General features: G+C 37.5%; 1 protein-coding gene and 1 long non-coding RNA gene across 3 annotated transcripts; both read left to right on the forward strand.

Moving 5' to 3' along the window:
• Nucleotides 1–38,896: 38,896 nt before the first annotated feature.
• Oseg5 (intraflagellar transport protein Oseg5) lies at nt 38,897–157,180 on the forward strand. Its single transcript, XM_090376143.1, has 19 exons — nt 38,897–39,018; nt 42,650–42,877; nt 48,743–48,853; nt 51,987–52,055; nt 68,139–68,248; nt 79,075–79,164; nt 81,481–81,618; nt 85,761–85,885; nt 88,151–88,324; nt 97,250–97,324; nt 104,295–104,458; nt 107,637–107,701; nt 113,600–113,738; nt 120,207–120,354; nt 137,397–137,568; nt 145,341–145,430; nt 145,553–145,725; nt 148,650–148,773; nt 157,085–157,180. Exons 1-19 carry the CDS (start codon nt 38,982–38,984, stop codon nt 157,178–157,180), a joined length of 2,328 nt encoding a protein of 775 aa, XP_090232269.1. The 5' UTR covers nt 38,897–38,981.
• A 59,537-nt stretch (nt 157,181–216,717) lies between these two features.
• On the forward strand, nt 216,718–262,831 carry LOC150084173 (uncharacterized). Of its 2 annotated transcripts, none has more exons than XR_016547051.1 (4): nt 216,718–216,776; nt 216,996–217,067; nt 221,074–221,142; nt 262,791–262,831. It is a non-coding gene; the product is annotated as an uncharacterized LOC150084173 (long non-coding RNA). The 2 variants fall into 2 exon arrangements; XR_016547050.1 differs by lacking the exon at nt 262,791–262,831 and adding an exon at nt 224,939–225,024.
• Nucleotides 262,832–288,358: the final 25,527 nt, after the last annotated feature.

Consider the following 288,358-nt stretch of genomic DNA (forward strand, 5'->3'; position numbering starts at 1 on the left):
TATTATTATAAATTAAATGAAAAAATTTATTGTCTGTTTTCTTTTACATATTTCATCCAGTTTAATTTTTAAACTTCAGCTCAAACTTAATTTCTGACTATAGCATTTGTGTCCAATATTGAGCCGCATCGGTAACCTTGTCTGATGTACACTGAAAGGACAAAATTCATGGGATACCTGGTTCCTGGGCAACCAGACGCTGTCATCCCTCTCGCTAGTGGACGAACCCACCGCTTGGCAGGTATATAGGTACAGTATGGTATGTCAGTCAGTAATTCAATGTCAGTATGGATAATCGTCGTGAGTTAACCGACTTTGAGGGATGATAGTGGGTGCCCGACGTATGGGTCACTCGATCGCGGAGGTAGTACAGAAATCGTGGTACTATCCCTGTTTGACAGTATCAAGAGTGTATCGGGATACGCCTATCCGGAATAACATCTCATCGTGGACAGCGCTGTGGGCGGAGAAAGGTGGTGGATGAACCTGGCCGTCGACGTCTGTCTCGCATTGTTTCAGCCAACCGGAGACTGACAGTGGTACAAATCACCGTCAGCTTTAATGAGAGAGGTTCCAGAAACGTCACCACCCAGACCATCAGGCGATCATTAGCCGCAATAGGTTATGGGAACCGCCGACCCGACAAAGTCCCATTGCTAACACCACGACACAGGAATCTGCCCCTCAACTGGGCGAGAGAACATCGGAACTGGACCTTGGATAATTGGAGGCGTGTCTCCGGTCCGATGAGCCCCGTTTCCAGTTATTTCGAGAGGGTGCATATCTGGCGGAAACCGCACGAAGCTATGCATCCATCATAGAATTTTTTTTCAGCCTGTTCTGTACTTGTTAACAGGAGAGACTGCTTCTACAGGGATGGGATACACTTAAATAGAAAGGGTGCAAGAATATTTGCTGATGCTATCGAGGCAGTGTTAGGTGGGTCGGAAAACTGCTAGCTTGGGGGGGGGGGATACAAGGAATAATAGATTAACAGTAGCTACTGGCAGAGTTTAAGGTGATTCTTGCACTGCTTCTATTGGAATGAGCAGCAGCCTGGAAAACAAGATGCAGGATATTTCAGAGACTGCTGTGAGTCATTGCGGTACAAGTAAACACATAGGTTGTGTTAGGGTAGCTAAGAATAGGAACAGGTGCATGTATACTTGCGTGTACACCAATGCTAGGAGTTTGGTAAATAAATTTGATGAATTTGAGGTATTGCTCAAAACATCAAAGGCGGATATTGTTGGGATATCAGAGACGTGGTGTCACACAGATATAAGGAATGCAGAACTGGAATTTGGGGAGTACAATGTGTACAAAAAGGATAGACAGGATAGGAAGGGAAGAGGGTTATGTTATTAGTTAAGAAATACATAAAATCCAAGGAAGTGAAACCAGTCGACATCGCTGGACAGTGCAGTGCCGAGTCAGTTTGGTGTGACATAAGCATTGGGAGATCATAATTGAGAGTTGGAGTGTGTTATAGGCCTAATGACTCTGATGAGTATAATAAGAAACTGTACAGGGAAATAGAGTGGGCCAGTAAATCAGCGAGTCTTATAATGGGGGATTTTGATTTCCCTGATATTGTCTGGAATTTGTGGGTTGGTCACTCACACACTAGCAAGGGTTTTGTGGATTTATTGGATGATTGTTTTCTACATCAGCATGTTCGGGAGGCAACTAGAGAGAGTAATACTCTTGATTTGATTATCAGCAGTGATTCTTCATGCATTAAGAATCTGCAGATAAATGAACCACTATGTGGCAGTGATCACAGTGTGCTGAAGTGGGATTTACTCAAAAAGGTAACTACCATCAGAGGTAAAGGGAAGGGTTTTTGCTTTCGTAAAGGTGACTACGGTGGTCTGAGACAGTATTTAAATTCTATACAGTGGGACCAACTGATGATGTTACCAACAGCAAATTCAAAATGGGAAGCATTCAAAGAACTTATCTTGGAAGCTTTACATACCAACTAAGAAATATTGTTCAAGCTTTAGGCCTAAATGGATGTTAGATGAACTAATGAGACATGTGGCAGAGAAGAAAAATGCATGGGACCCATATAAATTAATGGGTGACATGGAAACCTATGATAGATATAAGCTGGTCTGTAACCAAGTCACAAAGGAGATTAGGCAGGCAAAGGCAGATTATGAGAAATCCTTGGCAAAGGATCAAAGAAAAACAGCAAAGAGTTCTTTACCTATGTAAACTCTAGAAGAAAATGGATGAATCAGATTGGTCCACTGGATATTGATGGTTCAACTGTTGATGATCGTGCTCAGGTGGTTAACAAACTAAATGAGTATTTTGCATCTATATTCACCCATGAGGGTGAATACATTCACCCCAATTCACAAAGTTATTCAGGGAAGGGAATGCCAGAGGTGAGTTAAACTCTGGCAGTGAGCTCGATGATTTTGTAATAACTGAGAGGAAAGTGGAGGAGAAATTGTTGAAGATAAACATAAAAAAGGCACCCGGGGTGGACGGGATCTGTCCAATTATATTAAAGGAGGCAGCAAAGGAAAAAAGCAAACCCTTAGCCATAATTATGAGAGCTTCTTTGGGCTCAGGGGAGATACCCATGGACTGGATATGTGCAAATGTGACCCCAATTCATAAAGGAGGATCAAAGGGCAACACTAGTAATTATAGACCTGTTAGTTTAACTTCTGTTCCAGGAAAATTAATGGAGGCACTGGTAAAAGAAGCACTGCAGGATCATCTAGACGAGACATCAGTTATATCTCGGACACAGCATGATTTTATTAAGGGAAGGTCTTGCCTGACCAATTTGATTGGATACTATGATGTGGTCACAAAGGAACTGGATGCAGGGAATAACTTTGATATCATATATTTGTATATTAGAAAGACTTTTGATACTGTTGCACATGGAAGACTGCCGCAAAAATTGGAGCAGTGTGGCATTGGAGGCAAATTGCTGCTATGGATAAAGGGATGGTTGAGTGGGAGAAGACAGAGAGTGGTAATCAATGGACACTGCTCATCGTGTACTAATGTTATTAGTGGAGTCCATCAGGGTTCAGTATTGGGTCCATTGTTGTTTTCTGTATTTATAAATGATATTGATGATGGTATACCAAGCTTAATGTCCAAATTTGCAGACAATACGAAGGTTGGCAGGGTTGTTAAGGACACTAATGACATTACGCTGCTGCAACAGGATCTAGAAAAGTTGAGCAGATGGGCTGAGAGGTGGCAAATGAATTTTAACATTGACAAATGTAAAGTACTACATATGGGAAACAGCAACCCCAGAGCAACTTATCAACTCTGTGGTACCACACTGACAGTGGTAGAGAACGAAAAGAACCTGGGGGTAATTGTGCAGGCATATATGAAGTTTTCTGAGCAGTGCAGACGGTCTGCAAGAGTAGCTCATAGTGTCTTGTCAATAATATACAGGAATTTTTCTAGCAGGGATAAGGAGGTGATTATCCCCTTATATAAGGCAATGGTCAAGCCACACCTTGAGTACTGTACACAGGTCTGGAGGCCTCATTTCAAGAAGGATGTAGAGCTGCTGGAACGAGTACAGAGAAGGCAACAAGATTAGTGAATGGAACAAAGGGTTGCTCTTACGAAGGAAGGCTTAAGTTTTGCAAATTACAGTGTCTGGAGACTAGGCACCTGCGAGGTGATCTGATTGAGGTGTATAAAGCCTTGAATGGTTTGAGCATGCTCAATGCTGATGGAATTCTTCCTCTTGCTCAGAATAATCATTTGAGAGGGCATAAATTCAAATTGAGAAAAGACAGATGTAGGATAGATGTGCGGAAGTTTGCCTTTAGCTAGCGGGTGGTTGGTTGGTGGAACAGACTTCCATCCTTTGTTGTGGAAGTTGATAGCCTAAATAAATTTAAAGCTGAACTGGACAGGTGCTTGGAACTAACGGAGGGGTGAAATGGAAGCGTGTTTTTTTTTTTTTTTTTGGCTGATGCTGCATATGATGCAAGAAAGCATATGATGCTTTCTTGCATCATATGCCTCTACTAATGCTAATGCTAATGTCAACAAGGAACTGTTCAGGCAGGTGGAGTGGACGGTCGGTAATGGTCTGGGTGGTGTCCAACTGGCACACGTTAGGACCTGGACCGTTCAGAGATTCGTCTAGACGTACCAGAGGTCTAGTGTCTATCCTTGCAGACCATCTGCATTCCTTCATGGTCATTGTGCACCTACAGGGCAATCGACTCTTCCAGCAGGACAGTGTGCCTCCCCACAGATCCGTGATGACTATAACATAGTTGGAAGAAAGAGCATTCTGCAGATTTTACCACCATAGAACGGCCTCCCTGTTCACCAGATATGAACCAGATAGAGCATCTTTGGGATGCTGTGGAAAGGTCCGTTCGAGCTGTGGATCCTCCACCCAGGAATGCGACGTAATTATGAACAGCGGTGAAGCAAGAATGGATGGAAATACCTGTGGAACGCTTTCGTGACATAGTGGACTCAATGCCTCGCAATGTGAATGCCCTTATCCGAGCGAAAGGTAGGATAAGGGCATTCACATGGGATACCTACCTGTTACTAGGTAGGTATCCCATGATTTTTGTCCACAGTGTAATTTTCACTACCCGCTATCTTCGTGGTAGCACAGTGCATAGACTCGCCATCCTCCTCACACCCGGCGGAAAAGACTAAGTTCGAGTCCCATAGATGACGTGAGGGATTTTTATGGGCCCTTTTCACAACGTGGCTGAGTTAGTCGGTCTTAGGCGAGGGTAGCATGGTTTTTTATCCCAGAAACTCGGATTTCGTCCAGTAAACAGAAAATCGACCACAGAATTCTAAACCAATGGCATAGGATATTTCTTTTAAAATTATCATTTTGATTAAAAAATATATTAAGTGATAACTGAACGATAACATATATTTTTTATATTAATTTTATATACTTCTGTAATATATTTTTATTTTGGATATGTTAAGAAAAAAATACTGCTAGGGATACATACTCAGCGATTTCAATAATGTTTTTTGGGATCAAAATAACATCGTTTCGTATAATATATATTTTTAAATTTAAATCAGTCTCAAGTAAACACTTCACCCAAAAGCGCCAGAAGAATAATATAATGTAAAATATCTTATTAACAGAGAAACTACATGTTCAGGAAACTTATAGTAAAATATAATATGAATCTACGGATGAGAATGAGGGGAAAAAAAGTTAACAGTTTGTCAACAACAGGATCATATCACATTTGGAATTGACATGTGGATTAGAGCAATGGAGGGATGTGTGCGAGCTAATGTGGGTAAGCTAGATCCTCTCTTGACCAAACTGTTCCTGATTGTCATATCTAGCAAGGTCACTTAGGAGCATCGATGGTGGAAAGCAGGGACAACTTGAAATGGGCTTGGCACAAAGGGACATATTTCTTGAATAGCTACGTTTCTCTAAGCGTTTCTTCAAACATTCTGGAAAGGCGAGTTTTTACTTCTCAGTCTTTCAATCACTGGGTGGGGGAAGAATCTCTGTTATGCGTGAGACTTCCATTCTATGTCAGAGTAGCCTAGCGAGACTGTCAATGTTTATCTGATCAGATGAAACTGCCAAGGTGTCCGTCCTAGGGAGATGAGGTAATTGCTCCTGCAGATGGTAAAAGCCTTTCTCAGAAAGCGATTAAACTACCTCAGAGTCCAATACGCAAAGCAAAGGATAGTTTTCTAAGCTGAAACTCTACAGACTCGAAGGACCGATCCGTACAACAATATATTCTGTTTATACTCCAGTACGACGGCATGAGGTCAGAGGAATGGACATAAAGAGAGAGAGAGAGAGAGAGAGAGAGAGAGAGCATAGAAGAACATTCTACCGTATATAGTAGTCACACAGCTTGAACCACGGTCACTCAAAGCGCGTGCACCTTTATACCCGGCGCTTGACCACTCGGTTACGGAAGCCCGAAGCCTTGGGGGCGGGGAGAGGGGGCAAGATACGTGTTCCCAGTGGCATAAAGAGCCACTGTAGATACACGCCTTGAGATGATTTAGGACACGCGCCATCCCAACTCATTCCAAGATCTTCAAAATGCTGTACTCTCTGACATTGATGTGACATTGATGTGAATAGTGACATTGATTTCTGTCTTTTTTTTTTTTTTTTTTTTTGTGAAGTTTATTTGCGAGGATTTGGACGGTTGAATTCCATGTTGATGGTGTTTGTACAGTTTTTTTTTTTTTGTTTGGTTGGTTTAACCCTGTTGTTAATTTTGGTTGGGTTCTAAAATTGAGTCAAATAAGCCTATTAACCCTTTTCTTTATAAAGTAAATTTTGGTGTCCAATTTCATATACAAGGGTAATTTAAAAGCATGTGCAAAGAATTCTGGAAAGTATTACAGAGTCCAAAATTTAAAGAAAAAAAAAAAAAGTCATACAAACGTGTCTGATTCTGAACGGTACTGAGCTTCTTGAATTTTAAAAATGGCTGTGGAGTTTTTAATCGCAAAAAATAAATAAGAATAAGCGAATGTTTATCTTGTATGAACACAATTTTTATTAGGTGCATGTGTGCTTATTCTTATTTACCGTATATTTCGGCGTATAAATCGCTTTTGTAGTACTAAAAATCATCTGAAATTTGAGGATCAACTCAAGTATAGCATCCTGGGCTCGAATTAAAGGCATGGTTAAGGTTAAAAAGACATGAATTATGTCAATATGTTTAGAATATGTTAAATTCAGATTTTTACACAAAAATACATTGTTGCTCATATTTCAAAACAAAATAATTTGTTTTGAAAAAAATAAAAAGAACTTTTTTTAACACCAGGGAGCGTTTACTTTCAGCGAATGTCGAAGGAAGCGCATCATCCTGACTATCTTGTGCCAATCAATAATGATTTGGGCAACAATATCTTGGTATTCTTTAGTCCTATCATCACCCTGAACAGGAAAATTACTGTCACTGACTACCTTATTATTCTGAGTGACCAGGTTCATCCCACGATGCAAACGTTGTTTCCCACAAATGTTGCCATGTTTCAAGATGATAATACTCCAAATACCAGATGTGTCCAGTCTTAGTTTGAGGAGCATGAAATCGAGAATAAGCATCCCCATGGCCCGCACAATCATAAGACTCACATTATAGAGCCATTACGGCACATTTGGAGAGAGAGAGAGAGAGAGAGAGAGAGAGTGATAAGCAGATTTCCTCCACCTTCGTCAATCAAGGAGCTTGAAACGTTCCCTCCATATACATACAACTTTTTTTAGAAATTAAACACTTATAATAAGAAAAAACCAAACTAACGTTCACATTTACGAATCCCATAAGTATTATGATGCCAAAAGATTGTCGAAAAATCAGGATAGGAAAAGTGAATACTCATACAATATAATTAAAGAATGTTTTTCTTATTTTATCAATAAAATAGTGCCTCAGATTCTAGAACGATCTTAACAGCTTTTTATGCAGTTCAGTGCTATGACATTTAAAGATAAATTTGGTATTCATAAAACGAACTCAAGGATTTTATTTCTTGTTCACTATTTGAATCGACGCCCTGAATTTATTTAATTTCCACTGCTTTTCTAGTCACAGTTAAAGGCATAAATTTTGATTAATTGGGATCATTACTTAAAACCATACTAATTAAAGTGTGAGGGGGATACTAGCATGATACGACGCTTAATTTATAAGTATTCATAGTACCACTGGAGAAACCATTATAATACCACCAGATCCAACACCACTGTTGGTTGTTCTTTGTTGTAGGGTTCTAGGCGCATCAGCAACTTATGCCACATTGCGCCATATATATTGTCTTTAAAAAATTGCGTGTGTTCTGTGTTCGATTTACTGTTTGCTGGACATAGTTTTTCTCCTGGAAACCCGAGTTTCCACGAGAAAAACCATGCTACCCTCTCCTGAGACCGACTAACTCTGCAACGTTGAGGAAAAAGATCATTAAAATTTCCTCGCGTTATCGACGGGACTCGAACTTAGGGCTTTTCCACCTGGTGTAGAGAGGACGATGATTATACTAGTTGTGTTATCCACGAAAGCTCCAACACCATGGGGGTAGAGAACAGCGTTTAATATAACATTAGCATTACCAGTGGAAAATGATGCAAGAAAGCAAGCTTATACAGCATCAACTAAAAAAAAAAAAAAAAAAAAGACGACACTTCCCATTTTACTTATTCATTCCCTTGAATTTTCAACTTCCGCAATAACAGATAAAAGTTTGTTAAAGAAATCAACCACGCATTGGCTAAAGACAAATTCACACGCATCTATTCTGCAACCATCCTTCCTCAATTTGAATTCGTGTCCCCCTCATGTGTGTGATAATGGTAATAGCAATAGTATTCGCCATATAGTGCAAGAAAGCCACAGACTTTTTCTGCATTGGCAAAAAAAAAAAAACAAACAAACAAAAACAACCAAGTAGATAAGAAGCAAGAGGTTTGAGAAAGAGGAAGAATCCCATCAGCATTAAGCTTGCCCAATCCATTCAAAGCCTTAAACACGTCAATCAGATCAACTCGCAGGTGCCTAGTCTCCAGACGCTGCATTTTGTAGAATTGAAGCCTTTCTTGATAAGGGAATCCCTTTTTTTCTCTCACCAATCTCGTTGCCCTTCTCTGTACTCGTTATAGCAGCTCCACATCCTTAACTAAAGCCTCCAAACCTGTATGTAGTACTCAAAATGTGGCCTGACCATTGTCTTATACAAAGTGATAATCGCCTCCTTATCCCTGCTAGCAAAATTCCTGTATAACATTGACAAAACCCCATGAGCTGTCCTGACAGCCAGTCTGCACTGCTCAGAGAATGTCATCATATCTGTCTGCACCATTACCCCTAGGTATTTTTCAATATCCACTTCCCTGAGAATAGTACCACATAGTTGATACGTTACGCTGGTGTTACTGCTACTCATATGCAGTACTTTGCATTTATCAATGTTAAACTTCAGTTGCCACTTCTCAGCCAATCTGCCTAACTTTTCTAGATCCTGTTGTAGTAGCACACTGCCATCACTGTCGCTAACCCTTCCAACCTTTTTATCATCTGCAAACTTCCACACTAAGCCTGATATACCTTTATCAATATCATTGATAAATATAGAAAACAACAATGGATCCAACTAAACACTAGGGGACACCACTAATAACATAAGTCCACGAAGAGCAATGTCCATTGATTACCACTCTGTTTCTTCTACTATTCAGCCATCCCTTTATCCATATCAGCAACTTTCCCTTATTACACACTGTTCCAATTTATACAGAAGTCTTCCATGTGCAACGGTATCAACAGCTTTCCTGAAATCCAAGTATATGATATCAAAATTATTTTTTGCATCCAGTTCCTTTGTGACCACATCGTAGTATCCAGTCAGATTTTTCAAACAATATTTCCCCTTAACAAACCCTTTCTGTGTCTGAAGTATAACTGAATTCTTCTCTAGATGATTCTGCATTACTTTTTTTATCGGTGACTCCATTATTTTTCCTGGAACAAAAGTTAAACTAACAGGTCTGTTGTTACTCGTGTCGCCCTTTGATCCCCTTTGTGAATTGGGAATACATTTGCACATCTCCAATCCATGGAGACAACCCCCTTAATCTAAGGATGCTCTCATAATTATGTGTACGAGCTTGCTTACCTCCTTCGCTGCCTCCCTTGATATAATCGGATGGATCCCATCTAACCCAGGTGTCTTTCTTATGTTTAATTTCAACAATTTCTCTTCCACTTTCCTCTCAGTTATTGTAAAATCATTTAGTTCTGTTAAATTTTTATAAAATACCTGCATCCCCTTCCCTAAAGAATTCCTCATGCAAAATACTCATTCATTTTGTCACCAACCTCAGCAGGACCATCAACAGTCAACCCAGCGATATCGAGTGGACCAATTTGATTAATTCCCTTTCTTGTAGAGTTTATATAAATAAAGAAGTCTTTGCTGTTTTTCTTTGCATCTTTCGCCAAAGATTTCTCTTAATCTGCCTTCGCTTGTCTGACCTCCTTTGTGACTTGATTACAAACTAGTTTATATCTACCAAAGGCTTCTGTGTCGCCATATATAATTTTTATACATCCCATGCAATTTTCTTCCCTGCCATGAGTTTCAATAATTAATCTGACATCCATTTAGGCCTGTTACTCTTGGTATAATAAGAGTAGTATATTCTATGATTAATTCCTTGAACGCTTCCCACTTAGAATTTGCTGTTGGTAACATCATCAGTTGATCCCACTATATAGAATTTAAAAACTATCTGCGATCACTCTAGTCACCTTTACGAAAGTAAAAACCTCTCCCTTTGCCTTTGATAGTAGTTATATCTTTAAGTAAATCCCAAATCAATGCACTGTGATCACTGCCACTTAGTAATTCTTTTATCTGTAGATTTTTAATGCATGAATAATCACTGGCGATAAGCAGATCATGTGTATTACTCCCTCTTGTTGCCTCTCTAACATGCTGCTGTAGAAAACAGTCCTCCAAGAAATCTACAAAAGTCTTGCTAGTGTGCGAGTGACCAATTCATACGTTCCAGTCAATATCTGAAAATTTATAATTCCACATTACAAGACGTACTGATTTACTGTGTCACACCAAACTGACTGAACATTGTCCTGGTTACTCATGTCAACTGAATGTACTTCCTTTGATTTTATGTGCTTCGTAACTAAGAGCGTAGCCCCTCCCTCTCCTTCCTGCCCTGTCTGTTCTTTCTGTATACATTGTACTTCCCATATTCAAATTCTGCACTCCTTATATCTGTGTGACACCACGTCTCTGATGTCCCAACAATGTATGTATTTGATGACTTAATCAGTACTTCAAATTCATCAAATTTCTTCACTATGCTCCTAGCATTGGCGTACATGTTCTTACTCTTAGTTACCCTAACACAGCCCACGTATTTACTTGTTTCATGGTACTCCCAGCAGTTTCTGAAATCTCTAGCAACTTGCTTTCCAGGCTGCTGCTCATTATATAGAAGCAGTGCAAGAATAACATTCACCTCTGCCTGCAGCTATTGTTAATCTGATAGTCTGGGTATTCCTCCCAAGCTAGCAGTTTTCCGACCCACCTAACACTGGAAAGTTACGTGAGGACCTTTCGGAAATCTCGCGGAGGAAATACAATTTATAATGTTGACTCAGTGCATTGTTTCCTATCATTCATGAAGCCCCAAATCAAGTACTGTTTTAGTTTAGGGATCTTCTGGAAAATTCCCAGACATTGTGAGCCCAGTATCTGACTCAAAGCGAAATCTGTAAGGTTGTTTTTTGATCTACCTTGAGCAAGCAGTAAGCAAAAGCATATTAGTGGTGCAGAAACTATCCTGATTCGATTCCAACCTGTTTTCTTTGATTTTCTGTTTAAGATGACTTCTTAAATACTTTTAAATATTTTTGCTTACAATTTTCCCAGAACTTTGGTTAAATCTTTGCTTTTTGGGGGCTGGCTACCTAAAGACTTGTTCTGGCGATAAAGAATCATTGTTAAAATGTATGAATTTTGGTGTCTGTTTTTCCTAAGCGAACATAATGGCAACTCTCTGATCGATATTAGAGTTCAGAAGCCCGGATACGAGAATTAATATTGGGCTACTCAATCCTTCTTGATGCTTTCGAGAGGGATCCTCCCCTTTGTTTCGATTTGGGGCCCTTTTCAATTGGAAGCCCAGATGAATTGCACCCGTGCTCTCTAACTTCATTACTTTCCCTGCAAATTATTTTTATTGTCTTTTAAGTTTTGGACTATTTTGCATGTACAGTAGAAAGAGAGCGGATCGACTCGGTAAAAAAACGCGCATTAATTTGTCCTTTGGTTGTCTCCATCATAGTATTTCTGTGTATAGTTCTTATGCTTAAATAGATAAACCGGAAAAGCATATTTCCTCTAATCTGATAATAGCTTTGTATTAAGTCTAGAATACCTTAATATTTATAGTCACAGGCCACAGTGAGATTTAAAAAGCTACTACTTTTCCTGGCAGACTTAAGTAGCAAATTGAATAGCTTAGTGTTTATCGATGTTTCCCCCAAGGTACCATTTTAAATGCAAGTTTAAATCAAAGGACTACGAAGCTAATTTAGATTAATGCACTTGGAACATTAACATAATGTAAACATTTTAGAAAATTTTTATCTCCTTTCGAAATGCTGTTAAACGTATCATTCTGTAGATTCAAAATCTTGGTCTTCTCTGTTCCCTCTTTTTTTTTTTTTTTTTTTTTACTGCTTATACCCTGGCTGTGAAGATTAACAGTTATTGTAGGGATATATAAGCGTATAGGTGTTGATTTAAGTCTCACGAAACTTCTTTCAATCTATCATCAACCTACAGAAGGCATAGAGATCTGGGCACTTCAGCAAACAGATTTCCTCAAAAGTATATTTGACATAGCTATAGAGAATGTTGTTAATTAGCTCAATGGATAGCTTATTGATACCAAATTTAAGAAACACACCAAGAGGGCAACCTAATCGTGAACTTGGCTTTATGCAAAGAGGAGAGGGAAAATCATTCTGGCGATAAAATCTTCACCTTTGTGCTGAAAACTGATCTCAAAGAACAATTAAAGTTCAGTAGCCGAAATATTGTTCCATCTCTCGCCAAGGCAACTAAGGCACCGAAGTATCAAAAAACAAACAAATAAAATAAGGCCTATATTTGTTATTTCTTCGCTGCTTCTAAAGCTGCTAATGTCCATTCCATATTTACTGCAACGTATAATTGTAAATATACGTTGGCTACCAACTTTTTTTGCTATTTTTTTTTCCTTCTGAGACACCTTTGAAATGTCACGAGCTCGAATTGTAAAAAAAAAAATCGCACTTCTCTCCAACTGCATTTTTCATGGCGCTTTTGGCGTGCTGCTTATTTACATTTTTCCATTACTCCAGTTGATATGAGTGCGTATTGACTTGTGTGTAATGCAATATTAGTTTATTTGTATGTAAGTTTGTTTGTGCAATGTTTGTTTGTATGTAAGTTTGTTTGTGCAATGTTTGTTTTTATGCAATATTTATATGTTTGTTTTTATGCAATATTTGTGTGTTGGTTTGTATATATCTAAAATTTGTTTGTGCAATGTTTATTTGTATGTAAATTTTTATGCAATGTTTGTAAGTTTTTTAGGCAATTGTTTGTTTGTAAGTTTTTGCGTACAATGTTTGTTTGTCTGTGAGTTTTTATGCAATGTTTTGTTTGTAAGTTTTTGTGCGCAATATTTATTTGTAAGTCTTTATATGCAATATTTGTTTGTAAGTTTTTTGTATGCAATGTTTGTTTTTATGCAGTATTGCATAAAATGTTTGTAATGTTTACAATCTGTATAAGTTTGTAATATTTATAATGTACGTAAGTTTGCATGCATGACACAACAGTAATTTTGTGTAGCTATGAAGAAAAATATGTAATTGCAGAGTGAGATAATATTCTTACACTTCTGGCCACCTTACATGATAAGGGCCAGCGAGAACCATATGCCCATATGAATGAATGCTGACAAACAGCAAATGAAATGTTTGACGACTCTTCATTTGTCTACCTTCGCGAAAACTCACCTGCCTGAAGTAATATGCTACGTATCAGTAATTTTCATTTCAGATTAGCCGCGGGGTACCCGGATAACTCTACTCCAGACTATCACTTAAAAAAAAAAAATCCTTGGTAAACCGCAACTTTTTATAATCGATATCATCCTGAAAAACATATGTCAATCCAACTCTTTGCTGAACGAGGTGCTTTTATGTGTTTATTATCCTATTATTTATTTATTTATTTATTTTTTGTAAGATTTTTCTGGGAAACCTGTATAGGGAATCGTAACTTGTATCTTCTCTGTTATTATAGAATGTTAGTATTATTATTTTTATAGAAAGTTATTATTTTTTATTGAAGTAATCTTTCATTTTTCAATTGAATTTCGTTTTTAAACTTTAAATGTGCTATTATAGCCAATCTTATCACATTAAATTAATTTCAATCTTAAACACTCCTGTTTATCTTCATTATATAGGTCGTCCATGCGAACCCCTGTCCTTGAGGCCGTAAAAGACAGGAGTGTTTAATATTAACAAGTATCAAGACAACATTGTTACTTCATGCATTGCATATATTGTAGGTACAGTAAAGATGACTCTCGCTCTGAAGTTCCTTGCATTCTCTCTGTCATGTCTATCAGTGGTGTCATCTACCGACAAGAATAAGAACTATTTTACTAGACTCGCATTGTTTATTTTTGTATCTTATTTTATAGCATCCTATATTAGCCGTTCCCAAACTTTTATGCATTGCCCCTCCCTTAACATATTTCATAAATTTCACGCCCCCTTCCATAATAAATACAAATAAACGTATTTAACATAAATTTAGATATATACTGTACTTCAATATATTTAATCTCGAAGAATGAAATGAAATACGCTTGGGATAGTTTGTTGTTCATATTTCGTTAAAAAGTGCTTAATAAAAACAACATGCGCCCCACACATCGGGAAACTCTGTCCTATACCAGATTTGAAGTTAAAATTATATAGACTATAGGACAATCAGTTTAATTTCCCACTCCTTAAAAATATTACTAAACATTCTTTCAGAACGAATTAAAGCAAAAGCAAAGGATTGTGAATTTATAGATGATCAGTTCAGGTTCAGAGAAGGATGTGAGACCAGAGAGGCAATAGGAATAATTAGAACATTAGCAGAAAGAAGCATGGAAATAAGAAAAGATCTGGCAATCTTTTTTTTTTATAAAAACCCCAAACACGAGAGGTATTAGAACCTATAGTACTTACTACCGTGCATGGGTTAAAATTCATGATGTATTCAGTAGTAAGAAAAAGTGGAGTGGACATGCTGTATGAAGTAATGAAATTTTTGGATATGGCATGCACATGATAAGAATATATCCAGATCCTTGCCATAACGAGGCCTTGACAATGCCCCCCGCATACACACTACTCGGACTCCCTCCAGTCACTATCTGGCACAATAGAGGTAGCAAGATTATACACTTGTGGGGGGGGGGTATTTATGAAATGTTATTTTATATATTTTTATTATTTATTATTTTATTCCCCTATTAACAACTCCCCTTTATAATAACTCCCCACTTGCGCAATCTGACAATTTCTTTACAGAAAATTCCAAGTTCTAGGGGAAAATCTCCTTGATGAGTTTAATTCCCTTTGGATAGGCTTTTTCTCAGAATAACAAAGAGACACACAAACGTTGTATAATAAAAATACAGTTTATTGGACACCTTTACATAGATACATCAAACAAAAGAAATTTATTAAACTCATGACCAAATAGATTTAATTTCATCTTCTTATAACAGAATGTAAATGAGCAAAGTAATTTGCCTATTGAGCAAACTCAAGGAGGGCTATTTCCTTTACATAAATCATAAACAACTATCTCCTCCTTTAAACTAACAAAATGTTTCTACTTCCTTACTCCTGAGTTCAATTGACTTTCAAAAGAATCTATTAACATTCTTCTTTCATTACAAAACAATTCCTACTCCAAATTGATAAAGCTCCGATACTCTTAATTTCAGTATAAATCATTACTCTGTTTTCTAACAGATTATAGCCTACAACCTTCTCTAATCTAGGTAATTATTATTACTATCAAATTTCTACAATTAACTACTTGCACATTCGGGGGTTACTGACATCCGTCTATCCCCTTCCAAAATTCATACTTAGTCATTCACTTATTTAACCAAATATTAACAAGTATCAATCACATCAAAAATTTTATATCTATTCCCTTCCAAAATTTATCTATATGTATATTGACTTGCCCTGGGTAATGTCCTTCAGCCCATAACATTCACTAACTTATTCATTACAATAAAGTACTACTTATACATATGTGTTCAATCAAAAGTTCTGATAAATTGGTTATCAAGTGTCTATAATCGATGTGATGGTGAGAGTACTTAAACAAACTAATCACTTACTGACATAACTTGGCAGACTTCACGGTACATCCTTCTCTAAGCGAGTAGGGGATTCTTTCTATCTGGGTCGCATCTCACAATCACTGGGGGAGTTCGATATAAGATACTGGATTCCTTCCTGGGTACCTTTTTATTTCTTTATGGACGCATTAATTTCATCTGATCAGAATGGCTGTACTCTTTTTGTCCGGCTTCGGATTTCATCAGCTCCAGCGTACTTGCTCTCAGAATATCAGGCAATATCGTTCCTTCATAATGGAGTTGACTCCTTCTCATCTACTTTAAGGATCTTGAAAAATTTTCCCTCTTTTCTATGGCTCGTGTTCATCTCTCACTTCGAAACTCAGTCTACTTTTGACTGACTGTCTGACCGACTTCTGCACCTCAACTTCATCTTTCCACTTACTCGACTGCTTCTCTCACTACTAATTAGATCACTGACTTAACTGTTCACCTAAAGCTTATCTACCCCTCATACTGACTACACATTAAACTTAGCCACTTTTCTCCACCGGCTACTCTATCTAAAGAAACTCATCCCTTTCTTTTCTTCTCCAACTCTCATCTTACTGCCCCACTCACTGACACTGACCCACTCTCATCTTACTGCCCAACTCACTGACACTGACCCACTCTCATCTTACTGCCCAACTCCCTGACACTGACCCACTCTCTTCTTACTGCCCAACTCACTGACACTCTCTCACTCTTTTTTTGTCCGTCTCCATCCACAATTTTTCCGAGTTTTTCACGCCTTCCTACAGTGGTTCTCCCAATCTCCTCCTTCCTATATTCATTTTTATCCTTTCATTTGTTGGCAGGTCAGCCAGCCCTGTGGCACGTGATTCACAATACCCCTCTCCTTTTTTATTTCCTACCTGTTAACATCCGTTGAGCTCTTTCATGTAGGCCGAATGTATCAAAACAACTCCTTCTGGGTCATCACAGCTTGTCTCAAAAGCACTACAGACAAACCACAAATGTGTCACTGGAGACCATCGCGTCTATTTTTAGAGGCTTGTGTGTGCGTTTAGCCATATGCGTTTCCGGTGCGTGACCCCTCATAAACTTGTTGCGCCGTACCACCTGCTGGGCTTGCTATAGTATTTTCCGTCAGTTTTCTGTTTTTGACGGATTTAAAGCTAATTTTTCTGTTTTTCGTTCTTCCTACCTTTTAAGTTTTACAATCCTTACTGGATAATTCTTGTTTATTGAACTGACGCTATTAACATTTCTCCCAACGGCAAGAATCCAAAAAGGAAAACTAACTTCAGAAGTCAAAAAAAATATTTTATTTTTGTAAGATTTTCAGATCTTACACACTAACTGATCCAAAAGCCTCCTAGAGAGTTACCAATAGGTCCGGTCCGGTCCGGTCCGGTGGACTGTCTAGCGGCTGGCCTGCGAACACCGTTTTAGAGCTGTACCCTCGAAATGTAAAGAAGATTGGATCTCGCCACGACGTTCATCATAACCTCAAAAGACATCAATCATGCTGCATGATGGAAGAGATGAAGAGGAGGATTTACCGGAGCTTTCCTCTGGAGACTAAACATGGGTTCCACCATTTCAAGTCTCCAATAAGCAGAGTAGTGGTATTGCACCGTTTTATGAGAGTCATCTACCACCGAGTAGTGCTTGGTAACACAGAGGGGCGGCATTACTCTGCGTGGTGTGGGCACCACACCTCGACCCTGCTTTCGTTGGTTCGCACCTGGGTGGTCTCCCACAGTGTGCTAGGTTTGTTTGTTTGGGGATTTATTAGGTTCATCGGCTTCTATGGCCATAGTGCGCCAGCAGTGTGCTAGCTGCCGTATTTCAGGACTTGCAAATGGGAGTTAAACCCAGGGTTAATAACAGTCCCACAATCGTGAAGGTGTAAGCAGAGGATTTGGCTGTCACACACCGACCGGACTTCGCCGAAATTAGGTTTACTTGACTTGAGTGTCACCCGAATGTCAGTTCCATCAGCGTTTTAGACTCCTAGGTAGCAAGTACAGCTTGGCATATCTGTGAGAATGTCTGAAACGGCCGTCAGGCTTTGACAAAGTGAAATGGGTTAAGCTGATGGAAGTCCTAGGAAAGATTGGCCTAGATAAAAGAGATTTAAAACTAATTTGGGAACTTTACGTGGGACAGACGGGTGTGGTTCGGATTGACGGAGAGGAGAAATAGACATTGGTAGGAGTGTAAGGCAAAGATGTTCCATGTCCCCTTTACTTTTTAATTTATATGCAGAAGAATTGATGAAAGAGTACAATGAAGAGCAGAAAGGAGGTGTAAAAGTAAGAATGGAGAAGATAAAGATAATAAGATTTTCAGACGACCAGGTATTGTTTGCTAATAATGAGGAAGAACTACAGAGCTCCTTGGATATTTTGAACAGCAAAGTAAAGGCGTACAATATGAAGATAAACAGCAAGAAAACCAAGATAATGTTAATTTCAAAGTGGTCGGGAAGAAGAATCAATGTAACAATTAGATGGAATTAGATGGAACAATATTGGAACAGGTGGACAGAAAGAGATATGTGGGAAGCATAATAACAGAAGATGGGAAAAGTCTGGAGGAAATAAAAACAAGAATTGCAATGGGCAAAGAGGCATTTAGTAATAGAAAAGAACTATTGAGAAGGAATTTCAAGAAGGAATTAAGAAAGCAAATGGTGAAAACATTAATATGGACTGTGGTACTAAACTGGTGTGCAAAAATTAAGGACCAACACTATTTCTAAAGGTCACAACCACAAAATCTTTACTCAAGGTACTCTTTACTGATGAGAATAGATTCAGTCTCAGCAGCTATTCTGGACGGCAGCTAATCTGACGAGAGATTGGCACACGGTATCACCCCGCAAACATCATTGAAAGCGACCGATATGCGGTCGAGGTGTTCTCGTCTGGGGAGGCGTTATCTTGGATGGACGTACACAACTCCAGATACTGGAAGGCGAAATTGTAACCGGTACACGCTAGTTTTATGAGGTAATTCTTCCCCATGTGCGTCTGTTCCGTGGTACCATTGGCTCCGAGTTCGTGTTTATGGATGATAACGCCACACCCCATCGCACTGCAGCTGTTGATATGCTTTTTGGAAAGTGAGAGCATTGTTCGTATGGATTGGCCTGCCCGTGTGGTCTATCTAAATCCCATCGAACACATATGGGACGCTCTGGGGAGACGCCTAGCGGCACGTCCACACCCACCAGAAAATGTTCACCAGCTGAAGATGGCGCTGACAGAGGAACGGACGATGTAACCGCAAGAACTTATCAACAACATTGTTCTAAGTATGGACAGGTGGTGCAAAGCCTTCATTGACATTAGGGGGTGACCATATCTCCTACTGAGGACCACCTCTTTCCTTTGTTCCATCTTTGGCAATGATGCATCTGTATCATGGCAGCCAGTGTTATGTTGCCATTTTTGAATAAAGTCCCTCTGTACCGTTTGTTTCCGTTGTTGTGTCGGTGTTGTTTCCTTTATCATTTCTGTACCTCACGAGGTTCCTTTGGTATACTTTTCCCATATCCAGGCCACTCCTCTGAGAAGCTACAGGTGAAAACCTGACTGGTCCTTAAATTTTGCACACCAATGTATATGGCTCGGAGACATGGACAGTGGGAAGAGAGATTAGACGGATAGAAGCTTTCGAGATGTGAGTGTGGTTTTTTTTTTTTTTTTTTTTTTGGTAGGTGTTGGCGCATCGGATTCTGTGGCCATAATGCACCTCCCAAGGTTTTTGCAGTACTTTGATCCAAGCCCGAGGCGGGATTCGAACCCGCGACCTTTGGGTTGCCAGGCAGGCACTTTACCCACCCGGCTAGCTCTGCCGGCTGTGAGTGTGGAGGAGAATGGAAAGATGAATGAGGAAGTTTTGAGGAAAGTAGGAGAAGAGAGAACATTAGTAAAAGAACTAATGAGAAGACAAAATAACTTTATAGGACATGTATTGGGTAGAGAAAGCATGTTGAGGAAAGTGATTGAGTGAAAGATGTGTGGGAAGAGAGCTGTTGGGAGAAGTAGAACTGGAACGATGGTTGGATGGGAAGAGGAAATTATGCAGGAATTAAAAGGAAAGCAGAATATAGAGGAGCAAGGTGTCAATGGAGCCCTGAACCTGCCTGAGGGCAGAGAACTTAAAGAAGAAGAAGAAGTTTGATGAAAGACATCCCAATTTTACTTTAATAATTTATATGGTTTGGATACTAGAATTCGACAAAAATTTCATATTCAGAACTAAAAATTCTCCTTCATTTACAAGTTTTCTGGATGATAATTTGTTTGATTTACTCTTTGTTTTGAAAGGGAATGGCGTTCAAGGCGGATGGAAGGCGAAATTTGGGCCTGAAATTGTTCCATTTGCTTCGTCATATCCGTAAGCAGAACAATTTTCCTATACTGTAACCTCTCTCTTCCGTCCCACAATTAGATCACCCTTATTTTCCTCCGCAGTTATCCCCCCCCCCCAAACATGAAGCTTATTTCGTTGGGGGAGGGTAATATACAGCATTTTAGAAGAGCAGATTCCAAATTACCGTCTCTGACAGGGAATCTCGGAATGGACATATGCACAAGTACCACCTTTGAGGCGAAAGGAATCATACAGCGAATAATTTGAGCAACTGAGATGAGCAGTAGTTGAATCAACCGATAACTGAAATTCTGTCAGAAAAAGTACATGGGGTTTGGCAAACTGTAAGTGAAAATGGACATCACTGAGATTGGAACTGAGACCACTTATATTTGTGAAATGAACTAAGAAGTGTTTAGGAGGTTTAGATCTTTTCGCAGATAAGCTTGCTCTATTAGTTTGACAATTCATGGTGTATTCAATAGTAAGAAAAAGTGGGGGGGGAGATATGCTGTATGAAGTAATGAAATTTTCGGATATGGCGTACACATGGTAAGAATATACCCAGTTCCTTGACATAACGTGGCGTCGGTAATGCCCCCCCCCCGCATACACACTACTCGGACTCCCTCCAGTCACTATCTGGCAGAGTAGAGGTAGCAAGATTATACACTAGCTGATCCGGAAGCCTCCTAGAGAGTTACCAATAGGTTCGGTCCGGTGTACTAACTAGCGGCCGGCCTGCGAATACCGTTTTAGAGCTGTACCCTCGAAATGTAAGGAACATTGGATATCGCCATGATGTTCATCATAACCTCAAAAGTCATCGGTCATACTGCATGTTGGAAGAGATGGGGAAGGGTTGACTAGAACTTATCTGTGGAGACTAAACATAGGTTCCACCACTTGAAGCCTCCAATAAGCAAAGTGGTGATATTGCAACGGTTGATGAGAGTCATCTACCACCTAGTACTGCCTGGTAACACAGAGGGGCGACATTCCTCCATGTGGTGTGAGCGGCACACCTCGACCCCTGCTTACGTTTGTTCACACCTGGGTGGTCACCCACAGTGTGCTTGTGCATGGAGGTTATACCCAGGATTACTAAAAGTCCCACCATCGTGAAGGTGCCTGCAGAGGATTTGGCTGTCACAGACCGTCCTGACTTCGCCGAAATTCAAGTCCACTTGACTTGAATGTCACCCGAATATCAGTTCTATCAGCATTTTAGACTCCCAGGTAGCAAGTACAGCTTGTCTGGAATATCTGAGAGAATGTCTGTGACAACCTGAAGGACCAAGGGCATGTGTTTATATAACCAAATTTCCGATAAAGGGTTCAATTTTTTAAATAAGTTTCTTATGTCGTGATTTTTATGCACCATAACAACAATATTTTATTATTATTATTGTAAATAATTTATATCAATCGTAATTATGATTTAAAATAATTAAAATTATCAATTATCTGATTACGCACCTTAATCTTACTTCCTTAAATATTTTTTATTGAATAGAAACTCTTGCAAAAACGGCAAAAACACTTTTTGAAAAATTCATTTGGAAAAAATCCTTTATGTGACACTTGAAAAACATAATTTGCGGATCTTGTTAAGACTTATTACATTTATTTTCTTGAAACCCGTTATTAGGGATCACCACACAGACGTCCAAAACTGCATTTTTCAACAGGATTCACACCTTGCCACACAGAAAAATTGCTAAGTTTCATGCTATTTAGATTTAATGATGAGTTTGTCTTCTTCTCACAAGACTTAAAACATACTTCCACCAATATTTCTCCTTGTTTTTCTCCCTTAAGGTGCAGCCATACCTCAGAAATGCTGGCATTACAGTGTTGGACTGGCCCAGCAACGATACAGATTTGAACCCTCTTGAAAATTGCTGGTACATAATGTCGTCTAAAATTGCTCAGAAGAAGACAACAAGTAAGATTCAGCTGCAGAAGAGCATTGTAAGGGTGTGGTAACACGAAATTGGGCAACCGTATATCCAGAAGTTGATTAACTCTATGCCAGATCGTTGCAAGGCTGTAATTACAGCTCGAGGAGGAACAACAAAATACTGAGGACTTCTTTTGCTGATTTACAATACATAATACTATTACGTTAACTTGTCATTATCAGTTTGTACACATAAATGCAATAAAATGTGTGTTGGTTATCATGATTGCCATTTGCATGATTTCTCATATTTCCATTAATTATGCATTTTTCCCTTTGGGAAGATATTTATGGCAATTAGGTATATCAAGTGGAGTCTTTTTATTGGATTTCATTCACAGAGGTACAGAGTCCAGTCACAATATTATAACCATTCCCCATTGCAAACATCGCACACGCCTAGCGAATCATACAGCGCGCGTGTCAAGTTCACACACGCAGCAAGCATATAAGGCTTGATGTTCGGCATCCGTGAACACAGTAACAGCCTCTGCCATGGGCAAAGCACGCGACCTATCAGACCTGGAAAATGGCAAGCTCATCGGCTATCGGGCCAGAGGTGCCAGCATTTCCGAAATAGCGGACTTTGTGAAATGCTCACATGCTGCAGTAGTGAAAGTGTGGGACAGTTTTAACGACCCGACATGCCAATTGTGGAGCCCCATGCGCCAGAGGAGAACGTCGGCTGAAATGGTTGGTCAGGACCGATCGGTGCGCTACTATTGCTCAACTGGCCATCCAAATGAACCGTAGGGCCACCAGAAAGGTCTCCAACACGACAGTGCAGCCAACCCTGTTGCACATTGGACTCCGGAGCAGACGCTTGGTGACAGCACTCATGCTGACGGCCGTTCATCGCAAACAATGTCATCAGTTTGCACAGCAATATCGACACTAGACCCCGGCCGAGTGGCAACGGGTGGCTTTCTCCACCCGTTGCCATGGTTTCTGCTCCACCGAGTGGATGGACCGTGGCGTATTAGGCGTGAAACCTCCGATAAAAGACAAAAAAAAAAAAAAAAGAAACTATTATATTTAGGCCATCCGAATAATTAAATTCATCTGCCGTGCTGCGTCTTATGTCTGTTAATTGCGTGTGTTCTACAGTCGATTTGTCTGGTTGCTGGACGAAAAACTCCAGTTTCTGGGGAAAAAACCGTGTTATCTACGCCTGAGACCGACTAACTCAGCCACGGAATGAAAAAAGTCCACTAAAGTTCCTCGCGTCATCGACGGGATTCGAACCCGGGCCTTTTCCACCCGGTGTCGGGAGGACGGTGATGATACCACTGTGCTACATGCGCAGACGCTACGAAAAGACACCCGAAAAACAATTGTTGGCAGAAGGTAGGCTGAATGGTATAGGTATGTTGAGGGTCAGACGGCTCCGGGGATTTTTCCCATCTCCGCGTATGTTCTATGTATCGAGTGACAGTACCCTGTCTATGCCAGAGGTTTGAAAGTAATGTATGGGTCATGTGGTATGTAGTTTGTTGTGCCCATTGTTCATCCGGCCTGTTGACCACCGGGCCCCTAGTGGGACCCGATGTTTCCATACCTATCGAGGGGACGTCGGCCGGGTGTACCAAGAGACTAATTATACTCCGGCAGGTCCTGCCACTTACTTTCCTGGGATTTCGGTGGCTAGGACCTAAAATAAAGGTTGGAACGATCGCGGTTGATTTCGGTAAAACTGCATTTAGAAAGCGCTGAGTGGGGTTTTACGCTGAAAGAACTATTTCTACAGAGCCTAAAAGATCGGGCAAAATTTGATGTGATTTAAATTTGGACATGTGGAGCAGTCGCTGTATAAGAGAAAGTGTTGGGAGGGGAGGATGAAGACTGGGGGGGTGAAATAGGAAGAAGAGGGGTCGGATAGGAAGGTAACCCGCCCCATTTTCAGTGGGGCATGCCTATGCTTCACCAGAGTGAAAATATGGGGAGCGAGGAGGGGAAAAGAGAGGGAAAAACGCTCTCCCCCAGGAAATAGGAAAAAAACAGATCCACACAGGGGAGTGCGGTTTTGGGTCGCCAATAGGCCATATCACCTAAGGGATGGGAAGAGACGGGAACCGTGCACTCCCCCCCTGCCAGAGGATGGGGATTTAAAGAAACCAGATTAGGGCACCCAGTTTAGATCGCTAAATGGCAGAAGGTCAGATTCGGGATGTGGTTCTTCCTAACACCCCGACTGGGGGACTAGAAGATCGTTCCATTAGTTGGTATTTGTTATACTTCAGTTGTATTTCCAGGTCTTCCATTTGCTAGTTTCGTTTTGGTAGGGAATCTTGTACTGCTACTTGGCGCATTATGGGTAGTCAATTCTGGTCCATCAGACATGAGGCTGATTTGGGACTTATGCATCATCAGTGTCGTGTCGCCATAGGCATCGTCCTCTTTGTTCATTGCCTTTTCTATTTAATAGCGTTAGATGTCATTTCTGGATGTTCAGTCAGTAAGGATTTGTTGATAGGGGCACCATTCCCTTACTTAGGTTCCCTGCTGCTCTTTTCTTGCTCATTTGGTGCTGGTCTATGGTCGAGACTTTGTTAATCTACTACGTTGTTGTGCAGCGCAATCAATGTCCTTCTCCTTGCGAACAGATCCTGCGCAAACTTACTGAACTCTTTGTATTCTTCTTCGGTGTCCAGTAAAAGGTGTTCCCGATTACGAGGAAGGTATGTAGTCTTGGTTATCAGGATGCTTCGGAGATCTTCATAATATTCACATTCATACATTATGTGTTGCCAAGTCTCTAACTCTCCGCATCCACAATTTGGGTCGTCTACAATTCTCATATTATTTAGCTTGGCATTTATGGCACCATGACCCGTCAATAGGTATGTAGTGTGTAATCCTGGGAAGAATCAATGTGATGTTCTGGGGTAGACTGCTGACTAGAGGTATGAATTTTCTTGTGATTTCTCTTTTACAGGAGTTTGATCATCTCTCTGTCTTGCAATGCCTGCCGCAGGTACAGCACCAGCCGCGTTTTTTCCTGTTTCCGATTATTCGCTGGATCTGTTGTGTACCTTCTGAAGGTCATTTGGATTCCTCTAGAGAGCTTGTACATTAGCCCACAACGCACCACCTCTAGATGATGGGGAAGCACGCCTCCCGGAGTCTTCCGAGGACGCTCGGCCATCAAAGGGAGTCGAACGCCCCGGCAAAGTCAATTAAAAGCACCAGGAAGTATTTCTTGGGACACTGTTTTGTTGCTTGGATAAGGTTTTGGAGTGCACTTACTGTTGACGAGCCTGGTTTGAAACCATATTGTCTGCTAGAAGCGAGGTTTTCTGAGTTCTAGTGGCTAGTAATTCTCATATGTCTTTGCTCACTGTGGAGAGCAGAGATATTGGCCTATACGCCATTATGGTATGAGGTATGAGGTATGAGGTATATTGAGGGTCTAGCGGCTCCTGGGATTTCTCCCATCTCCGCGAATGTTCTATGTATCGGTGACAGTACCCTGTCAAAGCCAGAGATTTAGAACTGTGTGGGTCATGAGTAGTGTTATATGTTGTGCCCATTGTTTATCCGGCTTATTGGCCGCCAGGCCCCTAATGGGACCCGACGTTGCCCATACCTCGCCACGTGGAGGCTAGCCGGGTGTTACCATTGAGTCAATTGTACTCTGGCAGGTCCTGCCACTTACTTTCCTGGGATTTTAGTGGCTAGGACCTAAAATAAAATTGGAACGACCGCGGTTGATTTTAGTTCACTTACATTAAAGCGCTAATATGGGGTTTGACGCTGAAGGCCTGTTTCTGAAGTGCCTAAAAGGTTGGGCGAAATTTTTTTGGTGTATTTTAAATTTGGACGTGTAGGGCTATACACTGTGCAAGAGAAAGTGCTGGGAGGGGAGAGTGAAGGCTGGGGGGTGAAATAGGAAGAAGAGGGTCGATAGAGTAGGTGACCCCCAATTATTCAGTGAGGCATGCCCATGCCCCACCAGAGGGAAGGAAGAAGAGAGGAGACAGCAAGCCGTCACCTCCCTCCCCTGCCGGGTGTGGGAGTAAAAGAATTGCACTGCACAAGACAGTGCAGAGCCTTGAGCCAATATGGCTCCGTTGAGGCAGCAACTTGGAGTTTCTCTATCTTCGTCGGTCTTCTCTGTCATTGGTAGCATTTGGTATCCAGATTTGTCCTCAGCTATGAACACTGGTCAGGTCCGTTGTTAGTCTGTTAGCAATGGCTGTGGTTCTCTTCATCATGGGAAGATCCGCATCTCCATGGGGTTATTCTTGCGATCGCTGGTTTTAGATGATTAGTAGTGAGCAGGTTCCCGAGGGAGGTTCTCCTTGAGTCCTCTCCACGCGTGTTCTGTGTCTCTTTTTATTTATTTATTTATTTTATTTTATTATTTTTTATTTTTATCTTCTTCTGTAGATGGCTATCAGTGTTTTACGCCTACCAAATAGTTTTTGGGCATATTCCTTTAGCTCCCTGTATTCCTCTAGTGAGTCCAATAGATGTGATTCCAAGTTCTTGGGGAGGTAATGTATTGCAGTGATCAGTCTGCACCTGAGGTCCTCATAATGGGTGCAATCATACATAATGTGCTCCCAGCACTCAAGCTCCCCAACAGCTCGGTTCCACCTCAATCCCCAGCGCTGCCAGCTTGGCTTTAAAGGCCCCGTGACCAGTCAATAAATAGGTGGGTGTATAAGCCAGGTTGAAACCAAGTTGGGGGACTGGGGTACATCCTGTCGATGTTCGGAATGAATTTCCTGGTGATATTTCCCTTATTTGAGTTGGCCCAGCGCTCCTGCCAAACTTGCATCAGGTGTTTTTGCAGTCTTGTCTTTTCATTTTTTTGTGGGGCATTAACGTCCACAGTATAGCCATGGTATGTACAAGGTATTCCTTTCTCTATGTGGTAGTTCATTTCCATGCGCGTGATCTCTAAGTCAAGGGGGAGAGCTGCGGCCAAGACCTGCAGTGCGTGGGTACTGGTTGTCCTACAAGCACATGTAACTGTCAGTAGGATGGTTCTTTGCGTTGCATCAAGGATGCGTCGGTTTACTACAGTTGCTGTTTTGGGAAACCATATTGCTGAGGCGTAAGTGATGATCGGTAGGAAGGTTGTTTTATAAAACAATGACAGGGTGCGTTGGTTTAACCCCCAGTCCCGCCTGGCGATCCTAGCCACCAATCCAGAGTATCTTTTAATTTTGGCTCTGATATAAGTTAGATGGTGTTTAAAGGTAAGATTACCATCCAGTATAACCCCTAAATATTTTAACTCGGTCACTAATTTTATTGTGGTAGGTCCCACCTTTATTTGTGGCGGTCTACGTATATCAAGCTTGCCTTTTAGCAGGATGGAGGACGTCTTTGTTGTTGATATCGTCAGGCAGTGGGTTCTGGTCCAGTTTTGTAATATCAGCATTGCCTGATTGGCCTTTTCCTCTAGCTGGGCCCTGCTATCTGCAGCAATGGTGAGGACCAAATCATCAGCAAAGGCCTGTGAGCGCACATCACCGAGGTGCAAAGCCAAGAACCCGTCCAGAACCATATTCCACAGGAGCGGCCCCAGAACAGAACCCTGGGGACAGCCCCTGCGGACATCACGATTCACTCTACCATAAGGTGCTTCCACGATGATGCGTCTCTCGGAGAGATATGACCTAATTATTGAGTATAAGTTGATCGGCACTTGTGCCTGCCTTAGTCTTGCCAGTACGCTCGGCCACCAAATGGTGTCGAACGCCCCAGCAAAGTCAACGGAGATGACTAGAAGATATTTATTATTGCAGTTTGCTGCTGATTCCGATAGGCTACGCAAGGCTTCCACAGTAGACGAACCCTGCTTGAATCCGTATTGCGATGTCTCTGTGAGTTTCGCTGCCTGGTAATGCTGATTTATCCTTGTGCAGAGTAGTCTTTCTAGCAGTTTGCTTGCAACCGGCAGTAGGGCTATTGGCCGATAGCAGTTTGGCAGGTGGGGTGGTTTGTTCGAATTTTTGGCGATTAATTTTACCTTTGCTGTCTTCCATTTTTTGGGGAAGATGCCCTTAGCCAAGCAGCTGTTATATAGGTGTAAGAGGAGGTCTGGAACGATCTCCACGGTCTTCTTAATAATTTCGGGTTCTAAGTAGCCCAGCCCTGGACATTTATTGTTTCTTATCTGGGTTGCCATTTGTTGTAGTTCATCCCGTGTGAAGGGTGGCTCCTGAGTGTCTGTTGAGTAAGCTTCATTATCTTGACAGATGATAAGTTGCTCTGGCAGTGTTGGCTCTATTGGTTCCGGGAAGATGGCATCCAATATATTGCTTATAGATTGTTGCCACGTGGTGGTATAATCACCTTGTGGTGTCTGGGTGGTTGAAATGACTTCCCCCCTGGGAAGTTTATTCGTCACTATCTTGTATACCACTCCCCAGGGTTCGGTGTTCCCTGTTGTGCTAACAAAAGTCTCCCAGGCCTTGCGTTTGCTCTTAACGATCGCATTTGTGTAGCTGTTTCTGGCTTCTCTATATCTTTCCCTTAAAGCTTCAACCTCATGGGCCGGCCATGTGCGCCTTGCCCGTTGGAATTGTTTTCTTCTTTTAATTGTTTCCCGTCTGAGCTGTTGAATTTCCAGGGTCCACCAGGGGACAGCCCCCCGGATCGGGCTTCTTCTTTTTATTGCTGCATTGCTGGCTTCTGTTATTATCTTGGTTACTTTAGTTTGGGTTTTATTGGGTTCCTCGAGCTGATTTATCTCAGTTAGATGTTGGGCCGTTGCTGGTATTAGGATTTCCTTAAAACGTTCCCAATTTGCTTTGCGAATGGCATAGCGGCTTTGTATTTGCTTGGATATTGGGGCTCTGTCAAGTGACCTTGCTATCTGATAGGTAATCACTCTGTGATCGGACGTTGTCCACGAATCCCGAACAAGCCAATCCTTTATATAGCCTGCGACGTTCCTAGTGGACAGCGTGACGTCGATTGTGGCCTCCCACAGTGTGTTACAGAACGTGGGCAGTTGGTGCGGCCTATTTAGTACCACGATCGGGGAGTTGGAAAGGTATTCGTCTAATATTTGCCCGTTCCGAGTTCCGCTTCTGTCCGGAGTCAGGCTGTGCCAGGTGGGGGATCGGCAATTGACATCTCCCCCTATGATTATTTTCTGGTCCGGGAGCATGTCTACTAAAGCTTGAAGGTATTGTGTAGTTGGGGTAATGTCCTCCCCCAGTCTACAGTACAGTGCTACTATGTAGAACTGGCCTAGCGGCGTCAATACGTGGGCACAAGCTGCAGTCTGGGTTGCGTACCACTACCGCCGCCCAAGGGGTATCTTCCTCTTCGTGTACTATCTTATATGTGATTGGGTATCCACACACCCGTTTAGAGTGGGTGTACGGCTCCTGGAGTATGAGAATGTCTGCATTGATTTCGTCAGCTTTTATCCTTAGCTGCTCTGCCACTGCTCTGGCTCTTTGCGCATTTTGTTGGATGATCTCTATTTTGGATGTATTATATTTCTTATTGTTTGTCTCCATAGTCGGTTCTCTTTTGGTATTGACCCTTTGCTTTGATATAGACCGGGCAGTTTGGATCTCTGATCGAATGTGTGTATTCCATTTTGGCTGCTTTACAATTGGCACAGGTTGGATCCTGTTCCCTGTTGGGGCAAGTTTTGTACTCATGGCCCTTGCCAGAGCAATGGCCGCAAGTAGGCGTCGTCTGAGTACAGGTGTGGGTTGTTTGTCCGAACTTGCAGCACCGAAAGCATTTTGGCACTGCTGCATGCTCCCGGAACCGGTGGGATCCCCATTCTATATATATTCTGTTGCAGTTTTTCAGCTGTTGCCATGCAAATGGGTCTAGTTCAACTACCCAGTTCCTATTGGTTCCCGATCTGGTACCGGTTGAATACCTTGGTGTTACCGTGCATTTTTTTGTGCTTTCTGGGCTAAATTCCTTAGATTTCTGGTGACAATTTCAGTTGCTAGTTGTTCAGGCGTTACATCTTTGTCTACATTAAATATTATAATTGAAGGCCCACGCTTTTTTGGCGACTCCGCTGTTAGCCCTAACTTGACAAGTTTTGGGTTTTCCATTATTGCCTGTATATCTTCCTTATTTTCTGTTTCTATTATTAGTCCTGTGCTTCTTGTTTTTCTTATTGTTTTAATTCTAGTAGTCCTCAAGTCATCTTTCATGACTTGAGGACTATGGTCTGGGGAATGTTTTCATGGCATGGCTTGGGTCTGCTGGTACCTCTGGAGGACACCCTGAACGCAAATGGTTACCTATCGATCGTCGCCGATCAGGTATACCCATACATGTTGACCTTGTTCCCTGGGTGCGATGGTATCTATCAGTAAGACAATGCACCATGCCAATGTCTCCAGAATTGTCCGTGAGTTGTGTGAGGAGCACGACAAAGACTTCAAGCTACTCCCTTTGCCACCGAATTCCCGGATCTTTACCCAATTGAAAATCTATGGGACCACCTCGATCGACACATCAGACGGATGAATCCTCCACCAAGGAACCTACAGGAGCTCCGGGGTGCACTGCAGTCTGCATGGTTACAGATAGCCTTAGCAACCTTTCGCGGACTTATTGAGTCCCTCCCACGGCAGCTGGCTGTAGTGCATGCTGCGAAAGGTGCATATTCTGGATACTAGTTAGGTGATCACAATAATATGACTGGACCCTGTATATATATCCCATCTAACATGCATTTAGAAAATTTCTGCAACCCACAATGCAGCGCAAAACACATTATTTGCATCACAAGTGATGCAGTTTTTTTGTCTGCCACTGTATATTTCTTAACAATTTGTTCAGATAGTACATGTATTTCTTAACACACACTCAGTCACTGAATTATGAGCACCCCATCCGTAATGGACTATTCCACATAACTCGCTATATAAAAAGCCGAACAACTTCATACGCTAGACTCTAGCGTATGAAGTTGTTCGGCTTTTTATATAGCGGCTAGAGTTAGGTATTTTGCTCTAGCGGCTAGAGCAATGGTACTTTGCATTTGGTCGTGCAATCAAAGTGATAAAAAGTTATTGGACGTACTAAAGCTATCATGGAGTTTTAAAAAGGCATGATTGTGGGAGCTGGTGCGTCGGGTGCTTCCATATCGGAAACGGCAAGTGTTGTCGGTTGCTCATGGCCCGCTGTGGTTAAGATGTACAAAGAATGGTATCGAACGGGTCAAACCACCTCCCACCGACAAAACTGTAAAAGGTTACGCAAGATGGATGTTCGAAGGGTGCAGCGCGTTGTACGGACTCAGGTCATTGTGTGGAAGTTGAAATCACAATACAATACGGGGAATGCAAGAAAACATCCAAATGACGATGCGCCGCACACTCGAACGTTTGTGATTCCACAGCAGACGACCAAGAGACACCCTCTCATCACCGTAGACAGCGAATGCTGTGGCGTCAACAACAAGAAGCTAGTTGTACACTGGGGGACTAGAAATGAGTGTGCTTGTCGGATGAGACCGTATACCTGGTGCAACACAGCAACAGACGACTTCGTGTGTGCGTAGGCAATAACACGAGTCCATGGACCCATCCTGCGTGATATCCATATTAGGGTCACCTGGAATTACTTTCAACTTCTCATGTGTATTGTATCTGTAAATTGCGTGTGTTCTCTGGTCGATTTGCCTGCTTTGCTGGACGAGAAAGCCCATTTTTTCCTGGGAAAAACCTTGCTATCTAAGCCTGAGACCAACTAATTCAGTCACTCCGTGAAAAGAAGACCATAAAAGTTCCTCGCGTCGTCGACGGGATTTGAACTCGGGCCTTTTCCACCCAGTGTGGGAGAACAGTGGCGATACCACCGTGCTACCAGTCTGCATTCACCAATTATGGAAAAACAAAATCTAATAGGACGAACTGTGACAGAAAATCAAAACTAACTCGAAACTGAAAATCGAAAATTCCTCGCTCTATTGATGGGATTCGAACTCAAGTCTGTGCGAAGAGGAGGATGATAATACCAACGGTGCTACTCACGAGGCTAGATTTAGTCCCAAAGCGTTACTATTTAGCGTCTCCAGTTTAGTCAATGCATATAATGTACTGTATTTATGCATTAATTTCGATTTTATTTTTTTTTCGAAAGATTTTTCGCATTTTCAATTAGTATATTCATCATTGAGCTACAGTGTGTAATCAATCTTAATAGAATTAATTATGAACACTAAAATTAACAAGGGGAAATTAAATTTTAAATCTTATTGAAAAAGAAGGTAGATGATGTTTAGATATAAAATGACATCCAATTTAAAATATGAAATATAATCTAATTACTAAGGACTTAAAGGTGATAATCGAACAAGTAAGTATTGCATTTCCCAGAATTTTAAATAAGTATTGGAAAAGATATAGTGTACACTGAATTTCATTAATGATATTATGACAAAAGCTGACTTTAAAATAAGAAAGAAAATCCTATATCTAAATGGAAAACTCTTATAAGGAAATATCTGACTTTGTGAATTGATTAATTATTATAATGTAATGATCGTTTCTCTGTGTGCCCTTGGCGGAATTTTTTTTCAGAAATTTGGAATTCCTTTACACGTTTTCCTGTATATATGTCGAATGATAAAAATGAAATTTATATTGTGTCATAAATATGAGCGGTGTTCAAAAAGGATCTGTATTCACTCAGAAGTAGTTGCGAAACTTTTTTTTTTTTTTTTTTTTGATGCCTTGAAATCTCTATAGCAACCACGCAAATTTTGGTTTTGATCTGACAATTCATTTTTTTTTTTTCTCTCTCTCTCTTTGCAGCGCTGAATGAAGCGAAGTATCTGAATAGAAAAAGTGGAGTACAGAACAGTGATTCGGGTCCTCTTTCTGCAAGGGAAAATACCCAACACAATCCACGAGGAAACGGTCGCTGTTTATGGAGAAGACTGCCCAGGCTACAGTGTTGTTGCACATTGGTACAAACAATTCAAATGTGGAAGAACCTCAGTGCCAAAAAAAAAAAACCACCAAACACTTATATTAGGCCACCCGAATATTTAAATTCATATGCCGTGCTGTGCATCTTATGTCTGTTAATTGCGTGTGTTCTCTGGTCGATTTGTCTATTTTACTGGACGAAAAACAACAGTTTCTGGGGGACAAACCTTGCTACCTACGCCTGAGACCGACTAACTCAGCCATGGAGTGAAAAAAGCCCATTAAAGTTCCTCGCGTCATCAACGGGATTCGAATTCAGGCCTTTTCCATCTGGTGTTTGGAGGACGGTGACGATACCACTGTGTTACCGTGCAGACAGAACCTCAGTGCATGATGAATAAATTACAGAACGCCCAGCAGCTGCTATAACAGAAGGCAATGTTGAAAAAATTGAGGCATTAATCCTGGAAGATCACCGTATTAGCACCAAAGAACTAGCTGCAGAACTTCAAATTAGAGTAGGGTCTGTGGACAATATCATCCATCAACAGTTGCGTATGATTAAAGTGTCTGCTAGATGGGTTCCCAGACTTCTGACCTCTTACTTTCCTGGCACACCGATAACATTTTGTGTAGACAATATGCACATGAAATGTTATCGGTATGCCAGGAAAAGCAAGAGGAGTTTTTCCATTACTAGTTACCATGGATAAAATTTTGATCCATCACTATAATCCCGAAACAAACTTTTTGAATTAAATCTATTCTTTGCGTCAGTAATTTGGTGTTTATAGTGGAGATTACCCATAGATTTAGTGAAGCATACATGTTTTTTAGCTGTGCCCACGACAGAATTTTCTATTTCTTTTTGCTCTCCGCTGTTCGAAAGTTACATCAGTCTGGTCACTGGCTCATACAAGCGCTGCACCACCAGTCACTAAGCTCTAGCAAATTCACAATAGAAGTTCCAGCTAAGTTAAAAAATTTAGTGAATAAGCAATAGTAAATTATTGAAGATTTCTTGGGATACCATTTTCGCATTGCAAGCGAACAAAAATGCTTGATGAAAACTGTAAATTCCTGTTTGGATCCCATTTTAACAAATATTAATATTCAGCACAATCTAGCATTATAAGGCAAGCACAAATCTAACTTTACAAAAATAACTTCTTTGATTCTGTACTTTCTCAGTACTCTCCATTAATACCCATTTTATTAATTCCATTAATATTTTATTAAAGTGTAAACAGTTAATATTTCAAATACACAACTTGTTGACAGAAGAGAAACAGTATCCTACTTTTGATATCAACAATTTTCTAAATAAGATGGTACCGGTTGGCAATAATTTCCAATTTAGGAATCAGAAATTCTTTTATCCCCTCAGGTGTCCTAGACACAGACATAAACTATAGTTGAAAAATGACAGTGAACTTTGAATTCTCAAAAAGAGACAAATTTTTTTAAACAATATAAGAACTATTTCAACAAATTATCGTATTTATCAGAATTATAAAAGCCTTAGAAATAAGATTAATAGTGTGACCACTAAACAATTCTTAAAACAAATATTCATGTTTTAAGAATTTGGTCTCTGACGGAAACGTTGATTATCAAGAAAAGTGCTTGAACAGTGTATTAATTACTTGATAAAAATGAGAGGAAGAATGTTTGTAGGGCAATTGTTTTGTCCAAAACTGCCCTGCAAACATTTAGTGAACATTGTAACACATGTTTACTCCGTTGCAAACAAATATGGCGAGTCTTTCTCAAACTTAAAGATATCAATAAACAGCCCTGGATGAAGAGCAGAGCAAAATTGCCATTTTATCTTTCCGGAGAGCTGATACCTGGATAGGTGGTCTACACAGTGGTATCGTCCCGTCCTCTCTCCTCACTGGATGGAAAAGGCCCAGATTCGAATCCCGTCGATTACGCGAGAAACTTTTATGGACTTTTTTTTTTCGCTCCGTGGTTGAGTTATAGGTCTCAGGCGTAGATAAAAAAAAAAAAGTAAAGTGCAGCCATTATCAACCCACTGCAGGATGGAAGCCTCCTCAACAATTCATGCTGAGGGAAATGGACCATAATCTGCCACGCTGGTCCATTGCGGGTTCAGATCGACCGTATTCAGCAGTCAGGGGCTTGAACCCCGGTCTAATCAAAGAGCGTGTGCTACTGCACTCCCGCTCCTGCCCACTCGGCTACGGAGGCGTAGATAGAAAGGTTTTTCATCCAACAAAGGTTTTTCGTCCAACATGAAGAAAATGACCGACACGTCTGAATTTCAGAGAGAGAGAGAGAGAGAGAGAGAGAGAGAGAGAGAGAGAGAGAGAGAGAGAGAGAGAGAGAGAATGCAGTGGAATAAGCAGCACAAAAACCCGACCCTTGATGATTTCAAATATGTCATACTTTCAAACGAATCATCAGTCTCACTTTTTCCAATATCAGGGAGAGCATACGTTTGGAAAATGCCAAAGGAAGCACATCATCATGACTGTTTTGTGTGAACCGTCAAATATGGTAGAGGTCAAGAATGGTTTGAGAAACAATATCTTAGTATTCTGTAGGTCCTATCAGTACCCTGAACTGACGAATTACTACCAGTGATTACCTTATTATTCTGTGTGACCAGGTGCAAATTGTTTCCCACAACGATGCCATGTTTCGGGATGATAATGCCCCAATATACACAGCCTGATTTGTCCAATTTTGGTTTGAAAGCATGAATCTGAAGCTAAGCATCTTCAATGGCCTGCGCAATCACCAGATGTAAATGTTATTGAGTCACTGTGGGTATGGAGAGGAGAGTGAAAAGTAGATTTATTCCAACTTCATTACTGAAGGAGCTTGAAATATTACTTCATAAAAAATGGTCCACTGTTCCTCTTAAGACAGTTTTGAAGACTGAACCAAATCTATTTCACGTAGAATGCAAGTTGTTTTAAAAGAAAATGGTGGCTTACACCATATTAGTGAATACCTGTAACTCTTATTAGATTTTTTAATTATTTTTTCCACCCCAGCGGTTCGCTCTCATCGCTTTATTCAAGAATCGGCAATTCCTCTGTCTTTCATGTTAGAAATATTTGAAGTAACGAATGACATTTCCTCCATGACGCCAAAAGATAAGATAATTTTGAAACCTTGGCATCATTTTAGAAGGGCGACACATCGAACTACTTTTTTTCCGGTTTGATACTTCAAAAAGAAAACCAAATTTCATCATGAAATCTATTATTATTATTATTACTAGCCATATAGTGCAAGGAAGCCTGAGGCTTATGCTACCAGAAAAAAAAAAATTCCGAGTTTCCCTGAGAGAGAGAGAGAAGTAGAAGGGTGAAATTAAGAAGGGCGTTGAATCACCAGGAAAGAGAAGAATGATGATATCCAGTTCAGGCCCCTGGGTGTGCCAAGCCCATACTCACCAGATGTGAGCCCCTGGGATTAAATTTAGTGATTTAAATCGCATTTCTAAATTTGCTTTAATTTCATTAATCATTACTTGAAATATTTGATTCTGAAATTATCTAGATTTTCATAGGCTTGTCAGTAATTTTGCAATGAAACATCTTGGGCTTTTTTTTTTTTTTTTTTTTTGTGTGTGATTTTGATCTCTTCTTTTTGAACTTCAAAAGCTGTGATATTTACTATTTCTGCAGACGGTTCCCTACTTTTAATGCAGCCTGAAACCTGTTTGAATAATAGTGATCAAGTGAACACAGTATTATGTAAATGAGCTTTAACGTTTTGCCAAAGTTGACTTATTTCATTAACACGAGATAGAACTTTGTACTATATGATTAATAGAAGGTCGAACTCGAGACTTGTTATTTCGTTTAGAACTGACTCACAGGAACTAATTGTTGAATCACTACATATGTTGCGAAGACTTTGATAGCATTTTATGTTTAGTTTTACACCATTTGGAATGAAAAACTGGAGTTTCCTCCTGCTCCCGGAGATTCAGGTTTTTCATCCAGCTATAGGCAAACTTACTATAAAAATATAACTTACACTGAGTGATCACTGAATTATAACCACTTACCTAATACTTCGTATGTCCTCCTTGTGCCCTCAATACAACAGCTATCCGGCGTGCATTGATTCAACAAGATGTCGGAAGCGTTCGGGAGGTATGGCCAACCAAGCTGTCTGTAATGCGATCAGCAATGCAGGTATGGAGGTGATTGGTGTGTCCAGACGCCTGATAAGCCTTTCCATAGTGTTCCACAAGTGCTCTATGGGATTGATATCGAGGGAGTTCGGAGGCCAATCGATATGCTGAAAGTCAGAACTGTGTTCCTCAAACCATTCCTGCACAACAAGTGACCGATGGCCGGGCGCATTGTCATCTCGGAATACACCATCGCCATTCGGGAAAAAGTGTAACATAGAGGGGTGTACACAGTCAGCAAGCAGTTGACGATAGTGGAAACCACTGATACATTGTTCCACATGCACCAGAGGTTCCTGCCAGTGAAACATGCCCCACACCATACAACCGCTTCCACTGGCCTGCACTTTCGATACCATGCATGATGGATCAAGAGCCTCACGTTATTGACGCGAAATCTTTACACGACCATCCACCGTGTGGAGTAAATAACATGACTCATCCGACCAGCACACTTTCTTTCGTCTAACGTCCAACTTGCATGATCTTTGCACCAGATGAGTCCTTTACGCTGATGAAGCTTGGTTAGGAGAGGATGCCGTGGGGGTCGTCTGCTAGTATAGCCCATGCGTGCGACGCATGGTCATGCCAGATATTGTTTCGGTTTTGCCCATGTTGTATTGGGTAGTCAACTTTTCAACAGTGCTGCGCCTGTTCGCCTGTACGAGTCGTTCGGAACCGGCGCTCACCTCTAACATCAACCTTTCGCTAACCTTTGTAGTTTTGCCGTCGGATCGTTGTTTGACCATTTTGACGCCAGTCCTGGTATACTTCAAGAACGGTGGCTCTCGAACAACCCAGCAGTTCAGCCGTTTGGGAAATCGAGGCACCATCTCGTCGAGCAACCACAATCTGTCCTTTATCAAAGTCCGATAAATCCTTCCTTATACCATCACGCTCGGAATTTTACTACCTAATGAACCTCTGACACTTTATCAATGCTACATAGGTCGACTAATTTCGCACTCTCGTGGTCAACGGGTCGCATTCAGTTTTCATATGGGTGGTCATAATTCAGTGATCACTCAGTGTATAGCTAAATGCACTTTGTGGAGGAGGGTGTCTTAATGGGCCAGTTACTGAGCATAAAGAGAAATTTGCCTATTTAGTTATTTACAACTAATATAAAATTAGAGAATGCACTTTTGAAACTGAAATTGTTCATCCACCTAGTTTACCATATCGCTTAAAAGCTAAGAATAGAATGTAAAATCTAGATCTGAATAGATTTTGCATAAACTGAGATAAGCTTTTACAACGTTAAACAGTTCTAGGAGCAGTGTTATTTATTTTTATTATTATTTTTGGGCTTATATTCGGCTATTTATAGTCAACTTTTTACTCTATTTTGTCACATCACATGTAATTTCAGTCACATTCCATTCTAAGCTTTATGGAGATCGATGTTTTTATGTGTGGAGGAATTTTTTTGATAATGATTATATGTATGCGTCCTGATGCAACACGTGTAAACGTTAGCTAAATAAAGGATATCTTATATTTGGAAACTGCACATCGAAATTCATGAGAATATTCACGGTTGAGTCAGTTACCGTGTGATGTTTGTGCACGTGTTTGTTGTTGTGGGTAAACATTTAGTTCATCATGAGGTTTAAAACCTATCTTCATAAAGAACCCAAACATATCCTTTTTTCTTCCTCTTTTTTTATGTCATGGAACTTTGATTTTATGATAAGACACTCATATTTATGGGTGTCAAATATGTATTGAAATAATAGGTAAAAACTTAGAGGAGTTTTCTTAACTTCATAAAACAAGCATGGTATAAATTCTTGCCACGAATCACTGCTTCCCATTTTTGCAATCAAGAGATGGAATGTAAAAAAAGTATTTTTGTTTTTATTTTATTTACTCGTAGATGACAATTTTGTTTTGAAGTAGAAAAGTAAACAAGCAATTAAACGACTACTACTACTACCTGCTTTACTTCTCAGTCCATGCACAGTAGTCGGGTACTGTGTGTGTGTATATATATATATATATGTATTTAAAAAGTTAAAAAAGGTAAAAAAGCACACAGGTGATCACACTGCTTGTCAGGGTGATTCAAAAGTCATATAATCCATAGTTTATTTTCAGTTGATTTCATTTATTATTATAAACTTAATTATAATAGAAGTTATAATTAGTTTATTTCAATTGTTATAAATTATTATTATAAATATTGAAAAAAATGGTTAAGGGTTAGAAAAATTTTGAAAGTGCCTGCTCTCTTCACAAATGCAAGCACAAGCTCTTTTCGCTATGACACCTTCCATACATACTGCTAAAGCAGTTTTGAAATTTCTGAATATTGACTGCCATCAGTATTTATTCTTAATTCTGATGTTTAAGGGATGTTAGTGGATACCATTCCTTTTAAGCAGCCCCCCCCCCCCCCCCAGTGATTCAAATCTGGAGATCATGATGGCCATAAAGTTTTGTAAATAAGGTGCTTCGGACAAACAGCATGCTGCACTCATTGTAAACAAAGCTGGTGAGTGACTGAAGATTAATGTCAAAACAGCTCTCATACATCTGGGGGATGACCATTGGTATAATTATTATTGCAACCAGAATCAAAAATCCATGTTTTAAGTTAAGGAAGGATTAGAGAAATTATTAGAGGGGATAAACAGATGATGTTTTTTTTTTTTTTCCTTGATGCTGTATAAGCTTGCTTCCTTGCATGATTTGCTACTACTAATACCAGTACTAATACTAATCACAGCATGGATTTTTGTAAGGGATGGTCTTGTATAACCAATCTGATAGGTTACTTTGATGCAGTGACCAAGGAACTGGATGCAAAAAATAACTTTGACATCATATACTTGGATTTCAGGAATGCTTTTGATACTGTTACACATAAAAGACTGCTACACAAACTAGAGCAATGTGGCATTAAGGGCAAGTTACTGCTATGGATAAAGGGATGCTTAAGGAAGATAGAGAGTAGTTATCAATGAGCACCGCTCTTTGTGGACTAATGTTATTAGTGGAGTTATTATTATTAGTCATACAGTACAAGGAAGCCTGAGGCTTATGCTGTACCAGGCAATGTTATTTAGTTTTTTTTAGAAGCATTAGCAACTAAAGCCATATTGCTCCGTGGGTATGCAATGGTCATTCCCTGACCTTTTCGCATCCTCCGTATTTGGTGGTCACGGGCTCGAACCCCAGTCTAGTCAAGAAGCGTGTACTACGCACTGTTGCTCCTGCCCACCTGCTGTATCAGGCGAGAGAGAGAGAGAGAGAGAGAGAGTCAGAAGTAATAGGGAATCACCAAAAAGAGAAGAATGATGATATCCAGCTCAGGACCCTGGGTGTGCCAAGCCCATACTCACCAGATGTGAGTCTGGAGGAATACTCACCAGATGTGAGTATTCCTCCTGTGGTCTTCCGTCAAAAGGATGTCAGAAGGATTTTGACAAATCTTGATGCTGAGAAAGCTCCAGGTCCTAATGGTATTTCTCCACTTGTTCTCAAAACCTGTGCTCCTGAACTTACTCCTGTTCTTTGCCGCCTTTTTTCACTTTCTTATTCCAAAAATGTTTTTCCTTCTGCTTGGAAATTTGCTCATATCTAGCCAGTTCCTAAAAAGGGTGACAAATCCCTCCCATCCAGTTATTGTCCTATTACTTCTACTCTTTCTAAAGTAATGGAGAAATCAATTAGCTGCCTACTCTTAAACTATCTAGAAACCTTCCATCTGATCAAAAATCACCAGTATGGATTCTTAGTGGCGATCCACTGGTGATATTCTGGCTTATGTTACCCATTTATGGACAGATTTAATGTAAAAGTTCGTTGAAACCCAAGCAGTTGCTCTTGACATCTCAAGGGCTTTTGATCGTGTTTGGCATAAACATCTAAACAAGCTTCCATCTTATGGTTTGCCAACTGTTTTTGCAATTGGTTATCCAGTTTTCTCTCTGACGACTCACTGAGGATGATGATAGATGGCTCTCTGTTTTCTAACTTCTCCACTAATGCTGGTGTACTCCAAGGTTCAGTTCTTTCCCCCCACACTTTTCCTCTTGTTTATTAATGACCTTCTTCCATTGATCGGAAATCCTATCCATAGTTTTGCTGACGATAGCACATTGCATTCCAGTTCGAGAAACGTCACTCTTCTCGATCAGCTTCAACTTTTCAAAAATCTGCTACCAATCCCTTAAATGCCGATTTCCAGATAATTCTCCAGTGGGGAAAAGACAACCTAGTTGATTTCCATCCTTCCAAAACTCAGTCCTGTCTTATATCTCACAAAAAGGATTCTTCTGCTCCTATGCTTACAGGCGCCTCTGTAGCCAGGTGGGAAGGAGCAGCAGTGCGTAGCACATGCTTCTTGATTACACTGGGGTTCGAGCCCGTCACCACCAAATACGGAGGATGCGGAAAGGTCAGGGAATGACCACCGCATATTCCGGAGCAATATGGCCTTAGTTGCTAATGCTCCTAAAAACCAAAAAACAACAAATCCTATGCTTATCTTTGGTGACACTGATTCTAGACAAGATGATATATCTCTTTTGGGGATTACCCTGACTTCTAATCTCTCTTGGCACAAGCACATTACAAATATTGCTTCCTCTGCATCAAAAAAACTTGGTTCTCTCTTTCACTCTCAGCGTTACTTTTCTTTCAAACAGCTGTTCACTCTATACAAATCCCAAATTCCTCCTACCATGGAATATTTTTCCCACATCTGGGGCGGTGTCCCCCAAAACCTCTCTCAGGCTTCTAGATTCCATTCAAAAGAGGGCACCTAGGTTAATTAATGACTCATCTCTAACAGAGTCTCTCCACTCTGTCTCATAGACATACTGTTTCTGCTGCATGCCTTTTCTACAGATGCTTCCATGGGCACTGTTCTTCTGAATTGGCTTCTATAATTCCCGCTCTCTCTTTCAAAACAGTCTGAACATGGCTGCCACCAGTCAACATCCATTTACTGTCCAACTTCAAACTCACAGAACCAACTTTTCATCTTCCTCATTTATTCATTCAACTGCCGTTTTCTGGAACAACCTTTCTTCATACGTATTTCCTGAAAATTACAGTCTACAGAAGTTCAAGTCTAATGTCAACAAATATCTTCTTTCATCTTCTCAGCCTCCAACCCATGCAAGGTACTAAGTACTATAGGTTCTAATATCTCTCGAGTTTGGGGTTTTCATAAAAAAATTTAAAAAAATACGGAAAGGTTATGTGGCATTGCTTTTATACATTCAGAAATTTAAACTTATTTATGTCCTTAATATATTTACATCGTGATCTTGTTAGTTGTGTGACATGGTTCACAACAGAAGAGGTATTATCCTGTGGAGATGACCATCAACTTCTTAGTTGGAATTTGGTAACCAATGAAACTACCAAAATAGCTGATTTATCTGACGAACTTTTCCCCACTGACATACACTGGTTTCCCCGACATGGAGGAGGTGTAATGAAGAAGCAGTCTGGGGGAGAAATATTTGTTATTACATCTACTGATGGTAAATATAATTTTATGTGATATTTAATTGTTACAAAAAGTTTCAAAATATTTTTATTGAAATGCATATTGCACAGTAGCACTTATTTATTTGATGTAACATTCTAGCATTTACAGATTTCATTGAAGTACAGGTACCTGGTATGGCATTCGTTAGACAGGACTTAGGTGCTTTTTTTTTATTATAAAATATAATTGTAGCATTTTGTTGCTAAATTAGAAAGATACCAGTAGTCTCTGTTATTCTTTATGCAAGGCAGTACTGTTAGTAAAAATGTTCCATATATTCACTACATTAGTATCAGTAAACTTTAATTTTATATTATGAATTTGAGGTAACTGGTGAGAAACTGTGGCATTACATTCTATCAAGCAGATAAGAAAGTTTCATGAGAGCACTGTGTAGGGAAGAGGAGCAAAAATAAAAAAAAAAGAAAAGAAAGAAAGAAAATATATATATATATAATAATTCTAATAATAAGTGACATTGTAACTTACTATTATTTGAGAGCCCTAGTTCATCACGATGCACCATAGGTAAAAAAAGATACATTATAAGAATGAATGAATTTGAGAGTGAAATCCTAAAAGTATACAATTTCACTCCCAAATTCATAGATATAACAGACAAAAATATATACTTTTTAAATATGTAAATATATACTATAGGAAACTATGTGAGTGCTGAAAGGTTAATGGTGTGGAAGCCCATGTAACAGTTACCACAAAGCTTCCATTACAGTTCTTTCAATTTATTAGTGCTTCCTCTATGTATATGAAGGACTCATTGTTTCTCCCTATCTTGTTTTTTTCCTGATTCACAATATGGTTTTTGGAATTGATATACTCAATATGATCATCATTTATAATGACCTAGTATATGCATGGAACAAGTGAACTTGTCATGTGCATGTACAGTGAATTCTTACTTTACACGTGTTTAAATTACATGAATTTAAATAATAATGCACGGCAACCAAGTTATCTTGGATCTCAGTTACAACCAGAATTGGAAGTGTATTACAAGGAAGAAGGAATTCCATTCAACATCTTACTTATTCTTTATAATGCCACAAGCCATCCACCCAGTACTGTATTGTTGATATCTGTTCCAATATCAAGGTTGTTTTTTTCCCCGGCAAATACAACCTCAATAGTCCAGTCCAGCCTATGGACCAACAAGTGATTAAATATTTTAAGACCCAGTATTTAAGGCACATTCTGGCTGACCTGATTGACAAGATTGACCACGAACAGATGAGTGCAGCAATGTTGGCGAACCTTCAATATAAAAGATGCTTTAAAATTCATTGATGCTACATGGCGCAGTATTCCACATAACTGTATTCAAAGTTCGTGGCATGAGTTATGTCTAGATCTTAGCAACTCCTTCAAAGGCTCTGATACTGATGAAGGTTATGCACAAACTAAAGACAAATGCATGAAACTTGCTAAAAACATAGGGTTCACTGAAGTGGAGGCAACTGATGTTGATGATTTAATTGATTTGCATCATCAAGAATTGTCAAATGAATATCTGTTTGCACTGGAGCAGCATCACATTCAAGAGGAGGAGGCAGCAATGAGCAAAGGCCCAGAGATTAAAGAAGAACAGAGCCTGACATGAAAGGATATTGAAAGAATTAAATCTTATAAATGAAGGCCTAAATCTGTTAGCTGATGAAGACACTAATCTTGAACGAAGCTCTAAAGTGTCACGTAAAGTTACACTAGAATTTGGTTACTCATAGTAACAGTAGTGGATGACTACTGTTACTATGAGTTGTTGTGTGAGAAGAGGCAACGTGCAAAGCAACTAACTCTAGATTCTTTTTTTCAATTGCTCCAGAAAGACGTCAAGTGAACCCTTTACTTCCCAGGTTAGCGTAACACTCCCACCCCTACCTATCTGGTCATAATCCGAGGGAATGGAATCTGACCATGACGATCTCCCTCATCAATCTGTCTAAGGCACCCTCCACCACCAATCTCTGTACCCCCCTTCCTTCTCTCTCTCTCTCTCTCTCTCTCTCTCTCAATTTCTGTTTGTGTTGTACTGTATATGTTGGTTATAATGAACATACTTTTTCTTATTGTACAAAAAAAAAAAGTACGTAAATCAATAAAGATGAATGAATCTCTTTGGTTGCTCATTGTTTTCTTTAGAGTGGATGACTACTGTTTCCAACCAAAGAAAACGAACGGTATGTACTGGTAGAGGTAACTTAACTAGATGCGAGAGTTACTTTCATAGGCCTATTATTGCATTTTTTGGTGATTATTTATATTACAGGTGAAGTTAAATTGCGTGAGGCATTCTGGAATGCAACCCTCGGTAAATTGAGAAGTCGCTGTACTTGGTGATCATAAATTTTCTTCCAAAAACTTTGTATTTGCTTGGTCACACTTTATTATATCTCACTCTGTCTTCTCTGTTTCCAAATTTCAATGCTCTGTGAAACCTAAAGACACTAAAAACTATCACATTAAACTGCTACTAGTCAATTTAAAAAAAAAAAGCTTCTGAAGTTTTATTAACTTCAATATATTAATTTGTGTCACAAAATATTATGTCCTTAGGGACAAAAGGATTTATTGAATCAATGACACAATTGAAAACATTTGAAGATTAATATTTGTGATGTTAAAAAAAGTAAATAAAAATAATCTTAATATTGTTTTAAATATCTAATAGCATTACCTAGTATGATTGCCTTTGTAAAATTAATCATTAGAGTAAACTATAGGGACTTGTAAAAAAATTTATTTTCAGTAGGATGTACACAGAAGAAAGATTAATAGTGAATGCATATTGTGGAGAAGTTTGTAATTTACTTTGGTTTTTTTTTCTGGAAACTGTTTATTACTATTGTTGTAAGCCTTACCACACTATCTTTCATTATCCAAAAGATAGTTATTATATGTTTGAAAAGAAAATGGTGATTTCTGGATAGCAGAAATTTGTAATGTAATTTTTCAAATTAGAGTATAAAGATTTTAATCAGTTTGTTTACAGCAGGCATGTCAAACTGAGGGTCCCCTGAGGGCCATATGGGTCACATTTGTGTTGTCATGAGGGCCGCACACGACAACTAATTGAAGTCATTTAATAAAAATTATTGCGGAATATTTTTATTACTTAAACTTAGAAACATACAATGTGCATACAAATGGTTTAGCAGCTAGCCACATTCATAATGCAAAGTAATGAAGTAGTTTAACAAAAGAAAAAAAAAGAAATTTTAAACAGCAACATAGACTTGTATGGAACAGCAACAAATACGTTGTACAAAAATTACAACAGTTCAAAATGAACATTTATTTACGACTATTTTTAGTGTTTTGTCCTGAGGCTTGACACCTTGTTTTAATGACAATTTTTGCTATGTCTGACTGAAATGTCTGTGCAGTTCCGACTTTCATCAGAGATAAGAGGTGTTGATCAGTCAGTCTTGTTCTCTGAGAAGTTTTTGTTGATTTCATGAAGGAAAATAACTGTTCACACACATAGGTAGAACCAAACATTGCCATAATCCTTGTGGCAAACTTTCTGAAGTTTTTAAACTTTTCAAGAAGGTATGAAAAGAAACGAGGTATCCCCACTTCAAGATACTTTGCTCTGAGTATAGAATCCGACTGCATTTCTACTAGTTCCATCTGCAGTCTTTCTTCTGCCTTGGCAACATCAAAGGTGAATGGTACCGAGAATAATGCAAAGTGGTGTTCAAAAGATGAGAAATCACGAAATCTTTCCTGAAATTCTTTTGACAACAATTCCAGGTGACTGTCATACTTAGCAAAGCTAAGTACAGACTCAGTATTGGCAGTGTTTTTCAGCTCTTTGCACTTAGGAAAATGAACTAAATTTTCATTTGACAACTGTGACTTCCATAAGCTTAGTTTTGTAATGAAGCACTTGATGTCCTCATACAACTGAGTGATGAGTTTGTTTTTATCTTGTAATTTCAAATTAAAATCAGTTAATTGTGCAGTAATGTCCATAGCAAAAGCCAGATCCTGGAGCCAACTTTCATCTTTTATTTCATCCGTGTTTTGACCATTCATCTCCAAAAACATAATTATTTCTTGTCTCAACAAATAAAATCTTTTCAGCACTTTGTGACATGACAACCAGTGGACTTCTGTGTAGAATGGAACATCGGTAAACTGATTATCCATATCTTCCAACAACTGGCTGAATTGACGGTGGTTGAGAGCATGGCCTCTGATATAGTTCACTGTCTTTGTGACCAAACTAACCACATGATCCAATTTTAAAATCTTTGAACACAAATGTTGCTGATGAATAATGCAGTGAAAATGTGCAAATGATGAATCTGGATGCGAGTTTTCTATTTTTGTTCGTAACATGGCAGCAACACCATTATGTCTGCCAACCATATTCGCAGCACTGTCGGTAGATAAGCATGCAAGTTTACTCAAATCCAAACCATATTCATGCAGAACCTGCTCGACTTTCTCAAAAATGTCCTGGCTTGTTGTAGTGTCATGCATGGGGATCAGTTCAATCAGTTCTTCATAAATGTTAAATTCACTGTCACAAGCCCTGATGAAAACCGCAAGCTGTGCTATTCCAGTGATGTCAACGGTCTCATCAATAGCAATAGAAAAATGTTCAAATCTTGATGATGTGGCCTTCAACTGCTGTTTCAAATCACTTAACATTCCAACAATCCGTTCAGCAACAGTGTTCCTTGTTAATGAAATATCTTTGAATAAGTGTGCTTTTTCTGGACACACAATTTGAGCCATTTTTACAAGGCATTGCTTTACGAAATCTCCTTCACTGTAAGATTTCCCACTCATGGCAATCATTCGGCTGAGTTCATAGCTTGCAGTAACGGAAGCGACATTCCCTTTCTCGATTTTTGTAAAACAAGTCTGTTGCTGTCTCACGTTAGCCTTCAATTCCTTGAGTCTTAAGACACGCATTGGGCCTTCATATTTATCGTAAGATCGATGGTTCGTTTCATAATGTCTTTTCAAGTTGTACTCTTTTGGCGAGGCAATGCTTTTGTTGCAAATTAAACAATGTATCTTTCATTCACCGTTGTGCAAAAATACTGTAATTCCCATTTTTCTTGAAACACTCGCCCTTCTTCATTCAGTTTCCTTTTTCTCTTAGCTGGAGAAGCACTAGCCATTTTTAAAGATGATGTGCAATCTGAAAAATAATAAAATTAAATTAAAAATAAAATCACCGGTTAAAAAACTGAAACAAAATTTAGGCCAGCTTATGTATTGTTACGAGCGAGATAAATGGGTTTTTACCTCATGCTCGTTGGTTCCACTCTCTCACTCAGGCCGAGCGGTTTACCTTAACGAGAGAGGAACCTTTTCCACTTGTGGGCCGTGGAATTCGGATCAGGAACAGGTACCTACACCAATAAATTGGCAAGAATGCTAGAATTCTTGTCGTAAGGCAGCCGCGCGCGATATTCAAAATTCTAAATTACTTCAATTAACAGATTTTGCGAATCGCTACAGTGTCCTTTGTGCGGGCCGCAGGTGTGCTTGCAAAGGGCCGCATGTTTGACATGCCTGGTTTACAGCATAGTGATGAATACTAATTTTTTTAGCAAAGTTACTAGTGCCTTAAAGAAATTTTATTAAATCTTAATTTTTAATAAATTAAAAGTGCTAAATTGGCATCCTTCCTATAAACAATGCCAGATATGCATCTGAAAAATACTGTAAAAAATGGAAATGGACCTTTGTTCTGTGAATATAATTAATCTTTAAGGAAATGAATATATAAATTGTTGTTATTTCAGTAATACAGTGGTACTGCATTAGTGAACTTTAATTTCCTCTGATTAATGCTAACTGAATATTTAACCTTTAGGGAAGTTTCACTTAGTTGCAAGAAATGGAAGGGTAGAGAGAAGCATAGATGCTCATAGAGGTGCTGTTTTGTCGGGACGATGGAGTCATGATGGGATGGCCCTTGTAACAGGTACATTTTTTGTTATAAAAATATTAAAATGCTAATTTAATCTTTTTTGATATATTTGTTTTATTTTTATGAATTATTAAATAATGTACCCTTGATTTTAAAGTATTATTATCTGTTATCAAGCTGAAGGAGTTGGATTGTAGCCTCCTCTGTAATCTTTCCTATGACATTCATATTCGCAGATACTAGTAGATCAAGCTGTTGTGGCTAGCACAGTGGATATGATCATTGTGATGTTTTAGGGACTTTTTTTTTTTTTTTTTTTTTGCACCGTAGTTAAGTTAGTTGGTCATGTGAGAGGTGCACTGTTTTTCTCCCGAAATCTTGAGTTTTTCATCTGCAATACAGGCTCACTAATCATGCAGTTTTCACTACACTTGATGCCTTGTAATCTTAAATATCAGTGCAAAATCAGAAACAATCAACCATTATAGTAATTCAAAATTATATAATATTAATGATAATCTTGGTTTACATTTATTAAATAACTGACGCTTATTTAAATAATTCAGTTGTATTTCTTTTAGGGTGCAGTGATGTTATAAATAGTTTGCCTAATAAAAATCCTACCCACCTCCATTTATATCAAAATGTCAAGCCTGAATAAGTCACATTTCACTTAATATTTATACATACATTAAACTGTTATTTTTTGCACATCTGAATTAAACATGCCTCTGTTATCTGGACAAAGATAATTTCATTTTATGGTAGCAAGATGTATATTTGAAGTGAAAGAAAATCTTGTGTCTCTCTCAGTTTTTTGTACTGTTTGAGCAAGATTTCTATTAAAACCTCTTTTTGGAATGGAAGATTTATAAAAAGAATGGCATCTGATGAGAAAGTTAATTACTTTTATAACAAGATGTTTTAAAATTTATAATTCGCTAAAAAAATAAGAAAAAGACATATCACTTAATAATAAATTTTTTACCAACTGTCAGATCAAAAGTTGAATTTTAGCTGCACAGGATTCCTTAAGCATATCTAAAATTAAGTGAAAACTAAATGAAAATAAAAATAAAAATGAAATGAGGGTAAAAAACAAGAAATATATAGGGAATTTCAAAATTGAATGGATTTATTTGTTTAAATTTCTTTATAATAAATTTGGACATAACTCACTGATCTGTGTTTTAACCAGTGCTTTGTTTTTAAAAAAAAAAAAAAAAGGTGCCGGTACTCATTCTTTGCTATCGGGATAAATTGAAAATTAAAAGGATATGAAAAGTACTCTAATTCCCCCCCCCCCACGATATTGTTACTTTAGTAGTAATTTTTTTTTTTTTAGCATAAGAACAAGAAATTAAGTTTATTAACACAGTTTATTAAGCATAAATTTATTATTCAAGTATATAAAAAAATAAGTAAAATGTGAGTAAAATAAGTAAAAATAATTTCATAATAAAGTTTTTGTAGAATATTCCAAATTTTTATTAAGTTCTCATCCGACACCCTATGCTGACTTCTTTTCCTGCTCTTTGTATCGGTTGCTGAATGGCGTTTCTGAAGCAGCCACAAATCGACATATTTTGCTGGATCACAGCAGGTCAGCGGACGGCCCACAATTTTAAGAAACAGCAGTGAAGAAACTGTTTTTGTCATTAACAAAGTGCTGGTTGGTGATCAGATTTATTTCTGAAAATTCTCATTCACATTTACTTGGTATCATACTCAGAGCGTTCATCAAATGCTTCAGTTCTTCGGAAACCTTCTTATCAATTAGGTATCCACGAATTGCATTTAACTCTAATCGACAATTTTCTAACTTCATTTTCACCAAATGCCAACAGTTCGTGTTTAGAAGGTTTAATACCTTCGTTGTCCTCGTTTTCCTTCTCTCGTCATCGGTATTGTCACTAGTTCTTAAATTTAAATTTTTTTCTTTTCTTTTTTTCTTTTTTTTTTTTTTTTGAAACTGTCCAAAATATTGGTATCATTCAGATATTCAGGTAAAGTAAAGTGTAAACAGAGATAGGGAAAATTTTCGGAAAAATGTGGATAATGCACTTCCACGAAATAACAGATGATTTATGGGGTAAAAGAAAATCACTTTTCTAATTCTTGAACGGGGCGCTTTCAGTTGATTCACAGAGGTGTCCAACTTACAACCCATGAGGAAAGTGAATTAAACAGCATTTTAAATTTTATTATCAAAAAATTTTTCTCATTAAATGTTTTGTTCAGTAAATGTAATTGTGTATTGTACTTAATTAACTTTTTGAATATTTTCAATTTTACTTTTACATGCAATAAGATATTGAAAATGTAACACACTAAAGAAACTTTTGAGTTTTTTTTAATATGGCCCTGGTACTGGAAAAGGTTGGACACCACTGCAGTAGAAGGTAGGCCAGAGCCCATTGGGAATACCCCTTGATCTGCTCACTCTTGACCAATGCGACTTCTCTGTATGTGGGACAGGTGGTTGGATAGGTTTTACCAGGTACCGCTAAGTTATACAATACTAATCACTTTAGCTCTCTTAATTCGTGCAGCAGCACTAATTGCCTGAAGGTCAGAAATGCGAACAAGCCGTACCAGGTTAATTCTCTCCTAATCCGTTCGCTATATGAAAATTTTCTTCCCTCAGCTGAAACTATTTTAAATGTAACTTCCAAGGGGAATTCAAAATAATTAAACAGAGGTTCGACTGAGTAATTTAGAATTATAAAAATGGTTATACAGTTTTACATAGAAAATATCTTAACAATAGACAGTAAAAAATGCAAATTTAGTTAAATCATTTTAAGCTTATTTGAATAGTAGGTAAACGTGAAAAAATTTACAGAATATTATAAATTTTGAAGTGCATCCAAATGTCACACATCACTGTTAATAAAGGTGCCAGTACGCCGTACCGTTGCGTACCGTCACAAAAAAAGCACTGGTTTTAACATATTAAATAATACACAATAATGTCATATTACATGTGACATTATTACATATAGTACAGCTTCTGTTGAACTAAGGTGTACCCACTCAGTCTGTGCACCTTACTATGACATAAGATGTACTGTCACATGTGTTATTCCATATGTTATATCAAATCTGAAAATTGCAGCCAATAAAAATATATATTCTTTTTATATATATAATATATTATATTTGTATATTCTTTGATAAATTGTAGCTGGTGAAGATGGACAAATTAAAATTTGGTCGCGTAGTGGAATGTTAAGATCAACTTTGTCATCAAATAGTAAGTTTTTTTTTTTAATAATAGATTTTTAAAATTAGTTTTGTAAATTAATTGTTCTGAAAAACTTTTAAAAAAAGTTTTTTATTTATTCTGCAGTATTATATATTACTTATATAATACATTATCATTACAGTACTTATATAATACAAGTAATATATACACTGTGCTGCCACTTTACTAGATACACCCCTGCTGTGCACACAAATGGTTTATCCCACAACGTTGCAAGTCACATGACCACAGTTGTGGATATAAATGCAGCAGAACAACCTTCCTAGTATCAGTTAAGCATACAAACCATAGCAAGAATGAGGAAAAGAAGCGATCTAACGGAATTCGAACGTGGCATGTTAAGTAGGTGCAAGACGTGCTGGACAAAGCATCTCTGAAACGGCAGTTCTCCTGAACTTTTCACGCACCACAGTTTCAAGGGTGTATCGAGAATGGGGCAACGAACAGAAAACATCCTCTCAACAGCACTCCTGTGGAAAAAAATTGCTTGTTGATGAGAGAGTTCAGAGGAGGATGGCTAGAATTGTGCAGGCGAACAGGCGGGCCACAATGTCGCACATCATGTCAGAATACAACCTTGGTGTGCAGAACAAAATATCGCAACAGACCACTAGTCGCACTTTGTCGCGAATGGGCTACAACAGCCAACGGCCACGTCGTGTACCTTTGTTATCAATGAAGAACCAGAGAGCACTCCTCTTGCGGGCACAGCAACACCAGCACTGGACTATAGAGGATTGGAAAAAATGCTTAGTCTGACAAGTCGAAGTTCCTGGTGCATCATGTCGATGGAAGGCTCAGAATTTGGCGAAAACAACATGAATCCATGGACCCATCATGTCTGACGACTACTGTGCAAGGTGGTGGGGGGACAGCGTTATGGTGTGGGGAATGTTTTCTTCGCACACGTTGAATCCATTGATACCCATAGATTCATGTCTGAATGCCACATCGTACCTAAACATTGTTGCTGACCAAGTGCATCCGTTCATGTTGACAGTTTATCCTCAGTCAGATGGTTACTTCCGGCAGGATAATGCGCTGGTGCACAAAGCCCAAATCACTATGGAATGGTTTCAGGAACATGACAATGACTTTTCTTCGCTGCAGTGGCCCGCTCAGTCCACAGATCTCAATCCTATTGAACATCTTTGGGGTGAGCTGGAAAGGGCTGTTCCCTGCAGGCCTACACCTCCATCCAATCTCAAGGAACTGCGTGACACACTCATGTCTGCATGGTACTCCATTCCTGCACAACGTTTACAGCATCTTGTTAAATCCATTCCTAGACGAATTCAGGCTGTTTTGAAGGCAAAAGGAGGCTCAACACGCTACTAGGTGGGTGTACCTAATAAAGTGGTAGCACAGTGTATATATATATATATATTGCAGTGTGATGATTATTACGGAAGCTTGTACAAGGGGGGGGGGTATCAAAAAGTTCATACCCTTAACTAGAAATAATAGCCCTAGAAAGGTGAAACTTCACAGGAACTTTAATCCTTTTGTATGTACTCTCCACGTATATTTTTTTTTTTTTTTTTTTTTGGTAGTTGTTGGCGCATAGGCTTCTGTGGCCATAATGCACCTCCCAAGGTTTTCACAGTACTTTGATCCAAGCCCGAGGCGGGAATCGAACCCGCGACCTTTGGGTTGCCAGGCAGGCGCTTTACCCACCTGGCTAGCCCGGTCGGCACCATGTATAGTAACGCATTTTTCCCATCTATGGATCAGTTGTGTAATGCCTTGATCATAGAAATCCACACTTTTTGCCTGAAACCACGATTCCAGTTCATTGATGACTTCCTGAGATGAATCAAAGTGGTGTCCACGCAATGGTTTCTTCATTTCTCGAAACATTACATTCAGAAATTTAAACTTATTTATGTCCTTAATATATTTACATCATGATCTTGTTAGTTTTGTGACATGGTTCACAACAGAAGAGGTATTATCCTGTGGAGATGACCATCAATTCTTGGTTGGAATTTGGTAACCAATGAAACTACCAAAATAGCTAATTTTTCTGATGAACTTTTCCCCACTGACATACACTGGTTTCCCCAACATGGAGAAGGTGTAATGAAGAAGCAGTCTGGGGGAGAAATATTTGCTATTACATCTACTGATGGTAAATATAATTTTATGTTATATTTAATTGTTACAAAACATTTCAAAATATTTTTATTGAAATGCATATTGCACAGTAGCACTTATTTATTTGAGGTAAAATTCTAGCATTTACAGATTTCATTGACGTCTGACGGTGTTAGGTCAGGAGAATAGGGTGGGTGCTGCAGTAATTCGAAGCCACACCAGGCAACAAAGTTGGTGGTGCCAATGGCCATGTGAGCCGGTGCATTGTCTGACAGAAGACGGACACCTTTGGTTATCATTCCTCACTTTTTCACTTCCAAAGTATCATGTAACTTTTTCAAAAAATTTCTGCAGTATTCTCCAGTAAGTGTGCAACCTCGAGGTAAGTAATCTGTCAGGATAACCCCTTTTCTGTCCCAAAACACAGACAGCATCACCTTCTTCGCAGATGGAGTGGTCTTTGCCCTTTTGGGAGGTGGGGAGGAGGTGTGCTTCCACTGCTTCGACATGTGTTTAGTCTCCGGATCATACTGGTATACCCAGAATTTGTCACCAACCAATCAAAAAAGTTCTCAACATCTGTATTACATAAATCCGAAGTTTGGCAAGAATATTGCATTCGACATTGCTTCTGCAAAGACATCAGCAATCTTGGAACACGTCGTGCGGAGACCTTAGACATGTGCAGATGGTCATGTAAAATCTGTCTGCATGGGTAGCGTCACCATCCTCCGCACACTGGGTGGAAAAGGCCGGGTTCAAATCTCATTGATGATGCGAGGAACTTTAATGGGCTTTTTTCACTCCGTGGCTGAGTTAGTCAGTCTCGGGTGTAGATAGCAACGTCCCCCCCCCCCCCGGGAAACTCAGGTTCTCCAGCAAAACAGGGAAATCGACCATAGAACACACGCAATTTATGGACATAATATACAATGCACGGCAGATGAATTTAATTATTTGGGTGGGCTAAAAATAATAGTTTGGTCATGTAAAATGCTGTGGGCAGACCTATAACTAATTCCCACTGCATTTGTGATGAAGTGAATTGTCAAACGTCTGTCACTCAGCAGCAGCTGCCCAACCTTTGTAACCGTCTCACTGTCTGTGGATGTTGATGGCCTTCCTTCTCTTGGCTCATCAAAGATACTTGTATGACTGCACTGGAACTCCTGTTTCCACTTTTTTACAGTGTCATAGGATGGACAATTCTGCCCATACACAGGTTTCATTTCTTCGTCAATTTCTGGAACTTGATCACTGCTTAATAATCCACTTTTTCAACCATACCGTCTGACTTCAGATTCCGGGCTCCACCTCTGGTGTACGATCACCCATGGAAATGAAATTTCACATCTTAGTTATTGAATATGTAGGCAACTTATATTAAAAACGGCATCTTCCTATTGATGTTTTATCTAGGTCAGGGTACGAACTTTTTGATATCCCCTCGTATTTCTTCAAATGACATTTAGCTGTAATAATTATATTGGGCAAGTAAATTAATTGATATATCTTTAAAATTTAGGAATATCCAGTGGAATATACTTGTAAGTTCATGTAAAGGATAGTGCTTATTATATAATATATGAAAGACTAGATAATGTACTATATATCTAAAGTTTTTATTTTAGCATTATCTCTCAGCTGGTGTGTGTGCCTGTGTGTTTAGGTATTTTTGTTTACCATAGTGAATGAAGTAGAGTGGTAACTTGGTTAAAAATGTTATTTGATATTATTCTACTTACCAGTATAGAATCAATGATGTCCTATGGTGGAATGAAACAAGCCCACACATGAAAATTATCACAAATGCAATTCAGTGTGGACAAAACGTTAAAAGGGAGCACAGTTTTCATCCAGTAAATAAATTAAAAAAAGGATACAGAACACTAGATAATAATTTAAACAACATTTATATGGACTTCCTAATGTTACTTCACAAAGTTTCTGCTAACTTCTTGCAACCATTCATTCCTTGTGACCTGAAATTTTAACATATATCAAAGTCACACTACTTTTTTTCCTTTCGTTTTGCACACCAATTTAATTGCATTCACTTTTTCAGGATTATGATAAAGTTAACTAAACATTGATCCTTCATCTGTGTGGGGGGGGGGGATCATTTTACTCCTTCACAACACAAGAAGGCGCTGACTCTACTTAAAAGTTACAGCTGACAGTTACAGGCTCCGCAAAAACGATAAGTGTTTGCCTTTTATTTACATGATTGTTGTTTTATATTGTACTTAATACGTAGTCATATAGTTATAGTTACGCTGGTTATTTTTTATTTTAATTTAGATAAAGAGTTTTTGTGGATTTTACTTACGATAGGTAAAACCGTTATTTTTGTTCGATTTTTGTAGCCATTGTTTTTGTATATAGGGAATTCAAAGTTTTTCTAGGGAATTCAAATTTTTTAATTGCGGTAGCTCTAACGCATAATTATATAGTAATACGCTTCACTGTTTCTATTTCATAGTTTCTATTCAAATACTACTGACATTTAATTTATTGATTTTATTAATTTAAACTACCATGCCCCGAACTAGAGCAGCAAAGCAACGGGCACAAAGTGGCAGGAGTGTTGTGACTCGGGGGAGAACTGAGGGGGGCGATTCTCCAACGCGTCACAGCCTAAAAAAATGTGCAACTTGTGAAATGTTTGCCGAACTCTCTGGAACGGAACATGATATTGCCATGGGGGATGTCTTTGTGTGTGCGCGATGTAAGGAGTGTAAGGAAATCAGGCGACAACTCAGCGTTGTTATGGGCCTATATGAGAGTTTGAAGGACAGGGTGGATGCCCTCGAAGGAAATAAATTGAGGGGCCCATCAAGCTCTCAGCTGCCCACATCAACGCCAGAGCTTGCACTTGGTCATCACGCAACACAGCGGCAACCCCCAAGGCAGAATGCGCTGGTCCCACAGGAACTATTAGTTGTTGGTGACTCTATTGTCAGGGAAACGGGGAACATGCTATGTAAAAAGGATAGGTGGAACAGGACCAGGGTATGTCTGCCAGGGGCAAAGGTTGATGACGTTGTAGAGCGGATATCATCTTTCAAGGGCACAAAAGGTGATATAGTTGTACACGTTGGCACTAATGATATTAAGAGTAGGAGACCGGCAGAATTACTCAACAAGTACAGGTCACTGTTGAAAAAAAGCCGAGAATTAGGGTTGAATTTAAAAGTGTCTGCAATTCTGCCCAGACACGATAGGAGGGAGTATATGATGAGAGCCTTGTCGATCAATTCGGCCCTGGAAAGATTGTGCAAGGCTCAAGGGGTAGAATTTTTTTCAGCCTGGACTGTACTTGTTAACAGGAGAGATTGCTTCTACAGGGATGGGATACACTTAAATAGAAAGGGTGCAAGAATATTTGCTGATGCTATCGAGGCAGTGTTAGGTGGGTCGGAAAACTGCTAGCTTGGGGGGATACAAAGACTAATAGTTTAACAGTAACCGCAGGCAGAGGTGAAGGTGATTCTTGCACAACTTCTATTAGAATAAGAAGCGACCTGGAGCGAGGGGTGTTGGGGGTTTCAGGGACGGATGACAGTCATCCTGGAATAGTTGGGTATATGGGATGTGTTAGGGTAATAAGGAATAGGCATAGGAGCATGTATGCTTGCATGTATACCAATGCTAGAAGTATAGTAAATAAATTTGATGAATTTGAAGTGTTGGTCAAGACATCAAAGGCGGATATTGTTGGGATAGCAGAGACGTGGTGTCACAAAGATATAAGGAATGCAGAACTGGAATTTGGGGAGTACAATGTGTACAGAAAGGATAGACAGGACAGAAAGGGAGGAGGTGTTATGCTGTTAATTAAGAAAAACATAAAATCAAAAGAAGTGCATCCAGTTGATATAGATGAACAGTGCACTGTTGAGTCAGTTTGGTGTGACATAAGCACTGCAAAAGCAAAAATAAGAGTAGGAGTGTGTTATAGGCCTAATGACTCGAATGAGTACAATGAACAATTGTACGGAGAAATAGAGTGGGCCAGTAAATCAGAATGTCTTATAATGGGGGATTTTAACTTCCCAGATATTGACTGGAACTTGTGGGTTGGTCACTCACACACTAGTCAGACTTTTGTGGATTTATTGGATGATTGTTTTCTGCAGCAGCATGTTCGAGAGGCAACCAGAGAAAGTAATACTCTTGATCTGGTTATCAGCAGTGATCATTCGTGTATTAAGAATTTGCAGATAAAGGAACCACTAGGTGGCAGTGATCACAGTGTGCTGAAGTGGGATTTACTCAAAGAGGTAACTACCGTCAGGGGTAAAGGAAAGGGTTTTTGCTTCCGTAAAGGGGAGTACAGTGGTCTCAGACAGTTTTTAAATTCTGTACAGTGGGATCGACTGACGATGTTACAAACAGTAAATTCTAAGTGGGAAGCATTCAAGGAATTAATCGTGGAAGCTACTAGACTTTTCATACCGATGAAGAAATATTGTTCAAGGTTTAGGCCTAAATGGTTATCAAATGAACTAATGAGACTCGTGACAGAGAAGAAAAATGCATGGGATGCATATAAATTATCAGGCGACGCAGAAGCCTGTAGCAGATATAAGCTAGTCTGTAATCAGGTCACAAAGGAGGTTCGGCAGGCAAAGGCGGATTACGAGAAATCTTTGGCAAAAGATGCTAAGAAAAACAGCAAGGATTTCTTTACTTATATAAACTCTAAAAGGAAGGGGCTGAATATGATTGGTCCACTTGATATCGATGGTTCGACTGTTGATGATCCTGCTCAGATAGCAAACAAACTGAATGAGTATTTTGCATCTACATTCACACGTGAGGAATCATTACAGTTTGAAAATGGAAGAAGGTTATCAAATTGTAGCAGTGTGCTTAATGATTTTGTAATAACTGAGAGCAAAGTGGAGGAGAAATTGTTGAAGTTAAACATAAGAAAGGCACCTGGGGCGGATGGGATCTATCCAGTTATATTAAAGGAGGCGGCAAAGCAACTAAGCAAACCCTTAGCCATAATTATGAGAGCATCCTTGGATTCAGGGGAGGTTCCCACGGACTGGAGATGTGCAAATGTATCCCCAATTCACAAAGGAGGTTCGAAGGGTGACACGAATAATTACAGAACAGTTAGTTTAACTTCTGTTCCGGGTAAAATAATGGAGTCACTGGTTAAAGATGCATTGCAGGATCATCTAGACAAGACTGCAGCAATAATTCAGACACAGCATGGGTTTGTTAAGGGAAAGTCTTGTCTGACAAATTTGATTGGTTATTATGATGTGGTCACAAAGGAACTGGATGCAAAAAATAATTTTGATATCATATACTTGGATTTCAGGAAAGCTTTTGACACTGTTGCGCATGGAAGACTACTGTACAAATTGGAGCAGAATGGTATTAAGGGTAAGTTGCTACAATGGATAAAAGGATGGTTAAGTGGGAGAAGACAGAGGGTGGTAATCAATGGGTGCTGCTCTTCGTGGACTAATGTTATTAGTGGAGTCCCACAGGGTTCGGTGTTGGGGCCACTGTTGTTTTGTATATTTATCAATGATATTGATGAAGGTATATCAAGCTTAATGTCGAAGTTTGCAGATGACACGAAGGTTGGCAGGGTTGTTAATGACAGTAATGGCAGTGTGCTACTGCAACAGGATCTAGATAATTTGGGCAGATGGGCTAAGAAGTGGCAACTGAAGTTTAACCTTGACAAATGCAAAGTACTGCATATGGGTAGAAGTAACCCCAGAGAAACGTACCAACTGTGTGGTACTACACTTAAGGTGGTAGAAAATGAAAAAGACCTGGGAGTAATTGTGCAGTCAGATATGAAGTTTTCTGAGCAATGTAGACAGGCTGCTAGGGCAGGTCATGGGGTTTTGTCAATGATATATAGGAATTTTGCTAGCAGGGAAAAGGAGGTGATTGTCCCTCTGTATAAGGCAATGGTCAGGCCACGCCTTGAGTACTGCGTACAGGTCTGGAGGCCTCATTTTAGGAAGGATGTAGATTTGCTTGAGCGTGTACAGAGAAGAGCAACATGATTGGTGAGGGGAATGAAGGGATCCTCTTACCAAGAGAGGCTTAAGTTCTGCAAATTGCAGTGGCTGGAGACTAGGCACCTGCGCGGTGATCTGATTGAGGTCTATAAGGCCTTGAATGGGTTGAGCACGCTGAATTCTGATGGGATCCTCCCACTTGTTCAGAATACGAACCTACGGGGACATAAGTTCAAATTAAGAAAGGATAGATGTAGAATAGATGTGCGGAAATTTGCCTTTAGCCAGCGGGTGGTTAATTGCTGGAACAAACTTCCATCTGTCGTTGTGGAAGTTGATAGGTTAAATAAATTTAAGGAGGAACTGGACAGGCAATTGGAGGGTATGGTGTGATTTCTTTTTTTTTTTTTTTTTGGCTGATGCTGCATAAGCTCCTACACTGCTTTCTTGCATCAAGTGCCATTACTACTACTACTACTACTACTACTACTACTACTACACTTTTTAAAGTTATTTTTCACTGTAAAACCATATTGTTTGCCTACCTCTAACTCACAGAACCTTTCAAGAAAAGTTTTCCTCATTTTCTCTATTGAAATTCCATGCACTATTCATACAGTTACCACTGAGCTAATTTTCATTAATCCTACTTCTTGTCAATTTTGTTTCACCTTAGGAAAATATTTTATGAGTACATTGGACCCTCACTTTATGATTGGTTCACTGTACGATTAGATCACTTTACGATGGACTCTCCATAACAAAACACCATTCACTATATGATATATAGTAAGTGCTGGTCATTGTGATTACATTTGCAAGTTGAATTTTAATTCTATTAAACCGTGATTCTAATAAGCAAAAATAGGAGGAATATTATCCATAGGCTATAAAAGCACAATTTTACACTTTATTACCTTACCAATTAACAAAATTAAATGATACATGAAAATTAGAATATTTTCCATGAGTTAGCAAAATAAAAATAAATTTACAATTATGTACATAACTTAATTAATACTGTAATATGTGCATACTAACTAATTTATATTTCTGTTCACTGACTTTTTTTTTTGGGGGGGGGGGGGTAGGGGTTGTAAAATTTAAAACAGTAAAAAAGATAAGCAATCAATAACTAAGAACACGGCATGCACAAGTGAGTTACAGAGTAATAGCATTAGCATTAGCATTAGTAGAGGCATTTGATGCAAGAAAGCAAGCTTATGCAGCATCAGCCAAAAAAAAAAATAAAATAAAATAAAAATAAATAAATAAATAAAAAATAACCACTTCCACTTCACCCGTCTGTTCGTTCAAAATACCTGTCCAGCTGAGCCTTAAACTTATTTAGGCTATCAACTTCCACGACAAGGGATGGAAGTCTGTTCCACCTACCAACCACCCGCTGGCTAAAGGCAAATTTCCGCACATCTATCCTACATCTGTCTTTCCTCAATTTGAATTTATGCCCTCTCAGGTGATTATTCTGAGCAAGAGGAAGAATCCCATCAGCATTGAGTATGCTCAAACCATTCAAGGCTTTGTACACCTCTATCAGATCACCTCGCTGGTGCCTAGTTTCCAGACACTGTAATTCGCAAAACTTAAGCCTTTCTTCGTAAGAGCACCCCTTTGTCCCATTCACCAATCTAGTTGCCCTTCTCTGTACTCGTTCCAGCAGCTCTACATCCTTCTTGAAATGAGGCCTCCAGGCCTGTATACAGTACTCTAGGTGTGGCCTGACCATTGCCTTATACAAGGGAATAATCACCTCCTTATCCCTGCTAGAAAAATTCCTATATATCATTGACAATACACCATGAGCTACTCTTGCAGCCCGTCTGCACTGCTCAGAGAACTTCATATCTGCCTGCACAACCACCCCCAGGTCCCTTTCACTCTCTACCACTGTCAGTGTAGTACCACACAGTTGATACGTTGCTCTGGGGTTGCTGTTTCCCATATGTAGTACTTTACATTTGTCAATGTTAAACTTCATTTGCCACCTCGAAGCCCATCTGCTCAACCTTTCCAAATCCTGTTGCAGCAGCATAGTGTCAGTAGTGTCCTTGACAACCCTGCCAACCTTCGTATCGTCTGCAAACTTGGACATTAAGCCTGATATACCATCATCAATATCATTTATAAATACAGAAAACAATAAAGGACCCAACACTGAACCCTGAGGGACTCCACTAATAACATTAGTCCACGATGAGCAGTGTCCATTGATTACCACTCTCTGTCTTCTCCCCCTCAACCACCCCTTTATCCATAGCAGCAATTTGCCTCCAATGCCACACTGCTCCAATTTGTGCAGCAGTCTTCCATGTGCAACAGTATCAAAAGCCTTTCTAAGATTCAAGTATATAATATCAAAGTTAGTCCCTGCATCCAGTTCTTTTGTGACTGCATCATAGTATCCAATCAAATTGGTCAGGCAAGACTTACCCTTAATAAAACCATGCTGTGTCCTAGCTATAACTGAAGTCTTGTCTAGATGATCCTGCAGTGCTTCTTTAACCAGTGCCTCCATTAATTTTCCGGGAACAGAAGTTAAACTCACAGGTCTATAATTACTTGTGTCAGCCTTTGATCCCCCTTTGTGAATTGGGGTCACATTTGCACATCTCCAGTCCATGGGTACCTCCCCTGAGTCCAAGGAAGCTCTCATAATTATGGCTAAGGGTTTGCTTACTTCCTTTGCTGCCTCCTTTAATATAACTGGATAGATCCCATCCACCCCAGGTGCCTTTCTTGTGTTTATCTTCAACAATTTCTCCTCCACTTTGCTCTCAGTTATTACAAGATTCTCTAGCTTACTGCTAGAGTTGAATACACCTCTGGCATTCCCTTCACTGAATAACTCCTCATGTTTGAATGTCGATGCAAAATATTCATTTAGTTTGTTAGCTACCTGAGCAGGGTCATCAACAGTTGACCCATCAATCTCAAGTGGACCAATCTGATTCATCCCCTTCCTTCTAGAGTTTACATAAGTAAAGAACTCTTTGCTGTTTTTCTTCGCATCCCTTGCCAAGGAACTCTCGTAATCTGCCTTCGCCTGCCTAACCTCCTTTGTAACTTGGTTACAGATCAACTTGTATCTATCATAGGCGTCTGTGTCACGTGTTAATTTGTATGTATCCCATGCATTTTTCTTCTCTGCCATATGCCTCGTTAGTTCATCTGGCATCCATTTAGGCCTAAACCTTGAACAATATTTCTTAGTTGGTATGTAAAGCCTAGTAGCTTCCAAGATAAGTTGTTTGAATGCTTCCCATTTTGAATTTGCTGTTGGCAATATCATCAGTTGATCCCACTGTATAGAATTTAAATACTGTCTCAGTCCATTGTAGTTGCCTGTACGAAAGCAATACCCCTTCCCTTTACCCCTAATGGTAGTTACCTCTTTGAGTAACTCCCACTTCAGCACACTGTGATCACTGCCACCTAGTGGTTCATTTATCTGCAGATTCTTAATGCATGAAGAATCACTACTGATAACCAAATCAAGAGTATTACTCCCTCTTGTTGCCTCCCGAACATGCTGATGTAGAAAACAATCATCCAATAAATCCACAAAAGCCTTGCTACTGTGTGAGTGACCAGCCCCCAAATTCCAGTCAATATCTGGGAAATTAAAATCCCCCATTATAAGACTCTCTGATTTACTGGCCCACTCTATTTCTCCGAACAGTTTCTTATTATACTCATCAGAGTCATTAGGCCTATAGCACACTCCTACTCTCAATTTTGATCTCCCAATGCTTATGTCACACCAAACTGACTCGACACTGCACTGTCCAGCGATGTCGACTGGCTTCACTTCCTTGGATTTTATGTGTTTTTTAACTAATAGCATAACCCCTCCTCCCTATCCTGTCTATCCTTTCTGTAGACATTGTACTCCCCAAATTCCAGTTCTGCATTCCTTATATCTGTGTGACACCACGTCTCTGAAATCCCCACAATATCTGCCTTTGATGTTTTGAGCAATACCTCAAATTCATCAAATTTATTTACTAAACTCCTAGCATTGGTGTACACACAAGTATACATGCACCTGTTCTTTTTCTTAGCTACCCTAACACAACCCATGTGTTTACTTGTACCCCAATGATTCCCAGCAGTCTCTGAAATATCCTGCATCTTATTTTCCAGGCTGCGGCTCATTCCAATAGAAGCAGTGCAAGAATCACTTTCACCTCTGCCAGTGGCTACTGTTAATCTATTAGTCCTTGTATCCCCCCAATCTAGCAGTTTTCCGACCCACCTAACACTGCCTCGATAGCATCAGCAAACATTCTTGCACCCTTTCTATTTAAGTGTATCCCATTCCTGTAGAAGCAGTCTCTCCTGTTAACAAGTACAGACCAGGCTGAAAAAAATTCTACCCCTTGAGCCCTGCACAATCTTTCCAGGGCCGAATTGATTGACAGGGCTCTCATCATATACTCCCTCCTATCGTGTCTGGGCAGAATTGCAGACACTTTCAATTTCAACCCTAATTCACGGCTTTTTTTCATCAATGACCTGTACTTGTCAAGTAATTCCGCCGGTCTCCTGCTCTTAATATCATTAGTGCCAACGTGTACAACTATATCACCTTTTGTGCCCTTAAAAGATGATATCCGCTCTACAACGTCATCAACTTTTGCCCCTGGCAGACATACCCTGGTCCTGTTCCACCTATCCTTTTTACAAAGCATGTTTCCCGTTTCCCTGACAATAGAGTCACCAACAACTACTAGTTCCTTTGGGACCAGCGCATTCTGCCTTGGGGGTTGCCGCTGTGTTGCGCGATGACCAAGTGCAAGCTCTGGCATTGGTGTGGGCAGCTGAGAGCTTGATGGGCCCCTCACTTGTAATCCTTCGAGGGCATTCACCCTGTCCTTCAAGCTCTCATATAGGCCCATAACAATGCTAATAATAATAATAAGTTTACGAAGCTTAAAAAATAGCAATGAAGAGAAGATTCTGACATTTTATTTGTGTTTTTTTTATATGATTGAAGATTTCAGTGAAGAGGAAACATTTCACCATAATAACATAAAAACCCACAGAATTCCAGCTATCGGTATTATCACAAATGCAATAAGATTGAGTTTACTACCCGTTTATAATAGACTGCACTAATAGAAAAGCCCAATGAACAAGAAACTTCAAATTGTTTTTATTTTTATGGTTGTGACCTCCAGAAATGTACTTTTGAAAAATATGACAAAGGCTTTCAAAATTGATTCTTATAACCAAACATATGATAATGATGAAAGTGTAAAGCATTTTAATGATTCGAGTTATTTTTTTTTAAATTTGTTTCTATAAAGTGGCTGATTCTACTAACCAGTGATCATGTTAACGGTGCCTACTTATTTCACTTTATGACTGGCCTACAATTGTCTCCAACCAGATCACGTGGTCCTTCCTCTCAGCCAATAGCAGTGTTTGTAAATGTGTTAGATGCTTCTTTTGTTTTTGCATCCTTTAATTGAAGTTATATTTTGTGTTGTGCTTATTTGACATATATTTATGTAAAAGTAATACAATTTCCAATATAAAAATGACCTTTTAGAGAAATAAATAGCTTAGTTATATATCAAAAATTTCAACTTCCTAGCTCTTGGAAGAAATTACCAAAAAACAATTTGTTATTTGGTTCACATTATGATATTTTCAAGATATGATGGTGTCTGGGACGAATTAATATTGTAAAGCAGAGGTCCACTGTATATGTTTTATTTGTGTTATTGATCGAAGCTGCCTGTTCTTTCTTGAGTAGCCAAATAGCTTTGAAAATGGTTACAATGCCTTCAGGTTTTTAATGAATAATGGATTTACTTCAGTGATGCTGTTCAATTAAAAATATATTAGCAACTTTAGGTCAACTCATTGATAACATTGTCATTTCAGTGACAGTTCTCAAAATACTTTTGGTATGATGGTGAATATTACTGTTATTATTATTATTGGTATAAGTAGTGACAAATGATGCAAAAAGGCAAGCTTACATGGTGCCTCCATAGCCAGGTGGGCAGGAGCAGCAGTGCATAGCACACGCTTCTTGATTAGACCGGTGTTCGAGCCCATGAGCCACCAAATATGGAGGATGCGGAAAGGTCAGGGAATGACCACAGCATATCCCTGGAGCAATATAGCCTTAGTTGCTAATGCTCCTAAAAACCAAATAACAACAGCAAGCTTATATAGCAACAACCAAAAAAAAAAAAAAAAAAAAAACAAATACTTCCCATTTCACCTGTCCATCCCCTCTAATAATTTTTCTAGTACAGAATGTACAAACTTCCATCTGTTTCAACAGATGGAAGTTTGTTCCAACAATCAATCACCCTCTTGCTGAAGGCAAACTTCAGCACATCTGACCAGTTTGAATTTATGCCCCCCTCACTTTTTTGTAGTTTGAGGAAGAATTCCACCAGCATTGAGTTTATTCTATCCATTCAAGGTCTTAAACATCTCAATCAGATCTCCTCACAGGTGCCTTGTCTCCAGACTGCAGTTTGCAAAACTGAAGCCTTTCCTGGTAAGAGCACCCTTTTGCTGCCTTTACCAATTTTGTTTTGTTTCTCTGCACCCATTCCAACAGATCCATGTCCTTCTGAAAACAAGGCTTCCAGATCTGTATGCAATACTCAACAGTATGTTTGTTTATATTTTGGTTCATCTGTTTTGTTGCTGGCACTACCTTCAATTCAATTTAATAAATCAGTCATAATTTTGGTTTTTAGCCTAATAAATAGTTTTATAGAAGATAAAAAATTTTCAGTATTGTTTCAATTTAGTAATTAATTTGAAATTCAAGAAAAATTAATTTAATCAAAATAAATTTTTGTTATTCAGTTTTTATAATAAACACCAAAGTGAAAAAAAAATAGTTTACAGTCTGTTATAGGTTTCATGGTTTGTAAGTTGTCTGTAAGTTTTATGACATCTTTAAAAAAATAATGTAGAAAAAAAGACTTCATGAATTTTTTGTTAACTTTTGATTACTGTCAAGCTATGAAAATCTCCAGTAGTGAAACTTAGACTGATGAACCTCTTACATCCAAAATTTCTGACTGAAATCATTTAAAATTAGAAATAATTACAGTGCCAGTCTCAAACCATTCAAATAGTAAAATGTTCTGTCACTTACCCTTAGTGTGTATAGTAAGTTCATCACTCATCTTTTGGGAGATATCAAATGATTAAGAAAAATTAGCCCTTTTTCAGTGTTTTTTTTTGATAAGCACAAATGTTTCTTTGTAATGTTTTTTTTTTTTTTTCTTTTTGATTTTGTATTTTATGTAATATTAAAATTTGCATATAAAAAAACAGTTAATAATGAGTAAGGACTGAAAAGCAACACTCATTGTGCAGAATTTTCTGCTGTCCAGTTCTGATTGCAGGTCTTAACCATTTTAAATATAAAAGGTTTGACCCAAATTTTTAGTCTGCTTTCCAGAAATGGAAAATAGAGTTATAATATTTCTTTTCTGTTGGCTCCATCCCCACCCCATTCCCCAATAACATGTGTTTACAGTCCAATTCATGTCAAATTTACATTATGTGAATCTTAAATCAAGATGATGGCTACTCAAATTATTACGACCCTGGTTAGAATTGTATTTAGAGTCCATTGGTGAGAGGAATGTGGTATCTGTCCTAATGGATAAATTTGAAATTTTATATCAGTGTCCCATCTTTGAAACAAGAAGGAAGTGGGCTCCATTACCTCTACTTGGAACTTATTTTAGTGCATTAATATAAATGTTATATAATTTTTAAAAATATGTATTTTTTAAATTTTGCAAGATTATAACTCCCCTTGGGAAAAAAATCCGTCATTAATAAACCTATAAAAATTAAAGTTAATTATTAATTTCTTATTTTTTAATCTGTGTTATTCATTATTTAATCTGTGAAAAAGTGGCTTTGTGATTTTTATAGATACATGTTATATTTTATATGCTAGGCTTTCCAGTATATTCAGTAGCCTGGAGTCCAAATGGTGACCAGGTATTATATACAATTGGGCGTCATCTAGTTATTAAGCCCCTCCAGCCAAATTCAAAACCATTACAGGTATTTTTTTTGTTAATGATGTATAAATAACCCTTTCAATAATAAAAAAAAAAAAAAAATTGAGGTGTGGAATTGTTTCAGTGTTTTGCTCATTTGTTTTAACAGATAAAGAGATTTCTTATGTTGCTAATTAAAAAATTTCAAATTATAAAGAAATTCTATAATCCACATTAAAGTTAAATTTTACTTAATATACAGGGTGATTCACTACCAGTGCGACAAACTTGCAGGAGGTGTAGGGGGCACAAAGACGAATCGGAATCACATAGCATTGCAGGGGTCCAAAATGCTTTCGTCATGCGGTAGAGGACGTTGAACGGGAGGTCGCGTGAACAGCGATCCCGCTGAAAGTCAACATTTGCGAACCGTTTCTGTTGAAGAAACCAAGTAGCAAAATTCCTCCGGAGTGGATAATCTGCAGGCTCCAATGATTGGACGCGTTGCAGATGGTATGAACTCATTTGGTTTGTTGACAGTATCCTTCATACAGTGGATTGGGAAATACCCAATCGTTGGCCTATCGCTCGAGTACTCATACTCGGATTGCCGTCTGCAAGACGTAGGACATTCTCCTCATTGTCTGGCGTCCTCGTCATTCGCTCTCGATTCGTGGTACCTCTCGTGAAACAACCAGTCTCACGTAACCTTCTGTGCACACGTGAGAAAATCGTATGATGAAGAGCACGCCTGTGCGGGAAATGTTCCTGGTACAAGCGCAGAGCGGCGCGCCCATTATAGTCCGCAGCTCCATACACGAGGTGCATGTCGGCCAGTTCAACGTTTGAATACTCGTCCATCCTACTGCCTCGGGAACCGGTTCGCAAATGCTGACTTCCAGCGGGATCGCTGTTCACGCAACCTCCCGTTCAACGTCCTCTACCGCATGACGAAGGCATTTCGGACCCTGCAATGCTATGTGTTTCCGATTCGTCTTTGTGCGCCCTACACCTCCTGCAAGTTTGTCGCACTGGTAGTGAATCACCCTGTATATATTACTGCACTGCATAATTATTAATAATTAAGCTTTTAATGAATGGTAGTACATTAGTAGAGAATTAGCCTTCATCATAGTGACTTTCTGACTAGTTATTCATTTGAAAAGTTTCAGATTCCAGTTTCATCAACAGATGGGTAAATTTCTAGAGCTAGTCTTAGGCAGAGATGTAGGATTTCCCTCCCTGAATATTTCTTGTTTTTCATCCCATAAATATGTAAGCTGGCAATCCTGCAAAATGCAAATTCTACACACACACACACACACACCTCTTCAAACATAATATGTACAGTAATGTTGGAGCCTAAGGCATAACCATATCTGAGTGGTCACTACAAGTACAGAATCATTCATATTGTATGTTTGATTCCACATGATGCACAAAATACAACAAAATTTTTATAAATCACAATGATAAACTCCTTTGACTTTATGGTCCTTCAATGTTATAAATAGAAATTAGTATCATTCTGTGTTTGATGATATAATAATAAATAATTACATAATTATTAATTTTTGGTGTTGTTCACAAATAATTTTGTGTATTTCATATATTAAAAGTATCTGGGCACATCTGATATATGAGAATGATCTAATTTGTAGGAAGTATGTGCATATTCACTCTTTTTTTTTTTTATTATTATACTCTGTCATATAAAACAAAGGTAGCCAGGTGGGCAGGAGCAGCAGTGCATAGCACACGCTTCTTGATTAGACCGGAGTTCAAGCCAGTGATCACCAAATATGGAGGATGCAGAAAGGTCAGGGAATGACCACCGCATATCCCCGCAGCAATATGGCCTTAGTTGCTAATGCTCCTAAAAAAAACCAAATAAATAAAAAAATAAAACAAAGACATTCAGTAATGGAAGAATTATTAAAAATGTATGAAGAATTATTAAAAAATGTCTGATATTTCATTTGTCATGGTGCCTATATTCTTGTATATTTATATACTGATAAGTTTACCAATACAGGAATATTTATTATAGTTCATATAAAAGCATATATCGCTTTTGGGTTTTGCAAGTTTCATAAAAAATGGATTAATTTATCATTGTATTTTACGTCCATGGATACATCTTTTCTCTTTGTCAAAAATTGTAGGGACAAATCATGAAATTAACTGAGTGGCAACTCAATTATTTCATGCTTTTTGCCTAAGTGAGAGATGCAGTCATGACTAGTTATGCTGTATTTTACTTTATCTAAGATCACATTGTTTGTGAAATTATGATGAAATATAAGAATGAAGGTAGGAATGTTCTTTAACTCTTCCCAGTGTGAGGTCTGTGGGAGCTGCGTAGTGAGTTTCCACTAGTGGCTGGCTCTGTGGAGCGAGTTTCTTCATGAAATTTTGAAAATAAGTAAAATAAACCTTTGTGTATAAATGCTTTTAAATGTTAATTTGTTCTTATTTTGAATTGATTCCCAACATTAGACTGAAATTATTGTCAAAAATCAAATATAAAATTTTAAAAATCATGAACAATTTTAAGAACTCAAGTTTCTTTTTTTTTTATTCTTTTTGTATTACTTGATTCAATTTCATCAACTTCTATAGCTGAATTCCAGACAATTTTGGCTTTCGTAAATCACAAAAGCTGTTTAAAAGCTGTTTTTGTCTGCCATTTATTGTAAATTGTGTCCACTGTTACCTGGAAATGCATATGGCAGCACTTACTGGATAATTTTGAGGCAATCCATACTTAAATGGATATACAGTCGGACCTCTATATAATAAAATCGATTGTTTCCTTGAAAAAATTCATTAAACAGAAATTTCGCTATAAAGAAATATGACCTTTTCAACAATGAAAAATACTGTAAATTCAGAAATATAGTAAAAGATTGGAAATAAATCAGAATAAGTGGGAGTGATAAATTTTCTAACACTTTAAAACAATTAATTTATTAATACACTTTTAAGAATTATGTCGTAAAATATTCGGTTATTTTTTGTTCTACACTAGATTCTACTGTACACTGTTGATAAAAACGTTTGCATTTGTTTAAACATTCAAATATATTTTCTGGCACATTTTCTTCACACTGAAGGCCTCAATGCAAAGTTTCAAATGCTGCCAACATTTCTTGTTCGGAAGATTTAATATTGCCCTCATTTTCATCCAACTCATCATCGATAACGTCACTAGTTCTTTAAATACACTTCAAAATGTTGAAGTCACTCAGATATTCAGCTACTATGATATCATTATCAACTCCTAAAAATTCATCAAACAATTTCTCCACTGATCAAACCTCACTTGAAACTCTTCCCAAGATTGCTTAATGTCTTGTAGTACTTCAACCCTCTCATCACTGTTAATTAGTGTTTTAGCAAAAACCTGATTTTGCAAAATAATTCTTAATCGTTGTTTCCGTTACATCTTGACTCCACACTTTCACCAACTGATATGCATATCCACAAATCTATAACAGAATCTACAGGTTGGTTGGTTTCTCTACTCAATATAATCTTTTTCAGTATGCATTTTCAAATCCTTGGCCCATTGGCTGCAGTTTAGATGAGGTATTCGGAGGGAAGAAAACAAGCTTCACACTTGTAAGTTTCGAAATTACCAAGCGAATGTGTGTAGGGCAGTTGTTGACAGTCAACGCAATTTTTCACCTGTCATCCAAGATTTTTTGTTGTAGTTGTACATATATTAACAACTTCATCCCATACGTGCTTCCGAGACCCATATGCCGAGGCCCATATGTAATTGTAGTCCAACTCTAACGATTTTACTCCTTTGAAACATCAGGGTTGTTTACTTTTGCCCATTACCAAAAGCTTCAGTTTTTCATTGCCAGCCATATTTGCACCAACCAAGACTGGCCAATACCACCTAAACATTTATCACCTTTAAAAGTCAGTGTCTTGTTCGGAAAACATTTAAAAAACAGATCTATTTCATCAACGTTGAATATGTCTTTGGGCTCGTAGTCCTCCATAATGTTTTTTCAAAACTTTCTTTCCAATGGGTATAGTCTTCTTTGATTGAAACTTCGTTTTCATCAGAAATAACTTTTTCGAGTAAGCCATGGCGCTCTAAATTTTTCCAGTCAACCAGAACTGGCTTGGAATGCTTCATGCCCCAGAAAAAAGATGCACACTCCATAGCCTTTTCTTTTATTAATGGCCTGATATTGGCACATTTTAGTCTCAAATCAATTTCAACCACTTAAAAACTGCTTCATCTACATCTTCACACAAGCAAAATTTCTCACCCTTTTGACTGGGTCTGGTTTCCTCAAACATTTTGAAAATCGAGACAGTTTTTCAGAATGGTTAACACACTTCTGTCAGGAATACCAAATTTTAAACCAATTTCTTTTCTTTTTTTTTAATGCCCCAGTCCTCTAATAACATGCTTACAGTAGAAAACAGGTTGACCAGAGCCAATGTCTGCATCGGGAAGATGCCGTAATCTTTGCCAGTGGCTTTGGACACATAGATAGCAGTTGACCATTGTGACTTCTTGGTACAGTGGTGTATAGGTTTTATTTCTTATTTTTAGCCATTGCTGACTGACTGCTGGGCAAAGGCCTCTCTCAAAACCTTCCATCTTTTTCTATCCAGTGCCGTGGTTGGCCAGTTTCCTGCTGGGTTTTATGGCTACCCCTAAATTGTAGAATGTTTTAGCTCTTAATTGGTGGAATTAATCCCTCTAGCTCTTAAAAGCCAAAGGGATTAATTCTTAATCCTTTTAGCTCTTAATTTGTGCTTTCTACAGCATCGGCTTTATTGCCTAAAGGCCAGAGGCATGAACAATGCATACCAGGTATCTTGAAATTAGTTCATTATATGGAAATTTTCTTTGTTATACAGAAACTATTTTCAGTGTAACGACCAAGGGGAAATCAAAAAACGTTCAATACATAGAAAAATTCACTATATGGAAGTTCATTAAAGAGAGGTCCAACTGTATATTATTTGAAAAAAAACCTTGAAAAATGTATACAATGTGTCTCTAAAACTATGCACACGTTTTAAGAAATAAATCAAATTAATTATAAACCTTAGCGACTATTATTATTTGGTGTGTACAGAAGTAATAGTTTGTGGCATGTAGTTTACTACTGCAAATGTTCAAATTTTCCACATTTTGCTTCTAGGTACCGTTTACAACAATGAGCAGTTGAATGACAGACATTCTCCTATATATTACTGTCGAAATAGTTTTGCACACCAATGTAATTTCATCCTTTAATTGCTGGAGTGTGGCTGGTTTTCTGCTGTACACTACATCCTTCATATAGCCCCGCAAGTAGCAATCAAATCTTGCTAAATCAAGTGAATGTGTGGGAATATTCCCCACACTTCCTTGTTGGCCTATATACTAGTTTTTGACGTGATTATCACCTATCATGGTGATAATGTTTAGATGCCCCATCTTGTCGGTAGCAAACCACTTCATTCCCATACAGCTCATAAATCATGGGCACAATGGATATATTAAGCATATAGAGGTACATGTCACTAGTAATTGTCCCTTCAAAAAAATATGGTTCAATATTTCATCAATTCCCCTTGATGAAATACCACACGAGACTGTAACTCCTGGTAAATTCACTATCTTCTCTACTTTATCACGGGATTAGTACGCGCAATTATGTCAATTCACTCTACAATTCAGCTAGAATGTTGCCACTGAAATGTTACCAGGTAGAATGTTGCCACAGTCTCATCTGAAAATCTTGCATCCTCATCTCATTCTTGCTTTGAATCATTCACACAACTGAACTTGGCAATCTGGATTATCCTCATTACTATCATATAGCAGTCTTGGCACATAAGATTTCCACTTACCTCTTTTGAGAATGTAGTGTACACTTGGTCTGCTGATTCCAGTCTTGCAAGCAGTTCACCTTACGGATTATTATGGTGATCATCCAAATCACTGCAATAAGGGGATTCTTTATAGACACCAGTGACTTCAGACATTGTTCCTATTTGTCTGAAGCTGTGGTATAACAGTCAAAGGTGCCTCCGTAGCCAGGTGGGAAGGAGCAGCAGTGCGTAGCACACTCTTCTTGATTAGACCGGGGTTCGAGCCCGTCACCACCAAATACGGAGGATGCGGAAAGGTCAGGGAATGACCACCGCATATTCCCAGAGCAATATGGCTTTAGTTGCTAATGCTCCTAAAAACCAAATAACAAGCAACATAACAGTCAAAACATTATGTATTGCACTTGTTTTTTTTTTTTTTTTTTTTTGGTTTTTTTTCTGAATTGTATTTTACTTATTTTAAAAGTTAACCTAGTGTTATTTATTTATTGAATATTTCTAATTGTGCAAGATAGATTAAAGTAGTGCATTTTAATATTAGTTTTTAAATAATGCAGTGTTCAGTGTATCTTCTCAAACTCAAACATGTTTATCTCATCCTTGCATTTTCTTCAGTTTAAACGTTATGGTTAATAAATTGAGGACTAACTTGCCCTAGATGACTGTTATTTGCATCAACATGTCAGGGAAAGTACTAGAGAAAAGAATATCCTAGACCTCATCATCACACATGACTCAGATGGCATAACAGGGCTGACAGTAGAGGAACCAGTAGCAGGAAGTGATCACAGAGTTCTGCGGTGGATGATGACGAGAGAGATAGCAGAAGTAAAAGGCAAAGGAATGGGTTTTAATTTCAGAAAAGGAAATTACGATGCCTTAAGGTACTACATGGCCTCTATTAACTGGGTAGATATCGTGCAGAAAATAAATACATTTGAACTGTGGTACGCTTTTAAAACATTAATCACAGATGCCTTGAATGCGTATATACCATTAAAAAAAATACTCCACGAGGAGGGTTCCAAGTTGGATGGATAGTGAAGTTGCCACATTACTTGAGCAGAAAAAGGTGGCATGGAAAGGTTACAGAGCAATAAAAAGTACTGAAGCCTATAACAGCTACAAGGTGATGTGTAATAGAGCCACAGAAAAGGTTCGACAGGCAAAGGCAGTTTATGAGAAATCACTAGCAAACAGAGAAAAGAGGGGGGATAAAGAATTCTTCACATATATAAATGCCAAGAAGAGCAGGACAAACCAGATCGGACCTTTACGTAAGGGAAAGGGGATAGTATTAAATACACCAGCTGCCGTTGCAGATGAACTCAACAGTTATTTTGCATCGATATTTACAAATGAAAAGCCTTTTGTGGCAATGGGAAATTGTGGGAGCGAAGTTAAAAAATATGTAATTAATGTTATTGAAATTTCGCAAGATTATTTAATGGAAAAACTTTCGAGCCTACAGACCAGTAAGGCTCCTGGAGTTGATGGAATATACCCTATAATCTTAAGGGAGGCAGCAAGCGAATGCATTGAACCATTGAGGCTAATTATGCAAGCATCACTAGACTCTGGGGAGATTCCCTTGGATTGGAAAAGTGCAAATGTATCTCCCATACATAAGGGTGGCTCTAAAAGTGAATTTGGAAATTATCGACCTGTCAGTCTGACTTATGTAAGATAATGGAGTCGCTGGTTAAAGATGCATTGCAGGATCATCTAGACAAGACTGCAGCAATAATTCAGACACAGCATGGGTTTGTTAAGGGAAAGTCTTGTCTGACAAATTTGATAGGTTATTATGATGTGGTTACAAAGGAACTGGATGCAAAAAATAATTTTGATATCATATATTTGGATTTCAGGAAAGCTTTTGACACTGTTGCGCATGGAAGACTATTGTACAAATTGGAGCAGAATGGTATTAAGGGTAAGTTGCTACAATGGATAAAAGGATGGTTAAGTGCGAGAAGACAGAGGGTGGTAATCAATGGGTGCTGCTCTTCTTGGACTAAGGTTATTAGTGGAGTCCCACAGGGTTCGGTGTTAGGTCCACTGTTGTTTTGTATATTTATCAATGATATTGATGAAGGTATATCAGGCTTAATGTCGAAGTTTGCAGATGATACAAAGGTTAGCAGGGTTGTTAATGACAGTAATGGCAGTGTGCTACTGCAACAGGATCTGGATAATTTGGGCAGATGGGCTAAGAAGTGGCAACTGAAGTTTAACCTTGACAAATGCAAAGTACTGCATATGGGTAGAAGTAACCCCAGAGAAACGTACCAACTGTGTGGTACTACACTTAAGGTGGTAGAAAATGAAAAAGACCTGGGAGTAATTGTTCAGGCAGATATGAAGTTTTCTGAGCAATGCAGACAGGTTGCCAGGGCAGGTCATGGGGTTTTGTCAATGATATATAGGAATTTTGCTAGCAGGGAAAAGGAGGTGATTATCCCTCTGTATAAGGCAATGGCCAGGCCATGCCTTGAGTACTGTGTACAGGTCTGGAGGCCTCATTTTAGGAAGGATGTAGATTTACTTGAGCGTGTACAGAGAAGGGCAACAAGATTGGTGAGGGGAATGAAGGGATCCTCTTACCAAGAGAGGCTTAAGTTCTGCAAATTGCAGTGGCTGGAGACTAGGCACCTGCGAGGTGATCTGATTGAGGTATATAAGGCCTTGAATGGGTTGAGCACGCTGAATTCTGATGGGATCCTTCCACTTGTTCAGATTACGAACCTAAGGGGGCATAAATTCAAATTAAGAAAAGACAGATGTAGAATAGATGTGAGGAAATTTGCCTTTAGCCAGTGGGTGGTTAATTGCTGGAACAAACTTCCATCTGTTGTTGTGGAAGTTGATAGGTTGAATAAATTTAAGGAGGAACTGGACAGGCATTTGGAGGGAATGGTGTGATTTTTTTTTTTTTTGGCTGATGCTGCATAAGCTCATGCATTTGCTTTCTTGCATCACACGCCACTACTACTACTACTACTACTACTACTACTACTACTTCAGTAGTAGGGAAAATCATGGAGGCAATAATCAAGGGTGGAATTCAGGATCATTTTAATCGAATTGAAATTCTCAACGATACTCAGCATGGTTTTGTAAAGGGAAAATCATGTTTAACAAATCTGGTTCGCTATTTCGAAAGGGTCACTCACGAGCTGGATTTAGGGAATAATTTTGACATTGTTTATTTAGATTTCAGCAAAGCTTTTGACTCAGTCCCACATGAGCGGTTGCTTTATAAGCTGGAACAGGTTGGAATCACTGGGAAAATCTTTAGATGGATAGAAGGATGGCTTCAGGGCAGGAGGCAGAGGGTTGTGATAAATGGCTATTCCTCAGATTCGGTTGATGTAAGAAGTGGGGTTCCCCAAGGATCAGTATTAGGACCACTGTTGTTTTTAATTTTCATAAACGACATCGATGAAGGGATAGAGGGCGTGATGTCTAAATTTACAGATGATGTTAAAATTGGTAAAGTAGTTAATGATCACTGTCAAGCTGAGCTTCTTCAGAGAGACCTAGATAGACTTCAGGAATGGTCAGAAAAATGGCAGCTATGCTTTAATCCAGCAAAGTGTAAGGTATTACACCTGTGAAACAGTAATCCCAAAATAACTTATTCACTTGGTGGAGTTCAACTAAACCCAGTACTGGAGGAAAGGGACTTGGGTGTTACAATACGGTCAGACATGAAATTCTCTGAACATTGTAAACAGGTTGCAAGGAAGGCCCATGGTGTCCTATCGAACTTTTGCAAGTAGAGATAGGGATGTGATAATCCCATTATATAAGGCTTATGTTAGACCACACTTGGAATACTGTGTTCAAGTATGGAGTCCGCACCTAAAGAAAGACATCGAGCTTCTTGAAAGGGTGCAAAGATGGGTAACTCGCCTGGTTAGATCGGCAAAAGGGTGTCCTTATGAAGAAAGACTTCGAATATGTGGGTTGCAGAGTTTGGAAACTAGACACCTTAGAGGAGATTTGATTGAGGTGTTTAAGGCTCTGAGAGGCATCAGTAAAATGAATGAGGACGAAATTTTCAAGATTATAAATGATGCTAGAACTAGGGGACATAAATTCAAGTTACGGGGGGAAATGTTTAGATTGGACTGCAGGAAGTTTTATTTTAGCCAGTGAGTTATAAATTACTGGAATAAGTTGCCTTCATGGGTGGTAGAGGCCGACAGTTTGGGGAAATTCAAAGGTCATCTGGATAGTACTTTCGGGTAAGGGAAGCGCATAGGATGATAGGTTTAATTTCCTTTTTTTTTATTAATTATTATTATTATTATTATTTTTTTTTTTATCATTGTTTTGTTTGAATTTTTTTTTTTTTTTTTTTTTTGGCTGGTACAGCATAAGCCATAGGCTTTCTTGCACGATGTGGCCATTACTAATTCTAATACTAATATATTTTTTTTTGGCCACAAGTTTCTTGACTGCCACAAGGAGAACAGTATGGTGATTTTTCCACTTTTCACAGTTTGAGAGATACGGATTTAAATTCTATCAGAGATTGGAGGAATTTTTAAAGGTTCCTTCAGTTGGATCTGTAGTTAGCCGATTTTAAATGGAAGGAGTTGGGTTTTCACATAACATGCATATTGGCCTGTGAGCGCACACATGTACAAGACAAACAGTATGCTGGTCCACTGGGACCAACATACTGTGGCCAATGTGCTAAAAATTTCTAAAAAGAACAAGGTAGTCCTGAGTTCATTCATTTATTTTATAGGCAAATATAGCTTTGTTACATTAAAATAATAACATTATAGTATTCAGAATTCTACCGTTCTTTTTTGGATAATCCTATATAAAAAAAGTCCCTGCAATATCAAAAAACATGCAGGTTTCATTTGTATATTTCAATTCTAACACCATCATAAGGAAAGTGATTAATATTATTTCTTGTGCTTGTGATTGTTTACGATTGTCTAGTTTCTTAGTTTCTGTGTATCTATTTTGAAATTTTTTAAATGTTTTTTATTATATTTTTTTTGCAACTAGTGGAAAGCACATGATGGTGTGATATTAAAGGTGTCCTGGAATCCTAACAATAATTTAATCTTGTCTGGAGCTGAGGACTGCCGCTACAAAGTTAGTAATATGCAAATGATATATACAGTGCTTGTTTAATTAATGTTGTTTAAAATGTAGTAATGTAATTGTTTACCTGTACTAATTTATAAATGATCCATTAAAATGACAAATAATTTTTTTTAGTTTTCCAGTAAAAATAATCTACAGATATTTAATTCATGATTTATGAAGCATTATTATATTTGTTGGTGCCTCCATAGCCAGATGGGAAGGAGCAGCAGTGCGTAGCACACGCTTCTTGATTAGACTGGGGTTCGAGCCCATCATCACCAAATACGGAGGATGCGGAAAGGTCAGGGAATGACCACCGCATATTCCCGGAGCAATATGGCCTTTGTTGCTAATGCTCCCAAAAACCAAATAACAACAACAACATTATATTTGTTGCTAGTATCAGCTACTGTATATCAGCTGTTAAAATAAGTCTGAGAAAACAATTTTTGCTCTTGGAGAATGCTTTTTCATTAAGGAGGCATGAATTTTGAAATTAATAAATAGAGAGAGAATAAATTGCTAATAATAAACAAAATCAAATTTGTTTATATAGTTCGTATATGTAAAAAAGGTTGATAAATGAAATATGTTCAGTTAGCATCCTGTTATCCCTCATGGGTAGCACAGTAGATATAATTACCATCATCCCACACTAGTGGGGGGGCTTAGTTCAAATTTCACCAGTGACAAGAAATTTTAATGCACTTTTATCAAAAAAGTGGCTAAGTTAGTCAGTATCAGGCTGGGGTTGCATTACTTAATCGCCAATACTTTTTTTTTTTTTTTTTTTGTGTGTGTGTGTTTTTTTGTCTGGCATACAGGCAAACTAACTAGAGAATACAATTACAGATATGAGGTGTCAGCCATGTGCATTTCCATTTACTTGGACTTAATCCATCCATTTAATCATCTTCCATGATTTTATTCAATCAGTTATGTTCTTATGGGATTAGGCCTTTATTATTGAAACTGATGATGAAATTTCTTCCCAACAAGATTGCTACAGAACAGTTGGTTGAAGTCTTCTCTGCTCTGATCAGTTGTACTGTAGCTATATCTTACTGCACTCAGTTGTACTCTGTTCCATTCCACATTAATGCTGAATATTATAGGTTCTTCCCTAAGTTACTTACTATTTAAAATCTATATTAATCCACTTTTTAACTATATTTATCATTTGGATATTCATGCACTTCTCTTTACTGGTGATCTGGAATTTGCTTAAATATTTCTTCCTCTTCTTATCAGTCCTACTCAGAATGGATGCTCGTACCCAGGTGGACAGGAGCAGCAGTGTGTAGCACACACTTCTTGATTAGACTGGGGTTCGAGCCTGTGCCCACCAAATACGGAGGATGCGGAAAGGTCAGGGAATTACCACCGCATATCCCCGGAGCAACATGGCCTTAGTTGCTAATGCTCCTAAAAACCAAATAACAAACAAACAAACAGAATGGATGCTGTTTTTTTTTTTTTTTTTTTTTTAATTAAAATATGCAGTCAAAGAGTGATTACACCAGTTTCTCTTTTCTTTTTTTGTTGGTGATTTCCTATTAATTTAAAAATTGAGGAAAACAGCATGCAATTTTCACTCAGCTATCATTGATAAACTTGATCATAATTACCACAAAGTGTGACTTATACTAGTTTCACTCCCATTGAACTAGTAAACTTGTTGTTCACCCTGAGGTGCCTCCGTAGCCAGGTGGGCAGGAGCAGCAGTGCATAGCACATGCTTCTTGATTAGACCGGGGTTCGAGCCCCTGACCACCAAATACGGAGGATGCGGAAAGGTCAGGGAATGACCACCGCATATCCCCGGAGCAATATGGTCTTAGTTGCTAATGCTCCTAAAAAAAAAAAAAAAAAAAACCACAACAACACTCTGAGTATTGTGGGAAGGAAATCCAATGAGAAAGGTTGATTCTTGCACTGTTATGGGGGTTTACTTTTTCTCAATACAATCACAACATTTCATCCAAAGTATGCAGATTGGATCTAATTAAGAATTATTAGTTTCTTTATTTTAGGCCAACTACTTATTCTGTGTTATCTTCATTCAATCCTTCTGATTAGTGTTTGTTTTTAGTTGTAGATACTTTCTGTTTATTGTTTTACCCTCCTAAGAAATTAAAATAATTACTGTATAGAAATTCTGTTTCATTCAGCTGGTTGTATTACTGTATTTGTTATTGTTGTATTAAGCTGTTGCTTCATAGCACTAGAAATCTTTTCTTCTCTCTGACTAGTAATGACTTACTCTTAAAATGCCTAATATGTAATCAGACTATAATTAAAATAACAGTTATTTCCTTTCAGATATGGGATAACTATGGTCGAATACTCTATGTCAGTGCTGTACACGAATATCCTATAACTGCAGTTGCATGGGTTCCAAATGGAGAGCTTTTTGCTATTGGATCTTTTAATACGCTTCGACTTTGCGATAAAGCTGGAGTAAGTGATTTTGTTGATTTCTGATAATTAATCTGATAAATTCATAATTAAATACAAATTGTTTAATAATTTTTTTTCTATGTGTCAAAACATAAGCAGACCACATCACAATATATATTTATTACTTAATCCGCTTTTGAAAAATAGATACTGTAGAATATACAAATATTATTTTATGAAATGTTAATTCCTGGTGTTACTGTCTATGCATTTATATAAATAAAGTTTTATATCTAAAAACTATTTAAATAAAAGAATTTTAGTAGTGGTAGACAGCTCCTAGAACAATTCATGCACACTGTAGGACTCAGTTGTATGGGGAATGTTCTGAACAATGTTAAAGTAGGTTCTGCTGTTTGCTCTTTTCTCCTATTATATCCAGATTTTGTGCCCAGGTTGTTATTTCCCACCATCTGCCTTTTGCTCTGCAGCCACCTATCTTAGAATCTTACCAGTAATCCCAACCTGTTCAATGATCATATTGTTTTGTTTATTGTTAACTTTCAGACTAATTTTTCAACACTGAATTGCGATCAGTCAGAAGTAGAAAATTCCAACATTGTCCATTTTGCTCTTTCCTCCTTAATGATTCCCCCAACACAACTAGATGCCTAGTTTTCAAACTCAGGAGCTTGAAAACTAGGCCTAATAGTTCTCTTAATGAACCGTCTAGACTCATATGGACACCTCTTTGGTATTCCCACCAGATGAGTCATCTATCTTTGAATCCTTTCAAGAAATTCAATGTCTTTCTTTAGATATAACCTCCAGACCTGAACACAATGTTCCAAATGCATTCTCACTTCAATTGACTTTAATGATGCAATAATCTTTTTCTTATGATACAATCAAACATGAAGGTGTTTATACAGTCATATACCTACATGTTTGACTGTGTCATGACACCCAAATCTCTATCCTCGTTTACACCCTTCAGCTCCATTATTTTGTAATTTTCTTCCTTACATTACTTTAAAAAAATGAAATTTTTGTTCAGTTTTATGAGGTTTTCATTTTGGTTTGTAAGGAATTATTGTATTCTGTAAGGTAATAAAGTTGTTATTAATGCTGCCTTCTGGAATCAAACTGCTTATACCCTAACAGATCTGACAATGAGTCTATTAAAAGATCAAGTTCATAAAGATGTTACATAGAAACTTAAAAATTTACACACTATGTTGGATACACAAAATTTTTAATGCATTGACATTTCAAGGATTATAATACAAATTCTATCTTATCAGAATGACTGAATAGAGTTAAAGAATTTCATCTGATATTAACAGTTTTGTAATTGACTTCATAGGCCCTCTAAGCAACCATGTGATTGAAATTCTAAGAAAAGTACAGGTAAGACAAGTACAGGCATTCCCCGGCTTACATAATACCCGACTTACAAAAATTTGACTTTACATAAGTTTTTGTTAGCCGGTGAAAACTTAAAAAAAAAAAATCATGGAAATATATTTTGCATCCCATAGGAATAAATGGAGGCATTGTGAAAATATTGTAATGTGAACCCAATAACACATTGTTTTTTTTTGGTAATTCGTTGCAAGACCTCAGAAGTTGAAATTTTCGCTATATAACTAAACTATTTATCTCTCTAAAAGGTTATTTTTATAATGGAAATTGCACTACACTTTCATTGTTATCATATGTTCCGTTATAAAAATCAATCTTGAATGCCTTTGTGATATTTTTCTAAAACACATTTCTGGAGGTCACTACCATAAAACAATAAAAACAATTTGCACTTTCCGGGTTTATTGGGCTTTTCTGTTAGCGCAATCTATTATAAATGGGTAGTAAACTCAATCTTATTGCATTTGCAATAATACCAATAACTAGAATTCTGTGGGTTTTAACGTTGTGGTATTATGGTGAAATGAGTTCTCTTTTACTGAAATCTTCACTCATATAAAAAACATAAATAAATTTTCAGAATCTTCTCTTCATTCCTATTTACTTATTACAATGGTGAAGGGAAAGGGACCAATGGAAAGTGCAAGTGCTGGCAGTGCTAGGAAATGAAACAAAATTGATTAAGAAATGAAGATGATTAATTAAGAAGTATAAAGCAGGACAAAGTTTGTCATCTATTGCACGGAATTAGGTCTCACTGCTTCAGCAGTGAATACTATTTCAAAGGACATATAAAAGAACATGTTAAAGGATCAGCGCATTTAAGATCAACAGTGATCACAAACCAGCATTCATGTGCTATATCAAAGATGGAAAAGCTATTAATAATATGGATGGAAAATCAGATTCAGAAGCAAGTGCCCCTGAGTCCAATGGCCATTCAGGCAAAAGCAAGAAGTATTTATGAAGATATTAAGGATAAGTACAGCGAACCCCAAGCCAGGTCTGTGGAAAGCAACGGGTGGTTTAATAGGTTCAAGCATCGCACTGGTTTCCAAAACATTAAAGTATGCCGTGAAGTAGCCAGTGCCGATTCTGCAGCTGCAGAGAAATTTTGGGATGTGTTGGAAAAACCCCTTCTAAATCTCCACAGCCCTCAACTCTCACAGCGGCATGCTTATCAGCTGGAGAGTTAATTCTGGCGACAGTGCTCGAAAGGTAAAATTTGGTGACGTTATGCCTGTCTTCTCTCTTTTTGTAATTTTATAATTTTGAAATTTTTGTAATTTTGTGCACTTTTGTAATTTTTCCTGTGCATGAGATAAAATAATTGTATAAATAATTCTATTTACATGTTTGTTGAACATTTCTTTTTTGCTTCAATCAAATTCAGTGTGTATAGTTGCAAGTGCTGCATAAGCATTTAGGGAAATTCTGACTTATGTAGAGTTCCACAGAATGCAACACTTACATAAGTCAGGGGGGTGGCTGTAATTTGAATTGTTGAACATTTCTTTTTTGCTTCAATCAAATTCAGTATGTATAGTTGCAAGTGCTGCATAAGCATTTAGGGAAATTCTGACTTATGTAGAGTTCCACAGAATGCAAAACTTACATAAGTCAGGGGGGTGGCTGTAATTTGAATTCTGTTAGGATGGAGACCAGAGGAAATATTGATTCTGCCTCATTGCATTATATGAGCAGTGATTCTTTTGCAGTAACATAGCAAAAAATAGTATTGTGTATTTTAATTCTTAAGTTAGTTACCTTATAATAATTTTCGTTGGTAAGAATATTTAAAAGTGCATGTCTGGGTTTTGTTGCCAGAGAATTAAAGGACTTTTATTATTAAAGTGAAAAAAAATTGGTTTTCTATTCTTATACACATTAAAAATTTTGAAATTCTATTGGTTTCAATTAAAAGGCACTGGGGCCTATCTTGCTCATTTTTAGTTTAGGCTATTTGTTGTTGCCACCTTTTTTTTTGTCAAACTTTTGAATTTGATGTTAAAATTGGATTAAGTATTATTGTTTATAGGTTACAATTTCTAAATTTAAATTTTTCCCTAATCGGCTGTTTTTTTTTTTTTTTTCAGTGAGAAAGTTTTTCTCTCACTCTAGTCTAAAACCGCCATCAGTGTACTTTTGAAACAAACCTATAATGATTTTATTTGAACAAAAAAAATAATAATAATAAATAAATAAATAAATAACAGCAGTTGTAGAATAAGCAGATGCAGCACAGACTGCCTCATTCAGCCAGCTGTGGTCTACAGCTAAATGCTTGCACTGAAGAATGAATATTACATACCACAGTTGTGTTTGCTTTGTTTTTTTCTTCAAATTAAATCTTTCTATGTTTGTTTCAGAAGTACATCTAAGATGATTTTAGACCAAACTGAGGATAACTTTCCCATTGAGAAAAAAAAAGAAGTTAAATTAGTCAAAATTTAAATTTAGAAATCAAAAAATATAATTATATATATAGTCTAATTTTAACATTGAATTCAGAAATTTCATCCCAGAAGTGGCAAAAAAAAGGACCAGATGACAAATAGCCTAAACCTAAAAATAAGCAAAATATACCCTGGGTGCCTTTTAATAGAAATACTATGTATATAAACATTATACCACTCCATATCTGCTATATTTTTACCATAGATCCTTGAATATTCCTTTCTCCAGGAAAGTTGATGAGTTATGTGCTTTTATTCAGTAATACTTATAATATTTTAATATAGATACTCTACCAAATTTAACTTTTGTTCTTGTTTCAGTGGTGTTATTCTTTGGATAAACCTCAAACCCAAAGCATCTTTAACTTAGCATGGTCTAGTGATGGAACACAAATTGCTGGAGCATGTGGAAATGGCCATGTCATTTTTGCTCATGTTATTGAAGGGTACTATTGTTTTTATACAGAATTTGTTATTAGCTAAGTTCTTACAGTTAAAGTTTGGCTTCAGGTTCTCTTTTAGGTGGTTCATTGAATTTAATTTTAAAAATGAATTTAAAATAATATGATATATTTTTATGAGTAAGTAGTTGCTGTTGTAAGTTCTAAAATAATATTTCTTTCTCTAAATGTTAGAACTTTATTGTAGGGTGCATTTTCAACCACTTTAGCATTATATTAAGGAACAGATGGCTTTATGGGCTGAACAACAGTGGTGGAATTAATGAATCGCAACTTCATTTTTCCATAGCCCAGTTGTCTCATTAATCTCTCTATTTCTCCATGTTGAATATATTTTATATAGTTTTAATTTCATGTATGTGAGGATGACTATAAAGGAATTTCATTCAAAATCACAGCTTGAAATTTCTGTTTTAAAAATTTGTATTGATATAAATATATTTTTCCAGAGATTCAACACCATGCTGCAAGAAAATATTGAGATGTCAGAAAATTTTAAATAATATTAAGAAAATAAAGTATTAATAAACTTTTCGTAAAACACTTTCCTTGATGTCTCTATCTTATTTGACTGCACTTGAATAAATTTTTTCATTTATAGTTATTCATGTGCTGTCACTTTTAAAGATGATTGAGTCTCAAAAAGCATTAATAATAAGAAAAGGTCATTAGTAGAGATTCTATATACTATTCATTGTAACGTTATTGTAACATTTTACAAATGTTACAATAACGTTACACTGTTCATTTTTTCCTTATTTTCTGCAAAGTGACCTAATTGAGGTGTAGTCTGTAAAAATTAATGTTGATTGCTGTTCACTCATTTCGTTTAATTATTTTGCCTTATTCTTGTATACTTTTAATTTGTTTCTTTCCACTGTGATACTTTCCTTTCCCTCTTTCAAGCATTTTTTTTTTAAATATATGGTGCAAATTTTTTGATATGTATATAATGCAGATTTTTGATATGTATATGATGCAGATTTTTTGATATATATATATACGTGATGCAGATTTTTTGATATATATATACAGTTGGTCGTCGACTTACGACCGACTTCCGTTCTGACTGACAGGTCGTAAGTCGATCTGGTCGTATGTCGGCCATATATTTATTAACAGTATTTTTTAACCTTTCTAATCTTTTTATCATCTTTATGATTTATTTTTATAATCTTTTATTTTTCATTTTAAATACAGTAATGTTTTTATCTTTTACTTAGCGATACTGAATATACCTTCGTTTCTACGCCTAGGCTATCTCTCTCTCTCTATGAGGTTAAATTCAAACGTTCTCTACATTTTAATTGGTTTATTATTCATACTGTTTATAAAAAAACAAAACTACAATCTATAATTATATTGTACATAATGTACTGTAAACACAAAAATACAATCTAAAATTAATGTAAAAATTAATACAAATGAAATTTACAAAATCAATTTTCAATCTTTGCTTGTGCTGGGTTTGTGCATCGTCAGGGCCATGTTCTTGAGTTGAGGTAGGAAATGTTTCTTTATAGAGACATTATGCAAAGAAAATCTTTTTTTAAAAACGCTTAAACCACCCAGTACTAGCCTGAAAATCTTCTGTGTAATCGTCTCCGGCACGTGATTTTAAACTGAAACAAACTTCTAGCCTTTGCTTGCACTGTGTGAAGGCTCATGGGTGTATGTTTTTTGTATTAAATCTTCCATCCACATAAACAACAATTTCTCCATTTCATGGATGGGTTCCTGTCGTTGTTTGGTTAAAATTGTAGACTTAATAAGTGCAGAACCTTTCACAGCTTCCCGAATTCTTTCTTTGTCCTTAAGTATCGTCAATACCGTGGAATGTGATAACTTCAAGTCACATGCTATCGTATTCACTTTCTTTCCGCCTTCATACTGCTGGATAATTTTCATTTTACAATCTAAATCAATAGTTTCCTTGACTTTTTAGCTGGCGTATATGTAGATGAAGTCATTTTCCTTTTACTAAACATTTTATGCGTATTTCAGTAGAATTTTAATTAATACACCACACGCAACAGATACTCGAAAGCGACTGGGTGTATGTGAGAGAGAGTGACTGGGTGTATGTGCCTGGTGCTGTCTTCAGGCCTCCCGTCATCGATTAATTTATTTATTATTATTATTTTTTTTTTGTGGTCGTAAGTCGCATAGGTCGTAAGTCGACGACCAAGTGTACATGATGCAGATTTTTTGATATATATATACATGATGCAGATTTTATTTTTCTTATAGGCGAATAGAATGGAAAAACTTTGAAGCAACTGTAAGAGGAAGAAAAACTATAGGTGTTCGTAATGTAACAAATGAGGTATTAGAAAACCTTGATTTCAGAGATAACATAATTAAGGTGTCTTTGGAATATAATCATCTTGTAGTAGTGACATCAGCACAATGTTACATTTACAGGTGAGTGTAAATTTTATATTTGAAGTTGCCCCGTGTGTTTTGCATAAGTATATAAATGGAGATAGGAAACCACTGAGTTTATACTGCAGTACCATTATACTGTAGAGATTGAAAGAGCAAACTCCATTTATCAGTAAGAATATTTAAACATTCTTATCAATAATTAGAGTATTGGAAGTATAGCTGCTTATTCTCAACTTATTTTGAGGTGCAGATTGTGCATAAAATTTTTTTAGATGCTTCATGGTATATCCTTATTACTTCATCAGTGACTGGAATGGCAGCAAATGAAAGGTTATGCATTACTATAATACAATAAAATAACTTAATAATCTAAGATTATCAGTTAAGATTGCTTTATAAAAAATTGATCAGCATTAAATTTTACTAATTATGTAAAGGTGCAGAAAGATTTGAATTGAATATAGGAAAACATAAATTCACTTGAAATACTCACATTGATCAGAAAGGCCAAAGATTTGACTAATGAATTAATAAGATTGTTTGGAGGGTCTGTATATTATGCTAAAACTCCAGTGTATGGGTGTGTGTACACACACACTGGAGTTTTAAAACTCTCATTATCAGGTTGTTCTTTGTATAATCTGGTTACTATATTAAGCTTTAAAGGATTAGTTATCTTTAATCTACTTAGGTGACTAAGTAGATTAAAGATTTGCTGATTGGAGGAATGAATGGGTGATGAGGCAGATGTGCAGAAATTAAATTGTCTTGATTCGTGTATAAAAATCATTGCTTTTTGCTCTTTTTTTTTGTTATACATTACATTAGCCAAAGATTAGTCATTTTTGGGCACATTATCATATATGCGTAATGTGCCTACCATTATCACCCTGCCTGTCTGTCTGCATGTAACAGCTCAACTCCCAGTGGATGAATTTCATGAAATTTTATATTTGGGCCATTTGAGAAAGATTTGAGCCATCTCAAATTTCATTAAAATCAAACCAGTAGAAATCTGGCAGTCATTATTTCTTTGTCTGTCTTCTGTCCACATGCAATAACTTGACTCCAAGCAGATGGATTTTCACAAAATTTTATATATAGACCTTTCAGAAAGATTTCTTGAGTCTTCCCAAATTTCATTAAAATGGGACCAATAGAAATCTGGCAATTATTATTTCATTTTTCATACATATCACATAATGCTATTTTTGTGCATATGTCACATCGCCCATTCATTCCACCAACAAGTGAATGGCAATAAATATAATGTCCAGTGCTTCTGCTGCAGTATACAGTATGTGTTTGCCTCTACTAATGCTAATGTGTATATTGTGTATGTGTATGCTTCCTATTCTAGTTGAAGCACTGGATATTATGTTTATTGCCATTTGCTGATTGGAGGAATGAATGGGTGATGAGGCAGATGTGCAGAAATTAAATTGTCTTGATTCGTGTATAAAAATCATTGCTTTTTGCTCTTTTTTTTTTGTTATACATTACTTAAAAGATTTTTCTGAAATACTGCAGAAAAGTTTGCTTTCTAACCCGGAGGGGCGCCTCCGTAGCCAGGTGGGCAGGAGCAGCAGTGCATAGCACACGCTTCTTGATTACACCGGGGTCCGAGCCCGTCACCACCAAATACGGAGGATGCGGAAAGGTCAGGGAATGACCACCGCATATCCCCGGAACAATATGGCCTTAGTTGCTAATGCTCCTAAAAACCAAAATAACAACATAACAACAACAGCTTTCTAATCCCATTACCAGACATCTGTTTGTTAACGAGACCATAAAATAGCCTATTCTTTAGGACTGGATATTTTACGTTAATACCTATTATTTTTCAATAATTCACTTAAAATCTTCTGTTTTACGGGTGGGGGGTTCAACATAAGTTTTGGGACCTTCTTAACTGGGAAGGTGGAAAGTTTTGGGATGGGGAGTGGATGATGGGAACAGTGGTTAACATGTTTAAGCCTATTTTTGATTTGGGTTAAGATGCTATTTTTTATTTTTAAATCATTTCTGCCTCACAAAACAACCTAACCCAGAATTCAGAGATTTCTGTAGTAATGCTATTGCCTTTCAGGAGGTAATCTGTAAAGATTATTCCTTTCATTAAACATGTGAAAATTTAGCCAACATATGTGCACTAAGTTTTACCAATTTCATTTAATAACCCTGCATAAACAATAGATATCACTTTCAAACCTGCTGAAATAAATGTTCAGCATATGTAGGGATCTAGACAGAGGAATAGCAACTAATCTGAAACTGGCGATTAATGTGCATCAAATATTTTTCTGGTGGGCGTGTAAAGCCCTGCATCACTGGTGCTGGGTTAATCAACATGCTTTGTATTTCTTACTGGACTAACTACAGAAAATAGTTAAATGTTTTAAATAGTTAAATAGAAAAAATAAACCATTGTCCTCTTTAATTTTTTTTTTTTTTCCCAAAGAAAATGAATTATCCATTCATAGTTTTCCTGCCTTTTTCATACAATTGCTTGCCTCCTCTGTAGCCAGGTGGGCAGGAGCAGCAGTGCATAGCACATGCTTCTTGATTAGACCGGGGTTTGAGCCTGTGACCACCAAATACGGAGGATGCAGAAAGGTCAGGGAATGACCACCGCATGTCCCCGGAGCAATATGGCCTTAGTTGCTAATGCTCCTAAAAACCAAATAACAAACATACAATTGCATAAGTACAATTCTGGAACTATTCTGGCTGGATAGCACAGAGCATCTGTGAGTTGCATCAATAGCCTCTTGTTTGCTGTGGAAGTGATAGCCTCTTAATTTTTTTTTTTTTTTTTTTGAGAAAATAAAAAATTGCATGGCGAGAGGTCAGGCAAATAAATGGGATGTGGGAACACAATAGTATTATATTTAGTGAATCCTTATTGCATAAGAAATGAGCTGTGTGCAGGCACACTCTTTTAAAACAACTTCCAACCTTACTGCCCACTCTGCTGAACACTTTTCCTGAATTACCTTTTGCAACCAATGCAACAGGTGATTTCACAGTGCTACCTTGTGGAATGAATTTATAGTGCATAATACCACTATTCTCACAAAAAACTTTTAACATCACTTTCATGCCTTCTTTGTGGGTTAAAGGGAAAACACCAGGTCTCATCCTTGGCAGTAATGATATCTTGGAGCAATGGATTGTTATCGCACGCTGTTATTAGATCAACACATCATTGTTCACTCATTGCATTCATCATCAGTAAGCATCCAAGCACCACATACTGAGCAACCAGATGCACATTCAAATCATCACTTAAAATTTCATGACAGATTCTGTGTTGAAATGTTTAAAACCTCTACAAGTTAGCAACAGTCACAGCTAACTGCTAACTGCAAGTTAGCAACAGTCACAGCAGTTCTGAAGTATGATTTATGTGGCTATTCCAATATTTTCAGGTATACAAGCAGTTAAAGTATGATAAACTTTCTCTTTGAACCTATGCTGCCATTACACAGTAGTACAAGATGGGGAATTCTCTTTGTAAACCTGACAGATAATTTCCAATTTTTTGGAATGTTTCCTTTCCTGAAGTGATGGCAAAATTTGATGTTTGTGTGCATTGTTCCAAATTTGACATTTTCCATACTCATAAATAATGATGAAGTATTTATGAGTAGTGCATTTCAAAATGCACACAGCAATGAATTATCTACCAAGTGATTAACAAACTTTTACATAAGTATAGATGCACTTATGTGAGACATGCAGTTTGAAAACAGCAAATCTCACTGCATTTATTTGCTGCAGCACTTGTGTGGCCAATTCAGGACCCTCTTGATTATATTACATATCAAACTATGTTATGGAAAACAAAATTACAAGATTGTTCAATTGTTCAAAGTTTTAAAAAATTAAAATGCTTCTTTTAGCTGTTATTGGAAGCATTCTTTGATGGCTCTCTTAACTTCAGCACACAAATTGAAACAATGTTCTTTTAAAGCTTTTTTAAGTCAATGAAAATTATGAAAGTCACACAGCAACAAATTTGGACTATATTCAGGGTATACAAGAATTGCAGTGCATATTTTGAAGCAAGGCCTGAATTGGCTTGGCAGTGTGTGAGAACATGAAGCAGAATAATTTCTTCTGTTATTTGTCAGCTGTTTATGTTATGCTGAGGCATAAGCAGCTCAAATTTTCAGCATACTGAAAGTTTTGAGTTAATGATAATATCAAGTTCTGTATAGTTTACCAGCATGGTGGGCAAAGAAAATAGTTACCATAATTTTTCCTGTAGAAATCTGGAATTGGCTTTTTTTTACTATTGCAGAGTGAGGGTGCTTCTGCACCATTCCACTGCTTTCCTGCCCACTTTGCAACAACAGTTTTTGATAGCAACCCCTACCATACTGGTCAACGTTCTGTAATGAATTTCTTATGGTTCTTGCCCAGTTAAAAACACATTTGCTGCATGGCAGTCCATTTTAGTTGCACCATCTCTTTGAAATTCCATAAGAAAAATTACTCACACACAAAGAGTAAATGAAATGAAGCAGCTCTTTTTATGAACTAGCATTGTGACTTGTTTTGCACATCTGTTTTCCTTGCTCTATTGAGAACACTCACAGGTCAGATATGTTTTAATTGAATAACCCTCATATGTTGTATTTTGAACATACATTTTATTGGAAGGGGATCTTGTCCCTGTTTTCTGTACTTAAAATAAAATTATTCTGTGAAATAACTGAAAAATATGATATATGGCACTAAACAACTATGAAAAAATTTTCAGTAGAAATACAGTGGATTTCTGTGTTTTTTAATGCTGATTTTGAAAGTGTAGCTTGTTTTTTTTTTCCTAGCACCCTCAGTTAGAGGATATTTCTTATTTTATTTTCCACATCCTTAGATTTTGGTTTATCCACATAAATTAGTTGGACAGCTGATCAAGTTCTGGAATCAAGAGTTTTCTATCCCTTAGATCACATCAGTCAAGTATTCTAGTAGTTTTTATACTATGCTACATCCACCTGCTCTTCACGTGTCAGATGAATATATAAAGAAAACCTCCCAGACAGGTCAATCAGTAAGGGTTATAAGTATGTGAGCTGACATTGTTGCATATTAATAAACTTGTAGTAAACATATTAGTAATTCACTAGATAACATTTGTTATGTGTGTGATGATTACACAATTAAATTTCACAGACAATCTATAACTCCTGTCAAAGATTACAATCTACAGAAGTTCAAGTCCAATGTCAACAAATATCTTCTTTCGTCTTCTCAGTCTCCAACCCAAGCACGGTACTAAGTACTATAGGTTCTAATACCTCTCGTGTTTGGGGTTCACATAAAAAAAAAAAAAAAAAAAGAAAGCATGTAAACATTATTTCGGGTGATCAGGACAAGAAGCAAGCTCCTCATTTATGCCGCACTGATTGTGCTTTGCATCTTAAAGGCTTGTTAAAAAATAAATGTAACATGTCACTCCATCTGCTGTTCCCATTTTCTGGATGGAGCCAACCAATCATATCAAAGACTGGTATTTTTGCATACATCATGTTGAAAAAATTGAGAGAGGGAGAGAGAGACAGACAGACAGACAAAAAAAATTGACTATCTCAGTATTGCATCAGCCATTGGACCAGTTAATCACAGTGATGAACTGCCTGTTCCTATTCTATTCTTCTAGGAACTTGGTCAGTAGAAGAGGAAAACACAGATGACCCAATAGAAACAGTCCATACAAGCTCTGAATTAGCATACAGATTCCCAGATAGAAAGAAGTCTCATCTTTTAACCAAAGCGAATTAATCAATCTTGTGCATGATTTAAATATATCTATGGTACAGGTAGAGCTTTGGGGATCTAGGCTGAAGGAATGAAATTTACTGCACAAAGGTACAATAGTATCTGAATTTCATAAATGACAGAAAGAGCTTTATTCATATTTTGCTATGGAAGATTCATTTTACTACTATAATGTTGTTGATGGACTGCTTGACACCCTTGGAAGAGGAATAATTCAGAAGAATGGAGACTTTTTGATTCTTCAACATTAATCTAAAAGGTGTGTTACTCCACAGTAGAAACATATATCCATCTGTTCCAATTAGCACACGAAAGAATCCTATGAGAACATGGAACTTCTCTTAAAATGTATAATATGATAAATACTAGTAGCACATCTTTGGAGATTTTAAAATTATCAGGATATCCTTAGGTCTACAAGCTGACTATACAAAATGTTGTTGCCTTTTGTGCAGGTGGGATGGTCGTCAGAACCATTCATTACAAAATTAAGATTTGGTCCCTTTCCTTGGAACTGTACCTGGAAAGAAAAATGCCCTCCACAAGCCACTAGTTTGATTGAACAAACATATTGTTATCATCTCTTCACATAAAATTAGGTCTAATGAAGAATTTCATAAAAACTATGGACAGGAATGGAGATGGCTTTCGTTATTTAAAACTAAATTTTCCACATATTGGTGATGCTGAAATCAAAGCAGGTGTATTCGTTGGTCAGCAGATCAGCGAGGTACTGAAAGATGTACATTTTGAAAGAGTGTTATATGCTTTGAAATTAGTAGCGTGGAAATCCTTGTAGGAAGTTTGTTAACATTTTGTGAACAATAGCAGCTGAGAAGACAACTGTAAAACCTTGACTGAGAATTTATTACAAGCCTACCAAAATCTCAGTTGCAATATGTTTCTAATAATACACTTTCTCCATCCCATTTAGACTTTCTCAGATAACTTGGATCCATTAATAATGAATCTGTGAACCCGATAATCTGTGAACATTTTCAAAATATTTCTACCATGACATTACCATGGAAGGTGGATGCCTGATTAGCTGACAGACTATTGCTGATTATTACAAAAGAAAATATAATGAAAAAAAAAAATAATAAAATAAATAAATAAATAATAATTGAAAATTATTATTAAAAATTGTCAAAACATTTTTTAAAACTTAATATTTTTTTATTTATTTAAAATAAATTTTAAATATTTTCTCATGCTCTTATCTCTAGATCTGTAGTTACTAGAAAATATCTGACTTCAAATTTGGATTTGGATCTTCAGAATCCTTGCTATATGTACAGTGACAGACAAAAAAAAGCTGCATCACTTGTGAATTTTGCAAATAATATGTATTGATCTGCATTGTGGGTTGCAGAAATGTTCGAAATGCATTTATTAGATGGGATATATATCTCTGTGAATGAAATCCAATAAAAAAACTCCATCTGATATACCTAATTGCATTAATATCTTTCCAAAGGGTAAAATACGTAATTAATGCAAATATGAGAAATCATGCAAATTGCAATCATTACAACCAAACATACATTTTATTGCATTTACGTATACAAACTGAAATGACAAGTTAACATAATAGTATTATTTACTGTAAATCAGCAAAATAAATCCTCATTATTTTGTTGTTCTTCCTCTAGCTGCAATTACAGCCTTGCAACGAGCTGGCATAGAGTTAATCAACTTCTGGATATACGGTTGCCCAATTTTGTGGTACCACACCCTTACAATGCTTTCCTACAGCTGAATCTTACTTGTTGGCTTCTTCTGAGCAATTTTAGATGACATTATGTACTAAAAATTTTCAATAGAGTTTAAATCTGGACTGTTGCCAGGCCAGTCCAACACTATAATACCAGCATTTCTGAGGTGAGGTATGGCTGCACCTTAAGGGAGAAAAATGAGGGAAAACATTGGTGTAAGTTTGTTTTTAGCCTTATGAGACAAGAAGACAAACTCATCATTTAATCTAAATAGCATAAAACTTACCAATTTTACTGTGTGGCAAGGTGCTGAGTCCTGTTAAAAAATGCAGTTTTGGATGTCTGTGTAGTGATCCCTAATATCAGGTTTCAGGCACTCCTCCAAGATGGCAGTGTAGGTTTCTGCATTTACTGTTCCATTAATAAACTTAATTCGTCGCACCACTTTGCTTGTTATGCATCCCCAGACCATCTGTAAAGTTCCCAGACTGGCAGGGAACTTTACAGTCGGTGTTATGCAGTCAGGATGGTATACCTCCAATTTTCGTCTTCTGACATATCGCTTTCCATCCAATCCATTCAGGTTGAATTTCGATTCGTCAGAAAAGACGGTGTCCCATTGCTCTTTTGATCACGAAACATATGTTTTAGCCCAAGCAAGTTGCTTCTTCCTCATTTGTTTGGTCAACAAAGGCTTCTTCTTCTTGGGCTGATAGGCATTCAGACCACATTCCGAAAGCCGTCATTGGATAGTTCGTGCACTTGTTTCAACACCAGAGGCCATCTCAAAGTCCAGTTTTAGATCAGTAGCACTAGCATGCCGATTACGAAGGCATAGCATTTCAAATATCAATCTTGGGAAGGCGTAGTCACCCTCTCTCTCTCTCTTACGGCCTAATTCAGGTCTTCTCTTCACATCACTGGTTTCATGCTTTAATTTAGCACCCAGGATACTGTTCACTGGTGGCAGCAGCCTATTTTATCAGCGATAGCACGTGTAGAAAGCCCTTCCTGGGACAGAGCAACAGCCACTCTTTTTTATTTGTGTCATTAGTATCCTGAAAATTAGTATCCTCACATGCTCATTAGTATTCTGAAAAACAGGATACTAATGAGCATGTATACCCTTCCAACACCATATTTATAGAAACAGCTGATGACCTTGCAATTACTGTCTGATGCAATACCTTTGCTTTGCAGCAAACAAAATGACTGTAATCAAACAATATCTCTCACCTAAAAAAAAGTAACATTTGTTTCACTACAAATGTTACTTTTTTTAAGGTGATGCAGTATTTTTGTCTGCAACTGTACCTTATTTCAGGAGGGAAAAAAATTCAAAAGCTTGAAATTTGTTGTCCAATTTAGTAATACCCATTTTGTATAATAAATTTTATTAAAAATATCTAGTTTAAATTTATACATTCTCTTTATTTCTTAATTGTTTCAGTACTAAAAATTGGAATACACCTCAGATATTTGATCTCAAGGAAGGCAATGTCAGCTTAGTTGCTCAAGCTGAAAGGTGAGATTATTTTAATACTTAATATTGGATTTTGATTTTTGTGTAATACAGATTGTTCCAAAAGTCTGGCAAAAAATTAAAAATTGATTATGGAAATACTATCAGTTACAGAGGAATGAGGTTGTTTTATTCTTTAACACTATGAGTTATGTAATTATGTAACTAAATAAAGTTTTTATTTAATAAAAATCCTATAATTGTAAGTATTGCTGTGAAAAATGCATTCCTTTTTAATCAATAGTTTCCATTAGTCAGTTTTTAATTATTTTACATGATTTGGCTCAATACTTATCTGTAACCTCAAGTAACTTATACAACTTAAGTTAGTGTTATTTTTCTTTAACAATTTTCTCTTTTATTTCTGAAAAAAAAAGTTTCTGCTTTGAATTATGTTCAGAGTATATTAATGGTTGACTTTTCATTGATGAATTTCAATACTTAACTATGGTGAATTTAGGAAATCCTTATGTACCGTAATTTAAAGACTTCATTTTAAAATTACAAAAAGCTTAATTTACAGTACTCACCTCATATAATCTGTTTTGGTGTGATGAAAATTAAAGAAGTATGGTTGTGCGAATTAGAAACCTAAATAATATGAATGGAACATGATTTTGCCTGATTGTAATTATGATTACAATTTAAAAGAATCAAGATACTTGCTCAAAAAAATTGAAGTGCACATCCCATTTCTTGGTTGTTATATGTAAGACCTGTGTGTTAACACTGATAAGGTAAGTAGTTGATGAAAAAAGTTAATAGTCATAAACAGGCGACTTTCAAACTTTTCGTATTCAGTTAGAATTGTGTGGTAGAGAACTCGAAATATTTAAAGGAAGTTTATTTCCTGTGATGCAGTTCAGTGCATACCTTTCAATGCTTATTAAATGTAATTTTTTATTTCTTTAATGAAATTTTAAAATTTACAATTGTTGCATTTTTTACAGCTTTATTTTCAAGAAAACAGAATTTTATTAATTCTACTGAAAAAAAAAACATTAAACATTATGAACAAAATATAAACATGAAACTATTAATCTCTTTCATTTTCAAGTTTATTACACCATTAAATTTTTGAAAATTCAGTGTTATGCACATGCATGTATTTCCAATTAGAATTCTGCTGGGCTACCAATTAAATAAAAACAAATAAATAAATAAACAAATAAGTAATAATAATAATCAAGACGAGAAATCATCTTTTGTAATAATTAAAACAAAATTAATGATATCTAACACAACTATATTGATAGTGTCAGTTGCCCAATGAGAATGCAGTTGTTTACATCAAGCAACAACCAAAAATATTAGCAATAACAATGCCACTTTGTCTGTGAGATATTTTTCAGTTCAAGTTTAATTCCAAGTAAAAAATAACATTATTCTGGATTAGATGATGGAAATATAGTTTTAATTTTGTTAAAGGCAGTGACTGGTTTTCTTAGGTATTGCTGAGGGAATACAGGAAGTGATATGGTTTACAAGTGGTGTTCGGACTGTCGCTAGGTGTCACTCCGCCGGGGAAGTTGAGATTTTTGCAGTTATAAGTGATACCGAAACTAGCTAGGTAAAAGAAAACCCTCCTACAACTCACTCAATGCTTCCTCCTGCAATTTGAAACAATGGCTATTATTTTCAGTATCACTTATAACTGCAAAAATCCCATTCACTTCTCATCTATGATATTCCCATGTGGTTCAGGTGAGTTTAGCTTGAGGCTGACCACCGACTGGAGAGATTGTTAGTTGTATCATGCCTTGGTAAGAAGTGAGGAATGTGAGTTGTTTTATTTTTACTTATTTATTATTATTTTTTTTTTTTTTCCTTTGGCTGGTGCAGCAAAAGCTTAATTTATAGAAAAGTTTTTCAAGAAATGTAAAAAATCAAAACCATGCTCATCACTTTCTATGATAGCAAGGGAATTTTGCACAAAGAATGCAATGGCCAAAATGTTACTGCTGCCTGCTTCTGCATGTTTTGAAACGTTTATTGCAGAGAATCTGTTTTGTGCGGCCTCGATATTTTTTATTATTATTATTTTTTATATGTAAACCACAAACACGAGAGGTATTAGAACCTATAGCACTTAGTACCGTGCTTGGGTTGGAGGTTGAGAAGACGAAAGAAGATATTTGTTGACACTCGACTTGAATTTCTGTAGACTGTAATTTTCAGGAAATACGTATGAAGGAAGGTTGTTCCAGAAAACGGCAGTTGAATGAATAAACGAGTAAGATGAGAAGTTGGTTCTGTGAGTTTGGAGTTGGACAGTAAATGCATGTTGGCTGGTGGCGGCACGTGTTCGGACTGTTTTGAAAGAGAGAGCAGGAATTATAGAAGCCAATTCAGAATAACAGTGCCCATGGAAGTATCTGTAGAAGAGGTTTGCAGCAGAAACAGTACATCTATGAGACAGCGAGTGAAGAGACTCTGTTAGAGATGAATCATTAATTAACCTAACTGCCCTCTTCTGAATGGAATCAAGAAGCCTGAGAGAGGTTTTGGGGGCACCACCCCAGATGTGGGAACAATATTCCATGGCAGGGCGGATTTGCGATTTATACAGAGTGACCAGCTGTTTGGAAGAAAAGTAACGCCGAGAGCGAAAGAGAAAACCAAGTTTTTTAGATGCAGAGGAAGCAATATTTGTAATGTGCTTGTGCCACGAGAGATTAGAAGTCAGGGTAATCCCCAAAAGAGATATATCATTTTGCCAAGAAATCGGAGTGTCACTAAAGATAAGAATAGGAGCAGAAGAATCCTTTTTGCGAGATATAAGACAAGACTGAGTTTTAGAAGGGTTGAAATCAACTAAGTTGTCTTTACCCCACTGGAGAATTACCTGAAGATCGGCATTTAAGGAATTGGTAACAGATTTTCGAGAAGTTGAAGCTGATTGAGCAGGACAAGGTTTCTCAAAATGGAAAGTGGAATGCAATGTGCTATCATCGGCAAAACTATGGATAAGATTTCCAGTCAATGGAAGAAGGTCATTGATATACAAGAGGAAAAGAGTGGGGGAAAGAACTGAACCTTGGGGGACACCGGCATTAGTGGAAAAGTTAGAAGACAGAGAGCCATCTACCATCACCCTCAGTGAACGATCAAAGAGAAAACTGGATAACCAATTACTAAAAACAGTTGGCAAACCATAAGATGGAAGCTTGTTTAGAAGACCTTTATGCCAAACACGATCGAAAGCCTTTGAGATGTCTAGAGTGACTACTTGTGTTTCACAGAACCTTTCCATTCAATTAGTCCATAAATGGGTAACATAAGCCAGAATATCACCAGTGGATCGACACTGATGGAATCCATACTGGCAATCGTTGATCAGATGGAAGGTTTCTATGTAGTTTAAGAGATGGCAGTTAATAGATTTCTCCATTACTTTAAAAAGAGTAGAAGTAATTGCAATGGGATGATAATTGGATGGGAGGGATTTGTCACCCTTTTTAGGAACTGGCTGGATATGAGTAAATTTCCAAGCAGAAGGAAAAACACCTTTGGAATAAGAAAGTGATAAAAGGCGGCAAAGAATAGGAGTAAATTCAGGAGCACAGGTTTTGAGAACAAGTGGAGAAATACCATCGGGACCTGGAGCTTTCTTAGCATCAAGATTCGTCAAAATCCTTCTGACATCCTTTTGATGGAAGACCACAGGGGGCATTGAATGGAGCGTGTTGGGAATGGTGGGAGGTGTTTTACCAAGATTATTAATACATGAGTTGGAAGAAAAATGGGATACTAGTAGGTCAGCTTTATCCTTGGCTGAAGTGACAACAGAACCATCTGGTTTGGACAGAGGTGGGAGCAGAGATGGGCAAAAGTTGCAGCCAATAGCTTTGGCAAGAGACCAGAATGCTCAGCTACCATTAGGGCAAGAAGCAAGTTTTCTACTCTTAGCCTGTTCAAACTCTAGTTAGGACTGATTAATAACTGCTTTACAATTGTTGCGAGCTTTGGTGTATGCAGAAAATGAAACTGAAGAATTAGAAACAAGCCAATTACGATATGCAACATTCTTCTCTTGAACAGCCTTAGCACATTTATTGGAAAACCAAGGTTTAGATAGAGGACGAGATTTTAAAGTGGAGTGTGGGATAAAGGATTCCATTCCTGCAAGAATAGTTTCACTGACACGATCTGAGCAAACGTTGACATCAGAAGTTTTGAAACAGTAATCCGACCAGGGAAAAGAAGAAAAGAAATCTCGCAGGTCATCCCATTTTACATTCTTGTAATGCCAAACAACATGAGGTTGGGAATAGCCATGAGATAAAGGTTCCATTGGAGAAGAGACAATCACCAAGTTGTGATCTGAAGTGCCTAAAGGACCTCTCACTTCGACTGTGTACTTAGAAGGGTTGTTTGTGAGAAAAAAGATCAAGCGTATTGGCTGTATGATTAGGATTGTCCGGTATTCTTGTAAGTAAATGAACAATCTGTGCAAGGTCATTAGTAATTGCAAAAGCCTCAGCATCTCGACCAGCTGGGTCGGTGTGACAAGAAAACGGAAGCCAGCTGGAGTTGTGAACATTAAAATCACCAAGGAAAATTACCTCACTGTTAGGAAAGTTGGATTGGAGAAAGTCAAGTTGTAAAGAGAAGAAGTCAAAGAGCTCCAAGTGATTAGTGGAGTTGGGAGAACGGCAGAGACAACAGATGAATTTGACACAATGGGGTAGAGAGATTTTAAGCCAGAGAAGATCAAAGAGAGGAGATTCCAAATTGCCAAGTCTCTGACAGGGAATATCAGAACAGACATATGCACAAGTACCACCTTTGAGGCAAAAGGAATCATACAGCGAATAATTTGGGCATCTGAAATGAGCAGTAGTTGAATCAACCGATAACTGAGATTCTGTCAGAAAAAGTACATGGGCTTGGCAGACTGCAAATGAAAATGGACATCGTTGAGATTAGAATTGAGACCACGTATATTTGTGAAATGAATTAGGAAGTGCTTGGGAGGTTTAGATCTTTTCGCAGATAAGCTTGCTCTATTAGTTTGACAATTCATGGTGTATTCAATAGTAAGAAAAAGTGGGAGGGACATGCTGTATGAAGTAATGAAATTTTTGGATATGGCATACACATGGTAAGAATATGCCCAGATCCTTGACATAATGTGGCCTCGACAATGCTCCCCGCATACACACTACTCTGACTCCCTCCAGTCACTATCTGGCAGAGTAGAGGTAGCAAGATTATACATTAGCTGATCCGGAAGCCTCCTAGAGAGTTAGCAATAGGTTCGGTCCGGTGTACTAACTAGCGGCCGGCCTGCGAACACCGTTTTAGAGCTGTACCCTTGAAATGTAAGGAATATTGGATCTCGCCACGATGTTCATCATAACCTCAAAAGTCATCAATCATACTGCATGCTGGAAGAGATGGGGAAGGGTTGACCAGAACTTAGCTCTGTAGACTAAACATGGGTTCCACCACTTCAAGCCTCCAATAAGCAAAGTGGTGGTATTGCACTGGTTGATGAGAGTCATCTACCACATAGTACTGCCTGGTAACATAGAGGGGCGGCATTCCTCCATGTGGTGTGGGCGCCACACCTCGACCCCTGCTTACGTTGGTTCACACCTGGGTGGTCACCCACCATGTACTTGTGCATGGAGGTTATACCCAGGATTACTAACAGTCCCACCATCGTGAAGGTGCAAGCAGAGGATTTGGCTGTCACAGACCGTCCGGACTTCGCCGAAATTGGGTCCACCTGACTTGAGTGTCACCCGAATATCAGTTCCATCAGCATTTTAGACTCCCAGGTAGCAAGTACAGCTTGTCATGCATATCTGAGAGAATGTCTGTGACAACCTCAAGGACCTTGGAGAAGGTCCTCAAGGAGAAGAGAGGCGCCTCCGTAGCCAGGTGGGAAGGAGCACCAGTGCTTAGCACACGCTTCTTGATTAGACCGTGGTTCGAGCCCGTCACCACCAAATACGGAGTATGCGGAAAGGTCAGGGAATGACCATCGCACCGGAGCAATATGGCCTTAGTTGCTAATGCTCCTAAAAACCAAATAACAACAATAACAATAACAAGGAGAAGATGGCAGTTATGGAGAAGATGGCAGTTGGTTCCTCTTGCATGACAATGTACCAAGCCATAAGGCTCTCGTTGTTTGGCAGTTTTTGACTAGCAAAAAGTCTGCATACTGTTGCACCCACTGCATTCACCAGACTTAGCCCTGTGCAACTCCCTTTTGTTCCTGAAGCTCAAAGTACCACTGAAAGGCTGTTATTTTGATGACATTGGCACTATTCAGAGAACTATGACATACATTGAACAGTATACCAATCATAGCCTTCCACCAGTCATTAATTGTCACTTAGTGATTGTTGCATGCAGTGTGTTGATGCAGATGGAAGTTACTTTGACTAAATCAAGGGGTTAGTTTACTTGTATATAAGATCATTATTTTTTTGTAGCACAGTCTCATTTTCCAATTGCCATGCTGTGTAGTTTACTTATTGGACAATTTGTGATACCATGACAGTCTGATAGATCAAAGTCTACTTTGAATCCTTCTCTTCTCTCTTAATTTTGATGTGCGAGCTGACCGGGCTAACTGGGTGGGTAAAGTGCCTGCCTGGCAACCCAAAGGTCGCTGGTTCGAATCCCGCCTTGGGATTCGAACCAGTGACCACTCACCCCTACCCCATTTAAAAACTAGAGTTTACTAGCTGACTTGTGAGTGACAGGAAGTATGTATGTATGGCAAACTTACTGAAAATTAAAAAAGAAAAAAAAAAAGGTTAGAACAGATCAGTAGATTTGGATCAGAGTAAATGCAAAAACTTTGGGAGGTGCATTATGGCCACAGAAGCCGATGCGCCAACAACTAACAAAAAAAAAAAGAAAAAAAAGATGGGCGAGCCATTTTATTTACAAATGAGCCTAAGGCCTGAATTAAAATGAATTTCTTAATATAGTTAATTCTGTTTAATTCCAGATGTTTTCTGCTGGTAGATGGTGGTGGTTTATACCTTTATACATATGAAAGCCGTCCAATAAGTTCTCCTAAGTGGCCAGGCATGAGGCCAGATGTCTTGAATGCTTTCACCATTAGCCTAAGTAATGATACAGTGGCAGTAAGAGACAAAGCTGATGAAAAAGGTAATCTTTTTACTCGTTATTTTAAAGAATATTAAAGATTTAAGGTAACTGTGAGTTGATAATATTATTTAATACAACATCTGTAGGCTTCGAATTAAAATTACTCACTAAAAGTAGAATAATATTCTCCTAAAAGGATTACTTCTCGAGGAATTCTTGAGTCTCTTCAGTCAGGGCTGCAGTTAGCTGAGATTTGGTGGAGAGAATGTGATTTTTCACCCTAGAGTTATTCTAAGACTTTCAGCCTGCATGACATGCAAATTGGTCCACAAATGAGTTTGTGCAGATACAGCACACATGGCACAATATGGCCTCAGATGCTAATGTATTATATAAATAGCAACAACATCAAACTCACCCCTACCCCATTTAAAAACTAGAGACAGTTTACTAGCTGACTTGTAAGTGACAGGAAGTATGTATGTATGGCAAAGTTACTGAAAATTAAAAAAGAAAAAAAAGGTTAGAACAGATCAGTAGAAAAATTCAAGGCAATATCCATATAAATGATGTATCGTTTTGCTTTTAGACCAAGAAGCACTGAATTGATGTAAATAACCTTCATATTGTGTGCAGGAAAGGAGAGAATATATGGAAGCTTTCTTCATTCAAGAATATTCTTCCAGCATAAACAGCAACAAGGAAAAGATAAACATCCTCCCAGCACTGAAACTGCAACAAAACTAAATTCCCTCCCCCTCCCTCACTTCACTCTTCACATATCAGCAAGCATCCTGGTTTGCTAGCTTTCAACAGTTGCTCCTAACCATGTGACACTAGGCACCAAGAATTCTTTGGTCAATCAGCTTTCTCTAGTCTCTGCTAATATGAACGGAAACTAAGCAAGGGCATAAGAATGCCATACCTACATTCTGAATAGAACTCTACAAGACAGCACTCATCTTAGAAGATTGACATGTATGATGTATGAAAGGATGGCCACTAGCTAGCAGAGGTGCACTATAGCTCCGGCAGCTTATGTTTAAACACACATAACTAGCCAGCAAACTGCTCTTAAATAAATGACCTATTATGGAAACTTTGTGGCATCAGGCCGTTTGTAAAATAATTTCTTGATATACATGATAGATGCTTTCTGAAAAGCAGAGCATAAATTAGAACTAATTTCCCATAAGAAATAATTGTGAAGGGGGGGGGTATTACATGCAAGGGCCAAGCCAATGTACAGGGTTGAAGTTCCAAATGAGAAAATTATAGATAATTATAAACTGGTATTTGTGTAAGATATTTGTCAAGTAATACCAGAAATTACTCTTTCACAATAAGTGTGTTTTTATTACATATTGACCATGTAGAGAATGAAGTCGTAATACAGAACTGCTGTGCTTTTGGCAGCATAAGTTCTTACTTCGTGTTTTTATTTTTCATTTTTTTTTTTTAATTTAGTATTGTTTTTTGGCATTTTTTATTTTATATTTTCTTTTAGGCTTATTTTGTTTTGCTAGGTCTAAAGCAAGACTATGTCAGTATTGCAGATTTGTGTACCATATATATTGTTACAATATAGAAAAAATATAAAATTAATATTAAATTGCAATTTAATATTAAAAAAAATAGTTACAATTTACATTAGAAAGTTGGTTACAATTAATATTAGGTTACAATACAATTTACAATTCAAAATATGAAAATTAGTTACATATAGTTTTACTTATAGAAATTATACAGTAGAGAAAATACAGGTTAATAATTAACATACAATGCAATTAATACGTAATGCATCAAAATAAAATTTTCACAAAATATTGTCTTGTCAAGAGATAAGGTGCTGTTTTCAATGTCTTCATTAAATTTGTGACAGAAAGCTAATCTCACATAGTAACCCTTTTCCAGCAACATTTTATGCACTTGAGTCGTGGAAGGTTGCTTGTGCAATTTCACTCTAAGAATTTTATGCACTGTTGCTTTGGGAACATGGAGTTCCAAAGATTCCTGTCTTAGTAATATTCATGGGCTTTGCTGAAAAGCTTCCTTGACAGATGCCACAGTCTCCTTGTTTAATCCAGGCCCTCCAGTTCACTGCTTATCAGTAACAAAATTAGTCTCTTTAGTCTCTTTAAATTTCTTCATATAATTAGAAATTGAATTTCTTGCAGTGTTTCTTTTATGTAATGTATTGTAACTTTTCTTCTAACTGCTGATATGGACTTGCTAGCTAGAGGACACAGTTCACTTTCTCTACTATTGAAGCCATCTCTTTTACAGTAAATTATCTGAAATCATTAAAAAAGAAATTAGAGTAAATTAAGTAATTATTTTTATGCATAAAAACTAGAATATATTACCTTTCCAATGTATTTTACAGATTGTTTTTTATTTCATATAGAACCTAAGTTATTGCAGTTTTAAAGTGTACAAGGACTTTATGGACACCCTATATATCATTGTATAATAATTTTGCTATAAGGAGTCAGATTTTAAATCTTAAAATTGGCATTCACTTTCTCTGTTTCTCTAAATAAATAAATATTCATAAAAGAAAAGTTTCATCTATGTCGAGAGATCAATCCTTAATATGATCTTTGACAAATGAAGTGATTTTACCACTTGGTTGTTTGGAGTGGTCTGAATTAGAATCTTCTTTCAGCAACTGGAGGAATCCCTGAAAGTCACCCCTGGGGCTGAATTTCCAATGTCAGGTAGGGCAGACACTATTGCCTAAGTGGTTGCATCAGAAATTTATGCATCAGAAATCCGAAAGAATAACAACTCTAATATGATGTTTGTGATATCTCACCAGAAGTTCATTAGCATCACTGTTTTTGTAACCAGCGTATAAATTTTTTTTAAATAGCATTCATGATGTGAAGCTGCATTAATTGGACTAATTCATATAGCCAGGAATTCTTAATAGTTCTTAAAAAAGTCTGATGTATTGATTTTTTTTGTTGTTGCTGTTTTTATTAATGTTGTTGTGATTATCATTAATGGTGTATCAGTTGATGTGAATAAATTATTTTTTCACTTTTTAGAATACAATTATTATGCATTTTCCATCTGAAATTTAGTGACAATTTTAGCTTAAAAATTGAGTGTTTACTCCAAGACGCTGTTACTGAATTGCATCTCTTTCAAAGCACTTCCTTCTTAATAAACTACTAAGCTATCCAATTTATGAAATATTAACATAAGAAGTTTTTTTATTTTCTCTTTGCAGCAATATATCTTTTTGATGTACAATCTGGAAAAATTGTAGGTGATGGCAAACCTTTTGTTCATAAAGTAAGTTTGATTAAATTTTATATATATATTTTTTTTTCAGATAAATAGCATGTATTTAATATTTTACAATTAGTACAGGGTTGTTAAAATTAAAGTATCCCTATGTAGAGGGCTCTGGAGCGAGTTATAACACTCATACTGAAGAGAAATTTGGATAACAGGTACAATAAAGAATGCACTTGCCATTTATTGGGAGAAAAAAAAAATAGTTACAAAATTTGTCACTATATGGCACTGTGGCAATACAAATCACTTGAACAGCGCTACAATTGTTTAATGTATCCTCCATTTTGGTCAACAAAAGTTTCCATTCGAAGAACAGCATTTTCTACAGCAGAACGTAATATGTCAACTGGAATAGCCAGCACATGATGTCTAATGCTGTCCTTCAGATCTTCCAGAGTTTGACGTCCTTCCTGATACACCTGGTGCTTCAAAAAACCCCACAACCAAAAGTTGCATGGAGTGAGGTCCGGTGATCGGGGTGGTCGAGATGTCTGGAAACAACAGCTTATGACCCATTCGTCTCTAAAGTGTTGCCTTAGTAATCTTTGGACACAATGGTGGATGTGGGGGTGGCGCACCATTTGCACGATTATGATATCCTGAAGGCACCCACATTATTGTAGCTCTGGTATTGCGAAATTTGCCAACATTTCATAATATCGCTGTCCGGTGATGGAACAGGTGTGGGGTCCAGTCGGTGTTACCTGTTCAAAAAATATGGCCCAATCATGAATGTGGCCATAAATCCACACCACACTGTCACTTTTGGAGAATGCAACAGGACCTCTTGGGTAACTTAAGGGTTTTCTGTTGCCCAAATGTGACAGTTGTGCATATTCACTTGTCCATTTAAGCAGAAGTGGGCTTCATCACGCCAAAGGATGTTCCATGGCCAAGTGATATCCACTGTCATTCGTGCCAGAAACTGAAGTGCGTATGTGGAACGAATATCTGCATCACCATGCTTTAGCTGCTGTAGCATGTGCATCTTGTATGGATAGTACCGCAACACCTGACGCATTACTAGCATTACAGTGGAATATGGCATATTCACTTCACGAAAAACAGCTGGCACACTTGCGCTACCACATAGGAGATTGACTTGATAAATCCATGACAGCCATAACCACATCTTCAACATGAGAGCAGTCTACTTGTTTCCCTCTACCTGGTTGAACACCAAGATGTCCTGTCGCTTCAAATTTCGCAATCATTTTGCGGACAGCACAAACGGTCATAGGTCCACGCCTTATGCACTTCTGATGCCGGAATTCTCTGATAGCCGCAGCTGCATTGTTGCTGATCTGATAGTACAGCTTCACTAATAGTGCCTTTTCCTGCAACATTGTTGGCATTGCTGCTGCTGTAGTGCAGGCAAACATCTACTGTATGATTTTGAAGAGACTGCTTTGCTTTTATACAGTACAGTAGAGCTGAGTAGAGGTGCTGTGGCAATAACGTAAGTTATTTGCATAATTGTAACTAAGATAGTTAGAGCCTTAGAACTCACTCCAGAGCTCTCTACATAGGGGATACTTTAATTTTAACAACCCTGTACAAATACTGTCACATTAGAGCTGCTTTTGTTCTTTGGAATTTCTGATGCATTAACCATCAGTCCATAGTGCTCCAGTCATTGCAGCACTGATTAATATGGGATCTTGCTCATTCAAAAGTTTTGAATCCAACACATAAAGACATGAGAAAAAGGTTAGAGAAAATGTTTCCAGAAACAACAATATTTTAAGGCCAGTTCAGGTGATATAAAATTATATAATTGAAAATTTCGTCCTACTTTTCATGGTTTCAAAATTAAAGAACATTAAAGAACTCCGTTGCCAGGTGGGCAGGAGCAGCAGTGCGTAGCACACGCTACTTGATTAGACAGGGGTTAGAGCCCATGACCACCGCATATCCCCGGAGCAATATGGCCTTAGTTGTTAATGCTCCTAAAAACCAAATAAAAAAAACAACAAAGAACATAAATAATAAATAAATAAATTTTCTGTTTATACTCCGGGACGACCAAACAGTCAGAGGAGTTTACAAGATACACAGAATACAAGAAACAGCACCGTATTCAGCAGTCATGGGCTTGAACCCAGGTCATTCAAGGCACGTGTACTTATGCACCCGCGCGCCTGACCACTAGGCTATGGCTGCCTCATTCTCATAACCTCAACGTTAACATTGACAGAAGCGTCTGCATTGAACCATTAAGGTTAATTATGAGAGCATTACTGGATTCTAGAGAAATTCCCTTGGATTGGAGAAGTGCCATATATCTCAGATACATAAAGGCAGTTTTAAGAGTAAGCGAGTAACTACTGACTGGTCAGTCTAACTTCGGAAGAAAGAGCCACATTTATTTTGAAAAATCATGGAAGCAGTGATCAGAGTGCAATATGGAATTATTTAGATATAAATGAAATTCTGAATGAAGCACAGCATGGATTTGTAAAGGGAAAATCATTTTTAACTAACCTGGTTATCTATTTTGACAGAGTTGCTCATGATCCAGATGGAGAAAATAAATTTGACATTGTTTACTTGGATTTCAGCAAAGTATTTGACTCATTCCCACACAAGAGGTTATGTTACAATCTAGAACATGTTAGAACCATCTGGAAAATCCTTAGATGGATTGCAGGATGGATGCAGGGTGGGAGGCAGAGAGTTGCAATTAGTGATAATTAAAAATGGCAGCGGAGTTCCCCAAGAATCAGTATTGGAACCAGTTGCATTTTTAATTTTCCTAAATGACATCAATGAAGTGCTACAGGCAAAGAGCATGATGTCAAAATATGCAGGTGATGTCACGGTCAGTATAGCGGTTAATGATCAGCACCAAGCAGCACTTCTTCAGGACAACTTAGATAGACTTCAGAGAAGGTCAGAAAAGTGGCAGCTATGTTTTTATGCAAAGTTTTACACTTTGGGAATAGCAACCCAAACTAACTTATACACTTGGTGGGGGTTGAACTAAAAACAGTACTGAAGAAAGGGATTTAGTAGTTAAGCTGTGGTTGGACATGAATTTCTCTGAGCAGTGCAGACAGGTAGCAAGGAAGACCCATGGTGTCCTGTCGATGATTTATTGTACATTTTCTTGTAGAGACAGGGAAGTTATAATCACACTCTTTAAGGCAATTCTAAGACCACACACTTGGAATACTGTGTTCAAGTATGAAGACCACCAAAAAAATAGACATCAAGCTTCTCAATAGGTTCCAAACATGCACAACACACCTGGTGAGATCAGCAAAAGGGTGTCTATATGAGGAAAGGCTTTGAATAGATGGGCTACAGAGCTTGATGACTGGACACCTTAGAGGGAAAAATTAGAGGGCTGAGGTGTATAAGGCTGAGAAGTGAAAGTAAACTAAACTGCTAAGAGGAAGATGTTTAGACTGAATTGCATGAAGTTTTCTTTTACCCAGCAAGTTCATAATTACTGGAATAAGTTGCCTCCATGGGGTTTTAGGCTGTTAGTGTGAGGAAGTTCAAAAGTCAGCATGATAGACATCTGCACAAGAAGGGGGTCAACTTGTTTATTTTATTATTTATCTATTATTATTTTTATTTTTAATTATTAATTAAATTTTTATTATTAATAATTTTTGTTTGGTGCTGGTGTAGCAAAAGCCTTGATTTCTTTTGCACCATATGGCTGATACTAATATTTTCCACATTTCAGTCCAGTCATGTTTCAAAATTTGGCAACATTGTATGGCCTCCGAAGTTCCCTGGCCTCATTGGAAATGCCTTGTCCAGTGGAGATATCTGAAGGAAAGATTTTTTTTTCATGCGTGTCCAGCATAGATTAGAAAGCTGAGTAACTATCGAGACAGCATATTTACATGACTTAATGGTTAAAACTTCATTTTTAATGTTAATTTGTTCAATTGATATTGCAGAATAAAAACTACTACAGGCACTCCTTGACTTACATACTTAATTGTGTTTTTTTTTTTTTTTTTTTTTTTTTTCATGTATGAAATCCATTTTGTACATAAGTCCAACTTCGGTTATAGGTACTAAATACATGTACAGTACAGTACAACTCACTGAGATTATAACCCCCAACAAACTTCACCAGGCCATATGTATGGTCTTGTTTTCAGCATTTTATGATTTGTAACCAAGTCAAATGAGGTTGAAAAAACACAATGAATAATAACGTAGAGTACAGTATTTATTCAAAAGTAATTTTATCTGATACCTGTAAACAGTACTGTATAGCATATAAACAAGATACAATATACAAGAACAAAAATAAACAAGTGTTTTTTTTTTTTTTTTCCTTGGGTTGTAAAATTTAAAACACTAAAAAAGATAAGCAATCAATAACTAAGAACACGGCATGCACAAGTGAGATACAGAGTAACAAGTTTTTTGCAAACTGTTTTTATTGTTTTATGGTAGTGACTTCCAGAAATGTGCTTTAGAAAAATATCACGAAGGCATTCAAAATTGATTCTTATAACCAAACATAGCAATAAACAGTGTTGGAGTTCTTGGAGTAGGGTTTTTTTTAGGAACATCAGCGACTAAGGCCATATGTTCCATTTATACTCTGAAAATTGTGTGTGTTCTGTGGTCAATTTTCTGTTTGCTGGACGAAAAACCAGAGTTTCCGAGATAATAAATAGTGAAAGTGTAGTGCATTTTAATGGTTTGGATTGGTTTTTTGAAATTTGATTCTATAAAATTGCTGATTCTAGTGATGATGTTAACTGCACCTACTTATTTCTGAGCTTATGATTATCTCAGACCGGACCACATAGTCCTTCCCCTCAGCCAGTAGCAGTATTTGTAAACATGTTGGCTGCGTGTTTTGTTTTTGCATCCTTTAGTTAAAAGTTATTTTTATGTTATGCTTATTTGACATAAATTTATATAAAGCTAATGCAATTTCCATTATAAAAATGACCTTTTAGAGACCGGACCACATAGTCCTTCCTCTCAGCCAATAGCAGTGTTTGTAAACATGTTGGCTGCATGTTTTGTTTTTGCATCCTTTAGTTAAAAGCTATTTTTGTGTTGTGCTTATTTGACATAAATTTATATAAAACTAATGCAATTTCCATTATAAAAATGACCTTTTAGAGAGATAAATAGCTTAGTTATATAGCAAAAATTTCAACTTCTGAGGTCTTCGAACGAATTACCAAAAAACAATATTGAGTTCACATTATGATATTTTCACAATAAGATGGTGTCTCTGGAACAGATTAATATCGTAAAGCGGGGGGGGTCCACTGTACACAGCAGCTGATTTTGGAACTTTGTGCATGTGGTTCAGAACTGCCATATATTTTAAGTATACTTTATTTTTTATTAATTTTGAGAAGCTTTGTATGTATTTACAAGTTGTACATAAGTCATTTGTATGTAAGTAGAGGAATGCTTGTAATTCATATTGCTGCACACTGTACATACTGCAGAAGAACTGCACATGTATATTTGCAGCAAAATAAAATTTGAACAATGTTAACAATGAAGAGAGTATTGCAAGAATGTGTGATACTGTTGCTGATATTATTATTATGGTTCTTTCAAATGGGCTTGACCTGGCCAATGTAAAGTTATTGAAGATTTTAAATATATGAAGACAATAGAAACCCTCCACTTCCTTTAAAACATCATTTTATGGTTTCCAGTAGGTGGTAAAGTTATAACAATTTAAGATTTTCGACATAAACGCCTGTTATCTTTTTGTTGACTCTTTATAATATAATTTAAGTACTCTCTTCTGTTTGCTGATGAGGAAACTGTTTTTCTTTTGAGTTACATTTAACCCTTTAAACATAGCTTAATTTTACAGTGACTTTCCAAAAAAAAAAAAAAACTAGCCAACTTAAAATACTTTGTTTTATTTTGTTTGCCTAGATGGAAGTCATGGAAGTTGCCTTAGATAATTGTGGTCCAGCAAATGAAAGGAAGCTAGCATTTGTTGACAAAAACTTTGATCTTTATCTTACCACAGTGCGAGGAGTTCCAAATAGTGGAATTAGAACGGTGAAATTAGGCAAGTTTTGCATGTTTGAAATAATGTGGACTTTTTTTGTTTGTTTGTTTGTTTGTTTTTGAAAACAGATGGCTTAGAAATTACAGTAGAGCATTGAAAATCCAAACGTCAATAATCTGAACAAGCCAGCATTTATTATTATTATTATTTTTTTATGCTGGTGTCATAAAATAAATACAGTAAGCACTGGTTATTGTGATCACATTTGCGAATTGAATTTTGATTCAATGATCTGAGAAATATTATCCATAGACTATAAAAATGAAAATATAAAGCAGCAATTTACACTTTTATTACCTTACCAATTAACAAAATTAAATATGTGAAAATCAACAAACAAGCTGAATGATGAATCAACAAACTGAATGTTATCCTACTCAGCTACTCTTGCTGACAATTCTGGCAATAACAAAATGAAATTTGAAAATGGTGCAGAAAAAAAATAAGTAATTATTTTTGTTAAAGGCCTATACATGTGTTATTGTGGCTGAAGTTCTATTTGTTTTGTTACCTATGAATAAAAATATGTAAGTACAACTTCTAAAATCTGAACAAATTGGAAGTCCGAACTACCCCAAGTCCCAATTAGTTCTGATTATCAATGCTCTACTGTAGCTTTAAGCTAATGAGAGTGCTATTGCTATCGTGAATTGATTTATTACTACACTTGTGAAGATTGTTCATTAACTTTCAAAAAGACATTTTACATTTCTGCATTAGAGGGTTCAGCCATACCTCTAGCTGTTTCAACAGTCATTACCATCTCTATAGACTTTCCCAGAAATGCAAAACAATAGCATACCTGCCAGTCTTCCAATTTAGTTGGAAGTTTTCCAATAATTGTGTGTATCCTCTGGTTTTCCAATAAACTTAGTTTTCTTCTGGTTTTCCAATGAGTTTAATTTTCTCCTGATTTTTTGGTCAAGTTGGTGTCTTTTGAAATATGCAGATACAAGTTGTATGCTATTTTTTTCATTTACAAGCCTAACAAATTTAACGTGTTTAAAAGCAAATGTTAGGTGGCTCTGCGTGTTCACTTTAGTTTCATAGCAGCACATGATGTTTTGTGCGAGTTTTCAGTAATTTATCTCAATTATCACAGATTCTAATGAATCCTAATTTATCTTTGTAATAACTTTACCTTTGTGATGTAACTTATCCAGCTCTGTTTTGCCACTGTTGTCAATACCTCTACCTTTTAGCTCTATTATTCCTCAATAGGCTGAATGATTTTACTCAGCTAAGGTTTCAAAACATTGCCTTAATATTAAGTACTTGTATTGTGGTGGTTATTCAGTTTTCTTGTAACCATTTAACTCTGAGCTTGTCACGGGTGATTGATGTGAGACTCAGGCAATATTTCATCAATTCATGCTCTTCATCTACTTCATACACAGAAATCTCTGTTAATTCATACAGAAATCTCTGTTAATTATCATACAATGCAATAATTAACACATTATGTCCTATCAATGATTTATTGAACAATAACCTGTTGAGATAAGAAGGTCATAATCCCACTGTAATTGTATAAGACAATTGTAAGACCCCATTTAGACTGTGTCCAATTATGGAAATTTCATCTGAAAAAAAAAACTGAGCTTTTTGAAAGGGTCCAAAGAAGGGCAGCTCATATGGTGAGATCGGCAAAAGGGCAACTATACAAAGAAAGACTGATTATGTGAGCTACAGAGCTTGGCAACCAGGCACCTTAGAGGGGGCCTAATTGAGGTTTTCAAGGATCTGAGAGGGGTTAGTAAAATGAATGAAGGTGGAATTTTTGCTGTTATAAAGAATTCCAGAACTAGGGACCTTAAATTCATATCACAAGGGAAGAGGTTTAGACTAGATTGTAGGAGGTTTTCTATTAGCCAGCAAGTTGTTGATTATTGGAACAAGTTGCTAACAGTTTGAAGAAATTCAAACTGTTAGTAACTTGTAATATTAGTATTATTAGTAATAGTATTAATTACTGTTAATGAAGGGCTGCACTTTTGAAAAGTGTGTGTTTTGTGATTAACACCAGAACTTTTTTTTTTTTTTTTTTTTTTTATGAAAACCCCAAACACAAAAGGTATCAAAACCTATAGTACTTAGTATCATGCATGGGTTGAAGGAGAAGTATGGGGGAAGGGGAATGCCGGAAACTTTGCTCTAGAGACTAAACATGGGTTTCACCACTTCAAGCCTCCAATAAGCAAAGTGGTGGTATTTCACCGGTTGATGAAAGTCATCTACCGCCTACAACTGAAAGGACAACAACTTAATATGTGTTCCGTGGTTTTTGGACAGTATGAGAGCTTAAAAGAAACTTTTGTAGGATACATAGTGACCAGAATCCTTGGTCTGCAATTTCTAATGCCTTTCTGGTAATTACACACCAGAAAGCTCATATCAAGCATCAGCCAAGAAAGTGTTACTCAGTGTATTCTGGGATCATGAAAGAGTGATTCTGGAACAATATCTGAAGAGAGAAAAATCATTGGTGCATGACAAATGTTGTGATGTGCTTTTCTAGCAATTTGAAAGAAACTTTGTGCTTTGTCGTCCTTGGAGGAATGCCAGCAACATGATAATGCCTGTTGCAGGCATTCCTCATAATGCCTGCTGCTTATTGTGCCATGAATACAGATATAGGAGATGCAGTTTGAGGTATTACTCTATGTGATTATCTCCCCATTTTTTGGCCACTAAAAATACACTAATAGGATGTCACTTTTCATACAATGAAGAGGTCAAGATGGCAGTGCACTAACAGCTTCAACCCCAACCACAAAACTTCTTCTCTTGAGGAGTCCAGGAGTTAGTGCAACATTGCAGGAAATGTGTCAAATGTAATGGAGATTAAATTGAAGATTGGCTTGTGTAATTTCCTTGTTTGTGAAATATGAAATACAACTTTTAATTAAACTTTTGTGATTTTTTTCTGAATGACCTTTGTATTTAGAGCTGAAGGAAATTTTTTTTATTACAAACATTATTTTTGGCATAGAAAAGAGGATTTTAAAATCAGTAAAGAAAAACAATTGATTTTTCTTGAATTTGAACAATAAGATATTGTTGAAATTTGGCCTTTTCACAGCCTATTAGTATTAATCTTGGCAGTGATGCAAGAAAGCAAGCTTAGACAGTGTCAGCCAAAAAAAAAAAAAAAAAACCTTTCTCATATCACCCATCCATCCCCCCCTCTGTTGTTGAAATCTGGCCTCTTCACAGAATATTAGTCATGAGTCTGAGCAAGAGAAAGGATGCCACTAGCTTTGGACTTATTCGGCCTATTCAAAGCCTTTTATTATTTATTATTAAATATTTATTTTTTAATTACATATCCTACAGAAAATTGTCTTAATAACTGAATGTACATGCTCGATAACAAATGCAAATTTAAAATAGTACTTATTAACAGTTACATAATCAGCTTAGACCTATTGAACTGAATAGTAATATGTAATAGTTAACATATAAATACAAATCAGTACCATAATAAAATATAATATTGAATGAAAAACATAAAAACATACATTAAAAAGGTAAGATCTACTCACAGAATTTTGACTAATAATATTATTAAAAAATAATAAATCTTACAAATCCAGACTGCAGTCAAATCACATATCTATTTCTATTCAGTGTATTCCTGACAAAATGAATGGCTAATTATTACGTATAAAATATACACTTGACCTCCTTTAGTCCATCAGCCCTTTGATATGGTCTGTACCAAGCCATGGAATTTTTCACACCCTGGGAGTACTGTTAGAAGTAAACTGCCCTCTGTCTTATATAATTAAATAAGGCTTTTTAGCTACATGTTTTCTCTGCTTACCTTATTTTACACATAAGAAAATAAATAAATATTGTACTGTTTACTGTGTTCATCCTTTATTAGTTAGCTTGAATTGATATACTGATAGACCTGTTTATTATTTATTATTTTATACAGTAAGTAAAATATATGTGGGCAAATTTAAATTATATAGTTCTAATTTAAAACTAGATGCGGTATATAAGTGTAACTTTGAACATTTATAAAATGCTATGTGAAAAATTTGATGAAACTGCTCTGATTGGTTTCCTTTCAAATATGAATGTGTAATGATGTATTATAAAGGGTCAATCACATGGAGTTGTACACAAAAGAAGTGTGAGGAGTCATTAATTTCTTATGAGCTTAAGGCATGAATAATTGTTCATAGTGTAACTTACAAAAAAAATAAATAATATTTAATTTTTGTAAGTTGTGTCAATTGTTTTAAGGAAGGGAGAAGTAATTTGACTGTACCACAATGGTTGTGCCTTCTCTGTTGAAACTAACTTATGTTCTGTAACTGCTGAGTGAATAAATATTTAACTAGTCTTGGTTATTGCATTTTAAAGTTTTTTTTTTTTTTTTAATAGTTGCATTTTATTAATTATTAGGCATTCAAGTTAAATTCCTATTTTGTGTGGTATTATTTCTGCATACAGGTAAACTAGCGTTTATCACTGTATTGTGTACATTATCCAAAATATCTGGTTTCCACAAACCTCAGTTGCTGCTATTTAATGTTACTAAACATATGCAAAAATGTATATAAGGTTTTCTTTAATGATGCATTTACTAAAGCTGAATGCATCATTCAAGTCAGATGCTGGGCATTTCATGTGGTATACAGTTTTAGATGTCATTCATCAGGAACTGAATTGTCATAAATTGTTAAGTAGGTGGGTTCTAAAAATGTTAACAGGTAAGCAAAAAAAAAAAAAAAATGCACACACTGGGGGTGTTGTTTGGGAAATCTTTAGAATAGATCCTACTTGGGCATACTTCTCCCCTGGGGTTACACCAGCAATATGACAGTTGTGTTATTGGTGTTGTGACATATTCCGGTAGCAGGATTTTGAAAATAACTTCAAATTTTGAGATAAATCTTTGAATGCTTATGGTGATTATGTTGAGAAATAGACGCTTGTCTGTAATTAACTACACATAATTTCTTTTCTGTGTCTCACTAACTTTCAAAAACAAAACACTGGAAATCAGTAATTAACCCTTTCATTGACAAGTATATTATGATGTAGAATAGCTGCAGTGCTGACATGTGTGTTCAATGATATATCATGAAACACTTATTGGCCTTGTAGTGCCAGTTGTAATGTAATATGTATTTGCTTCTTTGTTCCTTTTTTTGGGTATTTATGCATTTAAATACAACTAAATATGAAACAGAAATGCTAGCGTTAAACAAAAATACAAACAGCAACAATTACATTCATTCACATCTGATTTGGTAATGTCTCTCTCAAACAACAATTCGAGAAATTACTAATTGGATTGGTGCTTTTTTATAATTGTTGTTTGGAATGCTACCAAACCATTTTGGCAACTATTGTAAATCACCAAGATCACTCCCTTTTTTTTAAAGATTGTTTCTAAACCATGGAACTTGCAGATGATGGAATGGTGTATTAAAGGAGTTAAAATGCAACAGCCACCTCCCTTTTTCTATAGGCCCTAACCTTCCATTTTCAATTTTATTGCTTATGGACACATTCAGAAACAAAACACCCATAAACTTAAGATCCTACTGCATTATTTTCAGTTATTGTGTTATAGAACTTATTTTGTTAAGTACAAAAATAGGAGGTCATTAACAGTTCCAAAATAATGATAAAGAATAACACATTTTTGAGCCATTTTTCAAGGTCATATATACTTCATTAAAATCAAATGAAACTATAAGGCTTTTGACTATCACCTACTCTAAAAGACTACTTCATAAATATTACAAACATTTACTACAAGCATAAGTTCCCCCATTATAGTAAAAATTGTGGATTATGAATTCAGATTTATAAAAGGTTATTTCTCACATTTTTTTAGAGGTAAATTATCACATTTCTCATACAACTTGATATTTAAATGCATGTGTATATAACAAACACCTCATGATGTTATTTGACTTTCTTTTCTAAACAGTTTAGCCATTTTCACATATGTATGAATATTATAATTAATTATTATGATATTCCATTTCAGTAATTGAATTCCATCTGGCTTATTCTTTTTTCCTGCTAGCATGCTGTATTTACCAAGTTATTCATAATATCCAATTTGTTCACACCCATCATTAATGTTTCTTATGACCTTGTTAGAATGTAATTATAAAGATTAACAAAATGGTGGAAGGAAGCCAAACTGGTAACATCAGCCTTAAAAAACATTATTATGCATAATTTTAAGTTGTGTTGCCTTCATTAATGTATTTTTAGTACTTCTTAAAATCCTTCTTTAAATTTACATTTACAAATTTATTATACTCACCAATATCCCTCCAGAGGAGTTTGACAAGTATTATTAAATCTCCTGTAGTAACATTTAAGACTAAAGAAAATGTATGTGTGAATTTTACTAATTTGATTAGTGATGCATAATTATGTATTTGGTACTTATATTAGGCTGTTATTAAGTAAATTTTTATTGTGTAGGTGTAATGATGCAGTCTATTATGTGGGATGATAACACTAATATGCTTGCTGCTTTGCAAGATGGCCGACTTTCTGTGTGGTATTATCCAGCAGTAGTGTATGTAGATAAGGGTTTATTACCATATACAGTTGTTGACAAAGAATCTAGGTCGGTGTTATTCCATTTTCCTTTGTGTTTAACTTTACTTTCAACTGTGCAGATTGAAATATTTGTATACTTTTATTTATTTTTTTTCTGTTTAAAGTTTTTGAGTTGTCAAGCTATTTAAAAGTTAAATGGAGCAGCTGCCTATTGAATATTTTAACTATTTACCTGATTTTTTGTTGTTTCTGTTTTTTTTGTACAGATATTCTTTAGCATGAAAATTTCATAAGCTATGATTTTGCATTATGTCATGATATTTGATATGTTGGTATACATTATCAAATAAACAACTATAGTGGACTCATTTATAGCAGTGGAGGGGAAAAGTAGTGTTAATAAATTCAAAACATGTGATCTGTTATATCAATCTAAAATATTCATTACCCATGTTGCATTCAACCTGAAAATTATATAAACAATTGTTTTGGAATTGAAATTTCTTTGCTATTATGAATGCTTGTCCAGTTTTTTGACATTACACTACACTTTAATTAAAAAAGAACTAACCATCTTCGTTTACCTATTTTATCTTTATTGCATAAAATAGGAGACGCAGCAGTCGGAAATGATGACTGCACCCCTATTTTATGTTTCTTAATGTTTCTCCACATTTTACAATATGAAATGTGAAGCCCCGTGGAATGCTGATTCAAGTTTCTAGCTGAATCATAATATGTTGTATACTGGAATGTTTAACCATTTTGTGAGTATGCACTTATGTTTTTTCATGTAAAGGATCAAAGGATTATGGCACATAAACTGCTCTACCATTGGTATCTGGACCCTGCATAACTACAAATAACCTTTATTTACAGAAAAACTAATAATGTGTGCTGAAACCTTAGACTTTATGACAGCCTCTAGTCTCTATGGGCGCCTCCTTAGCCAGGTGGACAGGAGCAGCAGTGTGTAGCACACACTTCTTGATTAGACCAGGGTTCGAGCCCGTGACCACCAAATACAGAAGATGCGGAAAGGTCAGAGAATGACCACCGCATATCCCCGGAGCAATATGGCCATAGTTGCTAATGCTCCTAAAAACCAAATAACAAACATCTAGTCTCTATGAAACACTTTCCACCAGTCTGTTTATAAATATCCTCCAATATTTTCTGCCATTTGGCCTTCAAAGTGGCAACCATTTCAGCTCTGTTTTTTGAGTAGTCTCTCCTTACACACACACACACACACCCGACCATTCAATCCATCCCAGAGGTTCTCAATGAGATTGAGAGCAAAATTCTGGACTGGGCAGTCCAACTTTCAACACATGTCCTCAAACCACTCTGACACAATGCAAGCAGTATAACATGGAGCCCTGTCTGCTAATACAGGTATGAGCCTTCCCTGATATATTGCCACAATGTGTCCACATTATTGTCCAGAGTGTCTGGATAGACCTCAACATCTGTCGCTTTGTCCAAGACAACCAATGAGCCTAGGCCAAACTATGAAAAACAGTCCCAGACCATCACATTGCCTCTACCAAACTTTCATCATCAGGAAGATAGAGTTTAGTAGGCAGCTTTCTTTGTGCATTGCATTTGCCATACCCAGGCACAACTGTTAGAGTGGTAAGCTATGGCTTTCCATTTCAATGCACAGCTTTCCATTGGGCTTTGGTCCAAGAACAGAGGGCCTGACACCAAGCTAGGTGGCATCTAACATAAGTTGTGGGGTGGTTAGTGGCTCACGGAAGGCTGCATGACCATTTTAACCCATATTATGCAGCATCCTGCATACTTTATTGGTGCTGATATGTGCCCAATCATCTCATCGATGGCCTGTGTGTGTGTGTGTGTGTGTGTGTGTGTGTGTGTGTGTGTGTGTGTGTGTGTGTGTGTGTGTGTGTGTGTGTGTGTGTGTGTGTGCAGTGACAAGGTTGACCTGTTTTCTGAGCAGATAATTCTTTGCGGGACTCTCTTGTCACATTTTATCAGCTTTACGGTTTTCCAGGTCATTTCACGATGGTTTCATCACCAGTCTGCTTCCATTTGCAGCCCACATCACCAATTGTCAACCTGGGGATCTTCAGTGCCATTGAAGTGTTACAGCATACCAATTGCTTATGTGGCACCCTATTATCATTCACAGTAGAAGTCTTTTAACTCTGTTGATTCCACAACGTGCATTTACAATCATACTACTATCTCCTCAAAAGCCTGTGAACATATTTATAGAGTCTGATACATAGTGTATGGGTATGACCTGAACAACTATCAACAGAGTGGTGTCCAAATGTTAATGGTAAGGCAATGTATATATATTAATAAATACATATATGTGCCCTTTACTTTATATCTTGAATCCTTTGTTCAAAATTTGTTTCAATTATATATACAGGGTGTCTCAAATATACACGGCATAACTTCAGGAATGAGTTCCTCATATGTAGACAATAAAATATTTTATATCAACATAGTTCCGGAAATGCTTGGTTTTCGAGTTTGAAGGTCTGTCTATGACACTTAACTGTTCACATCACCTTATAGTAATTGTTTAAAATGTCCACCTTCTGCCTGAATACCACTGTAAGAACATTACTCGCACAGGGTAATCTGCTGGTGACAAGGCCTGTACCCGTTGCAGATGGTAAGGATACAGTTGGTGTTCTCGCAACACTCTCCAAATAGTCGAACATTGAACAGCCGAAACAGCGAAAGTTGCATTGCTATTCTGCATGTGCTGATTCCAGGAGTGGCATGCACAATCCAAAATCTCCTCCTCTACTTCAGGAGTCATAGACTTTGGTCGTCCTCTGTTGGCAGCATGAGGTGTAAAGGTCCCATGTTCACAAAGGCAGTGATGGATACCTTCAAACGTTTTCCTGTCTGGACATCTTTGTTCTGGGAACCTTTCGTGGTACAAACAACGAGCCTCCAGAGCATTGCCGTCCGCCAAACCATACATCAAGTGCATATCCGCTTGCTCCTGATTTGAGTACATGGTCAGAATGGAAAACCAACAGATTCTGTCAGTACCTTGTGATGAAGGAAATCACCTGTAGGAGATAAGACATTCCGGTTAGTAACTCTCGAACCAAGCATTTCTGGAACTATGTTGATATGAAATATTTTTATTGTCTACATATGAGGAACTCGTTACTGAAGTTATTCCTTGTATTTTTGAGACACCCTGTATATATACAGTATATATATATATTTTTTTTTTTTGTTGTTGTTGTTGTTGTTTTTGAAGATTTTTTAATGGTATCTATTTCAACTGTGTTTATAAGTAATAGCTGTTTCTTAATTTATGATATTTTTGAGAATTGGTATAGGAGGAATCCTTTCAACATATTCAATATGATGTGGGTTACAAGTGAAATTGAAGAAATTCTCTAGAAATTTTTTCAAGTTTCATCAACTTCAGAGGATAGGGAAGTTAATTAAACTCAATCAAACAATACATATGAGCTGTTACTGTTAAATAATAATATGTGCACACAGCCACTACACACCAAGTGCCACCTGTGAAACAAACACACAGCAGTTGACCTTGAACCTTTACCTAGTTGTCCACCAAGTTATATTCCAACATGCTCATTCACTTTGTGGCGAGACAGGTTTTCATTACCTTGTGTTTTTGTAGTTTGCTGGAAAAATGACAGACAAAAGAATCTAACAACAAATCAACCTCATATTTTTAACAAAGCTAAAGAAAACACCAACAGAAAGTTACAAGTTGTTACATAAAGTTTATGGGGCTTGTGTGTTTTGAATGGCATAAAAGATTTTTAGAAGGAAGAGAGAATGTGGAAGACGATGAACAACCAGGCAATCCAGTATTAATAAAAACTGATGAAAGTGTGGATGGAGTAATTGATTCGAAGTGATCATCATTTAAGCATTAGAATGGTTGCATCAGAGCTCAAAATGGACAAATAAACTGAAAATTTAGGCATGAGAAAAGTATACCAAGGTAATGCTAAAAATTTTGAATGAAGATCAAAGAATGAGAAGACTCCAAATTTATGAAGATGTTTTGAAAAAAATTGGAAATCTAGACTTTCTACATACTGTAATTACTTTCGATAAAAGTTGGTTGTTCCAGTACAATTCAGAAACTAAAAGACAGTGAATGCAGTGGAAGACAATCTCCCAGACCAAAAAAGCAAGAATTTAAAAAAAAAAAAAATGAAAACCATGCTTCTTGTTTTTTTTTTGATATTAAAGGAATTATTATGGCTGAATATGTCCCACCACATCAGACATACTACATTGAAATTCTAACAAAGCTGTGTGAAAAAATTTGAAGGAAGAGATCTGAATTATGGAGGGATGGTTGAGTGCTCCATCAAGACAAGCACTCTCAGTTTGCCAGTTTCTGGCCAAAAAACAAATCCTTGTGTGTGCACATGAACCCTACTTGCCAGACCTGTGACTTTTTTCTCTTTCCTAAGCTGGAAAGTGTACTTAAGGGAACACATTTTCAGTCTATTGAAGACATTCAGAAAAAAACAACTGAAATGTTAAAAGAGCTTGCAGAAGATGACTTCTAGAAATGTTTCTGTGCTTGGAAGAAACATAAAAGAATTAAAGCCTTTCAAGTTAATCAGTATATTCAAAATGATTCTATAAATTATAATTCTATATATTATATTACATATATTGTAATTAGATTTCAGAACAGAGAAACACTTCAAATTGAGAGCTACTTGCTATGAGTTCCAGTTTTAGAAGAGGACTATAGGTCTCAATATTCTGCATGTTTTGCACAACCTCGGATATTATGAAATTCACTTAGAAAACTATTTGACCTTATATGCAAAATAATGTATCTGTCAATAGGCCTAAAACTGGAGTAGCAAGTATATTAAAGGAATAGGTTCAGAATTTTGATGTATTAGAATGTCCCATGCCATCTAACAAGTTTAGTTTCTGTAAAAAGGGGAGGGGGGGTCTGCTTGCTAGTTTTAGTTAGTGAACATTTATTACTATTTGAAAAGAGGTGCAAAAAAAAATAAAAAGAAAGAAAGAAAATAATTCAACAAATACATATAATTGAAATTAGAAAGATTAGGTAGCTTGTATGGTAGTTCTCTCAGGATAACTATTTATAAATCTGAGAGTAGTGTCACCTGACTAGAAAACTGTTTGACTCTACATACTGAATAATGTGACAAATAATTGATAAAATTACTTGTCACATTCAAAGGAGTTGAAAAACCAATTGCTAATGAATTGTTAATTCATTAGTAAATGGCATTTGAGCATATATTTAAATTTGAAATACCAGTATAAGAAAAGATGATTTACAAACTCTCAAGGAAAAGAAACTGAATCTAATATTTCATGCTAGTAAAACAAAAGAATACTCTCAAGCTAATAGCTTTCCATTTATTCTCTGCTCTGTAGTAAGTCTGTTTATGTTCCTCTCATATTACTTGATTAAAAAATTTGCTTATTATGTCTGAATGGTTATGTCAGCCTCTAAAATACAGTCGGACCTCTATATAGTGAAATCCAGTGCTTTTTTTTTGTAAAAAAAATAGGTGCCGGTACTCATTCTTTGCTATCAGGAAAAATTGAAAATTAAAAGGATATGAAAAGTAAACTAAAAAATTATTTCCTGATATGACCCTGTATTTTGCTGGATCGAAGCGTGTCAGCGGTGGGCCTACAGTTTTAAGAAATAGTAGTAAAGAAACTGTTTTTGTCATCAGTGAAGCTCTGGTTGGACTGGTGATCAGATTCATTTGTGGAAATCCAAGTTCACATTCACTTCCTGAAATTGGTATCGCACTCAGAGCATTCATCAAATTCTTCAATTCTTCCGAAACCGTTTTTTCAATTAAGTATTCCCAAAATCCATGAATTGTATCTCTTCCATTTAACTGAAACCTAATTGACAATTTTCTAACTTCATTCTCACCAAATGCCACTTCACAGTTAATATCTTCATGGCAATGTTTCCTATCAAGTACTAGGGCCAATGCTGCCAACTCAGCATTTTTACCGTCAAGCAGCCTTCTTTCCACTGATTGTTTCAAAGTTCTGTAGAAAGCTTCTGGATTGATTGGAGAATAATTTCTGTGATCTGTCCCATGAAGTGAAACTCCTTGAAATCGTAGATTTTTGGCAGCTTTGGTGCCATTTTTGTAATACTGTCCCTGAACTGTTTGTCTTTCATGAAAAAGTTGTACAACAATTTCTATTTTTTTATTTGCCCTTTACAGATCTGCATTGTGCTCCTGCAAGTCCAAGCTCAAGTCTGATAATTCTTGAAGAGCATCACACATTAATCCTAAGTCTAATACATCTTTCTTTTTGGTTCTTTCTTTGAGTCAATGATTAACTAACCCCTCATACTTATTCCAAACAGCCAAAACAGACCAGAAACTCGATGCCATGCATTGTGTGTTTAAAATAATGCCAATTTTTAATAGTTCAATATCCAGGGAGTTTGTGCACACCTTCAATTCTCTGGCATTTTTTGGCGACACATTATACATCATAGAAAGTTGATCAATAAATGCTTTAAATCTATAGATACCTACAATGGATTTCACAGTATCACGAACTGATAATTCTAATCAGTGATTAGCACAATGCCATACTATTAAAGAAGGGAATTTTTCTTCCATTAGTGTCATAAGGCCACTTTTTCCACCCATTGTAACTGCTGCACTGTTACATGTGACACAAACTGAGTGAGTTTTTAAATAGTTTTCCGTCGTACCATATGACTCAAGACAATCGAGCAGAGAATCAACTATCCCTTTTGCAGTAACGCTTTCGAGTTCAATTAAGTCCAGGAACAAATTTCTGGGAGATCTCATTCTACTGTCAAATGTACAAGTTTGAATATAAATGATTAAAGCAGATTTCTTACTCACCATGGTCAATTCGTCAAATATCAATGAAATTTTACTGTTCGACATAACGATTATATTAGCCAAATTTTCTCATTTCACACAGACAGTTAAATAAAACTTGCATCTGAATTGAAAATGCACAAATACAAAGTTATTCGTAACTTTTTACAGAAACTTTTGAAGAAACTTTTAAATTGCAACGAAAGTCGCAGAAAAACTAGTGTGGAAACAATACAAGCCCTTAGGAAACGGCATTTCCAAAGGGGAGAAGAGTCAAGAAAAAGGTACATGAGTTTCCCAAAATCAGTGGTACTTCTTAGATGAACAGAACACCTGCGAAAGTGGGATAAACCCTAATAAAATAAATCTACAGTCAGACCTCTATATAACGAAGTCAATTGTTCACTTGCAAAAATTCGTTAAACAAAAATTTCATTATAAAGAAATACAGACTTTTCAACAATGAAAAATACTGTAATTCAGCATTCAGAAATATAGTAAAAGATGGTAAATAAATCAGAATTAAGTGAGAATAAATAAACTTTCTAACATTTTAAAACAATTTATTAATACATAGCAAATTAAGATACGATTTTTTTTTTTATTCTGTACATGATGCATGCAATATTAGTACATTTAAGAATTATTTTGCAAAATATTTGCTTATCTTTTGTTGTACACTAGATTTACCGTACACAGATCATTAAAAAATGTCCGCATTTTTTTCAGAAACATTTTCTTCACGCTGCAGACTACGACAAAATTTTAAAAGCTGGCAACATTTCATCCTTAATACTTTGTTATCCTCATTTTCCTTCTCTCATCATCGATATTGTCATTAGATGTTTGAACTAGTTCTTAACACATTGAATGCTGACTACAAGTTAATTCGTACTTGGCGATCTGGCCAGGATGCCGACTATGAGTTAACTCGGACCGATATGACTTGCCTTTCAGGTGCAGCTACGAGTATATTCGTAGCAAATATGTGCAACTGATGGACAGTTGGCTTCTGGGATAAGAATGAAAAATCAACGACGGCATCAGAAAACAGAATTTATTCACAAAAAAATATATATTTTCTTCACACAAAGAGAAGCTAGCTTCTCTTTGTGCACTGGACAGTAATAGTGTGTTTCGCGGCATTTTTTATTTCTCGTACATACTCGACACGGCTTAGTTGGGTGTGGTTTTTTTTCAGTTGGTGGTATAGCCAACTGAAATTCTAAATAATGAATTTTACCTTCAGACCTAATTTTCTTGGAACATTTAGAATTTTTTCTCCAATCAAAGATTCAACGTAACTTTTCCGTCAAGTTACGGGTTCCACCAAAAATTGTCCGAAATTCAGAGAAACCCGTAACTTGACGGAAAAGGATGTATGCATTATGCATATATATATTTCTATAATGTATAATGCAGTTTTTTTCGGACATCTGATGGTTTTTCTTAGCGCTAAAAAATACGAGAGTATTTGATCAGATCGATCTATGAACCAGAATCGTACGAATCGTCAAAAAACTCTTCAAATTCCGAGTCATTCATGTTAGCATAGAGCTCAAGCTCTTCTTCAGTCAGCAGTCTCTTCTTATCCATGTTTTAGGTTCTTTTTTTTTTTTTTTTTTTTTTTTTTTTGAAACTGTCCAAAATGTTTGAGTCGTTTGTGACCATGTAAATAAAGATAGTGAAAATTTTCGGAAAAATATGGATAACACACTTCCGCGAAACAACAATTGGTCATTTGTCGGGGTAAAAGAGAACCACTCCTAATTCTCAAATAGGGCACTTACAGAAGAAGGTTAAGCAGAGCCCTTGACCGTCTGCGTGAGTAGCACAGTGGTATCGTTACCGTCCTCCTCATACCAGGTGGAAAAGGCCCTGGTTCAAATCCCGTCGATGACGTGAGGAACTTTAATGGATTTTTTTCACCCAGTGGCTGAGTTAGTCGATCTCAGGCATAGATAGCAAGGTTTTTGTCCAGCAGAACAGACAAATCGACCATACACACAATTAACAGACATAAGACACACAGCACGATAGATGAATTTAATTATTCGCCTGGCCTAAAACTAATAGTTTTTTTGTTTTTTTTTTTAGTAGAGCCCTTGACCAGCGCGACTTCTCAGTATGTGGGACAGGTGGTCGGATAGGTTTTACGAGTACCACAAAGTTGTAGAATGGTAATCCCTTTAGCTCTCTTAATTCACGCAGCTGCACTAATTTCCTAAATTGCCAGAAGTGTGAACAGTGAATACTGAGTTAAGTCTCTCTCTCTCTCTCCTAATCCATTTGTTATATGAAAATTTTCTTCGCTCAACGGAAGCTATTTTGAATGTAATTTCCAAGGGGAATTCAAAAAATTGCTATCAAGGAGTTTGTTAAATAGAGGTCCGACTGAGTAATTTAAAATTCTAAAAATGGTTATAAAGTTTTATATAGAAAATATCTTAGCAATAAACAGGGAAAAATGCAAATTTAGTTAAATAACTTTAAGCGTATTTGAATAATAGGTAAACATGTGAAAAACAATTTACTGAATATTTCCTGCACGAAATGTACTGCATCCAGATGTCACGCGTCACTGTTAATAAAGGTGCCGGAATGCTGTACCATTGTGTACCATCCCAAAAAAAACACTGATAGTAAAAATGTAGTAAAAACGTAGTAGTATAATATAGTAAAAATTGGGAAATAAATCAGAAATAAGTGGGAAAAATAAATTTTCTAACATTTTAAAACAATTAATTTATTAATACATACATATTAAGAAATGACTACTTACATAATGTGCACAATATATTAGTACACTTTTAAGAATTATTAACATAAAATATTTGTTTATTTTTTGTTGTACACAGTATTTTTATGGACTGTACATCGTCCATAAAAATGTTCGCATTTGTTTAAACACGCAAATATATTTTCTGGCACATTTTCTTCACACTTGAGGCCTCAAATGCAAAGTTTCAAATGCCGCCAACATTTTATGTTTGGAAGGTTTAATATTGTCCTCATTGCCTTCGTTTCCCTGATTTTCATCCAATTCATCGTCGATATTGTAGCTAGTTCTTTGAATATTCCCCAAAAAGTGTGAAATTACTCAGATATGCAGCCATTATGACATTGTTATCAACACCTAAAAATTTGTCAAGAACAATTTCTCCACTGATCAAATCTCTCACTTGGAGTTCTTCCCAAGATTGCTCAATATCTTGTAGTAGTTCGTCCCTTCATTGCTGCTAATTGGCATTTTAGCAAAACCTGATTTTGCAAAACAATTCTTAATTGTTGTTTCTGTCACATCTTGACTCCACACTTTCGCCAACCCTGATATGCATATCGGTAAATCTATAACAGAATCTATTGGTTAGTTGGTTGGTTTCTATTCTCAGTATAATTTTTTTCAGCATGCGCCTTCGGTAGTGCATTTTCAAATTCTTGATAATACCTTGGTCCATTGGCTGCCATTTAGACGAGGTATTCGGAGGGAAGAAAAACGAGCTTCGCACTTGTAAGTTTCAAAATTACCAAGTGAAGATGGGCAGGGCAGTTGTCGACAATCAACTCGATTTTTATGTTTTCTTTCGTCATCTTTCTATCGAAATTTAAAACCCACTGTTCAAAAATTTGTTATCCAAAATTTTTTGTTGTACTTGTAGTGCAGCTCTAATGACTTTACTCCTTTGAAACATCTGGGTTGTTTACTTTTACTTATTACAAAAGCTTAAACTTTTCATTACTAGCCATATTTTCACCAACCAAAATTGTAATTCTCTCCTTACTGTTTTTACCACCTAAACATTTATTACCTTTAAAAGTCAGTGTTGTGTTTGACAAACATTTAAAAAATAGATCTGTTTCATCCACGTTGAATATCCATAATTTTTTTTTTTTTTCATAGTTTTTAATTTTTTTTCGAAACTGTTTCTTTCCAATGGGTACAGTCTTTTTTGATTACAACTCTACTTTCTCCAGAAATCACTTTTTCGAGTAAACCATGGCACTTTTTAAATTTGTCCACCCAACCAGAACTGGTTTTGTGCCCCAGAAAACATGCATACACCATAGCCTTTTCTTTTATTAATGCCTTGATATTGGCATGTTTTGGTCTCGAATCAACTGCACCCACTTAAAAAATGGCTTCATCTACATTTTCATACAGGCATAATTTCGCACGCTTCTGACTGAGTCCTGTTTCATCAAACAGTTTGAGAATTGAAACATGGTTTTTCAGAATGGTTGACTGTTCAATGGTTGTCAGTAGTGTACTGGCAGGAATACCAAATTTTAAAGTGATTTTTTTTTTTAACTCTCTGATCTACACTATTAAGCACTTCCACTTTATCCACTACACTCTTAGACATTGTAAGGTTACTTGCACAGCAGCTAAAACAAAACTGATTTAGGGTCCACTTATAGCATTAGCATTAGTAGAGGCACATGATGCAAGAAAGCAAGCTTATACAGCATCAGCCCAAAAAAAAAAAGAAAAAAGAAAAAAAAAACTCCTTCCCATTTCACTGACCCATTCGTTCTAAATGTTTGTCTAGTTCTGCCTTGAATTTATTTAAGCTGTCAACTTCCACAACAACAGATGGAAGTTTGTTCCAGCAATCAACCACCCGCTGGCTAAAGGCAAACTTCTGCACATCTATTTTACAAGTGTCTTTCCTCGGTTTGAACCCTCAGGTGCGTAATCTGAGCAAGAGGAAGAATCCCATCAACATTGAGCCTGCTCAATCCATTCAAGGCCATATACACCTCAATCAGATTGCCTCGCAGGTGTCTAGTCTCCAGAAGCTGCAATTTACAGAACTTAAGTCTTTCTTAATAAGAGCACCCCTTTGTTCCCTTCACCAGTCTTGTTGCCCTTCTCTGTACTCATTCTAGCAACTCTACATCCTTCCTAAAATGAGGCTTACAGACCTTTACGCAGCACTCAAGGCACTGACCATTGCCTAATACAAAGGGATAATCACCTCCTTATTCCTGCTCACAAAATTCCTGTATATCATTGACAAGGCCCCATGACCTATTCTGGCAGCCTGTCTGCACTACTCAGAAAACTTCATATCTGACTGCACAATTCAGGGTAGTGGCGAAAGAGACCCCCTGGTCTCTTTCATTTACCAGTACCCTGAGTGTAATATCACCCAGTTGGTACATTTCTCTGCAGTTACTGCTACCCATATGCAGTACTTTCCATTTGTCAATGTTAAACTTCAGTTGCCACTTCTCAGCCAATCTGCCCAATTTTTCCAGATCCTGTTGCAGCAGCATACTTGTCATTACTGTTATTAACAACCCTGCCAACCCTTGTATCATCTGTAAACTTTGACATTAAGCTTGATATACCTTCATCAGTATTACTGATAAATATACAAAACAACAATGGGCCCAACACCGAACCCTGAGGGACACTACTAATAATATTAGTCCATTTAGAGCAGTATCCAGCAGTATACCTACCATGTAAACAGGGACAGGTGAAATTTAGTGAAAGTGTGAAACTCATTTCTGCAAAACAACAGATAAATTTCCAAGAAAGAGGAAAATCACTCTCTCCTAATTCTCTAATAAATGCTTACAATAGAAAACAAGTTGACCAGAGCCTTTGTCTGCATCGGGAATATACCTTAATTTTTGCCAATAATAAATGTGGACACAGATAGCAGTTGACCAGTGTGATTTCTTAGTAGAGTAGAGGCAATTGAATAAGTTTTATGGGCACCACTAAATTGTGGAATATTTTAGCTCTTAATTCATGCTTTTCAAAATTAATCCTTTTAGCTCTTAATTTATGCTTTCTATAGCAACTTTATTGCCTAAAGGCCAGAGGTGCGAACAATGTGTACCCAGGACTCTCGAAATCAGTTTATTATATGGAAATTTTCTTCATTATACAGAAACTATTTTCAATGTAATGACCAAGGGGAAATAAAAAAATTCGCTAAATAGAAAATTTTGCTATATGGAAGTTCGTTACAGAGAGGTCCGACTGTATGTTGACATTTAGTACTCCTTGATATGCTGAAGAATGCTTTCATGACAGTATAGTGGATTTGTTACTTGTTTTTCATTTGGAAAGTCTAAGTTCAAATCCTATTGGAAATGAGAGGGAATTCTTTGACTTCATCACTTGGAGTTGCAATTACCCAGTCTCGGGCAGAGAGGTTTGAGTTCCCCACCTCTCACACCACTTTAGTTATTCTGGGGTTTTCAGCCTGTGAAACATGCAGATTGTCCTGGAATGCACACTTGTAGAGATATTTTCATAATACATAGTAAATGATATGAACTGGCAAACTAACCAAAAAAGTAGTTGATATGACAAAAAAAAAACTCAAAGGATAAGGTGCTATAATTATTAAATTCTCTACTTTCCTTATATAATTACATTTCATATGGAAACATATGTCTTTTGTATTTAAGCCAGATTAATGATCCTACCTTGATCATAGTGGGCTCCAGTTACTGGGGTAGTCAACTTGTAGTATATGTGCCACTAGTGGCATGCAGGCCACTTGTCAATGGCAAATCTCCTTGTATGAAAAAAATAACATTTAAATTTTACTTTTATTTTCAGAAATTATGATCTGAGTTTCAATTTGACAAGAACCTATGAATCATATTTACCACTTTTAAATTTAGTTCAGCACAGGTAAATGGGCACTAATGAACACTTCATCGTATCAGTTCTGTAAGGATAAAGATTTGTTCTTAAAGTTATATTAAATTTATTTTATAAATATAAAACTGTTTTCATTCTTTTATTACTTCAATAGCATCTCCGTAGCCAGGTGAGCAGGAGCAGCAGTGCGTAGCACATGCTTCTTGATTAGACCGGGGTTCGAGCCCGTGACCACCAAATATGGAGGATGCGGAAAGGTCAGAGAATGACCACCCCATATCCCCGGAGCAATATGGCCTTAGTTGCTAATGCTCCTAAAAAAAAAAAAAAAAAAAAAAAAACCAAATAACCAAACCAACCAAATTATTACTTCAAGTGCATAGCATAAAATTCCTTTACATAGTTATCAAAAATAATCTGTTCTCCAGGTTCCAGATGTGAATCGGTGTGAGGTGAGAATTATTGAATCCTTTTAAAAACCTTAAAGTTTTGAAGTGAAACTTCTTTAGGCACACCCCAGGGGAGTAATTTGCATCTGTGGATTGACAAAAATCAGCAAGAAAATGCAACACAAAATGATTCATTGCCCACCACCATTGTACCACTCCATACCAAGCATGAGTGTTGTGGCGGCACACATAGCAGTAATGCATGAAGCAGTCAGTACCCCTACAGCACAGCCATGGTGTAACTTGCATTCGTGTCGCATTTACGTTTTAAATCGCTATATCTCAGCTTCTAGCAGTCAAAATTTAAAAACCAAAATATTTCTTTCATCGTTCTCTACTTTATTTCATAAAAAATTTCAACGAAAGAAAATTTATAATTCAACATGCTGAAGACTAATAGAGCATTGTAAGGCATATAGCACACTTATACATGCAATATGACCATGGAACCACCTCCATTGAGTACAAAGGAGACATCTGTAAAAACTTTGTAATAAACTTGTAAAACAATTGTAAAATATTAAACCACTGTAACATTGAAATAATGAATGTTTCAAAAGATTCTAAAGAAGGTTCACTTAACTTCTGCTATGCATGCTCAGTGCACACACACACACAATTTGTTTATATGGGAAGTTTTGAGTTTTTTTATAAAAAAAAAAAAAAGTAACCGAATTTTTAAATGCATTATGTAGTGTGTGGCATTGCTTTTTTTTTAAAATCAATTTGTCTAGAGTGTCAATTGTCTTCTGGATTTGCCTGTACACAGCATGCAACACATTTATAACATAATATATGGGACGTTTCAAGGAAAGGTTGGCCACCACTAGTCTAAAACAAGAAGACAATTTTCATTCAATGAGGAAGTTACCTATTACTGTATTTATTAATGTTATTATAAAGTCAAATCAGTGCAAGAAAGCCAAGCTTATTCAGCATCAACCTTAAAAATATTGTATGGATTGATTAATTAATATGATTGTATGGATTGATTAATATGAGTGTTTTAATAATTTTTTGTATTTTTATTTTAGTTTGAATTATAATATTTTGCTAACTTGGTACTACATCTTTCACAAATGAGGTAATTGCATGTCAAGTTCAAAGTAATCTCTTATATTGAATTATTTAATTATTAAAACTGCATATTAGTATTTGTGTCAAGCTATTTCAAACAAATATTTTCTATTAAAAGCACCCTACTCTTACCACTCAGTTGCTTTTTTTTTTTAAAGCATCACAGCAGCAAGAGAATTAGTTAGGATGTGGCATTAAATGATGATTATTCATCTATGCAAATCTGGAGCTACTGCAGTATTTCAAAATAAAAAAAAAAATATATATATATACACACTGGCATTCAATGGTGTAATCAGTTGATTACAAGACACTCTATAAGCAATATGTTACAGTGAGTAGATTTCTTTCCAAACTCAAGAATACTGGTTCTTCTGATAGGAAAAAAAGGAACCGGACGCAAACCAGTCTCTATGCCAAAACAGGACTGCATTTTGAAGCGCTTATGCCTTAAGAACCGTAAAGCTTCTTTGTCTGAACTGAAAAGAGAATGGGAAGAACATACAGGAGTGGTAGCAAGTGCAGTAACACTCAGAAAATGCCTCTTCAAAAATGGACTTGTAGCCCGTCGTCCTAAGAAGAAGCTCCTCTGCTCACAAAAAATGAAAAAGGCCCGATTAATTTGGTGTAAGGAGCATGAAAAATGGACCCCCCAAACAGTGGAAGTCAGTTATTTTCTCGGATGAGAAGAAATTCGACCTGCATGGCGCTGATGGGAGACATGATTCGCCGTAGACGTGAAGAATACCATCCAGACTGTATGGTGTCTACAGTGAAATTCCCTACCAGCCAAATGATATAGGGGTGCATTTCGTATCACGGAGTAGGTCACCTGCAGTTTATAAAAGGTTCCATAAATTCCAATGGATTCCTGGCTATATTGGAAGGCAAATTGCTGCCAACCATTAGAGACCATTTCAGCCTGCCAAGTACTTTCAGGATGACTCTGCTCCTTGTCATCGGGCAAAAAGTGTAAGTATGCACTTCTGTAGTTACTTTAGCTTCATTTCTGCATTAGAGGTTCGACAGTAATGTGTTTGCATTTGTTACAGGTAAAAAAATGGTTGGAAGAATCGTCCATTACAACTCTTAGCTGGCCAGGAAACAGCCTGGACCCGAATCATATAGAGAACTGTTGGCATCGTGTGGAATCTGCAGTTGCCAGAAAGAAACCAAAGACCCTTCGTGAACTTCAGGAAGCCACAATTTGTGTTTGGAACCATGAACTATCAGTTGATTATCTTCAGAAATTGATCTTGTCAATGCCTCAACGGTGTGCTGCTGTCATCGGGGCCAGAGGCAGTTCAACTAAATATTAGTTTGCACCTGGTGAACTACTTTTCATTTTGTTTTCCATTTAAAATGATAAACTGAAGCAAACTGAGGGCTTCTGATAACATTTCAGCCATAATTGTCATGTTTACCAAAAAGAAAAGGTAAACTGCAGCCATTATCAACCCACTGCAGGATAGAAGCCTCCTCAACACATGCTGAGGGAAATGGACTATAATCTGCCACGCTGGTCCAGTGCGGGTTGGCAGATCAACCGTATTTAGCAGTCAGGGGTTTGAACCCCGGTCTACTCAAAGAGTGTGTGCTACTGCACTCCCGCTCCTGACCACTCAGCTATGTTGTATAAAAGTTGCAAATGCTCATTTTGGAATATTTTGAGAGCACCTGTCAAATATTACTTAGCTTTGCATTAACTATTAATAAATATCTATTGTCTATATTTCTTTTTGTGATGCTAGTCATTAATGTAACATACCATCATGAAAAAGGGTTAGAAATATGAAATTCCTAGGTGATGCACTTTCTTTGAACACCAGTGTGTGTATATATATATATTTGAATATCTGATATAAAATGTATTCATGTAGCAAAGTAGTTTTTACAGCAATTTTACTTATTTTTCAGTTTTAAATACATGTAATTATAGCCCATTCTATGGGCAGCATACTATTAATAAATGAGCAGCATACTATTAATAAATGAGTAGAAAGTAATTATATAGAACTTTCTAAATAATTACTTTCAGTCACATAATAAATTGCTGTTTTTCTTTCTCCAGTGATTTTGGTAAAAACCCACAAATTGTGAGCTTTGTAGGCAATCACATTAGCATTCGTCGAATTGATGGCTCATTGGTATCAACAGCAGTGTCTCCTTTCCCTTCTGTTCTTCATGGTTATGTTTCTTCTTCTCATTGGGATGATGCAATCAGGCTCTGTAGATTTGTCAAGGTATAGTTTAGAAATGTAACCCCTAAACGTAAATGAATTAGAACTAAATATTTTAAAAATTGATCACATCTGCATTCAGTTTTCACCTTGGAGATGCTTTGGTCCCTCCAGCGACAAAGGGTGATTTTTGACCATCATCTAAGCCCATGCCTTAATGATGAGAAATTGGCCTCTGTTACTGGAGAGGTTATAGCAGCCACAAGATGGAAAGCAAAGATGCTCTCAGTTTTTAAATTATTGAGTGCCTTCATGGAAATACATGACCTTGTAACCTTTATCATTTTTATATGTAGGACAAACATAGCCTAGTAGTATTGGGTTAAAGGCACACATAACCTTTTATTACGTGTGCCTTTAACCCAATACTACTGTGCTGATGAGACCAGATGGCAGGTAGCGAAGTTTTAGTTATAATTTTTATTATAGCTGTTTAGAGACCAACCTAAACAGCTATAATGATGATGGTACCCTGAGTTTTAGAGAAATAGCAAACTCATTTTGGAATGAAGTTTTTATAAAATGATGTTAACAATTTAAATTGACAGTGTTAGCTCTAATATGTCTTCAGCTAAAAGTTGGCCTCTGTCACTGGTGGGACCAAAGCATCTCCAAGATGGAAATTTAATGCAGAGATGCATACAATTTTTAAATTATTCCAATGTCTGCATTGAAATATAACCCAGAAGCTTTTATTATTTAAATAAATATTACTTGATAATAATTCTTAATTGAATAATATTAGACAATGAAGTCAAAATAAGAACACAAACACTAATATTTAAAAAGTGTTACATATAAAGTTTTCATTTTTACAAAACTTCAAAATTCTACAAAGAAACTTATAGAGCCCAACACCATCAAAACTCACTATATGTAGCCCACTTGCATTTAGGAAAATTCACTGCTGCTGGCCCACCCATGTTCTGGAACTCATTTGTGAAAGAGTTTATATAATAATAATGATGTATTACATTAAAATTAACTTATATAATAATAATAAAAACAACTTAACATTCATACTCTGTAACTTCGGGCCAGAAGACTTGTAAACTCAATAAATGAATCAAGTAAGTCGATTATTGCATTTGTCAGTAAATTTCATATTTGAAAGAATGAATTTTTAAATACATATCTGAAGAAAAGGTTTCCTGACAGTGTCATGAAATAGTCGGAAATTGAATAAAGAGATGCCAGTTCCTAAAGTGACAGATAATTTTTTTAATCAGAAACAACTGCAAGATTATAAGAACATTGTTCACAATGTAAAAGTTATCACATTTATGGGGAGACACATTCACAAAACAGTTAAATCAAATCAGAAGCATGTGTTATCACAAAACAAACCAATCTGAAATGGAAATGTATGCTGAAAATGCAACAGACTTTAAAAGAAATACTCTTCCACACAGAGGGTAATGAAAAAATAACTTGAGGGGTCATCTGTTCCCTTTTTTTTTTTAACACGTGCAGTGCATTTTTTGAACAAATGCTGTAAAAGTTAAAGTTGATGGTTGTGGATAACCAAAGTAATTAATCACCATAACAGTGAATAAAGAACTACAGTGAAACTTCTCCTAACGGACACCTCTCTTTAACGGACATCTCTCTACAACAGACATTTTCAAATTCCCGAATTCTCCTCTATTGGTTTTAACGTGTTTTCAGCTTCTGTCTAGCGGACATTCTCTGTAATGGACGCGGACAGGCAATCTGCACTGTTTCGTTTAGATTAGCACTTAATTTGATCTCCCCATAACGGACTGCGGGAGAGCTCACGGCCCTTTTTCTAGGAAGGTTTCTTCCACGTATTGCCTCAATCGTGTGTTTATTTTCTATTTCCGATTCTCTGAATTTTATCAAGGTTTACATCGCAGTTCTAAACCTTTTTCAAGAATTTTAAGGCACATGTAAAACTTCTGATGAATTCAGTGTGTGTGTGCAGGGGGGGGGCGGGAATTTTGTCGGCCTTTCGTCTTTTGAGTTTCAGTTTTCAGCTTTGTTCAGTGTCGTGTGAAGTGCACAATGTCTTCTCGTAAACATTTAACTTTAAAAGATAAAGTCCAACTCATTAATGTGTATGATCGGCAAAAAAATAGTGTTCGCAATCTCACTGCAAAATTCAAAATCAGGAAGATGCAGGTAAGCGGCATCCTAAAGAAAAAAAATGAACTGCTCAAACAATTTTGGCAACACGTAAATGATCAGGTTCAAAAATCATTCCCGAAAACTGTTGGACTTCAAATTGACAATGTTACATATGAGTGGTTTTGTCGCGCACGTGCTAAAAAAATTCCCATTAATGGGACTATTATTAGGGAAAAGGCTTTGGAGGTTGCGAAATCTATGGAAGTAAATGAGTTAAAAGCGTCTGTGGGATGGCTAGACAAGTTCAAAACTCGGCATAAAATTTCTTGAAAAACCATAAGTGGTGAAGGTGGATCTGTTGATACTGGAGTTGTAACAGAGTGGACTGTCAAATTGGAAGATTTATGTCGTGATTTTGAAGCTAAGGATATTTACAACTGTGACGAAACAGGGTTGTTTTTTAAAGCTCTTCCTGAAAAAACAATGAGTCTAAAAAACGAAAAGTGCCAGGGCGGAAAAATTTCTAAGGAACGCTTGACTTTACTATTGGGTACAAATATGCTGGGAGACTTTGAACAACCTCTTGTTATAGGAAAAACACAAAATCCTCGTTGTTTCAAGGGCATAAAGTTGAATCTTTTGAATGTTGACTGGAAGTCTAATAAAAAAGCGTGGATGACACGAGATATCGTGAGCGAATGGATAAGTCACTTTAACCGAAACATGATTCGTCAAAACAGAAAAAAATTATTCTTTTCATTGAGAATGCTGCATCTCACCCGCACATTGAATTGTCCAACATTCAAAATCGTTTTTCTGCCACCAAACACATCTGCAGAGTGTCAGCCCTTGGATCAAGGGATAATAAAAAATTTTAAACTTCACTACAGAAAACGTGTTTTAAGACATCTCATTGCAAACATGAATGATGTAACATGTGCGAGTGACCTTGCAAAAAAACTCAGCATCCTAGATGCGATTCAATGGATTTCCTCTACAGTAAATGCAATTAGAAAACGAACTGTCGTGAACTGTTTTGTAAAGTCTGGCTTCTCAAACGCAAAAATTGAAGTTGTGAACAGCAATGTAGAGCACCAAGATGAACAAGAACTTCAACATCTATTGATAATGTACGATACTTCCGCTACAAGTAACCCTGGCTACAAAGATATAGACTCGAACCTCACTACAGAAGATGGTGCTCTAGATATCAACGACATTATCATCGATATTTTTCAAGAAGTTCCTCATGAGGATGAAGAAATGGAAGGAGGTCATTCTGTCGAAGAACATATTAACGATGAAAATAGAAGAAGCACTCATACAAATCAATCGTTTAAAAATGTTTTTCGCAGCTGAAGAAGATACTGAAGGACTTTCGATGGTTTCTTCACTCCAAACAAATGTTGAAAACAAAATTATCAGCCGGAAGAAGGTGCAGAAGAAAATAAATGATTACTGTATGTATTTTTCTTAAGATAAAGTCATAATATGCATAGCACAATTGTATGTATATTATTTACAAAAATATTGTGCAAAATCTGTATATTATTTAATTTAATTTTACATTAAACGTTTAACGATTTTTCTTTATCTCTTGTGTATGTAATTGTGTATTATTTACAAAAATATTGTTCAAAATCTGTATATATTTTCATTTAATTTTACATTAAACGTTTAACGATTTTTCTTTCTTTCTTTCTTTTTTTTTTTTTTCCTCCCTCAGACTTCTTGTTAGCGGACACTTCTCTCTAACGGACAGATTTTCGTTCCCCATGGCTGTCCGTTAAAGGGAAGTTTCACTGTATAACAGTGAATAATAGAAATTAATTTATTACCCATGTATAGCATGTAATTTCATATAATTAGGAAATTATATGAAAAACACTGTTTACATCATGAAATTAATAAATTGATTAGTTTTCTGAACTCCATAATATGAGTACACATTGCTTAATGACAGGGTTAGGTTCTAAAAACATGTCTTTTAGTGAATTGCAATTTTCCATACACTCTCACATAATATTGTAATGATACATATGTTCCCTGAGAAAAAAAATTAAGCGGTAAAATATAAATATAGCATTTGTTTGGGAATAATGCACTTTTAGAACCTCCCTTATGTACTGGAGATACATTGGCACTTTTCCAATCCAATGGAATCTCTCCTAAGTCCAGTGATGCTCTCATAATTAGCCTCAATGGGTCAATGTGCTCACTTGCCACCTCCCTTAAGATTATAGGGTATATACCCTATAATTCCTTAAGATTATAGGGTATATAGGTACCATCAACCCTAGAAGCCTTACTGACCTGTAGGTTTGAAAGTTTTTTCGTTAAATAATCATGTGAAATTTCAATATCATTAAATACATATCTTTCAACTTCACTCCCATAATTTCTCCTTGACATAAAGGGTTTTTCTGCTGTAAATATCGATGCAAAGTAACTGCTGAATTCATAAACAGTTACTTTGCATCATAATATTTTTATAGTAATAGTAATAAAATATTACTATAAAATACTTTTATAGTAATAAAAGTACTCTTAGGTTGGTTCCAGTAATGTTTTGCATTTGGGGAAAAAAAAATTAATGGTTGGCAACTTAGCCACACACTTATTGGAGCATCTTTGGACTCAAGACGACAGTCTTTATAGATTGAAGATGATCAAATGGCTGTCCAGTTCACTCAGTTCACAAAGGTAGTGCTAAGCATGAAATGGGTAATTACAGAAACATAAGTTTGGCTTCTTCAAAACTGCAAAATCCACAATTAAGGATATACTTTTTCTTTTTTTTTTCCTTTATTTTTGTCTAATATGCTTGCTTCCTTGTATATTTTCCTCTACTAATATTAATACATTATCTGACCAGAAGTATTCATTCCTCTCCTCCATGAATTTTGTGTCCTGTGCCAGGAGTCCTCCATATATGTGTATCAACTCAGATGTATATAAATGATGTGAGTCTGCCTGTGTAGCAGCAATATGTTAAAATCCAGTGTTGAATCAGAACTTAGACTTTCAGTGTAGCATTGTGGTTGGATTTCACATTTGTAACCTTTCTGTGCACATAGCTGTGCTTGTTGGAATCTCCTAAAATCCACTACAGTGGATTTTGGGAGATTCCAACAAGCACAGTTATTCTAAGATGGAAGGCTGTCACTGATACCTCAACAAAAAAAAAAAAAAAAAAAAGGTTTTAGAGGCCTTGTGAACTCACCAAATGTGTTTGACAAATCATAAAGAGGATATTACATGTTATTTATAGAAGACATCACAAAGCTGGTCAAAGAGGCCACAGAAACACCCTTCAGTGTGTTGACCATCCTTTAGGAGGCGCACACACTTACATTCATTGGTAGGAAGCTGCACAACCAATGTGGAATACATTTGGAATGATGGTTGTCTTAATGTTTGTGGACTCTAGAACAGTGGCAGAAGGTGCAGTGGAGTGAGGAAATTCAAGACACAACGTTTCATCCTGGTGAAAATGTTTGGTTGTGGACATTGTCCAGACATGGACAATGTATAGTTTCAATCATAAAATGTGGTAGAGGTGGTTTGATAGTATGGAATTGTTTCAGCTGATTCTCACTTTGTAATTGGTAGTGCTTGAAACCATGAAGCCCATGATTTGAACATTATGGAAACAGGCTCTCTTGGTATCAGCATTATAATGCTCTGCATTACACAGTAAGGGTCATACAAGACTGTCTTGTGTGTGATGATGCTGGAAAGTTGGACTGGCAAGCATGAATCTGGATCTAAATCCCCACTAAATAGCTGTGAGATGTGCATTGGAGTGCCAGATTAGGCTGTGGCGAAAACAGCCACCTTGCAGAAGGATTGGAAGCAAATTCTGGCTGATGCCTACTTGAAGTTGGTAAAAAGCATGCCCATGTCGGTTCAGGCCGTCATACAGGCAAAAGATGGTCCTACTGCCTATTAGGTTTTTAAATTAAAAGTCCTCTTTTTGAAATTGCCTGCATGTGTCTAAATACTTTCGTCTATATGATGTGATTCAGGATCATCTGATGAGAAAATAATTACAGCATGGTATAGGAAATCATGTCTAACCAGTCCGATAAGCTACTGTAATTTTATCGCAAAAGAACTGTTTAAAAAAAAATAATTTTGGCATAATTTATTTAGAATTTCATAACATTTTTTATTATAGTCTCATAGGAACGTATATTGTGTAGGCAACAGCAACAGGCTATTAGTAATAAATTGCTACAACAGATAAAGGGTCATTTAAATGATAGAAGATAGAGAGGGTTGTAAATAATTGTTGTTCTTTTTTGTTCTGAGATTCATCTTCGTGTACTTCTCTAAGATTATTGTTACCTAAATGCAGGACTTTGCTTTAGCAGTGTTGTAATTGCTACCACTTTTAATTGCCATTTATTAAGCTATCTGAATCATTAAATCTTTTTGAAGTGTTATACACTAGTCAGTGTTCTCCCCATGACCTATTGAATGGATGCACCACCCGGTGAATTTAACTGACCGCCTGGCTAAATTTTAAGCGAATCTCGCGGTGCTGTATGGTACTGATCTCATTCAATATTAATTCAAACATACTATGCAATCAAGGTTGATGCGACAGGAGTAGATGCCAATCCAGCTGGAATTGTGATTGAACAGCGAAAGATCAATAGAACTCTGCTTTCCAGTACATAACCTACCTACACATTATATAAGATCTCCCACTATTTGACCATCACGCTGACATGATGCTGCCGTCCCATAGTTCGACACTGCGAATTTAGATTACCAAGAATATTGTCATGTGCTTTTTGTTGAGCTATCAGATGCCAGTTGGTTGACGGTGTCAATACATTGGTTGAATTCTGCAATGCACTGTCGACTCAGATTCACTTTTGTTATTCAAATCCTTCGGACACTTTCTCGGTCAACTCAGTGCATCGACCCACTCACTTGCAGCCATCTCTATGACAAGCTAAGTATTATAATTCCTCAAGCTAGTACACCACGTTAAATTTTGTGAACTGCTAGATGTGTTGTTTGTCTTGGTCTCCGTACAGGAGCACAAATATAATAATATATATTGCAATAAAATAAAACAAAATAAGAACCCATAATGAGTAAGAAGTTAAATCAGAAAACATTTAAATTTAAACATTCAGATTTAAACATTTTTCATTATTAATTTTTTACATTGAGTTCTAATAAAATTGCTTTTTTAAATTTGTTATTAAAACATTCTACTTTTTTAAGTAAAAAGTACAATATTTGTTAAATTTAGTGTGTTTGTGTATATGCACCGGAATTTTCATTTTTCAGTTAAAAAATATAACAATAGCCAATATAAAATTTTTTCAATGTTTGTTGCACAAATTATCATTAAATCAATATAATGTTGAATTATGCAATTAATTTTTGCTCTGGATTGCTTAAGTCACATTTATAAATAACAGAAAATTTCATAATATTGCGAAGTATTACACTTCTCCACCCGGCTACTTCATAATGCCACCCAGCTGGCAAACTTTTCTGTGGAGAACACTGCTAGTTATTCTCGGAAGCAACTCTAGTTATCATATACATGTACCAGTACAGCCAGCATGCAATAAATTTCAATCCACAAGATGAGTTTCACATATTTGTGTTTCTTGAACTTTTGTGTTTCTGAAATAATAATTAGTTTATAACATTCGTAGGATGAAGCTCTCTGGGCTTGTTTAGCAGCAATGGCTACTACTGCCCGTGAATTAAATACTGCAGAGGTTGCTTATGCAGCAGTTGATGAGGTAAAGAATAATTTTGTTATCTTCATATATTTCAGCAATATTATTGTAAATATTCAGTACAGAATTTAAATTCACTTGTAAATTTTTTCAGTTATGTGTATTTATATTTTCTGTTTTTATAGGCTGACAAAGTTCAGTATATTCAATTCATTAAAAGCTTACCTATAAAAGAATGGCAAAATGCTGAGATGGCATTATTGTGTGGAAACTCAAAAGAAGCAGAAGCTATCCTTCTTCAGGCTGGTTTATTGTTTCAGGCTATTATGATGAATATTCATCTTTTCAGATGGGAAAGGTAAGTTTATTGTGCATTAACTTTTATTATAGTATTTCATTTCAAAGGATTTTTCTCAGTGAATCTCATCCTTCTGCACACTCTGTGCATGGAAAGTACTACCTTCTGTATTCCATGTTCCCCTAGAAATATTTCTTGAATAATCAGATGGATACAATCAGCCTTTTTGTGCTTCCTTCACTTTCAGACCTAATCATTTTTCTTCCTTAGCTTTTTTAAATTATCACAAATTCATTTAGTCCTGTCTTATATCTCACAAAAAGGATTCTTCTGCTCCTATTCTTATCTTCAATGACACTTTGATTTCTAGACAAGATTACATATCTCTATTGGGGATTACCCTGACTTCTAATCTCTCTTGGCATAAGCACATCACAAATATTGCTTCCTCTGCATCTAAAAAACTTGGTTTTCTCTTTTGCTCTTGGCATTATTTTTCTTCTAAACAGCTGTTCACTCTGTACAAATCACAAATCTGCCCTGCCATAGAATATTGTTACTGCATTGGGGACAGTGCCCCCAAAACCTCTCTCAGGCTTCTAGATTCCATTCAAAAGAAGGTAATTAGATTAATTAATGATCCACCAAAGTCTCTCAACTCTCTGTCTCATGTTCTGCTGCATGCCTTTTCTACAGATAATTCCATGGGCACTGTTCTTGTGAATTGGCTTCTATAATTCCTGCTCTCTCTTCCAAACCAGTCTGAACACATGCTGCAATTTTGATATCATATTATATCAAAATTATTTTTTGCATCCAGTTCCTTTGTGACCATACCGTAATATCCAATAAAATTGGTTAGACAAGACTTCCCCTTCCTTAACAAACCCATGCTTTGTTTGAACTATTACTGCAGTCTTGTCTAGGGGATCTTGCATCACTTCTTTAACCAGTGACGCTTATTTTCCCCAGATTTTTCTCTAAAATCTATATATATATATATTATAGTTAAAAGTCATTGTCTGGCTGTTTAGTTAATGGGAGGTGAAGTTAGGAAGGTAATTAGGATAGAAATAGACACTTCTGCCCTCGTGTATATTTATTGAATAATTTGATACAAATTATTCATACAAATTACTTACACAAAAAGCACACACACACACACATATATATATATAGTCAGACCTCTATAGTCAAGGGAATGATCGATTATATAACAAAATCGATCATTCCCGTGAAGAAAATTCTTAAAACAGAAATCTTGTTATAAAGAAATATGACCTTTTCAATGATGAAATACTGTATACTGTAAATTCAGAAATGTAGTAAAAGATGGAAAATAAACCAGAAATAAGTGGAAATGAATAAATTTCCTAACATTTTAAAACAATTAATTTATTAATACATCGATATTAAGAAATGACTACTTACATGATACACACAATATATTAGTACACTTTTAAGAATTCTGTCATAAAATATTTGGTTATTTTTTGTTGTACACTGGCTTCTTCTGTACGCTATCCATAAAAATTTTCACCTCTGCTTTTTAACACTCAGATATATTTTCCATTCCATTTTCTTCCCACTGAAAGGCTCAATGCAAAGTTTCAAATGCTGCCAATATTTTTTGTTTGGAAGGTTTAATATTGGTATTGCCCTCATTCCCTTTGTTACCCTCATTTTCATCCAATTCATCATCGATATTGTCACTAATTATTTAAATACGCTCCTAAATGTTGGAGTCATTTGGGTATTCAGCTACAATGACATCATTATCAACTCCTAAAAATTCGTTGAGAACAATTGCTCCTCTGATCAAACCTCTCGCTTGTAGTTATTCCCAGGATTGCTCAATGTGTTGTAGTAGTTCATCCCTCTCGTGGCTGTTAATTGGCGGTTTAGTAAAACCTGCTTTTGCAAAACAATTCTTAATTGTTGTTTCCACCACATCTTGACTCCACACTTTCGCCAACTCTGATATGCACGTCTGCAAATCTATAATAGATTCTATAGGTTGGTTGGTTTCTATTCTCAGTATAATTTTGTTCAGTATGCACCTTCAGTAGTGCATTTTCAAATTCTTGATCAGCACACACTCTTTAAGTAGACCGGGGTTCAAGCCCCTGACTGCTGAATACGGTTGATCTGCCAACCCACACTGGACCAGCGTGGCAGATTATGGTCCATTTCCCTCAGCATGAATTGTTGAGGAGGCTTCCATCTTGTAGTGGGTTGATAATGGCTGGCTGCAGTTTGCCTTTTTTTAGATACTATATAGGTACTCAAAGTGTATTAAAACATAGGCATAAAAGTATACAGCCGGCCGTAAGGCCAAAAGAAACTGTAAAGACTAAGATAGCCTGTGTTGGTCTACATTTCCATACCCTAGAAATAAACATATAATTAGCAATAATATAATATAACATAGAATACAATAATGTTACTTATTCACAAACAAATAGCAACAACAGCACCCTCTCAGTTCAGATAACTAGGGACAAATTAAATAAATTTTTTAACCAAAGAAAGCAGTGCCCTCTGAATTTGGAAAAAAACTTTAGGACTAACTATTTTTCCAAATTCAGAGGGTGCTGCTTTCTTTGGTTAAAAAATTTATTTAGTTTGTTTACTTGGCTTTTTTTGCATATTTTAGTCTGTACAGTTCACCTTTAAATTATTGACCATCACTTTTGAAACACCCTGTATATATATATATATATATATATATATATCTTAAATATATAAGATTATTAAAGAAGTTTTGGTTTGGGTGATCCTATGAATATTTCGAAATCCAGTTTAATGACATATTTAATGATGTATTTTATTCTAAAATTGTCTCTAAAGTTATATTAAAAGTCATTAATATAGTCATTAATAATTAAAGTTATATTAAAAATTATTAGCTGTTCTCTTTTTGCTAAGAATATAGTAGTTGACCAAAATTTAAAAAAATTAATTTCATCATCTTATATTTGCAGGGCTCTTGATCTTGCCCTCAAGCATAAGGCACACCTTGATATAGTATTGGGTTATAGGCAGAAATACCTTCAGAACCTTGAAAGAACAGAGACTAATAGAAGATTTATAGAATCTGCTAAAGAGGTGAAATTCAAAAAATAATTTTCTATTAACAAACAAATATGTATGATATACAGTAGACTCTCGATTTTCCGGGATAAATGGTAAAAAAAATTCCCAGATAATTGATTTCCCGGTTAATCCAAAAATACAGTAGCTCCCCAACATACATAAGAGATCCATTTCAGGACTTCTTACGTAAGTCGAGTTTTACGTAACTCTAGAATGACTAATAAAATATTGCTACTATATCTCTGATATGCCAAAATTACAAAAACCACGTAATATCCTCAGAAGAATGAAGAAAAATAGTTATATATTTTTAATTAGTTCAAGTAAAAACTTTATCAGTGAAGTAGCCGGAGTGGCACATAAGAAAAGAAAACATAAGAGAAAGTAAAAATGCATGTTATTTTACTGTAAAAACCGATTTGTATTTCGTAACCTTGATTACTATAGTTGACTTCATTGGTGCCAATTGCTTCACCACTTCTCGAATTCTGTCTTTCTCCTTTATTGTGTTCACCATTTCCACTGGCAAATCTGAATTCCATGTGATACATCCTTATTATTTTAATTTTCCAGGAACAATTTGCAGTTTCTGGTTTATTGGGCTTTTCTGTTAATGCAATCTATTGTAAACAGGTAGTAAACTCAATCTTATTGCATTTGCGATAATACCGATAGCTGGAATTCTGTGGGTTTTTACATTATTTTTTTATTTTTTTTTTTTTTTTTTTTATAGTGAAATGTGTGTCCCCTTCACTGAAATCTTCAGTCATAAAAAATATATAAATAACATAACGTAACTCCAAAGCTACATAAGTCGGGGACTTACTGTATCGAAAAATGTTCAGCAACCCACATAAAATGTATGGTGATAGATAAAAAACAAAAAAACTTACCATGCACTACTCGCGTGTCCAATACACGAGTAGTGCATATTGGACAAGCATTTATTTTTTTTTATGTCGATTTTAAATCGAATAGCTTCCCTTTATCTTTTATAATATCGCGTATGGTTTGGTCACCATTATTATGGTTCTTTAGACATTTAACGGATGCACCGTTTTCAAACTTTTGAATAATTTCAAGTTTTTGTTTAATTGAAAGCACACCTTGTGTTTGCCCATCATTTTCGCGTTTTAACAAAAAAAAAATTTCATTATCGCTGACATAAATAACAAAACTAAATTTTTCTCTTTGCAGTGCGATGGAACACGACAATCAATGTGATGCACTAAAACAAATTAAACATTTGGTCTCTTTTTTTTTAAGTGGTGGGTGTGAAGACAGCAGGAGTTGCAAGATAATAGGCACACAAATCTCCCAGTGATGACATAATTCTGCCCAGACACGATAGGAGGGAGTATATGATGAGAGCCCTGTCGATCAATTCGGCCCTGGAAAGATTGTGCAACGCTCAAGGGGTAGAATTTTTTTCAGCCTGGTCTGTACTTGTTAACAGGAGAGACTGCTTCTACAGGGATGGGATACACTTAAATAGAAAGGGTGCAAGAATGTTTGCTGATGCTATCGAGGCAGTGTTAGGTGGGTCGGAAAACTGCTAGATTGGGGGGATACAAGAACTAATAGATTAACAGTAGCCACTGGCAGAGGTGAAAGTGATTCTTGCACTGCTTCTATTGGAATGAGCCACAGCCTGGAAAATAAGATGCAGGATATTTCAGAGACTGCTGGGACTCATTGGGGTACAAGTAAACACATGGGTTGTGTTAGGGTAGCTAAGAAAAAGAACAGGTGCATGTATACTTATGTGTACACCAATGCTAGGAGTTTAGTAAACAAATTTGATGAATTTGAGGTATTGCTCAAAACATCAAAGGCAGATATTGTGGGGATTTCAGAGACGTGGTGTCACACAGATATAAGGAATGCAGAACTGGAATTTGGGGAGTACAATGTCTACAGAAGGGATAGACAGGATAGGAAGGGAGGAGGGGTTATGCTATTAGTTAAGAAATACATAAAATCCAAGGAAGTGAAGCCAGTCGACATTGCTGGACAGTGCAGTGTCGAGTCAGTTTGGTGTGACATAAGCATTGGGAGATCAAAATTGAGAGTAGGAGTGTGCTATAGGCCTAATGACTCTGATGAGTATAATAAGAAATTGTACAGGGAAATAGAGTGGGCCAGTAAATCAGAGAGTCTTATAATGGGGGATTTTAATTTCCCAGATATTGACTGGAATTTGGGGGCTGGTCACTCACACACTAGCAAGGCTTTTGTGGATTTATTGGATGAGTGTTTTCTACATCAGCACATTCAGGAGGCAACTAGAGGGAGTAATACTCTTGATTTGATTATCAGTAGTGATTCTTCATGCATTAAGAATCTGCAGGTAAATGAACCACTAGGTGGCAGTGATCATAGTGTGCTGAAGTGGGATTTACTCAAAGAGGTAACTACCATTAGGGGTAAAGGGAAGGGTTATTGCTTTCGTAAAGGTGACTACGATGGACTGAGACAGTATTTAAATTCTATACAGTGGGACCAACTGATGATGTTACCAACAGCAAATTCAAAATGGGAAGCATTCAAACAACTTATCTTGGAAGCTACTAGGCTTTACATACCAACTAAGAAATATTGTTCAAGGTTTAGGCCTAAATGGATGTCAGATGAACTAATGAGGCATATGGCAGAGAAGAAAAATGCATGGGATACATACAAATTAACACATGACACAGGAGCCTATGATAGATACAAGTTGATCTGTAACCAAGTTACAAAGGAGGTTAGGCAGGCGAAGGCAGATTACGAGAAATCTTTGGCAAGGGATGCAAAGAAAAACAGCAAAGAGTTCTTTACTTATGTAAACTCTAGAAGGAAGGGGATGAATCAGATTGGTCCACTTGATATCGATGGGTCAACTGTTGATGATCCTGCTCAGGTAGCTAACAAACTAAATGAATATTTTGCATCGATATTCACACATGAGGAGTTATTCAGCAAGGGGAATGCCAGAGGTGTATTCAACTCCGGCAGTAAGCTAGATAATCTTGTAATAACTGAGAGTAAAGTGGAGGAGAAATTTTTGAAGATAAATACAAGAAAGGCACCTGGGGTGGATGGGATCTATCCAGTTTTATTAAAGGAGGCAGCAAAGGAAGTAAGCAAATCCTTAGCCATAATTATGAAAGCTTCCTTGGACTCAGGGGAAGTACCCATGGACTGGAGATGTGCAAATGTGACCCCAATTCACAAAGGAGGATCAAAAGGCGGCACAAGTAATTATAGACCTGTTAGTTTAACTTCTGTTCCCGGAAAATTAATGGAGGCACTGGTTAAAGAAGCACTGCAGGATCATCTAGACAAGACTTCAGTTATAGCTCAGACACAGCATGGTTTTGTTAAGGGGAAGTCTTGCCTGACCAATTTGATTGGATACTATGATGCAGTCACAAAAGAACTGGATGCAGGGAATAACTTTGATATTATATACTTGGATCTTAGAAAGGCTTTTGATACTGTTGCACATGGAAGACTGCTGCACAAATTGGAGCAGTGTGGCACTGGAGGCAAATTGCTGCTATGGATAAAGGGGTGGTTGAGGGGGAGAAGACAGAGAGTGGTAATCAATGAACACTGCTCATCGTGGACTAATGTTATTAGTGGAGTCCCTCAGGGTTCAGTATTGGGTCCATTATTGTTTTCTGTATTTATAAATGATATTGATGATGGTATATCAAGCTTAATGTCCAAGTTTGCAGACGATACGAAGGTTGGCAGGGTTGTCAAGGACACTACTGACACTGTGCTACTGCAACAGGATCTGGAAAGGTTGAGCAGATGGGCTGAGAGGTGGCAAATGAAGTTTAACATTGACAAATGTAAAGTACTACATATGGGAATCAGCAACCCCAGAGCAACGTATCAACTCTGTGGTACTACACTGACAGTGGTAGAGAATGAAAGGGACCTGGGGGTGGTTGTGCAGGCAGATATGAAGTTTTCTGAGCAGTGCAGACGGGCTGCAAGAGTAGATCATGGTGTATTGTCGATGATATATAGGAATTTTTCTAGCAGGGATAAGGAGGTGATTATTCCCTTGTATAAGGCATTGGCCAGGCCACACCTAGAGTACTATATACAGGTCTGGAGGCCTCATTTCAAGAAGGATGTAGAGATGCTGGAACGAGTACAGAGAAGGGCAACAAGATTAGTGAATGGAACAAAGGGGTGCTCTTACGAAGAAAGGCTTAAGTTTTGCAAATTACAGTGTCTGGAGACTAGGCACCAGCGAGGTGATCTGATAGAGGTGTACAAAGCCTTGAATGGTTTGAGCATGCTCAATGCTGATGGGATTCTTCCTCTTGCTCAGAATAATCACCTGAGAGGGCATAAATTCAAATTGAGGAAAGACAGATGTAGGATAGACGTGAGGAAATTTGCCTTTAGCCAGCGGGTGCTTGGTTGGTGGAACCGACTTCCATCCCTTGTCGTGGAAGTTGATAGCCTAAATAAGTTTAAGGCTCAGCTGGACAGGTATTTCGAACGAACAGACGGGTGAAGTGGAAGTGGTTATTTTTTATTTATTTATTTATTTTTATTTTATTTTATTTTTTTTTTGGCTGATGCTGCATAAGCTTGCTTTCTTGCATCAAATGCCTCTACTAATGCTAATAACGGCACTTCTTGTCCCTTATTTACGACTTGAATAACTGTCAATAATTGACAAGGCCACTGTCAATAACCATTATGACTCTTACAAAAAAGGAACATGCTCTTTTAGTAAAACTGTTCTACCAGAATAATAGTAAAGCTAATGCAGCACTATGTGAATATCGGAAACTTAAAGGACCTTTGACGTTGTCAGTGGGGCTTCGAAAAATAATAAAGAAATTTGAAGCGACTGGGGAGTTAGGTGTAATTCCAAGCATGGGACGACCCCGTATCATAATGGAGGTAGTGGATGAAGTGGCGGTTGCAATGGTCAGAATACGAAACACTACCAGTCAGTAGTGCCTGCCAGAGGTGTGTCAAGTGACTTGAACCTTCCTTAGTCTACTGTACGTAAAGTGCTTTGAATAATTTTATGCTAGTTCCCATACAAGATTCACGTAGTGCAAGAACTAAAGTCTTGTGATCAGCAACAATGAATAGACTCTACGATTTCTCTTATGGAACTTGACGATACATGGGTTTGAATGATCTTGTGGTCTGATGAGGCACATTTCACTCTTCATTGGGCTGTAAATGCACAAAACTGCCGAATATGGGGAACTTGTCCATCTGCTGTGCATGAAAGACCACTACAAAGTATGTTACAGCAGAGTGGATGTGCATGAAAATTGTAGTGCATGAAAGACCACTATAAAGTTCGTTACAAAAGTTGACATTTGTTTGCCTTTAATATAACAAAATAATTATATATATATTAAATTTTGACTTCAAGATCATTCCTAAAGAATACCTAAAAAAATACCCTAATCTCACATCAAGTATAAATGTATGGAGTCCATTTCACTGTTTTATTACAATAATAACCATTTTAAGGAAATAAATAAGTTTTATAAAGGTGGAAAATCCCTACACATAAAAATCTTCCTTTGAGCACTATTACTGCACAGCAGTGGCTTCACAGCTGAGTTTATAATCGGACCATTTTTCTTTGAAGAGTCTACATCTCATAGCCCCAAAAAAGTGTATGGTAACTAATGCATGGCATTGCACTCTTCTAAGAGATCGCATTATTCCCGCTCTGCAATGCTTGGAGACCGTAGTGTTCATGCAAGATGGTGCCCATCCCCACGTTGGCTGACAAGTAAAGGAACTGCTCCGTTCAACATTTGGAAATCATTTCTAGAGACTTTCTGCAGTTCTGGCCAGCCCGATCAACAGATCTCAATCCCTGTGATTTCTGGCTGTGGGGATACCTGAAAGACAGAGTTTACCGTGGAGGCATACAAACGCTTGTCGATTTGAAAGCAAGTATTAAACAGCGTGTAGCCAACATCCTCAATGACATGCTACACGAAACTGTGTTGCACACAGTCCTCCGTTTTCAGAATGTCATCTCAAGTGAAGGAAAGCATATAGAATAATATCTGTATATTTCTAAGTTCTGATATTAAAATCTAATCATAAGTTAAGTATTCCATTCATGTTTACAGTGCCAATTTATCCCCTGGTGGCGGAAATTTGAACTTTTTTTTTTTTTTTTTTTTCCTACAAATCGCTTCCCCATTCCCTAAATGACATACCCACCGATTTTCACAGCAGTATCTCTAAACGTTTTGACACTAGGGTCTCCTGAATAGGGAAACATTTTATAACCACCCAATATATGATACTGGCAATACAGTAGTTATAGGAGAGAACGCTCCTTCAATATCCCTAACCATATATATAACACATTTCCCACATCGTGGAAGGCAACAAATACTGCAATATTTCTGTTATGATGTCTGTGTAGGATTCTTTCTTCACCTTGGGAAAGAGATTGGTGCGTGTAATGGGAATACGGGAGATAATGGAGTGTTTCCCAATTCCACTAATTCAAACTAGATCTGCCCGTGTGGTATGTCAGCTTATAAGTGGTAACAATTCAATAAGAAGGATGGGTTGTTTCATTGGACAGAGCTTTCCAAAAATGTTCTAACACTGCAGCAAAATGACATTTATTGCTATGTAACACAATGCAATTATCTGGTGCACAGATGCATTTTCTCTTCTTGCAAATTCATAATGGTGCTATTTTTATGCATCAATCCTGATGAGGAACCCAGTGTAATATAATTTTGTGCATCTCTAAGACCTTCAACCTATGCAACACTGTTTCTGGCTCAACCACCAGCTTCAGCATGCACTTCTCACACACTATCCACCACCACTGCTCCACTTCCAAAGAAATAAGTAGTTGCATTTGCTGCTCATCCATATATAAGTTGCATCCACAATAAAAGTCATTCACTCATCAAATGACACTTTGGTCTGTATGAAGGCAATGCATTACCATTACCTTCATACAGACCACCACCACCACCCACTTCATAGCACTACATCCCCAATTCTGACTCACTCTCATTGTTTATCCTTTGTAAATCTTCCATATAGCACTTGCTAATGATACTATGACTTTACTAAGCCAGCACACTGCTTTTCACTAACTGTACTGTCATACAACATGTCTAGTGCAAACAACACTGGTGCTACTATTTGCACAATATGCAAATTATCTCTTGGCCTTTCTCTGAAAAAACACATGCAGTAGTGTTGCCACTATTATTCTACATTATTCATATGAGTATCTCTCTCTCTCTCTCTCTCTCTCTCTCTCTCTCTCTCTCTTTTTGGAATTAGAGTGATCATAAGGAAATTCAATTTAAATATAAATTAATCATCACCCTCTAGTTATGAATATGAAATTTTCCTTTACATTCTTATAGAATTTTACTATTTTAGGAGAATTAGACATGGTTATTTTTAATTAGGATCTTAATGTGATTTTAAAAATCACATTAAGATCCTAATTAAAATGGCATTCATTATCATCATATGGCTTTTGTCTAGTTTTTTGTTGCTAAAAATGAAAGAAGTTCATTCTGCCATTAAAAGAAGCATGTAGTTCTTCTGGGATAATGTGTCCTTTGGGTCCTTTTGCCAAAACAACATCAAATATATCCTTCAAATATTTTTATAGAGGCAATTCATATGCTTGCTTCGTGGAAACACATGTTTATTATTTAGCACTGATAAATGTCAAACAGAAAATTACAGTTCAGAAATTGAGAGATCATTTTCATTTTATTGATATTTTTTAACACCAGTGAAACAACAGTACTTTCACAGTTATACGACTGATAATATGACCTCATGGTGTCTTTGACAGTAACTGCAAGAATATGCCCCGGTGTGCAATGGTATTACTTATTGCTCCATGTCCTGCAAGTAGAAAAACAAAATGACTGCATCATTGTACTTCTTGCTTGCAACATCACTGAAAATGAAAAGAGATGCCTGTTCACCATAGGAAAACAGCAAAATGCCTAGGGGTCTTTTTTTTCTTTTGCATCATAAAACTTGTTTCCCCTGAATGTCCAAATGTAGATATTAAGACACCACACCTAACACTTGTTTAACATACACAGTTGCATTCCTAGAAATTAATGCAAAATTAAATTTTTTTTAGAATGCCATCCTCACTTTGAAATAAATAAATTAATTCAATTAGATAAATTTTATTTTAAGTTGACATATGGAGAAAATCATTGTTTTTAAGTCATATTTTAATAGTAAAATGATATTGAATAAAATTATTGATTTTTATATAGTAAAAATTATAGATTCATCAATAATTTCTTTGCTATAGGTAACCGTTGATTGGAATGCAATTAAAGCAAAAATAGATGAAGAATATGGTAAAGTAAATCAAGGAATACCATTTTCTAGGGATTCAAGAAGATAACTATCTTTATTTTAAAAATTAATTAATTTCACTCTTTCGTTTCAGTTCCATTAATGCACAGTCAAAAATTGATCTTGTTCACTGTTTGAAAAAGTAAAAGGGACACATTTTATGGCTGTAAATTAAAACATGCGCAATTAGCTCATATACAAAAAAAAAAAACATAAATAGTGATGTAATAAATAAATAAATTTATCTATTTATTTATTACATCAGTATTTGTTTTTTTTCTTTTATTGAAATGTTACTTTTATTTTTATATTGATGCAGTTAACTTTACATGCACAGAGGAAGCTATTCCAGTATATCTGTTTAATGAAATGTTTATATATTGCAAGCATAGTTTAAAAAAATGTTCATCTAACTAAGCATCATGAAAATTATATCATTCTAAACATTATCCAGAGAGTCAAGGATACTTTTCTCCGAAGTGCCACCAACACCGAATATTTCTTTCCTCTCCCCTCCCAAATACAGTTTTCACACAATATCCAGGTTGGCACACACCTCTCAGTTAGTAGTTTTTGATTATTTATTTATTATTTTTTAAGTAATACTCATTTTTTTTGGTATTATTCCTTACTAACTCCACAAAAAAAAATGTTTGCTAACTTGTATTTTTTGCTTGTTATTCAAATGATGCCATACACCAATGTGTATATGTCTAATGACTTATACACTGTTTATCCATAGTTTATTTATAATATTTCTCTGTATAAATATTATAGATTAACAGCATTATGCATTTAGAGCACACACGCACGCACACACACACACACGCACACTTCATGGTACATTTCAGAGCTCTTCTGAAAAACTTGGGGTGTGTGTTAGGAGATCAATAATAAAGAAAATAGTTGTTTTCTGAAATTTTGCTACTAAAGGAAGAAACACTCAAGAAATCTTTCATGTATTTATTTATTATACTTTCTCTTCTGATACAGAAAATTTATAACAACTTCAAATTTTATATGTTAGCCTAGTGCACCTCAGTGAACATCCCTTCATTGTTCAGCTCCAAACTCACTGAATTAACCTTTTCTCTTTCACATTTTAGCCTATCTACTTCTGCTTTTTTGAACAACTTTTTTTCACTTGTATTACCTGAAAATTATAATCTACAGAAATTCAAGTCCAGTATTAACAAGTATCTTCTTTCTTCTCAACCTTCAACCCATAGGCAGTACTAATTACTATACACTCTAATACCTTTTGTGCTTGGGATCACCATAAAAAATCAATAAATAAGTGATTCCTTCAGAGGGTGCAAATGCTGTAGGAAGCATTATGTTTCTGGAGGAACAAACTGCTTCCCACATCAGTTTGCTCCTCCATCAATCTCATTATATAGCAATTTTTTGGCAATTACTGTGAGAAGCAGTTTGGCTTCTCACAGTAATGGCCATGTAAAGGCTGCTCTGCTGAAGATACATGAGGTTCATTGATAAATAAGTGATTCCCATGTGGGAGTCACTTTTTCAACATTGTAGGACATGTATCTTATCTGGACTGAAGAAAGACATACCAAGCACTCATTATGAATTAGAACTTTTTATTTAAAAATTTAATTAATTAATTACTAAAGAATTATAATATATAACAGAATGAAAGATTGGATGCTTATTATTTGACTAAACAATTTAAAGAAGCTTAGAAAGAAGGCACTTTTAAACACATGTTCATAAGAACATCTTTCTTTATTATTGATCCCATCCCAACACACTTCTGACATTTGGCAGAGAATTCAAAAATCTTCTTCTACTGGTATTTTGCCTATTAATACTGATAAAAAGACTAGTGCTCTGATGTAACAAACATTTTTTGATGGTACAAGAGATCTCATTGAAATAGAACCATAAAGTAAATAGACACTTCAAATGCAAATTTCAAAATTGGAATATAAGTACAACTTTTGTTATATCTATTTAATTTATAGTATTTTCCCACTATTTGGATGAGGTTCTTTGTAATAATAAAAGAATATATCTTTTATGTTAGCATAATAATTATTATATAGCAAAGCCTGGGACAGTTGTTTATTTTTCTTTTAGGCAGCTTGTTTAAGGGAAAACAGATGAATGAAAGTTGTGTTGTATAAACTCTGTTTAAGAGGCCTGTCATAGCTGAGTAGTTGATAGGAGGATGTGATTATACATATATTTGAGTTGACTGTGGTTTGAGCCTATGTGACCACCAATTACAATAATATCCTTATATTTTCTATCTTTTAAACTCCTCTGAACCTATGTGGCCATCCCAGAGTATAAACAGAAAATTTATTTATTTATAAGCACAACTGTCTAAAAGTTGAACATTCACTGCACACTCATTGATTGATTTATGTTAGCCTAATGCTTTAAGTACAAATTGTGTGACCCAACAACTCTGAGAAATCCATCACCAATTACCAGTGAGTTGCTAATCCTGTTTACAACCAGCAGTAGGTAGTCTCGTGGCCTTATGTATTTTCCCAAGTTATTGCAGTGTGGCTAAAGACATTTATGCTCTGACGGATAATCTCTATTCTCCAAAATGAACTCTGATATACTCTGCTTGTTCAAATGTCCAATCAGAAAATGAAATTTGCCAATTCTCAGATGATTTTAATAACTTTCACACTAAACACTGTTAACAATAATTTCATTAAATGTTTTATCTGTTATTGTGTAAAGTTATTAATTTATTGATTTTTTTAAGTTTGTTGCATCATATAATTTATTGTCTTTTTATGACTTTGTTATTGAAAATAAAACATCAGTACTTAATCATAATTATGTGATTGTCACAACTAACTATTTAATCCTCTTTTGTATTTATATTTGTAAATATTTCATTTGTTGCAATATTTTATGTCAATAAAATATGTTAAATTTGCCAAACTGATGATTAATATTTTTAATGTTTCAATATTTGACATCATTTGTGAGTCCATCAGATCAGTAGTTATTTACTTCAGATCTGAATTGCATCCTTACATCTGTGTTGTATTTCATTAAATTTAATAACTTATTTCATGTTTAATATGCAGGTCTACAGGAGAGAGAGAGAGAGAGAGAGAGAGAGAGAGATATGTTTTTGTTGAGCAGAGTGATTTTAGCTTATCCACTCAGAATTCTCAGAATTAAATAGCTTGTGTGTAAAAAATGTTTTTTTTACACACAAGTTATGCAGCTCTCGCTCTCTCTCTCTCTCTCTCTCACACACACATATCAGTTTCAACGAGAAATGATAACTATATACAGGAAGTAAATAATCAATCATTTTTTTTTTTTATTATTAATTAAGAGAAAAAAGAGCTGTGGGTCCTTAAAAATTTTAACAGATGAATACCATTATTTCAGTAGTATTTTCATGATTATCAACTGTTAAGAGTTCTAAATACAGATATTTTATGAACATTGTGGGGGTTTTTCTGAAGTGCTTCGATGTAGTTCACCTGTCTCAAACACATCAAATATTTCTTCAGAATTTTTAAAGCAGAAAATGAAATATTAACTCTGTTTATGCTGCAGGTTATTATCCAACATAGTTTGTATGGAAACAAAAATAAAAATTTATTGTTCCATCATTCAACTTATACAGAAAATTATACAGAAAGTATAATTTTACCAAAAAATTTTATGTAAGTGTAAAGTTACGTAAATTGGGGACTAACTGTATGTCAAAAAAAAACATGTTTCCTCAGTCACTTACACTTTTCACATTGCCAAAAAATTAACATCTAATTCCTCTTTGAATTATTAGTGATAGGATGGACATTGTCTGCAATGATTTCAGCATGTATGGTGATGGCTTCTAATACAAATAGTTTAATTATAGACAACTGACAATCTGTTATTTTGGTTTTCTCAAAATTCAGTGTGTTTTTCGGAAACAGCATGAGCTGTGAGCAAAGCTGGATTAAACAAGTTGCAGTGGCACAGTTGTTACAGGGGACCAAGAGCTCATGTGATCCCTGGAACAATGCAGTTATTGTCTGTCCAAGATTCCATGTGACCTTAATTTTAGGGATTCTAAAAATATGTGCACCAGGGTCCCAAAGTACCTAAAGCCAACATTGGCTCCTAGTCCACTAGCATTAATGTGTTTCTAAATATAAGTGCACAATATTACAGTGGTCCTAAATAAATTATATTTGTGATTGAACCTCTGTAAACTGAATCAGAAAGATGACAAAGAATTAAATAAACAATGTTGTTATACTTATTAAAATTTTAGAGTCATTCAAAATTTTGTTAGTATTGCTTGTTTATGTTATATGAAGAAACTCTGGCTAAAAAAAATGACCTTTGTTGATTAATCTATAGAAAATTTTGTCAGGGAAACAGAGAACATGCTACATAAAAAGGTATGTCTGCCATGGGCAAAGGTTGATGACGTTATAGGCGAATATCATCTTTTAAGGGCACAAAAGGTGATATTGTTATACACGTTGGCACTAATGGTATTAAGAGTAGGAGACCAGCAGAATTACTTAACAAGTACAGGTAACTGTTGAAAAAAAACCATGAATTAGGGTTGAATTTGAAAGTGTCTGCAATTCTGCCCAGACACGATAGGAAGGAGTATATGATGAGAGCCTTGTCAATCAATTTGGCCCTGGAAAGATTGATTGTGCAAGACTCAAGGGGTAGAATATTTTTCAGCCTGGTCTGTACTTGTTAACAGGAGAGACTGTTCTACAGGGATGGGATACACTTAAATAGAAAGGGTGCAAGAATATTTGCTGATGCTATTGAGGCAGTGTTAGGTAGGTCAGAAAACTGCTGGCTTTGGGGGATACAAGGACTAACAGATTAAGAGTAGCCACTGGCAGAGGTGAAAGCGATTCTTGCACTGCTTCTATTGGAATGACTGGAAAACAAGATGCAGGATATTTCAGAGAATGCTGGGAGTCATTACGGTACAAGTAAACACATGGGTTGCGTTAGGGTAGCTAAGAATAGAAACAGATGCATGTATACTTGCATGTACACCAATGCTAGGAGTTTGGTAGGTGAATTTGAGGTTTTGCCCAAAACAGCAAAGGCAGATATCATTGGGATATCAGAGACGTGGTGTCACACAGATATAAGGAATGCAGAACTGGAATTTGGGGAGTACAATGTGTACAGGAAGGATAGACAGGATAGGAAGGGAAGAGGGGTTATGCTATTAGTTAAGAAACACATAAAATCCAAGGAAATGAAGCCAGTCGACATCGCTGGACAGTGCAGTGTCGAATCAGTTTGGTGTGACATAAGCATTGGGAGATCAAAATTGAGAGTAGGAGTGTGTTATAGGCCTAATGACTCTGATGAGTATAATAAGAAACTATACAGGGAAATAGAGTGGGCCAGTAAATCAGTGAGTCTTATAATGGGGGATTTTAATTTCCCAGATATTGACTGGAATTTGTGGGTTGATGACGTTATAGGCGAATATCATCTTTTAAGGGCACAAAGGGCACACTAGCAAGGCTTTTGAATTTATTGGATGAGTCTTTTCTACATCAGCATGTTCGGGAGGCAACTAGAGGGAGTAATATTCTTGATCTGATTATCAGTAGTGATTCTTCATGCATTAAGAATCTGCAGATAAAGGAACCACTAAGTGGCAGTGATCACAGTGTGCTGAAGTGGGATTTACTCAGAGGTAACTACCATCAGGGGTAAAGGGAAGGGTTTTTGCTTTCATAAAGGTGACTACAGTGGCCTGTGACAGTATTTAATTTCTATACGGTGGGACCAACTGATAATGTTACCAACAGCAAATTCAAAATGGGAAGCATACAAAGAATTTATCTTAGAAGCTAATAGACTTTACATACCAACTAAGAAATATTGTTCAAGGTTTAGGCCTAAATGGATGTCAAATGAACTAATGAGACATATGGCAGACAAGAAAAATGCGTGGGATACATATAAATTAATGGTGACATGGAAGCTATGATAGATATAGGCTGGTCTGTAACCAAGTCACAAAGGAGATTAGGCAGGCAAAGGCATATTATGAGAAATCCTTGCAAAGGATGCAAGAAAAACAACAAAGAGTTCTTTACCTATGTAAACTAGAAGGAAAGGGATGAATCAGATTGGTCCACTGGATATTGATGGTTCAACTGTTGATGATCCTGCTCAGGTGGCTAACAAACTAAATGAGTACATATTTTGCATCTACATTCACCCATGAGGAGTTATTCAGGGAGGGGAATGCAAGAGGTGAGTTAAACTCTGGCAGTGAGCTAGATGATTTTGTAATAACTGAGAGTGGAGGAGAAATTGTTGAAGATAAACATAAAAAAAGGCACCCAGGGTGGATAGGATCTATCCAGTTATATTAAAGGAGGCAGCAAAGGAAGTAAGCACACCCTTAGCTATAATTATGAGAGCTTCTTTGGACTCGGGGGAGGTACCCATTGACTGGAGATGTGCAAATGTGACCCCAAATCACAAAGGAGGATCAAAGGGCGACACAAGTAATTATAGACCTGTTAGTTTAACTTCTGTTCCAGGAAAATTAATGGAGGCATTGGTTAAAGAAGCACTGCAGGATCATCTAGACAAGACTTCAATTATAGCTTTAGTCAGCGGGTAGTTGGTTGGTGGAACTGACTTCCATCCTTTGTTGTGGAAGTTGATAGCCTAAATAAATTTAAGGCTGAGCTGGACAGGTATTTGGAACGAATGGAGGGGTGAAATGGGAGTGGTTTTTTTTTTTTTTTTGTTTTTTTTTTGGCTGCATAAACTTGCTGCATAAACTTGCTTTCTTGCATCATATGCCTCAACTAATGCTAATATCTAAATGTAATGATGAAAAATTATTAACTGAACTGGTGGTCTTTAGTATCAGTAGTAGTATTTGCAACATGATGCAAGGAAGCAAAGATTATACAAAACCAGCCAAAAAAATTTACCCACTTCGTTTGTCTGTTCCTTCTAATAAGTTGTCCAAGCTTTCTTTAAATTTATTCAAACTACCCATTTTCACAATACTAAGTGGAAGTTTATTCTAGCAATCACTTATTATCTAGCAGCTGAATGCATATTTTCACACGTCTATTCTTTAACCATCCTTTTTTTAATTTAAATCCCATTATGTAAGAAAGAGTAATGTTTCCATTTATCATCATTTAGTTTACTTAAACCTTTTAAATAAACTAAATGAGTATAAACTTTATACTCTTAAAGCAGTTCACCATGCAGATGCCTAGTTAACAGAAACTGGGATTCTGTAAATTGCATGCACTTTACAAAATCAGTCTTCCTTGATAAAAATATCTTTTTTTTTTTTTTTTTTTGTGTCCCCAGCTAATTTTTCTTGCCCTTCTCTGCTCCCTTTTGACAAATTTACATCCCTCCTAAAATGGGGGTTTCCAAACCTGTTTGACAAGTAAACTTAAGTAACCTTACCTTATACAATGGGATAATCACCTCTTTTGTCCCTGCTTCCAGAGTTCCTGCATATTTTTGACAGAATCCCATGAGCTGTTCAAAGAACCTCATGTCATACTGTGCAGTTCCCCCTGGGTCTTTTTCATTTTCCAGTTCCTTGAATTTGGTGCTATCTTAGTGGAATATTATACCAGGATTACTACTGCTCAAATGCAGTAGCTTATGTTTATTGATGTTGAATCTCACTCACCATTTTTTTTTTACCCCATCTGCCTATTTTATATAGGTCTTGAAGCAGCATACCCTAATTACTGTCATTAACCATCTTTGCCCACCTTTGTATCATTATCAAATTTAGACATTAAGCTTGATATGCCCACATCAATATCATTAATAAATATTAAAATGGGTAAGGGGCCCAACATTGACCTCTATGGTACTCTGCTCATCACATTATTCCATGAGAAAGGGGGGGGGGATTTATAACCACTCTTTATCTCTTACCACTTAACCATCGCCGACCGGGCTAGCCAGGTGTGTAAAGTGCCTGCCTGGTAACCCAAAGGTCGTGGGTTCGAATCCCGCCTCGGGCTTGGATCAGAGTAAAATGCAAAAACTTTTGGAGGTGCATTATGGCCACAGAAGCCGATGTGCCAACAACTAACAAAAAAAAAAAAAAAAAAAAAAAAAACAACCATTCCTTTAAAGGATGGTTAAGTGGTAGGAGATAGGAGCAATAGGAAGCAAAGCAGATGCATGTGTACTTGGATATACACTAATGCTAGGAGTTTATTAAACAAATTTCATGAATTTTAAGTACTTTAGGTTAAGTCATTAAATGCAAACACTGTAGGGATGTTGGAGATATGGTGCCACTCAGACATAAAAGATGCAGAATTTGAATATGGGGAGTACAATATATACAGAAAGGTTGGGGGAGAGTTATTCTCTTAGTTAAGAAGCATATAGAATCTGAGATAGTACACCTAGTCAACAGAGGTGGCCAATGCAGTGTTGAATCAATTTGGTGTGACTTAAGCATTGAGAAAACAAAAATCAGAGTAGTAGTATGTTATAGGCCTAATGGCTGTGATGATTATAATGAACAACTATACAGAGAGACCAGTAAATTAAAATGTCTTATATGGGTGATTTTAACTTTCCAGATATTGACTGTAATTTGTGGGTTGGTCATTCACACAATAACAAGATTTTTATGGATTTATTGGATGACTGTTTTTGACACCACCATGTTAGCAATGAGAGAAAGCAATACTCTTGATCTGATTATCAACAGACTCCTTACACATTAAGAATTTTCGGATAAAGGGACCACTAGATGGAAATGTACTGATATGTGATTGCTTAAATATTTAACTACTGCCAGAGGCAGAGGAAGGGGCTTTTGTTTTCACAAAGATGACTACTAGAAATCAGACAATTTTTTAAAATCTGTTCAGTGGGACCAGCTGATGTTGTTGCCAACAGAAAATTCTAAAGAGGAAGCATTCAGGGAAGTAATCATAGAAGCTTCTGAGCTTTTTGTACCAACTAAGAGATACTGTTTAAGGTTTAGACTGGAATGGATGTCAGATGAACTACTCGTAAAGAGACTAGTTGCAGAAAATAAAAATGCATGGGGTGTTTATAAATTATCAGGAGATACAGAAACTTAGAATAGGCATAAACTAATAAACAAAAGTAGCAAAGACTTCTTTACTAAATATTATAAGGGAAAGGATAAATCACATTGTTTTGTTTGATATCACATATTTGTTTATGTGATTGTTTTGTTCCTAATTAAATATATACTCATTTGGCTTTGCATTAGCTTGTGGGGCCACCTTTTGCCCATAATATAGTCCATACATGTCTTGGTATGGAATCCATAAGGCGTTGCAGGGTGTCCTGTTGTAATGCTATCCATGCATTACACAGTGTATCCAGTAATGCCCACACATTGTCAGGTGGATGGTCATAGCATTTAATGTTCTTCTTCAGTAGATTACAAATATGCTCAATTGGATTGGGAGATCAGGTGAGTTGGGTGGCCATGGGAGGACAGAGAGTTCATTATCAAGTTCCTGAAACCAGTTATCAACCTACTGAGCCTTGTAGCATGGTGCGTTATCTTGTTGATAAATGCAGGAGTTGTCTGGATACACTGCCATCATAAATGGTTGTATTTGGTGCGTGATTATAGAATGGTACACTTTCCCATGTAACCATTGATTAACAGTGGTCAGACGATCTAAGGTATGCCATGAAAACGGTCTCCAAACTATAATACTACCACCTAAAACCAACAGCGTATCCAAGTGCCATGGCCTCTTTGCTTTCTTCAAATTCAGATATGCCCATCAGCATGATAGGGTTAAAAACAGGATTAGTCAGACTAGGCAACAGATTTCTACATGTTGGTGGTCCAATGTTTGTGCTGATTATGCCCATACCAGGTGTAGTTTCTTGTGTCTTGCAGTGGACATGAGCACCTGTGATGGCTATTGACTGCCATAGCCTATATGAGCTGATTTGGTGCTTAGTCCATGTGGACATTGGTCTTGCTATTCCTACTTTGTACTGGGTGGTAGCTGGGTCCTGCACTGCATTATGAGAGAAGATACAAGACATTCATTATGAGTGTCAACTACACATAGCTGTCCCATGTGTGATCATTGGCTGGTTGTTTGACCACTTTTGAGCCAATTGTTCTGTGGTGTCATGATAGACTTGTGACACCACAGAATGAGGGCATATTGGCTGTTGGCACCTGCACATATTACACCCACTATCATTCTATGTTAGAAGTTAGAAAGATCTCAATGCCTACCGATTTTTCTCTACAGACACTAAAAACCTGTTTGCCATGTGTACAAGCTACAATCTTATATCGGCTGTTCATGACTTTGAGCTATCACAACCATCACAAACCAGTCCATTCCTACACAAAGTAAGGGGGGGGGGTTGCTAATGCAAAGCGAACTCAGTGCATATACAAATAGAGTCATGAATTTATGTATTTTCAGTTTAGGACACATTAATTCAGTAAACAAAGTACGTGATGAATGGATGTAGATTGTGAGCTGTGTTAAGATAGAAGCTTGGAAGTGATTGCATCTAAGCATCAGCTGTTCAAGGGCAGCAAAATGAATAGTATCAATTGGACCTTTCCATGAGAGAGGTGGCAAAAAATTAATACACTATTACTGGGACATTTTTAAACATTTTCTTTTTTCATCTGGATGCTTAAAAGCCTTGGTGTGGCTCCATATAGGTCAGTACTATACTTACCTGGTGATATATTGTGAATTTTGAATTGTACATTAATTATTTATTATATAATATTAGTGTAAATACACCATAGTTTACCCATAAATTTAACTACATAAGTAGTGTAATGGCATCATTTGATTATATCTCATATTGTGTCTACCTTCACAATGAGATACCAGGTATTGCACTACTTCAAATAAATAATGCTTCTCTAGTAGAGGAGACTACTGTTATTTATTCTCAGTGGGCACCAGCACCACCCAGACGTGTTTCGGAGCATGTTGGCTCACTCATTGGTGGGCGGGCTGAGAATAAATAACAGTAGTCTCCTCTACTAGAGAAGCATTATTTATTCGAAGTAGTGCAATACCTGGTATCTGATTGTGAAGGTAGCCACAATATGAGATATAATCAAATGATGGCGTTACACTACTTATGTAATTAAATTTATGGGTAAACTATGGTGTATTTACACCAACATTATATAGTTAATCTCAACCCATAACATATGCCTTGTGCATTTAGTCTTCAAAATATTATTTATTTATAAAATTATATTTTCTCTGTTGAATAATTTCTGTATATCAAATCGTATTGTAACTAGTACTAATATTTTATTGCAAATTGTATTCTTCATAATTATAACAATATTAATTACATAATTTTTACTGTAAATCAAAATTGTATATTGTGTAATAAGAATAGGTGAAATAGAACCAGAGTATTCCTGCTAGGAGCCAAAGTTAATGACATAGAACAATTATTGCCTTCAAAAAAAAAAAAAAAAAAGTGATATTGTTGTATATTTAGGTACAAATCGTTTTAAGCACAGGCAGTCAAAGGGGCGTTAATTTGAAGTTATAAATGATTTTGAGAAAAGGTCTTAAGTTTGGGCTTAATATGAAAATGTCTGGAATTTTACTGAGGCATGATAGGAAGGATTTAATTTTCCAAGCCTTGTCAGTCAATTCCATCCTGGATAGAATGTGCAGGGATCATGGGGTAAAATTTTTCTAAATACAGTATGGCCTTTCACATGTTAATAGAAGGACTACTTTTCTAAATATGGGATGTACAATAGTAAGGCTGCACGAATATTTGTTGGTATTCTTAACACAGATGTTTTAGGGTATCTGATGTATTTTGTTTTTAGCTGATGCTTTTATAAGCTGTCTTTCTTGTCATTTGCAAGAAAGCAAGCTTATAAAATCATTTGCCACTGCTAATACTAATACTCAAACTGTTAGCTTAAGGATACTACATTAATGGCAATTAAAAAAAGAGGTAGATTAGATTTTTTGTACTGTGTCAAACAGTCCTATTAGGGCATACGTGTACTGACCAAGAATTCACATTACCGACTCCACAGGGGAAATTACAGGCTCCACTGAGGTTTCTTATAACACTAATACATCACAAATTGGAACTGGCTGTTGACCACAGGACTGTGGAAAAATAATGGAGAATTAGGGACCAGCAGTACACAGAATGCTAAAACTAGGGTAATTTTCAATTAGGAAATTCCTAGAGAAAGCACTGTCAGTAAGTAACTACATGGGATGCATTAGAGTCACACACATGTTTCCATATTAATACTAATTAACTTACACTTTACACCAAGACTTTACTAAGATTTTGTTGTGCTGTAAGGAGTGTAACTAATTAGAATTGAGTAATCCTCACAAAGAAAATGACTGTACAGAATCCTGATTAAAGATCCTTGTATGTTTGCATACTAATGCCTAAGAATGTAATTAATGAATTTGGGATAATTTAAGACAACCAATGCAGACACAATAGGAATATCAAAATATAGTATCATTCTGATATTTTGATATACTAGATGCAGAATTTGAATGTGGTAAGTAATTGCCAAGAATATAAATTCAAGATGAGTATATCTAGAAAAATGACTATATTTAGTCATTTTTTCTGAATAGACTTGAAAATCATGGCACAAATTCCTACTATCTGTGGCAAAGAACTAGTCAAAATCATTTCATGACAGATCAGTGCTATTATTGAGCAAAAGATGGGCTTACATATTAGCATTAGCATTAGTAGAGGCATATGATTCAAGAAAGCAAGCTTATGCAGCATCAGCCAAAAAAAAAAAAACACTCTCCCATTTCACCCCTCCATTCGTTCTAAGTACCTGTCCAGCTCAGCCTTAAATTTATTTAGGCTATCAACTTCCACAACAAAGGGTGGAAGTCTGTTCCACCAACCAACCACCTGCTGGTTAAAGGCAAACTTCTGCACAACTATCCTACATCTGTCTTTCCTCAATTTGAATTTATGCCCTCTCAAATGATTACTCTGAGCAAGAGGAAGAATTCCATCAGCATTGAGCATGCTCAAACCATTCAAGGCTTTATACACCTCAATCAGATCACCTCGCAGGTGCCTAGTCTCCAGACTAGGCACACAGACCTAGAAAATTAAATTACCTATATGATCATAACCTTAAATTGTCTGGTTAAATTTCTTCAACATGACTAATATAAAGTGAAATAAGATAACAACCATTTCAAAAAAAAGTTTATTGTGGTAATAATTTCACAAGCTGCAGTCAGCAAAAATATGATGCAGTAACGAAGCAACTGGACTGGATGCAAAAAAAATTTAATATCACATCACATAATTGGATTTCAGTCAAGCTTTTGATACTGTTACATATGAAAGACTTGTACAAATTGCAGCGGTGTGACATCTGCTATGGATAAAGTAATGGTTGAGTGGGAGAAGACAGAATGGTTATTAATGGACAATGCTCTTCTTGAACTAATGTTATTAGTGGAGTCCCCCAAGGTTCAATGCTGGGCTCACTGTTTTCTATATTTATTAATATTGAGAAAGGTATATTAGACTACTGTCTTAAGTTAGCAGAGTGGTTAATAATGGTAATCCAGGTAAGCTACTGTAACAAAATTTAGCAAATGAACTGAGAAATGCAATTAAAGTTTAACTAACAAATGCAAGGTACTGCATATGGGTAGCAGTAATCCCAGATTAATGTACTGCCTGTGTAGTACACACTCAGGGTAATGGAAAATGAAAAAGACCGGGAGGGGAGGTAATTGTGCTAAATTTCAGATATGAAGGTCTCGGACTAGTGCAGACCAGTCAGATGCCAAGACAACTCATGGAGCTGTCAATATTACACAGGAACTTTGCTAGCAGACATAAAGAGGTGATGGTTAGGGCACACCTTAATGCATGCAGATCTGTAGGCCTCATTTTAGGAAGGATGTAGATCGGTTGGAACGGGTGCAGAGAAGGGCAATGAGATTGGTGAAAGGAACAAAAGGTTGGTCTTACCAAGAAAGGCTTTAGTTCTGCAAATTGCAGTGTCTGGAGACTAGACACCTGCAAGGTGATCTGATTGAGATGTTTAAGGCTTTGAATGGATAGCGAGCTCAATGCTGATGGCATTCTTCCTCATGCTCAGACTACACAGGCATAAATTCAAATTGAGAAAGGACAGTTGCAGGATGCATGTGGGGAAGTTTTGCCTTCAGCCAGCAGGTGGTTGATTGAACAAATTTTCATCTGTTGCTGTGGAATTGGGTATTTTGAATAAATTCAAGGAAGACCTAGAAAAACTATTGGAGAGGATGGACAGATGATTTTATTTTTTGTTTCATTTGCTGATGCTTTGTAAGTTTGCTTTCTTTTGTCTATCAATTGTCAATACTAATACTAACACAGCTTGCCTCCTCTCTCTCTCTTTTCTGTCAACCAGCACTGGCTTGAGGCAAAACTGCAGGTATAAGCATTGAGGTCTCAATGTCTATACTTTTTTTCTTCTTCTTCTTCTTTTAGTATTGGCAACTTTTAGATTATACATCCCAGGTAATTACATGGTCAGGCTTGACGTAGCTGAGTGGTCATATGCAAGACTGCATAGCACACGTTCCTTGAGTGGACCCGGGTTCAAGCCCATGACTACTAAATACGATAAATATTTGTATTGACGATTTATTGTAAACTCTACTGACTTGGTTGTCATGCCGGAGTATAAACAGAAAATTTAAAATTAATAATCAGGTACCCTCAAGCTGGCACTGCTATCAACTCTACTTCTAACGTGCTATACATGGCAACAGTGTACTCTAATACTATCTCCACTGAGGAAATTCTATTAATCTTAATTCTGTTCTTCTGTTCAAAGTATGGAACATACTTTGAATAGAATTAAGAGTATCAATATCATTGTAAAAAGCCATTCTAATTTTGAACTGTTGTCTAATTTCACTTTTTGTTAATTTAACCAGAAAATTCAAAGAATCTTTATACACCTTTTTAATTTGTTCATTAAAACCTGTGTTTTTGAAATATGATGATGTCTTAATACTTTTAATAGGGTAGCGAATGTCAGCAAAGATGGGAAAAAACTCAGAACAAAAAACCAAACTGATGATTTTTCATTCCACAAAAAAATAAAAAACTGACCACTGATTACATTCAGCTTGTAAACAACAGCTGGCATTTTAGGTAGTTGAAAAATCAATAATGCATCATAAACTATGAAAATTTTTCAGTTGAGTGTCATTAAGTGCAAAAGCAACGAAGGCTGAAAGGCATCACTGTATGGAGTCTGTAATTGTGTGTATTCTTTCTGTCAGTTTTCTTGTTTGCTGAATGAAAAACCAGAATTTCTGGGAGAAGCCTCACCCTTTGCCCAATACTGACTAACTTGGCCAAGTTTGTGAAAAAAAAAAAAAAAAAAATATATATATATATATAATAATTTTGTCCAGGCCTTTACCGTACGATGTGGAAATCTGTGATTGAAACCTCTATTACAATCACGGGCCTTCTGCGGATTTGGTCAAGTTAAATGCGGCCATATAATCGTTTTTCGGCATTTTCCACATACACCTTGGTAAGGTCAAAATATCCAACAAGATTGATGCAGTCAGATTTAAGACTCCAAAAACGAACTCAGATCATCTCAGTTTAGTTAAATAATTTTTCAATTTTTAATTGCTTTTCGAGAATTTTAATATTTATATTAATGTATTATACTTTATTAGTTAATAATATCATATTTATCTACCTATAAACTGATAGTAATATCAGAATTCAAATTTTGTTATAAATATAATACTGTGTGTTAAAGAAGTTTTAGTGTTACAAAAACTGTTATTACTCAATTGGTTCGATGTAAAGGCTGTTATTGCTAATAGGTATGCCCGGCGCTAGGGGTGCGCAAGTGAGGCACTTGCCACAGGCACCTCCTAAAATAGGCACTGATAGATGCGATACTGCATATATATAAAAATACGATATGAATTAGGCGCCGTGACAAGGTTTTGCCTCAAGCGCCACAAACTAGCACCGTTTCTACTAAAAGGGTTCACGAAAAAGAAAAAAGATTAGGAACCATTAATTTACGCCAATGGGTTCTTCAGTGGTCCCTTAATCTGCTTTAGTCTATTCATATTTCTCTTTTATTTTTCATAAATTTGTCTCATCGAAATAGTATTACTTTTACACAATGTATTCTATAAGTAGTGGCTTAATTAGGGTGAGACAGATGGGCCACGTGCCCTGGGTGCCATTTTTATGATTGAAAAATGCAAAATTTTCAATTTTTGCATTTTCCAAGGAGCGCCATTTTTTTTTATTTGTCCTGAGCACCATCAACCCTAATTACGCGACTATCTATAAGTTATTGAATTTGAAATAAATTTCTCTTGAAGTTTCAAAAAAAGGGAAAAAAATGTATTTACATAAAAGTTTCTTTTTATCATTTTTTCTCACGAAAAAACCGTGCCAGCCTCTCGTTTTTCGTCCAGCAAACAGAAAGTCGACCACAGAACGCACGCAATTTACAGACAGTATACAACATGGTCTTAGTTGCTGATGCTCCTAAAAACCCAACTACAACAGCAACAACAACATAGAGAAGGGCTGAAGCTCCGTGTGACACTGTAAAGGAGGGCAACAAACATTCTCCCCGTCACACACTAAACAAACATTATTTTAAAATGGCTGTTATTAAAATCATTACTGTTATACTGTAGGTAAAGAAATGGGAATATAAAAATACTCATATTTCTGAAATAATTGCAGAAAGTAATGACTAATCATCATTCTTTTTTTTTTTTTTTTAAATTCTATCTACTGGATACGCTAATGTAGGAGCCCTACAATTAAATTTGAAGTTTTTAACCGTTTTGATTGCAAAATCAAATTGCTTCATAGTGTAGCTTATGACGATTAATTTAATTTAAATTAAATAATCATTAATTTAAAAAATATACGGTATGTCACACGCCACCTAGTAAAATTTCAAGAGCTTCACGCGCTGAATGCGAAGCTCGTTTGGTTTTCATCTAAATGAGTTTAGAACTCAAATTATTTCCCTGTTAATTAGAGAAAGTCTTGCGCCTTTACTGAACTGCAAGTAAGTTTTATTTTATGTTGATAACAATTTTGACAATGTTGGATCTGTAGCGACTTATTAAATTTTGTTTCAAAATGAATTCATATTCCAGTAAATGGATAATCAATATCGTCTGATTTTGTTGCTATTGTCTGCTTACCTTATAACAGCTATTTGCGCAATTACTAATACAAAGCAACTTTGTGCATAAATTAAAAAAATAAATAAAGCTGCTAAATAACTTAACTATTTCAATTCAGTGTAATGTATATTAGTCTTAATTTTACGAAAGTGATAGCCTTTTATATTTATTTCTTCGGCAGTAATTCCTTTTCATTGTACCTTAATTTGATTTTGTGGGGGTATAGCTATAGCTAGATATAAAAAAAAAAAAGTCGGGAACGCGTATTTTTTAAGTGATTTGAAAGCCGCATTTCTTTGTAAAGTAATTCGGATTAACATAAATTCATAGTTCTAAACAACTAAAAGTTTACCAAGATGGAAAAACAAAAAATAAAACCAATGTTCGGCATACTCCCTCGAAAAGTCTGCTGTTCTTTTATGTAAGTATTTGGTTGTGAGAAAGAAGTTTTTTGTAATATGTGTAAGGATTCTATGTAAGGTATAAGGAAAATGTATAAAAATTGTTTATAATCATTTTGACTTCAAGATTCACATAAAAAGTTCTCTTTCGAAGTATTATTGAGGAAATATGTGTGTGGGCGGGGGGCTTAAGTTGTCACTATCTGTGATTACAGTGGCCTTAAGTAAATGCTACTTTTTATTTTCATCATTTGTAAGCAATAAAAAATTATTTTCGAAGTTATTAAAACAGTTTTTTTTTTATTTTATATAATAATTTGGATATTATTAATTAAATTTTATAATTATTTGTTGTAATATTGGCCATTCATTTTAACATTATAAAGTAAACTTGTTTACTTTTTTTGTATTATTTTATAAATTTTAATAGGCTTTTCGAGCGGGCAAACTATTTTTCATAGTGCGATCTCTGTTAGTTCAGCCACCAGAAACATGCTTTCCTTCCCCCCCCCCTCCTCGGAGATTTTCTCCATATTTCTTTTATGAACTTCGCTTTCCTCTCCTATTCTAGTAACAGAAGAGTCTCTAGAAATCGTGGTATTACCGGTAGACTTTTAATATTGGGACACCTTCGCCAAAAATGGTGATAATCAGATAAATAATTATAAAAATAGTGTTAGGCTCGCAAGTTGACATAATGATAATCTCCGCCTCCACCTGCCTACAAGAAGCAGCGAAATGGGGGATGGCAAAGCGTCAGAGGAACCTTGTGATTGGTTTGGCATTGCTGAGAGCACGAGGTATGTTTGCGAATGGGGGGTATTTATGCTAGACGCTTAAGACATATGTCTATGTTTGCGAATGGGGGGTATTTATGCTAGCCGCTTAAGACATATGTCAAAACGAAATCAAGCTATCAGGTTTTTTTTTTTTTGTTAATGTTAATACTGGTTATTAGAAAAAATTCGAAAAGTTGATGTTATCTTGGAATAACAATTGAGCAGAATCCCAAATGTAAAGTGACCATACATATGGCATTAGGTGGACGATCCCAGGGATTTTATCTTCTGTCCAACGCCGGAAAGTGTCCAGGAAAATATCCAGCATTTTAAACTTTGTTGCGCGAAGCCGAAAATTGTGAGTTTTTAAAAAATTTATTCGAGAAATAATTAAATGTATCCTTTTACAGAAATGGATACATTTAAGTGGGTAAGCCTTAACACGTGCATGTCCTGGCAGGGGTTCGAGAAATCATTACAGTACAATATAATTTGAAATGACGTTACGTGACGTCGGTTAGCACATTATTGTACATTAAATACATTATTTTCCATTACCCAAAAACATCATGGAATAGAAAAAAGTTAGCTTTTTGATGATTGCGTGTACGAAGAAGGGTACAGTTCATTCCAAAATAAGAGAATAGAACGAGAAAAAAAAATTCATACAGACGTGAAATGGGTTGCAAAATAAATGAACATTTTGTTAATGAAAATGTGCCCTACAAAAATAAATGAATAAAATAAAATGTAGCCTAGTCGAATTTCCTCCCTGTTTCCCTTGGATGAATGCATTAATCAACGAAAGAATATTTTCATTGGTGGACGTCATCGAAAAAAAATTTTTCATTGGACAAATTAGCAGATAATAAATGCATAAAGCTCTTTCTTTTCGTTAAATATAATTTGGCCAACTGTTGTCAAGAGTTAGCATTAATAGAGGCATATGATGCAAGAAAGAAAGTTCATATAAGATCAACCAAAAAAAAAAACCCTCCATTTCACCCATAAAGACGTGAGATTTACAGAACTTAAGCCTCTCTTGGTAACAACAACCCTTTGTTCCATTCACCAATCTTGTTACCCTTCTCTGGACTCGTTCCTGCAACTTTACATCCTTCTTAAAATGGGGCCTCCAGACTTGTACGCAGTACTCAAGTTGTGGCCTGACCATTTTTGTAGCAGGGATAAGGAGGTGATTATCCCCTTATACAAGAAAAAAAAATTAGAGAGGCGATTATCCCCTTATACAAGGGGATAATCGTCTTATTATCCCTGCTATAAAAATTCCTGTATGCCATTGACAAGACACTATGAGCTCTCCTGCAGCCTGTCTGCACTGCTGCAGGAGAGCTCATAGTCAGAAGAAAACTTCATATCCGACTGCACAATTACCCCCCCCCCCGGGTATTTTTCATTCTCCACTGCCCCAAGTGTAATACCACACAGTTGGTACGTTACTCTGGGGTTACTGCTACCCATATGCAGCACTTTGCATTTGTCAACGTTAAACTTCAGTTGCCACCTCTCAGCCCATCTGCTCAACTTTTCTAGATCCTTTTGCAGTACTGTACTGTCATTAACAACCCTGCCAACCTTCGTATCGTCTTCAAACTTGGGCATTAGGCGTGATATACCTTCATCAATATTATTGATAAATATAGAAAACAATGGTCCCAACACCGAATCCTGGGGGACTCCGCTAATAACATTAGTCCACGAAGAGCAGTGTCCATTGATTACCACTCTGTCTTCTCACACTCAATCATCCCTTTATCCATAGCAGAAACTTACCCTTAATGCCATACTTCTCCAATTTGTACAGTAGTCTAGTTTAGTACTTAAGTTTATTGATGCCGTATTGAATAATGCTGCCTACGGATATATTTAATTGTAGTTTAATCGTAATTAAATGTTTATTTTTTTTAGGTTGATGAAATTTTCTTGCGGATTCTGTTATTTTGTTTTACTGAAAAAAAAAAGTGTTTGAAATCTAGTTACTTTCAAACGCCATCATGCGTGTAAAACTGTTGTGAAACTGACCAGATTCCTATAACCATCAGCAATTTTTAGAAGTGGCAAGGAAGGGGATTCTGAAATTTTAATCCTTTCCTCCAGAGCACCTATTACTTCTATCGGGATAAGATTCACCCAATCAAGTGGCGTATCGGAGCTTTCTTCTAAAACTGATTGGGGGTATTTATGAGGCTATTTCAAATTTTGCATTTACCCTGCGCTGAGGTAGCACCCCCTTTCTTATTATAATATTGGGCTCATGTAGCCTACCTTGCACATGACATAAGTTAACGTTTCAATCAGGAATTTTATTTCGAACTTTCTTTTGAGTCTAATCCATCCGCCCGTGTAATAACTCCACTTCTAATGGATTTTCATGAAATTTTATATTTGATTCTTTTAGATTAATAAATAGTCGGCAATTATTATTTCTTTTCTTTCCCCTCCCACCTTACATATCACGTAGGCTATCTATATGCTTTGATTGGAAGAATGAAAGGGCAATATGGCAGATACACTGAAACGAAATGTTTTCCGTTCGCGCATAAAAATCATTGCTTTTTGCTGGTTTTTTGTTATCAGTAAAATACATAATCATGAACTATTACTATTTTCTTATTATATTAATCACAGCAGAAACGTTAAAGTGCATGTTATATTTCAATTATTAATAAGTAAATTGCAATCCGAAAGTATTAACATTATACTAATATTGTTTAATTTGTTAAAATGCGTGTCCTGAACTACGTGTTGCATTTCACGCGCTGTTGATTATAAAGTATTACAAAACATGAGTAAATGTGCGGTAAAATGAAAACAATTGTTTTTATATATTATTTAATCAGTTAGTAATTAATTAGTACCAAGATCATTAGTTATTTACTTTTCACTTGTGTTAATGTCAGAAAAAAGGGGAAAAAATCATTAATTTAATAAATAAAAATCTAATACGAAACGTAATGCACAGCTCATTAACTAACTTGTTCATAACACGGTTAAAGTCCGAAAATATAGCATCTGATTTTCCAGATAATAAAGTAATCAGCAACATACGTTAGAAGTTCGACAAGCCAGTAATCGCGGAACTTGGGCACTGCCGGATTATCTAGTTTTTTAGGCATGTTAGCATATTTTAATAAACCCATGTTATTATTATTATTAAAATCAGTTTATTTCCCAAGAAACCTTGGGTCACCCCGGGACGGCCCTGTGCCAGAAGGGTGTGAATACAGACTAAGGTGCGAGGAACACAATGTACAATAAACAAGGGTACATTCTTGCTCGACCCGAGACTTTTACAGGGTTAAATAAACAATAATGTACAAAATATACAGTAATATACATGATTACATGAAAACAGAAAGTCTTTGCCATATACAAATAGGCAAGTTAAAAAAAAAAAAAAAAATTCTGTCCAGGAACAGGGGAGTATTATAGGTTCATAATCTGGTAACAGTTCTTGAGGATTTCCTTCCTGTAGGGCTTGTCTTCACAGAACCTATCAGGGTGGATCCTAAATTTATTGAAGATCCGAAGACAATGGGCTGGAAACATGTTCCTCAGGGAATCAATGTTTGACAGAGTAAGACGTAGAGGGAGACAGGAGTCGGGGTGCTTCCCTCTTGCCCTCCTCGGGCCAGAGATTAATGCGGATACTGATGGAGCATCAATTCGCCTCGTTATAAGCCGTGCAAGCGTGAGAACATTTTTTGTCATGATGATATGTCTCCAAGGAGTGGTGCCTAGATTTGCTTGTAGGATAGATCTGGAGATAGTTAGGGGGTGGCCTACCACCCTGTTCATCCATCTAAGCAACCAGTACTCTAAACTAAGATACTTCTGAAGGTATGAGGCAGGGGCAGATGACCAAATTTCCGAAGCATAGAGAGGAATCGGCGTAATACACCTCAGGATGTGCCGAACAAGCAGCGCTGGCTGATGCACACCAACGAGCTCTTGACGCACTGCCCAAAGAGCAGCGTACGTCTTCTGCCTCATCCTGGCAAAGTGAGGCTGAAATGTGAGCCCAACGTCCCAGGTGAGGCCAAGATCAGTATGAGAGGTCACCTTTTGCACCGGTTCCCCACTCACAAAGATTTGGATATCATTTTTGGCTCTCTTCTTGGTTATTGTCAGTTGTGCTGATTTGGAAGGGCTCAGATGCAGCCCTATTGTGGCAAGATAACTTTCCAAGCTCAATATCTGCCTAGAAGCTTGCTGGTTGATATCTGAATCTGATGATTATGATCTGAGCTCACGTAGAACTTCAGATCGTCGGCATAGGAAACAAAGTTCGGATTCTGAGCAAGGAAAGGCTCCAAAACTGCTGCAAACAGTATAGCTGACAGTACACTTCCTTGTGGGATGCCTCTTGAGACGTCAATAGTTTCTTGAAAGTCATTGTGGGTCACAGACAGATGTCTAGGAAGTAAAATAGACTTCAAAATTTGAAGTAAGGTTTCCGCCAGGCCGAAGTAGTGTTTCAGAATGGTAAAAAGAGCTGGGAGGTGTATTCTGTCATAAGCCGATTTTATGTCTAGGAATATGATATCAATCTGTGATTTGTTGTTAAGGGTGTGCTGAATTCTGAAGAGGGTATCAAGAAGATTGGTAGTTGTCGTCGATCTCCTTTGTAGAACGGTATGGAGGTACTCGGGCCTGTGTGCAAAGCAATGCTGGGCAATTGTTGGCTGAATTACTTTTTCGAAAATTTTGAGTAAAGAACAGCTGATGGATATTGGTCTCAGGTCTTTAGGAGATTTGGGTTTCTTGATCTTTGGAATGGGCTTAACATGGTAAGTTTTCCAAATTGAAGGAACTAATCCAGATTGCAGGATTTGTCTGAAAAGGTGAAGGAGAAGGTCGACTATATATGGGCTGCAAATTTTGATAATAAAGAGTGGGAAACCATCCGGACCTACAGTGGCTTTGTTGGGTAGTTTATTGATGACATCAATTAGGGTCTCTCTAGTTATTTCTATTGCAGACAAGTGTGCCCTAGGTAACCAGTTCTCCTGCGAGAGAAAGGAATCAGAGTCAGGAAAATCTGCCTGCTGTAAGCTGAACTGTGCCCATTCCTGGACAAGCTTTTTGTCAATGGCTAGGTGATGATGATGATTCGAAAGGATCCTTCTACCACTCTTCAACCTATTGAGAACAGCTTGGTTAAGTTTAGTTCCTTGTTGACTTCACCATGTTTGTCCACATATCCGTCCGCATGTAATAAGTCAGTTCTGAGTGGAATCAAGCTTGTTTACATACAGATTTTCATTAAATTTTATATTTAATGAAAATCTGTATGTAAACTTTTTTAGAATAATTTGTCACGCCATCGCAAATTTCATTAAAATCGGACCAGTAGAAATTCGGCAATTGCTATTTCTTTCCCTTTTTTTTTTATTGTATTCATATGCTGTATATTAAAGCTGAAACAGTGGATATTGTTTGCTGCTGTGCGGTAAACAATATCCAGGAGGATATTGTTTACCGCTCATTGGAGGAGTTGAATGGGTAATACGAAGGATGAGCAGAAAAGAAATGATCTCGGTTACCGCATATGAAATTTGAGATCTTTTTTGTTATCAGTTTACTAAACAAATCATAAATTAATACCATTTTCTTATTATATGACAAGGAAATAACAGTTGCAGGATTTTTATTGGTCCGATTTTAATAAAATTTGGTATGGCTCGAAAAATATTTTTAAAAGGCCCAAATATAAAATTTTATGAAAATCCATTCGCTAAAAGTAAAGTGACCAGACGGCCCGGATTATGCGGGACAGTCCCAGATTTAAGTTGTTTGCCCCGCATTGCAAACTGTCCCGGATTGGACCTGTAGCCTCCACATGTGTATCATGAATCACGATTTTGCATTTTTTAAATTTTATTCTGCATCATCTTTTGTCTCATAGATGGTGCTGGCTGATCACATAAACAGTCATCTCACATCTGCCATTTGTGGTTAAGAAGGTTATATTAATTGTTTATTGGCTGCAGTTTTCACATGATAATTGTAACTTTGGACAAAAAATTCGTATGTATTAATTGCATTATGTTTGTTTGTATTTTAAATGAAAGTAATATTAAATCTAAATTCTGAATTTAAAAAAATAATAATTTCAGATTAGGAAAAATAATTAAGAAAAATTCACTCCGCGAAAAATATATTTAATTTCTATTGTTTTAAATTTTTTTATTTCACAGAAGTACCTATTATAATAAATATTTGTTTTATTTATTTCTGTGAAATAAATAAAACAGATATAGGCTATATATATTTTTTTTTTGTTTAAAGAATTGTAATATTTTATTTTATAAGTTTAGTTCAAAGAAGTTACAGTATTTAATTTATATTTTGTATGTGAATATTATTATAAATAAATAAAAAAATTAAATGTGTAAATTTAATTAGGGGGGGGGTGGGAACGGTTGTAAAATCGATGTCCCGCATTGGAATACTAAAGACATGGTTAAGACAATAGGTGCATTTACGCATACATGCTAGCGCGCCTAAAAAAAAGAGCAAAAAGCTTCCATTTCGACTTTAATGCGCGAACTGAAGAACATTTCGTTTCTTCACAATTACACCATATTGCTCAATTCATTCGTCTGATCAACTCAGTGCAAATAATATAATAAAATATAATTTCCTTTCTTCAGCTACAGTACACATTTGGTTAAAATATCAATAATAATTTGTCGGATTGCTATTTGTTCGATTTTAATGAAGTTTCAGATCGATCTTTCTAAACGAGCCAAATATAAAATTTAATAAGAATCCATCTAATAATAACCTCACCTTGAGCATGCCTAACAGATCATTCTATCCTTTAATATTTGATATATGTACAAAAAAAATATATTTGATATGGTATTTTTTATATTGTTATTAATATCATTTTATTTTCACATCAGTGGACACCTCTGGAACAGCCTGGTTCGGCTAGAAGGGTGTACATGATGCAAATTCTAGTTGATTACATTTATTGGAATTGCAAGAGATCAAAACAGATTGAAAATACACAACAAAGTAAAAATCAATACATAAAATAATAAAATAAATAAATAACAAACAATAAAAAACACAGTGGTGAATCCAGGAAAGCCTTTGCAGGAATGATTTTCACATAGTGCTTATTGTTTGTGTTTATAGAGTTCTTTCACTATGTCCTGTCTAGAGCGCTTCGAGCTGCAGAAAGATGAGGCATCAGTTCCCAGGGAGTTATACATTCCGAACGTATTTTCTGGGAACACTGACCTATGGTATTGCACATTTTGTAGACAAGATGTTGAACTGCACCTGGTTCGTTGTGTGGTCCTAGGGTTTGCAGAAACATCCCAGATGTCAGGCGAATCCATTTGACCGCATAGAAGTTATGCCAAAGTGTGTAGATTCCTCTCTTTGACTATAGTTTCCCAGGGTTTTATGCCCAGGTTTGCATAGAGCACGCTCCTAGAGATGGTGAAAGGGTAGCCCATCTTCCTGTTTAGCCATCACAGGAGCCAATATTCAACCCCCAGAAATCTCTTTAGTTTAGTAGAGGAAGCTCCAGACCAGAGTACCGAAGCGTAGAGCGGTACGAATATTACATTTCTTCGGACATATTCCAAAAGGAACTCTCGAGGCCTAAGACCAACCAATTCCTGCCGGATTGCCCAGTACGCCGCTAGCGTTTTTAGCCTGGCCATTTTGAGGTGATCTTTGAAAGTAAGCCCATCATCCCACTTCAACCCCAAATCGGTGTGGGAGTGAACCTTTTTCATAGCCGTCCCATTTATTGTGAACATAATTTTATTAATAGTCCTCCTTTTTTGTGAAAGTCATCCGAGCTGCTTTCGGAGCATTCAGTTTAAGTCCCAGACGTCCTAGATAATCCTGGAGTTCAAAAGTACTATCTGATTTTCATATGCGACTGCTTCAGCTTTTGCTGGATCATCGGATGTGACCAGCATCTTAAGATCATCAGCGTATGAAATGAAGTTTGGATGCTTCGCAAAGAAGGGCTATAGTGCTGCGGCAAAAAACCATAATGAAAGAACTCCCCCTTGTGGGATGCCGACAGAGGTCGTGGTCCTCTCCAACCTATGATCATATTTAATAAAGATTTGCCTGTTGATGAGGAGTTGATGGAGGATAGCAAAAAGATTACCTTCGATTCTGAAATAATGCTTCAAAATTTTAACTAGCTTTGCTATTCTGAGTGTGTCAAAAGCTGCTTGTATGTCTAGGAATAAGATTTCAAGTTGTTTCTTAAAGTTAAGAGCTTTTTGGATTGCCCAGCTGGTCATTAATAGATTTGAAAGCGTAGACCTCCTAGGAATAACAGTATGAAGATGCTGTGGACGCCCATTGAAGCAGTGATCGACTAAGGTGGACTGTATCGTTTTTTTCAAACGTGAGTATTTGACGATGAGGTTAAAAGATTTCGGAAATGGGTCTTTTCCAAAACGATGTGTCAATCCCTTCATTAGTTTAGAGCAGTGTATTTATGAGAGAGAGAGAGAATTAGTCTGAAAATAACATCCGGTTTTCATTGCTCATTTAGTCAGCGGCTTCGATATAATGACATTTTAAAACATTTATTATGTTAACTGGCCCAATGTTAGTTAATTGTTTTATCTAGTCGATAATAAACCCGTTGATATCAGGTTTTACTTTCTGAGTTTGAAGTGGCATTAATCAGCTAGTTTTGTAACTCTTATGCAATTCTCCATCATTAGCAACATTTGAAATATGAGAAAATTAGAAAATAATTTATAACTAGTTTCCTTTCCAGAACATAGCGCAGTTACACCCAATTTATATATTTCGAGAGCAAATTATATATTGGTGTGAATTATAAGACTTGCGTTTTCTGAGAATTTTATTTTAAATAGCGAATTCTATCAAATAGCTGCTCCAGTTAGGGTGAAATTCCATTTCACAAAAATTGCGAAAGTAAATGCAGTGCCTCAAAAGTCTCGCAGCATAATGGAAAATAATGAAGTGTTTCTAATTGTTTTCCCTTGTAGGTTCAGTTTCGACAGGATAATGAAAGGAAAATTAATACTGGAGGAAAGAGTTGTTAATAATATTTATGTTCAGAAAAGTTCAAACATTTTCTACAACCGTAGAGGCAAATCAGTCGCACAGCCATCATGAGATCAGTTTACCATTTCAAAAGAAATAGAAATTTCCATGATTGCTCTTATAGTGGCAGATTAAGAACAGTGTGAAAATTAGCAAAGCGTAAGGGCCCATGAAGATCGGAGGGAGGATGCACGGATTTGCCCAATAGAATTTTTTTTATGAATATTGTAGAGCGAAAACTATATCTTTTTTAACAGAACAGTGTATAATAATAATATGGTTATTATTATACACTGTTCAGTCAAAACATGACGTCCCTATGTTTTAGCAATTGGCGATTTCTCCCTCCCCCCTAGTGGAACACGTGTCGCTATAATAACCGTTAAATGTTGATATTGCAGGTTCGTTGCATGCGGTCCATACGAAGTACTTGATCGATATGGGAAATGGACGTGACCTGACGGACTTCGAAAAAAAAAATGGTTCAAAGGTGTCAGTATTACGGAAACTACGAATCTTGTAGGCTGTTCGCGGAGTACTGTAGTTAAGGTGTTTCAAGAGTGAATGGACAGAGAAGCAGTTCCAGGGCCAATGGCAGGCACCCACGTCTCATCGATGATCGTGGTGAATGTAGGTTGTCCTGCCTTGTTCGAGCCGATAGGCGGAAAAAGGTGGAACGGCTGACCTTAATATATACTTTATATATATATATAGTCTATGTATGTATATATTGTTTCGGCGGCACCTGGAACGTTAGTTCATCTCCGCCTCGTTTCACTCCACAGATACAGAGCTTTCTCAAAGGGCGGGAAAAAAACATACATAGTAACTAAGCAAGAACTTTTGACTAATTAGTGTAAACAAACTTATAAGCAACAAGCTATTTTTTCTAGACATAGACAATGAGCACAAAAGGTAAAAAGTGCCTCCGTAGCCGAGTGGTCAGGAGCTGGAGTACAGTAGCACACGCTCTTTGAGCAGACCGGGGTTTAAGCCCCTCACTGCTGAATACGGTCGATCTGCCAACCCACACTGGACCAGCGTGGCAGATTATGGTCCATTTCCATTTCAGACATAGACAATGAGCACAAAAGGTAATAATACATAATGGTAGAGCTCCAAGATTCGAGGACCATATATGAGTTTTTATGCCTTAAAAACCGTAAAACTTCTTCATCTGAGCTGAAAAGATAATGGGAAGAACATACAGGAGTGGTAACAAGTGCAGTAACAGTCAGAAGACGACTCTTCAAAACTGGACTTGTAGCCCGTCGTCTTAAGAAGCCCCTCCTCACACAAAAATATGAAAAAGGCCCGATTAATTTTGTGTAAATAGCATGTCAAATGGACTCCCGAGCAGTAGCAGTCGGTTATTTTCTCGAATGAGAAGAAATTCAACCTGCATGGCTCTGATGGGAGACAAACGATTCGCCGTAGACGTGGTGAAGAATACCATCCAGACTATATGGTGTCAACAGTGAAATTCCCTACCAGCCAAATGATATGGGGGTGCATTTCGTATCACGGAGTAGGTCACCTTCAGTTTATAAAAGGTTCCGTAAATGCCAGTGGATACCTGGCTATATTGGAAGGCAAATTGCTGCCAACCATTAGAGACATCTTTCAGGACAACTCTGCTCCTTGTCATCAGGCAAAGTGTAATAAGCACTTCTGTAGTTACTTTAGCTTCATTTCTGCATTAGTTTCGACAGTAATGTGTTTACATTTGTTACAGGTGATAAAATGGTTGAAAGAACGGTCCATTACAACTCTTAGCTGGCCAGGAAACAGCTCGGACCTGAATCCTATAGAGAACTGTTGGCATCGTGTAGAATCTGCAGTTGCCATAAAGAAACCAAAGACTCTTCATGAACTTCAGGAAGCCATAATTCGTGTTTGGAACCACGAACTATCTTCAGAAATTGATCTTGTCATTGCCTCGACGGTATGCTGCTGTCATCAGGGCCAGAGGCGGTTCAACTAAATATTAGTTTGCACCTGGTTAACTTTTCATTTTGTTTTCTATTTAAAATGATAAACAGGAGCAAATTGAAGGCTTCTGATAAGGTTTTAGCCATAATTATCATGTTTACCAAAACTGTTGTATAAAGGTTGGAAATGCTCATTTTGGAATATTTTGAGAGCACCTGTCAAATATTACTTAGCTTTGCCTTAACTATTAATAAATATCTTTTGTTTATATTTCTATTTGTGATGCTAGTCATTAATGTAACATACCATCGCGAAAAAGGGTTAGAAATGTGAAATTCCTAGGTGATGCACTGTCTTTGAACACTACAGTACAAGAGAGGGGGACATCATGTGAGTAGGGACCACAGGATAGTTTGTGCAGTATACATTAAATAGATTACTGAGTCTATATAGATACATTTTTTTTTTTCTGTGGCCATGGAGCCAGGCTGAGTGTCTACAGTATCTTGACAGTTTATTTTATGGTAGGAGATTGTCCCTCCTCAGAAGATAGAGAGGGTGGTACAAGAGAACTCATTTCAAGTGTAGTGTGGTTGCAGCCCGAGTTTACACTGTTTCAGGTGCACTAATTTCTGATGATGAAGTAGATGTAGCAGTGATCGATGAAGCCATAGTTGTTGTAGGTAAAGTTGAAGCTGTAGTTGTTGTTGCACTGTTTAGTTGCATTATATATAGTCTATGGTTATGACTTTATATACAGTATAACTGTATAAGCTAATATATGGAATTTCGTCCTGGAGGAGCATTTTAGCGAAGTGCCCTCATGGGTATGATTGCTGTCCTAACCACGAGGGCACTTCGAAACAGAAAATCAACCTCAGAACACACGCAATTTACAGGCAATATACACGGAGCAACATGACCTTAGTTGTCTATGCCCCTAAAACAAAAACAACAATTTACCGAAATGCCTAACATGAATATGCCCGTAGACAGTGGCGGATTTAGCACTTGAGAGGCCCCAGGCGCAATTCAATTTTGAAGCCCCCCTCTAAATATTTTCGGTACCACTACAGTGTGCATTCTACTACGCGCACGTTTTTACTATAGCACGCTCTCTAGATTTGGTGTTGCGGTTTTAATCATTTTGGTTGCGCAGTTCTTTCATACATATTTTAACTAATGTTTAAACGAAGAAATGGCACAACTAAGCATTAATGATAATACGTATTCTACTTCAGATTCACTTAGTTCGCATAGATATTTCATATAATATGTAGGGATATTCGCATAAGAGTTTACAAACTTCTCATATTAAATTATAGTTTTATTTAGTAACGGTAATAATGATGAGTGTGAAAATTAAAAATGAAACAAATTTTTTTTTTGAGACCTGAGATTTGAGGCTCCCTCTATTTAAGAGGCCCCAGGTGCGCGCCTCGTGCGCCTGTGCGGAAATCCGCTACTGCCCGTAGACTAACCAAGAAATGACCAGTGGCGTTTCCAAGACCACGATCCAGATAGACTTCCTTACTTTTTCGCATGGAGAATGTGTGGAAGTGATAGGAAGATATGGAAAGGTGTACTTAGCGTTTATTGCCAGTATAGAGAGGAGCTAAATATTGTAAATATGTGGAATATATTGATAAAATTTGTGCAAAACTGAAAAATAGGCATCTAATTATAGGATTAGACACGAATGCCATGTGCTGCGGGGTAGTGGGGCGATAGATGGAAGAGGAGTGCTATTTGAGGATTGTTTCACAGCCAGCAGGCTTGAAATAATTAATACTTTAAATCAGATTAGTACCTTTTCATCTACATTAGGGTAATCAAATGTTGATGTAACGGTCTCCCGTATATCCATTAGCACTCGAATTCAGAACTGGCAGGTGGTGGATACTTGGTCCACACGTGACCATCGTTCCATTCTGTTTGAGATTCAAGATGTTTTTGATTGAGAAATAACAGCAAGAGTGGACACGGATAGATTTGTAGTTTTCTCTGTTGACTGGACTCAATTTCTATAGAGAGTAAGGGACCAATTGATAGCGAAGTGTTTGGAACAGCAGCCAGACACGTAATAAGGCACAGATACCTGGCAATATTTTATATAGAGCCTCAATATATATCTATGAGGAGAAGTCGTTGTAGGAGAGTCTCTGTACCTTCTTGGAACAGCGAGCTATCTGACTATAGGAAGAGAGTTATTAAAGCCAGGAGAAAGTACCAGAGAGCCGGGGGGGCGTGATGGTGGTGTATAGGCAGCAGTATATGCAAGTTAAAAAGATAAGGTTTCATAAACAAATCGCGGCAAGATTTTGTTAGAAGTGCAAAGTAATCGTGATATCTGGAATTTACCTTTTGAGATACTAATGAATAAGTTGAAAATTGAAAGGGTACTGACTCTAGGAAAACTTGGCTGGAAAGATGCGAAGCAGGCAATTTTGGGTGAACTCTTCCGAGATCATGAGTTTGAGACTAGAAAATGCTATCTATGAATATGAGGAGGTGGAACAGGACTTTACTATTATTGAATTAAAATAGGCTATAACAGTCCAAGATTAGGAAGGCACCTGAATTAGATTAAAAAAAAAAAGTGATTGAATCTGTTAAAGCCTTTGCGCTTGAATGGCCCACCATTATCTTACAACTGTTTTAACGGGTGTTTGCATGAAACTGTTTTTCCAGGTGAATGGAAAATGGCCCTAGTTAAAATTTGGTTAAATTTTCAGAGGATAAAGATCTGCAAGAAGTAAAATCTTATAGGCCAGTGGCCTTATTGCCTGTATTGGAAAGATCTTAGGCTGATTAAGAATAGACATGAAGAGCGGCATATTAGGATGCAGATAGCCTCAGAAAATCAATACGGCATCGAGAAAGACAGATCTACTGAAGGTGCTATGTTTGCTGTTATATATAAGATACAGCTGTATAAACTGCTAAGAAGCTATTTAGCAGGAAGAAAAGTCGTAGTCCAAAATAAATATGATACTGTAGAGAAGAACATATCGAAACGGGCACCACAGGAGTCTATTTTTGGTTCCTATGTATGAAATTACGTTCTAGATGAACTTTTAAATAAGACCTGGCAAGACCTTATTGCATATGCAGATGATTTGTAAATATTGATATTTGATAACTCTAGAGTTGGAGACGAAATCAGGAAATGTACCTGGGAGAATAGTACAGTGGACTAGGTTTCACAGCCCACTGTACTATTGACAATCTCTCCCACCAAATCCAAGTGTCTGATGACGAAGGGACGACTGAGTTCAAGTCGGTTCCCGACCATAAGGTTAGAGGACTTTGTTATTGGTTGTGCCTCTGAGGTCTGATACCTTGATGTAGAGCTTGACGAGAGACTGCGCTTCCTGCCACAAGCAAAGTATTTTAGGGAGAAAATTAAGATCGTGTATTCCTAAATTAAGAGAATTTTGAGAAATGAATTGAGAATAAGAGGAAAGTCATTAGACTTGTACAAGTGTTTGTTTATTCACATGATTATTATGCGTGCGGTGTGTGATTCGGCAGCATGTCATCCCATGTTTAGAAGAATTGCAGCCCAGAGACCTGCCTTGTTGGCTGCAACTTGAGCCTGCTGGACAGTATCTAATGGTGCTTTGCAGACAATTTCAGGAAGGGAGCCAGTGGCTCTGGTGATTTTAAACAGATGTTTGCAGTACAACAAAGCGTAATTCCAGAGAGTTGATGGGAATTCGATCAGGCCTGCTGATCGAGAAGGATTACACCAGGTTAAATTTAAAGTAAGAAAAGAGGAGATTGGATCTAGAATATAAGAAAATATGGCAAGCACGTTGGAATGAGTGCGGTAAGGGCCGGGTTAATATATATAATGATGCCCAAAATCCATGTAATGCAGAAGGCAGAGGAATGGCCAGATTTGGGCCTACATACCACTATGATGACAACAGGTCACGGGCTGAGGGCCAGACTCCAGCAATTTTGATTTATACGAGATCAGTCATCTTGTTGTGTAAGTGTTCATATTTTGTTATATTGCGAGAATTATAGTCAGTGCAGAAGCGAGCTCTTCTGGCAAGTTGATTCCCTCTCACTAGACGAGGCTGTTTCAAAGGAGGGAAAATTAATGTGCTTTTCTACAGTTTATACATAGTTTCGAGATCTGTTTATTTATTAAATTGTGAGTTTTTAATTATACAAGGATTTTATTGTACATAAGATTAAGGAAATTTTTGGGCTAAAGCCTCAAACTACGGAAAGATTCACTAAACAGAAAAAGTTAGTGCAATTGCATTATATTAGTACGTACTGAACCACCGAAGTAGGTGAAATTGCATCATTTTTGTTATATCTCATATTGTGAAAATCTTCACGAGTTGCCCTGATATTGCACTACCTCGAATAAGCAACTCTTCACCAGTGGGGATGACTAATATTACTTATTATTGGTGGATACCACCATCATCCAGATGGCACTGTTTCCAGACTTTTTATGTAAATAATAAATTTATTTTTTATACTCCAGCACAACTTCCAGGTCAGTAGAGTTTACAATAAATCATCAATACAACCGTTAATCGTATTTAGTAGTCATAGGCCTGAACCCCGGTGCACTCAAAGAGAGCATGCTACTACACATATGACCCTTACCACTCGGCTATGTCTTATGTGGGATAATAGCTCTACTATTCATCCCTATTAGACATAGAAATGCAAAAAGTAGAGGAAAGTGAGAGTAGGAGAGGAAGAAGAAAGACCGTTGAAAAATGAAAGGGGCAGTAACTCCTCACGCTCACTCAACTCATAAACAACTCGGAATAGACAATGCTTCCCCATTAGGGGAAACTTGTTACCCATTCTCAGTAACATCAGCTCCTCCAGACGGCACCGTTTTGAGGCTTATTGGTCACTGTTCGTTGGTAGGTAGTCTGGTTGATTTGATTTGGTAGTTGTTGACGCATCGGCTTCTGTGGCCATATTGCACCTCCCAAGGTTTTTGCAGTACTTTGATCCAAGCCCGAGGCGAGAATCGAACCCACGACCTTTGGGTTGCCGGGCAGGTACTTTACCCACTCGGCTAGCCCGGTCGGCTAGGTAGTCTGGTGTTGCAATAAGTGACAACCCAGTTATGAAGTATAAATCCACAATATGAGAGATGCCAGATGGTGTGCAATAGTATATAACAAAAACGATGCCATTTGGCCTACTTCAGTGGTTCATTACGTACTAATATGATGCAATTGCACTGACTTGTCTGTTTAGTGAATCTTTCTGTAGTTTGATGCTTTAGCCCAGAATCTCCTTAGTCTATACTATTACATACCATCTGCCATCTCTCATATTGTGAAGTTATACTTCATAACTGGGTTGTCACTGATTGCAACACTAGGGTACCTACCTGTTCACCGGAGTTCGCCTCTGTAGCCAGGTGGACAGGAGCAGCAGTGCGTACACACGCTTCTTGATTAGATCTGGATTCGAGCCCGCGACCACCAAATACGGAGGATGCGGAAAGGTCAGGGAATGATCACCGCATATACCCTCCCGGAGCAATATAGCCTTCGTTGCTAATGCTCCTGAAAACCAAATAACAACAACAACCACCCGTCCACCGAGGAGTAGCCAACAAGCCTTGGCAGCGGTAACATCAGGCACCATCTGGGGAGCCTGATGTTACCCTTCATTACCAAGAATAGGTAACAATAATCTTCCCTACTGGGCAAGCGTTGTATATTCGAGGGATTTATGAGTGGACTAGTTGTATGAGTTTGAGGAGTAACTGGCCCTTTCCTCTTTCAATACCATTTCTTCTTCTTGCTCTCCTACTATCACTTTCCTCTACGTTTTTTTTTGCTTTTATAGGTTTAATAGGGACAGAGACATGGATAGTTAACTTATCCCACCGATTTGCATAAAAAGACTTTAAATGGTGCCATCTGGGTGGTGGTATCTGCCGAGAATAAGTAACGTTAGTCTTCCCTATTATTGAAGCGTTGCTTATTCAATATCGGGGAAACTCGTTGTGGTTTTCACAATATGAGATATAACAAAAACAATGCCATTCCGCCTACTTTGATGGTTCACTGCTTACATGATGCAATTGCACTAACTTGTCCGTATAGTATGCATAAGATTTTATTATATTTTGTACATAGTGTAAATATGTGAGTTATATATATTTTTAGAGAATTTTGATGTGTGTGTGGCTTGAGATTGTGGCTTGACACACACACACACACACACACACACACACACACACATACAAATTTGTGTATATATATATATATATACAGGGTGTCTCAAAAATATTGGTAAAATATTTTTGAGACACCCTGTAACATCTAGAAATGTGAATCGCATAGGAACCCATAACCAGAAACGTCACGGGAAAATAGTAGCAGAGGCACAAGAAGCAGAAATGACACAAGACAGTAATTAGTGGCAAACATTTATTTGACATAATATTAACAATGGAGTACGAGATGGATGCATTTCATGATGTTAGAACAGATGCTCGAAGGTTCCACCATGAGACGCCATGCATGCGTGACACTGATGCAGCATGCATTGGCAGATGCGGTTGAACACACCTGGAGTTTCTTTGGCAGTAGCAGCAGCGCAGACGAGTCTTGCCACGAGATCCATTTCTGTCTCCACTGGCGATTCATACATGATAGATTTGAGGGCCCCCACAGAAAGAAATCAAGGCTCAATAAATCAGGTGAGCGTGGGAGCCAGGCAACGGGTCCACCACAGCCAATCCATCAACGCCCAAAACGCCTGTTCAAATGGTCACGAACACATCTTCCATAATGGGCAGGTGCCCCGTCATGTTGAAACCAAATGTTGTGTCTCAGATTTGCTGGAACATCGTCAAGTAACCACGGTAGAACTTGTTCAAGAAAGATCCGATATTTAGCGGATTCATGCAGGATGGTAACAGGTATGGGCCGACTAAGCAGTCACCGACCATACCTGCCCACACATTTATTGCGAAGCGATGTTGTGCCACATGGAGGCGCACACCATGTGGGTTGTCATGAGCCCACACATGAGCATTGTGCTGATTGAATAAGCCTTCCTGAGTGAAATGAGCCTCATCCATGAACAAAACATAGGCTGGAAAATTCAAGCCTTGAACACTTTCTTGGAGAAACCACTGCGCAAAAGCCACACGTGCCGGATGATCGTGGGGGAATGGTAACTGAGCCCTTTGGAGATGAAAGGGGTGTAAGGAATCGTCATGCCAAACACGCTGTACACTGCGAAACACTCCTAAGGCAGAGGCAACGGCACGTGTGCTAGTAGTAGGATTATTCCGGACGGCATTCAACACACTTTCTTCCATGACGGGAGTTTGCGTTGTTGAACGTGGTCTGCCCACACTACTCCTGTTACATCTAAATGACCCATAATCGCACAAATTTTGATGCACATGCGTAAACAAACGGTGGTTCGGTACATGTTTGTCTGGGAAGCGTTCTCCATAAATTCATTAAGCAGCTCGTCCGTTGCCCTCTGCTAATCCATACACTAGGTGCATGTCTGCCAGCTCACAGTTCTTATATCGATGCATGCTGTTCATGCGGCGACTACTGCTTGAATGAGTAAACCAGAAATTTTCCCTCTTGCGAACTGATGAACAGTGCTGTCTACCGACTTACGGTGACGTTTCCGGTTATGGGTTCCTATGCGATTCACATTCCTTTAGATGTTACCTACCTCACCTAAACATTTGTACCAATATTTTTGAGACACCCTGTATATATAAAAGAACATGTGTGTTTGGCTTCAGATAGAAAAATTTGTGAGTTATTCTACTATCTGTAAAGATGGTAGAATCCCTCCTCTTTGTTGGCAGGGGTGGTAACTTTCTGATTTATTGGGTGGTGGTGGTGGTGGTGGTGGCAAAGCGGATTTTAAAATCTGTTATTTTAGCATTGTTGAGCCATAGGCTCAGTGAATGCTTTTATGTAAGTTTTAATATGATAACCTGGAGACTACCAACGATGTTTCAAAGATCATCATCCAATAACCCCTCCTACATATGGCCCGCAGAGTGGTGCCCCAGCAAAGTACGTATGTTTAAATGGCCACCCATTGCCTGTGATGCCTAAATTTTGCACCTGAATGGTACCATTGATAACTGAAAAAAAAATTTGCGTTTTCCGGTGACTCACGTTACTCGCTGTGCCGTATTGATAGTGGATGGAAAGTATGACAAAAAATTGTCATACTTTCCATCCACTATATAAAGAGGAATCGCTCCGATGACCTGGTCCAACAAAAATGGGCAGTGTTTTGGTATTGGAGATGCTTTCCCAAGTAACTCTGAAGCCCTCCATACCCCTAGACTGCTCTGAATACTAAAAACTACCTGCCCATTATGGCCGATTATGCATGTTCCTTTATGTTGACAATCTTCTTAGATGGTACAGGTGTGCAATCTGAGAAGACTGAAGAAGAAGACAGAAGATGTGCAGGGCGTATTATCCATAATAATGCATCCTGCAGTGTTGCCGGTATTGTTCAAGAGAAGTTCATTGAACACTAAAGTGACTTCCTAGTGCTACCATGGCCGCTGAATTTTCCAGATAGGAATCAATAGCAATATTTGGGATTATGTGGCTCGACAAAGCCAGTGTTTGGATCCTGCACCATGGACCATCACAGATCTACAAGACTGAATCCTGGTGAAAGGGTACAACATACTTCCTGCAACATTAGCCTTATAGAGTCCATGCCTTGCCATGTGGCATTGGCAAGAAGACATACCCACTATTTGGTAGCATGGCCATAATATTTTGACTAGATAATATATATATATATCATGTAATTATTACTATTTGTTGATGCACTTGACGTGTAACACTTCATTGGTTAACTAACATGTTTTTTTTAATTATCATTGCTTGATGAATTTGTTGAAGGCTTATGGAACTTCACAACTTCATTGTCACAAGTAAGTGTAATTTCTTTCTTGCCTCCCCTCCTCTCATTTACAGCAGTTCAGTTTCATAGTTTCTTCCAAAAATGAAGGAACTGCAAAGGTACATGATAAAACTTGTACTTTTGCCAAAGTTACAGTAATCACATTAATAATCTGTAATTGATGATTTAAGATTTCCATTTAGCATTTAGGGATTCAAAGAGCTTGTTTCCTAGCCTTGAAGAATTAAGGAATCCCTTGACTAAATTTGAAGAGAGCAGCAGCAGGAAAATTTCAGTGTAAACTTACAAATCTAATGTTACATTGACAAGTTAACATCTGCACTAGAAGGTATTAAGTAATACCTTGCTAGTGTATTCGTCTATGTTATTTGTTGCTGTGAAATTCTAAGGCAATATAATTTATTAAGGTATGTTTATAACGTGATTTGCCCCAGCCTTATAAGTTCTTATCAGCACTCTTTCATGCAAGTTGCTTGTACACAATGTTTTCTCTCTGAAGTTCAAGAACTGCTCAAGGAGTTCTCCTACCTGGAATTATTTGGATTCTTTTGTGCTGATAGCAACCACAAAATGATTCCTTTTAAAACTGCATGAGGGTAAATTAGTCGAAAAAACAGTAGACCCAAGCAAACTCTTGTGAAGCCTTCTAATTCTATAAGGTAAAACCAGAATGTTCTTCCTTCCGATTGCCTAATTAAGCAGTTTAGGCAATTGAAATCTCCTTTTCATTTGACTTGGTCTCATAATATTAGTTGAAATATCAGATAAATTCATAAAGGGTTGCAGCTGAACAAGTTCTGAAAGCTATGTAAGGTCACATTGCTACGAATACAGTTTTGCTTATATCTACTTGGGGTATTGAACCCGTTGATCCTCCTTTTATGTATAATCCCCTTCTCAGATAACTGAAATATTAATGTTGATTAAGACAACCTTATTTGATCCTTGAAAGGTCTAACTAATTATCTAGAAAGATTGTATTCTAGCACCAGTCTTTCGATAGTTATGGCAGTTTACAAGGCTCTTTTATGTGTAACACAATTGGTGTTATCACCATCCTTCCCACACTGGCTGGAAAAAAGACCTGAGTTTGAATCCTGTCAATGAGGAAGAATTTTTATGGGTCTTTTTTCCAACATGGCTGAGTTAGTTGATCTCAGGTGAGGTTAGCATGGTTTTTCATCCAGAAAACGCCAAATAGACCACAGAACACATACAATTTACAGACATATTATACACCGATGAGCCAAAACATTATGACCAGTGAGTCGTTATTCAAATCGAAGCAACTGCAGGTGAACTACGGCATGTGTGCGGGTTGGAACACAGTATAAAAAACACCTGATACTGAGCTCCTTTAATCAGTGTCACTCCTGTTCTTCAGATGGGAAAGGCAGTGGACTTAGGCAAGTTTGACAAAGGCCAAATTGTAATGAGCAGATGACTAGGTTAGAGCATATCTGAAACGGCACAGCAGCTGGGATGCTTATGGTTAGCCGTGGTTAGTACCTACCAAAAGTGGTCTGAGGAGGGAAACCCCATGAACCGCCGGTGAGGTGTTGGACGATCAAGACTCATAGATGCTTGAGGTGAGCAAAGTCTCTCCAGGATGGTACGTGGCAACAGAAGGGCGACTGTGGCACAACTCGCCAGTAATTGAAATGCAGGAGTAATGTGTCACAACACACAGTACATCGAATCCTGCTGAAAATGGAGCTGCGTAACCGCAGGCCACTCCAAATGCCCATGCTAAACACGGTTCATCGGTGACAGCACCTGCAATGGGCAGGCGAGCATCAAAACTGGACCTTGAGTGAATGGAAGAAGGTTGTCTGGTCCGATGAATCATGTTTCCTGTTGCACCGTGTGGCCGGCCGGGTATGTGTGCATTGTTTACTTGGAGAAGTGATGGCTCCTGGATGCACTGTGGGATGAAAACAAGCCGGTGGTCACAGTGTCATGCTTTGGGGAACGTTCTGCTGGGATACCCTGGGTACAGTCATCCATGACATCTATCACCTACCTAAACATCCTACTAAAGTTAGAACTTTTAATTTGGAACATTTATTTATTAATTATGACATCATTAGTAATTAATACCGATTGTCTATTGAGTTAATTAATATGTGGTTATTAATTTTGGAACATACTATTTGCATACCAGCTTTTGAAGGGGATTTTCTTTTACTGTGCATTGATACATCTGACTGCTGACCCTGGGTCCAGTCACCCATGTGGCGCCTCCGTAGCCAGGTGGGCAGGAGCAGCAGTGTATAGCACACGCTTCTTGATTAGACCCGGGTTCGAGCCCGTGACCACCAAATACGGAGGATGCGGAAAGGTCTGGGAATGACCACCGCATATCCCCGGAGCAATATGGCCTTAGTTGCTAATGCTCCTAAAAACCAAATAACAAACAAACAACAATAACAGTCACCCATGTGCCGAGCACTCTGAAGGTTTAGGTAAGTGGCAATTTGTCTACCACTTACCTAAACATCTTTGCTGACCAGGTACACCCTTTCATGGCAATGGTCTTTCCCTCTGGCAGTGCCGTCTTTCAGCAGGATAATGTGCCATGCCACACTGCCTGGATTGTTTGAGGCTGTTTCGCGGAACATGAGGAAGACTTCCAGGTATTGCCCTGGCTTCCAAATTCCCCAGATATCAGTCCCATTGAGCATCTGTGGTTTGTGTTGGAAAAGCAACTCCGATCTGTGGCATCTCAACCATGGACCTTACAGGATCTGCTGTTTACGTCTTGGTACCAGATACCACAAGACACATTTAGAAATCTTGAGCATCCATGCTTCGCCAGGTTTGAGCTGTTTTGGCTGCACGTGGAGGATCAACATCATATTAGGTAGGTGGTCATAATGTTTTGGCTCATTGGTGTATATGGCATGATATTGCATAAGTTGCTGATGCACCTGAAACCCTACAACAACAAACTAACAAAGTTGCAAGATTGCAATAATAACAGTCTAAAGATGCCACATACTAGCATTGGAAGATTCTGGTTTTTTTTTTATTTGTGGTTTAGTATGGTTTGCTGTGACCATCTTAATTGATGGTGCTGTGTACTTTGAAGTGGGTTCACAATTATTTATAACCTGGACTTTTTGAACTGTTTGTGTTGCTTTAGATATTTCTGTGTAATTAGGCATAAAAAGGGGGAGGGAGTATGGTGCAGTTATGTAAATTATCTGTATATTACAGCAATACCCCGCATAGCACTGATAATTGGTACTAAAACTGTGCTGATTGAGGTATAATTATAATGGGTTTTAAATTAATGGGTACGAGAGAAATAAATAGTCTATAAACAAATTATAATAAATCTATAAACAATTTGCACTTGATAGCCAATTAAAAGGATTTGAAATAAAAAATATTGCAAAAATTTTATTAATGAAAGGGTAACATCACGAGAGCTGAGAAAACAGCTTTATTTTTTATTTAGGTATTTCATGAAGTCGTCTCTTCTTTTTCTCGGAGTACAAGTCTTTGTAGCATCAATTCCCATCTTGTAAAATTGCTATTTCTTGATGCTACGTTCAACATCCAGATCTCCATTCATAATCGCCTCGCAGGCTATGTCAACCCCCCAAAAAACTTTATCCAATTCTTCTGTTAAATTTTTTGGTGCCACGTCAGTGTTATCCACTTCAGAATTGTTTTCCTTTTTTTTTCATATGCAGTTTGCTCATCAATTTAAAGGAGAGTTGCTTGTTTGTTTGTTATTTGGTTTTTAGGAGCATTAGCAACTAAGGCCATATTGCTCCGAGGATATGTGGTGGTCATTCCCTGACCTTTCCGCCGCATCCTCAGTATTTGGTGGGCACGGGCTCGAACGCCGGTCTAATCAAGAAGTGTGTGCTACACACTGCTGCTCCTACCCACCTGGCTACAAAGGCGCCAGGGGAGTTGCATCATCCAAGTTATTTGCATGTGAGTCAATGCAGTCACATACATTGGCAGTGTCCAAAGTTTCGAATCCCAAGTCTTTTCCGATCTTCACAATGTCTTCGGTAATTGTCTGAATTTGGGATTCTAAACCAGTGAAATCATTTGCCAAATGGAGCAAAACATGCTGCCAAACAGAACACATGTTGTTAGTAGCGATTTCTAGCCAAGATGCAAATATATTTGAAATCATATTTAAAGGAGTTAAAAAAATAAATTGTGAAATGAAAAGTTTGAAAAGCTATATCGCCAGGATGGAATTAAGAATACTGAACACTGTTGCACATTGCTGTTGGCACATATGCATATGAGACAATAGAGTTGGCACCACAGCATATATGTATGCATAACTAGGCTATGAGAAAGCAGCATATATGTACGCATACCTAGGCTATGACAACACAGCATATATGTATAGTGCATGTCTAGGCTATTGAATGAGTTAATATACAGTAAATTTTTGACTTAAACTTAATTGAAAACCATGTTATTGTGAAACCAGTGCTGTTTGAAGCTGTGCTAAACAAGGTATTGCTGTATATGTCAATTTTTCCCAACTTTGGCAGGAAACACCTAATACATTTGAAGAGAATGGCTTGTTGAAATGGGAAGGGTTTTTTTTTTTTTGGCTGATGCTGTAAAAGCTTGATTTCTTGTATCTACTAATGCTAATTTATAAATAAATAACTGTGTGACCTTTCTCAAAGAACAGAGTGATGTCCCTCCAGCTACTTGTTACAACTGTTTGCATTTAGTTTAAAACAATGTGCACTTTCATGATAAACTTTGAAGTGTCTTAACAGCTGAATTTGCATTTCATTTTAAACTTAGAAGGAATACTTTGCTTCTTTGACAGAAATCAATCATGGTGATTAATATAAAAGAAGAAAGGCAAGAGAACACCTTGTACGAATCGGGGGTTCTGGTAAGTTATTAAATACTCTCTCAAAATGTAAATTGTAAAAATTTACTTTAGAAATTTATAGAAATAGTCTATTTATTACAAATGGATATTACCCAAGTAAAAGGGAATGCCAGAGGTGTATTCAACTCTAGCAGTAAGCTACAGAATCTTGAAATAACTGGGAGTAAAGTGGAGGAGAAACTGTTGAAGATAAACACAAGAAAGGCACCTGGTGGTGGATGGGATCTATCCAGTTATATTAAAGGAGGCAGCAAAGGAAGTAAGCCAACCCTTAGCCATAATTATGAGAGCTTCCTTGGACTCAGGGGAGGTACCCATAGACTGGAAATGTGCAAATGTGACCCCAATTCACAAAGGAGGATCAAAGGCTGACACAAGTAACTATAGACCTGTGAGCTTAACTTCTGTTCCAGGAAAATTAATGGAGGCACTGGTTAAAGAAGCACTGCAGGATCATTTAGACAAGACTTCAGTTATAGCTCAGACACAGCATGGTTTTGTTAAGGGGAAGTCTTGCCTGACCAACTTGATTGGATACTATGATGCAGTCACAAAAGAACTGGATGCAGGGAATAACTTTGATATTATATACTTGGATCTTAGAAAGGCTTTTGATACTGTTGCACATGGAAGACTGCTACACAAATTGGAGCAGTGTGACATTGGAGGCAAATTGCTGCTATGGATAAAGGGGTGGTTGAGGGGGAGAAGACAGAGAGTGGTAATCAATGGACACTGCTCATCGTGGACTAATGTTATTAGTGGAGTCCCTCAGGGCTCAGTGTTGGGTCCATTATTGTTTTCTGTATTTATAAATGATATTGATGATGGTATATCAAGCTTAATGTCCAAGTTTGCAGACAATACAAAGGTTGGCAGGGTTGTCAAGGACACTACTGACACTATGCTGCTGCAACAGGATCTGGAAAGGTTGAGCAGATGGGCTGAGAGGTGGCAAATGAAGTTTAACATTGACAAATGTAAAGTACTACACATGGGAAACAGCAACCCCAGAGCAACGTATCAACTCTGTGGTACTACACTGACAGTGGTAGAGAATGAAAGGGACTTGGGGTGATTGTGCAGGCAGATATGAAGTTCTCTGAGCAGTGCAGACGGGCTGCAAGAGTAGCTCATGGAGTATTGTCAATGATATACAGGAATTTTTCCAGCAGGGATAAGGAGGTGATTATTCCATTGTATAAGGCGATGGTCAGGCCACACCTAGAGTACTGTATACAGGTCTGGAGGCCTCATTTCAAGAAGGATGTAGAGCTGCTGGAACGAGTACAGAGAAGGGCAACAAGATTAGTGAATGGAACAAAGGGGTGCTCTTACGAAGAAAGGCTTAAGTTTTGGAAATTACAGTGTCTGGAGACTAGGCACCAGCGAGGTGATCTGATAGAGGTGTATAAAGCCTTGAATGGTTTAAGCATGCTCAATGCTGATGGGATTCTTCCTCTAGCTCAGAAAAATCACCTAAGAGGGCATAAATTCAAATTGAGGAAAGACAGATGTAGGATAGACGTGCGGAAATTTGCCTTTAGCCAGCGGGTGGTTGGTTGGTGGAACAGACTGCCATCCTTTGTGGTGGAGGTTGATAGCCTAAATAAGTTTAAGGCTCAGCTGGACAGGTATTTTGAACGAACAGAGGGGTGAAGTGGAAGTGGTTTTTTTTTTTTTTTTTTTGGCTGATGCTGCATAAGCTTGCTTTCTTGCATCAAATGCCTCTACTAATGCTAATGCTAAATGCTAATAACTGAGAGGAAAGTGGAGGAGAAATTGTTAAGGATAAACATAAAAAAGGCACCCAGGGTGGATGGGATCTAATCAGTTATATTAAAGGAGGCAGCAAAGGAAATAAGGAAACCCTTAGCAATAATTATGAGAGCTTCCTTGGACTCAGGGGAGGTACCCATAGACTGGAAATGTGCAAATGTGATCCCAATTCACAATGCAGGATCAAAGGCTGACAAAAGTAATTATAGACCTGTGAGTTTAACTTCTGTTCCAGAAAAATTAATGGAGGCACTGGTTAAAGAAGCACTGCAGGAACATCTAGACAAGACTTCAGTTATAGCTCAGACACAGCATAGTTTTGCTAAGGGAAAGTCCTGCCTGCCCAATTTGATTGGATACTATGATGCAGTCACAAAAGAACTGGATGCAGGATCTTAGAAAGGCTTTTGATACTGTTGCACATGGAAGACTGCTGCACGAATTGGAGCAGTGTGGCATTGGAGGCAAATTGCTGCTATGGATAAAGGGGTGGTTGAGGGGGAGAAGACAGAGAGTGGTAATCAATGGACACTGCTCATCTTGGACTAATGTTATTAGTGGAGTCCCTCAGGGTTCAGTGTTGGGTCAATTGTTTTTTTTTCTGTATTTATAAATGATATTGATGATGGTATATCAAGCTTAATGTCCAAGTTTGCAGACGATACAAAGGTTGGTAGGGTTGTTAAGGACACTCCTGAACAGTATGCTGTTGCAACAGGATCTGGAAAGGTTGAGCATATGGGCTGAGAAGTGGCAAATGAAGTTTAACATTGACAAATGTAAAGTACTACATATGGGAAACAGTAACCCCAGAGCAACGTATCAACTCTGTGGTACTACACTGACAGTGGTAGATAATGAAAAAGATCTGGGGGTAATTGTGCAGGCAGATATGAAGTTTTCTGAGCAGTGCAGACAGTCTGCTAGAGTAGCTCATAGTGTTTTGTCAATGATATACAGGAATTTTTCTAGCAGGGATAAGGAGGTGATTATTCCCTTGTGTAAGGCAATGGTCACGCCACACCTTGCGTACTGTATACAGGCTGGAGGCCTCATTGCAAGAAGGATGTAGAGTTTCTGGAACGAGTACAGAGAAGGGCAACAAGATTAGTGAATGGAACAAAGGGTTGCTCTTACGAAGAAAGGCTTAAGTTTTGCAAATTACAGTATCTGGAGACTAGGCACCGGCGAGGTGAACTGATAGAGGTGTATAAAGCCTTGAATGGTTTGAGCATGCTCAATGCCGATGGGATTCTTCCTGTTGCTTAGAATAATCACCTGAAAGGGCATAAATTCAAATTGAGGAAAGACAGATGTAGGATAGATGTGCGGAAGTTTACCTTTAGCCAGCAGATGGTTGGTGGAATAGACTTCCATCCCTTGTTGTGGAAGTTGATAACCTAAATAAATTTAAGGCTCAGCTGGACAGGTATTTCGAACGAACGTAGGGGTGAAATGGGAGTGGTTTTTTATATTTTTTTTTGTCTGATGCTGCACAAGCTTGCTTTCTTGCATCATATGCCTCTGCTAATGCTACTCTTAGTTACCCTAACACAGCCCATGTATTTTACTTGTTCCATGATGGCCTCCAGTAGCTCTGAAGATCCCCAGCAACTGGCTCTCTAGGCTGCTGCTCATTCTAATTGAAGCAGCGCAAGAATCACTTTCACTTCTACCTAAGGCTATTATTAATCTTTTTGCCTGTGAATATCTCCCCAAGCTAGCAGTTTTCTAACTCACTTAAAACTGCCTCAATAGCATCAGCAAATATTCTTGCACCCTTTCTGTTTAAGAGTATCCCATCCCTGTAGAAGCAGTCTCTCCTGTTAACAAGCAACCGTAGTTATTTTGGCACATAACAAACACACACACGTAGTTGAGATGTCAGGAGCAAGAGTGCTGTATCGGACGCTGAGTAGACTGTGGTTCAAGCCCAAGACTACCAAGTATGGTTTACAATTGTATTCTGGATTTATTGTACACTCCTCTGACTTGGTGGTCATGCCAGAGTATAAACAAGGACACCTGACCAAAGTTAAATCCATACAATAGGTCAGTAGCCTGGCAACCTAACTATATGGATACTTTTCAATAATTGGTTTTTGTTGGTCATGACTGATAACTATTGTCAGTCAAAATGATATCATTGATTATTTCTGACAACTACCATAAATCAAACTTTAAGTGACAGCTTTCAAGTTTTTTCTTTAATCCATTATAGGTGACCCAACTTTAGTTTATTATTATTAGTAGTAGCATATACAAGGTTGCATATGATACTAGAAAACAAGCTTATAAAGCATCAGCCAAAAAAAAACTTTCCACATAACCTGCCCATCCCCTCCAATAATTTGTGTAGTTCTTCCTTGAATTTATTCAAACTACCCACTTCCACGAGGACAGGAGAGACTGCTTCTACAGGGATGGGATACACTTAAATAGGAAGAGTGCAAAAATATTTGCTATAGCCTTAGGCAGAGGTGAAAGCAGTGGCATAGCTAAGTTTTTTGGGCCCTTAGGCAAGAAATCACTTTGGGCTCCTTATTTTTATTAAAATAAATTTTAATTAGATATAATATGAAAAAAAATTGAATCATTTTAATAACATAAATATGTGTTTTATTTATGATTTCTTTATAATTTTACAAACATCAAAAACATGAAAATTAATATTACAATATGATACTACTTATTAAATACAATTTGACAAACAAAAAAAATTATACTATTAACTAATAAATTTACAAAAAAAGTTAAAATGTTACTTTTAGCACTTTTACATTTGTGAAATCATTAATAAAATCCATTTTACTGACATATTTATGCTCAGTAGCCAACATTGCAAGATTGTACAGTCTACTTTGACCAATAGCATTTCTTTTATAATCTTTTATTATTTGTAATTTACTTAAATGATCTTCTTTTGGCCGAGGCAGCTGGCAGGGTAAAAAATAACATAAAGTAAAAATTTCTGAAAAGTCAAATAAAAAACTTGTCTGGTAGACATATTTGCTGATAAATCTTGTTTAATAAGTGTGATTAAATTACAATATTGAATCAGCAGTTTGAGAGAGAGTACAATTGAATACTTTTTTTTAAGATTTTTACACTCACTTAATATATCAGCATTTGACATATTAATTTTTTTTTTTTTTGGCTCTAGTATTGCAAAATAATTTTTTACTAACTTCATACTTTTGAAACAATTTTTAATTTGCATTATAATTTTGTCTAAAACAGTAAAAAACACTAATTTAAAAAAAAAACTAATCTCTATTATCAATCAAAAAATCTGAAGCTAATTCATCGTACTGTCTTTTAGTTCTACATTGTCGTTTGTCTTCAAATTTGGGATCTGCCCCGAACTCCTTGGCAATTTGCTCAGATTTGTATTTAATTTGTTCGTATGAGTTTTGAATGTTTTGTAAATTTTTACTGACTCGTCCAATACAGAAGTATATTCATCGAGGTCTATATCATGCTTCTGTAGAGTTTTTGAAGCATAATTAATTTTGCACATCATGTTATTCACAAATATACAAATGAAAATAAAATCAAATGTCATAATTTGCTTCATTATTCTACTTGTTTTGTCTCGGTCTCCTTTTTTAATTGATTTAAGATTAATTTCTGTCAAAGCTTTTATAACATTCACAAAATGAAATTCTGCAGCTACTATAGACTCTACTCTACCAGACCAGTGAGCAGGGTTCAGTTTTTTTAATGTAACTTCAGATTCCCCAGTAAATTTAGAAAGAAGATCCCATCTTTTTGTACTATTTCCAAAAAAATTATACAAAATTTGAAGAATGTCAAAAAATGATGAAATGTTATTACAACAATTTACGCGATCATTAATAACTAAATTTAAATTGTGACTTGCACAATGAATGTACTCTGCATTTAATTGGATCCTTTTAATGCATGACTGCACACCATTATAAACCCCACTCATGGCATTAGCCCCATCATATCCCTGACCATAACATTTTTCAATGGGAATATTTAGAAAACAGCAATGGACCCAGCACTGAACCCTGGGACACTCCAATAATAATATTAGTCCATGAAGAGCAGTATCCATTAATAACCACCTGACTTCTCTCTCGCAATCATTCCTTTATACAGAGCAGTAATTTGCCCTTAATGCTACACTGCTCCAATTTGTACAGCAGTCTTTTATGTGCAACAGTATCAAAAGCTTCCCTGAAATCCAAATATATGATATTGAAGTTATATATTACATCCAGTTCCTTTATTATTGCATCGTAATATCCAATCAGACTGGTCAGACAAGATTGCCCCTTAATGAACCCATGCTGTGACTGAAGTATAACTGCTCTCCTGTGTAGATGATCATACATTACTAATTTTATGATCCATTATTTTCCCTGGAACAGAAGTTAAGCTAACATGTCTGTAATTACTCATATGGCCTTTTGATCCCCTTCGTGACTTGGTGATATTCACACATCTCCAGTCCATAGAAACCTCCTGAATTCAAAGATGCTTTCATAATTATGACTAAGGGTTATTATTATTATTATTATTAGCTATATGGTGCAAGGAAGCCTGAAGCTTATGCTGCACCAGCAAAAAAAAAAAAAAAAAAATTTATGAATTCCCAGAAAGAGAGAGAAGTAGAAGGGAATCACCAAGAAAAAGATGAATAATGATATCCAGCTCAGGACCCTGGGTGTGCCAAGCCCATACTCACCAGATGTGAGCCCCTGGGGTTTGCTTACCTTCTTTGCTGCCTACCATAATATAATTAGATAGAACCCATCCACCCCAGGAGCCTTTTTTATGTTAATCTTCAACAATTTCTCTTCCACTTTCCTTTCAGTTATAACAAAATCATTAACTCTCTGTTAAATTTTGATGAATTCCTGGCATTCCCTCCCTAAATAACTTCTCATTTGTGAATGTAGATGCAAAATACCCATTCAGTTTGTTAGCAACCCGAGCGGAATGATCAACTGTTAAACTGTTGACATCAATTATACCACTGTCATTCAACCCTTTATATTGTTAATATAAGTGAAGAAGTGTTTGCTGTTCTTTGCCAGAGACTTCTCATAATCTTCCTTAGTTTGCCTAACCTTCTTTGTGATTTGATTGCAGACTAGTTTATATCTACAATAGTCTTCTTTAAAAAAATAAAAATTCTGCAGCCATTATCAATCCACTGCAGGATGATAAGGAGGCTATAAGTTGAGGAGGCTATAAGCCTCCTCAACAATTCATGCTGAGGGAAATGGACCATAATCTGCCATGCTGGTCCAGTGCAGGTTGGCAGATCGACTGTATTTAGCAGTCAGGGGCTTGAACCCTGGTCTACTCAAAGAGTGTGTGCTACTGCACTCCCGCTCCTGATCACTCGGCTATAGTCTTCTGTACGACCTGCTAATTTATATGCATCCCATTCAATTTTATTCTCTGCCACAAGTCTCATTAGTGTCACCTGACATCCATTTAGGTCTAAGCTTGGAAGAGTATTTTTTAGTTGGTATGAAAAGCTTAGTAGCTTCCATGATTACTTTCCTGAATGTGTACCACTTAGAATTTGCTGTTGGTAACATCAGATGGTCCCACTGTGTAGAATTTAAAAGCTGTCTGAGGCCACTGTATTCACCCTTACACAGTGGTGGATTTAGCACTTGAGAGGCCCCAGACGCAATTCAATTTCGAGGCCCCCCTCTAAATATTTTCGGTACCACTACAGTGTGCATTCTGCGTGCACGTTTTTACTATAGCATGCGCTCTAGATTTGGTGTTGCAGTTTTAATAATTTTGGTTGCGCAATTCTTTCATACATATTTTATTAATTGAGAATTAAAAAATTAATTCCCAATTATCACTTGCTATAAATGTCAAACAATTCAGGGCGAAGGTAAAGAAAGCCTGCACGAGAACGACGAGAAACGTCGGATAACTTACGCGGAAAATTAGTTTGCCGATACGGCACTCTAGCGCTGCTCACTCGGTAAACAGACGGTAGGTGTTAACGGTCTGGAGCAAAGTCGAGAACGATATACTGATTGACAGGTAGGCGTGGCAAACGACGTGCTGATTGGTGCGCGAACACAACACACGATAACATCGGTTTAGTATCACTGTAGCAGCACTAATGGTAACTTGTCCTAATCGTACATGCCCTAATATTTACTGTAACGGTGAAAAAAGATCAGGTTACCTCGACTTGAATCCCATGGGAGCTTGAACCCCTCCCGAAGTGGAGGGGGTAACCTAACCTTTTTTCTTTAGAATCAGTCATATTTAGAAATACATTCATAAAAAAATAAATTTTTTTATGACCGTATTTTTATTTTCTTGTTCAATGATATGCCCTAATGGTGAAAATAGGTCAGGTTACCTCCACTTGAATCCCATGGGAGCTTGAACCTCTCCCGAAATGGAGGGGGTAACCTAACCTTTTTTCTTTAGAATCATGAGTGGACTAGCACATAAATTGTTTATTAATAAAATATTAATTTTTTTATTAATGTACTTTTATTTTTAAAGACACTCATGCGGATACACACGTATCATAACGTCAATCAGCACCTTAATAGCTTGTCGTCTGTCGCGCCCACCACCAATCATTTCATTGTTTGCCACGCCTACCTGTCAATCAGTATATCGTTCTCGACTTTGCTCCAGTCCGATAACACCTACCGTCTGTTTACCGAGTGAGCAGCGCTAGAGTGCCGTATCGGCAAACTAATTTACCGCGTAAGTTACCCGACGTTTGTCGTCGTTCTCGTGCAGGCTTTCTTTACCCAAGCCCAATTCAGTTTTGATAAATAGATAAACAATACATAAGATATTACAGATACTTACTTGATAACAAAACAAAAATACTCCTACACTACAACACCAACCACACCAAACTCTAGTAATTTGTAACAGATTTGTGAGTGAAATGTTAGTTCCGAAAGCTATTAAAAAAGACAATGCTCCGTTACATGTGAGCCAGCGCAGTAGTGATTTCAGAGGCTTTAAAAGACTACTGCACTTGCTTATTGGTTCCCAATTAGTTGCGAATAGTTTTGAACTGCCTCCTCGAACAAATCTAATGTCGTTTCTTGAGCAATATCATCACAGGGTTCTTCACTCGTGGAATTACCTCCACTAGGAAAAAACTGAAAGTGTTTAATTTAAACATTAATGATAATATGTATTCTACTTCAGATTCACTTAGTTCGCATAGATATTTCATATAATATGTAGGGATATTCGCATAAGAGTTTACTAACTTCTCATCTTAAATTATAGTTTTATTCAGTAACGGTAATAAAGATGAGTGTAAAAATTTAAAATGAAACAAATTTTTTTTTTTTGAGGCCCCTCAATTTAAGAGGCCCCAGGCTCACGCCTCGTGTGCCTGTGCGGAAATCCGCCACTGCCCTTACAAAAGAAAAACTGTTCCCTTTACTCTTGATGGTAGTTACATTTTTAATTAAGTAAATCCCACATCAGTATACTGTGATCACTGCCACCCAGTGGATCTTTTATCTGCAGATTCTTAATGCATGAAGAATCACTTCTGACAATAAGATCAGGAATAGTGCTTCCCCTTGCTGCTTCTGTAACATGCTGCTGAAGAAAACAGTCATCCAATAAATCCACAAAAGTCTTGCTAGTGTGCGTATTGCTAGTACCAATCCACAAATCCAGTAAATATCTTTAAAGTTAAAATCTTTCCTTATAAGACATTCTGATTTACTGGCCCACTCTATTTCTGTGCATAATTGTTTATTATACTCATCACAGTCATTAGGCCTATAGCACACTCCTCTCATTTTCGTTTTTGCAGTGCCTATGTCACACCAAGCTGACTCAGCATTTCACTGGCCACCCATGTCAACTGGATGCACTGCCTTAGATTTAATATGCTACTTAACTAAGAGCATAACACCTCTCCTGTCCTGAAGAGCAGTACACACTTCCCTTTCTGTACACATTGTACTTCCCATATTCAATTTCTTTATTCAATAACTTGATTAAACTGGTAAACTTGACCTATTAAATAAGTCAGGTTAACTAAAATAGATAATTGGTGATTTGGTTTTTAATTAACCATTTAGGAAACAGTATCTTGGTAGGAACATTAGACTATATTCTAAAGCAAATTGGCCCATCTAATATTTGTCCAAAAAAGTGAAAAAAGTCAAACTAAAGATGCTAAATTTAACACTGTCAACCATCACCTTGACCTTCAAATCACTTGGAGTAAGGGTATTAACCTTCCTCTGCTGTTTTTAAAATACTAATACAAAAGCACATGCAGAGATGTGTGATATGAGGCAGGAACTGATGGGTTCACTTTTCTAAGTTCATAGTGCCATATGTCCAAAGATGCCTCACTCCAGTTGCACTTTTTTCCTTACAATTCTGATCTTCTACCCCTGCAGCCTATCAAAGAAATTTCCTTGTGATGAAATAGTGAATCCACCATTCAATAAACAGAATCGTGAGGATATCATTCACTACTGCAAGAATTTCCTCCACGTGAATCACCACTGCATTGTATCTAGGTATCATCTAGGGAGGGCAAGACAACCAGATTTTTGACTGTTTTTTTTTTTTTTAGATAGGAACACTTATGCATACACTTATACTCATGGTTAAGGGGGAGTATATGTTCCCTCTGCTCCTCCTTGAATATGCCCCTGAATCTCCGCACCTTCCCATGGAAATACCAAATTCTCGTTAAGAATCTCTACACTTTCTATAAGCTAATTGACTTTCCTGACAAATTCCAGATAATTTGCCTGCCACCAAGAGTCAGCTTAAGGCACAATGGAGTAGTTCCCCAAAATTTCGGGGGTGAAAAATGCCCCGAAAATTCATTGATTTGCTGTAAATTTCAAGTTGGAGAGGGTGCACAAAAAAATCTCGCACAGGATGCTGATAGACCTGGGGCCACTTCTACCGCCACCCCAAAGGGAAGGAATAATGCTAATCCATTAAGATCCAGTCTGTGTTATCTGCCAAGCCTAGATACATGTTTCGTGCTAACACACTCACTATATACAATCAGCTTGGTTTCAATTCTAAGAAGTTTTGCAGAGACAAGGCATGCAGTAAACAAACTCTGTCTGAAATATATGCACTCATTGAAATCTACAACTGATGTTTTTTCTATGTCTCACTACCTGTGACTAACTACTTACCTCAATGGGCTGATTTTCCCAATTTTAACTGTTATATATTTATTGAGATTTACTGTCAGGTACTAATTATTATACTAATTTCCTCTTTACTTAATTTACATGTTTTGTAACATGCCATTAAAGAACTGTATAAATTTTGTAAATAATTTTGCAATTAAATTCCCTTTTTAATGTACACCCTCTGTCCATGAGGATGTTTAGAGATGAAGGCATTAGTGGGTAGGCTGATATAAATGAATATCATATGGAAGTTATCACATATTAAATACGTAACCTTGTTTAGTTTACCTAAACCAGGATAATTAAGTTCCCCAAAATTTAGGGGCCGAAAAATGCCCCGAAAATTCATTGATTTGCTGTAAATTTCAAGTTGGAGAGGGTGCACAAAAAATCTTAATATTTAATTAAGTTTTTTTTTTTAATTTTTAGTTAGGTTTCTGTATTTCTCAAATTCCATGTTCCTATATTTCAATGAAAGAACTCATGATGTACTGTGTTATTCCCTAAGCAAACAGTCCATCCATCCATCCTCAGGTCCCACCAAATTAATTTTTCGTTCTCACCAATGTTCTTGGATATCATTCCTAACAAACATTCTGTTCTGACAAATAATGAAAATGAGAGTAACAACTATGGGCATAAGCCCAAATAGACCATCACAATGTATAATGAGATGATAGTGTGATAGACAAGACACTAACAAATTCCATCAGGTATTTAGTATGGTATATAACATGATCATTAATAAATGTATCACGTTTTTATGAGCATGAAAGAAATATTAATTTTATAGCACAAAAATGAAGTTATTTAATACAAATAACCAAAAGAGATGTAAAGCGTACCATCAGAGAAACTCTGATGTTGGGCACTGTATACAAGTCTATTGGGTAGAGGTACTATCGGCAAATCAAACATTCTCTGTCATAGAATGTAAGTGAATGGAGTTGACAATCATGTACCCTGTATGTTCTGGAGAAGACAGTTACAGTCACCTCTGAAATTAGACAACCTTGGGACCTCATCAGATGGACCTTGGAGTTTTCTGTATTTTGGGAAGTCGTATGATATTACACGGTGTCTTATATTATACATAGTTTTATGCTGTATACTCCAATGCCATAAGCTTCACTGAAGTCTCACTGTCGAGTTTCCTTATCATTGCAACCTTTCCACAATACATGATGAATATGTTGTTATTTTGAACCATTGCAATCCTCTAGGCCACTTGCTTTTTTTCAGCATTCTATTTAATTAAGAAAAAATACAAGTAGACAAAAGTTGCTATGTCTAGGATCATGCAGTGTTTTATTTTGAGGGGGTCACTGCATGGGTCATGTCCCCTTCAATCACAAAGTAACGGTGCTTGGAATTCAGCAAAACCCAGACTGCAATTGCAGCTAACTGGAAACATAGGACCACATTACATATATCTGCCCACTGCATGAGGAATTCCAACTCAGGATGATAACAAAAATTGAAGATCTCCCCCACCGTCACAGACATGTCTTTCTTCAGGATGAACATTACTATGCAGCTCTTTTGGAGTTTGCACACTCAGTCATTCAACTTAGGCAAATAAGACAAAAAAGAGATACCTAGTCTGCCTACATCTCACACCAGGAAAAAACTCTGTCACCAACTTCTGGGTGTGAAAGAGTTGTTTATTCTTGGGTACTGCACTTCCATCATTTCTACTACCCAGGTAATATAATGCCTTGTTTAATTATATTTCATACTGTGAATACCTTCAACGAGTTGCCGAGGTATTGCACTGCATTCATACTACTTGGGCAGTAGAAATAATGTAAGTGCAGTTTTATTTCATACTCTTAGGCATTTAGCCAAGGAATATTTTTAGAACTTCTGGGTGCTTAAAGATTCTAGACCTCTTCTCACAATGGAACTGTACATAGAAAGAAAGAGAAGAATGATGATATCCAGCTTAGGACTCCTGGTGTTCCAAGCCCATACTCACCAAATGTGAGCCCCTGGGGTGAATACCTTTTCTAGAAGGAGGAGGAGATGTAGTTGAGATTTGACTTGTTTCACAGTTTTCCACTATGTTTGCATGTCAATTAATTTTAGGGTATATATCTATGCAGTAGCGCTGCGTTCCTATGTTCCGCCAGTAAGCAAAATAAAATTTGCCCCCCAAATGTTGAATATTGATAAGCGTTAACCAATCAGAAAAACATCATCAAAAAATTTCAGCGCCCTCTTGAACTGCCGCCCATAAGCGACACTTACCTCGCCTACCCACTTGCGGCGGCCCTGATCTATGATGTGCATAATCGAATGATTAATAGTCGATTATTTCAATAATCGAAATAATACACTATATGCAAATTAGGTGATTATGAAATCGACATCAAGAAAATGAAGAAGAAAAAACAGATTAGGGGAAGGATTCGATGCGATTTTATCAAAACTAAAGTGCTGTAACCTCTCTCTCTCTCATTTTCCTGTAATTGATTTCAAAATCAATTAATTTTCATATAATTGATTATTTCGATTATGCCCATTGCTATATATATCTACCATTTTTTATATTGAATCTCATCTGTTTATAAACATTTATCCAAATACCGCAAGTTTATATAGAAGTGTTCAGTTTGTTCCTTATGTGCTTAACTTCTGTATGCCAGCATATAAGTATATACTGTATACAGGGTGATTCACTACCAGTGCGACAAACTTGCAGGAGGTGTAGGGGGCACAAAGACGAATCGGAATCACATAGCATTGCAGGGTCCGAAATGCCTTCGTCATGCGGTAGAGGACGTTGAACGGGAGGTCGCATGAATAGCGATCCCGCTGAAAGTCAGCATTTGCAAACCGTTTCTGTTGAAGAAACCAAGTAGCAAAAGTCCTCCGGAGTGGATAATCCGCAGGCTCCAATGATTGGACGATGGTATGAACTCATTTGGTTTGTTGACAGTATCCTCCATACAGTGGATTGGGAAATACCCAATCGTTGGCTTATCGCTCGAGTACTCGTACTCGGATTGCCTTCTGCAAGACGTAGGACATTCTCCTCATTGTCTGGCGTCCTCGTCGTTCGCTCTCGATTCTGGTACGTCTCTTGAAACAACCAGTCTCACGTAACCTTCTGTGCACACGTGCGAAAATCGTATGATGAGGAGCACGCCTGTGCGGGAAACGTTCCTGGTACAAGCGCAGAGCGGCGCGCCCGTTACAGTCCGCAGCTCCATACGCGAGGTGCGTGTCGGCCAGTTCAACGTTTGAATACTCGTCCATCCTACTGCCTCGGAAACCGGTTCGCAAATGCTGACTTCCAGCGGGAACGCTGTTCACGCGACCTCCCGTTCAACGTCCTCTACCGCATGACGAAGGCATTTCCGGACCCTGCAATGCTATGTGATTCCGATTCGTCTTTGTGCCCCCTACACCTCCTGCAAGTTTGTCGCACTGGTAGTGAATCACCCTGTATGTATATAAGTATATTCACTCAGTTGGAAAAGGACTGCATTTGAATGCAATCTCAATATTTATTTGTTTCAGAGGATTACGGTAATGAACCATAATGATTACTGTAAAATGTAATGGACAAATAGCATTGAGCTAACTTTTCACCACATTTTGGATACCCTGATATCAACTATCATATTTGACGGACTTGCATTTTAAAGCAAAATGCAATGGTACGTCATTCTTGTATATGAGAATTCGGTTCATTGTGCATTGGCTTTTCATTATCAGTGCAGGTGTTACAATTAAAGTATAGCTTAAACGATACAGCTGTTGTTAGGACGTGTTTTTTCAATGTTTTTTCGCTACAGTAGTTTAAAATAAATTTTAGCCTTGTCCACCACATCACATCTTTAGACTTAAGTTTAGGTTGTTACTTTTAGCAATCTGGAGGTGTGGAAAAAGAAACACAGTTAAAAGCACACTTAGAGGTTCCGGGGGAAATAATGGAGTCACTGTTTAACAGGTGATACAGGATCACCTAGACAAGACAGCAGTAATATCTCAGACACACCATAGGTTTGTTACGAGGAAGTCTTGTCTGACCAATTTGAATGGATACTACGATGTGGTCACAAAGGAACTGGATGCAAAAAATAATTTTGATATCATATACTTGGATTTCAGGAAAGCTTTTGATGCTATTGCACATGGAAGACTGCTGTACAAATTGGAGTGGTATGGCATTAAGGGCAAGTTACTGCAATGGATAAAGAGATGGTTGAGTGGGAGACGGCAGAGACTGCTGCCCTCCGTGGACTAATGTTATTAGCGGAGTCCCCCAGGGTTCGGTGCTGGACCCATTGTTGTTTTGTGTTTTTATCAATGATATCAATGAAGGTATATCAAGCTTAATGTCCAAGTTTGCAGATGATACAAAGGTTGACAGGGTTGTTAATGACAGTAAAGACAGTATGCTACTCCAACAGGATCTAGAAAAGTTAGGCAGATGGGCTGAGAAGTGGCAACTGAAGTTTAATATTGACAAATGCAAAGTACTCCATATGGGTAGCAGTAACCCAAGAGAAACGTACCAATAGTGTGGTACTACACTCAGGGAGGTGGAGAATGAAAAAGACCTGGGGTAATTGTGCAGTCATATAAGAAGTTCTCTGAGCAGTGCAGATGGTCTGCCAGAGCAGGCCATGGAGTTTTGTCAATGATACATAGGAATTTTTCTAGCAGAGACAAGGAGGTAATTTTCTCTTTGTATAAGGCAATGGTCAGGCCACACCTTGAGTATTGTGTACAGGTCTGGAGGTCTCATTTTAGAAAGGATGTAGAGTTGCTAGAACGAGAAGGGCAACAAGATTGATAAGAGGAACAAAAGGGTGCCCTTACGAAGAAAGGCTTAAGTCCTGCAAGTTGCAACATCTGGAGACTAGGCACCGGCGAGGTGATCTGATCGAGGTGTATAAGGCCTTGAATGGTTTGAGCATGCTCAATTCTGACGGATACTTCCGCTTGCCCAGATTAAGCACCTGAGGGGACATACATTCAGATTGAAGAAAGGTAGTTGTAGAATAGATGTGTGGAAATTCGCCTTTAGCCAGCAAGGTAGTTGATTGCTGGAACAGACTTCCATCTGTTGTTGCGGAAGTTGATAGCTTAAATAAATTTAAGGCTGAATTAGACAAACATTTGGAGTGGCCGGATGGGTGAAATGGGAAAGGGTTTTTTTTTTTTTTTTTTTTCCTGATGCTGCATAAGCTTGCTTTCTTGCATAATATGCCTCAACTAATACTAAGGTAGAATGTAGTCTTAATGAATAACTGGTCGGCGTTTATTGTTAGTAGTAATAATGATAACTCACTTTAAAATAATCTGTTTATTAATTTCAAGTTTTCGTTCCCTAGGACACAAACTATTTCTACGAATTCGCAGTGCGTTATGTAAAGGAAATAATGGATCACGCCGTTATTGTTTTGGAAAATATGGTAGGTACTTGTCGTTGTTTGTCGCTAAATAAGTTTTTTCTTGTGAAAGTAAAAGTGTGTAATACTCAGTAATCACCAAAGAAACTAATGACAATCAAAATTGTTGCTTTCTATGTAGTAAACATGATAACTCCATAGACATTAGGTGCATTAATTATTGTAAACATTTTGAAAATCGATTTTTATTTCTGCGACGTAACTTGATATCTGCTGTTGTAGGTTGCTGATGCTCATGAACATCATAGACCCGTTGATATCAGTATGGCTGTCGATAACACCAAACTTCAACTGGTAAGTCATTTTCCTACTCTGCAATTTACTAAAACTTTAAAATTCTGCTTTATCCCTAGCGAAGTGTCAAAATTTGTGAAATTCAAATGGCGTGCCGAAATACGACTTGTGTACCAAAGTTATCCGGACTGCTGCGCTATGGTAACGTAATGGGGCTGGCGAGTTAATCCCCATCGATACAGAATCCTTCTTAGGCGGGCGACGCACTTAGCCTAACGGTGTCTCACTCTTGAAGCACTTCTGGAAAGCCCATTTTGGAATCGGCAAAAGTATTTACAGTATATGGGTATTACCCTTTATTGTTTTTACGTAATCAAATCGATGCCCTTTTAAATTTTTTTCAGTATAGAAAACCAAAAAAGTCAATCTTTTTAAATAAGATGGTTGCTGAACTTGAGTGGTATCGTGTTTGGTCCAAAAAATCCGCACAAGTAGCAACGAATGCAACCGCGCATTATCATGTGAAGCAACCAGTCTTTGAAATTTCATTTTAATTTCTTCGAACAGGATCACGAAGACGTCTCAGAACTTTAACGTACAACTCATTATTTTTCTCCCTTCCGAGTGTATTCTCGGTAGCAACACCTTCGCAGTCAGAAAATGCTAGCAATGTGATCTTTATTTTGCTGTGCTTTTCGGGTTTTTTTGGGTGTTAAAGTAATTTGTTGGTTTATACTTCACAACCAGCTAAGGCTCGCAGACCCTATCTAGAGTGAGAAATCCTAGAATTACTGAGTATAATACAGTACGTTAAAATGTATACAAAATTGGGTTAATAAACAGTAAACAGCAATTTCTTATACATTGATGGATTAAGCGTATAATTATCAACGTGGGGATTATTTATTAACTGAAGGAAACGGATCAGTGGACTAGCAAGTAAATGTCGGGTATGAGGGTTAGGTAATGAGAAATATGCTTTAAGACGAGAATTCAGGCAAGATGGTGAAAGGTATTTGTTCAAGAAGAGGAAATGGAGGGTCGTATGGGGATGACTGCTGTTTGCTTTCGGGATCGTATCCGTAAACCTACGTTTCATCTCCAGTTTAACCCCGGGGGCTCACATCTGGTGAGTATGGGCTTGACACACCCAGGGCCCTGAGCTGGATATCATCATTCTTCTTTTTCTTGGTGATTCCCTTCTATTTCTCTCTCTCCTCAGAGTAACTAGGGAATTTTTTTTGGCTGTTACAGCATAAGCCTCAGGCTTCCTTGCACCATATGGCTAATAATAATAAAAGTTGTGATAAGTTTCACAAATGTCTCGGCGTTAGTCGCATGGGGCATTTAATTAAACAAATCGGAAGCGGCTTGGCGGTGATTCACATTCTTCTGGTGCATGGTGCATTTACAAAGCAGAACTGTAAATGCACCATGTCCAAAGTTTTCAAAAGAATTGCATGATCCGATGGAAATGCAGGTTTCTTTAGCGATTTCAGGAACAATTGATCTTCGGTCATTTCTTACCAAAGTTCGCTTGAGACACGATTTCGTAATTTTTTTAAACTGAGGGATCTCCAGATAGCGAATTCCAGATTCTTTACTCTCTTTGAAACGAGGTACCGCCCGAAAAAGTGTGTACAGGCTATTGCAGAGTCCCCATATGCTATTTCAACAAATATTTCACTTGCAGTGTTTTTCAATTTTAAAGCAATCTATTATTATTTTAAATCTAACGTTTCCATATGTTTTTCAGTCGACCGTCGAGGGAGGCTGTTGACCCTACGAGGTGTTGCCGTCACCGACAGGGGGAACAACAGCATTTCCATATAGTCGACTGAAAAACAAAACTCAGAGAAGCGTTGTGTGATGAAGCTATTTCAAAATTTAACACACTCACACATTGTTTAGTGTACTTCGACATTTTGAAATACGATATGATGTGAAAATGTTTTCGTTATTGACTGGCAATAACAGATTGCCGTAAGCGAGTGAACAGCCTAATGCGTGGAGAGGATGAGGTGTCCCTAAAAAATACTACGCTTCTTGAAAAATTTCTCTCTAATAACCACTCTTATACCACGTGTTTTTTGAACAGTTAGTTTGATTAGCCTTATTGACTAATAGGCGTTAAATAAACGTTATTTTGCTTTATTTATGAACATCGGCCGATAAGGCGTTTAAGACTGGTTATTTAGAGAGAAAATTCATGGAAAATTGCCACTTAACGTCATTCCCAAATTATATTGTGCTTCTTTTCAGCACATTTTGTTGTTTCAACCTACTACAGTTTATTAATCCCTATACTTTATGCATAGACTTTGTTATTTTATCGTACCTATTGATGAGAGAAGTGAGATTACTAAGTGGCTGCCATAGACGAGTGGTCAAGTATGTGGGTACATAAGTACACGTACTTTAAATAATCGTAGTTCAAGTCTGACTACTAAATAAGATGCTGTTTCTTGTCTTGTATTCTCTCTATCTTGTGAGTTCCTCTAGCTGTGTGGTTGTCCCAGAGTATAAGCAGAAAATTTATTTTATTTACTAAATTCCCTCAGTTTCTTCTGGGGTTCTTTCAGAAAGTTCTACATTCGTTGTTCTCGTAAGAACAGCAAATGTGGACCTCCCTGTTATCTCCCCCTTATGCAGCAATTCCTTTTCCGAGAGGACCTGATAAGGTTTTTGGTTGAATGCTCACGTGGCCAGCTCAGTGGCTACAACAGCTCATCTTTCATAAGGTGTGGAAAACGACCTTGTTTCAGTACCATATCGATGGTAGGAACTTTAATGAACATTTTCCATATCATGGCCAAATGAAGCTGTATCGGACGAGGGCTGCATGCTTTTTCATCCCACAAAACAATAAACTGCCCACGAATATAGACAGTTTCTAAATACGATATATTGATGCCGCGATCCCATTCCAAACAAATTTTGCCTTAATTATAATTACATCATTATTGCTGTTGACCACCCAGGTACTCATCACTTGTGCGTTACTTCCTTAATTAATTGGATCAGAACTCTGTGCATTTGGCTGGTTGTCGTTTAACTGCAAGTAGCTGAACAATGACTAGTATTGCCAATACCAGTTTTGTAACTTCATTAATATTCCTTCTACGTCATCAGGCAGATAAATTTACATTTTATCGCAAAGTAAAAATGTGACGTAGGTTGTTTGTAGGCAAGCAGACACCAGTTATTTACCGTTATTCTTACTTGTCATATCATTCATTCCCTACTTGGCTTGATCAGAAAATGGCAAACTGCGTGGGTTCCAGAGTACTCGGATGATTTTTCCGAGTATTCTCGTATATAGAATAGCAATTGTTATTCTTAAGAAAGCTGTCTTTTGATTTCTCCTGAAGATTTCCCCTCACATGGTATCCTTGTGTTGATACATACTATATTATTTTAAACGTTCATCAGATCAGATTTGCAATTAGATCTCTAAAGTGATAAATTCATTTTAAATTAAAATAAATTGCTACCTGGGGCATTTCAAAAACGTAGTACACGAACAATATACTTATAATATTGAATTCCCATCTTAATCTGTACCCTGAGGAAAATTATATCGATGAAATATATTTAAAATCATTATTGCTGTTATAGTGATTCAAACTGTAATTTTATCAGATTTTCCTGTCGAATACACCACTTCATTTCTAACTCTCAAACAATTTACCGTCAATTTGAAACTAACGTACATATGCTAAAGGTGTTGGAAAAGAAACTAAAGAAACTGTAAAAGGTTTCTATTATGTGATTCGAAGTTCGACAGAACTGTGAATAAAAAATTAAAATTCGTCCAATTTCTCTATTAGACTACACCAATATGTTGAGGTGAAGCGTTTTGGGGAAGGAACTCTGCATTGCTTAGATTTGCAGGAGTCCCCAAAATACGTCACCCAAATTACAATATAACATCCTCCCCATCAGAAAGCAAACAGAAAAGCTATATCCTCTTACTTTTTTTTTTTGAGGTTCTCTTTTACCGACACCTTTGGTAAAGAAATGGGTAGTGATAATGTCTAATGTTGTCTACTGTTACCCTTGCCAGGGAGAACCTGTTGCTTCTGATACCCAAAAGAAAATCAATAGCAGTGACGAAGTGACCAAGAAAACTGAAGTAAGTACTGCTTTGATTAGTAATGTAAAATTTATTCGAAGTTGATAATTATAATGATCAGGCCTCGACAAATTTGTTCAGAATCTACTCGCTCCTGTTAAAAGTTAGTCGCTAGGGAACGGGGAACAGATAGCATATTAGAGGAAAAAAGAAAAAAAAAAAAAAATCATCTCTTGAGCAGTCTTCTCGAATTACATATACAGTACCTAGTTAAATCGAGTGACGATGAAAATATCGGTGATTAGCTGGCTTGTTAGCGTTACATTTATATATTGTCAACTTTCTAAAAAAGATATCAACCTAAAACTATAATTGGACGGTTTGAACTCTGTGAAAATTAAAAGCTTTTAAATTTCTTCAGGTAAATAACTTTTATCTATACATTAAGTATAATTATAAATGATATGATTTATATCATTTACATTAACTATATTGCTACTTTGGGTGCCAGGCAACACAAGTCGAAAAAGCACAAGAAATGATAAGCTATTGAGTCATTACCAGGATGGCCAAATACCTGATTTTCATTTTGGATGCGAACAAAGCTCCATAAGATAAACAGCATAATGTTTTCGGGAATGTATAACCTTCTAATATTTATTTATCCCCCTTGTTATTTAAATTGTATAAAGTTTGATGCGCGATTTTGATAAACTAATTACGAAATGCTCACCAAGTAACTTAGATATTTCCATGGACACTGTTCTTCTGAATTTGTAGTCTCCACTCTGTTTCAAACTAGTCCAAACTATACGACAGACAATCAGCATTCATTCACTTCAACAGTCAACTCTGTCTGTCTTCCTCGTTTATCTCTTCCACTTCGGGAATGAAGGAATCTGCAATAAATTCGGGTCTGATGTCAACAAGTATTTCTATCTTCTCATCGTTCAACCGCATACACAGTACTAAGTACTGTAGGTTTGATGCCTTTCGTGTTTAAGGTGCTCAAAAAAAAAAAAAAAAAAAAAACTTTAATTTTCGTGTTATCCTAAAAAGTGCCGGTTACGATTGGTTGGGTTATTATTTTTTGTCACATTATTATTATTAATCAGTTGATTGAAAAAAAAAATCCATCCTTTGAACAGCCGTTTTATATACAGGTAATGTACATACACTTAGAAACAGATAATAAAACTAGGACCGGTCCTTAAATGGATGCCTGCGCTCAAGCCCTGGACCCAAAACGACTCCAAATCCCAACAACGCGGGCTTTCACAAACTAGGCAAGAAAAATTCCTCTTTGTTTGAACTTTCCCCAAAATTAGTTCTTGTACCGAAAGTTCCCAGAACCCTACGACCTTCCCTGTATGAAGTAGTTACAAATACAGCATTATACAATCGCGAATATAAAGGATATATAATCACTATAATTTGAATGTCTAGACAGTTTTAATAAATAAAAAATGAAAATCACAATAGACAACTTTTTCAGGTCTGGATTATGCTTGTTGTATTAAATTACAGAAGGCTCAATGGTGATGTCCTGCATGCAGAGATTGCAGACCACAAGTAGCAGAACAGGTGAGAAGTGCATCGCTGTATTGTAGAAATTTATAGAGGTCACTGAAAATTAATTTTCTGTGGGGTTTGTCCATGATTCGGTGGAAAGCCTGTTGACAAAAGCCATGGCGTTGGCCAAGAACATTATATATATAAGGCCGCCGTAGCCTAGTGGTCAGGCGCGCGGGTGCATAAGTACACGTGCCTTGAGTGACCGGGGTTCAAGCCCGTGACTGCTGAATACGGTGCTGTTTCTTGTATTCTGTCTATCTTGTGAACTCCTCTGACCGTTTGGTCGTCCCGGAGTATAAACAGAAAATTTATTTATATTCTAGAGCCAGATGGTAAAGGAGCGTCTTTTCACTTTGTTCAACCATCTCAAGATCCAGTACTCTGTGACAATAAACTTCAACAGATACGAACGTAGACTTGCAGACCAGACAAGCAGAGGCATAAACAGCGATGAGATAGAGCTATTTGGTTACATAAAGAATAATTATATTAGGCTCTATGATTACGGCAAGTTCTTGTTTGATGACCCATAGAGCATAATTAATTTAACTTTTATAGCCTGAAAGTGCTTTAAAAAGTTTAGCGGGTCTTCCCAAATTACTTCAAGGTCGCAGTGATAAGAGGCATTTTGTTTGGGATTTACCTTGAATATAGCTCTTGATGTTTGAAATACATTTGTCGGTGAGACATTGCTTAACTTTGGTTTGCTTAAGCGTGAGAGCTAAGTATTGGAGGTAACTTTCAAGGTGTTCAGTAATTTTGGCGTTCTTCCAGGTTGGTCCCTTTCTGCATCTGCTGGAGTGTTGGAGGAGATAGATCTTCAGATTAGGTCATTGTGTCATGAGCATTGAGAAAGGGCGGAGGAAGATGGCATGGGTTTTTATTTTGGGTTTGACTACGTTTTGCTTCCAGAGATCAGGTTTGTGGTCACGCTTGATATATTCATTGTTGATGCGGATCAATAACGGCATCGATAATTTACGGACTACAGATCTTTCAAATGATGGGAACGCCATCTAGAACAGCTGCAGCTTCTTTTGGCAGCCTATTAATAATTTTAATATGATTTTCTTCCTTCAACCAATAAGATTCGTCCCTTAAAATAATGTTATCCATAGTTTTTCAGCGGTAGTAAGAAGCCAAGCTTACTTGTGCCTTTGTCGAAAGTCACGCCAAACCTTGCAAGAACAGACGACAATGATCGACAGTATTTTACCATTTCCAGGATATTTTCCCCAGGATATAGACTCTTTGATAGTTTCATCTGATCAAAACATTGCCACTCTCGCTAGGCTACTCTCACCTAGGATTGAAATCCCAAGCACAGCATGACAGAGATGATATTACTTTCAGTGAGTCTTAGAACATTCGGGAGTAATAACTCACTCTCAGTCTCAAGCAACCAGGCTAAAGTGCTTTCAAAAGATGTTCCCTCAGGACACCGTAGATTTCTTTACCGTGTGCATTGACTTGAGCAGCTTTGTACGAAGACAAAGCCTATTGAAACGCAGCTGTCCAGGAACATCCCGATCTAGGTTCTTGCTTTCCATCCCTGGCGCTCTTAGATAATCTTATTAGGAATCATGATCGGAAACAGTTTGGTTGAGAGGATCTAGTTTGACTCTTATACGTGTGTCCCTGTTTGCCTCTCATCAGCTCCTGACGGCGTTCTGTCCTGTAATCCACTTACCAGTTCCAAATGTGACGTGATCCTGGTGTTGACAGACTGCTAACTTTTTTCTCATCGGTATTTTTTTTACTACAAGTTTGTTGAACATGTAATTTCCTCATGTAAATAAGATATTGTATATTATATTATCCCTTGGCATATACTGCCGTTTCTGGAAGAAGTATCTGCTTCGGACTGATTTAAATAAAAAAAACTTAGTTGTTAGGCCGAACAGTAAAATTCTAGTCGCCAAGTTGGATTTCTTATTCGCCATGGCAATAATGTTTTTCGAGCCCTGGTAATGATCATAGTAAAGAAGGTCTTGCTCTTTTGGATCCTGTATTGAGATTCTTCGTATTGTGTTAACTTGCCAATTTATTTGCATATGCTGGAAGTTGGTGGGAAAATAGTCCCAAGTTATTCAGTTGGTGCCGTGAATTCTTTCGAATATGAATAATGTGGTACTTTGTGTACAGTATTTGAAATATAGAACAGCAATTTGCAAATGAGAAAAATTTTAAACCTTCCAAAGCCAGCATTTGTATAAGAGAACATCTTTACAATTCACACTGCTGAGTTGTACAGAGTTCAAACGTTGACTTGTTTTTTCAGGTTGCCAGTCCACCATCCAGTGATTCGGGAAGTTCCGGAGATGCCATGGTGCTAGAAATGCCAAAAGAATAAGAAAGTTTCATTAACTTTTAAAAACTTTCTGAAGGTGTCTGAAGTTATCCATATTAACCGTTTATTTAAATATTTCTTTTATTGTTTATTCTTAACCCTGTTTATCGAAATTGAATGTTTTCAAAATGTACGTATATTGTTTCAATTTGCAAGTTTACGAAGTTTATAAATATGAGAAGTAAATAATGTAGTTCTCACCATTTGTTATATATATATTTTTTTCGCTTTACGTCTTGATATTTAATGCAAGAGAGCAAATTTATTTCTAAGAAATTATTCTCATTCGAATTTATTAGTAGTAACTTTCCTTTTCGTCTGACTAACCCTTTAGCGCAGTGTGTCAAGTTCAGTTTTACCAAAATGCATCCCAAATTCCAGGAAATTTATTAGATAATAACTGTTGACTAATACAAAGTACACTAATAAATATGACTGTTTGCATAAACTAAAATTCTAAATTGGACAGTTTTATTTCCTGAATTCAGCAGAAATTTCTGACTGGGAAATGCTGGCGTTGTAGAACAGTAGATAAAGAGATTGTTAGCTACAAAAAACTTAGAAAATGTTTATTTAAAAACCTTTGAAGTTAGAGTTCTAATAATTGTATAATGTAATACTTTATGAGGTAACTGTAATCATTATAATAATATGTTGGGGGAAAAGGTATATATAATGAGATATCCGCTATAGTGAGGATTATTTGTGTAACTATAACGAACTTTGTAAACGGCACCGATGATGTAATTTTCGTACAAATGCGTAAAGCTCGCGCAGATTTTAGAAGCGTGTCCTCCCACCACCATTCAATCGTGGTCCTGCTTTCTTACCAACTAGCGAATCAGTTATCCTGAAAATCTGCCAACAGTAGTTCTGACTTGAAGTAGAACTAAGTTTTATTGAAAATAAATTCTGAGTATAAATTTCATTGCTCTAGATCCTGTGCAGCATCATTGGTTTCCCATATCTAGCTCTGTTCATTTATCTGTAAAGATAAATACCGTATTTCGCTGTCTCGCTTATTGGCCACACATGCCATGTCTTCGATTGATGCCTCTGTGACATGAGAAAATTTATCACCAGAGTTTTCATTACAGTAAACGCTCAGTTGTACGGACTAATAGGGGAAAGGGATTGTCAGTTATTGTCGAATGTCCATTAAAATGAAAGTATCAAACGTAATTGAAAAATTAAAAGTTACTCTGTATATGTGCATATTAGGAACCCTGAAATAAAGTTAAAGAAATTAAAAAAAACAAAGAGAGAATTTTTTTCAACAGAAAGCTTGTTTTATACGTGGCATAATAGAAGATAATGACCAAATAATGATGATGACCGTACAACTCTAGGCCAGTCAAATTTTTTGCCCATTAAATCGAGGACTTTAAATGTATTTTTTCGCGAGGCGGAAATTTCATTATCAAATTGTAATTTTTTAACAGTACCGTAAGTTTTTCGTTCATATTCGTATTGGTTATTTTACGGTAGAAGTGTGTGTATGTATGTATGTATGTCTGCGGACTGATTAGCATGTGCTGTGCGGTCAAATTGCTTTAATAAAAGCACCAACCAAGGGAAAAAAAAATAGTGCGTGTACCCAAACTACTCTGTACGCACGAGAGATGTTTTATGTGAAAACATCGTTGGCTTGGAAGAGGTTAGCGAAATCCATTCGTAGATTAGCATGACGTCCCAATCATACTTCCTGCAGTTATTTCCCGCATAAGACGTATGATTGCAACAATACAAACTTTTGACCACAACATTTGCATTTCTGTTACATTCCATTGTTAGGTGCCGCTATAGATGTTTTCATATCAATAAATAAAAGTAAGCATACGTACCTTAACAATACAATTAACTTTCCGATTAGTAAAATATGAACCCCTTTTTAAGAACGTTAGCATATATGCATAATGCGCCTGCCACCCGCTAGCATGTAACAACTCAACTCTGAGGACGAATTTTTATGATATTTATATTTGGACCTTTTAGAAAGAATTGTTAAGCATTCCAAATATCATTAAAATCGGACTAAGAGAAATGCTACTATTATTTCTTTGTCCGTCCGTCTGTGTGCATGTAATAACTCTTCCCAGTGGATGAATTTTAAGGAAATTTTATATTTCGTTCTGTAAGAAAGATTTATCGACCCTTCCTATGTTTCATTAAAATCACACCAATAGAATTCCAGCAATTATTATTATTTTCTTTTCTTTTTTTTTTTTTTTTGTTGAATAAATATCACATGGGCTATCCATATATTATAGCTGAAGCCCTGGATATTATGCTTGCTGATATGCGCAGAAACGAAATTTTCTCTGTTCGCACATAAATAGTGCTTTTTGATGTAAACCGTGAAGTTGCCACTTCAGTTGCCACTTCTTTGCCCATCTGCTCAAATTATCTAGATCCTGTTGCAGTAGCACACTGCCATTACTGTCATTAACAATTCTGCCAACCTTTGTATCATCTGCAAACTTCGACATTAAGCCTGATATACCTTCATCAATATCATTGATAAATATACAAAACAACAGAGGACCCAACACCGAACCCTGTGTGGGTCCTCTGTTGTTTTCGTGGACTAATGTTATTAGTGGGACTCCACTAATAACATTAGTCCACGAAGAGCAGCACCCATTAATTACCACCCTCTGCCTTCTCCTACTCAACCATCCTTTTATCCATTGTAGCAACTTACCCTTAATATCATTCTGCTCCAATTTGTACAATAGTCTTCCATGCGCAACAGTGTCAAAAGCTTTCCTGAAATCCAAATATATGATATCAAAATTATTTTTTGCATCCAGTTCCTTTGTAACCACATCATAATATCCTATCAAATTTGTCAGACAAGACTTTCCCTTAACAAACCCATGCTGTGTCTGAATTATTGCTGCAGTCTTGTCTAGATGATCCTGCAATGCATCTTTAACCAGCGACTCCATTATTTTACCCGGAACAGAAGTTAAACTAACTGGTCTGTAATTACTCGTGTCAGCCTTCGATCCCCCTTTGTGAATTGGGGATACATTTGCACATATGCAGTCAGTGGGAACCTCCCCTGAGTCCAATGATGCTCTCATAATTATGGCTAAGGGTTTGCTTAGTTGCTTTGCCGTCTCCTTTAATATAACTGGATAGATCCCATCCACCCCAAGTGCCTTTCTTATGTTTAACTTCAACAATTTCTCCTGCACTTTGCTCTCGGTTATTACAAAATCATTAAGTATCCTGCTCAATTTGATAACCTTCTGCCATTTTCAAACCTTAATAATTCCTCATGTGTGAATGTAGATGCAAAATACTCATTCAGTTCGTTTGCTATCTGAGCAGGATCATCAACAGTCGAACCATCGATGTCAAGTGGACCAATCAGATTCACACCTTCCATTTAGAGTTTATATAAGTAAAGAAATCCTTGCTGTTTTTCTTAGCATCTTTTGCCAAGGATTTCTCGTAATCTGCCTTCGCCTGCCTAACCACCTTTGTGACCTGATTACAGACCAGCTTATATCTGCCATTGGCTTCTGAGTCGCTTGATAATTTATATGCATCCCATGCATTTTTCCTCTCTGTTACGAGTCCCATTAGTTCATTAGATAACCATTTTAACCTAAACCTTGAACAATATTTCTTAATAGGTATGAAACTTTTAGTAGCTTCCACGATTAATTCCTTGAATGCTTCCCATTTAGAATTTACTGTTGGTAACATCGTCAGTTGATCCCACTGTACAGAATTTAAAAACTGTCGGAGACCACTGTACTCGCCTTTACGGAAGCAAAAACCCTTTCCTTTACTCCTGATGGTAATTAAATCTTTACACTGTGATCACTGCCACCTAGTGGTTCCTTTATCTGCAAATTCTTAATACACGAATGATCACTGCTAATAACCAAATCAAGAGTATTACTCTCTCTAGTTGCCTCTCGAACATGCTGCTGCAGAAAACAATCATCCAATAAATCCACAAAAGTCTGACTAGTGTGTGAGTGCCCAACCCACAAGTTCCAGTCAATATCTGGGAAGTTAAAATCCCCCAGATGTATGTTTGATGTTTATACATTACTCCAGAAACTCAGATTGATACTAATTTTCGGCATATGTTTTCTTTGCCCCTGGGAAGGTTTTATAACCAATTCCGATTTCATAGACCCTCACTCTCCCCCACAGAAACTTGATATAAACTTGATTTGGAACAACAGCCCAATCATTTTAAAAGTTTCAGGCTTGTTTAGAATGTTCCTCAGAACCTTATTATTAATATTCATGCCGAGAGGTTATCCCATTTCCTCTGTGCACCACTTTCACCCCCACCCCCATTAAAACGACGTACTTATGACAAATCACACCTTAATACCGTGCAAGTGAATTGTTGCTGGATTATTTTAGCGATTTGTATATATTGTACATTGTTATAGTTATGCTTTGTGTTGCGATATTCCATTACTTTTTGCAGTAATCTGACAAGAATGTTGAAAGTGCAAAATTTGATGTGACTTGACTCGAAAACTACCTTGTTTCGATTTTGTTTTTCCGAAACGGATCATAAATATTTTAACCAAAGTGAAAAACTGCTTCATTTCGCCTATGTAAGCTTATCATTTAGCTAAATCACAACTCATTGTTTTTCTTATGAGCACTGAACAAACAGTGACGGAGCACTGTTCATCCACAAACACTTGCAACAACAAGCAGCTCATCAACCTACGTAAAAGTGACTTTGACGTAAATGCCAAGATATTCATGGAATTTAGTTACGGAATTCATGCTTGATGTAAAATGTGTTTAGGACGCTAAATTAATGATAGTAGCCCTCTCTTCAGCTGGAACTGATATCTCATGTCACAGCTGGTTGATTCTGCTTACTCGCTGCTTGTCTTACCTGCTCTAGGCAAAGAAAACTCCATAGTCTGAAGTTTTCTTCCAGGATCTTAAAAAGCAAAATTAGTAAACACGAATATAATTTGGTGACCCATTTTAGTATTTTTTATTTAATTTTTTTAATTAATATTACTCATATTTCCATAAATATATACAAGAAAGTCAAATTAAAAAAAGAAGCTTGTGTACCCTTTACGCACGAAAGATGTTTTATTTTATGTGAAAACATCTATGGCGACTCTAGATAAAACCGGTTAAATTTTTGAACGGTTTGATCGAAACTTACTTCGCTACCTAGAAGGTCGATATTGATCAAAATCTTGAGAAGCAGAGTTTATTAATTTAAAATGTTTCTCGTTCTCTATGTTTTAGAACTTTCGTTCTCTATTTTTTGAACTCGTTCCTTTTCGACAAGAGAGGCTTCTTCGGTGGCTTTGAAGCTTTTATAATATTACTACCCCCTGCTTACTCTACTCTCACTAACGTTAGTGGCTGAGTTGGCGTCATTTCCATATCTTAATGTAAACTTACTCTACCGAATCAACGTTAGTGACTGAGTTAGCATCGTTAGCGCCATTTAGGAAGTTACGTCATTCATTTAAATTCTAACAGCCACCTAATAGGAAGTGCCATGAATTGCGTCATTTCCGTAAAAAAATTCGTTAAAAATCAATTCCGTCATTTTCGTAAGAAAATTTCGCTACCAATCAGTTTTACTCCAGTGCCGCCATAGACATTTTCACGTCAAAAATTTCAAAGTGATGTACTAGAAATACCGCCAAGAAGAACAGTTGACAACAATCCCCATCTAAAATACCCCCGACCTCGTGAGTAGCACAGTTGATAGAATCGCTCCTCTTCACACCGGATGGAAAAGACCTGAGTTCCAATCCCGTCAATGACGCCAGGAATTTTTATGGTTCTTTTTCACAGTTTGGCTGAGTTAGTCGGTCTCGTGGTGAAGGTAGAATCAGTAGCATGGTGTTTCTCCCGGAAACTCGAGTTATTATTATTGTTAAGCTACAAAACAGCAAACAAACGTGCCTGATGGTGCAGCTACCAAGCATTATTACACAGCTTCAAAGCAGAAGCTTGGAGTATACATTTCCAAAGTAAAGAGAAAAGTAAATGTACATAAGAAGACTAGTGAATTGAAATGTACAGATAAAATAAAACTAAATAAAAGTAGGACTCATCCGTCCTATTTAAGTGAACAGGTAGGAGTAAGGCAGAGCACTGGTATTTCTTCAAACACATTACACAATCAGTCTTAGAACTTGCAAGAAGAGTCCATTTTAAGCCAGGTAACGGAGGATGTTAGCAATTTCAGTTGCCTCTTGAAGTGTCCGGGGGTGTCAAATATCTTCATATTTGCTTTGTTCATTGATCTTTCAGTCCTGTTGTAGAAGTTGTAGTATCCATAATTTGTTCTCGCATAGGATGGTTTCAGCAGTGGATGGTTTCTTAACGCTCTTGTCGGTGAGTTGAAATTTATTTGTGAGACGAGATGAGAGCAATTACTCCTTCTTAACCATTTAACAGCTGGTTAAGAAGGAGTAAGTCGGCTTTATCTCTTCTTTTTTCCAGCGTTTCGAGTCCAAAGAATACACACCGCTCTTGGTAGGATTTCTCATTGTATTCAAGGCCACTTTCAAAGCAAACGTATTGGATTGCTCTTTTTTGAATATTTTCAATTTCTAATTTTTGGTAAGCAACATGTGGGGACCAGACCTGTGAGGCAAATTCTAGGGCTGGCTTAACATAGATTTTATAAAGAAAGATGAAAAGTGCCTACTGATTGAAGTCTCGGTTAATTCTTTTCAGGAAACCTAATTTTTTGCTAGCTGCCTTCACAATGTTAGAGACATGGACATCAAAGGAAAATGATTCTTTAATAAAGATACCTAAATTTTTGGCTGTACTAACTTTTTTGATTGCCTTGTTGTTGATACAATAAGAAAAATTAAGTTTGTTTTTCTTGTGTGCATTAACAAAGCTCATCAGCTCACACTTGTTTTCATTGACTGCCATTTTGTTCTCCTTCAGCCACTGAATAACTCGTTGAAGAGCTTCGTTTAGGATGATGCAGTCATTGGTACTGCGAATCGCTTTATAGATTTTTGTCATCAGCAAATACGTTGATTTTGATTTGGTAGTCTCCAAGGGTGCTTGGCAGGTCGTTGCTGTAGATAAGAAATAATAGCGGGCCTAAGGATGAACCCTGTGGGACACCAATTTCAGGACTGAAAGGATATGAGGTTTTACCTTTTAAATGTCACGGACATTTCTCTACCTTCCAAGTAGTTTTCAATCCAGTTTAGTGCCTGTCCTCTGAGACCATAGTAATGCAGTTTGTTGATTAGTCTCTGATGGACTACCTTGTCGAAGGCTTTGCTTAAATCAAGGAAGATGGAGTCGACTTGTTTTCCTTCGTCAAGCGCCTGGGATATATTCGAAACAAACGAAATCATATATGTGCAGGTGGAACGACCCTTCATAAATCTGTGACAGTAATCTGATAAATTAAGTTTCATAAAGTTAAATAGCTGCTTCATTACAATGGATTCAATTATCTTTGAGAGTGTATTCAATTGACAAACTGGTCTGTAATTGTTGGGTGAGGATGGGTCTCATTTTTTGTAAAGAGGGGTAACAAAGGCCTTTTTCAGTTGAGCTGGATAGATTCCACTCTCAAATACCAATTTTATTAAGTGAAGTAATGGCTTTACAAGTGTTGTTCCACATTTTTTCCATAAGACAGTAGGGATACCGTCCGGGCCTCGTGTGATATCCTTTTTCATACTGTGGATTGTGCTCAATAATTCTGCTTGGTTGATTTCAAATGCTGTTAGTGTATCAATGTAGTTGAGAGGAAAATTTTCGTTATCTTCCATCTCGTCATCTGCTGTATCTGTTTTGTAAATTTCTTCAAAGCTGCTAACAAGGTAGTCTGCCTCAGACAAAGATAACAATCCACTGGGAATATCTATCTTGTTTACAGCCTTTTGATTTTTTGCTTTGAAATAGCTGAATATAGGCTTCATATCTTTTGCCTCGAAGACTCTTCTTTCGACAAAGCACAAGTATTTGTTGTAGTCCTGTTTTAATGTCATTTTAACCTGTCTTCAGGAGGAATATTTATTGTAAAGGCATATTTCTTTATTTGTCTTAAACCTACTATGCATTTTTCGTTTTTTTTGCCTGTAGGGGGATTTTAGTTCCTTAGAGAACCAGTGTGGGTAATTTGGATCAGGAACACTATAGTATGGAACAAGGTTGTTAGTTACTTCATTAATGATTTTGTAAAAGCAGTCCAGTGCTTCTTGAGGATCATTGATTTTTAATAGTAATTCCCAATTACAGTTTTTAAATGCATAATTCATATCAGACCATTTCACTTTATTGAAATTGAGCTTCTGTTTTTGTTCTAAATCCGTATCTTTAACTGATCTTTTCTTGATGGAAAAGGCCACGGGAATGTGATCTGATTTGAAAAGATTAGTTGGCTTAAAGACCACCAAAGGAAAGTTGGTAAGACTAAATCCAAGTAGTTTTAATTTCTAGTTGGAAATTCACAGATCTGATTCAGATTTAGAGAGATGACAATTTTTTGAAATCTACCCTTAAGTGTCCAGACATTCGTTGGATTGGCATTACATCCATTGTAGGCATGTGGCATATTAAAGTCCCCTAAAACAATTAAATGGTCTATTCCCAGATGTTGATCAAGAATTTGGTAGGCAGTGTTCTGAAATTCCATCATAAGAGGGTTATCTATAGGTGGTGGAAGGTAGACAAGCATAACATAGCAGCTATAATAAGAGCCACTGCCCAGTTGGAGAAATTTTCCTTCAATGTTAGCCAAGACTTTGATTTTTGAGATAGGAATCTCTTTTTGGCAGACGATCATGAGCCCGCCGCCTCTCTTATCCAGTCTATCCCTACGAATAACAACAAAGCCCGGTGGGACCAATTCACTGTCCTTAACATTTTGAATGAGCCATGTTTCCACTAAGAAGTAGATGTCGTAGTCTTCTTGTAATATAAGGGAATAGGTGTCTTTATAGTTGCTTTTGTTTAGACATTGCACGTTTTGATAGTAACATAGCAAATCATCTTGTAAATTATTCTTATTTTGCCGAACTGGAATCCTATTTTCCTGTATTTTCTTGATTGTCTGTAGCTGCTATTTATTTTCGTTTTCAATATTCGTAGGGGAGGATGGATTTGTTGATTTTGTACTTGTACTAGCATTAGCATTAGTAGAGGCATTTGATGCAAGAAAGCAAGCTTATGCAGCATCAGCCAAAAAAAAAAAAAAAAAAAACACTTCCACTTCACCCCTCTGTTCGTTCAAAATACCTGTCCAGCCGAGCCTTCAACTTATTCAGGCTATCAACCTCCACCACAAGGGATGGCAGTCTGTTCCACCAACCAACCACCCGCTGGCTAAAGGCAAATTTCCGCACGTCTATCCTACATCTGTCTTTCCTCAATTTGAATTTATGCCCTCTCAGGTGATTATTCTGAGCTAGAGGAAGAATCCCATCAGCATTGAGCATGCTCAAACCATTCAAGGCTTTATACACCTCTATCAGATCGCCTCGCTGGTGCCTAGTCTCCAGACACTGTAATTTGCAAAACTTAAGCCTTTCTTCGTAAGAGCACCCCTTTGTTCCATTCACTAATCTTGTTGCCCTTCTCTGTACTCGTTCCAGCAGCTCTACATCCTTCTTGAAATGAGGCCTCCAGACCTGTATACAGTACTCTAGGTGTGGCCTGACCATTGCCTTATACAAGGGAATAATCACCTCCTTATCCCTGCTGGAAACATTCCTGTATATCATTGACAATAGTCCATGAGCTACTCTTGCAGCCCGTCTGCACTGCTCAGAGAACTTCATATCTGCCTGCACAATCACCCCCAAGTCCCTTTCATTCTCTACCACTGTCAGTGTAGTACCACAGAGTTGATACGTTGCTCTGGGGTTGCTGTTTCCCATGTGTAGTACTTTACATTTGTCAATGTTAAACTTCATTTGCCACCTCTCAGCCCATCTGCTCAACCTTTCCAGATCCTGTTGCAGCAGCATAGTGTCAGTAGTGTCCTTGACAACCCTGCCAACCTTTGTATCATCTGCAAACTTGGACATTAAGCTTGATATACCATCATCAATATCATTTATAAATACAGAAAACAACAATGGACCCAACACTGAGCCCTGAGGGACTCCACTAATAACATTAGTCCACGATGAGCAGTGTCCATTGATTACCACTCTCTGTCTTCTCCCCCTCAACCACCCCTTTATCCATAGCAGCAATTTGCCTCCAATGTCACACTGCTCCAATTTGTGTAGCAGTCTTCCATGTGCAACAGTATCAAAAGCCTTTCTAAGATCCAAGTATATAATATCAAAGTTATTCCCTGCATCCAGTTCTTTTGTGACTGCATCATAGTATCCAATCAAGTTGGTCAGGCAAGACTTCCCCTTAACAAAACCATGCTGTGTCTGAGCTATAACTGAAGTCTTGTCTAAATGATCCTGCAGTGCTTCTTTAACCAGTGCCTCCATTAATTTTCCTGGAACAGAAGTTAAGCTCACAGGTCTATAATTACTTGTGTCAGCCTTTGATCCTCCTTTGTGAATTGGGGTCACATTTGCACATTTCCAGTCTATGGGTACCTCCCCTGAGTCCAAGGAAGCTCTCATAATTATGGCTAAGGGTTTGCTTACTTCCTTTGCTGCCTCCTTTAATATAACTGGATAGATCCCATCCACCCCGGGTGCCTTTCTTGTGTTTATCTTCAATAGTTTCTCCTCCACTTTACTCCCAGTTATTTCAAGATTCTGTAGCTTACTGCTAGAGTTGAATACACCTCTGGCATTCCCTTTGCTGAATAACTCCTCATGTGTGAATGTCGATGCAAAATATTCATTTAGTTTGTTAGCTACCTGAGCAGGATCATCAACAGTTGACCCATCAATATCAAGTGGACCAATCTGATTCATCCCCTTCCTTCTAGAGTTTACATAAGTAAAGAACTCTTTGCTGTCTTTCTTTGCATCCCTTGCCAAGGATTTCTCGTAATCTGCCTTCGCCTGCCTAACCTCCTTTGTAACTTGGTTGCATATCAACTTGTATCTATCATAGGCTTCTGTGTCATGTGTTAATTTGTAAGTATCCCATGCATTTTTCTTCTCTGCCATATGCCTCATTAGTTCATCTGACATCCATTTTGGCCTAAACCTTGAACAATATTTCTTAGTTGGTATGTAAAGCCTAGTAGCTTCCAAGATAAGTTCTTTGAATGCTTCCCATTTTGAATTTGCTGTTGGTAACTCATCAGTTGGTCCCACTGTATAGAATTTAAATACTGTCTCAGTCCATCGTAGTCGCCTTTACGGAACAATAACCCTTCCCTTTACCCCTAATGGTAGTTACCTCTTTGAGTAAATCCCACTTCAGCACACTGTGATCACTGCCACCTAGTGGTTCATTTATCTGCAGATTCTTAATGCATGAAGAATCACTGCTGATAATCAAATCAAGAGTATTACTCCCTCTAGTTGCCTCCCGAACATGCTGATGTAGAAAACAATCATCCAATAAATCCACAAAAGCTCTGCTAGTGCGTGAGTAACCAGCCCCCAAATTCCAGTCAATATCTGGGAAATTAAAATCTCCCATTATAAGACTCTCTGATTTACTGGCGGCGCCTCCGTAGCCAGGTGGGAAGGAGCAGCTAGTGCGTAGCACACGCTTCTTGATTAGACCGGGGTTCGAGCCCGTCACCACCAAATACGGAAGATGCGGAAAGGTCAGGGAATGACCACCGCATATCCCGGAGCAATATGGCCTTAGTTGCTAATGCTCCTAAAAACCAAATAACAAACAACAAACGATTTACTGGCCCACTCTATTTCCCTGTACAGTTCCTTATTATACTAATCAGAGTCATTAGGCCTATAGCACACTCCTACTCTCAATTTTGATCTCCCAATGCTTATGTCACACCAAACTGACTCGACACTGCACTGTCCAGCGATGTCGACTGGCTTCACTTCCTTGGTTTTTATGTGTTTCTTAACTAATAGCATAACCCCTCCCCCCTTCCTATCCTGTCTATCCTTTCTGTAGACATTGTACTACCCAAATTGCAGTTCTGCATCCCTTATATCTGTGTGACACCACGTCTCTGATATCCCAACAATATCTGCCTTTGATGTTTTGAGCAATACCTCAAATTCATCAAATTTATTTACTAAACTCCTAGCATTGGTGTACACGCAAGTATACCTGCACCTGTTTCTATTCTTAGCTACCCTAACACAACCCATGTGTTTACTTGTACCGCAATGGCTCCCAGCTGTCTCTGAAATACCATGCATCTTGTTTTTCAGGCTTCTGCTCATTCTAATAGAAGCAGTGCAAGAATCTCTTTCACCTCTGCCAGTGGCTACTGTCAATCTATTGGTCTTTGTCTCCCCCCCAAGCTAGCAGTTTTCCGACCCACCTAACACTGCCTCGAGAGCATCAGCAAATATTCTTGCACCCTTTCTATTTAAGTGTATCCCATCCCTGTAGAAGCCATCTCTCCTGTTAACAAGTACAGTCCAGGCTGAAAAAAATTCTACCCCTTGAGCCTTGCACAATCTTTCCAGGGCCGAATTGATCGACAAGGCTCTCATCATATACTCCCTCCTATCGTGTCTGGGCAGAATTGCAGACACTTTCAAATTCAACCCTAATTCTCGGCTTTTGTTCAACAGTGACCTGTACTTGTTAAGTAATTCTGCCGGTCTCCTACTCTTAATATTATTAGTGCCAACGTGTACAACTATATCACCTTTTGTGCCCTTAAAAGATGATATTCGCTCTACATTCTTGTAGAAAGGCAATATCAGTGTTCCTTCGGTCCAGTTATTAGTGTCCAGAATTCTTGCTTCGTTGTCCTCACTGTATGAAACTTTAAAGGATGAGTACTCCTGTGGAAACCTTGCTTTCAGTTTGGTTACCTGAACATTTGACTTACAAAAGCTGTTAACGTATTCTTGTAATTCTCTTTCAGTTGTGGCTGGAGCCAACCTTGAAACAAATATAGACTTCAGCTTTGGAATAACTTTAAGCTTTTTGTTTTTTGAACTCCCGATTAGTAGCTGAGAATTCGGATTCCGGTTTTTTTTCTGCTAGAGTAAATTCTTTCAATTTTGTCTCTGTTATCCGCTTCCTCCTTTTCGCCGCCATTTTCCATATCCCTTTTTAATATTTCGGCATAAGTATGCTTTGTCTGTGCCTTGGCTGTATACGTTTCTTTCGTGTCGGTATGTGCATAAATATTTTCCTCATATTTATTTACATTTCCTGAGATTTGAGTTTTGTTTCGGTGAGTTACACTTTCCAAGCGACGCCCTTTGTTTTTGCTGGTTTTGCATGTTTCTAAGGCTGGGTGTTCAGCTTGTGTTACTCTTAATTGAATTGGTCCTTTTTCGTTTCTCTTCTTCCGTTTTGCACCTAACGTTAGTTCATCCTCTGTTTTTCTTTTGCACCTAACGTTAGTTCATCCTCTGTTTCACCCCTGATTCAGGGGTTTGAGTGCTTGCATTTTTTTTCACGGTATTTAAGGCGGATTTGTTGTTTTCTCTTAGTAATTCCAATGGTATTTGATAGGGGCCGATAATCGGTGGATTTAGCATCATTAGAAATTTGGCCGTCGCCTGCGAGCGACATTTCTTGACCTTTTAAGCCAGATTCTCTGCTAGTTAACGGCACCTTCCGTTGTTCGTGTGAATTTGTGTTTTTGAAACAATTCGACTCAGGCGAGCAACGAATTGTATCATCTATATCCGCGTGATCACTATGTGCAGCTTTCGGGGTCTCTCCCGAGTTGTAGTTTGTTGGTAGTTTCGTGTGTTGTCTTGTAGTGTTAGTTAGCAAATTCGTTAATTCAAGATTGCGCTTTTTACAATCGGAAAGTTCATGTAGCACACCTTGCAACTTTTCGTATAGCGTGTCATACCCATTTGCCATAGATTTTTGATAAATAAATATCTCGGACCGTTTGTCGTATAATCCACTAATCTGGTTTGCAAGATATTGTCCCTGTGACTGTAGGTCTCTCTTGAGCTCTTTAAAGTCAGTGACGAAAGCGAGAAACTCCAGTTCGATATTAAAATTTAAGTTGAACCCTGGCGTTGGTGCATCATTCAGCATCGCGTATGGCCAGGAGAAGGAGTTGTGCATGGCATTTGAGAAGACTGGGTAGGTATCAAGTTGAGTCTCGTTAATAGACATTTCTTGATATTCTTTACTACTTGAATATCAAGAAATGTCTATTAACGAGACTCAACTTGATGCCTACCCAGCTTTCGTCCAGCAAACAGAAAATCGACCACAGAACATACGTAATTTACAGACATAATATATGCGCAACTGATCTAATTTCCTGATGCACCAAAAAAATCCCACAACAACCAACCTGAAAGTCCCACTAATTAAAAAAAAAAAAGGAAGAAAAAATTAAATGAATCGCAGATAGTGTTTTCAAAAAAAAAAAAAAAAAAAAAAGAAAAAGAAATTAAAATGTAATATAATTTACTGCAAGATGCGAAGGATGACAAAAAAAAAAAAAAAAAAACCGTTGTCGTATTACGCTGGAATATACGGTATATTTGTACGTGAGTCACTAATCGAAAGTGACGCACATGATTGCGGTGGTAGCGGAAAACGTAAACAACATTATCTATTGTGGGGAAATGTTTCGTTATTCAAGAAACTAGACAGTGAGACTGCGATGAAGCGATTGTGTGAAATTTCTAGCATTGGTTCTTCAACTGTATACGGTATATTTTGGGAGGGAAATGATCTTATATACTGTATATATAAGCACATGCGCCTATTTTGTCCAGTTCTTGCCCTAATGGTAGCCGAGCATTCTGGTCTCTTGCCAAAGCTATTGGCCGCAACTTTTGCCCATCTCTGCTCCGACCTCTGTCCAAACAAGATGGTTCTGTTGCCACTTCAGTCAAGGATAAAGCTGACCTGCTAGCATCCCATTTTTCTTCCAGCTCATGTATTAATGATCTTGGTAAAACACCTCCCACCATTCCCAACACGCTCCATTCAATACCTCCTGTGGTCTTCCGTCAAAAGGATGTCAGAAGGATTTTGACGAATCTTGATGCTAAGAAAGCTCCAGGTCCCGATGGTATTTCTCCACTTGTTCTCAAAACCTGTGCTCCTGAACTTACTCCTATTCTTTACCGCCTTTTTTCACTTTCTTATTCCAAAGGTGTTTTTCCTTCTGCTTGGAAATTTGCTTATATCCAGCCAGTTCCTAAAAAGGGTGACAAATCCCTCCCATCCAATTATCGTCCCATTGCAATTACTTCTACTCTTTCTAAAGTAATGGAGAAATCAATTAACCGCCAACTCTTAAACTACCTAGAAACCTTCCGTCTGATCAACGATCGCCAGTATGGATTCCGTCAGTGTCGATCCACTTGTGATATTCTTATGTTACCCATTTATGGACTAATTCAATGGAAAGGTTCGGGGAAACACAAGTAGTTGCTCTTGACATCTCAAAGGCTTTCGATCGTGTTTGGCATAAAGGTCTTCTAAACAAGCTTCCATCTTATGGTTTGCCAACTGTTTTTAGTAATTGGTTATCCAGTTTTCTCTCTGATCGCTCACTGAATGTGATTGTAGATGGCTCTCTGTCTTCTAACTTCTCCACTAATGCTGGTGTCCCCCAAGGTTCAGTTCTTTCCCCCACTCTTTTCCTCTTGTATATTAATGACCTTCTTCCATTGACTGGAAATCCTATCCATAGTTTTGCCGATGATAGCACATTGCATCCCACTTTCCATTTTGAGAAACCTTGTCCTGCTCAATCAGCTTCAATTTCTCGAAAATCTGCTACCAATTCCTTAAATGCCGATCTTCAAGTAATTCTCCAGTGGGGCAAAGACAACTTAGTTGATTTGAACCCTTCTAAAACTCAGTCTTGTCTTATATCTCGCAAAAAGGATTCTTCTGCTCCCATGCTTATCTTTAGTGACATTCCGATTTCTAGAAAAAATGATATATCTCTTTTGGGGATTACCCTGACTTCTAATCTCTCTTGGCACAAGCATATTACAAATATTGCTTCCTCCGCATCTAAAAAACTTGGTTTTCTCTTTCGCTCTCGGCGTTACTTTTCTTCCAAACAGCTGGTCACTCTGTATAAATCGCAAATCCGCCCTGCCATGGAAACAATAGCGCAGAACAACGGGAAGAAATAAATGCAGCAGAATCTCACGTCATAGACAACGATGACTCAGAAACTGAGGAACCTTCCCCACAGGTTTCCGACAACATCGCAGTAACGGAGCTGAACGGGAACCTTAGTGGCTCATTAATTGATATCTTAGGTTGTGACGCATGCCCAGACGATTGCGCGCACAAGAAAACATATGATGATGGAAATGATACTCTTGACTACATTAAAGAAATATGCTGTAGTGGGGCTCGGAATGATCAAGAAAGACAAACAGGTCAGGATTACTTTAAGCATGAGTCTCAAATGCTAAAAGAGTTACTCGAGGAACTCCTTCTTCCAATCCACAAAACTCTGCAAGGAATCAAAGAAGAAAACCATGAACTGCATGAACAGAATAGAACTTTAATAGCCAAACAGAAATCAATTGATGATAAATTAGACACAGTCCTAACTCAACTACGTGCAATTAACGGAACAATCGGACGAAATATCCCGATACTTGAAAACCCACAGGCTTGCCCAGCTGGCACCTCGAAAGTTGCAAGAGGGAAACCGATGGAGAACTCGCACATTAAATCACAACGGACGACTACCCTCAAATTTAGGGCAGAGTTGCAAGATGCTGATCCCTGCAAAGAGCAGCCACCTCCTCAAAATTTTGATAATTCAAAAAACCAATCCTCCAATAAAAGGTATGCACAAATGCACAGGTCGGAAAACGGTCCAGCGACCGCTATCCCCAGCTCTACTTCTTCTGCAAACCAAGACGGCAATAAAAAGAAATCAACCCCTCCATCGTAGCCAAACATGAACCAGAAACCTAGTTTTGCTCAGGTTGTTTCTCTGCCGACAAAATCGGCCCCTCAAAATTCCACTAAAAAGGACCCCCCTCACCTAAATGCCCATCAGCAACAACATGCCATACGGACAAATGGCGATCCTACTGATCATCCTCCAACATCCCAGCCATCTGATTATCACCCTTGTCTTGCAGAAAGATACAGCATCACCTCAGTTCAAACAAGAGGAAAGCTATTTGTCTCGCGGATTGAACCCAGTATCACACCGAGCGTCATTAAAGAAATGTGCGTAGAGGGGATGGGTATTGACGTGGAAGTACGACAAGTACGAACAAGACATCCAGCATATTCCTCCTTCACTATCTCATGCCCTATTAATTGTGAAGCACGATTACTAGACAAAACCATTTGGCCCACTGTCACCCTGGTTAAACGCTTCAGGGAACGTGCTTCGAGGCTCTCAACCAGGGTTGCTCAGTAGCAATTAAGGAATTCCTCATCAGACTCGAAAGAAAATATGCAAGTCTCTCTTTACCTTCAAAATGTGCGCAGCATAGCCAATAAACTTCACACTTTGCAGAACCTTCTATTAAGCTCCGAATATGAATTCATCTGCCTGACAGAAACCTGGCTTCATAATAATAGACAGCTAGATGCTCTGGCTGACAATTTTGGTTTTAAATGCGTTACAAGAGGAAGAGAAAACAAAAGAGGAGGAGGAGTAATGATACTCTATAAGAATAATTTCTCTGTAACTAAAAACCAAGAGTCACACTCGGAAAATTTTGAAGCCGTCTCAGCAACCTTCAGAGAAGGTACAAAGAATGTACAAATTTGTATTATATACCTTCCACCCAACCATGACAGCGAAGCCAGAAATGAACTCCTTACTTGGCTCGTTGCAAACTTGAACCCAAATGTAGAATCTATTGTGATGGGAGATTTGAACATGCCTCTTCCTAAGTACAAAGATGCAAAGAGCGAATTGGATGATACTATGGAAACCCTCTCGATGAAACAACTTGAAACGCCCCTCACAAGAGGCACACAGCGCCTTGACCTGGTATACTATAATGCTCTAGACATCACATTAACTGGCAGTACGACTCGCTTCGCTTCGGATCACATCCCTCTCTCAATCCAAGTCAACCTGAGAAGTCAAGCTTGTAGACAAAAAGAGAACTGGAAGAGGGAAAACAACGCTGATGTTATCTTCTCAACCAAGTATATAAAACCAGACGTAATTTTGAAACGGCTTGCGAATTTCAACTGGCAAAATCTCTTCCAACTCCCCGTAGACGATGCCTTAGAAGCACTTTCGGATACCCTTCACTTTATTGCTCTTGAGGGCGCATCAAAACACATAAAAATTTCCCATCGAGCAAATTTCTGGTTTAGTCCACAAGTAAAATATGCTTTTAAAAAGAAGCAAAAACTGTTCAGAAAATGGAAAAAAACTGAACACCCACCTGATTATATTCGATATAAAGAAGCTAGAGCGCGGTTCATTCGATTGAAACGTCAAGCTCACTATGACATGGTGCGATCACATTTAAAGAAAGGAAGCAGGATATATAATAAGAAAAGGCGTACGGATATAATGCCCGAGCACATCTTCTCAGAATGGATCCAAGCCACCTTTGGAACTCCTCTAGCAGAAAATCAAGTTGAAAGTGAAGTCAACACAGAGAAAATCCGTGAAGCAATTAGCAAACTGAAGGCAGAGTTCTATCCTGAACTGTCTCAAATCAGTATCGCTAGAGATGACATTAAAGCCGCTGTGAATAGCCTCAAGAATAAAGCCACAATTGGGCCTGATAAATTCCCACTCTTCATGATTAAGATCAGCAGTGTATACATCATAGATCTGCTCCTTCACATTTTCCACAAAATTTTAAGTGAAAACCACTTTCCGAAGATATGGAATACGTATTTCGTTAAACCTGTTCCCAAAAATAGCAATCCTAAATCCGCCAAAGACTACAGGCCTATTGCAATTGGATGTTCGTTTCAAAAAATATTTGAGAAATCCATTTTAAATACCATCAACCATCACTGCTTCGGGCATAGACCGGAGTACCTTCATTCAGTGATCCCACAAAGATCTACTACCACCAATCTCATGGAGACTCTATTTCGAATACAACACGCCCTTAACTTCAGACAGCAATTAGACATTGTCTTCTTAGACGTTGCATCCGCATTCGACAGAATATCCATCTCGGCTATTACTATCATCTTGGAGGAATATTTCCATATAACTGGGCACGTATTAGCTATAATAACGAGTTCTTTGAGGGAGAGACACATCACTGCCATAAATGGAACTTCCAAAGAGACCTTCCAAGTCAACAGGGGAGTCCCACAAGGTGGTGTCCTCTCTGCTACTCTCTTCGCAACAGCACTGCATCCCTTCCTGACCCAAAATCAAAAGCAATTTGTCGTATATGCAGACGACTTGAAATATTTCGTCACCTCGAATGACCAAAACACATCTTTACAATGCAACAACGAAGCAAACTCCAAAATCGCCGAGTTGCAAGAATACCTTAATTGCATGGGGCTCCGACTAAATGAACACAAGACAGCCCAAATTGTTTTCACCAACAAGGTATTAAAAAACCACATATCAATACGCGTAAATGGCAGTGTGGTCAAAAAAGTCAGGACACATATTGATCTTGGTCTGAAATGGGACGAAAACCTAAACTTCACACCCCATTTCGGACATGTAAAGAAGAAAACTTACGCAGCGCTATGGACCTCCAGACAAGAACTAGTAGGTATCAGGAACCCTGACCTTGTTAAACAATATATTTTAAGATGCGTCATCCCCATCCCTCTCTACGCATCTCAGATTTGGTCTTCTGCCCCAGTTGCTACCATCAAGGCTTTCCTGGGTTTAGAGTACTGGATGCTGAGATGGTTAAACAGGATCACTACGAAGCCATTTACAATCTCAAGAACCATTTTATATGCCAACTTGGATGTCACGCCTTGGTCTCACATTATTGTCACCAAGAACATCCTCACGCTTGCAAAACTACTGACCGGAAGAGTCGACTCGCCGAAAACTGACCACCTGCTGACTCGGCCCCACATGACGCAAAGGTGGGCGAATAGAACAACATCCCTTCCAATCAGTAGCGCGCTCACACAGCTGGAAAGCCTTCGGCGATTTTTTCCTTTGAACACTATTAAAATGTTCAACGATCTTCAAGCAGACCCAGAAAGGCTTTGCGCAGAGAAGAGATACAGGACCGAAGTGTTTCAAAAGGCATTACTCCACCTATAAATGTTGAGTGATGCCGACAGAGGGAAACAAAAGAGAATGCAGGAAATGAAGAAAATGAACTGTTTTTGCTCCTGTTATGTTTATATTGGACGTCTTGTCTTTCTGTGAACTCGCTGTAGATGTGAACATTCTCTAATTCCTTGTAAAATTGTAAATTATGCTTGTGCTCTCTTTCTATCTGCCTGTCATGTAAAATAAGGCAATGATTAATCAGACAATGTATGATTTAGAAAATGTATAATTTAGACATTGTATAATTTGTATAATTTATAAAGACTGATTTGTATAAATTATAAATAGATAATTATGTATATAAATTATATTTGTATATATGAATGTGCACCCCCTGGTTAATAGCTGTAAGCGGGTGTCTCTTAGGAGAAAATAAAGATAATAATAATAATAATAAAAAAACCTCTCTCAGGCTTCTTGATTCCATTCAGAAGAGGACAGTTCGGTTAATTAATGATTCATCTCTAACAGAGTCTCTCCACTCGCTCTCTCATAGACGTACTGTTTCTGCTGCATGCCTCTTCTACAGATACTTCCATGGGCACTGTTCTTCTGAATTAGCTTCTTTAATTCCCGCTCTCTCTTTCAAAACGTTCCAAACACGTGCCGCCACCAGCCAACATCCATTTACTGTCCAACTTCAAACTCACAGAACCAACTTTTCATCTTCCTCGTTTATTCATTCAACTGCCGTTTTCTGGAACAACCTTCCTTCATACGTATTTCCTGAAAATTACAGTCTACAGAAGTTCAAGTCCAATGTCAACAAATATCTTCTTTCGTCTTCTCAACCTCCAACCCAAGCACGGTACTAAGTACTATAGGTTCTAATACCTCTCGTGTTTGGGGTTTACATAGAAAAAAAAAAAAAAAAAGTTGTTTTTTTCGGCCAGCAGATTTTAGACTGATGTGAATACTTCGGTCGTCTTAGTATTCACAGTACAGCAAACTTCTATACCACGAATTGGCTAGGGGCAACTCTTAGTACAATACGTGGACTTCAGTTCGAACATTGCGCCCCCTATACTTTCAGAGAAATTGCATAGCCCATTTTTTTTTTTTTTTTTTGTAGTTGTTGGCGCATAGACTTCTGTGGCCATAATGCACCTCCCAAGGTTTTTTTTTTTGCAGTACTTTGATCCAAGCCCGAGGCGGGAATCGAACCCGCGACCTTTGGGTTGCCAGCCAAGCACTTTACCCACCCGGCTAGCCCGGTCGGCCATAGCCCATTGACAACTACCATGCTGGTCTATTGGTTTTTAGAAACAAGTTTTGTATTGCATCAAAATCAGAGAAACTTAATATTTATTTTAATTTTAATTAAAATCCAGTACCAATAAGTAAAGTACGGGTTCCAACAAAGCCGTTTTGTATGGATCATTTTGTCCTCAATGTTTATGTTATTAGACAGTTCTTTTTTTTTTTTTTTTTTAATTTTTTGAGAACAAAATATAATAAAACATTCGAGGAAATAAAACATTGAGACCAAAATATTCCAAACGAACTTTTGTGGCCACTGGTTAGTTACCCTTTAAAAGTTGAGTAAATATCACGTTATTGAGATAAATGCAATAAAATGGAAAAATTCAATTAAATTAAGATAAAAATCGAGGTTACCTGAAATGTAATGCGATTAATACATTACTTAACGTTTTTTTTTTTTTTTTTAACTCTGCTGCATATTAAGGATTCTTTCATTTATGAAAGGGATAAATTATTATGCTCTGAACATTTGGTTACTTATAAAGCAGAACCGACGTAAAAATAAAAAGTAGTAATCAGAAACACAGGTAAGGTAATTAGCCAACCAAAATGAAGTTGTGCTTCTACAAGGCAAAAATGAAGTTGTATTAAAGGTTGTTTTCATATGCACTGTAAAATATTAGCTCACAAAGAACAAAAGCGAATTTGCATTTTTCTCTGACATTTTAATTTTTGTTAGCTAATGCGCTGGTTTTTGTTATTAATTTGCTACGTGTGCTAATTTGCTATTGTAAGTCTTAGGATCATTTCGATATGGCTCATTGTCTTAGTGGTTGGAGAAAACGAGCTGTTGTTAACTTTCAGAATGCGTGTTTTCCTATTTGTCAGCCTCCAACAAAACAAGCTGTTTATACATTTGAGCAAGAAAGAAATTTCGTCATCAGAGCTCTTTTCTAATACGCGTAAGCGCTACCATTCAAAGAGATGAAAAACATTTTTATTTAAGCATTTACGATTGTGGATAAGTTTATATGTTTTGGACTCTTAAAAATTGTGAAATAGAGACAAGATTCCCGCCATACATATTCAGTGATTGAAGGGAAATCAGAATGCTAATTTTCCGCGGATGGGGATGAGTGAGAATGAAAACGATCTCACCAGTTATAAAGATTGAACATTCAACGGATAAAGCACTGAGCAGCAAATTTAATTCAGTAATTTAACGTTATTTTTTACATTTATAATAAATGAATTATATATATGAGTATATATATACAATCGAACCTTTCAAATTCGGCAGTCTTATGACCTTACGCTTGCCGGATTTCGGGTGGTCATATTATAGTTATATATACTGTACATTGTGTTCTCCGGCCGGATTGCCCGCTTTGCTGGACAAAAAATAAAAAAGCGAAAAATATTAACATTTCTATACAACAAGCTGTTGGGGTTTAGGCGAATTAGCTGCTTAGAATATCATACGCACGCCATTGTGTATTATGTCTGTATAAGTGAGTGTTCACAGGTCAATTTGCATGGCGTGTGGGCTGAAAAACCTAGAATACCTCAAGGGAAAAAGACCTTTCCCACCACCTGAGCTTGGTAGACCACAACCTCAATTGAAGAGGCCTTGAGAAATTTCTCCAGTCATCGACGGGATTAGAACCCACCCTTCTCGTGAACCCACCCTTCTCGTGAACCCACCCTTCTCGTAACGAGTGACAAGCGGCGAAGCCACTATACCATGACGTAGGACTGTACAGGAACTCCCCGACTTAGGTAATACTCGACTTACGCATATTCGACTTTACGTAAGTTTTTGCCGGCCGGTGCAAACTTTAAAAAAAATCGTGGAAACGTATTCTGCATCCCGTAGGAATAAATGGAGGTATCGTGAAAATATCGTATGTGAGCCCAATAACACTTTTTTTTTTTTTTTTTGTAATTCGTTCGAAGTCCTTGGAAGTTGAAAATTTCGCTATATTACTAAGCTATTATCTCTCTAAAAGGTCATATTTATAATGGAAATTGCACTAACCTTTCATCGTTATCATATGTTCCCGTTATAAGAATCAATTTTGAACGACTTTGTGATATTTTTCTAAAGCACGTTTCTGGAGGTCACGACCAAAAACAAATTGCACTTTCCGATTTATTGGACTTTTCTGTTCGTGTATCTAATTATAAACGGGTAGTAAATTCTATCTTATTGCATTTGCAATAATACCGATAACTGCAATTGTGTAGGTTTTTTCGCTATTATGGTGAAATGTGTTCCCCTTCACTGAAATCTTCAATAATATAAAAAACAAATTTTCAGAAACTTCTCTTCATTCCTTTTTACGTATTACAATGATGAAAGGAAAGTGACCAACGAAAACTGCAAGTGGTGATAGTGCCAGGAAACGAAACAAAATTCATTTAGAAATGAAGATGAAAATGATTAAGAAGTATGAAGCAGGACAAAGTTTGTCATCTATTGCAAGGCCGAAAATAATTAAGAAGTATGAAGCAGGACAAAGTTTGTCATCTATTGCAAGGCCGAAAATAATTAAGAAGTATGAAGCAGGACAAAGTTTGTCATCTATTGCAAGGCCGAAAATAATTAAGAAGTATGAAGCAGGACAAAGTTTGTCATCTATTGCAAGGCCTCGCTGCTTGAACAGTGAATACTATTTTATAGGACAGTGCGCGTATAAAAGAACATGTCAAAGGATCAAAGCACTTAAGATCAACAGTGATCACAAAACAGCGTTCAGGTGCTATATCGAAGATCGAACAGCTGTTAATAATATGGATGGAAAATCAGATACAGAAGCGAGTGCCCATGAGTCTAATGACCATTCAAGCAAAAGCAACAAGTATTTATAAAGATATTAAGGATAAGTACAGCGAACCCCAACCCAAGTTCGTGGCAAGCAACGAGTGGTTTAATAGGTTCATGCATTGCGCTGGTTTTCACAACGTTAAAGTATGCGGTGAAGTTGCCAATGCCGATTCTACAGCTGCAGAGGAATTTTGTGATGTGTTGGAAAAAATTATTGATGAAGGCGGCTATTCAACACAGCAAATTTTTAACGTTGACGAGACTGCTCTGTATTGGAAAAAAATGCCGAATCATCGAACATACATTGCCAAAGAGGAAAATACAATGCCAGTTTTCAAGACGTCAAAAGATAGGGCCACGCTCTTGCTTGGGGCTAATGCAGCGGGAGATTACAAATTAACACCACTGCTTGTGTACCATTCTGGAAATCCTCTTGCATTTAAGGGCATCAATAAAGCCACCCTACCCGTGCATTTCCGATCGAACCAGAGAGTATGGATAACAATATCTCTCTTTGAGGATTGGTTTAAATGCTGCTTCATTCCTGAGATTGAAAAATATTGTAAAGACAACGACATTCCTTTCACGATTTTGCTTCTATCAGATAATGTTCCTGGATATCCTACGCATCTAGATGATTTCAATTCGAACGTGAGAGTCATATTTCTACCGCCAAACACGACTTAACTCATCCAACATATGGATCAGGGTGTTATTTCCAATTTAAAGCATACTATTTACGCACAACATTTGCTCAGGCATTGTCTGCAGTATATGATGAGAAAAATTTTACGTTGAGAGACTTTTGGAAAGCTTACGATATTTACCACTGCATCTTAAACATTAATAACGCCTGGGCGGAAATTACTAAATTTTTTTTGTAATTTCCGCCCAAGAAAAATCATTTGTTGTTTAAATGGCGCATGGAAGAAAATATCCCCACGGCACGTAAAAAAAGGTTACGAAGGATTTGAAAAAGACGAATCATATGAAGAGGTTACAGATAAGATTGTAAAGGTTGCAGAGCTACTTCAGTTGGAGGCTGATGCCAAAGGACGTGGAGAAGTTAGAGGAAGAAGAGAAGGAATTATCTAACGAATAACATATTTACTTGCAGGCAGCGATAGTGAAAGAAGAAAATGTTGACGAAGCTCAAGATGAACCAAATGAGCAGCCGAGACGAAATGCCATTGCCAGAGAGATGGCAATGGCATTTCGTGAAATTGCATCGTCAATGGCAAGGTCTGAGAAGATAGATCCTGACAGCGAACGATTCTTAAAAGTTAACAGAGGGGTGAATGATATGCTTGCTTGCTACAAATAAATCTACGGTGAAAAGAAAAAAGCCACCGTCCAGTCATCCATTAATGTTCTTTCTTAAAGTTGAGCAGCCGACCCCCTTCTGAAGACGTCGATTCGCCGCAGCCGTCAACCTCCGCAGCGGCGCACTTATCAGCTGAAGACGTCGATTCTCGCAACGATGCTCGAGAGGTTAAACTTACTGAATTTTATAATTTTGAATTTATGCTTTTGTAATTTTTTCTTGCGCATGAGATAAAAAATTGAATAAATACAATAAATAATTCTATTTACATGTTCGTCTAACATTTCTTTTTTGATTCAATCAATTCAGCGAGCACAGTTGCGAGTGCTGCACAAGCATGGGGGAAATTCCCTGACTTACGTAGCGTTCCGCTGAACGTAACCATTACGTAAGTCGGGGATTTCCTGTATACTGCAACTTATCATACACCTGTGTATGATAATTTGTATAATATATATATATATATATATAATATGTATAACTGTATAATACAATATACGAGTATTTGTATTATACAGGGTGTTTCAGTTAAACGTTTCAGAACTTCTAAGAGGGGTAGGGTACATCCTGACAACTCGAAATCATATAGCAATGTGGGGTCGGAAATCCTTTCCTGAAGCGGTGTTGTACACAGAAGCACCATAAAGAAAAGAGACCGTAAGTGAGAAATCGTTTTAATAATACATGAAAAGAAGCAAAAGGTACATGGATTAAAGTAAGTGTTCGAAGTTTCTTTCGCGGGCTACAATGCACGCCTCACATCTCCGACGCATGGACATCCGAACATTCTGGAATACTCCAGGCGAATTTCGAATTTCTTCGGCAGCTACTGCGATTCTTGCAACCAGCTCCTCAGCATTGTCAACAGGGGTGTCATAAACTAGCGATTTCATATGACCCCAGAAATAAAAATCAAGACATGATAGGTCGGGTGACCGAGCAGGCCAACGCACGGGACCACCACGTCCGATCCACTGTTGACCAAATGTGACATCCAGGTAGTTACGAACATCTCCGCTATAATGGGCAGGGGCTCCATCGTGTTGGAACCACATTGTCTGTTGCGTCGATGCAGAAATCTGTTCATCTCTCAAAAGTTGTGGCAATACTTGCTGCAGAAAGATCAAGTAGATAGGTCCGGTTAGACGACACGGTAACAGGTAAGGTCCGATGAGGTGATCTCCCATAATACCGGCCCATACATTGACCGAAAATCGAATCTGTGGTGCACGACGTCGTATTGCATGCGGGTTCTCGACCGCCCAGATATGGTCGTTATGCGTGTTGAAAATTCCTTCCCTTGTGAAGGATGCCTCATCGGAAAACAACACTTCATCAGGAAAAAGGGGATTTGTAGCACATTTTCCAAGATACCACTGTGCGAAAGCAATACGAGGTGCATAATCCTCCGGTTGCTGTGTCTGGACATGCTGCACGTGAAACGGATGCATGTCTTGTTCTCGGAGAATCCTCCAGACGCTGCAATGGGAAACCCCGACTGCGTTTGCTAGACTTCCTGTACTCGTTCTTGGATTCCCCTGTACATGCTGCAGCACATTCTGTTCGACGGCTGGAGTCCGTGCTGTTCTTACCCTGCCCCTGTCAGCTCTTTCAAATGAACCTCTCTCAGCTAACCTCTGGTGCAGTCTTGCAAAGAAATTATGACTGGGAATACGCCTCGTCGGATATCGTTCCGCGTACAAACGCTGTGCGGCTGGCCCACTACAATTTGCAGCCCTGTACGTCAAATGCATATCGGCTAACTCTGCGTTCGTGTAATCATCCATCCTACTAACTTGGCGTTCTTGTGCGAAATTAAGATTCCCTGCACTAAAGCTCGGAATTTTCGATTCTGTCCATTGGTATATGATTTCGAGTTGTCAGGATGTACCCTATCCCTCTTAGAAGTTCTGAAACGTTTAACTGAAACACCCTGTATATGCAAGTACAGTACTAGTATTTGTATTGTTTACACCAGAGGATGTCAAACTCAAAAGTGCTCATGGGCCGCACAAACAGTTTTCAGGGAGAGCGGCTATTAGGCCAGTGTTTCTCAATCTTTTTACTCTCGTGGCACATTTTTCAAAGAAGAAAAATTTCGCGGCACACCTACGTAGTCATAGAAGAAGAAATTTCTAAATTTCGCGGCACACTTGGAAAATTTTGCGGCACACTAATATGACGCGGCACACCCTTTGAGAAACACTGTATTAGGCTACACAAACGGTTCTTGAGGGGGTCTCACGAGTCGCACTAGTATCCATATGGAGCACGTTACTGGCATTCTTGAAAGAAATATTAAGTATTTTACTTACTCCCCTTTGCTAATACACGAACTCATGACCAACATTTCAGAAAGTTTGTATAAGTTATGAATTTTATGTGTTAGTGTGTCTGCTAAGCGTCAACGTTTATCATTAATTTCATATAGATTTAACCTGTGAAAGTTGATAACAGTTGGGAGGACGCACAGAAAACCTCTGAGTGCCGCACGCTGCTTTACCAGTTTGACAGGCTTGTCTTACACAGTGGATGAACCAACGCCAAACTTTTCACATATTCGCTTCCCCGATGGCTGATATATGCCAAATCCTTTGATGCAACATTTTCCACATTAGATAGTGATACATTTGTTGCATTTTGAATCCGCCGAAATCCTCTGGGCCACTTGCTTTTCTTTTAGGCTGTATATTTAAGAGAAAACATGAATGAAAGTTAGTGTCTAGTCTCTAATCTTGATCACGAGTGGAAATAGGCAACCTTATGACCTTTTTACATATTCCTCCATGGTGAAAGTTGTAAAAACGTATGATTCTGAGGTGGTTTCCTACTTGCGCAGCCAGCTCTGAAGCTCTGCTTATGGGAATATCCGGTTAGAGAACTAAATTTGCAGAATCTTGGTTGATTTGCCAGAAAATGGGTAATGCCAGATAATTTGCCAAAATTCGGAGAAATCTGATTTTGTACAGGGCTTCTACTGCAATTCTTTTCTTTTCCCTTGCTTTCTTGGCGAAGCGGCATACAGATACGATTATTGTTCCCTCTCCCCCCGGTAATAAATATAAATGAACTCCTTCTCAAAGAATTTTATATTATACTGTATATATATATTGGTTTCATATGAAGGGTAATCTTTTGAGTAACGAAAAAAGTAGTAGTGCTCAAGAACTACGGATTCCGAAATCCATGTTACACGCGTCCTCCGTGACAGTTTAGTGGTTTCGCCGCTTGTCATTCGTGTGGAGAGGTACCGGTTCTATCCCGTCTATGACTGGAGGAATTCCTAAAAGCCTCTCCAATCGAGAGTGTAGTCAGCTGTTCTCAGGCGGTGGGAATAGGGTTTCTCTACGTTATTTCGGGTTTTTCAGCCCTTACAACATGCAAATCAACCCATGAACACACACTTTCACGACATGATTTGCAACGGCGTAATGTTGTCTAAGTCTCTGGTACACTTAAACCCTACAACAGCCATGTTACATGCAGAAAACCTTGGGACCTTACTGTTGGCGGTTAAATGAATACAGTAAACTAGTTATCCGAAATCTGCGCAGATTGCTGGCTGGTTGAACGTTACTTGTAATAGGTGCCTACACAATAATGAGCTCATCAACCGGCATCGCTCTTACAGGTACCTAAACTATATTATTCATTGAAATGCCTTAATACGAAGTTAAACTTTTTAGTCACACGTGTATGCATTACACTATTTTATTTGGCTTAATTTTAAAATACTACTTTTCACACATGTTATTGCAAACAGTTATGCTTTTATATCATAAATTCTTGAAAAGTTAAGATTATAATCGCAAATACATTACGATTTTCACCTTTTTCTTAGTCTTCTATAAATATCCATTTGCTGATTATTTTGTGTACCCTAAGGGTTTTTATACGTAGAACGCAGGTAGCCGCTTATCGGAAACCAGCAGCGACATGAAGCGGAAGCTTCTCACTGACTATGAACACATAGAAAACAGTTGACCAGTGCAGCTTCTCGGTATACACACGTAGAAAACAGTTAACCAGTGCAACTGCTACGTGTAAGCACCCATGGACGCTGGCGCCTCCATAGCCAGGTGAGCAGGAGCAGCAGTACGTAGCACACGCTTCTTGATTAGACCGCGGTGCGAGCCCGTGACCACCAAATACGGAGGATGCGGAAAGGTTAGGGAATGACCACCGCATATCCCCGGAGCAATATGGCCTTAGTTGCTAATGCTCCTAAAAACCAAATAACAAACCATGGGCGCTTACACGTAGAACGGAGGTAACCGTTTACCTGGAACCAGCAGCGACATTCAGGCAAAGCTTCTCACTGGCTATGAACACAATAAAAAGCAGTTGACCAGTGCAAAACTTTACCCCATCGCATACCAGAAGTTGCACTGGTCAACTGCTTTCTATGTGTTCATAGCCAGTAAGAGGCTTCCGCTTTATGTCGCTGCTGGTTTCCGGTAAGCGGCTATCTCCGTTCTACGTGTAAGCACTCTAACGGATGGATGGATTATTGATATTACGGTATTATAAATACACTTGGCTAAGGAACCGATACTTTAATAGCGGCGACTGGGAGAAAGACAAACAATAAGTGCGTCAATTCCTCTGATGATCACTTTTGATTCATTAAAAACGTAAATACGATATTTTCTAATTTTATTCAAGATATTTTTTTAATGTAAATTGTTGCCTTGTTAAAAATTGAGTGTTTTTATTTAATGCATTTTTGTAATGTATAATTATTTAATTCACAGCCTCTTTGTTAGTGGGTAGGCGATGCGATTGTCGTTTTTTTAATGACTTGAAAATGTGCCGGATGGATGAACGCTGGATTGCTGGGCTTTTACTATAATTGTTTTTCTTGTTTTTTTTTTTTTTTTTTGTCCTTTCCCCCTTGAAAAATCTAAAAACACCTTACCCTCCTCAAAGAAAAGAATTTTATATTATTTATTTTTAATTTCGTATGAAGGGTAGTAGGACCCTCCCCCATTGCAGAATTTTGTGACATGGTAGTTGCTAGTTTAGGGCGAATACTTACTCGCCGTTTCGTACATTTTTCATCTATAAAATGATATTTTCTTTCATATCATGAATATATTATACTCGGCTCTGATGCTCATCAGCACTAAATTTGTCAATTGATTTGGCTCAATTATAATTATTTACTTCATCTATACTTTTCTTTCAAAAGTTCTCTTGAATCGCCAGGAGAACTTATATATATATATATATATATATATATGTGTGTGTGTGTGTGTGTGTGTCCAAAAGAAATCGGAACAGTGACTCTAAGTCTGTCAAGAAGGGAGCATAAATTCAAATTGAGGAAAGACAGTTGTAGAATAGATGTGCGGAAATTTGCGTTCAGCCAGCGGGTGGTTGATTGCTGGAACAAGCTTCCATCTGTCGTGGAAGTTGAGAGCTTAAATTCAAGGAAGAACTGGAAAAATTTTGGAGTGAATGGGTTGGTGAAATGGAAAGTGGTTTTTTTGTTTTGGCTGTTGCTGTATAAGCTTGCTTTCTTGCATCATATGCCTCTGCTAATGCTAAGAACAGAAATCGATTTTCATTGTATAATTCATCTTCCAACTCCCAGGTGATATATTTTATATTTCTATTTACCTGCACCAGTATAAAAATCATTTGTCCTTTTCCGAATGCTCTTTTACAAATAATACATATCAGCTATTTCTTTGAAGTTCATCTTACCCGTAGGATCATCTGAAGGTTTCTGCACCGGATCGATTTACAATGATGCTAAGCACACACACACACACGGAAATGGAATGTCAGTATACTCTGCAGCAGTTTGATGAGTTCTCATTTTGTTTCTGCGGCATTTCCGCCAATTGATTTCTAATTTTCTTCACTGCACTTCCTCTTTGCACGCCAGCAAGTTTCAGGTTCTCTTTTCACACATATGAGTATATTAACTATAAACTTTGTTTCTTATACCGAATCGACGAATGAGAAAAATTATAAATTTCTCCGGGTGTTCTGGAAAAAAAAATATATAAGAATCTGTCACGAACACCTGCCAGATTCAAATTGTGTGATTATCACAGTTTAAAAACAGTACTTCTGGATTCAAAATTCTTTGCTGGAAATATCCTGCCATAACGCAGTAACATTTTTCATAACATTGAGAACAACTCTGAATCTAGTTGATTCCAATTTTTATGTTACGACATTTTTGTACTGGCAGCATCTTTTCAATGAAAGTGGATACGATAAATGAACGATTCTCAAACCTCTCGCCCTTATTTGAATTCGATGAATTTAAATAAAATCAACTGCTTACGGTAAGCTAAAATAGGAATGCAACCAAATAATATTCTGTAATAGCTGATTTTGCCGACTGTAGGTGGTGTATTTCTTGTTCTTAACTAACGTACTTCTTGTTCTTAACTAACTTATTCTCCACGAACTCGTTTTGAATTTCAGGAAACAGAAAAGATAGTGAAAATGGTTTGTTCCGAATATGTTCTAAACTCTGTTTAATGATGATAAAACAGTACTGTACTTAGAAACGATCGAATATAATCGTATTTCGCTTAGATTTAAAATTAAAATATAAAATTAAATAATAAAATAGTTTTTATACTTTTATAACAAAAATGCAAGATAAAAAGTAATTGTGTCCCTCATATAGTGTCCCCAAGGGGGGTAGGGAGAATGCGCCACTGACACCCCACAGTTATGCCTCATAACATGAGACATTATTTAGCCATCAGAGAGCAGGCCAACATATCTGTATGATGGAATTCAGAAATTTAATTTTTAATATTCCGTTTGTGACCCTATTTTAATTTTTTAATTTGATCTTCCGTTTACATCTCTGTTTGTCGTTTTGACTAAAATAATAATATCATGACCCATAGCTGTGGCAAGATTCTGCTCCATCTAATTAAGATACTGCATTGGCAGTTTCCATAAACACATGGATATGCCAGAGGCAGCAGTTTCACCTTAATAACCGTTATTGCTGGCTTGTTAAAATACGCACGTCGAACGGTCACATCTCTGTATAACGATAACTGTCTTTGTTTAATCATTTCGAATTCCGCATTCCGTTATTATTCCTTTAACCTTTCCAACAACTCTAAAAGAATGATCTACGTCCATATGTTCACCTCATTTCTTTCCTGTTTCAAACAGGAAATGACTTCTTTTTATTTTTCAGTAATACCAGCAGGAAAGCGTTAGCAAAAAAAAAAAAAAAAAAAATAGCTCTCTTATACTTCATCTCTTTAAGGAAAAATTATCAGATGGCTTTTTTCATTAATGCTGCAATGTTTGAATTGACATCAGATCTTGTAAAGAAATGATCCGAGAGAAGTATTAATGCAAAATAATCTTAACTTTGTCACGTTTGACCGTAACAAAAAAAGTTGCCAGTGTACAAGCATACTCCTAGAAATTCTAATATTTTAAGAAATTCAAAACGAGTTGCTACAAATACTGATCCTGAGAGTCCACAAACAAAAAAGAGACGTTGAGTGAGTTTTCCGTACAAGCTGCATCACAAAAGGCTGAACTACTGGGAGTTACTAGATACAAACATTATTATATAATGTTACGAAAGTTGTTTGGAGGTATTAAATTAGAACCTGTTAGATGGACTAATAATAATAATGTGGGATACCCAGCACAACCGGTCATTGGGCTTATTTAGTGCCACTCAGCTCGATCATTGTTAATCTAGTACGTACTGTATAGTGAGCCTCGTCTAATTACTGTATATTCACATGAATGGACGTTTTAGGCACGTTAGCATATATGCGAAAAGCGCCTATTATCTTTGCTATGTCCGTCCGTAAGCTTGTAATATCTCGAAACCTAATGGATAGATTTTTATAATATTTTATATTTAACTCTTTGAAAACGATTTGTCGAGCCTTCCCAAACTTCATTAAAATTGGGCACTTATATTTATTTTTTTAATAAATATCACATTGACTATCTAGATACCGTATATTGTAGCTGAAGCATTGGATATTATTCGTATATATGCTGATTGGAAGAATAAATGAGCAATATGGTAGATACGCAGAAACGAAATGTTCGCGATAAGCACATAAAACTCGTTGCTTTTTTGTTCGTTATGTTTTTTTTTTTTTTTTATGTTATAAATCGTGAATTACTGAAAGGGTGAAATTGTCCTTCATTATAAGAAGGTTGTGGAACTGTTGGAACGGATACAGAGAAGAGCAACAAGATTAGTCAAGGACACAAAAGGATATTGTTACCATGAAAGATGTCAGTTGCGCAAATTGCAGCGTTTGGAAACTAGGTACCTGCGAAGAGACTTGATTGAAGTGTTTAAGACTTAGAATAGAGTGAGTAAACGAAATGCTGATGGCAATACATTTTCTGACAATACACACATAAGGAAAAAAATTGGAAAAGGATGATTGCAGGATAGATGTGCAAAAATTTACTTTCAGCCAGAGAGTAATTGATTGTTGGAACAAAGTTCCATCTGGTATCTTGGAAGTGAGTAGTTTGAATAAATTTAAGTAATTAAGCAAATTATTAGAGGGGAAGGATTTTTTAAAATTTATGTGTAGACCCCACCCTTTGAGCTTTGCTGTGGCTTTCTACCAGCTTATCGGAGGCTGGGAGAAAGTGTTGAAAACACTTTCACTACTTAAAGCTTGCGCTATGCAAAGTAGTGCTATTCCATCATGAACGTAAAATCAGAAGATTTGGTTGTCGCAGAACAATCGGAGACTTTGCCGAAATTTGGCCAACTCCACTCACGAGTTTGAACTGAATATCAGCGGTGTTTTAGACTCCCCAACAGCAGCCCTTAGGCTATCATACCTAGAAGATTGTGACAAGCCTCATGGATCTGGAATAACTACGGGGAAAATCTCGGTAGGTTATTCCTCGTTACAGTCAGTCCTGAGGGAGGAAGGAAGGAGATCGATTCTATTGAAAAGGACTTTAGAAATTCTTCCGTGTGGTCGAGGGAATCGAACTCAGACCTCTCAGTGTTTTCATATAGGAGGAGGCCGATGATTCTACAGTGGACTGGAAAAGGCTTGGAAAACTACGCGTTACCTCATTAAAACATAAATTTGAAACTACTCAACTAAGAATAACTGGTGCTTGAGTACTTTTGAAATGGTTTTAAAATTAAAATACAATACATAGCTCCAGGGGCTGACATCTGGTGAGTATGGGCGTGGCACACCCAAGGTCCTGAGCTGGATATCATCATTCTTCTCTTTCTTGGTGATTCCTTTTTACTCTCTTTCTCTCTCAGGTTAACTCGGAAATTTTCCAGTGCAGCATAAGCCTCAGGCTTCCTTGCACTATAGGGCTAATAATAATAAATAAGACCTTTGCAGTATTTAACATCGGCTTAGATTTTTCAGCTTGAAAATATGTTTTGCCATAACTTTTCTTTTTAATATTTAATAGACATAAAAGTTAATTTATGCATAGTGACTTTCATGTTTTTTTGTTGTCGTTTTTTTAAATTAAGTATACGTAGTAACCATTTCGATTATCTAAATATCCTTTTATCATTTGCCCACTCCATCAGACTGACTGCAGCAAAGAAACCTGTTTTTTTTTTTTTTTTTTTCCAGTGACAGTCTGGTATTGTGGAAAAAGAGATATTTATGTTGTTTTCCGCACTTCAAACTGGGAGGGGCTGCTTATTTTCCAGACGACTTTGTTACTTAGTTTTTATAATTAGGAAAAACAATTGTATATTATTTTAGAATCAGGATGGTTAAAATTACTACAAAAGACGTTATTCCCAGCTGTCGGGCATAAATATGTGGATTTTAATCAGATATTTCAAACTCCGTGTCAACAAACGAGATTGCCTGTTTTTTAGTTTTGTTTGAATAAATGGCGGTTGTATTCAATAGGTTTTGAAAAGCAGTCATTACGGAGATTTGTTCTTACGAACATTACTGCTTTGTAATTTGACAGATTGTGACTAGTTTGCGATTTTGAACGATTATTTAGATGATTTACTGCTGTCTTTGTGAGCATATCCAGGTGCTTTTAAAAGGATGGGAGATTTTTCCTTTCTCTATTAAAAGTTATTGCTTGCTGGAACACAAAATATGCAGTTAGGTGATTGAAGCTTATTCCGCCAAGTTAGAAATTGCTCTTTTTTTTTTCTCCTAATAGTTGTTCAGTTAAAAAAGTACAGTACATAGAATTTTTCTCAAATTGCGTGTCTTCAGGCTTTCTAAGAAAGATATACAGGTATTTCTTCAGCATTTTTGATACACAGAAAATTTAAGACATTTGGAGTGCTCACCAGTATGCACTAAAAGGGGAGCAAAAACATTGTCTCTGTTGACTTCTAGTTTTTAGACTAGAAAGTTTTTTCGTTCTCCGCTGAGCTTGATTTTAATCTGCTAATACTACAGGGAAAAAATACTACAGTTCAGGAAAAAAAAAATTTTTTTTTTCTTGATTCTCCAAATTCGTAGTTCAAATCCTTCAGATATATTCTATTTGTTCTGTCATACAGGCTCCTTGAATTAAGATTTTTCCGACAGAATGGTTGCCGAACCAGTTAAACATCTTTTGAGCGAAATTCCTTCCTTGTAAGTAGCTAATTATAGTTTCATAAAGAATAAAATATGAAACGGTTATCAGATAAAAAGAAATTAATAAGTGCTCGAGAAAGGTGGTGCAAATACCCGAATAGCTCCCATTTTGAAATGGCCAAGAAGCAAAATAGGGCTAATTGCTCTTCAGTTTTTTTTCTACTTTTACCATTTTCTTGGCTAATGTTGATTTCCCCCCTTCCCACCAGTTAATGACCCAAAATCCACTATTCATAAGGAGAAAAATACTGGCAAATATATATTAGTATAGGCAAGGACAAAGAGTTACCTTTAGTCTGACATTAGGTTAATGTCTATTTAAAAAGTAAAAATGTGTGACCGCATTAAGTAGAGCATACAAAAACATTATTTGTTCATTAGTGAATTGAGAGGCAATATTTAAAGAAATTAGGCAAATCAAAGATACGTATCATTCAGGGAAAATTTTTAAGATGCACAAAATGTGCATCTGAAAATACTGTGAATTACACACACATATATATATATATATATATATATATGGGGGGGTAGACAAAATAATGGAAACACCCACCTGCGATAAGAGTTACAGGTATATACTAGTATGGTATTGGATTGCCTTTTGCTTTTAAAACAGCTTGCATTTCACGTGGAATATATTCATATAAATTTTGAATTGCCTTAATTGGACCATTCTTTATAGAGGAACATTTCAAGATCTTTGAGTAATGAAAGCGGAGGAAATGTGCTTACTCTCCTGCCGCAGTGGCCCAATAATGTTTAAGTCTGGTGATTGTGCAGGCCATGGGAGATGCTTAGCCTCAGTTTCATGCTCCTCAAACTAAGATTGGTTACATCTGGTTGTGTATAGAGTAAAGGAATTTGAATTTTCATCTAGTATTCCAAATGAAAAAGCTTAAATAAATAGTAAGCAAGAAAATATCAGATCAGCCGTGGGCGAAGAAGTTTATTGAAATAGATATCATAATGAATTTTAATGTTTTTTGTGTGATCAGTGTTCTGTTGACGTTTTCTGCAGAGGCCTGAACAAAACATTCATTTCTAAAGAAATGAATTTCTAAACACAATTTTAATGCTTGTCCACATTTAAAAAGCACTAAGGAACTTTTCAACTGCTAAAAAGTGCTGTTAATTTGTCCCACAAATATAACTTATTCATGTTGGCTGATTCTCTCTCACTAAGCTTTAACTGAAAGTTTATACAAAGAAATTAAGTATTTCAAAGTGGGTGGCCATTTTCCTTCCCCAATTTAGACACTATTGAGAATCTTTGGAGGATCCTAAAATGTGATCTTCACATTATGGGCTGCAACTAATAACAAAATTCGCAGATTGTTATTCAATACGCACCGAATTTAGAATTATTGGTGTATATGAATAATTTTTCCTGGCTATTCCTTGATAGAAAAGGGATGGGGTAAGGAATATATTCGTGACTGATACGAGTGGAGAGAGGAATTTTCTACCTTTGATTTCCCCCCCCCCCTGGGAATTTTCCACCCGAAATGTTTATTATTGTATTTTGTAGTTGTTTGTGCTTTCGTAGAAATTTGATTGTTTGCTTTTTTTCTCTGTTCAAGCTATTCTCGGTCTGACGCTTCTTGTGAAAGATACATAATACCAGTGATGAAATTTTTCTCCATCGTTGTAAACAGCCTGTTTGGCTAACGTTTGGTGATCCGAATAACATGCTCTGAATTCATCAGAGGTTACCCACGTGCTGACTGTACTTTATTCCCACTGTTCTTCCTTAACCTTGACAACGACAACCTGATAAGAGAGACTATTTTTTTATTTTTTTTTATACAGTAAGGCTTGTATAAGATTCAGGAGTGGAACAAGGATAAATGGAATCTGGAGGAACAAATGCTCTCCGGTTGCGCAGTAGAACTTTTATGTCCCTGAAATGAAACTTCTGCCTGTACAATGCATTCAAAGAAATTAAAGAACTGTATATAACAGCGCATATATTTCTTATTAATTTTTATGAGTTTTTGTTTCGTTGTTTTTTGATTTTTGTGAATTAGAATTATTGATTTCTGATATTTTTCATTGGAAATGTATAGTATTTTAACTGCAGTATGGATTAAATGGATTTTCGCTGACTATGCGGAACTAACTACTATTTATAACATTGTTTCTATGGGGAAAATGCTTTCAGAACATCGACTCAAGGAAAGAACTTTTGAGACAGAACCCATTCGTAATCTTACTACGTTTCGAGAGAAATGTAGCTGGTTCTTGTTGCATGACGATGCTCTGCCCATTCTACACTTGTGAAGATATTTCTGACGAAATATGGCATTGCACAGATCAAACCACCCTACTTTCTCGATCTAGCACCAGCGGACTTCTTCCTCTTTCCGAAGGTGAAAACTGCCCTTAAAGGAAAGATCTCAGGATGTGAAGGACATAAAGATAACGTAACCGCCAAATCGACCATCATTTTTTTGGACACCTTTGCTTACTCTTTTCAGAAACTTTTATAACTGCATAATAAGTGCATTCAATGAGGTGGTGATTACTTTGAATTAAAATAAAACCGTTTTTGAGCTCCTTCACTTTGTGTTTTTTTTATTGTACCAGTCCGGGAAGTTTATTGCCACACCTGGTATAAGCGGCTATTGTCTTGACCGTGTTCAATGGGCGCATGTAACACAGGGACTCCCAGTGGACGGATTTTCGTGAAATTTTATATTTGGGCCGTTTATATATATATCCATTCCATATTTCATTAAAATCGGACAAATAAAAACCCAGAAACTATTATTTCTGTTTTACCATACAATTTGTATGGAACAAAAAGAAATAATTCTTAAATTAAATGTAGTTTTAATGCAATTTTCTTAGCTTTAGACAGTCCATGCACGCTCGCGGGTATTGTTATGTAAGATTCGTTAACGTGGTGTGGCTTGAAGAGATAATATATATTAGGGTGTTTCATATGCGTCATACCCACTGTCTCTTCTCTCTCCCTCTTTTTGTTTTTTTTAACTAGGTCTTCGTCCAGGATGCTCAGGCTACCCTGGCGGAGGCCAGCCAGAGAATAATAAGCAGCCTGGCTTACCTCCTAGCGGTGTGTACGGGCAACGTGGGATCCCAGTAGGGGCCCTGCGGCCAAAAGCGAGACCACAACAACAGAATCCAACATAATACTACTCACATATATAATACTTTTGTCTGGCTTTTACAGAGTAATGTATACTTCACAAGACTACTTATGGCGCAGTTGTGGGAAACCACTGTGTGGTTCCCACAACTAGGGCCTCCGTAGCCGAGTGGTCAGGCGCGGGCGCGTAAGTACACGTGCCTTGAGTGACTGGGGTTCAAGCCCGTGACTGCTGAATACGGTGCTGTTTCTTGTATTCTGTCTATTTTGTGAACTCCCCTGACCGTTTTGTCGTCCGGAGTATAAACAGAAACCTTATTTATTTTGTGGGAAACCACCAGTTTATTTAACTGGTGGTTTCCCACAATTCCCCAAACACCATGTATGCTATGTGGTACTGTTTCAGTTTTGTGTGATGGGGCGCCATCTTGCTGAGCCCAAAGATGTTGTCGGACTTCGATGTTTTACGGAATAAACTTTTTAACCAGTCAAATGCAAGTAATTCGTAATATTTCGCCGCAGTCAGCGTACCGTCAAGAAAAACTGTGCCGATAACTTCATCTCCCCGTATGCCACACCACACATTGACGGACCATCTCACCCGATGGCGAGTATTCTGCAAGGGTATAGGTTTTTGGCGAATAGGAACCCAATAGCGGGAATTATGCCAGTTGGTGAACTGCCAGTTCATCAGTCCACAGGATATTTATGAAGAAGATGCTATTATTGCTGACGAAACTGGAATTTTCTTCTACCTTGGTTAACAGAAAATTACAAAACTCCAAGCGTTTGGTGTTTTCATGAAACAGTTTGTTCTTTCGAGAGATCCTCCATTCTGCAGGCTTGATCCCACATGCGGAAGAAGTTTCTCGAACACTGCTAGTTGGATGTGACAGGAAGAAGGCCACAGCATCTTCTTCATAAATATGTTCCAAATTCTGTACACGTTTGTATCCTTTTTTTTTTTTTTTTTTATGCATCACGCTTCCAGTTAGCATAAAAGCGATTCACAACACGCATAATGGTGGTATATATTTGAAGCCTCTAACGATGTCTCTCTGAAAATAACCTTCCTGATGTTGCATTTCCGCTGTATTCTCCATACGATCTCGCATAAATCGTTTCTGGAAAACCTGCTTTCACGCAATTTTACAAATATGCTGACGAACCAAGAAGTTATACTTCTAATGAATTTCGCTGCGCTCTTCCTTCAGTTTATGTAGCTCGGCCAACAATGTCATATGTAAATTTCATGCTTCCGATGCGTGCCAGTGCGTATTCTGGATTTTATTGCGCCAATTTGAAGGGCTAATGCGTGTCTTTATTTACATAAAATTTTGTACTTCTAGAGATATTTTTCAACTTTCGTGTTATACTACTTGTATCAGTTAAATTGTTAATTCATGTACCGTCTTTCCTACAAAACAACATAGAATATAAATTATTTGTGAGTCTGCTGTTTTGTTATGAATTAAAAATATTTTAATCTACTGTTGTTATTAGTCACATTGTCAACTTTCATCTACGGAAATAGCAGCAGCAGCTATAGCGTTGTTGAACGTTACTGATACTGGTATTTGATACAAAACTAAAATCACGACGTTAGGCATCGCAATATCCATTTCTTTTATCCCCCTTTTTTTTATTTCCTGACAACAACTTTATTATTTCGCGTTTGTACCCCCCCCCCAAAAAAAAAAAAAAAAACTTCTATTTGAGGAAATTGCTGCTTTCCACCCCAGAATTTAATTTTTTTAAATAATTATTTTGAATGTTATTTCTTTTCTCATTATTTGCAGGAGGGGTTGCGACGTAGCTGCCATTGTACAGCTACGGTTCGACACAGGTAAAGCCGCCCATCACATACAACCTTTGCGATCGTTTGATTTTTTCTTCAAATAAAATCGATTTTAGTTTCAGAAGTACACAGATGATGTTTTAAGACTAAATGATGATGTTTTAAGACTCTTGTCCATTGAGAGAAATAAAAAAACACAGTTCATTAGTCGAAATTTTTAATTTAGAAATCGTAAAATCTAAACGGTAATACGTAGTCCATTTTAAACATCAAATTCAAAAATTTCAGCCCAAATATGACAAAAACGGTCAACACAACGAATAGCTTAAACCTAATAATAAGCGAGATAGAAACCGGTGCGTTTTAAGTGAATAAATAAAAAGAATATACGGGAGAAAAGTAATAAATATTATACAGCTGTAATTAAACTGAACGGCTAAGTTTAAAGAACATAAAACTATAGAGTTTTATTACGTGTTCTATGAAGTTATAATCAGTAATTAATTGAAAATGTTCTATGAAGTTATAATCAGTAATTAATTGAAAAGGCGATAACTATATTTATTCACTTTTATTAATCAGTGAAAAAAAAATTGAACGCTCCTGAAATGTAACTCACTTGCGTGCATTAGCTAACTTTCTATATCTTGCAGACAAATTGACTTATAAAATATACAGTTTAATAGCATGTGCAGTATAATTTACAGTTCACTTTATATGCCTCGGTAGTTATTCTAAAAAATGCAACCAACCCTCTTTGTAGCTCTAGAGAGAGCCTATCTGCAAGGATTCATAGTGTCGTAGTATTTAATTAACTGTTATTGAATTATCAATGTTGTAAATACAAATTAATTGATGCACATCGGTTAGATACAGTCCCCTACCTATGGAATATCCATTGTATAGGAAATTTGCTTGGTTTGCCCTAGTTGAAAAAAAAAAAAAAAAAAAGAAAAAAGCAGCAAAAGCTGTAAGTGGCATAGCCTCAGGATGAATTAAAATTTTAGTCTGAGAACCAATTTTCAACACTAATCGAAACAACATAACAAGCTTTTGGAACTTGCAGTAGATTGAATGAGAGTGGGACACAGGAACTCGTTTGAGGGAACAAAGGGTAGCGTGACTATTTTTTAAAGTAGGCATATAATAACACGCATTTCTGAATACCCTCTGGATTGTTCGGACCATAGTTATGTTTAATGCTAGGAAATGAAATGTGTCTGCAAAGTTACCGTTTTACATTACAATAAATAAATTATACTCAGAAGCAGAGGGCGTTGTTTACGATTTAAAATTTTCTGTGTGATCAATAGCATTTCCTACAACGTAGACAAAACAATTGAGAGAAGAGGTTCCCAGAATGGCTTGCTTTTATTTCTCTATAAGCATCCGCCTTTTTCGCCAGGATTTATAAGGGTTTGGGTTACTTAAAAGGAACCAGGAGAAGGAAACGTGACATTCCAGTTATTCTCTCCTCTCATGAAAAGAGCAATCCATAAAATATTCGTGTGCACCACCAAGGTTAGCGTTTCTCTTAGAATTGCGTCATCGGTTTCGTAAGAGATGCGTGGGTCACTTATTCGTAAATGTAGGTGTCCGCTGATGTTTTAACAGTAGCGAAGGTCACCGTCATTCTGTAAACAATTTCGGATGTGGGAGGCGCGTGCCCTGGGTACTTCATTCCGGCGTGCGACCACAAGCAAGGACGTTGCACTTGCCAAGGATGCTCACACCAGTAGTACAATCTGTTTGTTCAAGTGAGAATACCTTCCTTAAACATGACTTCGTGAAACTAACGTCTGTTGGTTAGTTAATAGAGCAGGACCTTCCGCTGTTTGCCTAACAGTTACATAACAGAAACATCTTCACAATTGAATGGGCGTTACGACTGAAATTTAAAAGTTTAGCAAATGTTTACATATTTAGTGACACGAAACCATTTGGTGTGTGGGGGGCGGTAAAGTGGATCGGTTAAGGTTTGATTAATTAACTCTCCCTCTACTAGTTACTGTGAGAGGAATATATAATGAAAATTATTATTTCGTAAACGTATATAAGTAATGCTAATTAGGAATTACTTGTTACAGGATTATAAAATGCATCCAAATTATTCACTTTGCCACGTGCTAGAGGCAAAGATGAATAGGTCTTTGATTTTTTTAGGTCTTTGATTTCAGATTTATTTTATTATTATTATATATATATATATATATATATAATAATAATTAACCCTTGACTTGTAGCTGTGAAGGGTATTGTGTACGGTGTGTGCCTTTTGTATGCAATAAAGAGTTCTTATATAATGTTCAGAACCACTTGATTGTACCAGGATATGGCCTTAATACCTTATAATATTATTTCCTACTCTCCGTAATAAAGATTGCTTAGAAAACACAAATGATATATAAATAATATAAAGAAACATAAGTTCAACTGTAATGCTGAAATAAGAGAAATCTTTATTAATAGTTTTTGCTGAGCGCTAAAGGTAGGAAATCAAAGAATATACTTCTGTTTATGTATATTGAGAATTTCAATTTGGAAAATTGAGTAGAAATTATGAAAATTATTAGTTTTCTTCGGGGGGAGCAACTTTCGAGTTAGGGTTAAAAATTAGCAAAAACAGGGAGGCCTCTGGCCGGGTTAATAAAAAGTAGTTATCAACGTTAATACTATAGTGTGCTCTATATATATATATATATATATATATATATATATATATATATATAATAATAATAATAATAATAAAGTAATAGAAAAGATGTAGGAAAGCAGAAAGAGATAAGACAGAGTTATAATAGCATTATAATAGAATAAGTTATGGCTCAGGGACACTGCTATCGCAAAAAGTACCCTACAGCCATAATGTCTATAAGATAAATGAACAAATTTATTTAGTGCAGAATATAATATATGACAAAAGGTAGAAGCAAAGAAAGTACAGTGTACCCTGGTAGCGAAAGGCTGTGTGAACGAAGTAGGGGGGGGGAGTAAAGAATTCAGTAAGGGTAATAATTGAAAGAATGTGTACCAAGTGAAAATTTGAACAAACGACCAAGGAGGAAATACATTGCCAAGTCTTTCATAATTTTTGTGTCTTCGTCAGAGGTCATCCACCAAAATTATGAAAAAATATAGCAATGCTCTTACTTCTGTTTCCGACATGTTCTGTATGCCAAAGCACGTGTAAGGGAACACGTGGTAAAATAATTTTGATAGGTAAAAAGTTAAAATTAAATATGATAGGTGAATTTTAATTTTAATTTCCTTAATTTTAATTTTTACCTATCATAATTACTTTTTACCTATCATAATTAATTTTACCTTTTACCTATCATATTTAATTTTAACTTTTTACCTATCAAAATTATTTTACCACGTGTTCCCTTACACGTGCTTTGGCATACAGAACATGTCGGAAACAGAAGTAAGAGCATTGCTATATTTTTTCATAATTTTGGTGGATGACCTCTGACGAAGACACAAAAATTATGAAAGACTTGGCAATGTATTTCCTCCTTGGTCGTTTGTTCAAATTTTCACTTGGTACACATTCTTTCAATTATTACCCTTACTGAATTCTTTACTCCCCCCCCCCCCTACTTCGTTCACACAGCCTTTCGCTACCAGGGTACACTGTACTTTCTTTGCTTCTACCTTTTGTCATATATTATATTCTGCACTAAATAAATTTGTTCATTTATCATATATATATATATATATATATATATATATATATATATATATATATATTTTTTTTTTTTTATATTTAATAATTACATACGAAAATTCGACAATGACTTATATAGCACTAATGACATTCTTAAACATTCTTACTATATAGTTATAATAATATTGTTAAATACTGAGGTAGATAATAAAAACATAAGGAAATAATACAGAAAAATCGAATATTCTAAAAACCGATATTTTCTAAAGTCAACGCGAAACTATTTTGTGATACGCTAACAGTTCTTACTTTTGCTTCCCTCCTTCTAATGGCGCGATTTTCGTACGTTTTTAAAAGCGTACTTTGTTTATATTGAATATTTGGTTTTTGCATAACGTAAGACGACCTTTGAAGCACTAAGTTTAGAATCATTTAAAGTTTTAGGATCGGCTTACACGTCGAGTATAACATCCTAGGATTAAATTAAATGACCGTGCTTAGTGTTCTGATAGAAAGACATGAGTTAAAACCAATATACTGTATTTACAATTTATTACATATATATTTTTACACAAATATGCACTTTTGCTGATCTTATAAAACCCAAGAATGTGTTAATTTTCATCAAACAAGAAGAGTTCGTGGAATCCGTCGGGAGCTGTGCTTTCGGGTTTACTTTTCTGGGTTCTCGAAAAGTAAGCTGATATGCGTTACATTTCAGGCGCGTTAGCAAATGGTAATAATACGTAATTTAGAAAAAATAAACAAAAAAAAACGACTTATTATTGTGAAGTGAAACTCTTTTAGGCGCGCCCCAGGCAATTTTCACATGGGAGTAACTTGCGTCCGTGGATTGACAAAAATTGCAACGAAAATGCAACACGAAATCATTCATCGTCCCCCCCCCCCCCCCACCGTTGTACCACTCCGTATCAGCACTAGAGACGGCGCCATTCGTAGCAACGACGCATGATGCAATCAGTACTCCTACAACGCTGCCACGATGTAACTTTCCCGCGTGTTGGGTTTACGTTTTAAATTGCTATATCCCAGCTTCTAGCAGTCCGATTCTGGTGTATGCGAACGCTGCATTTTGATTCGACATGAGCTGAACGCTAGAACTTGTTCTATGAACCGTAAGTCTGATTCAGTTACTGTATAGTCGATGTGGCATGATCATCCACCATTAGAATTATAGAATCAAAATTTTTATTTCCGAACTTGTTTGCGATCCCATCGTTCTGCTGTTGACCAACAAACAAAAAGGATAGTCACACAAGAATACGTAATCGATCCTGTGTGGGAATTTCTATGATTCTTCTGAACAGTATTTTTTTATATTATTTTGGAGTTTTTGTTTACGATTTTTTTCTTTTCTGATTTGTTAAATTTTTTGTCTTTGTTTTTCACTTTTGAAATTTTTATTTAATAGTTATAAATAAATACTGAACAAATATTCTAATCTTTGACTTATTTAATTTTGCAAATGATAAAAGCGTAGGTAACTATTTGTAGTTAATCGACGAGCATTCCGGTACTATTTTTTTTTTTTTTTAGCAATACACCTCTGCCTACAAGGTGTTCAAGACCGCTATTTTCTGAAGTTTCATGCAGTGTTCTCAGGGAGGCTTATTGCTGCTAGGTTCTTATGGGGTATCTTTGGCACCAGCCGGTGGTTGACACTGTAATCAGGATGTTTATTACTTGCTCCATATGCTACATTTCTTTGACTTTCTGTCTTAAGTTTGTGTATTTCTTGATGTTTTCTGGTGGTTGCTGATGTTGCGCACAGCTACATCGATCAGGTAAGTAGCCATTTCCTTCTTGTCGATGACAGTTATGCCTGGTCTGTTGTGCGGGATCAACTTGTCCGTTATTACAGCGTGGTCCCAGCATAATTTATGAGTAGAGGGCTCTAGTATGGCCTGAGGTTCTTGTAATACGGACGGTACACTTTCTTTGATCAACTGGCATTTTTGCGCTATCTTCTGGTGTATTGACCTAGTAGCGACCCGTTGTACCTATGATTGTATTCCTCGGTGATTTGTTAGATTGTTTCTGGGGCCAGGCTGCATCATTGACATGAGTCATCTGTTACTCCGGATCTTTGGCGATGTATTTCCTGTAGTTCCTGGTGCTGATTACCTGGTCTTGGATGGCGAGCATGAATCCTTCGGTCTCGGGAAAGAGCCTCTGCTCTTAGCTATGCAATGAAAGCCATCTTGTCTATGTAGTCTTGATAGAGATCATTGTAGTGTCTGCAATGCAGTTCCTTCTTAGGCGCCTCCGTAGCCAGGTGGGAAGGAGCAACAGTGCGTAGCACACGCTTCTTGATTAGACCGGGGTTCGAACCCGTCACCACCAAATACGGAGGATGCGGAAAGGTCAGGGAATGACCACCGCATATTCCGGAGCAATATGGCCTTAGTTGCTAATGCTCCTAAAAAAAAAAAAAAAAAAGTTCCTTCTTCGCCTATATTTCTATCTTTGTTTTTTCTTCTGTTTGTATGAGTGAGATCTCCTTGTTGAGGTCGAGCGGTGTGTGCTGTTCGTCTATCTTCCTTATGGCTTGGTAAATTGGCACTGTGTTTTCCTGGAAGTAATCCCTCAGGTTCTTAATTGTCTTTTTCTGTTGTTCAGTGAGGTCTGTCAAACCCCTCCCTCGTTTCCGTGCTGTGATTATTCTCTCGACTTCGGGTGGTGTTGGCGACTCTTCGTTATCCTGGTCGATCTCATGATCTCCTCCAGCTCGGTGTTAATTCAGTCTATGATCCCGTAGGAATATGTTTAATACTAGGAATGCGTAGATATTCATGGCACTACCGTATTCCTGCTATTCAGTTTTGTTTTAGCAGGCTCCTCAGTCTCTGATGGTATTTCTCACTCACGAGGGTCTTGGTCTCCTTGTGTTCTAACTGTTGAGCCTTCTTCAGCTCAAGATGTTTTACATCTCTCCCTCTGTCATGGCTTCAATCTCTATACCTCTCTTCAGCTGGTAGTTTCGGCCGACTGGATTTCCCTGATGCAGTCTATGGGTCTTGCATTTGTAAGGCCAAATTGCATCGTGACGTCAGCGCTGAACTCTTCGGTTATTAGGAGTAGCTATTGGAGTTAATTTTCGGTTGCGGCTTACAGTTTGATGTCATTCATATATATCAGGTGAGAGAGGGTGTACAGGTTCTTCCTTCTTTCTGTGAATGCTGGACAGAACCATAGTGGGCTCAGGTATTTCCCTGGAAGGTTCATCTTCTGACAGGGATCGATCTGGTCGTGGTGTTCTCAGCCTTGATGGTGGTCCTCCACTTCGCCATGATTGCTTCTAGGAAGTGTGTAAGTTTCAGGTTAGCTTTGTAGATCTTCAGTGTCTTTATCAGCCAACTATGTGGCACAGTGTCAAAGGCCTTGCAGTAGTCAATGTAGGCCGTGTACAGGTTGGGCTGCTTCTTGTTGGCTTGCTCCATAACTTCCGCATCAATGGTCAATTTTCCCTTGCATCTTTTGCTGATCTGGTTACACTCCTTCTACTTGCCATAATCTGGCTCTCCTAGTAGTCTGATATCTTCTTAGTTATGCCAGGATCTTTTGCATTGTTGGGATACAGATGATCAGTCTGTACTTCGCCGGGCTTGTAGTGTCTTTGTCCTTAGCTTTCAGATAGGTGAGTCCTTGAGTCAGAGACTCTGGGACTGTGTCAGTGTGACATCATCTGGGTGAACTGCTCCCCTATGTGCCTGTGTGTGTGCAGTTGAATTTCGTGTACCAGTAGTGAATATTTTCTATCCCAGAAAGTCGCCATTTGTGGGATTTCCTGATGGACTGTTTTACTCCTTCCTCTTGAATCTCCCACTCTGTCATCTCTTGTATGTTCTTGGTTTCCTTCCCTTCTAGATCTATCCAAGGGGCACAATAATTATGGCTAACTTGGCCCGCTTCACATGGTTGCCCTAGAACTCCTCGAGTACCTTCTGTTCTTGGGGTTAGTCGTCCTCCTCCTCCCGTCCAGTGTTCCTATAGGGTTTTCATCAAATATCCGGTTGTCTGTTTTCCTCTGGCATTCTCCCTGTATCTGCAAATTGTCTTGCTGCGTGCAAGGGCGGTTCTGCGTGAGACGCCCAAGTATTCTTCCGTCCTCCAATTATAGGTCTCATGTTTGCTGTGGATGTTGTCTTTCTGATCAACTTATTACTTCTGTTACTCTGCTGGTACTGGTCAGTTGATCTATCTTCACTTTTAGTTTTTCTTCCTTCTGCTGTTTCCTTCTTTCTCAGACTTGTGGTTCCTTGTCTTTGTGTTTTTTTTTTTCTCTTGGTCTCTGGTTTCTCTTTCGTTCATGCTGGTGGTTGCTACAGCGGCACAGTAAATGGGAGTGCAGATGGCATATGGTGTTGTCGTTGAGGTTGTGTGTGATTTGCTGCAGAATTCTGTTCGGTATGGTGTATGTTTTTGTGATTTTCATTACGCCGAGTTCGAATCCCGTCAACGACATGAGGAATTTTTATCAGCCTGATTCACAACGTGGCTGAGTCAGTCGGTCTCAGGCGAGTGCAGCATCATTTTTTCTTCCGGAAACCCGGGGATTTCGTCCACCAAACAGAAAATGGACACACGCTATTTACAGACGGAGCAGTATGGCTTTAGTCTCTGATGCTTCTAAAACCCTGCTACTACCTACCTTGTGGGGTCCAATACCTCGAATTCTGCTAAGGCCTTCTTCCACTTCGGCTGCTCCGTGTTTTACTTCTTGTATTTGCTGTTACTCCTTTAGTTCTGGCTTGGTTGTGTCCGTATTATTTGTGGCGCCTCCGTAGCCAGGTGGGAAGGAGCAGCAGTGCGTAGCATACGCTTCTTGATTTAGACCGGGGTTCGAGCCCGTCACCATCAAATACGGATGATGCGGAAAGGTCAGGGAATGACCACCGCATATCCTCGGAGCAATATGGCCTTAGTTGCTAATGCTCCTAAAAACCAAATAACAAACAAATAACAATCCGTATTATTTGTAGTTGGTCGCTCACATCCTGCTTGATTTTTTCCAAAATTGCAGGAGCTATCAAGGTCTTTATGACGATGGTCCGTCCCTGGTCTGCTGTTCGGTGACCTTGAACAGTCGGGAACCGTTCTGACCACTTGGTATGTAGTTTCATCCTGTACATTGTACATTGTCATATCGTTCTCTAGCTTGGTTGCTTCGTAGTATGCTTGTGTGATGATGAACGTATTGATTTAGCTGCTCTACTTCATTAATTGGCTTTTTTCTTCCTCCCTGGGTGATCATTAGCGCAGTTTCCCAGGCAGCACATTCAGTTTAGTTGTGCTGGATGGTCTTGCTCCGCTGGCTTCCTTGGTAGACTGTCTACGACTTTTCGAGTCGATCCCTCTGCCTCAGGCCTGAACGCGAGTGACTTTAATCTGCACCACACTCGATGCAGCATGTTCAATATTTCAGCTTATCTTCATCCAGCTATGGCAGTGGACCTGTTTAGCTTGGGCTTTTTGTATCCACTGTTGGGTGGTAGTTATTGGGAGCGAATGGCGCCACTCTCTGCCTCGGACATCACATTGGCTCCTAATGCACATTTTATTATAAAAGATATTATGCGAAAGGAGAGGTACGAGTAAACTGTAAAAAGGAGAGGTGCGAGTAAACTGTACTGCGAATTTAAGCACGAATTTTCTACGCAAAACATTGAAGTCTACTTATACGCCGGAATATATGTTAATTATTTTTCGAAACCGTCTGTGATAATTAAGTTATTGCCTTTCTAACACTGCATTTAATTTGTATTCCTTGCTAATAGTGTTAAGTTAAATAAATAAATTTTCTGTTTATACTCCGGGAAGACCATACGGTCAGAGGAATTCACAAGATCGAAAAATGCAAAAAACGATACCGTATTTAGCAGTCACGGGCTTGAACTCTGGTCACTTAAAGCACGTGTACTTATGTACCCTCGCGCCTGACCATTCGACTACGGCAGCCTTAGTACCATGTAATGTCTTGATTTAGGGGAGTTTTAAATCGGCTGTCGAAACCAGACTTGGAATCTGGAATAATTTCTGTTTTGTTTATAATCAAGCCATAAGAAGAATTATGGAAATGGCATTTATATAGCTATAATCAGGAGCTGTCTCAAGTAGAGACTGAAAGGACTATAGTTCCTTTCCCGCCTATAATGCATGCAATTTAGACAGTATATGCGGAGCAGTATGACCTTAGTCGCCGATTCTCTTAAAACCCTACAACAACAATAGCTAGCCCTCTATAATAAATGTGGATTTTTTTTTACTACTATATGATTAAAGCTTAATGATTGTCCGGAGCACCCTCTCTCCACATTTAAAAAATCTTATGACCACCCCTGGCTATAATGAAATAGCTATAATGGTTAGTTATATAGCTATAATATCTTCAGACTGATACTATTTTCTAGCAATATCCTTCGTGCTCATATCTAGGCAGTTTTTACTTCTCCCGGAAGCTCAATGAATCAGTCTATTTCGTAAATGTGAATCCAACTGCCCCCGCTACCCGCCCTTTTGCATTCCAGAATACTCTGCCTTTAAAACCGTTATTTGTCCTCTTTAATGCACCCGCAGTGATATTTGCTTTATTATCGCTACCTACTAGACAAAAGTGGGCTTATCCAAAAGAAGGCCTTGGTTTATCTCCCACCTAGTGACGTCAGGTAGGAATGTGTAGGTGCCTGTAGACGTTTCCAGAAGGTACGGTGAACGACGCCAAAGCCTAATTATCTTAGTATTTGGACAAATAAACATGACCCATGTAAGGTTCTACACACACGCATGCTTCCTCATTTTTACCCTGCCAGGTAGGTCTGGTAATGGTTTATTGAATGTTTATTCCCTGCAAGTCACTTCCTTATGTCAAGAGAGTTACAAATAATTTTTCCGTCCCACGTGTAGCTGAAATTGTATTCACATAACGTTTTTAACATTACAAATGTTTATATCTCTTCCGAGTGCTAATTCAACTCCCCTATACACTGGAGTAGGTCTAAAAAGGTTGCTACATGTATTTACAATCTTCATTATGCTCAGAATAGTGGATATATAGTCTCAGTGTTAAGAATTTCACAGTGGGTTACATGTCATTTTCCTCCGAAACCGTCTGTGATAATTAAGTTATCGCTTTTCTAACACTTCATTTAATTTGTATGCCTTGCTAATAATGCTAAGTTAAATAAATGAATTTTCTCTTTATACTCCGGGAAGACTACACGGTCATTTTACCTCCCCTCCCCTCACCTCTGAGTGTATAAACGTACCTTGGTGGTTACATATTTCTAAGGGATCTGGGAGATTGAAAAATGCTGTGTTTATTTAATTTTCGCACATAACGGCATACAGTAAGTTTGACTTACTGTATTCCGTTTTGTTGTTTTTCGATAAAGAATGACTAACCACCTGAACTTCCAGTAGTGTGCAAAAATCGCGGAAGATACGAAGTGTGGCGTGCTTTCATCTAAGTCCAAATGTGGTTGTGAGCTACAAATGGAAGATGGTAGGTTTAGACCCAAATACACTTGTCAGTACAGTTAAGGGATCATTGCACCGGCCTTCGTAGCCGAGTGGTCAGGAGCGGGAGTGCAGTAGCACACGCTCTTTGAGCTGACCGGGGTTCAAGCCCCTGACTCTAAATACGGTCGATCTGCCAACCCGCACTGGACCAGCGTGGCAGATTATGGTCCATTTCACTCAACATAAATTGTTGAGGAGGCTTACATCCTGCAGTGGGTCGATAATGACTGCAGTTTACTTTTACTGCACAACCTTCCGGACAATCTACCGTATCAATATCCGTTGTGACCACAATGACAGCACTCATTCATGGGCTGATGTAAATTGTTAGGTTCTCCAACAAATACAGGCCAAAAACATACCAATTCAGGCGTGCGGCCGTTTCCCTACTCAACCATGTCTCAGACGCATTTCATTCTTGAACTATGGCCGCAAAAGACAGCAAACTTGTTGATTATCCTAGTGAAGCACATAAAAATGTTGACTCAGATTTGCTTGAAACTACTGCTTGGCAACACATATGGAGTGTAGGCGGGATAGTCACAACGCGAAGTCGCGGCATAAATTTTAAATTTTGCGTCTATACTCTGGGACCACATAGGGCCAGAGGAGTTCACAAATTGGCGTCTCCGTAGCCAGGTGGGCAGGAGCAGCAGTGCGTAGCACACGCTTCTTGATCAGACCGTGGTTCGAGCCCGTGACCACCAAATACGGAGGATGCGGAAAGGTCAGGGAATGACCACCGCATATCCCCGGAGCAATATGGCCTTAGTTGCTAATGCTCCTAAAAACCAAATAACAAACAACAAACAAACGAGTTCACAAGATGGCGAAAATGAAGAATATTAACCAAGTTTAGCAATCGTAGGCCTGAACACGAGTACTCATGTTCCCTGGCGCTTAACCTCTCGGCATGGCATGGTATGTCATCAGCAGGTTTCATTTCATTTTCATTTTAGGCGAGTTGCCACCGTGCTTGCACACACATGCAACTAGAGCTCATCTGCTTGTAAATTATAAAACCTTTTAGCCGGTAGTTTTATAAAAAAAAAAAAAAAAAAAAAAAGGTGATCCCACAACTTTGGGTAACCTTAAATTCATGAAAAAACAAAGCGATTAACATTGGGAGCAAACTTTAGCCTCACGATGGGCTATCATACCCCCTCCAGGAGTTACCGTCTCCACCACGAGGAGGTAGGTTACTACTATCTAAGCTCTCATTTACATTTGTCATTGACGTGATATATCACATGTCACTACCTATTAAGTCCTAACAGATGAATCATCAACACAGGGCCGGGCCGATAACTCCTGCCCCACAACCTTAACGTTCTAATCGAACACTTGATCGACTGAGTGACGCCAACTTGATATCGGCACTGTATCTTGTCCAAAAGCATTGAGTGGGGACCAAGAAGTCCCGAACCCTATGAGAAGACCAGTCTATATATATCCTCCCACGGGACATATGAATCTTCCTGATCTCACCATGATATTTTATCACAAAGTTTTACCCTTAGCTATTCCTCGCCTTCTTTCTTGCAACTATCTGAACCGTACAACGGAATTGATCTTGAGTAAATTTTAAGTCCTTCAGATTACGTGCCCATAATTGATCCATCAAGTGCTCACTTGTGACTTGGCGGTCAACGTCAAAGACCACAACTTTGGTCGTGAGTCTATGAGGCCCGTTAACCTCCATGTCCAGTTCAGCAACTTTCGAACAAAGACATTTTATTGTGATCTTCTTTTGGCTTTTCTGCCAGCATCTTTCGATCTCTAATGGGTCTAATATAGAGGGCCTTCAAATCATCTAAAACGGATCAAGAAGACTTCAGAAACTTGACTTTCATCTGTTGACTGGAACTATATCTGACACAGTCTTGACAATCAAAGTTTTAGACTTCTCGAACAGCTGTTGAGTCACCTTGCGAACTGATATACTTGTCACATCAACGAATGTTTTCTGAGCTTTAGGGACCGTTTTTGGGATTGGGGCTTCGCAGTTAACTTCTGATCCTCAAGCTCGAGTTCCATCACTATAGTCTCCATTTCGTCCCATATTGACAAAACGTCCTTAATAATTCTGTTCGAAATATCCAAGTCCTCATCACAAATAAGATTACGAGGTCTCAGCCGAGCATCCATCAGCTTAGTCAAGGCTTCAGTTCCTTGCTCCATCTAATTAGATCTTCCAGAGATTGGAACAGACAGTCTCTTGTTCTTCTGGAGGACTCACATCCTCCAACTCCTCAGAGGCAGGGCTGTAGTGGAGGGTATAGGACATATACCCTCTGAATTTTTTTAGGTGAAGAGCGTATACTTTCTGGTTTTGAAAGACTTGAAAAAACATATATAGAAATATGGGGATGATAGGAAGACAACTCCAAAGTGGTCAGTGGGAACAAGCCCCACCAGGGGAAAAGGGAGAGCAGGGGGGACAGAAACAGTCCCCCTCTCTGCCCAAGGGATGGGGATTAAAAGTGAACCAGGCTAGAGCGCCCCATTCAGGTCGCCAATAGCAACGCTTACTGTCAGGTAATGGATCCATTATCTCAGACAAGAAGTACATTCAGGAGGCTGGCATTTGGTGTTATTTTGTCTCCTCCAGGTGTTTCTTGGGTCTTCCTTGCCTTATCAGTGTCCATTGTCTCAAGAGGTCAGGTCCAGTTTAATTGCCTTTAATAGGACTAAGTTAAAGTTTGGCATTGGTCTAAGTTTCCATTTCTCAAGGACAACCATGATACGCCTCCAGTGGCCGCGCTGGCTCCCGATCGAAGTATGACGCATCCGGTCTTGTAAGATTGCTCCTGGTCAACAAAGGCCGTCAGCAAACAGTTTGATTTCACGCCAATTGTTTCAATTCAGTAATTGGTAGTAGTCTATGTCAGTTCTCAGTGGGTCCTGGGGGTATTAATCCATCCGGTAGGTGTTGTTATTCTCAGGGTGAAATTTTAAGTCCAGGATTTTCAAGCCCAATGGTTTCAGTTCCTTGTGTCTGTCATTGGAAGCATTATTTTGTGGAGCAATCATGGTAGGTCACTTTGTCCAAATGATTTGTCAGTTTCTGCTCAGTATAGTCATATAGTCAGTTCCATGACGTGCATTTAATAGGCCCATCTTAGTGTTCGTCAGTTAACAGTTTGATTTCGCTCTCATTGTTTCAAGTCAGTAATTTGAAAGTAGTACAGGTCGGTTCCCATGGGTCCCGAGGGTATTGTTGTCCAGTAGGTGTTGTTATTTTCAAGGTGCAGTTTCAAATCCAGGGTTGTCAAGACCGGTGTTGATATTTTTCAGCCGCCTCTCAGAAGTATTTACTTTGTTGGTCATTTTATGTTAGGTCAGTTTGTCTAGGTATTTTGTTCATTTCCGATCAATTTAATCATATAGTCCATTCCGTGGCGTGCATCAGTAAGGTCCATGCTAGTGCTCTCTCTGGATGGTAATTAATGTTATCAGGCAAAAAGCTCCTGTGCATACTTAGTAAAAGCCTTGTACTCCTCTGGTGAGTCGAGGAGATGTGATTCCAGATTCTTTGGGAAGTAAGTGATTGTCCTTAACCGGCAGCGAAGGTCCTCATAACGGATACAGTCAAACATAATGTGGTGCCAGGTCTTTGCCTCGCCGCATGTGCAGCGTGGGTCCTCCATGATCCCAAAGTTGGTTAATTTTGCGTTGAATGCTCCGTGGCCCGTCAGCAGGTAAATTGTGAATAGTCTAGGATGGAAACAGGTTGAGGTTTTGGATACACACTGTCAATACTGGGAAAGAACTTTTTTGTGATTTCGCCTTTTGTTGATGCAGTACATCGATCCTGCTATGCCTGCTGTGAATGTCTTTGTAGTCTGGTTTGGTCTATGATGAAATTTAAGAAGGTGCAGGGCAATCCTTTGGCGATGTAATATGCCATACCGCAGCGGATTATCTCAAGGTCCAGAGGGAAGGCCCCCTGAAAGGACCTGGAGGGCGTGTGTACTGGTTGTACAGCAGGCACTGCTCGGTAGCACAGTGGTATCGTTACCGTCCTTCCCACACCGGGTGGAAAAGGCCCGGGTTCGAATCCATTCGATGACGCGATGAACTTTAACCGGATTTTTTCACTCCGTGGTTGAGTTATTCGGCCTCAGGCATAGATAGCAAGGTTTTTCCCTCAGAAAACAGGCAAATCGACCAAAGAATACACTCAATTTACAGACACAAGTACAGGTTTATGTAAGAAATTACGAGTGACCTTAATATAATAATTTGAATTTGTACAGTAGTCACGGGTGATGGTGAATAGTATCGACCGTTGGATTGTGTCCAATGTTCTTCAGTTTATGCGGTTGCAGCTGTACGGAACCAAACAAGAGAAGTGTAAGTTATTGCAGGTAGGAATGTAGTCTTATAATAGAATGACAGGGTACGCTTGTTGAGCCCCCCAATCACATCTTCAGATTCTGCAACCAGGGCAGAGTAATTCTTAATCTTTGTTCTTTTGTGCTTCAGGTGGTGTTGAAATGATAGATCCAAGGTCCAAGATGATGCCAAGATATATATTTTAGCTGGTTTACCAGTTTGATAGTTCTATTATCAACTTATATTGAGGATTCCCTTAAGTAAAATGGAGAACGTCTTGGTTGGTGAGATTTTTAAGAAGTGGGTTTGTGCCCAGTCTTGTAGGATCCTCAATGCCTGGTTTGCCTTGGTTTCGAACTTAGTCCTGCTGTCTGCAACGATCATCAAAATTAAGTCATCGGCAAAAACGTGGGAGCCGACATTGCCAAGGTCCATAGCCAGAAACTCATCTAAAATCATGTTCTGCAGGAGCGGCCCCAGGACAGAGCCCTGGGGGACAGCCCCTGCGAACAGTGACCATACAAAAAGCTGACTGGTCAGCTTTTTGTACGGTGCGACGACATTTATTTTTCTCTGCGAGAGGTAGGACTTGATTGTTAGGTAGAGGTTAACCAGGATGCAGACGCACCTTAACCTGGCCAGGACGCTCAGCCACCAGATGATGTCGAACGCCCCGGAAAAAATCAATAGATATGACAAGGAAATACTTCTTGTCGCAAATGGTTGCAGAATCCAGAAGATTTCTCAGTGCTCGATGGTGGAAGATCCAGGTTTGAACCCAAATTTAGTTAGCATAGTTAGATTTGCTGCTTCGTAGTGGTGGCTAATCCTTTTGTGCAAAGTCTTTCGAAGAGCTTACTGACAACTGGTAACAAAGCTATTGGGCGATATTTATCCGGTAAGTCGTGGACTTGGAAGGGTTTTTCAGGATAAGTTTTACGTTCGTTGTCTTCCATTCAGTTGGAAAGGTCCCTGTTTTGAGACAGGTATTAAATAAGGCGAGGAGGAAATTCGGTGTAGTTTGTACTACTTTTTTGATGATTTCCGGCTCCAGTAAATCTGAGCTAGGGAATTTCCTGTTTCTGATTAGGTTGGTGGCCTGTTGTAGCTCCTGCAAGGTGAAGGCCGATTTTTGTTGTTCTGTCATATATGTGTTATTATCGGCGCAGATTTATAGCTGCTCCGGTAGAGTCGGGGATGGCTGCTTCTTGTAAGATTGCATCTAATATAATACAGGGTGTTTCAGAACTTCTAAGAGGGGTAGGGTACATCCTGACAACTCGAAATCATATAGCAATGTGGGGTCGGAAATGCTTTCCTGAAGCGGTGTTGTACACAGAAGCACCATAAAGAAAAGAGACCGTAAGTGAGAAATCGTTTTAATAATACATGAAAAGAAGCAAAAGGTACATGGATTAAAGTAAGTGTTCGAAGTTCCTTCCACGGGCTACAATGCACGCCTCACATCTCCGACGCATGGACATCCGAACATTCTGGAATACTCCAGGCGAATTTCGAATTTCTTCGGCAGCTACTGCGATTCTTGCAACCAGCTCCTCAGCATTGTCAACAGGGGTGTGTTAAACTAGCGATTTCATATGACCCCAGAAATAAAAATCAAGACATGATAGGTTGGGTGACCGAGCAGGCCAACGCACGGGACCACCACGTCCGATCCACTGTTGACCAAATGTGACATCCAGGTAGTTACGAACATCTCCCCTATAATGGGCAGGGGCTCCATCGTGTTGGAACCACATTGTCTGTTGCGTCGATGCAAAAAAAGTGCTACAAATCCCCTTTTTCCTGCTGAAGTGTTGTTTTCCGATGAGGCATCCTTCACAAGGGAAGGAATTTTCAACACGCATAACGACCATATCTGGGCGGTCGAGAACCCGCATGCAATACGACGTCGTGCAGCACAGATTCGATTTTCGGTCAATGTATGGGCCGGTATTATGGGAGATCACCTCATCGGACCTTACCTGTTACCGTGTCGTCTAACCGGACCTATCTACTTGATCTTTCTGCAGCAAGTATTGCCACAGCTTTTGAGAGATGAGCAGATTTCTGCATCGACGCAACAGACAATGTGGTTCCAACACGATGGAGCCCCTGCCCATTAGAGCGGAGATGTTCGTAACTACCTGGATGTCACATTTGGTCAACAGTGGATCGGACGTGGTAGACCCGAGCGTTGGCCTGCTCGGTCACCCGACCTATCATGTCTTGATTTTTATTTCTGGGGTCATATGAAATCGCTAGTTTATGACACCCCTGTTGAACAATGCTGAGGTGCTGGTTGCAAGAATCGCAGTAGCTGCCGAAGAAATTCGAAATTCGCCTGGAGTATTCCAGAATGTTCGGATGTCCATGCGTCGGAGATGTGAGGCGTGCATTGTAGCCCGTGGAAGGAACTTCGAACACTTACTTTAATCTATGTACCTTTTGCTTCTTTTCATGTATTATTAAAACGATTTCTCACTTACGGTCTCTTTTCTTTATGGTGCTTCTGTGTACAACACCGCTTCAGGAAAGGATTTCCGACCCCACATTGCTATATGATTTCGAGTTGTCAGGATGTACCCTACCCCTCTTAGAAGTTCTGAAACGTTTAACTGAAACACCCTGTATATTATGGATTGATTGCTTCCATGCAATTCCCTGCGGCGTCCGCGTGGTAATAATAACCTCTCCTCTGGGGAGCTTGTTTGTGGTGACTCTGTACGCCACAAACATCTGGTCAGTACTACTGGAAATACTAATTCCCCTAGGAATTAGTACTGACCAGATGCTCCTAGGCTTTGCGTTTGTCCTTCGTTATGAGGTCTGTGTATCTATTTCATGCATTCTTATAGTATTCCCTCATTGCCGCAACTTCAGCAGCCAGCCACGACCGCTGCACCCTCTGGAACTGCTTTCTTCTTTTGATCACTTCGCGTCTCAAAGTCTGGATCTCTGGGGTCCACCAGGGGACCATACCCGGGGCTGGTGTCTTGCATTTGATTGTCGCCTCACTGAAGGCTGGGCGCCTCCGTAGCCAGGTGGGAAGGAGCGGCAGTGCGTAGCACACGCTTCTTGATTAGACCGGGGTTCAAGCCCGTCACCACCAAATACGGAGTATGTGGAAAGGTCAGGGAATGACCACCGCATATTCCGGAGCAATATGGCCTTAGTTGCTAATGCTCCTAAAAACCAAATAACAAACAAACATCACTGAAGGCTGTGATTATCCTGGTAATTCTCTTTTGGGTTTCATTTGGAGCAAGTTTTACACTTGGCTACAAGCCAGGAAAAAAAGAAAATCAGGCCGTTCGCAGTCATCTAGAGTTCTAGACCATGGTCGTAGACCGCTAACAGTGCTGATGGCCAATTGTTAACCCCCCCCCCCACTGGCCGTCGCAATAAATGCTTGAACGCTACCCCATTACTCGAACCTTTGCAGTGACAATAGGAACATAGATTTCAACAAAACCATACGAAATCGTCTGCACAGATATGGATTTTTTGCTAAGAAACCTATTTTGATAAGAAACCTATTATGCGATTTTTTGCTAAGAAACCTATTCTACTGAGTGGCCATTATCGGAAGCCCAGAAGAATATAGGCATTTGAACATCACAATTGGACTGACGAAGAATGGTTCCATGTGCTGTTCACAGATAAGTCTAACAGCATGCACTCTAATTTAAATAAAAGCAAAAGAACATCAGAACCTAGTAAAAGAACTCAGTGACACATGAACTCGTATAATGTTATAAGTATGTTAACCAATAAAATGTTTGATAAAAGTTCTATGTACGCTTGCATTTATTATGTTTGCACACTGAGGTTCTTTCACTGTCTGAATACCACAGATTAATAATAAGATGATGTTATGTGTAGCGTGTAATATAGTCTGTATATAGGCCTAATTGCATTATGCATTGCTCCCACATTGACTTGCATATACGTACTGTATATAGGCCTAATTGCATTATGCATTGCTCCCACATTGACTTGCATATACGTACTGTATATGAACAGAGTTTAAAATAATATGTACGCTAATATTTAGCATCTATTATAAAATTTATATGTATCTATATTTATATGCATTAATGTATTACCCCATTGTCCTGCTAGCCTTTGCTATTCAGGGCATGTACTAACTCGTAAAACCAATTTTCGTCGGATTATTGTGTGGCGTGAAAGAGGAATTCGAAACAACCCTGTCTACGCCTACACCGCCACTTTGATGGTGGATTGCTGTTTTGGATATGGCATTGGTCTGTGGTTATATAGAGTTTTTAACCGCTAGAGGGATTGTTGGTTGGATTAATCGTTAAAATGTGCTCCTGTTCTTAAGATTATTTAAAGTTTTTTAAGCCTCCCCCTGCTATAAAATTATGTGCTTCTTAAAGACGAAGAGTTGGTGAGTTGTTCTGTTAAATTTTGGGTGTCGGAATCGTGGGGTTGTGCTGATATCATCGAGTGAAGTATTCTCTTTCATTATTTGAATACTATACATAGGAATACATAGGTTTAACACTGGAATATATACCGTTCTGAAATTTCCCATAGACTTAGCATTAGCCCATAGACTTTTCATGGGAGAAAATGGCTACCTGAGAAATTTTGTTTAAAAATATCCATGGAGATGGAAAACACTAACTAGTGCCATCTCAGTAATACATAGTACTGAATAATATTAAATATAATATAATTCAAAATATACATATTTTGAAGTTGTGTGATTATTTTCGGGATATTTTGAAGAAGAGAAATCTATCCAGCTATAAGATTATTTATTTATGGCTTTTGTTTCTTCACTAAAACATACACTCTTAAACATGGATACGGATTTAGAAAAAACTTTAACTAGACATTCTGAAGCAGAGAATTCGTCTTCCGGATCAGAGTTAGTGGATTCGGGGAGGAGAAAGAAATCTTCAGACAATGTAAAAATGTCTAGAGGTAAAAAAAACCCGAAAACACCTAAAACGCCCAGAATGCTTGCTCCTCGTTTGGACAAAGATAAAGATAAGGATAAGGATAAAAATTCTCAGGTGTGGGTGGAAGAGTCTACCCCATCAATAGAAACGGATGTTAATCTTATTACTACTACGATTAATACGGATAATCAAAATAGTTCTAGTGAAAATGATGTGGTTCGGGATTCGTCATTTACCGAGATTTTGGACCTTGGTGGGTCCATAGAGGCTTCTGCTGTGTATGCAGCGGTAGCCAAAATCCGAAAGGCTTTGGGTGAGGTAATGTCAGCTGATTCAAGCAAAGTAACAAAGTTGGCCTCAAATCGCATCCATAGTTTGTGGGCAGATTTGGAGGCAGTCACAACAGCTTTATTGATTGACAATGAGCGATTAAAAGCTAAATCAGTTGAACTAGAAATTCGAGCAAATCATTTTAATCAGCTAATGGAGAAACGGGCAGCTCCTCATAGATTATTTGCTGATGCTGTTAGGCAGAATTTGGTTTGTGAGAATTTAAATGGTGATACTATTGTTAGAGAGGCTACTGAGAGGTGCGCAATGGGTGTTGCAGCTGCAGATAAGGTTGTGCATGTGTTCTCGGATAGTCCTCGTGGTATTTCGGACCCTAAAAACATTGTTATACTTAGACCAACAGAAAATTCTGCTTTGGCTTCAAGCCAAGACGTCAGGAATGCGGTGGCAGACGCAATTAAGAAGGATTATAAGAATATGAAAATTAAAAATATTCGTCTCCTGAGGAATAAAGGGGTTTTATTAGAAACCACAAACTCAGAAGATGCAACTAGGATAGGGAATGTTTCAGCTTTAAAGGAGGTTGGTATATCGATCGAGAGGCCTAAAATCTCAGATCCAACAGTGCTTGTATACGGGGTGCCCAAGGAGTTTACAAAGGACGAAATCCTGGAGGATTTATATTATAAAAATTTTAAAGATTATGAATTTACTCAGGATGAGGTAAAAGATGAAGTAACATTCAGATTTAATTCTGGATCTGGAACTAATGCAACTAATTGGGTCATTGGTTTCAGCCCTCGATTATATAAATGCTTGTTTCATAATGAAAGAATTTTCCTTGGATTCGGTTCACATAGGTTTCGGAAATTCACGGTGGTGAACAAGTGTTTTAGATGTCTGGGTTTTGGACATGGTGCACAGTCATGTTCACACAAGACTGTTTCTTGTGGTCACTGTGCTAATGGGGGGTCATGTTTTCGCTGAGTGCCCTCACAAGGAGGATCCTCCACAATGTATTAATTGTAAGAGAAGAAACAGAGATTGTAATCACTCCGTAAGGGACATTAAGTGTCCTGAGTACATGAGAGCAGTGGAATTAGCAAACATGCGCATCAATCATGGATAATAACTCCTCTGATTTTACCTCTGGAGCTTTGCAAGGACATAGAGATTTAAAAATTTTGCAAATAAATGGTCAGCGCTGTCGGGCAGTTGCTGATGAAATAAGGGTGATTGCCTTGGAGCATTGTATAGATATTGTTTGTATACAGGAGCCATTTTATTCTTCACAAGTGGGAGGGGCAGCTCATAAGATTATGGGTTTTCCTTCTACTAGAATAGTAGCAGCTGTGGATGTTCCTCCAAAATCCGCTATTGTGATTTTTAATCAAGACCTTGTTGTAACGTCAATCACGGGTTTGTGCTCGGCGTGTATGACAAGCATTATTGTGTCTTCACAAGTTTCT

This window comes from Mastigoproctus giganteus, chromosome 6 (assembly GCF_048544385.1).
Source record: "Mastigoproctus giganteus isolate SK-2022 chromosome 6, ASM4854438v1, whole genome shotgun sequence".
NCBI classification, from domain to species: Eukaryota; Metazoa; Arthropoda; class Arachnida; order Uropygi; family Thelyphonidae; genus Mastigoproctus; species Mastigoproctus giganteus.

Excerpts from the sequence above, each read along its gene's own strand:
- Oseg5 (XM_090376143.1), top strand. The coding sequence starts at position 38,982 with ATGAGGTTTAAAACCTATCTTCATAAAGAACCCAAAC. Across the intron at positions 52,056-68,138 it reads ATCAACTTTGTCATCAAATA|GCTTTCCAGTATATTCAGTA; the intron begins GTAAGTTTTTTT and ends TTTATATGCTAG. Across the intron at positions 148,774-157,084 it reads TTATAGAATCTGCTAAAGAG|GTAACCGTTGATTGGAATGC; the intron begins GTGAAATTCAAA and ends TCTTTGCTATAG.